This window comes from Xylocopa sonorina, chromosome 1 (genome assembly GCF_050948175.1).
Source record: "Xylocopa sonorina isolate GNS202 chromosome 1, iyXylSono1_principal, whole genome shotgun sequence".
Lineage (NCBI taxonomy): Eukaryota > Metazoa > Arthropoda > Insecta > Hymenoptera > Apidae > Xylocopa > Xylocopa sonorina.
In genome coordinates, this window is record NC_135193.1 from 16,383,218 (window position 1) to 16,605,400 (window position 222,183).

Consider the following 222,183-nt stretch of genomic DNA (forward strand, 5'->3'; position numbering starts at 1 on the left):
GCGTTTTTTTTTTTTTAAATACGATGAATGAAAGGTATTACGAATCGATGATTATCCGAAGCTGCGTGCATGCGACGATGATAAATTGCCACCGCGGTGTGATGAATGCATCAGAATGGCTCGTCAGCTTTAGTGTGGTCTTAGGACTAGGCCGAATCGATAACAATAACTACATCGGGCCGCGTCTACCCTCGGCTGTGCATTAACGAGGAAGCTCCGTCGTACATAAACGAAGATCAACATCAATCGCCGCGGACGATACCGTCGAAACCGACGCGTTTCGACGATTATCCGATTATCTGATTACCGGCGTCCTCGCGGTGGCGCGGTCTGGGCGCGACGGTAAGGGAAGCTCGCGCGGCTCTTGTCGCGATACAAAATTCAAGCCGGTGAACATTTTTGCCCCGCGGCGATGCCGCGACGCGTTCGAACCGGAGCGTGAGCGCGTTTACGAAGGAGGAGCCGGTTAAGTGCTCGACGGAATATCCAAGAAGACGCGGGTGACAACGAGAAGGGCGGGAGGGAGAGGTCGGCGAGAATCATAGACGCGGACAGAGAAAAGAACGACAGACACGAAGGCAGAAGGAGTTACGTGGAGGTAGCGGAGGCTTCTCGCGGGCGAAGCGTGTCCGAGAGAAACGGGGCTACGACGGGGAACGTGGAACGAGGAACGAGATAGGTTCGGATAGGAACGTGGAACGAGGAGGCAACGAAACGGCGCGGGAGGGATGGAGACAGAGGGAGGTCGTGTGAGTGCGCCGACTCAGTAGCCGCGTGTTCGGTGCGGCCGTAGGGTTTCGCGGCCAAGCGGTGCCGAGCGTCGCACAGTCGCGACGGCAGCCACCGGCGCGCGGTACCCCTTTTTCTTTAAACCACACTCTCAATTCCGCACGGTTCAGCGCACGTTTCCCTGCGTCGACGACCACGACGACGACGACGACGACGACCACGACCACGACCACGACCACGACCACGACGACAACGACGACGACGACGACGACAACGACGACGACGACGTCGACGATTACGGCGACGAGGATAAAGACCGAGGGACGTGGACGAGCACGACGCTGGTCAGGTCCGATTTGCGGGAGAGGGCGCCTTCCGTCGTTACCACCACCACCACCACCACCACTACCGCACCGTCACAATATACCACCAACCACTACCACCCCCTCTAACCCTCCTATCAAAAATACCACGCAGCACTTACAAGGATAACAACACGCGGGGATACGTATTGCCGCATTTTCCCTTTGCTCCGTCAACAGATAGACGGATCGTCCGGACGCGTAGTCGGCGGTCGCGTAGCATCGGCCAGAGAACGAGAGGGTCGAGAAAGAGGGCGAGAGGCTAGAGAAATATTAAAGAGAACGGCGATCGCGCGAGAGAAATCGACGCATCGTACTTCTCTCCCCAGAGGAGGAGAGAGACACGTGGCGCGGCGCACGCGGAAGGTGTCCCACGGAGAGCAACGGAGAGAGAACCCCGTGGAGGATCCGTGGACCCGCTTTGAGGGAGGAGAGACCAGAGAAATAGATAGACCATTGACACGTGCGATAAATAACTCGATAAATAGGCCTGAGATAAGGGAAAGATAAAGGAGAAGGAAAGTGGAGAGTACGGTAAAGGGAGGAAGTAGAAAGAGAGAAAGAGTGTAACAAAGGGGGGGTTGGAAGAGGAGCTGCGGGGTTGGGAAGGAAGGGGGAGACGGAGAAAGGTAGAGAGGTGGCAGAGGGACAGAGGAACGAGAGGGGGTGGGCGGGTGGTGAAGACCGACAGGGAGGAAAGGTACGAATTGCCAGGACGAAGACTGTGGAAGATAGAGGAGAAACGGGATACGGGTCTTGTGTCTTCGTTTCGTTTCTTCGGAAAATACTTTTACGAAGAGAAGGACGGAGGAACAGGCGACAGCCACGAGCGAGACGACGAGGAGGAAGCGGGACATGCTGGAACCACGCTGGAGACCCGTCCAGGTAGAGACACCTTACTTCACCCTCTCTGCAACACTTGTTTCGTCTTCGCTGCACTGCTTATGACACCCGATGCCTGATTGACTACCTGCCTGCCTAGCTGCCTAGCTGCCTGTCAATGATCGAATACAATCGTACGGTTGCATCTCTCTGCGTCATCCGCTCTCTCTCTCTCTCTTTCTCTCTTTCTCCCTTTCTCTCGCTCTTCTCCCCCTTTCTCTCTTTCTCTCTGCTCGTTTAAGTCCGTCTCTTTGTCTCATCATTCTCCGCCGCTTGCTTCATTCACCGTTCTTTGCGTTGCTCTTACTCAATGATGATCGCCACGTGCCGTCGACGAGTCCCTTTTGCACGCTGTCGTTACCAGAGGACTGTTGTTCAGTTTTTTTCCAATCATTTGCATCTCTATCGCTTCCTTCTCTCATTGGTGTGCGCGCCGCTTTTGTTTCACCCTGTTTTTCTCCCCTCTTTGTCCCTTGTTTCGAATTGTTTCGTTTTGTCACTGGGTACGGAGGGTGGGTGGGCGGGTCGGGGAATGTAACGTCTCCGCGAGGATAGGTACGCGATCGGGGGGTTGCGCGTCGAGGATCGGTACGGACGCATCGGGGTGCCTCGATTAGCGTAGAACACGTTGACACGATTTCGATCTAACATCGGTTTTAGGACACCTGGCACGGAAATACTTGAAATTGCTGTTACATGTTTAATGAGAAGCAACGTGATTTTCCGCCAGTGGAACCAGGTCGTTGCGAAAACAGAATCGACGGAAATGGATATTAAATTTTTAGTTGTATACGATCGATTTCGCGGACGCATTGATTATTTCGCCAAAAGTAATGAACCAGTGGGCCGCGTCAACGTGACTCGTGAGAGGCAGAGAGTTTAGTATTTCAATGAAACCAAGTTTAGAGTTATCGTATTTTGTCGCTCAGAGGTGGTAGACACACGCCTCGTTATAATATAGATAAATGGCCCTTTGCCTTGGGATTTTCTGATTGATCTTACGTTGAGCGGACCGGGCGATATTCGTGGAAATGACACTTTAACGATCCTGACAAGACAAATAGGTGCACCGGACAACCAGAATGGTTGGTCAAATAAATCTCGCTACACAGTTCCAAGATTAACTACGCTCGAGTAACTAAATGCGTACCTGCCTTAGTACAGAAATCTTTCCGGCAAAACGCATTTTTCCTAAAAATAATCTTGGCAGTAATAGGCCTGCTTTGACCGCTGCCTGGAGATTTGAAAGATATAATACGACGATATGAATCATTGTGTTATTGGCTCAAGTATTTCAACAACTCACTGCAAGCCATTTCGCGTGTATATTGCTTGCTATCATTCTATTTCGACTACAATTTATCGCTCTTAACACCGTGCGCGTGTGCGACTGTAATTAGAAAGGAAAAAAGAAAAAAAAAAGAAAAGAAACGTAAAAGGAGGAGAAAATTGAAATACAAATACGACAATAAGACCCGGCTAGTCATCGGATGGTAATTCTAAAGTTGGAAACGGAAAATTATCGATCGACCATAACGTTTCAATCTTCGTTATTTATCCGCGCGACGTATCCAACGAAACATCGAAGGATGGCGGCCTGCTTGGTATATTCGCTCGGTAATGGCAGTTGCGCTTCAATCGAAGAACGCTTCGCGTTACCTGGGAATAAAGGTGATTTTTCTTAGGAGGATATAGTCAATGGGAGTAGACGAAGCTATGGGAGGACGATGGTGTGTGGGTGGTGTAGGTATGAGACTGCAGAAGTCCCGGGGTGTAGTAGGTGGAACAACGCAGAGACGGAGGCGGTCCTACCCTACTTGGGGGCGTTAAAGAAGTAGGTGGGGTTGGCCACCCCCGCGCGTCAACCCTTGCACCCCGCGTCTCCGAAACCCCTGTGTGAATCGCCCGGTTCCCTTCGATCCCATATTCGCCAATCAACTAACCCACCCCGGGTTATCCTCTCTCCTTTTTCCGTCTTCTAGTGCTCCTCCAAGGTTGCCACGGTGCTCCGTGCGGCCATCTGTTTCTGGTCCCTTTGGCTGACCAACGATTTCGACAAAATTCGAAGGCGGCGGCTCACGCTGACAGCGGAGGATCGCCGCGAAAGGCGAAAGGGGCTCGCGCGGAGTGACGACGGAGCGTCGATGCGAGAAAGTGCTGGGGAATTCTTGATCGACGGTGTACTCTGTTTCGAACGGTTCGATCACCACCGCGTGGTCCACCGCGTCCCGATCGATCCGAGGTGCTTATTTCGTGGTGTCTGGTGCGCGGTATCGTCGATCGAACGCTTCGAAATCGAGCGAGGCACTCGTTACCCGGCGACGACGATTCGCAGTTTCCGTCACGCCTTCCTCGTCGCTCCGTCGAAGGTCCAGATCGGTCGAAGGGTGTTGCATGTCAATCGTGGTGTACTATTCCGCGTCATCCCCGCCACGGGCTGTGCTCACCCATCTTCTCACCTCTTCCACCGTGCACGGCTCAGACGTACCACCCGTCCGTCCGTCCGGGTTTCTCTGCGTTCATACACGTGCGTTCCACGCATACATTTAGCGGGAGCAGCGGGCGTGTATGCGGCCGCATACGATGAAGATACATACGGTACCGTGTACCAACACACAGTTGTGCCACTATAACCCCCGTTTTCGCGCTTGCTTGGCACGGCACAGCATCCCTCTTCGGCTACTTCCGGCCAGACCAGGCTCCGCCCACTTTTATATTAATCACGTCTTGGTTCGCTCCTGGCTTCTGTTCTCCATCTTTCTTCCCCAGTGAGCGATTTCCTACCGTGGACGCCTGGGAACCACACCTTTGCCCGTTGGCTTATTCATGCCTCGCGTTTGCGACACGAGTCTTCGTATATCGTATTTTTTTTCTCTCTCTCTCTCCCATACCATGATCGCTGCGTCCGAGTACACAAAACGTTCTCGAGGTATCCGGTCTTCGAGGGATTCGCGAACGTGGACGGTACCAGATAATCTATGACGGCGGACAAACGTGGAAACGTTTCTTCGCGCAGAGGCGAATCGATAATACGTCTGATCATGTTTCTAAAAGCTATAGATCCGAATGGATCCTTGGACGTCTCGCGTAGCGTAAATTCTCCGGTAGTTTATAACGCGTCGGTTTTTTTTCTCCCCCGACACCGGCGTAGGGGAGTCGCAGCGCGATATTTCACGAATCGTGTCCTCGACGGCTCGAGAGGAGTCGAAAAAAAGGAAAGAAAGGAAAAAAAGAGTGATTCCCACTGCCGCGCCGTGTAGTTAACTGCGACATTCGTGCGTTCCGAACACGGTGCGCCAGAGTAATGAATAATAACCAGTTATTATTGCCAGGTCGAGCAATAAACACGCAGCTCACAAACACACCGCCCCCTCGCCGCAATAAGGGTTGTCACGCATAGGTACGACATTTGTTTCCAGCGCGTCGAGTGTGCACGTTACGAGCACCACCTTTCTACAGATATTGGCTCCATTGTTACACGTTGTGTATCGCGGCTGCTTCCTCCGGCACTTTCGCGATCTACCACGATCCTCGTGCCGCCTATCATCCGTCACAGCCACTTCAACGCCACTCGGCATTGTCCTCGTCGATTCTTCAATTCGTCGCGACCGATCGTTTTTATTATTTCCCATCCCGTGCCACGGGACGCGCGAACGTGTCATACAAAAGCGGCATCAACATCTTCATCGTGTCATTACGGATTTCGCAGTTCCCCTCCTGATAATTGGTCGATTGTCGAAACGCTGACGAGACCAGCACGATATATATCAATCGCGATATCGTTGCATTTACGTGCAATAAATATAGACGACTCGGTCACGTTAAGAAGATGCAGACGAATCGTTCGAAGAACGACGGTGTGGGTCCAGACGAAGCCGGAACGACGACGAGGTATCGACGCAACCGATATCGACGCGAGGCATTCGAATTCCTAGGAGTTGGTTCATTTTGTCGCGATAATACGCATTCCGTGTCATTCCGACGGCGCGTGTACGGCAATGCATCATCGCCCCCGCGACGGATATTTGTCAATAGAAACAGGCATCGACGCCGCAACTGCGGCAAGTATTCGTCAATATACATAACGACCGCCTGTTGACTTGTTACGTTGTCGAGTACCGCCGATGATTCGATGATTTGCCGATCCGTGACTGCTTCGTGTCAAATATGCCTCCCCCTCTGGCCAACCACCCCGCGCGCGTCTGTCCTCGTAGGCGCGTTTAACACGGGAACCGTTCATTTGCGATCGCCGCACTAACGCGGGTCGTTACATTAAATTATCATTCAGCGATTGTGATGTACCGTCGGTTTGCACGGCGACTCGTTATAACAAGATCATGGCGTCGCCTCCGACGACAATTTCCCAGATATCCGGCTGGCATCATGAATAATATCGCGATAAGGTCATCGGATCGTATACGTTCGGTTCGTTTCGACGCCGGCCAGATAATTCCAATCCCGAACTTCGACGCTCGCTGACCTACGCGGATGCGGCGTTCACGCCTCGGGTTTCGCTCGCGCACGATTTCGAAAATCGTTACGAGGATAATACCGCCTGGTTGGTATTTGCTCTCATCCAGTCCCGATCCGCGTTTTACACTTTTTGCTAACGTCGCGCGGGATCGCATAGTTTCTTTTCGTAAAAAGAGAGGAGAGAGGTTCCTCCATCGACGTCATTGTGCAGGAGGACGAAAGTACCAGAATCGCAGCGTACAAAGAGCGTTCCACGCTCTCCCTATGGGACACGGAGGAGCGATTCGCGGGGGATGGGCTCGAAAAAAAAAGAAGAACCCGATCATTATCCACTCGTTCCGCATTGGTCGCGTTACCCGATGCAACCTCGTTTGCCGCTCTCTCCACTCTCTCTCTCTCTCTCTCTGTTCACTATAATAGAGGTCCTGTACGATGCTGCTGGACATTGAGCGCGGGTCGCCGTATTAAAACCGTTCGTGTTTGAGCTCGTGATCCCATCGCGTATCAATTATTACGCAGATTTGTACACAAAGGGGGACGGCCGATGCGCCGCCCAGATATAAACCGCAATAATCGTCCGCGTCTACCGTCTTGCAATTCGGATCGCGCTCGCCCGGCGTCGCGCCGTTTCATCGTTGTCCGCGGGCAAATTGCAAATGCCCTCGGAAGAATGTTCAATCGTATAGGAGAATGTTGTATCGGAATGCGATTAATCAGCGGGATCGGGAGTACGGCTCGTTAAAATTCTACCGTGTTCACCGTCGACTGGAACGAGATCGTCGCGTGTGCCGACGCGACGGCATGGAAACGAGAAGCATTTCCATCGACTCGAAGGCGTTTCATGCAACCGCATCGTAATGAAATTAAAGTACACAGGTCGCGGCTGGTGTAGTTGGTAGCGATAACTTTCGAACCGTTCCGATTGAAGCGCGAAAAGTGGATTGTCGAGTAAAACGCCGCGACACGGGACTGGCGTGTGCGGGAAAATTTGTTTACCACGTTTCGCCGCACCTCGTCTGATACTTGGACTCGTGATCGTCTTATATAATATCGCGGGGCACGCTGGTAGCCGTCGAGGAGCAAGGGAAGAGAATTTAGCGCGATGTCGACAGGGGAGCTTGGCCATTCTGTCGCGGCAGTGAAAAGAGTCGATCACGAGCAGACCAGGCCGCGTTCGCCGGGATGTATCTCGTCGCAACAACGTTGGTGACATAATAGAGCGACATCGCGATCCGTAGTGAACTGCGAGCGACGGCATATCAAAATGTAGATCGGTCTTGTTTGAATTCGCGGTTCTATCATGAATCAATTACCGCGCGCGGATTCGTACACAACGAGGTCCGCGACGAAAGCTCGCGCGTGAAGGATGAGGGACATAAAGAGGGATCCGCAAACAGTTGAAACCGAGCAGGGACGCGCGTGTATACCGGTGGGTGTTCACCTGCGTCGTCGTCGATGCACACGCGAACGTTGCCCGTAGGCACTGCTCGAATGTAGGCCCTCATCGCTTTTGCATGGACGCCTCTTTATCGTCGCGGTGCTTGTTGTTTCTTTTTCCTTTCTTCTTTCACTCCGATATTTCCCCGCGATAATCATCCAATCCAACTTCGCCCATTCCACGGAACGACGTAAGTTCCTCGTGGTGTTTTAAAGAAGGAGCGCTCCGCGTCGGTTAAATCACCCTTACACCGCGTCGAGTGGACGTGGAGTTCCTTTGGAAACGTCACCCCCTTGTATCGGCTCTTAATGGACCGCCTGTATCGTAAAAATGTAGAACTCTTTAGGAAACGAGCGTTGCGCGTACAGTTCGAATAAACAGGGGGAAAAGTATCGAATTATTTCTCTCTTTTTATCAGCATCGAGGAATACGTTTCGAGCGGTTGTAAGCGCGGAGGTGATTCGAGTCTGTTCGTAAACGTATAGGCCATCAGGACTGAATGGTTACGCAACACATCCAGCCGAGTACCTAAATCTAATTTAAACGAGTCAAAGCTAACGAAGAGTTGTTTTCGCGTGGAAGTGTATTTATAACAGCAGGCCCATTTCGGACTCAGTCGAGTTAACTCTTTCTTCCTCGAATCATCGTTCCCTTTGATGATCGGGTCAGCCGTTTTAGAACGTAACTATTCGGTTCACCGGTGAAACGAAACCGCACGGTAGATTCCCAGAAAATCTCGTGGCTAAGGAAAACACTTAACGTCTCGTTTTCTCTCTTCCCTTTCGTTTCTTCTTTTTCTTTTTTTTTTTTTTTCTTTTTACATCGCACCGCGGGAAACAGCGACACGCGTGTAAATGCGAATCGTACGACCGTGTCACCGTGAGCCAGACGGATCGCGATATCATCTGCGACCGTGTGCTGATAAGAGTACATTCTACTCGGGAATAAACAACAACTAGAGCTCTGGAAAAATTACTGCAACCTAAACTGTCTTATCTATCTCGCTCGCAATTGGCCGTCGCGGATAATCAAAGTGTACCGCTGTTGATCACCGCGCCGAAATGGGTGAGGAACTACGCCGCTCCAGTTTCGTTCCGGATACCCCGACGAGTCGTCTTTATCGTTCTCCGTTTTCTAGGTTGAATTCCCGCGGCAGTTGGTTTAAGACCGCGTGGCAGTTTCGCAACGAGCGATCGCATCGGCATCAGCAACGTTTCAGCCTCGCGCGAATCGCTTCGATCGTTGATTAACATAAAAGACAGGCTGTAAAAGTCTTTTTCCGACGCGGCTGGAGGTGGCAGCGTCGCGTCGTTGCATTCAATCGAAGAGGCATAATTCCCTTAGCGATACCCACGCGGCGCACTTTAAATTCCTCGCAGCCGGTGCGGTCTTATCAGTTTTTGCGACACCGTCTGTCTGTCTGTCTGTCTGCCGTCGAAAGAGATCGAAGAGGTTTTTCGAGCAGACAACGGACGATACGCGTTCCAGTTTTCAGATTTTCTCAATCGGCCGCTCTCGTACGCCGCTCGTCCGCAGCGCATACAACGCCCGTTTTTTCCTCCGGCAATTGCGTCACTGGGTACGCGAGTGCTTGTTTTAATCTCGGCTGACGATAATGCAATTACATTCCGGATCGACGTCGTACGCGTGTGCTAATTGAAACGTGCGCGAAGGAAAGTGGCCGAGAGCCGGGCTGAACGTTGTTTCGCTTGCTCGATCGGGAGATTCAGAGGCACACCGCTAGCAAAACTGGATTTTCCCGGGCTTCTTATGTTCCACGTTCCGCTATTCGCAAGCTCGCTCGTGCAAAAGCTACAAATGTGTTTCTTCATCGGATGGCGCGAGGGCGGCATAAAAATTCCTAATTTGTGAGCCAAAGGAGCTGACAAGGTTAGTTCTTTTACAATCGGAATTGATTAGCCGGCTGTCTTATTATTATCACACGACAGACAGCAACGAGTATCACCGGCAATTAGTATAATCGTCGCGAAACGATGGCCTCGTCGGAGTTAACTACGGGACGTTTATCGGCTGATCGGGAGAAAAATAATTTTCAGCCGTTCGATGGGATTCGCCAGGGAACGAGCGCTCCTCGTACTCCGTTCTTTGCACCAGCCTCTTATCTGAGCGCACTATTGTTTGCACAATATTGTTTTACCGCAGATAAGTACGCTCCGCACGCTCATTATACAAGCGACGTTTATTTATCTGCCTTGTCTCACCAGATTTCACAACCTCCGCGAAACGTTTAGCAATCGTACGCAACTCGCCGCTTCTACGATTCTGGTTAATTAAAAATCGTTCGTCGATGGAAACGAGAAAAGAAAGAAAGCAAAAACAGTACAATTACCAAGACCGATCTCGCGGTACAGGTTTCCCGAGTGGCGTTCACGCGATCGTAACCCTTACGCTCGAGGGATCGGTACCGCGGCAAGGAAGTCGCGTATGGAAGAGCGTCGAAGGACGGCTCGCTTCCATCCATCCCGTGTCGTGTCAAACGGAGGGACACACGCTCGTGTCAGGAGGTGTACGCGATAGAAAGAGACTGTAGGAAGATGACATAATCCCACTCGCGCAATTTGCGAAACAGATTTACGCGTGGGACGGTCTCCAGCGCGCGGGCATTTATGATAATGTGTAGCGCGGTTTACTGGTCGCGACTCTCGACGGTGCGCTGGTTGCGTCGCGCCGCGCCGCGCCGCGCCGCGTCTCGTCGCGTGTGTATACGTCGCGCGTGCACGTAGAAATTCGCGGTGGCTACGCGTTCACGCTCCGGCGTACGCTCGTATCGTCGTTCGAACGTGTGCGTGGAGACGCGTACGTGGTCGTTCGCTCGTGAATCCTATTTAACGCTGTCCCTGATGCCCTGCTGGCTGACGCACACCGGCACGCTCGAACCATATGATGAGCACACGCACGTGCACCGCTGCACGATGCACGACGCTCCGTATGTCCCCGTTGGCGGGGAAAGAGGGTGACCGGGATAATCGTGCAAGACGATTGGTAGCTTCCTGTCGGTCACGTGACCGGCCTGCATCGCGGAACGACAGTGCATGGGGCTGCGGCAGAGGATGACATTCGTTGCACTCACCTAGTGCCGTTAAGTAGCTGGAGAGGATGCAGCCGCGGATTAATGGTTACGGATACATCTTGGATCGCGATGATTTGTTGGCTTTTATCGCGTACGAAACCAGGGAGGAGGAACGGCGCGGAGCTAGAGTAGCTTTTCTCGTCGCCCCCTCCAACCCCCAACCCTTGCCAACCGAGCACAGTCCGACGTCGCGGGATTAATGATATCAGCTCGCTGGATGTACCGTGTTATTTACGCTATAAATTCGTCCAGGCCATTCGAAACGCGTATTAAATTATTGTGGATACACTTTACGAGATTAATTTAGAGCGACGATCGCCTCTTCCGTGCCAATTTTCGGCAGCCGCGCCACCCGTCGCCGATTTATCGGCTACTTTCGTAAACTTCCCGCGTGGAACCGTGTGTGTAGCCACGACGGTAGCTTCGACATATTTTTGCCCGGATCGATTACGGATCTTGACTGCGACGGACCCGCCACGGTGTTATGCACATCAATTCCCCGACCCCTGTCACGTATCGTTCATGAACGTTTCGTGCGATGCTCGTCAACGTCGATTGCTCTATGTATCGCACACGGATAGCTCGATTCGCCAGGTGTACTCGTATCTTGTCCTCCAACCGTTACATCAATTAGTGCGATCCATATTCCGGGGCCCTCTAAATAATTGCACGCGCGAACATAATCGAAATCCAATTGAATCCCGCGCGAAATAGAAGCGGAGACGTTCGGGGTTTTTTCCGCAGCAGCGATACATCCCGTTTCTCGATTCGATGGCCACGAAAACACGCGACACGATATAAATCGTTGACGCGTTTCGCGCGCGATATCGATCTCGAGATCGACAGGTTTCGCCGTCGTTCGATTCGTGCAACGTCCCGAATAACTCGCGGTGCCTCGTCGAGTTATCGAGCGGCGCAACGATATCACGCGGCGAAAAAGAAGTAGAGATTAGCTGCGCCACTGATGCCCCGCAATATCGTGCCATCTATTTTGTAATAGAAACAACGGAAGAGCCTAATTCCGCGAGGTTGCTCTCGTCCTCCTCGCCATTAGATGTGTAGATACATGTCGGCGCGCATGATGCCATTCCTATCTACCTATACTTACTTACCTAGCTGCCTACCTACCTACCTAATTATACCGAGTGGTCCACTCGAAGCGATAAGCGATTTACATACCGAACGACGCGATGGATTTACCGCTCGGCTGTGTACGACGTCGCTATACTGCTCGACTCTTCGTTCCGCCGTCAGACTTTGCTCCATTTTGCTCCTATTCCGGGAAGCCTGAGAAAGAATTCGCGCTCGCGCCGATACTACCGTGCACAGTCGCCGTTCCGCGTTTACGGTAATAACATTCGCGCACAATTGGCCGTTTTAAATTAAACGTCCGATAAACTATTATATTTACCGTCTGATCCTAAAAGCATGTATCAATAGATGCGTTATCTCGAGTCCTATCAGCTCGTTCGAGAGGCAGACACGCACCAGTGGACTTTCTCTCGCAACAGCCGTGGTTGATGCGTTTGCCCGTGCACCAACGGCAGCAATTTTCTATCGCGTTCCTAAGAAACCGCGCAACCCGTACCCGGCTCGAAATTATCCGCGGCTGGTGTAATCGAACCGATGAACGATCGCTCGCGATGGCGGCGCGGATCAAACGGATATAGGCTGCAATATTATTTATATTTGGCTTAATGGCAACCTTGAAATCGGTCTAAACGTCATAAATATCGCGCGGTGCTGTTGTGAAACGGCGGCGCGAAAACGCAAGAGACAATTTCTCGGTGGACGCATAAATCTTTAAGCGGTACACGACGAGTCCGCTTAATAATTGATAAGTAAATAATTCATTCGAGGTGGTGAACACGAGCGTGCCAAACGATGAGACAGATTTACCGTTCGTCCCTCTAGCAGACGCATTTGCTCTTTGCTCCATTCCTGGCGACTTTGGTATATTTCGCCTCGCGGTCACGGAAGTTTCAAGTATAGTTAGCCAACTGTACTAAGGATTGGTATGTAGCTGGCTCTCATCGGTTCATTTATTTACGCGATCGGGCCACTTAATATCGCTGGGCGGGCAAACGCGCACGGCGGGCGCACTAATTTTGTACGCGCACCCCGCGGGAGAAGAGCACGGGGTGGATTATAAATTTTGGAAAAGCTAAATTTTTCCTCGACGCTGATTTCCGTTCCGAATAAGCGCGCAGTTTACGCCGTTCGCGCGTTTATCGTTGAGAAACTCGTTCGCAAAAGGTCCACGCATAATTTCGTCCCGCAGTTATCGGTACCCCGGAGATGTTGCCCGGTCGATTTAATGCCGCGAGATTAGAATATCGGCTAGTGAACCAATGACAACAAGAATCTATTTCGAGCGTTAGTTATTCTTAGTTTCGCGTAAATTTAATTGCGACAGCGGTTGCGACGTATACCTCCAAACATGTATCGCGCTTGAAATATGACTTGGAAGTATAGTGGCAACGGCAATTATTTAATTCGGTTAATTATTGCTCTTAGAGGAAGACGTTTCCAAAGATATATCGTTGAAATATCGTTGTCTATAATTGCGCAACCCGACGCGTCGCTAGCGTAATCTTATCGAGGAAACTACGAAATAACGTTGTTTAATTAATTACATATTTCGCGGGGGAAGAAAAATGTAGCTCGCGGGAAGAATCGCCAAGTTTTATCGTTCTTCCGCATGGGTTTGTATTTCTCCCTCTCTTTCTCTCGCCCTCCGCTCGTTTTAAAAAGAGACGAAGAAACCGTAGAGTTAGTAAAGTTAATATTTTTAAATGCATAATGAATTCGGTAACCCCGGGACTAGGAGCACCGCACGTCCCAGCTTTAAATCTTTTCTGTAAATAGATTATGGCGCGAGATAATGAAAAATTTGCCAGCGTCGCGCACCTAAGTTCAACGCTCGTTCCTTTCGACTTTCTTCCTTGGGTCCCCGCGCGCGTCCCTTTCCTCCCGCGATCCCGCGCCTCGCGAATTTATGCGCCTCGTGGTTGTTTCCATTTTTCCGGACGCGAAGAGCGCAAGAACGCTCAGTCATCGGCGATGCATCGCGTTCGCATTCGAAACGCGAACCGTGTATCTGCTCGGTCGGAGCGTGCATCGCGTCGGACGATCGCGAGCACGGTTTCCTCTCTCCTCTCATTTGCGAAGAATTCCTCGCGGTAATTCAACATTAAACAGCACGAAATGCAGCATTATCGTGCGGCTGTATTCGGTGTACAAGCACAGATAAGATACCCCCGGTGTATCACATGATTATTAGAGTAACCGAGGCATTTCTCGTTCTCGATCGACGGATAGTTGGCAAAGAGAAAATTGAAATATGAATCATCGTGTACATAATCGCGCTCCGAATAACTCCGTAACGTCTTTCGCGTGTGTTGCACCGGAGGAACGAAAGAACTCCTCCCGCCCTCTACAAACCGCGTGTTTTACTTTCGTCCTCTATCAGCCGCACGCTCGTTGTAATTCAATTTTTCTTGCGCGCACTCCGCGCCCATGTTTCCGTTCTGCACGCTCGGCCCGCGCTCGAACGTACGGTACAAGACGGACGATACCGCCATTCGTTCTCCGTACGTTGTCCCCCGCCTCATTGGCCGCGCGTACGAGGAAACTAATTAGTCGCGATAACGTAGATTTTAATTCAGCGGGGAACACCGCGGGTACCTCGCGACGCGTCCGGACGGCGCGGCTCGCGAATAAATTTAGGCGCGCGCCGAGCCGAGCGGGGACAAAACGCGGCGCACGGGTGTGTACCTCGCCGCTGGTGGTACTCGCTTCCCGTTGATAAATTCATGTTCGCCCGTCGTTTCAATGTACCATTGATGAGAAGCAGAAGATGGTCAACGTTGGCCAAGAAGTTGCTGCTGGGCACCACGCGACCCTGTCGCCGGACATTAGTATAAATAGTTATGAATCTAGAATAGAACGCACCGGGGGCTGTTACGCGGATACGCGATGGTACGAGCTCGGTCGTCACCGCGTACGTTCCACGATCGGCCCGATACCGGACGCCGGCGAAGTGTTTCTGGACGTATCGGCGGGCGAGAATATCGCTTGGCTTTGGTATCGAATCGAGAGGCGGGGGGGACGAGGAGGCGTTACGGCGATCGGGCGGAGAAAATCTTCCCGGAAGTTCGCGCACGAGCCGCCCTAAAGTTTACGCGGGACGTGTCCGGAATGCCATTAGGGTTAACGATCTTAGCCGTAGCCGAATGCGAGAAACCGGGGAGGTCGCGGGTTACTTGCGACTAAGAGTAAACTGATTCCATTGAGGCGCGCGTTTATGTCCCCTTACTGCAATTAGTACGCCGCGAAAGTATCAATGTATTACTAGGAACAACTGGGAGATCGCGTTTCCAGATAGCAGGAGCGGTACTCGCGCGGTTTATCGAGCGGTAAACTTAGACGCTGGATTGATCCTCGATAAATTAGCCGATTTAAGAGCGCGCCTGTGCATACGGAAGATTATTTCGATTGGTGTATAATGCCCTGACAATTTGGCAGTAACAGCGTCCGCGCGGAGGTAGTTGGAGGTGACCGTTCGTACGAAACTGATCGATTTAAAGCCAGCTTCGGCGGCAAGGGGTGAACATTCCTTGGCCGATCATCCCGATGCCTGTTTTTTGGTGTTAGTCACACCGTCTGTGTTCGTTCGGCTGGCTATTTATAGATCAGCCTCCTTAGTGGCCGCGGGTTCGAGAGAACATTGGACAGGCTTCTTCCACCGACCACCTTAAACCGCTGTTTTAGTTCTCGAACCGTTCTCCCCGTCTCGTTCCCTCCGCGCGTCATTGAAACGCGTTGCGCCAGTAATGGAAACGTTCTCCTATCTCTGCGAGCGGCTGCTACCACGATAGCTCTCGGTGCAATTTAATTGAGAAAGTCTAGCAACTGCACTTGGCCCAGCGAAATGTTCAGCCGTACGATAATACGCATTTTTCCCGCAAGCTCTCGGTGTCCGCCGCCTGGTTCTCGAGCGACGCGGACAAACGCGATTATCACAATGGCGGCGGCTTGTCTGCGACACGGAATCATTAGTGTAGTCATTATATTACAGGTAACGAATTACGCGGGAAGGTGTCGACGGTTGTACGTCGCGACGCGTGACGGTACCCGATTACATTCACGCGTGGCGAGCGTGGTGGGCGACGGTTCGATCTGAATCGAGAGTACATGATTCGGAAAGGGTGACAGAGAGAGAGAGAGAGAGAGAGGGGGGGAGAGAATAGAGTAGTATGTCGTTAGTATTGTTGTTCGCCGATCGAGCCGCGCACGAAGCGTGCAGGTTCGAACCTTTGACGCGGTGTGTCTCGTGTCGTTATAAAAAAAAAAAAGAAAAACGTAATAATAAAGAGCACCAAGTATAACGACGGCTAGGATTTTGTACAGGATCGTCGAACCGCGAATATGTGAAGTGGTTCCGGGATACGGGTGACTTAGGGGTTTCGAGCCAGGCCAGGGTGGCTCGAAGGGTGGGGGAGTACGTATGCGCGCGTGAGTGAGAGAGAAAGAGCGTAGGAGAGACGACGTGGGACTTGGTGGAGTACGCGGGCGCTCACTATATAGGCGACCGATTGTAATTATTTTTCCCCGATGACTTTGCCCTCAATGATTGTGCCTTAACCACGGTGAATTGATGCTGAGTGTCCCCTCATCAGCCGCTTCTCTCTATACGGTTAAAACGATACGCGGTAAAGTTAAACGCTACCGGACCGTGTCGGGGAAAGAGTGTTCTTCGCGTGTCGCGCACAACCGGTGATTGGTCTCTCTGGACAGGAACAGGGCTAGGAATCATCATTGGCATCGGGACCATTCATTCGCGCGGTAATGGCACTGCCAGCGGTGGTCGTGGCAGGAGAAAAGAATTTAGGCACGGGTAGAGACAGGGGTGGATAGGAGACGAAAGCAATCCCAGCGTATCGCATCGCCGGAGAGGACACTCGAACGTGATTATTGTCTACTCTTTATGAAAACCGCGCAGGCATCGCGAGACGGTAACACAGAGTCGTACCACCTTGTGCACACGCTCGCTCGTTACGCTCGCCGCTCTTCAGACGCCTACTGAATTCGCCACTGTGAACATTTTCTTCGCCGCTTGGCCGAAAAATTATAACGATCGTACCACTCGCTCGTATCGATAATGCGCGATGGAGTTACTCGCGTTTTCCATTATCTCGCCCGTTGCGCGCCCGAGATATCCTGCCCATTGGGATATTGTTGGACGATAATTAAAGCGAAAGTCGAACGCGATAGCGATTGGAAAAGCACGGGTGCAGGCTGATTCAGGGACCAGTTCCTTTCCACGTTTTTTTCTAAATTATACCAGTAGGTCTCTTATCAGATGTCTGCGTTTCATAAAGACTGGCTAAAACACCGTCTAGCGCGGACTATCACTTACGATGACGCCACGTAAGCAGAATCTTACCAGCCAGCGGACCGTTTCTGCGTTTATACCCGTACAGCTTGCTTCTCCGGGTTGTTCCGTTATTTACCTGATTACGGACCAATTAACTCGATACAGAGGAGGACAGAGAGCGAGAAATCGATGATCGAGCTTGGCTCCTGTATTTCTGCGTGGCATTCCTCCGCGATGCGATACAATGCGGCGATCGCGAGCCTCGGGTAGCGTTCGCAGACTATTTCGCCAGGATAATCCGTTTCGCGGACGGGACGAGAGTGAGCGGCCCCGCGATCAGGATTTCAGCCGTGGCGGAGAGTTCTTTGACCCGTTCCGATCGGCACGAGGAATTTCTCCTTACCTTGTATTTTATCTTAACGCCACGGTGAAAGTATGGTAACATTGTTTGCCGCGCGGCTCTATTAGCATAAACAGTCAATTTCCTTGTTTTATCAGTCGAAAAATATGTATTTTCCTCGAAGAAAGTGGCAGTGAAAGTTGAAACGCGTAAACCCCTAATTATGGTGCGATACCAGCTGCATTTTTTCTGCAACACAGTACTCGAGTATCGATTGATTAAAATGTTACGAGATTCTTTACTTTTCTCTTCTTTTTTTTTTCCTTTTATTTTAATGGTCGTTCCATTTATACCTGACGTTTTATTGCAACTAATATTCCTCTGGTTGTTCCGTCTGCGAGCACCGCTGTCGAGGTTTCTCTCGGCTTGCCAACATTCGTTGAAAAACTAATGAGCCCGATCTATTTCCGGTTTCAGGATTTATGCACAAAGCGCATACATTCTAATGGAAAATAAGACAAGCCGAGAGTTACGGAACACAGCGAGGCGGCCGTCACAGGTGTTAAATATTAAGTCGTGTCACAGGGAATAGACGTTTCAGAAGTCGTGCCAGACATTGCCACGCTTTCATTCAGTTTATGATACTTAAATGAAGCTACGTCTGTCCGTGCCATAATAATGCAATATAATACCGGTGCAACCGTGACACTACACACGGATGAATAATTCGAGTGCGTGTCAACCATCTCGTGAATTATTTATCCCCGCCCCTGAGCGAGATATTACTTACCGAAACGGTTTGGTTCTACGCGAATTTAATGGGAAACGATCATCCGTATCGCGGCATCAATCATTCAATGGTAGAAAGTCAAGTTTAATAAGGGAAGTGAAAATTTCACGACACTCTGATAGCCAAACAGAGGAGAGAGAACGGTTTCCTCTCTCTCTCTCTTTTTTTTTATGCGCCCACTCATAAATGAGCTCCCCGCGCGGTACACCCGAGGGGTTGGAATATGATTAGTATGTCGTTACAAAAGCATCGGCTTGGATACTTAAATTAAGTTTATTGAGCAATTTTCACGGCGTTACGTCCTCCTTGGCGCGACCCTCGTAAAAGATAAAGTCAGCCGGTTGTATCGAGGCCGAGCGCGAGGTGACTCTGCGATTCGAACATTCCACCCATAGGGCTACTTCCTATTAAAATGTAAAAGTTAATGAACACGATTATGACGTTCGAGAAGCGGCAGATCCGTAATAAAAAGGAGAGGAAAAAATTGCCGAGGGGTAGTGCCGTTGGAAGACGGTAAACAATGAGAATAAGCGGTTCGTTCCGTTTTACTTTTACGAGTTGAAAAGTTCAACCTCTCTCCCTGCCGCTACCACTGTTCCCCTTATATATTTGGTAAATAATTAGAATCCCGCTTACGATCGTTAGCTTCTTCGCGAGTTCGCTCGATTTAAGAAGTATCCACGGAACGAGGTATCCGTGGAATTGGACAAGGCGAAAAGAGAACCCGGGTCTTGGCTGCTCGCTCAATGGACCGCGTCGTATGGAACGTATTTTCTTCGTTCTCGCTGGATGAAATCGACGCCGCACCCGGCCGATTATTTCCAATGAGCGATCGCACTTTCGTAATTAGCCGGTGGAAGAGCGGGCCCGCCGCTTCTTAATCCGCCATCGATCGGCGAAAGTTATCCCTTAACCGTTCCCGTTGGTTGGCCGGAATTTTTCCACCGCCTCTCTGCGCGGCGTTCTGCCCAGAAATCCGGAAAATCGTGAAAAATGCTTTAAATTCGTGGCGATTTGATTGATCGTGTTAATAAGAAAGTTTTCCTTCCTTTCTTCGGGGTCCTCCATTCATTTAGGGTGGGGGGGATGAGAGAGTGCGAAAAAATGGGCTCCTTATCGATCCGATACATACCATTGATTAAGCATGATTGATGACGGAGCTGATTTTCGTTGGGCTAAAAATACGAAAGCATGATTACGGCGACCTTCGTAATTCTGTTGCGTTTATCGGGGATATTTCTGGTTCAGCGTCGCGAGCAGAACCGTCCTGTCGGCCGAGTAAAGCAACGCGTTATAAAGCACCCGGAAATTGCCAATTAATAATATATTAAACAAGCAATTTGTGTTTTCGTCGAGTAAAAGAAGTTTCGGAAGTTCGGTGCCGCGCATTAATTATTGCCGCGATAAGTCGCCGGTTTCACCCCCGCCACCTTCTGCCGTCGCTTTTCGTTCCCTTTCTTCGAGGTTTACGAGAAAAAGTGTCGAATAATCCGTCTCGAAGGAACGTCCGCGGTGTACGCCCGATCGAGCCTCGATAAATATCGAACGGAACGACGGCGGAACAAAGTATCGCGCGTTTATTACCATTTTTCCAGCGGAGCGATTCAACCGGTTTTCAGAAAAGGCTGAAAGAGGACAATAAGGATTATTAATCCTTACCTTGGTCAATTGAATTCAGAGGGAACCATTCGGAACGTTTTATAAGACTCTGTCTACGTAACAGTTGTACGTAATTGGCAGCGTTGATCTGCTTGCTAAATTACCGACAATGCATACTTTGTAATATTGCGCGCTTCCATTATCCCGACGTTCTCTTCCGCCTCGTTCACTTTCTTATGTTACCCTTAACAAGGTCCAGGTCTCAGCTATTATCGAGAAATTTATTTCAAAGAGATTCCTGCTCGATACTCTTCCCTCGTTCTTCGTTCGAATATTTCGTTTTGTCTTCGCGAATCGAAACGATCCTTTGTCGGGGAGTGCCCCGTAGGAAACGCGGAAAGGATCGAAGTATTACGATACGTCCGATTTCGGTCCACCCCCTTAACGTGACGGTCAAACAACGGTCGAGTCCTGTGACGTAGTAGCTTTCAGAAATTGTATCAATCCACGGTCGTTTCCACTAAATCGTGCCCCTCGATCGCCTTCGACCGAAGTCGTTCTAAAATTTAGGGGTTGGAGCAGCGGGTGGAACGGGTCGGTTAAGGGTGGACCCTTTTACCGGGGGCAAACACAAAATGCATTATTTATTGCCCGTAGCGGCTGGCAATTCATCGAATTCCCGCTAAAAGTGAAAGAGTTGAGGTCGAGGGTTGCGTCGGTGGCGCAACGCAAGGTGCGTTCGCCGGGAACGAAATGCCGTGGGGGTGGAGTTAAGTGGCACCTTTTTCCTCTCTCCATTTGCGCATTCTCACGCGTGTACACGCCGCGTTCTGCCTTGACAGGAGGCCGTCGATTTCTCCCACGTCAATTTTTCGCGTATCTAATTACACGCGATCTCCTGTGGATGCGTTCGTACGGTTTCTTTTTTTTCAATGTCAACCATCAAGATCGCGCGGTAAAAATTTCTATTAAGTTACAGTCGAACGCCACTGCCACGTATCTGTAGCCATCAATCACGCAATTTTCAACCTAACGTAGCCACCGACCGTACCCATCCATCATCGGCCAATTTATAATTTCAAACTCGTTGAATTTTTTATAGTTCTAGTTACCCTGAAATGAGAGACTCGTTGGAGGAACGGTCGAACGATTGTTGGTTTTACTTGCGGCACGATCGAAGTAAATAGTATTTCGATTGGTTCGTTGGCAATAACCGGTAATAATCTGTCCCCGTCTGTGGCTGCTGTGCGACTGCAGCCTCCGCTCGGTGGATATCCTCGAGGAACTGGTGGTTTAATTCAGAGTTTCTCTTTGTATCCGGGAAACAAATGGTTCGTAAGTTTTCGAGGCACTAATTGCGGGAGGTAAGGAAGCAAGACGAGGCTCGATGGAGCTGTAAAGTGTGCCGTAAGGGAACGCTCGAAGGGAATCGAAATAAACATTCGATTCCGCTGGATCTTTCCTTCCCGCGGCGCGTATACGGTCTCGCTCCCTCTCTCGCCGTTTCTCTCTTTCGCCCCTTTCCCGGTGATTTATGTTAATGTTTTTGTCTGGGACTCTAAATACAAGGAAAGGCGATTCGATTCGTGCCGCGTCAAGTTCGCAGCCCCTTCCGTTTTCTTATGCTGATGCCGATTAACTTAACTGCTTTAAGACGGCAATAAAGGTCGTCGACGCGATTTAACCGGTTTCCTTTTACCATAGAATCGATGCCGTAACGCCCTCGAACGTGAAACCAAAGCTTCGGCGTGCATATTGACGATAATGGGAAAAGTTGTTGGACTCTTCGATATCTGACTTTGGGTGGGAGCGTCGATCAATCAGTCTACTCGCTCGATCCCCTTTAACCCTTCTTATTCCTCACCACTCCCTCTATTTATCAATCGTAAAGATATCATTTTTTACATATATATATATCCCAACTGAAAATCCTCAACCGTTTTATCGATCATTAAACGAGAAGGAGAAAGCGATCGAGCAGAGGTTCTTGATAAAGGCAATGGCCTTCTTCGAGCCTCTCAAATTTTTATACCTCTCGCACACCCCTCGTTTCACTCCCGCTCCTCGAAATTAAACCGCCAGCTAATTCGACGAGTACCCGGAACAAGGCACATTCTCCGCGAAACAAATCGAAAAGTCGTGGAACAATCGATCCCCGTTAAGGGGCATTTACAATGCCCGATCGACCGTGCGGATCCTTTAAGTTGGTGAAGACTGTTTATTGTTTTCCACTGGATTCCACGCTCAGCTGGCCCGTTCACCGTCGAGAGAAACCAAACCCACTTGGTATTCGGCAAGTTCGCATTAAACTGACCGAGACCCAACCCCCGTTCCCACGCAGGTACACAGCTTCTGCGGCGCGGGGGTGGTTTCCGAATCTGAGAGAGTTTTCGAGGGCCGGATTACCTTATCTACGGGCTCTCACTCGCTCGCTCGCGCCAATTCCTAAACGAAATCCCGCCAGTCCATATACAGAGCCGTTTACGCGACGATTTAACCCTCTAAACCATCCTCCGGTGGTTACGCCTAAGTCCAGGGCCGCTCGAGAACGTATACGAGAACGCCCCTCGTTGTCGCAGGCCGCGTCATGGCCGCTCCATGGAAATAAAATCACTCGCCGCGCGTTATAATCCGGCTTGTTCAACAAGAACGCGGAGATCCTTCCTAACGATCGTTCACGAGCGGTGTTTATCGGTATAAACAAGAAGTGCGGTTCGCGCCGAATGAAATTATCGCCTCTCGGCTGTACGATAGGAAAACAGCGTCGGAGTCGACCAGTTTTTTGTGTATAATAAAGTTACACAATTTCCCCACGTGACATCGATAAAAAAGAATCGAACGTTGGAATTGATAAGACGCGTGTAACCGCTTCCCGGATAATAAATGCCCGTTTATATCCTGCCGTATCTCAGTCGAGCGTTCTCTCGCGCACGTGTTGCTTATACCGGTTATGCGTGAAGCACCGATTTATGATTCATGAAAGGCAAGAAACGTATTTCCATGAAAAACGCCGCCAGGCAACGATTGATTTAAGCCTGACGGTGAGGAGTTTCGAACGTCGCGAGCGTAACCGGTGAAATTAGCAGAGAGACACGATTTTTTTTTTCTATCCTGATCCATTTTAGGCGACATGGGCGCAACGGGAGCGGAAGTTTTTCGTCGAACGATAACCGTTCTCCCCCTCACCTCTGTTCCACTTCGATCGCTTTTTTGGCGGAAGAAATGGGGGGCGAGATCGGGTGTACATTTTTCTCGATGAAGCACGAAGTGACGGAAAAGGGGATTCCCCTGCAGCTGATGCAATTAACTCGCTATTAGCGAAGCAGACGTTGAACAGAGGCCCGCCGTTACGAAAGTATAGCTTGCTGTACGTGATTAAAACGGGAATTCGTTATGGGCACACCGACCACGTCGATAAGATTAATTGATAAATGGCTAAATCGATCGGCTCCGTTGTAGTTTCACTCCGGAGCTCGGGCTTATCGCGGGGGAAAGATAAATATCTCGCGGTGGTGTGGTAATGATAATCGAGTTAACTCGAGTACACGTTAACCCCGCGATGATCTGTGGCAAATTATCATTACACCCGTGATACCTCGTATCGGTTTCGCGTATTCGCACGATTCTTACGGCAGATGCGATAACGTTACGAAAATTGTCTGCTGTTATTAATCGGGGCAACGATTAATAAAAGGAGCCAATTTCGAGCTTATTATCGTCACAATTCGTTCGCTCCTCGCGATCGATCTTATATCGCGTTCGAAATTTTTCATCCCGAACCTCGTCGATTTCGAAAACACGCAATTTTACCGATACCAGCCGCTTTCCACGATGATCGCATTCGTTCTAATTGGTGCTCGAGTGATTCTGTTGTCGAGAATCGTCGTCGACCGCTTTTATCGCCATTTACTTATCGCGCTCGAACATTCTAAACACGTAAACAGAATGCAACTATATAAGGAACGGGCTCGACCGGATGTAAAATAGAAATGTTAACCGCATTCGGGATTTGTTCTACTAACTGGAAAGGTGATTTATCATCGAACGCGTCCACGTCATCGTAGTCGATGATTCCAAAGGAGACGTGTCGCAATCGTTCCGCGAAGCGGAACATAAATAAATAAATCGAGTGGATAAGATCGTTTGTGCAGTTTCTTGCCACGTATGATGTGCATCGTGTTAACCCGAGAGACAGAACGAGTAGAAGAGAGAGAGAGAGAGAGAGAAAAAAAGGGGTAACAGGCGGGAGGGAGAGAAAAAAGGCGCAAGGATCGGCGGTGGTTCGGCGGGGCGAGAAGGAGGGCACCGAGTTTGCGTAGTCTCATCGCGGTCCACATGTTTGAATAGCCATGTTGCTTCGATGACGTGTCCACTTCGAGAATTATGCCTCTCGATGATCCATCGGTTTCGCGAGAAACACCCGGCGCTCGTTTCTATTCCTGAGACATTTCCTGGGAACGGATTATCGCGGTTTATCGGTCGTAACCGGCGATTGTAAGCGGCGTTGAAAATGCATCGGTGTGGCATGACCACGGTTAAATTTGGATGGATATCCAAATGTTCTGGACGCGGTAACAGCCACCGATAAACGCGCGACTCTTATCGGGGCTGATCGTAAAACGCGCCTAAGAAATTGACCGCTCGACGTCGCACGGGACGTCGATACTCATTGACGGGAAACGATACCGCGTCCCCGAGTTGACGCGCGTCGAGCTTCCCGACGCGAGGAAAGAATGGAGGCAGGGCGAACGGACGGACGTTCGCCGCGAAATCGCACGCTCGACGACCATAGAGAACGTTATCCACGACAAACGGGAGACAGAGCCGACAGCGCACGGTTGCTCGTGGGCGGTGGTTAAGGCTCGATTTCCAACGTACGTACGCTTTTGTTCGAACGCTTTTCGACCGTCCCGCTCGTCGATGATTCAACGATACCCGCTCGATGAATATTTTATCAGCTGTGTTTTTTTTTTTTTTTTCTCCTCTCCGCTTCTATCGTTTGCAACCTTGTACACGTCGCGCGAAGTACGTACTGCCTCGTTTGTGTGATGCATAACCACGTTGCAAGAAGTTTACGGTGACCTAATCGTAGAAAAACTTAACGACGTTGCACGGTCTCGGTAATAATGTTTCAAGAATCGCGTGGCAAAAAAAGAAAAGGGAAACGAGAATCGGTTGGGAACGTTCTTGACGGATCGAGAGGGGGAACGCGCGGGGAAGGGAAATCTAATTAAACTCGTCGAGCAGCGAAATCGTGTAACACCGATTTAATAAGCACGTGCTGTGTAATTTCAATTAGCCCGCGATAGCCGAAAAAAAAAAAACGGAAGCGGCGAAGATAGCGTGTTCTTGCCCGGGGAGCCTATTAATATTGGCAACGTATCCCGTAATAGGTATGGAAAACGATAAATAACGAATAAAAGCGCATCATTAAGTTGATAGTACCGTGCATCGCTTCTTCGATACGCAGCCAGTCTCAGCGCGATTTTTACATTCGCGTACACGTGCTCACGCGACTGCCCGATAACGGCAATCAGAGCCGTTCACATCGTCTACAGGGTGTTCTTATATCGTCGATTCTACGTTTCGAGGTATTTTCCTCGCAGCTCTAAGAACATTCCTATCCTGCGCGGTTCGTCGAGCAGTTTACGAGGAGCGTACGCTATCCAGAGATCTGCAGCTCGCAAAGAGAGAGAGAGAGAGAGGGTATCGATAATTATGAGTTTAAAAGGCCTGGATCTAGATGGTAGGCGAGCGTTTGGAGTAACCGACGGAACGATTAACATACGCGAGAGTAATCGTAATTTCATCGCAATCTCTGCATATGTACGTTGCTACTTTTTCTAATAGAGTTCTTTCTCGAATGACGCGAGAGCGAGGGACGTTGATGTCCGCGTAGTTGAAAAATCGTGCACTCGGTTATATCTGGCCGTTTCCCCGCCTCGGGGAAAAGAAGTGAATTATGTCCGTATTTTTCCAATATATGTGCATACATTTTGCACGTATATATATATACACACACATACACACGCATACACATCATCTAATCGCATTATTCATGCGCACGCTGTGTTAATATCATCGCCCCGTACCCACGAATTGTACGAGCCATTACTATGTGCATACGAAAAACTACATTTGATTACGCGGTTACATGCTTCGAGCGCGAACGCGAATTCGCGTTCTGCGTCGATCCGGACGGTTTTTCATTCGCCGCGATAGAAGCGACGCGGAATCGATCGGTTCGAAATGCCGCATGGCCGCTCGCCGCCGCGCCGGGTTCGAAACGGAGGCGGTGTCGACGGAGAGAAGATTCGAAAAATTGCCGCGAAAGGTTCGTCGGGTCGTCGGCGTAGTCACGAACGATCACGAAGTCGAATCGAACGTGCGACTCGCGTACGTAGCGGTCGTTCGGTAGGATCGCGGCGGCCGGTCAGTGTAAACTCGGCTTTATTCGGTGTACGACTCGCATCGACTGGTTCGGCGCTTTGCTAAGCACCACGAGGGAAGAGGACAAACCGTGGACTCGGTGACGAACGGGTTAGAGAGCGGCACGGCGGGAGGACAGTGGCGGGAAGACGGCGGCGGTGGCGGCGGGTGGTGGGTGGCAGGTCGGAGGCGGTTAGGCGGCGGTGGCGGCGGCGGCGGCAGCGACGGCGGTGGCGGGAACAAGAGGGATACGAAACGCGTAAACAGAGAGTCAACATGTAAACAGGCCACTCGCGAGACAAACAACGTGGGGGCCGCGGGCTGTTCACCGAACGAGGCAGCCAGGCTCTCGCCTGTTCGTTCGCTCGTTCCGTGCGTACGTTCTCTCCGCCGGCGTCCGTGTGTGCTTCGTTTCCGTCCGTCGCTGGCGTCCGTCTCTGTGCTCTCCTCGCCACGGGTTAACTCCGCTCCGCTCTGTCGGATTTATCGAATCCCGTGCGGCGGGCTAACGTCGAGGCCGCTCGAAGCCAGCCATCGATCGACGGTGCGCCACCCGCGGGTTTCGGACTCGACGGCCGTCGTGATCGCGGATCGTCGCCGATACCCGTGATATTCGAGGCGGCGGCGATCGATCGCCGGAGAATTGGCTCGTTTCCATTTTCCGCGAGCGCGATTCAAGGTCGAGGGGAACTGATTTCGTGCGAGCGCGCGCTACCGGCTTCGAACGCTGCCCGTCGTGTTTCAGTGCACGTGATTCGCCTCAACCTGAGCTGCTCTGTGACGCGTGACGCTTGTTTGTGAGAATGTGACCCTTGCCGTCGAATAGAAAAAAAGAAGAAAAACAGAACGGAGTTTCATCGTCGACGGTGTACACTGCCGAATATCAATGATACCCCGGTGTCGTGGCTCGACGCGGAGCGTTTCCACCGGTCGCGTTTAGTCGCGGAAACGATATCAAACGGAAAATGCGAACGTTCGTTGTCGCGATACGCTGTGTTTACTCGCTCCGCGTTCATCCTCGTTTATAGTTCAGTGGACTACTGTCGTGTTGATGGTATCGCTCGTGGTACCTCCTGACCTGAAGGTCGAAATGTTTCACTCCCGATACGCTCAGTGTTAGCTGGTTTCCCGGCGATGATGCAAGGTTCTACCGCGTACCGTGTTACCGGAAAATCGATTAACGTTCGTACGTATTCGTGATTGAAAATCGAGGCATCGTTTCGTCGAATAAGCCAGAGAGTGAGAAAGAGAGAGAGAGAGAGAGAGAGAGAGAGAGAGAGAGAGAGAAAGGGAGAGTGATCGAGAGGTGGGTGATAGATAAAGAAAGATAGACAACATTCCTTCGTGGATCGTCAACAGGTGTACGCCTTAATGATACACCGATGAGACGATGGAGATTGCTGTTAACATCCGTGTACATTGAAGAGGAGGTGCTCTGCGGTCTCGCGTGAATCATTAGTTTTCTTGCAGCGGTCCGCTACCACGTGAGTAAGCAATCGTTATCGTACATTTTATTGAGATTTATGCGACGTTCACCCCTCGCCTCCCTCCGTCTGTGAACGTCTAATTGTTCCACGGGATGGACCATACGCGGCAGCTGTCCAACCGTAAGAAAATAACTGTTTACCGTTGATTTCGGGCAAAGAAATGGTACGCGGAAACGGCGTCTACGCGTAATGGTTTTTTAATGAGACCGTGCATCAGCCGAGATATAGGTTACACGCGCACGCGTTGCGTCAATTCGACGTTATCCAACGACGTTTCTATACGTTCGCGTTTCGTTCCGTCATCGCGTTAAATCTGGAGCGCGTGTACACGTGGGGCGCGTGCGCAACCACGTGCACACGGTGCGCGACATCGAATGATAATATCGATCGACCTTCGGGGGCAGCGGACGTTGACAGCCTAATTCCTGGTTGCTCCTCACCAGGACGAATCAATCCTGTCCAGAGAGAGAGAGAGATACCCTGGCCGCCCGTAAAACGCCTCCCGTTCGTTTAACGCCGTCTCAATTGATGAATTCATACGCGCTGGTAATTAGAGGATCGCGTCTCTGACCGATACGAGGCAAAGTTCAAGGATGAAGCAGGAGGCGTACGTATTTAACAACGCTTATGTTTATCGAGTGCCTCGCTGTCGCGTTTAGCATACTTTGAATACCTCGTGGAGCGATGAAGTCATTCGAGAGAACGATCCAGCAATTATTTTAACCGACACGCGAAAGATATTCCTAACCGACTTAAGTATCGATTTTATCCCGGCCATTTAATCGATCGTCGACGACCGTTTTTGCTGGAGGACGCCCGATGAGAATACTTCGTTTGTTCGTCCGTCGATTCAGTCTCGTTGATCGAATCTGGGCAATTTAAAGGCTCGTGCCAGACAATTAACGAGCGAAATTCCGGCTGTAACCCAAGTATGCGCGTATGGCCTTCCAATAACTGTACCTTGTTGCGTTCTTCCGTGAACCCTGTCAAAAACTGTTCCCACTCGCCAATTCGGATTGCTCTTTAAACGACTCGGAACAACCGAGATGTTTTCGTTGCAAATTTTATTTCCATCCGAAGAATGTTCATGAAACGGCGGGGAGATAATCGCCTCTGCAAACCGGAAGTTAAATTTCTCGAAGCGAGTTTCGCATTAAGCGTGTCGGTTTGCAATGGTTTTACAGCCGCAGATAAGAAGTAAATCTTACTTGGTTAAGTTCTAACCACGGTTTCTTGACACGTATGCTCGTCGAGTATGGCGTGTTTCTAGAAGGTACAATGCAATAAAAAATGCGCGGGATGCTAAACGCACGCTCGTTTTCCCGACGAATAAACCCGATCCATTTTTTTCTCTCTGCTTAATCGATGGAACGTTTCTTCGCGATACCCCTTCGTTCGTGCCCTCCTCTCGTATTCGAGGCAGGTCACAATTTTCCATTCGTATATGGACGCGGCGTCTGCCGTCAGTCAACCGGGCCTTCAGACCTTCGCGTGGAATAAGAAACATTAAAAAGTGTTTGAGGGCAAAAGCGAGTAAACAGTTGGTTATTTATAGCAGAGCTGTGAGCCGACTTATAAGGTGGAGCGAATAACGGGGAAAACCGTCAGGTTTCGTCGTCTCTACGTAGGCACGCGCGCATCCTCGTTATTTTCTTCGGCGAAAAGAAACCGTAGGCCTTTCTAATTTCCCTTCTCGCGCAATTAATGGCGTCTCTTGTATCGAAAAGGGAGAAAAATGCATAAAAGAGCCTGTGCGAGAGTAATTAATAGCAATCGCGGTTTCTCTTCTCGACTCGGCTCGTACTTGTACGTGTGTTTACCCGTTCTTAGAAGATTAATTTTTTTTATTGCCCCCTCTCCGCGTTTACGGTGCTCGAACGAGCAGCCATGGAACGCAGGAGGCCTCTATCTTTTGTATTTGCGGTTATAATGTATAAATAGCGGCTCCGAGAAAGGATGAACGGTCGTCGTATCTGGTGTAAGAGGCGCGGGCCAGGGCTGTCGGTTTGATTGCTTTATAATAGCCAAACAGTGACGAAAAAACATTTTCTAAATACGCTGCCGCCTATTGCTACATCCGCTTAATGAGTTTACGTCCGGCGAGCAACGCGGCCTCGCGTGTATCTCGTTTGTTCCTCTCGCAGTTTACGAAACAAACGGCAGGCCGCGCGCGCGCGTTATTTCCGTCCGGACGATTTCGTACGGCGAGGTGTCGCCCGGAATGGGCCACCGGAAGCTGACCAAAAACGAGACGAACGCCGGGGAAAATAAACTACTTGTCGATAGCGCGAGGAAGGGTGTGGGACGCGCGAAAAGCGCGAGAGCAATTGCCGGGTGGTAACGCGGCGTAAACAGCGCCGAGCAAACAACTGATAGAAGCGAGGCGAAGCGGAGAAGTGGTACGTTTCAAGATTTCATTGAACTGAAACGATAATGGACGCACCGCGTACGAACGGCTACGCGTTCGTATTATCAAAAGAAACTATTGTCAGGCCTGTTGTTAACAATGCGTTGTTATTAAAGCCCCGTGACAACCAGGGACATTGTGCGTCTCGCGATACCGGTCAGTCTAGAGAATCGTAGAACCGAACTTTTGTTCGACGCGGTGGCAAGGTTTTCTCGCGTCTACCGATTGCTCGCGGCGACCTTGGCCAGGGGATCGAACATGGCGCGCGATGTCTCGCGAGCTACGGCTTATCCCTAAAGAATTTCAAATTCGTCGCGCGGCGGACGCGAGCCTGGCGACGATTGGCGCGTGAACGGAAATGGGCGAGACCGGGGACAGCTTCGATCTCTCGCGCGTTGTGAATTTTCTTCCTGTTCTTGTTTTTCTTTTTTCTGGTTATGAATATTCGAGCGAGACGTATCCGTATTGGTTGATCCGCTCTTAATCCTGCTGCACTCGTTAAAGTTTATCGATCGTTTCTCCGTCGCGCGAAAACCCGGCGATCGTTAAAAGCTCCCCGCTCGTCTTTCTGCCGCGTCCAAGGGAACGTAAACAGTTCTATGACTTCGAAAAAGATACATCGCATTCGTATGGTCATTATCGGTTTTCTATAAATAAAATCATGCTGCTCGATAAAGCTGGCTAGCGCGCGAGCCAGAGCCATTTAAAACGCGAGATTTACAGAGTTCTGTTATATAAATAACCACAATCACGGTCTGTGACGTCGGCCCGCGTGTAGTTCGCACACATTTGATCGTTTCCTTTCTCTTTTGTTTTCAGTGAAGACTAATCGCTTGTTCCTGCGTCGCTTCTGACACTTCGGGATATATGTATGTACGTTGCGCACCAGCATTCGATACTTACGGTAGGGAATTAATGAATTTCGACCGATTTCATTCGTTACGATCCACTTCTCCCCCTTTATCACGAGCCCGCGAATTCGCTCGCACGTTCACCGATCCGCGTACACACACACAGACACACACACAGACACACGTAGAACGCGTATAGACGTTCTCTTTTCTTCGGTGCTTAGATACGCGCAGGTACGTATTCACCGGTAGTCGGTAGAAGACGTATCGTTTCGCGTCCATTTTTCATTCTGACGTGGAACAACAGTTATTTACGGAGAGATTTTCCCCGGTTCTTACGTGGCCGTTGGAATGCATATACATAGAAGCGTTCCCCGTTGGTCCGTTACTTTCTGAACGTTCGCCCATTGCCGAGATTAGAGTAGCAGGCATTACTCATTCCTCGACCTAATTGCACGCGGCGCACCGCGCGGCGAAGAAAGTCCGCGCGTGTATACGGCTGCTCGCGGGGCTTTTCAACGACGTTGTTTATCCGTCGGCTCGGCTTGAACGAAACATTTTGGTATCGCGCGGCGTTCTCGCGAGTCACCAGACGCGCGCACGACCGCGCGCCGCTCCTCCACTGTGCACACCGTAGGCCCGGCATTTTTAAACTGGTACACTCGGAATTGAAAAAAAGCGGCATGAATGGCGCCTTGGAGGTTTCGTTTACACCGGCTCGGCTGAATATCAAAGCACAAAAGGGGGCTTTAAGCGTCGTCAGCGTCGTCGACGTCGTCGTCGTCGTCGTCGACGACGTCGTCGACTGCGACGCGGAGGAGGAGCAGCCTGGCGGGTGGTACACGCCTGTCTGTGGTGTTGTTTGGAACGCGTCCACTGCCGTCGGTCGCGGAATTAACGCGGGACCGGTATTTTTCTGGCGCTCCTCTACGCTCCTCTTCCGTCCCGTGTACATACCAGCGACGCTTGTACGCGTGGACAAAAAGGAAAGCGAAAGTGACGCGAGACGATTCGACATTGTAGCTCGGATGTGTGCTTGTTCCGTGCATTTAAATGCGGCAGTAGGCCGGCCACGCGACGCGTATAACGGATACATACGTGTACGCGTACACGGATTTTTCGTTCCTACCATCCGGTTAAAGCTGGCACAAAATAAAAGGTGAAACAAAGCGGAGAGTACGTTTTCCGCGGGAGTTTCATAATACCTTCTTGAATAGACCCACCGGGATAGCCTTACACGCGCGTTTTATAATGTCGTTTGTGCGCGCACGCGCAAACAAAAGCGTTTACCTTGCCGCTTTTGAAGACGAACAGAGGGGGGGTGGTGACACGTGCTCGTAGACCCCGAAAAATTCGTGTCACTCGTTCGCCTGTTACGCTCTTGACCTGCGCCCTTACGCCACCCGGCTCCACCGGCTCGAGTGTTTCGAGCGCGCGATACGCGATCCGAGGAACGTTAAATCGAATATTGCCTGCGAATGATCCTCGTTGGAAACAGGCTCGATCGTTTGATTATACCTCGGTTTATTGATTGATCAGGTATTCCCAGGCGGAATGCCCCGGCGTCGCTACTGACGTCATCGTACTTTAGATATCGAGCGTTGATCTATTACATCGGCTAGATTAGTTTCCACGGATTGCGGATGGCGAAATAAAAAGTTTGAAACCCCCCGGGATCCATTGTAAATTAGATCATTTGTATTCCTTGTTACAACACGCGCCGGCCGCTCGATTTTCTGTAACCTGGTGTTATCCATCCTGCTCCCCGTATCCTTCGCAGAGGATTGCGAAAAATTCCCCGCGCAACGCTCACCGTTGATAACAAATAGAGAAATCCTTCGAAAGCTATTTTAAAAGCAATTTGCCGGGGGTTAGCCGTAGCGGCCGCCGAGGCGCGCATCGAGTTAGAGATGCGATCGATAATTGATCGCTCGTCCGTCGTCGTCTCATTGTCAAGGGCAATTGCATACGATGAAATTTCCCTCCGCGTGATAGATAGGAAAGCTCGTGGTTCTCGCGCCCGTTCACCCTCCTCGTTTTCTCTCTCTCTCTCTCTCTCTCTCTCTCTCTCTCTCTCTCTCTCTTCCTCTATCGTGTTACGCCGGCAAAATATTCGCGGTGTCATTTGTATTCCGATTATTTGTGCGGCGGGCGTGTAATCGATTTGTCATAATGACATGCACTTAAATTATCTACACGGATAGTAGTTATTTAAGTGTAAAGGGATTTATGGTTGTACAACATGTCGGTTACGATATACAAGCGAGTTTGAGCAGGCACACGCTCGTAAATCAAAAAGGCTAGAAGTTCGTTTGAGAGCGGGTTGAGAGAGAGAGAGAGAGCGGACGGGGGGAGGGAACGACCTTTTGACTAGAGCGCGCGATTAATTCGTATTAACGGGAACGATTTCGAATCGAATGATAGATGATAATTCGTATCAGTCGATCGCGCCGTGAATTATCTTATCACCGCCGGTTAACACTTAACGTAATCTTCGATCGATCGGTCGCTATCGCGTGAAGTGTTTGGAAACTGGAGCATCTGACGAATTTTGAGGAAAGAAACGAAAAAAAAAAAAAAGGAGGAAGAAAACGAACGAATTCTCACTCCGATTTTCCCTCCGACGCGAAACGCGACGTGTCTTTTTCGTATCAAGGTCAGATCGCGGTGCCGTCGTTTTAGAACAATGTAGAATGCAGTTTAATTCCGTTTTCTTGGTCTCGAGAACCGGCTCGACGTGTTTCCTTCTGGCGGGACTAAGGGACCTCTCATACCAAACGACACGGTGTCTCGTGACTCATCCGATAGACAACTTCTTTGGCGTAAATAAATTAGCATACCGTCGAGTAGAATGCCACCGCGCGGGGAGGGAGCATCATCAGGCATACGCTTAAGGTTCGCGCGTCTACGACGAAGGACGCATTGTACCGTATGGAGGTAGCTTAAAGTGCAGTCGCCCACTGAGATACCGGATAGAAAATTACACGCACGTGCTACACGCACATGCACGGTGTCTTATCGACTCACACAGAGTCAGAGGGCTTGGCTCGCGTGCATTTATGCATATTGCACGTGCTAGAAGCGTAACAAGCCTGGTCGCGATGAAATTTCTTTGCGATACACACCTGTAATCGCGCACACGTACAACCGTTGGACTAGTTGCAGCGTAGTTTCGTTTGTACAGCGGTTTCTCGGAAGAGCCAGGCGTCTAGTTTGTATAGATGAATTTTATTTTTACGGGACACGTCCGTCTCGTTGCGTACGATAATTGCGTGGTACAGCGAGCTCTCGGTGACAATCGAGGCTATCTTCGTGGTAATTGATTAATTGAACGGGCTTCAGTCGTTCGCAGATTTAACTGAGTCATGCAATTACCTGAAAGGAGGATTTCCTGTTTAGGCCACGGAATTAAGTGGGTGTTCGTAGATACGGTCTATTCGCGGTTAGCATCGTGTCGAATTATGCATACTCCGCCCAAGATGTCTTACGTACGTAAGACTTTAAAGTTTCAAGATCATTACTTCCGTATTTTCAGGCGAGAGGAACGCTTCTCGTAGCGACGCGTCTGCCTCGCTCGCGGAGGAACGCGCGTCCCGCGCGATGAAACATCGCGGAGCGTACAATCGTCGACGGGCAATTATTCGGCCCGTTCTGCTTGATATTATTTACGCACGATGTTCAAATAAGTTCATTATCGATCGACGAGCTTTTTTCACGCGCCCCCTCGACGCGCATCCACGCGCACGTTTAAAATTGAAATTAATTCAAAACGGAACGATAATAATTTACGTACGTTCGGTCTTGATACATGCACACGTCTGGCTTCGATGATGGTTATGCAAATCATTGCCTTTTTTTTCGGTTGCTGTTGTTTTTGCAAAAAAAAACCCATAAAAATGCTTCCGAGCCAGTTTTATGCTCACGTTAAATCAACGTGATTCACCTTGAAATTTCTATTTAGAATTTCACGCGTAAATAGCTGTTATAAATTATTCGTTCGATGGATGAATCGCCTTGGCGAAGGCAGAGTGTACCGATCGCAGCGCGCTTGAAAGGTGGTAGGTGTTCCCTGGGATCGAGTAATATATAATACGCGGCCGATCTAACCTGGCACGCCGTATTGTAAGATTACGTAAATCACGTTAAGGAGCACCTTGCCTGGAAGGAATCCCATATATTATTCCACTCCTAATATGGCCGTACGTGCGTGCATCCCTGACGGTTCCCGCTCCTTCAGATGACACGATATCAACCCCTGCCTGCCCTCCTCGGAGCGTTTATTTCCGGTTTACGTCTGTCGTATACAGCCGTTTAAGTTCCTTCGCGGAGGCTCAAACTTTTCTTATTCCTCTTATTACGCTTGATTATTGTACCACGGTTCTTTGTAGACGAGTTAATTAAAGTCACCTCATCAGACGAGGGTGTCTCACGCTTCACAGTAACGTGAATTTTATTTCGTCTCTGAATATTGTTAACACGCTTTAGTGTACTTTTTGCGAATGATATCCTGCTGGCTTTTTAAGAAGCTACGTTAACTTTTTCCGTCGATAGATTTTTCGATAATTTCACAAACTGTTATTACGGACGCGTTAGTTGACGCATAGTAGACGCATAGTAGACGCATCGGGAATCTAGATTCTCGTCGGAAGCCTTTGTCGGGGACGAAGAAAAGAGCTTGAGAACCGCTGTACAGGTCTTCCAACCGAGAACCTCCAGGAAAGGGTTAAAGGAAGGGCGTGTAACTCTCCGTTATCTCGCCGTGCTTCCGTCGAGGGGGTTGAACGCGCGGCAGGGATGGTTTCTCAACGGGGGCAGAGGTACGGCAATGGCAAAAGGGACTCGAGGGCCAGTGCTGTGAAGTTAAAAGAGGTCCGCAACATTTTCATGATTTTCCCAGGCTAATTGTTATGCATGGCGCACATCCCGACCGTTTAGCCTTTAAACTCCGCGACCTCTGCCTCCTTCTTCTCCCCGTGCGTCCTCCTTTTCCACCTTTCTCCAGCTCTCCTTCCTCGCCGCACGGCCATCTCGCCAGCATCTCCTTTCTCCGTCATCTAAAACGCCGCCGTCGACCCTCTCGCGCGCAGTTTTCCAGCTACGTCACCGAACCTCACGTACCTCTCTCCTCGTACGGCTCGCAGCGCTCGCGCGACGCCTTTCTCTCCTTTACCCTTTTCCCTTTTTTATTTCTCCTCGCAGCAGCGTGATAAGGACGCGCACGTGCTTCCGCATCCTTGCGAGGGGCGGCTTCTGGGGGAAACCGATACCGGCTGGGTCACGGGCCAACTGTCTCCAGGAGTTTTAAGGGTAACCGAGATTCCGAAACTTTGGACCGCGAGACGGCCAGCTAAATTCTTATTAAAGATGAAGTCGCGATAATTAGCGCCTATAATTTCACTTAGCGCGGCTTGATATCAACTTGTCCCCCTGTTTCCCCCTTAACCCGCACCGCCGTGCAAGCCTCGCGTTGGCATAGCACTCGTTGGCAGTGTATCAATGTTCTTCTTTCGAGTCGTGGGGAGGCGAAGTTTGAAGTTTCGCTCTCGAATTCCACGTTCGTGCTCGTTCGAAATGATATACGCTTAGCGGCGTTGGTTGTAAAGCAAGATCGCGGGTGTACCCTATTTGTGTTTGAAATGCAGAAAGGTGTATCGTTGAAAAAGGTTGAAACGTTGTTTGCCGGTAAAGTACACGCATCGTGTCAACCACGTAACCGGGTGTGCTATCGATACCAACTCGGATGTAGGGCTCGAGGGATCTTTTGCTCGTGGTCGTACACGTTGGACATCACGCGACGTTCGACCGTAGTCAGGGTACAGATCGCTGGGACACGTAACGCCTTCGTTTTATCAGCGGACGTATTTCTCGCGTAAGAAGGTAACGCACGAAGTAGCGAAAAGTTTCGCGGGCCCGCTATACGCGATGGGAATTATTGTTCCACCGCGCTCTATAGATAGACCGGTGTTCTTGATTTATTATTTTTAGTACAGACGTCAGCATTATAGCCCTCCCGTAGGGTATAAAACGCGACGCAAGCCGTTCATTTCCTTTCTACGCTCGGTGTGTACCGAATGCTAAGTTTAGCGTGTACAGGCTGGCTTGACTTTAATAGTAAATGACACTCGGATGCGGTAGTTTACCGTGTTGTAACGATGACGATTTGTGACGTTGGCTCGCGATACTCGCGAGAACAATGAGCTTCTCGTCTGCCCGGTTTTATCTTTACAAACAAGCGCGTCGCGCTATTGTGCGCTCTGTCGCGACGATGGAAAGGAAATCTAACCAAGCGCGACTCCGATCCGCGGTCGTCGTTTCGATCGGCTCGGAAACGCCGCGCCGCCCAGCGTCTACGATCGTGCAAAACCTTGGCGAGCACTCAAACGCGTCGTTACAAATTTGCAACTGTTTCCCGTGTTCTCAAACGGTTATAAACGCAACATTGTACTCGAGGCGAAATGTCTGTAATTCACGTTTCAACGGGCCCGTTGCGAAAATTCTTCGGACAGATTTAACTCGCGTTTCATCCTCGCCTAAGCAACACGGCTGGCCGACTTCGAGATCCATTAAATTTGTTATCGATGCCCATTCGTCTGCTCGCGCACACACGGCCCGTTGTTTCGATCCCGTTTCACGTATTCGTACGTGTTCGATACACGCTGCGGCGCGACGCGATACCAGGCGAACAGTCTCGCGACAGAGGCGTCGTCGGAGCGCAGCGAAGGGTGCCGCGGTGGGTTCCGTCGACGCGAAGACCTTGTACCAAGGGGAGAGCAGCCCCGGGGAAAGGGTTAAGCGTGTCCGGTCGGGAAATAACTTTCTTACCTACTTACGCCTTCATCTCCTGGGGGCAACTAACTGCGAAACGTCTCGAAACTCTTCGCTTCCTATCGTATTGTGATGTCGTCGGAGGAAGGTGCCGCCTCTCGGGGGACGGGACGTTTCTTGTTTCGCCGTTCGACAGACCGCGACCTCGGTAAACTTCGCGGCGACGCCCGGAGGAGGGTACATTCCTGCTCAAAATTCAACCGCGACCGTCTCGAACCGGTCTCTCGATCGCGATACCGGTTCGCTCTTTTCTCGCGTCGCCTTCTCCTTCCCCCGCGTCCACCGTCGCGCCTCTTTATCGTACAATTAAAATTCAATTAACGTTCGATTACGGTTTCCGGTGGCGAGGCAATCTCGCCGAGATAACCGATATTACTTGTTCGGCGTGAACAAGGTAATTACGAATGTATCGCGTTGGATTCGCGATAACAGCCGCGCCACGGGCTGTTAAAGTACACGATCAAATGCGTAATAATTTTCTGAGCGGCTGAAAACGCGAGGCTAGGGTGTTGTGCACCGTCGCTGGAGAATTTCAACGAGGAGACAGAGGGGAGGGAGTAGAGTTCGATGCAGAAGTTAGCAGAGCGTGAAAGTCGTCGACGGCCACGGCGTTATATCGATAACCGGGCGGGTTTTCTTCTCGGTTACCGGTCTCGGTCCCCTGGCAGGGGATGGTGGAGACTCTGGGGTTCACGCGCGAGCTCTCTTCTAGCCACGCGGGACACGCAATCTTGCCGTGGTATTGGCCATTGTTTATTCGTACTTGCATGCGCACTTACGTGAATGCAAACGGACAACCGGGCGATATATAACGAACCGTATTTTCTAGCGTGTCGCGGCGACCAATATCTGACTGCATAAAGCACGAACGTGGCCGGACTGGGGGTGGAAAAGTAGCGCTGCGCTTAGTATTAAATCCGATAACGCTGTTCAAACGAAACTTATTCGTATCGGAGGGCCGTTCGCTTCACGTCGTGCGTCGAGTCGTGTCGTTTGCGCGTTGTCGCACGATTGGGACGCGAGCGCGCGCACCCCTCGCGCGGGGTTGTTTCGGACTTGGCGATTTTATGATTCGAGAAGAGGCGAACGCAACGCGCGACGAGAGTCCTAAGAATTTTCGCGTTTGATAATCGCCAGATCGAGACGGATGTGCCTCCTCCTCTTGTCTAAGAGCCAAGTTTACCGGGAATATCGACTGGGTTCGCAGGCTAGCCGCGTCTCCCTTGCTTACCCATGAATGTGACATAAACCAGGACAGACTGCGGTTGAATTATTGACGCGCTAAATATTTCATGCTTCTTCGTCCTGATGTCGTCTCGCAATTAACGGGATCGTTTCCCGACTAATTCCTGGCAAATCGAATTATCATTAGACGGGCTAACACGGTTTGTCCAATTCCGTTGATCCGTGTCAACAGTTTGAGCTATTTCTCGCGGACGGATTCGTTCGTTTCGCGTACCATCCAGATTAGGATCTTCGTCGAAGGATTTTCTTCTCTCGTTTTCTCTATTCTTTAGTCAGCCCGTTCCCGGTAGCAATTTGCGAGCATCCTCCTTCGAGGCCTGAAGTGTATTATCGTTACACTTCCTCGGACGTACGGGCGTGTATCTGAACCGTGCACACACATATTTCCTCGTAATCCGTGGCATTGCGTGTTTCGATAACGCGGCCAGCCAGTCGGCACGGTATTTTATGCTCTGGCACCTTCCCTCCGCGTCCAAGCTCTTCCTTTCAGCGGCGATATCTTCGGGCCTGCACTTAGGCGAAGGTGACCGCCCACGTGCCCGCGTGTAGAGCATGCCTTCTTCGACTCTCCAGCTTTTGCCCGGATCACGGTGACGCGCGAGATACACTCGTTTTTACTGTTATTACGCGACCCTTCTACACCGCCGCCGCCACACCGGTACCCAACGGTTCCCTCGTATCCTCGCGACTTTACAGGTACGATAAAATCGGTCCGATGATGAGCGGCACAATTAGCGACGCGTAAATACCGCGTCCACCTCCGGGGGAACGATGAAAATAGCGCGGCGGAGAGTTTACGCGAGCGATTATTTCGCGGCGTAACACCGTATTCGAAACGGTGTTTACCACGTTGTAACGAGACGGGCGTGGGTTCGCGCGATCGATGATAAAGGATATGATTATCTCGTAAAAGGCACGGGGATACGCCGCCACGGGCGTCGCGGGTGAATTGAAATTTCGTTTGAAACGCGATTCTACGTCGGAAACGGAGGGAGGGAAAAAAATCGGCGTAAAATAGGATGGTCCACGCGGTTCCTGCGCGTCACGGGGCTTTAAGATCGGACGGAGAATGGGGAACGGGAATGGAATGCACCGGATCAAAGGAATCGCACATTTTTAATGATGTAACATGATCGTTTGTAATATTTTATGCGTTATATAAATGAATAAAAATGATATATCCCCGTGGCCTGGCACGGTTTTATCGCGCTCGCGCGTGCGCGCACCTACCACGGCCCCGGTGTATTTAATCTGCGATACGGCATTCTACATACCAATTCTACCTACCAATAATGATGAATTCCTAGCGTTACTCGCGTTTGCCCGCCTGGTAATACGTATGTAACTAGCGTATAACATTAACCTTTGATGCACCGCGTTACAATCAATTAATTGCGCCTTTTAAAATTCTGATTATTATCGATGCGGCTCCCTCTCGAAATATTCATCTGGACGGCTATCAAAATTGCGTGAGAATTTATATTTCGCAGCAGACCCGGCCGCAACAGCAATTTTTGATAATTTACTAGCGTTATTTCGCCCGCTTTATATCACCGATGGGATGCCCCGAAAGCGTTAATAATCAAACAATTAAATTCACCGGAATTGTTGGAAGAATAACAGGGATACACACGCACACAGAGGCAGATATAAAAAGCCAAGGGGCGGGGGTGCGCCGAGATAAAGTATCGCGCTCGACTCCGTACAATTTTACCCTTCTAAACCCACTCTAATTCCATCGTTCTATGAATGCTCGTATCGATCGTAAACTCGACATGCTTGATATCTCTAAACGCGTATCAACCGGATTCGATTCGCGCGTCGCTCAATTCCTAATCCATAGAAAATTACGAGCAGCCGAGATCTCACGCCCTTTCTTCCCTCTCGCACTTATTCGAATCGCGATTACGTTTAATTTCCATCGATCATAAGCCTGTCTCTAATTCATTCGCGCGAGCCTTGATAATTAACTTTATTCATTGTTCCGGCGCGTGCACGGGTTTCACGTACCTCAGACAGGGGGGTAACGATATATCTCCGTCATTCACGTGTCCGCGGAACTTTCGTTTGTTTATACGCCGGTGTGGAAAATTCGCACACAGCCGAGGCCCGACAAATATTCGGTGTTCCGCATCGACTCATCGATCCGCTTTATCAGTCGCCTCCTAACCGCGATATTTCCCACGACCAATCATCTGGGAACTTTCGCTGCTCGCGATTCTGCTCGTTCTATTTCTCTCTCTCTCTCTCTCATTCCACCTCGCCATTTTTATCACCCCACCCCCATTCCCTCAGCATTTTGCCCCGTATCTAGCGGGTTGACTTCGTTCCAATTGGAGTACAAAACGTGGCCGATACCAGCAACCGGTATCCGAAGGCAACCGGCAACACGGAGGAACTAAATCGCTTACGAGTACACACGTCGCGCAAATGCACACCCTTACAACCCCTAATGCCAATGACCTGCTCGCTTATAGGCACAAAGTCCTAGCTATATCTGACCGTCTGTATGTTACCTATTCTTAGCACGAGGGACTCCATATGCATGGTACATGTACATATACGTATGTACGCGCCTCTTACATACGTGTCTTTGGTGTGGATCTTACATGGAGCCGCGTATACAGAGAACCAATAACGAACGTATTTCGTTTGAGAGCCGAGCGTGCTGTAAGCACGGGCTAAAAGATCAATCTGTTTTCGACTCCAAGATTCTATCCTTCGAGCCGTAACGCTCGAGATTAGCCGAACGAGAGATTGAATCTGAATCGAAATTACATTACCGCCGTAGACTAATAACCGCATGGAAGATTTGGTGAGATTATTATTATCGAACAGCGGGTCGACGGTAGCGGCCATATTTAGGCGCTGTTACGAAAGAGTTTTGCGGCTCATGAAAGATACTGGCGTGAGTTAAAGAAGCAGCAGGAAGAGAATCGTCAGGGCCATTTGATAAGCAACCGTGTTCATTATTGCACATTAGCCCAGTTATCGTCACGCCTTCCTCTGCTTAGTTCTTACCTCTATTTCGCTCTTCGTTCCGCCATGAGCGTTTTATCTAACGGCATTCTTGCGACACTGATACGTAGGTAGAAAAATGAGGGACGGTTATCTGTTCGCGAAACATTCGTGGAAGAAGTGTATTTCACCGCGAATATTTTTACGTAATTCGCGTGCTGTACTCTTATCCTTCGCTCGAGTCGCATCGAGCATCGCAAATCTATAAAGAATTCATTATACCAAACACTCGCATTGCTCCGTGGTGTGATTAAGGGTTGGTACCTACGAGCAAGAACAGCCGTGGAACAAGATTCTTACGACACTCGATAAGGTTACACACGCTTGCGTACCTACCTAAAAGGGTGGCGACAAGGGGAACATTGGCTGGGGCGAACGAGCTGAACACCAGGTTTAATGAAAACAATCCTAGTTTATAATCCACAATAAGTCTCCTGACACGAAGAGACTCGTAACGGCGCAACGAATTCTCTCACCTCGATTCGGTGGAGAGGTCGACACACACTCTCTCTCTCTCTCTCTCCCTCTCAACCAGTTCGACGTGCCTCGTAGGACTTCCAGGAGGAGCGAATTGGTGGGTAGGTACCGCGCGCGAGGGCAACGGCGGGGGTGAGAGTTTAACGCGAGCTCCAGAAAGGGTTGGAAAGCGAGAAGGGAGCGCGACGTGTAAGACGGAAGGTCTTAGCGGGCGCGAGTGAGAAGAGGAGAGGACAGCGAACGGGAGGACGACTGTCACGCGAAATGAGGTGCACGGTGGCGAAGAGACGGGACGAGGGGCGACCGAGGGTAGGCGGCGGAGAACCGAGAGCACGGTGCCCCCTTCTTCAGGGGCTATTAGCAGTTTAGCTTCTACAAAAGCCTTCTAATTGTACACGAAATTTGCTCGGTCTACCGTCGCTACCGCTCGACAATATACCTTCTCGCTACGACGGTGGAAAGAGCGGTGTATACGTCTCTGTATGCGAACGCCGACGGGGGTGGGTTTTAAGGTGGAAGGAAAGCGATACGACGGAAGGTGGTGGAATGAAGTCGGTTCATTTCTCCGACGTTTGTTAATTTGCCACGCGAGCACCTTGCGCGGGAAATTAGAAAAGTCCGAGTTGTTTCTCCGAACGATGAATATAAATATAGGGGTCTGCTCGTCTGGTCTAGCAGCCAGGACGGTGGAACCGAGATCGAGCTCCGGATAGGACGAGTCTGCACGGTCTTGGAATTTTCGCAGATTTATTCTCACGCTCGCTAACGAATTTCGGTTGGAGCGGCAGAGCCGGGTTGGGTTTGGGTAACGGGAAAGAGAAAAACGCGGAAACGCTCGAGATTTAACACTTTTTACCGCGGTGAACCGCGCGCGATTCCGCGCCGGTCATTACCATTAGCACAGGATCGAGAATCCGTGGAGAATAGTGGGTGAAAGAAAAGGCGGACTCCGGGATTCAGATTTTTCATTAAGGAGACGTCGACTCAGCTATCCGGGCCGCCCTCTCGGATATAAGGGGGAGAGAGTGTGGACGGGACCCGAGCGGGCGATGGCAAGAAGGGGACGGATGGCAGAGGACGGCTGCAGACTCGCGGTATAATATGGTGGATTAATACGCGCAAAATCTGCCACCTAAAAGTTATTAATGACTGCCACGCCGGTGGCTCGCCGTGCGACGCGTCAAAGATTTTATAAAGGAGGGGTTTTCACCCTCCCTTTCTTCGTGCCACCCACCCACCGTGACGCGTCCATTCCTCAAGGGCGTTGAAAGGAAAGATTCCGGAGGGCCAAACGTCTCCGCTAGTTTCCGCTGTGCGCGTTCTTGCGAGCTTCGCCGCATTCTTTCTTACGCCTATTTCTCCTAGAAAGGGAGAAACTCTCGCCGCAACCCTTTCCAAATATCCGACGGTAATATTCAATCGGTCGGTGCGACATCGCTGGAACGTGTCGTCGTCCCGGCAAATTCCCAAACGAATCGAAAAACGTCCGAAGCCAACCACCCCCCCATAAAGACGATCGAACGCGGACGCGGTGGGATCGATGGGGGGCGGAGGAGGGCGGGGGAGAGGAAAAAAAGTTGGAGCACGTTACAGAAACGATACCGGACGAGGAGTCGCATCGGCGAAGTAGGATTTGCAAGGGGTTGCCGAAGGGGTCGAAACAGGGGACGTGCAGATTTGAACAAGAGCTCGGTTGCTATGCAAATTGGAAAGATAATAATCGATTGTCGGAGGATGGTTGCGTTGATGGGCTCGCGGATGAGCCCAGCACCACCTCCCCACCTGGAAAACACGCTCACACCCTCGAGCCCCCCTCTTTTTCGCTACCCCTTCCGTCCTCGTATCGCCCATCCCGATCTCCCTCAAGGGAAATTATATAGTCTGCCCTCGACGTGGTCCCATAGACCGTCAAATACCTTACCTGTCCCGTCTGCATTCATTCCCTTCCGTGTCTCGCCCCTACGTCGCTCTCTCCGCGGACCCGACCGATGGACGCTGCGAATTTTTCGGACATCTTCGCGTCGAACCCGATCGGGATGGCAGGTGCGATTGAAACGCGACTGGTCGCTTTTTTTTTCTCTCTTCACGCCTGCACTTCGACAGCAGGGGAAGGTGGGATACTTAGTTTCTGGATACGAGGAGATTATGGATTCGGAGGGATCGTTCAGCGTGCTTGTTTTTCATCGGCTCGATGGAAATTCATTCTCCCGCGGCACGATGACTAATGGTGTTTGTATATTTTTAAATTCATCGGCATAATGAACGGGCCTGTAATCGAATCGGCGGAATCAGGGGGGCGGTGAGGCTCGCCTGTGAAGGAGAGCGTCTGCTAATTGAAGAAAAGCTCGGCGCGCATCAATCATCGGAGTGAAAGATCGCGTTGGAAACGGGGCGACCCTTCGTTTCTTTTTTCCCAAGAGCGTTACCGTTGACCCGATTCCGCGTTTCCTCCCTGGCGAACTTGCGAAATAACGGGAGAGGGCACGCGTGGCTCGTTTAATTGTAATGAAGCCACAATCATGAGCTATAAATTCCGCGCGGAGGCGAGAGGGAGGGAGAGAGAAAAAAAACGAAAGGAAACAAGCGAGTGACAGGGGCGAGGATGGAGGTTGGCGTTAAGTAGTTAATACTTGACGGCGTTGCATCGCGCGGTGGGAATCGGAATAAAAATCCTTAACGAAACATAACATCTCGCGGCATAAATTAAGCTCCGGCTGGAGCGGGTAAGCGCGAACGAAGGAGGAGAGGAGTGCGCTTGTAAAAGTGGACGCCAAACGAGCGGCGAAGGTCAGGGAGAAGAGAACACGCGCGTTCGTACAAACGAAAGCGAAAGGGGGGACAACGAAGGGATGGGAACGAGAGAGAGAGAGAGAGAGAGAGAGAGAGAGAGAGAGAGAGAGAGAGACGGCGAGATGGAGTGGAAAAAGCGTAGGGTGAGGAAGAATGAGAGTTTCGTGTTTGCGCATATTCCTCGCAATATTCTCTGTTTATCTCTATTGCCCCTTGTTTATCCAGTGTCCGTCCGTCCGTCCTTCTATTTTCGTTTTTCCTTTTTCCTCCGGCTCGGGTCTTTGCGTGGCCTGGCTGTCGTTGCCCGTCGTCTCTGTCCTGCTCCTCCGCGGACCCAGGTACGACACTCCACCTATCTGTCTGTCCCTGTTTCTTGCTCGCGCCACCTTCTATATATTCCAACCAGTGTTTACGTTCGAGATAAAGCGAGGAACAAACAGCGGGCAACGGGCTCTCATGGTCACCGTACAGTCTGTCATAGCATCGTCTAATGCGGCCGAGAAATCGAGGGAACGCTCGTTTCGTTGCCTCGACGCGACATTTCTCCGCTCCACGCGAGATCGCTTCTCGGATCCGCGACACCGATCTTTTAGCAGAGACGCGAGCTCTTCGCGAGGCGAAACGTTTTTAATTGATAAGTTTGCGAGATCGGCGGGTTTCGACGGTATTTTCATCGAAGGATGTACCGAATCGACTTTCTTCCGGTTCCATCGGCGCCATTGTTAAGGGTCGACGACGTATTTTCGATGGGGCGCGCGTTTCGGAGTATCGCGCGGAACATTTGCCTCGTGGGTGTAATGGAAAAACACCGGAGCGCGCGGACTCGCTACGAATCAGTATATATTATACTAGAACAAATATTTTGTACGTTGAACGACGGTGGCCGGATGTGTAATTTCGACGCATCTGTACCTGCGTCACGCGATCCGCCTTGTTATTCTCTATACGTTCACTCGGATCCATCGGCGAGCGGGTGAAAAACGGGGGGACGAGAAAAAGACAAAGAGAAGGACGGGACGCTAAACGAGAGTCAGAGGTAGAGGGCAGGGTCTTTAGATAGGAGGAAATCTAAAAAGAGAGAAAGGAACCGGGCTGGTACAACGCGCACGTTACAACGATTGTTTCGCTCCGCCTGGGGAGGCGGACGCGATACGATAAAATCGATCCTACCGATCGGACTATCGATCTCGTAAACAACCGGAGCCTTTCGCGGCTCGTATCGCGAAGAAAAGCCGCCAATGAAGCCCCGCAGCATGTTGATCCAATGCATTTACAATAACGACGTTGTTTATCTGTCGGACGACAAACGACTGGCTGTTCCACCCTCGTCGCCGCTACCAGCCCCTCGCGTTACCCCTTCGTCCCTCGCTCCTTCTCTTTCTTGCACGCTCTATTTCTCTCTGCTACCCCGCGTTCTTCCTCCTTCGCCGTATCAACGTCGACCTCCTCCACTTTACCCCATTCATCTCCGTCTCTATCGCCACTCTCCGTCCGTTCCATGTATATACAATCGTCGTTATATATTAAACGCGTGGCAACCTATACGAGGCTTCGACGCGCCAGCCAAGTGTACACGATGCACACGATGTCGGCCGCGTGGGGTCTAGATAGCGGCTTTGTTTATTCGACCAGTGGCCGGCCGTTCATCGAACTTTCAATGGCAGTGCATTTCAGGATACAATTTAGGCCGCGACCGTAGAAGGTGTCCCAGGCGTCTCCGTTCAGCAGGACTCGTCGCGAACGTAAACGGGACGAAAATAGTGTCGCGCGTCCAATTATCGACGTTCAGAACGACGTGGGCGAAACGAGGGAAAACCTGGTAACAGAGCCGCCGCGGCGGCGGTAGCTTTCTCGGCGCAATAGGGGTCGCAGGGGATCAGGGAAATGCAAAAGGTTACTAAGAGCTAGGGAACTTGTAGCGAACACATTGAAGATTCGCAAACACACACGGACGCGCGTCCATAGACATTCCACCAAGCCGGCAAGCTCTCTCATACTCTGGGGCAAGTATCGTCTGGCTAATGTAAAAAACATGGCTGCACACAACGTGTTGTGTGTTGCTTACATTGCGACTCGCCTTATTCCCGTAGGGTTAAAGCAGGGGGGGTCAGGCTGTAGGAGGCTGCCGGAGTACGGGGGTGGGGGGCTGAATGATACCATGGGGTTAGCATTGTTTTGTGCGACGGCCACTCAGACTCCTCATCAAAAGGGCTGCTAATGTCGGTGCACGTCTACTGACGTCAATAACGCATGAGGCCAAATTGAAAAATTATCACACCAAAGCGAGGACCGTTGAAAACCGTTGTGTGTTTGGAGAGAGGGTGGTCAACGGCCAAAGATCGCCGTTAGTTACACGACGGCCAGACAGCCTAATTCCGGTACCGACGTCGCTAACTCGAACCACCAGTCTTTTGCCTGCGAACGAAACGATTCTACGAATTCACACGTAACCATTTTATACCTGAATTTCGATACAAATTATATTTCAATCGCGAGTAGGATCTCTCTCGCACTGATCGATGGCACGCGTTCCGTCGCGACATTCGCGCGAGCGATACCCCAACGAGCGCGATCGCGTTGGCGAAACGGCCAAGCAACGACTGCACCAGCCAGTGTGTTGGTGCAACGATGCGTCGGAGAGAAGCTACTTTACGAGGGTGGCAGGTCTGATCGTCGGGTTCTCCACCCGCTTTCTTGCCGGCGAATAATTAGAGCCGATAAGTCACAGCGCAACACCCTGTACCGCGGGGATGAGGCACGCCAGTGAGACGAGGGAGCCGGATTCGGGTGGGTGGGCGCGGGCTCTAGGCGAAGTTGAAAGTTAGAATCGCGAACGGTGGGCAGGGGCTTGGAAATCGCGTGCCGATGCCCCATTACACGGACAGACTTAGCTTCACCCATAGTCGCGGTTCCTACTTTCGACTTGCAAGGGTGAAAATCAGCCAGCACCCTCCTATGCCTCTCCCTCCTAGCCCTCTCCGCCATACACCTTTCACAGCAACGGCCCCAGCTATCCTTTCGCCCGTCCAATACGGCATTGCCGTCGCCGCGGCTGTTACTATTTAGGGTAATTTCGCTTTCCGATAACCGTTATGCAAGAGCACACGTTTCGACGTCGCCTATCGATCGACTCGATCGTCTGCCACTCGTTTTCAATCGTTTCCTTCGAGAAGACGCAAGGCCGTGGCTGAATAATAACGCGCGACTGCCATCGGGTCGTCCGTTAAGTAGGTCTTCCCGGTTTTAGTCAGACTGTCCGTTAGTCGAGCGGATTTACAAGCCGGCCAAGCGTATGGCACGCATCGTTTTAAAGGTTCCGCATGGCAGATGCTCGTCGATACTTTTGCAGTATGAGTATAAATAGGTTTGTTGTCGCGTTTGAAGTTGTTATTGAGGCTCTCGGTAGTTGGAATCATTTATGAGGTAGTATAGATAGCTCAGGTAAAGTGCATATTTTACGCGCGCGGAAATAGAAAGCGTACAAATTTAATCGATGCAGAGACTGTAGAGACCAACTTCTTTAATTGCGAGCGTCTTCTTTTCTTTTTTTTTTTTTTTTTTGCACCAACGATCGAGGTAAAAGGTGAAAGAAATCTCGAAGAAAGTTCTCAATAGAGATTCCAAGGTTTCCAGCGTGCATTTCAACTGTTCGAAATTGGATCTATCGGGATCTATCGCGAGGATTGTTTAGCAGCGAGGGAACCTGTTGATCGCGCATTAGAAATGCGTCCGCGACAATCGTCCGTTTCGACTCGAATATTTTGCCAGCCGTTTCATCTGGCGAGCTTTATCGTCGGATTTAAATTTCCAATGCTAATGCGAAAACGCGCGCGCTCGGTTACGTATAATACGAATAGATACCGATGCTAAGCGTCAATACAGCGTCATTAGCCGTTGTTCGCACTTTCGGAAAATTTTCCGATAATATTCAAATGATCCGGCCCCGCTTTAGAACGCGTCAGCAATGACTCACTTTTCTTTCAACGGAAAACAATGTAGATGTTAGAGGTGGCCGCGATGCACATAAATTGTGACACAGCGTATTTCAGGTGTTATAACCCATCTCTGCGTCGATACACGATTGCAGCGTACTGGAATACAAACCCATTAAGAATTGAAATGTCATTCTTGGCCGTAGCGTAATCAATAATTTGCCCGATCGGCAGAACGTCTCCCGATACGTACGTCGTGTCTAGCGCTGGCACTGAACTAGAAAGGAAAAAAAAACCGGACATTTATTGCCACCGACAGTCGACGTCGGTGTTCCAAGATTTTTGCCGTGCGAACGCGCGTCACCATCTCCGCGTATTTTATCTACGCAGCCGGACAATAGACAACCGTGAAAGGAGTTTTTTCTGCTTTTTTTTCTGCCAACGGCATTTTTAACATCCCGCGTGGGGGGCTACCGCGACGATGAACGCGCGTGGAGAAAAGCTCGAAAACGCTTGACCACGTGCCGGACACGGATGAGTTATTTTGATATCGGGACTTTATACCCCATTAGGTCCGGTTGACGATTATTTTGGTAGCGGGGCAGGACAATACCTTGACAATACTCTGACCGTTGATTTCGTTCGACCCTGGCACCTCCTCCTCCGCTCCCCTTTTCCTGCGGTCGTCGGTCCGTGTTCTCTCCACCCTTCTGCGGCTATCGGGTGTTTTTCAGCCCGTTCTTTTCTCCCGCCCGTTCTGGGAAGCTGATTACGTCAATTGTTCGATTTTACTCGAGTCGCAAAGCGGCGCGAGAATATCTTGGTTGGGGCCAGAAATTCCGCAACAGGAAGCAGGTATTTCTATAAACGTCCCTTTTTGAAGCAACCGTAACAGCGACAACACACGCGGCGAACTCGCGCCGCGTCCGGGGTGGTCAACAAGGGGTGGCAGTTTTCCGCGACGAAAAGGGTGCTCAGGCGAATTGAACTAACAAGGTCCCTAAGGGCAGTTTACGCCCGATACCCCGGTAAACTCTAAACTGTCGAGAAACGATCGTTCAGGAAAATACTTTATCCGAACCCGGTTCGGTCCCGTCTTTAACGAAATCGCGCGATAAACACGTCCGGCGCGTTCTAAAAAAGGAAACCGTGCCAATAAAAATAGATCGGATACGCGGGCAAATTTATACTTTCCTCTTTTTTCCCTTCTCCATCCTCTGCTCGGTGCGGTTCCCAGCGCGGACGAAACGACGATTCCCCGGTTATAAATCCACGTCGCGGCGAACGCTCGAGAAACTAACTAGGAACTAGCTCGAGCCGAGTCGCTCGCATCTTGTACGCATTATTGGCGTGAACGTTTTGGCAGGGGTCTGCGGAAGTACCTTGACTTTGATCAACTTGCCCCGAAGTCCTTCACTCGTGCTCGACAGTTCTTACATAGCTGGTTTAGGGTATTGTTTGCCCGCAGAGCGCCGATGAGAAATGGAAGGCATAGATCCTGGTGCCGCATCTCAAGTAGGCACGTCTCATGCTGGCTAGCAGTGACCATTTGTTAAAGTCCACTTTCGCCGCCACCTGTCTCCCATCGGTTAGGAAAACAGCTCATAACACCGTCCGCTGCGCGGCACGATCGTTGCCGGTTTTTTTCTCTTCGTCGTTTTTCCCAACCCCGCCGTTCCCCACGTTGAAACGCCCGGCGGGGGCGTGAAGACCGCGTCTTGCGGATAAAATGTCGATGTCGTTAAGTCCAATAGCTGCCACGAAGATAGCCCCGTATCTCTCCGGGCGTACCGTGTATTCTATATTTAAAGTATCGCCGGCGCGGTGCTCGCGAGCCGGCTGTTTATACGCTGTTTCGATATGTGCAACGTTAACCAATTCTCTGTTTACGCGAATGTTGCCGGTGAAACGAGCGTGTCCCGCGCTCTGTGTATTTGGTCGGGAAGAAAATATTGCCCAGGGGACGAATAAATTACCGATGCACGCGAAGGAAATGCAAACACCGCAACAAGTGCGTTCACTTATTTTCTCGCATAATTTAGAGACGTCCGACTCAAGGGGGATGTAATTCGCGTTCCGTCGCACGATAATCGGGTCGCGTCTGTGCGACGTTTCGTGATCTTTTGCCGATTCGAACGAGATCGAGCCGCGAGATGCGAGCCAGTCGAGGCAAAGTTCGCTCGCGGGATCGATTCGCGTCCGCTGTCAATTTTCGGTCGTCGAATCAATTGTCGCGAAAGTATCGCGCGGAACGGTATCGGAATATCGTTTATGCGTCTCTCTAAATCACGCACTTCGTATCGGCGCTTGTTGAACTCGGTTGCATTCCTATCGCGCTATGCAACGTAACATGAATTTGCCGGCATTCGCGATATATAATCACAAATTAATTACCCGGGCTTTATTGAAGTTCGCGTGCGGGTTTTTGAAAACTTTGGAAAATTACCGAAGATCGATTCGGAATTGGAATTCTGCAATACGCGCGTTTATGAGTACGCGCGGCAACCAGTACGATATATACATATGTATATATTTAATATACAACTGGGATAAATTATTACGCGTTCCAAAGACAAACAATTTTGGCAGTCGCTATCGTCGTGATCTGTAAACTGAAAAATAACGATAAATTAAGACAAGCAAAGTGTAGAATGATATTGAATTAATTAAAACGCGCGACGGTTGTAAGGGATCTCGATTGGTGCTCGCTGGTTGCCAGGAAATATAACGCGACTATAGCAGCTGTCCCTGGTATATTGATATGTAGCATACATCTTGGGTTTATAGGGTTATTAAGGACTTCATCCGTGTCTCATGGCAGGATTACTACGTTATTATCCTTTGGTAAGTGGCAGGTTGGTCGGTCGGCTGGTTAGTTGGTCCCTTGTAAGGAAGGCCAAACATCGTCTCCTCCTTTACTCGGCCCCTCGAGCCAGCGGCGGACTAGTAAGACATTCGCCTCCCTCCAAAATCGTCTCGTGGAATGGGACCCAGTTGCGAGTTTGACCCTCGTAATTAATTTATAACCGGCGTTCTTGTTGCGAAGCCGGTTGGGTAAGCAGAGAGTGGCTGACCTCGTACGGTGCAGTTCTACTCGAGTTTTGGCCAATTAACGATACCGCTCGAAAACAAACTTATTCCCGCTTTCACGCGTAATCAACCCTTCTCTCGCTTCCGTTCTCCCTCCGTCGTTTCCCGCCTCTTACTCGTTTCCACCAGTCTTGCTTCAATTTTATCGCGGGAGATCGTGGTTACAATTTCATCCGAGCATTCTACGGGGATTCACGATCTCTCGATTGTTATACGATATCTCTGCTGGTTCGAAAGCGTCGTAAAATCTTAGCTGCGCCGCGATACTTTGATCGTTAACACGTAGGAGAAGTACAGCTCGCTTTGGGGCGAGGCATTACGCGCGCGAAAGTCTCGCCGTATCCCGCGAGATTCCTCTAATGCCTTCCAACTCTGACTGCACTCGGCACACACGCATCTCTCTCTCTCTCTCTCTCTCTCTCTCTCCCGCTATCAGTACTTATTATAGACCTAACACAAATTCGACATGAGGTTGAGGGAATTGTTGGAAGGTGGTCGAATGGAGGGAGACAGGGGTGGAGGAATCCATAGATCGCGAGGCTAACAATCAGCCGTAAATTATGGTCTCAATATCCATTGTGTACCCTCCTTGCTCTCGAACGAGCCTAACCCCAGAGTCTAAGGCCAAGACTACCCACACCCCCCTTAGCAGGCACAACGGTGGTAACGCAGCGAGAGAGGGTCGGTCGGCTCTCTCACGGCCCAACTGAACCAAGAGATATGTATATTAATGGGGCAATCTTACATAGTTTTGTTTACCTTGCCATTCTCTTAGTACGTATACAATTACTATCCCTAGCCCCTACGGTATGCTTAGTACAAGGGCTGGCTGCCTCCTCCTTGGTTTCTCTACTGGCGTGTCTCGCCTCCTCGCCACTCTAGGAAACTATCGGCCGTGTATGCGCGTTCGGAACAATTAATTGCCGGCGACCAACTTGCTGCCGCGATATTTCACATTTCCCGCTCTTTATTCCCTTTTGTACCAGGGGATATCGAAACAATCCCGCGGACCCGTTTAGCGATCGACGAGGTAAACGTTATATCGGCTGAATCGGTGATTTCCTCGAAAGATGCGTGTAAAAACATGTACAGGGCAATATTGACGGAAGAGAGAGGGGGGAGAGAGAGAGAGAAGGGTCTCGATAAAAGCGGGTTCCGTTCTTGAAGGGTTTAAACGGAAGCGGGTCGATGGAAATCCCATTCTACACGGCACAGGGCTTTCAGCAAAGAAAATATTGTCCGCGATGCGAGCGATAGTGAAGCGGGACTTTTCCACCTTTCGTTCACCCCCTCTTTTAATTCCGTACGTGGCTGAGCGCGAGCGGCTTTGTAGCGGAATGTACATTTCTCTCGCTGAACAACCTCATTTGTGTAATCCCCGAAGCTGCGACAACAAACTGTCTGAGGGTGCTCGAGGGGGCTGGGGGGTGTGAGCACGACATTAACGTACTTTGTAGTTGAACTCTCTGTGGCAGTTACCGCCATCGTCTCCCTTTTCTGTCTATCTCTTTCCGCGTCTCCTGACCTGTCTCTTCTCCATCCTTCATTCACCTCCGCTGCCCCCCCCCCCCCTCTCACCGCCACGCGCCATCGCACCGTTTCGCCCCTCGCGTTCACTTTTCTCTCCCGCGGCTTCATCGTCCTGGATGAAATTGCAATTGTAATAGCAATTATCTTATTTCTACTATTGCTTCTTTGTACTTCGATTCGCGACATACGGTGTTGGCGGTGATGCGAATCGGGGAGAGGAGCAACGGTGGACCAGCCGGGGAGGTAAAAACCAGAACCGGCCGTGGACGGGGTGGAAAAGATCGCGAATGGAATTAAACGTTGGCGGGATGGTCGTGACGCAATTTAAGTCGTGTGGCCGTTTACTGGAGCGGAATGACGAGTCTTTTAGCTGAATATTGCCAGCGTGAGTTACAACCGACCGTACCCTCCCTCTCTCCCCCGCCTCCTCCGCGACCCCTTCGTTCTCTCTTTCTCCGCGGTATTGTTGCATTTTACATTCGACAATTATTAACCGGACCACGCGGCGCTTTTTCTAGCAAAGGGCCTGCAAATTGATTCAGCGCGGAGCGTGTGTACGTGCCGTTGCGTCCGTACGTTCTACCCGAACCGTATATCGCTGGATAACCTTCGTTCCAATCTGGCCGCAAAATTGAAAGGAAACGAAAGGTTGAAACTGCATAAAGCCGGCTCGCTCGGCGAGATACACGCGGTAGCCGCGATTTTAATCGTTGACCCTGGTTAACGGTTACAACGCCGGAACCGGCCCCCGGCGGAACGCGGAGAGGCAAATTGCAGGAACAATCCGGGCGGGAGAGGGCCAATTTGAAGGAGGCACGACCGAAAAGCCTGCATTGCGACGTTCCGCCGTTCGGCTGGAACGACGAAGATAGGCCGTGCTCGCGAGAAGGGGGCTCGGTTTACCGAACGCGGGGAACGGCGAAGAAGAATCGTTTCATTGCAATGCAAGACGGGCGAAAGAGAGGAACGGCGGTGTCGATCGACAGAATCGTAGGAACGGCGGCGGTCTCCGCTCACGCTATACTGGTAATACGAGGCCAGCTGAAATTCGTTCGAAGTAATCAATATTACAGGCTCGTGAAGATATATGCGAGAGAATGTGCGCAAACATTGTACACACGTGCATTGTAACACGGCATCAGGGGGAAGGAGGTTCAGGGTGTAAGAAGGGTGTAACAGGGCCGGGAAGAGGGAGCGGGGAGTACAGGGGGTACCGGATAGGAGGTAGAAGAGTGGCAGAGGGGTAGAGGGTGAAGAAGGGGTTGAAGGGGGCAGCGAGGTTCATACAGCGAGGGCTCCAGCCCGCGGAGGTGAACTGGGGGAAGGAAAGGGGTGGACAGCCGGACAAACAAAACCCTTGCTGCTTCATTTCTGCCCGTCTGGCCAGACACCGACCCTTTATACGCGCGCGCTTCCGTCCTACGCCCGGCTCGTTCATTCCCTTCCTCCTCGACCAGTCCCCCGGAACCCCTCAATGCTTCGTCGAGTTGTACTTTCAGTACGTTACTTTTCGAGTTCGTTAATTAACGGCACCGTCGCCTCATTGGCGGGCTCGCGTCCAGTCGAAGGATACGTCGGAATGGCTTTCGACTCGAGCCGCGAGGCACCCCAAATCGCGAGCACATTGTCTTCGCCCGACGGAATTCCAGCCCCGCGGACGATCCGTCGAAGATACGACTCGATATACGGGCCTTCGTATAATACGGTCTGAGAACGATACGAGCAGCCTTACGATGATACGTGGAAGAAATACGGCGAGCTCGTAAATTAAGACGTAACCAGCGATACCGATTTATCGCCGCTCGCAGCGGTAATCAGAGTCGCACGCGGCAGTTTGCGTTTCTTCGTAGGGATTGAACCGAAACGGGGGGCCCTGATCGACCATTTAAATTGTCTTCCTCGTATATCAATCAGTCACTTTCATTGCAACCTTCCATTCACTGCTCTCTGGCTTTCTGCTCCATATTAACACGTGCGACTTATTTCTGTTCCAGGTCAGTGGTGTATACTTCCCAGGCTTCTGAGACAGAGTGACATGGCTTGTTAATGTGAGTTGAATGATTTCTTTTGTACGCGACGCGCGACTTTTCTTTCAGTTCTTCCTCGCCAAAGAGGTCGAATTTCACTGATTTGTTTTTACCTTTTCCTTCTTTTCCTTTTTTTTTTTTTTTTATTAATATCTTCCAACGGGTTTAATCCACGCGATATTATTTTTGGACAAGATCCAAAACAAAGTACGTAAAGCTCGGTTCGGTCGAAGAGAGAGGGTTGAACGAGCGCGTGGGGCCGGGAGCACGTTTTACTCCCTGTCGTTTTAGGGGATGAACGATGCGAGACATCGATAATCGCATTTGTTGTACGACCGTCGATACGAAACTTTCGGAATTTCGTCCGGCCAAGAAGCAAGGGAAGTTTATGACTTAGGAAGTATTATATTATTCGAATATTCCTGTAGTTCTCCCTCTGTCTCGTCCACCCCACCCCGTCCGATCGCCTAATGTCCGACTCGTCCCTCCGTTCATCCGCGTGCACCAGAAATCTTTCATCCAATCTCCTCGCGCGGACAACAAATATCCCGGGAGCGATACCCGAGGAACGATCCAGAGAAATCTGCGTCGCTCCATTCCTCGCGCATTCCGCCGGGCTTTAATTACGTAAAGCGAGAAGCTGGAAAACACGGAAAAACGCACGCGTAACAGTGTGGTTTATTCCGAACGCGGTGTTGCTTTCATTTTCCCTTCCCCCTTCACTTTTTTCTTTCGCCTCTCGCTCTGAAGAACACTCGGCGCCAAAGTGGGAGCTAATAACATAAATGAGGAACACAGACCGCGTTGCTTCTTTTTGTTGCCCCACACCACCACCACCCTGTACTCGGCCGCGCGTTTTCCTTCCTCGCGTTCGTTTTTTCGCCCGCGCCAGCAGCCGCTCTACGTATAAAGCGGCGAATATGGGGTGTGAAATGCACGTCGGTTTCACGGGGTTGCCGGGCGTAATAGCGGGGACAGAGACGCGCGGTGGCGAGGGAGGGCGGCGTGTATGGCGTAGAGGACGGGTCCTGGAACGGGCTCGAGTTGCAGGAGTCAACTTGGCGCTCATTGGCTACTTGCTGGCGACCGCCACTCGCGAAACATTAGTATTCTCTGCTAATTAAAATGTAACTGAAATTGTAATGGTCTGCGTGTGGCGACGATACGCGCCAGGAGGATCGAGGGGGTGAGAGAAGGAAAATGCCAGAGAGAGAAAGAGAAAGAGAGAAAGAAAGGCGGCCGGTGGTGAGCGTTACACCGTGTACCGCGTTTAACGTACGATGTGTGCTTTTTCATGCTTGGCTTGGGAACTGAATAGAGGAGAACGTCAGACCGTTCTGCAAAAATGAACTGTATCGCACCGCAATTGCTCCTATTACCTTTACCACGTCGTATCGCGATCACGGTTAAGCGTCGGGATAAACGAGAGCCTGTCGAGTTTCGCGAAAGTAATGGAAGAATAATTTGTGGAACGACGCGTACCAATATCTGTTTCTCGGTAGTGCTCGAAACGCGCCACCTTCCAGCCCTTAAATCACATTACCCTCGAGGTACCCTTTTCACCTTTCTCCCCCCCCCCCCCGTTATCTCCGCGCCGTCTCGTCTTTCGCTCTTATTTTATTTGTTTCGCTTATCCGCGCCGGTTCTGGAGGCTCGCGCAGATTTCGCGGCAATTTACTTTATGCGCGTTACGTCGTTTTCCGCCCTCTCGCTTCCGCGCGGCGAGGCGCGGCGTAGCCACCCCAACGGCAAGTAGGTATCGTCTCATTCGACTCAGACCGGCACTCTCACCCTTACGATGTTCTTATAGGGCTTACACAAGGACCACCGTATACACGCGCGTACAGAAACCCGCGGACCTGTGTGCCTCGTTCTATCGTTGGGCCAACCCCGGGGTGTTGAAGCTCTTCTGCACTTATTTCGTGCTAATTCACCCCTCAAGACCGCTTACACGCCCATCCCACCCACCCCCTTTGCCCCACGCCGACCACCGCATCCAAGGCGAACCAGTTAGCTTTTTTTTCTCACGTGCCGTGAAGCAGTTCTCGTTAAGCGGTTAAGGGTGAACTCCGTTAAAGAGGGGTTGTAAATTCATTGACCGACGAAAATACTCCCGACGGAATTCCAGGAAGCATCTTTCGAGCTTCTTCGATTTCATCGATACCTCTCGAACGTGTAACGAGCTAGAACGGTATTCGTGGTAGCCGCGTATGCATAAATTTCGAGGAAGGTTACGGGGTCGTCGAACCTCCGATCAATTTTACTATTTTGAGCAATTTCTCGGATTTCCATATATTAATACTCGCGTGTTCTTCGGTTTCGCGGGGGGGAGGGAAAAATGGCGAACTAATTAGCAGATCAATCGCATTGAACGTTTGACAAGGGACGACAAAGGGTGGCTCTCAGAATTTTTATCGTAAGTAAGTATCGCGATATATAATTTTCCGTCACAACAATGGCCGCCGGTGTTACAAAAGGTTTAGCCACGAGGCGAGCGTCGGCTGCTACCCCGCGCGGACAATGAGAACGTCCGCGTTACGCCATAAATTGATTTGCGAAAGCGTTCCTGAAAAAAGCTCTCTCCTTTCACCGAGGAGAGAAGAGTCCGGCAGCGCGGGCAGCCGGGGTGGGGCCACCCGGGCTTTTGAGCTTATACCGCAAAAATTACGTCGCGAGAGGGATTGTATTTATGTTACATAATTACGGCACGCGCGACCAACGGATAGAAGGGGCGCGGCTGGCCGGGGGTACGTATGAAGGGTGCGGGTGGCCGCGCGAGGAGGAATCGGCCGGCGGGTGGAGGAAACGGGGGATGGAAAAAAATAGGGAACCGCCTGGTCGAGGAAAAGTTTTTCGGCGGCTGGCTCGACCGACCGACCGACCGACCGACCACCCGGCTAATGAATAGAAATAATTCTCGTGCAATTGTGCTTTTCGGTAGTTTTCAATTAACAGTCGCCACCCCCACTCCGTCGCGCGAAGCTTTTGCGCCATTCTCCGCAGCGCCCTTCCACGAATACCGTTCCGCGAATGGACGAGCTGTAAGTTTTTAAACGGCTCGAAACGCGCGCGATTCGTAGATTGTAATTACACCGTTTTTTCCCTCCGTTCTTTTTCTGGCTGGTCTCGTCGCCATTGTGTCCGCTCGCGAGTTTTCTGCTTTATTACATTCTCATATTTAAGAAAAACAATTCCGTTGCTGAATTGAATAGGAAGTCAGTTTTTTTTCTGTAAAAGAAAAGAGGAAAATAAAAGAGAGAGAGAGAGGGAGGGTGTGGAACTTTTGGGAATACGTTCCATCTCTATTCTTCCTCTGCGAGAACGCGCGTAAGAATTTCTCGTGCGCACCGTAAATCCGTATACAAGAAAAGGCTATCGAGAGGTATCCTCGGTATGTGTCGCCGCGGAAGCTAGCCGGAATCCCGCAAAATAAATCGCATCTCACTGTCAGTGATCCCCGGTAATATTTGTCTTTCGCCGGGCCATTTTACAAGATTTCCTATCTACTCGGCTTTATAAGCGAGGAAGACGAGGAATCGGCTAGCCAGGCGAGGGGTGACTCGGACACAGAAGCGCGGTGAGTTCACGTCGTCAGATGGGGGTTGAAAAGGGGTGGCGGTGGCGGCGGCGGCGGTGGTGGTCGGTGTGATTCCCTGGGCTGGCTCGTAGAGGAACCGGCTGGCTAGCGGTAGTGGTGGCGATGGTGGTGGTGGTGGTGGCGGTAGTGGGGAAAGGGAAAGAGTACACGGGACAGGGTCCCGCGGGATAAAACGGGCTATCAGATGTGAAACCCACTGCGTCGAAATGTAAAAGCTTCCTGACAAATCGGTTTCTATTACCGCGTCGCGGTGGGTCGCCTTTTTTATATTGATGGCATTATTTTGCACGGAGAGACGGGAGACCGTATTTTCTGGACACGTACGGTATTCTCCGGGCCGGGGCAACACACGAGATCAACCCCACGCTTATGAATCCTGGTTATTTGCCCGGGAAATTAATGTGCGCTTACCACGTACTCGTGCGGTCGAGGCCGGTATATCAAAGAAACGGACTGACGTTCGATAAAATTGGTTATTATTACCCCTTCTTATTAAGTCCTCAAGGGGTTGCGCGCCCTGCTCTCGCCAGGTGCTTCGTTTTATCCTCTTTTAATTGCCGTTCCTCGTCACGTGAGCCAAGCATAGACAGGGAGTATTCGAAAAGAAAAAAGTACATCCCTTGGATAGAAGGCGCGGGCTGGTCGCAAGATATTCTTCTGCGCTTTAAAATGGTAAAATCTCGCTGATTCAGGGGTGGTTGACCGAGGTAGCGCGTCACGGTCCCGTAGGAGGGAAGATCTTCTCGTCGGACAAAGGCAGTGTCCCGATGTCCTCGAGGATCCGCAGTCACGTGTCCCGTGGAAAAAAAAGTAAGAGCGCGTACGTGGAAAGAGGTTTCGGTGGGTGGAGGGTGGTTAGGGCCGTTGGGTGGTTGAAAAGGGGGTGGGCCGGTGGTGGTGGGTGGGCAAAAAACATCCGAAAAAGAGCTCCGTGGGGCTTGATGGTGTGAGAAGGTGCAGCCAGACAGTCAGACAGAGGAGTCAGACAGACAGACATGCGGGAAGGAATGAAAATAATAATACCCAGCGTGGCCCAGGGCCATAGGTGTCAGTGCCGGCAGGAAGGAAGGAAGGACAGGAAGGAGCGCGTTGAATTTGTCATATGTAAGTTTCACCCTCTCTCCCGGGCCCGGCACACGCACCACCGCACAACCCTGTAACTCTTCTTGCTCCCTCTCGCGCGTAACCAACCGGCACACCACGTATCCGTCGTCCGCGAGAGGATTATTTCAGAAAGGTGCCAGGAATCGGAGGGACCACGTCGTGATTCGGGTCCTTTGCGATGCAACCGCCATCCCTTCTGCGGATTTCTCGCGTGCGTTAGAAAATGTCTCCGGGGTATATTGAGATACTGTCACCGAATTTTCTCCCGCAACCCCTTGAGATCGTGCCTTGGCCCGTGGACGCACACACGCGTTACTTTCATCCCTCTATGTTCTTTTTTTTCTTTCTAGTTTTTTTCTCGCTTCAAGGCCGTTGAACCGAACACCTTCTCTCACCCTCGATCGCACTTTTGTCGAAATTTTCGCGACAGCCGCGCGACGCCGAATTATCGTCCTCGTCGACGTGTTCCCCGATACTCCCAAAAAGCGATGCAATTTAGTATTTTTCTAACGACATAATTGAATCCGATAGGATATTTGGTTAATTTCCACTGTCCCTGTGTCGCTCGTGGGAGATCCGTTCTTCGCAATATCGTATTTACCGTGGCCGTATATTGTCCGGTCGAAGGCACAAACGGCGCTGTCTGTTTAATTTTTCGCTAATACACTTGCCTGTGCGCGTGCACCGATATCGAATTTCAATTGCGGTTGCCTGTAAACAAGTGCTCCGTTTTATTATTTATTACCATCATTCGGGCCACTTAATCAAAAATACATTAACGTGGATGACCCTCAACGTCTGACATTTTCGATGCTCGAATGTGCGAGCGCGAATGATTTCATCAGCGCGTTATTAAGTGGGCTTTGATTTTCGATCCCCATTTTGCAAACCGAGCTCTTTGTTGCGGAACCGATACCCCTCTACTGCCGCGCGTCTCGTCCCCATAGATTACATACCCGTCAAATGATAATATTCTATTTGCGATACTGTTACTCTAATCATAGTTATTGCATATTTGTTAATTACTGCATAACTCGTCCTACCAACGCGGCTCCGACTTCGCCCGTTCCTCTGCCCGTCGATAATTCCATCGTTCAGTTCGATATCCCGTAATCGGGGCGAAGATTAGCAGCCGGGCCGCTTCGAGAAATCCACGCTCACGCGACTATTATGCTTTTTAATTTCATCGTTAGACCGATAAGTTAAGCGGAGGGATCATTTTTTAATTCTCGCCTCTCGAGTTGTACGGCGAGGGCGCACGGTAGGCGGGTTGATAACGTTGATTAATTGCGATCCGGCTCCGATTATCGGCGAAATCGTGGTTTATTTGTTAAACGAATATTTGTAGTCACGCTATTATTTATGGATTCGTTTGCGTCTCTCGAACGGTTCAAAGCGTGACCGGTCTATGTCTACACTTCTCTATAGTTACCCGTTTCATTGTATCGTATCGGTATACGTGTATCCTGACAACACTATTAATTAGGACCTGTCTTTCATTTTTGTTTAATGATACCCCGTGCAAGCTTGCAACGGCGGGAAATCCTTTGTGTTTTCACCCCGTTGTTTGGCGGGGTAAAAACCTGAAAAAGCGAAAACCTCTGGCCGAGTGAGAGCTGATGCTTGTATACGTTCCATTCAACGGGGTTAGCAACGCAAGTGCACACGCATGCACGGCCGGATACACGTGATAGGGTTGGACAAATGAAGTGGATATGACATAATGATTTCGAGAGGCTGTTGTGTACCACAGCTTGTTGCCAGTTGGACAGGCCGCCATCGACCTCGTCTTGTTCATTAAAGCCTCCATTTTTCTCGATAATATTAATTACGATTCACCGTCCGCGTTGAGAAACGGCAACACGGATCCTGGACTTTCCTCTGCGCGTCCGTTTTCCTTTACTTTCACCGATATCTCTCGAACGAATGCACCATGGAATTGAAATTTATACCGACGACAATTGAAATAGAAAAAAATTGGAACGTTCGATCGCTGGTCTGTCGAAAGAATGGATATATGTCCCCTGTATTTAATAATTGTAACCTTGATCAATAAACAGCATTACATAACTCTGGCCAATAGAACGCGAAGGGGAATAGAGTTCCATCGAGTAATTTATATCAACCGCGCATTACCCATCGTATTTTCGTTAATTCGAAACGCAGCGCGAAATAATCGAAGCAGCTGTTATATTTAAAAGTGAATAAAGTTTCCGAGTGATCGAGCACGGTTTCCAGCTACGCGATGCGCAAGAATTATACCAACCTGTTTCAACGAACGATTCACGTGCCAGAAACGGTTTGTCGCAGCACAGAGACCTATTATAACGCCATCGTCTTTGCTTGTTTTTTCCTATCTCTCCGCAACCCTCCTGGCCCTACCACGGTAAACAACAGACGTACCCATCCCCCCTGGCAGAGCCACTGTCGACCCCGAGCTGTGCCTCCCACTTGCAAGGCACCACCCCTCATCAGTCGGTCTGTACAAATATACTATTGTATTGATCCTATACCTTTTCCACCTCCAACGTTCCTCCTTTTGTTCCCGAGTATCCTCGTTTTACATTTTAGCCGCTTCCGCGAAACAACTAATGTGCACCGAGTGTGTTGACAGTAACTGTCTCGCTATTGTTGCACCCTCTCGCTCTCGCCTCTCGTCCCGTTCGCCGACCCTACCCCCGCCTGCACGATGGGTGGGGTGCCGTGTTGGATCATCGCGCCGTGTGCACGAACAACCCCGCGGCGTTCTTCCGTTCGATTCTTCTCTCATTTCGCGATAAATCGGCTTTCCCTTGGCGCCCTTTCGCGAATCACCACGCGCGTCCCCGAATCGGTTCACCTGGGGAACGTTTAGAGGAGACGATCGACGCTCGAATCCTTTTCGACGATCGATCGTTCGAATTGTCAGGGAGGAGCGCTATCGATCTCAAATGTGCTTTGCAATCGAATCGTAGTTCGATTATGTTTCGTAACAATTTTTGGGTATTCTTATTCTTGAAATGGCACATTTTAGTAGAGGGTGAAGGGATGCGAAGCCACGCGTAGATCAATGCGCGAGAATCGAATCGCGAGGCTTCGTTATTCGTAGGCAGTTTTGCGCTCGGCAGACGCTTAACAGGGGCGAGGGTTAATTACGCCGCGCGGAAAGTCCGTTTCGCGAAGAGATCGCAATTTTGTAAATACGTGCGCGCGTATCGGTTTTATTGCACCGGCGGGTGTGTGTTTCTCAACAACAACAACAGGGACGGTGGCGGCAACAGCACGTAACGTGCATTAATACGAACGAACGACCGCGAAGTAAGACTGGTGGAAAAGGGGCGGGAGTTTATATCGTGAGGTGAGCACGCGATGACGTGATTCTATCGATTATTAAACGAATAATATGCAGTCGCTCGCACTGCCCTGTACCATGTGCATCGAACCACACAGGCAATTTGGGTATGCATCGTATGCATGAGTTTATGATCGCGCGAAAATCCGGAATGTTCGGCACGGAGTGATACGATGGAAACGAAATAGAGTTCCTGCGAAACTAATTTCATGGAACGGTTACAACCGACGCCTCGAAAATGCCGTTGTGGTATTCTAAAATTAGGAGTTACACACGAACCACCGGGATAGGGAAGCTCTCTCTTTTTTTTCCCCCTCTCTCCTCCCTCTCTCTCTTCCTCCCCCAGCGTTCGCCACACCCCCCCTTCTGAATGGGATACGCGAGTCTCGAGCGTGGCCTTTTTTACGCGACAATACACGACGAATCACGGGCGCATGCTGATTGAGAAAATCTCCGCGCTACGCACGGTTTTCTCTGTTACATTGTGTGAGAGCAGAATATTCCAAGAAATTAGAGGGATGCAAATGAACCGCGTTGCGCGAAAGCAACGCGTATTCTCTGCTCGCAATTTTGTTCCCCTCTCGCTCGAAATTGCACAGATATCCTTAACGCGTCGCGCGATTGATGCACGCGCGGATGTAGTAATGCGACTCGAAACGATGGAAAGCTCGGCTGAACCGTGCACGGAAAGCTCTCTCGGCCGATTTGCGCGCGACGTCGTTGCGTGTCCGTGCGAAGAGAGAGAAAGCCCGGTCCGTACGTACAAACAGGTATCGTAACGATCGTAACGCATCGAGGTCGAAGTAACTTGCAAGGTAACGAGCAAAAAGGATTGCGCTAACGAAGTGCCTGACGGGTAACTTGGCCATGCCCCGGGTCCCGGGAGCAATAATGTCCTCCCCCGGTTGGTAAACTCGTGTTTGCACAACTCTTTGTCCCAGAAGTACGCACACACGGGGTCACAAAGGCGTACGTGCACGTCAGCGGCGAAGAGACGACGCGCGGCGCGACGCGACTCCTGCCCCCGTGCTCTCGGACCTAAGGTTTTTTTTTCCCAGTTGTTGTATGCATAATAGCATTAGGATTCATTAGCAATCAGAGATGGACCGACCGGACGCCCCGTTGGATTGTTTACCGGAGTTCAGTCGGTTCGCCCACGACTCTTCCGCCCGTTGCAACCCCCCGCAACAGGCCGTTCCCGACGTTGCGTCGTTCTGCATCGTTGGTAGCGCCGGTAATTCGACGGATCGTCGCGTCGAAAGACGTCACGCTCGAGGAACTCTTCGTTTTGTCGGCTTTTGTCAGCAGACATGGTTAACTTTGAATTTTCGAACTTTCAATGGGGCAGCACGAGAGAGTACGATAGGGTGCGATAGGAGTATTGGGTTGCAGTAATAATTCTATTTGATCAAAGATTATCTGGATCGAGGCTCGAATTTCTTACTTGTCCCGTTAAATAATAAATTACTTTGGACTGTTTGTTACGCGCGCCTGTATTAATTTACCAGGGATCGACGGGACAGGGGTGAAGTTTCGCCGTGCAATTCCTATCCACGGGTTACGCTGGAAGGTAATAGAATACCGGGTTACTGGTCGTCTATTTATAATTTCGTCTCATTCATTTGAGAAACAATCAAACGCGGTTGAAATCGTGCGGGGATGGCCGCCTTTCTCCCTCTCTAGCGGCGGCGATCGAAAGGGGGGATAAAACGACAATGAAAATACATTTGCAAAAGCGACAGGCCAGCGAGATAGCTTACGCTTCCTGGAAAGAGGCGAAGGTTGTCACTTTGCTCGCAACAGGACGCGGCCACGTCGTATTCTGTTTAGTTTGCCGTTCAAACTCCTAGCAAATATCATTCGTGTCGTTCAATGGTCTGCACGGAACAAACATCGTCTAAGTGTCTGCCTAGACCAACCACGAATCGACGTGGAAAGAAAAAAAAAAAAAAAGGAATCGATCGCGTTACCAGTTCCTCGATCGTCCCTGACAATTTCATCTTGGGCATCGCGAGGGTACTCGTCGCGTATATTAATCGTCGCGCGTTACCACGGGTCGTGTAAGTACCTGTTTCTATAAAACTCATTTGTACAGAAGTAATAGCAACGTAGAACACGGCGATAAATTCACGATTGCTTGTTTCGCTCGTATTACTCATTTTTGGTTCTTTGGTTTACGTTACGCGAAATTATATACCTGGCTCTGGTGCTCGTTGAGCGCTAATAAACGAAGTGAAATTAAATTAAATTGAATCATTTTGTTACGCGTTCAAAAGGAAAGGAACCAGATATCTTTATTTTACTGTTTATGTCCGATGGTGAAACAGCGAGCGCGGCCGGGTGCAGAGGTGCCGCGATCGCCAATTAATTCGCCCGTTCACCCAGTCGCAACGGTCTATTTAGACATTTTTACGGATCGCGCGTGCTCGATCGGAATTAAAACGAGGAGACGTGTCGGCGCTCGGATGGGCGAAGGGTGGAAGGGAGGCGAGGTTGAATCGTTGGAAAACGGCCGATTAGCTTTTCGACAAAGGACGGACCGGTTAGAAGAGAGGGCGGACAGTTCCCAATAGCATTGTATTGGTAAACGGCGTTCATTATAAATAGGGGCACGACACAAAGCCCGAATAAATATCGAGATATCCTATTTCCGCGGGATGACCGGCGCCGGTGTTTATTCTATCATTTTTTTATGAGATTTCAGCGAAGTGTAAATACTGCGGAAAATGCTGGGACGCAAGGCGACTAAACATAACGATTATAAGCGCCCAGGGGCTTCGATGCGATGCGGCTTGTTTTCAATGCAGTTGCATTGTACCACCCGCCCCGGTGTGTTCCTCATCCCCATCGTTACCGTCCGAACCGTGGTAACTGCGCGCCCTTTGTAAAATGTCGTATTGACCTAAAAAACGAAAAATGCAACAGTCGACTTGATGAAGTTCGTCGAGGTATCGTAATTGCATCGCCCGGAGTGTGCTTTGAGCTCTTTTCACCCCCGTCGGGGCTGCGGAGGTCTCGAACGCCGGGCCAGACCCCCGCATTGTGTTATGAGCTTGTCAGAAATTATTTAAAAAATTAATTTCCCGTGACAACGAGCTCTATCTATTTCTTTCCCCTTTGCCGCGCGGTATTTTATATTATACACGGACCGGTTCAAGGGATTTCTTTATCGCGAATGTTTTTCACGTCCACCTTTGTCCCTCTTGTTTTTCCAAGTGCGTTTAGCCGGAGTTGTTCGAAATTAACGCGGGAGAATCGTTTAATCGTTGTTGCTCTGACCCAGCTCGTTCCTTTGACTCTCCAATCGCGAGACAGATGTTCGACGCGATCCTACATCCTTAGCTCGCTCGATAGCTTCCCCTTTAGTTTTGTTACCGAGTTCTCCGTATCGTGGTTCCCAATTTTCATGGGGCGTTGTTCTATCGGTTTGCCTGTTAAACGTTCACGGCGAAAACATAGTTTAATAAGAGTAGTTTCGCGCGGAAACGGATCGAAAGTTCGTCTAGGCTGGTGCTGCTGCGCAGTCTAGAAGAAGATGTTTTCCTCGAAAGCGTCGAGGGAGGGCGTCACGGACCCACGGCGGGGATAATTTTCAGACATTAAAAATGATATCGGGGCAAAACGCCGCGGGACAAGGGTTGAAATGGCCCGTAGGAAGCGAGAGAGGGGTCGAACGGTGGCTGGTGCGGGAAAAGTTGGTGTATAAACACAAGTTACGTAAGTACATTACAAAGTGTAATGGCGAATCAGAGGTTGCTGCTTGGTCCGCGCCGAGTAAAAGTGGCCTCTTTAACCCCCGTGAAGGCAACCCCCGTCATTTATTATGCTATATTGTTACAAGGAAATTGCGTTTTTATAAGCAGACCCAGCGAACAGCCAGCCACAAAGACTCGCTTTTTATCCTCAATCGTTCCTACTGTTTTCCGACGCGCATCGCCCTCAAACGGAATCACTTGCCCCCTCCGCGATTTCCCTGCAAAATTCCACACGCAATTTTCGACAAATATTATCGGGCTTGTTAACGTTATTATCCACAGACAGACCGTGTAACATCTTGCCGGAACGTAGACGCGTCGTCGGTTCTTTCGGCGGGAAAAATCGAAACATCCCGCGGAACGAGCTTTTTCATGTTTCAACGCCTTCGGCGTACGAGCCTCGCTGGCTTTATTAATCCGAAAAGCTCTCAGTATCCCCGGAGAAGCTTTCTCTGCTGTTGAGTACCGTCGAGAGAGAGAAAGAAGGAGAGAGAGAGAGAGAGAGAGAGAGAGAGAGAGGAAGAGAACCGCTCGAAAATTCCGCGAGCGTGTGGGGCGTGAATTGGGATTCGAGCTTTTGTACATTAATATCACGAGTGGCGACCCAGCCGTACTTCCTTGCGAGCTCCGCCGCACCCCACATCTCGAGGGGTGGAAAAGAGGGAAAAAAAGGTGGACCGGACTGGCAGCATGTTGCGCGATCGTAAACACTTTGCATATTTCCCGTACCATTGCCGGAACCCTCCCAGCTAGCTAGCGGCACCTTTTCAACCGCTTCTCGTCTCTCTTTCTCGCGCTCTCTCGTTCCGACACGCGTGGCCGCATACCGACGCTTTGCAATTAGCTAAAATCGATTGTACGAAGGTGCAGGATGAAACGGGTTCGATACGTATGTTTCTATGGGTTTTCGTGGACGCGTAATATCGCGAGATTTCATTCGATTCCTTCCGTTTCGTTAAATCGCTTCGTCCTTTTTTCCCGCTTTTTTTCTCGTTCCTTTTTTCTTTTCGTTCCTTTTTATTTTCCTTTTGCGTGTGTACACACGCGTGTTCACGCGCCCCTCGGACCCCTCCGCAACTGGCTATTTATTTTATTGCGATTCAATCGTTGGCTGGCTAACGACGTTCCCGTTTAGCCATCCTCCCCTTCTTTCGCCTCCATCCTATTTTTTTCTCCCACCCCCGCCTACTCCCATTTTTTCCCCGTTTCACTCTGTCGAACTCGCGAGACCAATTACTAATTTTCCGAATATAATAAATGCTCGACCGCCGCTCGCCCGCGTCTTTCTCTCCCGCTCTGTTCCTCATTGTCTCGGACAATAAAAAGAGTAAACTGGTAATAATAATAATGCCATTGATTTCGGGAATCGAAAGTTTCGGGGCCACTTCTCTGATTGTGGCGAGAAACCGCCGCTGTTGGAGGGGAAAGGAGAAAAAAAAGAAAATAATAATTCGCGTGTAAGGGAGAGAGGAGAGCACCCGGGCACAGTCGAAGTTTAGACTCTCTCTCCCTCTCTCTCTCTCTCTTTCCGCCGGTTCATTAACGGAGAAAGGGTGGCTGCGTAAGAGTTGAAAGGAAGGAACGAGCCCGGCGAAAGAACGAGGACCGCTGTAGGGGCGGTGGGGGGATGGTGAATCGTGAAGCCTTCCGAAATCCAGGGAGCCTTGTAATTGGGTCGGGGATTGCAAAACGTCGAAACGCCGTCGAGACACGTCTGTCAGCTGGCGTTCTTTCATAACGCCGGGCTATTTAGGAAGTCGGGAATTTTTCGCCAGAAATTTATGAGTCATTGAGTTCGAGGCAGTTAGAGAACTCGCGTTCTATTTGATCGTCCGACGTCAGCCTCGGTATTCACCAATTTCGTCCGTAAATTAGTTCGATTCCGGGACTGCTGCTGGTCTTGTATGGTATCTAAGGGCGATACCGTTCAGCAGGTACGAAATCGAAATTTTTCGCCCACTTAAATACTTGATCAAACGACGAAGTAGTCGGCGCGAGGGTACGAGGTGATCTCTCACGATCACCTGAAAGGAGCGCGAACTTCCGTTTCGAGTAAGTTCAGGTTGAAGAGCGCGAATTAGCGGCAGCAGAAAATTCATGGCTCCGCTCTCTTCCCTCTTCGGGCAATGTTAGCGAGCATACAGTATGCAGGATAATTCCGGGGGGCGTCTTTCGCCAAAGAAACCCGTTGAAATAACCAACGAACCTAACCAACCAGCTGGATTAACTCTCTCTCAGCCGTGTGTCTACCGCAGAAAGTAAAATATTATATCTGCCGGGTGGGGCAACCCGTTGGCCGCGAGAAATACGCGGTGCTCGAGTGTTTTTCTATCGCAAAAAACGACTCGAAAGATTCGAAAACACGGAAGGAGGGCTTTCGCCCGTGCCCACGATATTAGCCAGCGTTACACCGGCGCCCCGTTATATTTGATTGGGCTGTTCGTGTAAGAACACCCTCAAGCAGCCACCCTTCCCCAGCCGCCCTCTGCTCCTCTTCACCTCCTCTGCGCCCATGCCTCTTGGCCCTCTTCTGCTCATCCACTCCCTCGGTCTGTGCAGCGAAATGTTGGTTAAATAATATCCGCGCTTCCAACCGTAATTATCTCGCTCTCAGATTTTCTGCCTTGCGGGGCGAAGGAGGTGGAGGGGCCTACAGAGGAAGAGAGAGAGAGAGATAGTCGATTCTGGTCTGGTAAAAGGCAAGGGATGGGCGGATAGAAGTTGGAGATTGAAGGAAAGACGGTGGTGCGAGGGCATTAGAGATAGCGTCGGTTGATATTCGCGCCAGAGACAGTACCGGTGTTACGGTGAAACGGCCGGATGTTAGTCGTTGAACGTTGTCGAATCTCGTAATTGATTTCGTTCGAGCCAGTCGATCGAGCGACCCCGCGACGACGAAGGCCTCGCGCGATATCTTGCTAGATAATGCTGCGATTGTTGGTTGCTGGCATGCAAAACACATGGAAGATTGATACACTCGATACTTGGACGACGGAAGAATGACGGACAGTGGGTGATGTATGGGCCCCCTCGATCCGTTCCTCTTTAGGGCCACGGGAATAATCGGACGTTGAAAATCGAAATTTTGTATACGAAATGGTTTTTCGCGGCGACTCGTCGGGCGAGCTCTGGATAGGTGCCAGGGTTTGTCGGGGGTTGCGATAAAGTAGCTACTTTCCTTTAGAACCTACGATATTCATGCTAGCTTTATTGACAGAGCGGAGAAAACCGAGGCAATTTTATGCGGGCATCCCGGATTCGTTTGCAACATACCGAAGAGGCTAACAATAAGTCAAAATACCGGCAAAGAAGAGGTAGTATTTTATGAATAATTCATCGATCGCGAAAAAGGTATTAGTAGAAGGCACGAGCCGGGCCGGTAACATGTAAATGAAGCGATAAATTTTGCATGGACAGCCCGCGAGCCGCCCTGTAACCTCAATTCGGCACACTTTTGTTGCTCTTTTCTTTTACGCTTGACGATTTAATTGTGTCTCGGGTGCGAGCGTTACCGAGCTGTCTAAAAATTGCCGAAAATTCGTGTCGCGTTAAAAATACGTTTCGCTTAACGAATTCCGCCGAGGATTAGCCACGATCGTCGGTTTTTGTTTTCGCCGTCCCGGTCTTATTTCGTTCGCGATCAGACATCAACCGTGCAGTTTCATCTCGCGCGAACCATAAGGCTTATCCGACAGGATGATCGACCAGGCCGCAGACCCCTTGAAAATCCGACAAACTCTTCCGACGCCACGCTGGCAACCCCTTTTCTCGAAGTAACCGCCGCGTAAAAGGGGGGGTGGTAATGGCAGCGCGTTGCGGTTTTCAGCCTTTACGACCGAATTACGAGTTTTCAACTATTTTTACGACAGTTGTTTCAATTATTTCACCAATTTGCAATTAAGAACGCCGGGCACCGCGGCAGTTGAACGGCGTCCGCCGGTGCGGAGGGTCGCAAAGGGTTGGCGCCTCTCCGAGCTTTATGGGGCTGATAATTTCGTGATTAGCCAATTAAAGGAGGGGAAAAAAAACGAAAAAAAGAAGAGAAGGCTCTCGTCGATCCGACAAATAATATTCTTATATCGTAACAACGCTCGACAACCGCTTTTCGTTAAGCTCCCCTGCGACTTGATTGAATCCGAAAGAAATTTCGACCGGAAGACGATAATACGACTCTGGTTATCGTACCTTTTATTGACAACGATTCAAGTTCCCGATCGAGTTCCGGTTCGATCAGCAGACTAATTTCTAGCTTCTCGCTCCGACAAGATCTGCCAATCGAGCGTGGCAAGACTTTTAAGCTTACGTCGAAAGGGAACGGGTAGGAGGTCAGCGTTTGTTCGGTGGTGCGGTAGGTCGAGTGTGGTAGTGGGGTTGTTGGCATCGTGGTCGAACAAAGGGGTAGGGGGTGGCTCGAAGGAGCCAGTGGCGCAGAATAACGGTAAGTCTAGTGTTTATTTGATGGCCCGTAATCACGCTATTTTGTCATCAACGGTAGGCCTCCTTCCGCGATGTAGACCGTCCGTAGGGCTGGCTCCGCACTTATACTCACCCTAACTCACCCCCGTCCGAGCAGCCCACTCGAGAAGGAGGAACTAATTCGAAGGCTTTGCCGCAGTCAGGGTGCATCTTGCTTCCGGTATAATTCTCGGCCGGGAAAGGTATACAGAACACCGTGTACAGGAATATATATGCTCGCGTAATCGAATCGAGATTTCTGATATTACTCGCCCCGGCCATTCTGCTCCGCGGACATGTTTGTGGCACGCGTAAAGTGCCCCACCTACCACCGTTGCTTCTTGCTTCTCATCTACGAAGTAAACGTACCGCGATACTGTTCGAACGTTCGTTCTCTTCGCGATCCTTTGAAGCGCACGTTTCACGAATTCGACGGGAACGCTTCTAATTCCGCGCACTTTATAAACAAAAATGTAACGCGTTGATCGTCGATACGAGTTGGAAGGACGAAGCCGTACGAACGATTCGCTCGATGATTTAAGGTTACACTTCTGTACGAGTAAGCAATTAAAGTTCACGAACAATGCCACGTGTGAATGTTGCGCTATGAATTATTTATGAACATTATGTTGTTGCACGCGCCATGCTCTCGGAAGATTTATCGCGCGGTATTACTTTTACGCTGTAACCGTTCGAAAGAAGAATGGAACATAAACCGGTGCAATGGTATTTATACGGACCCGGTTACAAGCGTGCAATTATCACTTTATAGATTCGGATGACTGGCGGACAGTTTCGAAAGTTGTTGCGGTTCGTCGATCGATGTCGGCAGATTTTTCTCGCGATCCACAGGATCTCGACAGAGAACACGAGAGTCGTGGCTCGGGCAAAGAACGCGTGTAATAACGGTGCGAGCTACGTGAATCATCGGCAAACGCCGCACCCACGTCTGTAAGCCTCCGCTGTGTGTGTTTTTGTTGTGTTTTCTAACGTGCCGTATCGTTGCCTCGCCGTTTATTGCATTTCCAATGCGGCTAATGCATTACGGTACACCGCCTTTGCGTTTCGAATACTTTGTTGATCCGACAGGCGAGAAATTGCTCGGCTCAAAAGCGAAACAACCGCGTTCAATAGATTTTCGGTTTACTCGTCGTTGGTGTCGTTAGAGCCGCGATCATTCAGCAGAAAAATTCGTACGTCGCTCAACAATGGAACACCGTTGAACTGGTTCGCGAGGTAATAAGGGTTGGATCGCGGCGATTATACTTTCCAGGCTATTGCTTCCGGCGTGACGTTGGAAACAATTTCCAAAGGGCAGCCTGAAATTGCATTAGCCGCATGAAGCCGAGCCGTGAAAGGCTCGGGCATAATTTTCACGATAACACGCGAAATAGAACATCCGAGTGATTAATGCACGCGCTTCATCAAGCATGCCATCTTCGTATGGCGCGGCGTGTATTATACACCCGAGCGAAATTAATATTCCGAGCGCAGCAACGTGTCTTAAAATGTAAATAAGCCAGCAAGACGTGCACGTAGGTGTCGGAATGCAAATTCTTGATTTGTCGCGCTTATCGTTCTCCTATGACAGGGAGCGACGACGAAGGAGGGGCCCGGGAAAAACCGTAATGTAGCATTTCGGTTGGCTGTACGCCGGTCTTGAAGAGCCGCCGGCTATGATACTCGAACACGCGTGTTACTTAGCTTAATGGAGACCCGCATAGCATCAAGGTATACACCTCGTTGAAGGCTTAATACGCGTAAGCGAGTAATCCTCTGTCTCGACGGTTTCTCGATGGAGAGTCACGATTACCTTACCCCCTAAGCGATTGGGTTACCGCAAATCCGTTCGTTACTACGGCGATTACTTACCAACGTCCATTGCCACGCGTAACACGCAAATTGATACATTCGACTGGACGATGTCCAGACGTTCGACATTTTAAATCCTTTACTTAATATCGACGCTCGACAATTTTTAAATACCACAAACGACCCGATTTGTTGCTCGACCATGCCAACGTCCCCTCTGTTAAGACACCGACAAACGTTTGGCTAATCGATTTCACTCCACCTGACGTCGACCACGTTACACTCGCTCTATCTAAATATAGAGGATCCGAACGCAAACTCAAATGAGCACCGCGATATGTCACGGACTCGCATTCCTGCCAAACCTTCCCGCTCCCAACCACGTAAATCATCGAGATGCTCATTTCCAAATATCTCGCCCGTGATCATCGATTCGTAGCCGCAACGAATCGCTAGGCGACCTCTCCAACGGGCGATTTCTCGAACCTCCCCTCGATTCCGTCTTACCTCGACGTCCCAAGCGAGACGCCGCGTCGGCACGTACATTCGCACGACGCTCGCAAGCTGCACGCAACTGCAACCATCGAGACGTCGGGTCGTGGCGTCGGCTTGCGGTAGCCCATGGTTATAGCGCTGATCATAATAATTGCCGAAACTTGGCTCAAAGCGGCTGGCATTCCCCTTATTTGCGAAGGGTTATATAGTTTCGGTTAGCGGCAACGGATCGAGGCGAACGCTTGATCGTGGTGGCTCGAAAGGGAACCGTCCGCCGTGGTTATAGACGCGCGTCCGTGTATTGGTCGGTTGATCGATTGGCACGAGAAGAAGAGGAACGGGATGGAAAAGAAAGTTAAAAAGAAAGGAGAGCGCACATCGTGTGCACGTCGTGTCAGACACGTTCGAGGGTGGAAAACATTAGCCAGGTTGAAGCTTCTTCTCCTTCCAACCCTTCTTCGTCGTAGCACGTCGAATTTCGTGGCCGTCGTTCGCCAGACCGCGCCGCGAAAAGAGAGACGTCCGCCACGGCACACGGCAAACTTGCCGGCGAACTTCGACGCCGGAACTCATCCATAGAGGAGAACGGAACCGTCTCGACGGAGCCCTACTCTCCACCTTTTAACCTAGCGTCGGTTCGCCGGGCTGAACCGGCCAGGCTACGCCCGTCCGTTAGGTTCCACGGTTACTTGGTTGGTTTGGTTGGTTGCTTGCTTGGCCGCGTGCTGATCCCTATCGCCTAAACGAGGTTTGGCAACGACGCTTAGCCGAGGCCTGCCTCGAGAAAAGAGTTTCATTAAAAGCGGGTAATGAGCCAGTCGGGAGTCGAGCGTCTCGCTTCTACTTGCGAGATCCGCGTTATATGCCCCGCCGGCTTCGAGTAGAGAGGGACGCTATTATTTTGAGGAAGAGTTCGATTAGCATGGACGACGACCCTTGGAACGGGGTTCAAGAGAAAGCGCCCCGTCTGATCCTAATTCCTTTCTTTCCGAGGCGTTGCTCCATCCTGGCGAGGGGAATATTCGTTTTCACGAGCGCACCTCCTCTTGCTGGACACCCTCGCGGATGATTCTTGGATTTTCGTGCGAAGAAACTTCTCAGATTATCAAAATAAAGAATGAGCTTGAATGTTGATCGTTCTCACGCGTTCCCGTCTCACCTTTTAGCCCCTCGGGTAGCCAATTCTCGTTTCGCTGTCAAACTGGTTTCCAGAGTCAACGAAAGTGTCTTCGATAACTCATTCCGCGTCTTAGCCGGCCGCAGAAGTCACGGGACACTGCGAGAGACAATCCAGAGAACAGTCGACCTACGTTCCTCGACCCAGGGTGGAACCCTGAACCGAGAGACCGCAACGCGACCAAACTGCCGGAGGCCGTGCGAGGTCTGGGAAGCGGTAGCCGGAGCAGTGACCAAAATTTATATACAAAGTATCTTCGGTGACCAGTTGCTGCCGGCGAATAAGTAAAACAGCAAACCGAGTCCAGCGTAGGAGGAGCGAAGCGTCGAGGGGCGAAGTTGCACCGTGCGATGGGGGAAGTTGTTGCGGTCGTCGGCTCGTAAATTTGACGATAGCAATACTCGGAATTTTTCACCACCGTCACGCAGGAACCCGCGTCATTCCTGTTGCTCTCTGTCCCCGTTCAATTGTTTCCACGATGGCGGTCCGACTCGTCGCGTAGACGCGCGAGGGGACCGCGACGAATGCGACGACGGTCATCAACGCGGACGGAGAGGTCGGTCTGCAAGCGTGTGGGGAACGAAGGTGCGCACGGGGCGGAAGATGTGTGTCCGTATGGTCGATGTCCGTAGCGTTTAGGCGAATTACACGGTAAATTTTGCACGATATCGAATGGCCGCGTTCCATCTTTTACCAGGTATGTGTACACGTGCACGTTACAGAGGGGGGTGCAGCGCACAGACTATAAAGCATAAACGCGGGGGTTGCATCGGGTCAGATTTAATACTAGAAATGGGAGGGTGTGGCGGACGAGCTCGAAAGGCCACAACCAGGGTTCAAGCGTATCGTGTGCATAGTTATTTCAACTTGTACACTCTTTCGCAAAAACCTGTTCGCAAAACCTGAACGTCGCATCGTCTCGGAGATACGAGCGGAAACGCGTGTCAATTACGCGAATCGTGGAAAGTGGGAAAATATTCTCGATGAAATTCTAATCGCATTGTGCGTTACACTTACAAAAGCCTATCCGGTGTCTGTTTCGACAGGCGCATTTAGCGAGTCAGTAGGTCGCCAGCCAGAGTCACGTACGGAATATTAAATTCGTTTCGACTCGCGATCAGCGTTATCCAAGTTTCATCGAACTTTTCTAAAACAAGCACGGGCAATTTCGTTCGCGTGACGTTTCCTCCCGTAAAGCGGCAGGCGTCGAGCGTATTTTTGGAGGCAAGTGTACGTACTTACGTACGTGTACCGCTAGACGGCCTATCAGTATATACGTAACCGCTTGGTATACCTCGAGTTGCATGCGGACGGCGAATGCCATCCGTTAAATGCAATAAACACGGAATCTTGCAATTCGCTGGCCGCCGCTAACGTGTCTCGCCGTGGTTCCGCCGTGAGCTCCGCGGCAACAAAACCGTTTCTTGCACGGCCGCGGGTAAACACCGGCTGAAAATTAATTAACGCGCCTTTCGAAATAGACTGACCGGCCCGGGCACGGTTCGTTGCCTCGTAGATTTAATTAGAGGATTCGAACGGGCGCCACGGGTCCATTCTCAAATCCGATGAAGCTTCGCCGGGAACCCCGTCGAATGTAAATACTCGGACAAGGATTCCTTCCTGTGTAATCACCGTTTCGACTACCTTCTCGGCGGATCGGCTTCTAACGAGACCGATTAACTCCGTCGTATCGCGCGAACCGTTGGTGAATTTTTACGCGAGATGCCGCGTACATCCGCGATAATTGTTCTCGATCGCTGTAAACAATGCGAAACACCGTCCAGACGGGGAAACGCGCGGCTAACGTACCCTCGTACCATCTCGCGCGCCGAGTAACGAGCGTACCGTGTACGTACGTAGCGTCGAAGGGGTTAATGAATTCCCTGGCGGCACGTACGAGTATATCTTGGGTGAATCGTGGCCGGTCGCGGCGCAGCAAAGTGCAGTAACGAGTAATCAACAGCTCGCGATGCTGGCCAGAGCACACGTTCGTATCCGTTAAATGTTGGCCAGCGTTCGCGTAAGGGAGATAGGGAAATAAGGGAGGCAGAAGATAGGGAACGGTGTGGATGTGTGCCGTTAGTATTTAGTGTTTAGTTAACATCGGGGATGGAGAAGCCGCCAGTGTTTGTAATTGGTACAGTTTAGGAGCGACGAAAGCGATTGTGTACCTCACAGATTTTACCCCGACCCGACGAAGACGTAGCCGCGGAGCTTTTGTCTGCCGCGGAACGATGCTGGCCGGACTAAGCCAGAGACAGTTTCAAATCGGCGCGAGAAAACAGCATGCCAGATGGCGCGGGTACGTATCGCGGTCGTTACTACAATTAGATATTCGCCTCGGTCTGATCTCCAAATAATAACACCGTTCCGCGCGCCGGCGAACGCCTCGGTTTAAAGGATCTCGAGCCTTCTTAACGCTGTTTGCTTTCGCGAAACGTACCATTAAATGGCGCTTAGTAGTCGAACGTTCTCTCTATTTTTTTTTCTTCTACGTTTAAATCTAAGACAAATCTCCTGATTTATACGGATACCAAAGGGGTAACATGGTATTTTTGGGTTTGCCAAAAAATGACTCTGTTGTACGAAACTAGGAATTAGAGTACAGAGAAGAAGTAATCATCGATAATTAGAGTAGACGTGGTCGAGATCAAGCTCTCGAGTCCGAATGAAATTGCGAAGATTTTCCACTCCGACGAAGGTACGGATTCTTAATATAAGTTTCCGGAGAGAATAGCGAGAGTTTCGCAGGCTTATTGCCGGCGATGGCAGACGCAAGAGTTTTCCCGTGCATGACTTAGTATTCCGGAACGCGTATACCCACTTATTTGGAGATCAGGAGCCCCCTCGAGCGAGGCGACTTTAGGCCGGGCCGCTCTCTCCGCCGACAACAGGCCGTATATTTCATTTTTAAACAACAAAAAAATGCTAATGCAACGTCGTGCCCGTTATCGACTCGGGCCTGTATATGAAATAATAAATAATCGCGTAAGCCCCGGCGCCATTATTTTTACGTCGACTTTGCTACGGAGATACACACAGTCTCCCCGGGTTATACTCTGTACGTCGCCCCGTTTCGTTATATACGTTGGCTACGTGACCCCGACCAAGCACCGTCCCACCAATTTCGCCATCGGATAGATCATTATGATTTAATGATCATTTTGTTCAACGATCAGGATCGATCTTGGCAGCGGGTCGAAACGTCTCCGCTCCAGTTTTCCTATTTCCCAGTCGCGTTCGATCGACGCATTTCGATTACACGGTTTTCTTCCACGGTTCGCAACGGTACGATAAGTATGCAAAATCTTCGCGTGTAACTGTACTAGGAATATTTGAAATTGCGAATCGCAGGGCGCGGCGGGAATTACGCGGATTCTTTCGACGTCGAATCTTCAGGATACGCATTATTCCAGGTGGAAGTTATTCAACGGTGGAATCTCGAGAACGTTGCGGTATTGCAAACAGTAAACAGGCAACATAATGCATGCCGTCTAACGAGCCTACCCGGCGAACTTAAAGCCGCTTACTATCTCGGGTATTTTAATTTCATGAAATTAACTCGTAACCGTGTCGTAAACGCTTCGATCGTAGCTACCGTGGCTCTCACGGGTGGAGGGGAATTTTTTTCGACTCGTTTCAGAGGAGGCTTGATGACCCGTGCGAATGTTATTCCTGCGAGAAAAGGTCGCGGTCGAATCAACGGCAATCAGAGTGCGCCTCGACGCCCAGCCTGTAAACCAGACCGAAAATTCAATTGGATGCCGTCGAATTCTTCTTGAATATCAAGTCCAAGGGTGGCTGACTGCCGCTCTCGACGCCGGGTGGAGCAACGATAGACGAGGAGGACCCTCTGCGACAACTTCTCGACTGTTATCGTATACCTGTCCCAATACTTTCTGGTTTCCAAACTTATTTGCACGGCGTCCGTCCGGTTTTCCGAATGAAGTATCTCCTCGCTGAACGTAACAACGGTCCACGCGGGGTTTAGCGCGAGATTGAGGAGCGGTCGTGCGAAAAAAATCAGGCAAATCACGACCGGGGTCCCCCTGTTCGTCGAAGGGATGCTCGATCGAACAGAAACTCTCTCGAACGAGGCAGCAGTCGTTCGGCTATAAACTCTCGTTCTTGATCGATACTCTCACCTTTTCGATTCGCCTCGAATGAATTTCGAACTTCCACCTTTTGGGGCGGAGGTTTTTTCGAGGAATTTTTAAATAAAAGTTCCACACGCGAGGTAGAGAATTCGAAACTAACCGACTAACGTCTCCAAATAAAAACTTTTTCATTCTACCGTCCGGTTAGAAAGTTTGAAACCCCAAAGGGTGGAATTTGAACGATGGTATTTAAACGGAAGGATTTTTTAACGACTCGAAAGTAACCCAATTTGCGGACAATTTTGGAGGAATTTTTACGAACGATCTCACACGTGACGCCGTGTAAAAACTCAAAAATAATAGGTTGCCGGCTCGTTCCCCGCGGAGGGAAGTTACCAACGGGGGTGAACGGGCTCGAGAAAGGCTGGTCGCAGGGTGGTGAAACGCTGCCCGAATAAAAATGGGGTGTTTAGAACCGAGTATCCAATGTATCATAGTGTATTTACATATAGCCCGCGTTCGCAGTCCCCGGTTTTATATCCAAGATGGTCTACCAGCCATTCTCCGCCTCGCGGCCAAAGACAAAATGGCAATGCATACGGTCGTTGTAATAAAAATTAAATTCGATGCTCGATCCCACCGTTGGATAAATAACATCTGATGTATCTCTTGTATCCGTGGCAGTTACACGCGTTGCGATCTAACCGGATCTCTTTGCGCGTTGATTATCACCGGAACAGCGTCCCCGTTTTTCACTAATTTCAATATTTTTCACGATCTGTCTGGCTGGAAAGGATTTAACGGTGCAGCGACGGTAAATCCGTCGGGGCACCGTGTTAAATAGTGCTATTTAATTCTAGTCGTGGAACGTTTAAGCGCTTGTGTCAAGGATTAAATCAAGATTAGCTGCGAGATTACCAGGCTACCTACTGTAGAAGGGGTTATTCACTAAACTCTACTCTGTCGCCCCCTTTCGCGATTCAGCATTTAGGTCAGCCTAAATAACGTATCGTCGTACGGCGAATTTATACAAATTTGCATACCCGTAACGAGCCAGCGGGTAAGAGAAAAGGAAAAAGGTTCCTCCAAGTAATTACCTTGTAATTCTCTCTGTCTCTGGACGGAACGTCGCACTTAATGGTATATAAAACCTCGGGCGGTGGCCTCGCGTGTTCGGCGAGGTCTGTGAAATTTTTTGAATAGGAGAAACGGAGCTTCCTCCCGTGGCTTCATTAGAGATCAGTTTTCGTCATCGGACACACGTTACGACACCGACAGCCAGCGGGGTTTCATAGCGCGCGGCCTTGGAAGAAGCTGTTGCCCTCTCGAGAGAACTGGTCAGGTTCACTGTTTCTCAGAATCAGCTGACAGATGAGACTACTCCGCGCGTTCACTGTTTTTCCATTAGGGAATCGCGCTTTGTTCCCAGCCAGCCATTTTCTTTTCTTTTTTTTTCCTTCATCTTCGCTTACATTCCCGCGATCGTGCGTTGAAATCCGCAGGAATTTTATCTCGCCAAGGGATCGTAGACTCGGTTTTCCCTTCCCCGCGGTGCGTGTTACAAAATTTCCACCGCGTGTGATTGGAAGCCTGACATTCGCGCGAAGTACACGTGTTAATGTTGTTTACGCGATGATGTTATTTATATGCGTCAAGTGGTGTTTGATCAAGTGTCTCGAGGTGACGACACAGCTCGAATCGAAATTGGGAAAAGGTGTTTATCAGCGAACGAACGTGCGAACGATCATAAATAATTATAGCCTGACTGACGATAAGAAACATCTAGAAATATATATTCCGTCGTTAAATTTCGTTTCGCAGAACAAAGAAAAAAAAAAGAACTCGCGATAGAAATTCTCTTCAAGTTTATGCGTGTCCCACTGAAATTGTTCCCCGTCTAGTCGCGCGGAGAATCTAAGCGCGAGCCACAGTGCCGCCGATGAAAACGCGTATCGGATCGATCGTAATCGCGAACCATAAATTATCGTACATAATAGACTCGTTGTAAAAGTGAAAGTACAATGTCCAAGAGCTCGCCACAGGAAAGAGCGGTCGCGTGCACGCACCAGTGCCGAGGCGACGCGTTAATTCGTGCTCCAATCAAACTTTTCGTTCCGCGCGGAGAGGAATCTCGAGCCGCTCGTCTGCCCAGCGCCAAATTTGGTTACGCCACCGTGCGCGGTGTAGGCGAGGAAACTTAGATAAGCTCGCGGCTATGTACGTTAGCTTAAATCACGACACTTGGCTCGCGGTGACGCGAGAGAACGCAACGAAAAAAGAAATACATTCACGCGCGTAGGTACATAAGAGCGAAGGTGAGCCGAGTTTTTCCTTCTTTTGTTCCCGTTTACGCGCGGCAAACAGGGCGAAAGGGGGTAAAAAGACGGGGTAACGAGAGAAAAAAAAAAAGGAAAAAAAGAGCCGAGTGGACGAGAGAAACAACGATGCGCACCGGGGGCGCAGAGTCTGTTTATTAAAGAGCATTAATCTGCGAATCTGTACCGGGTGTCCGGTTAAACTCGACTCGCCGTTGAAACGATATTACTTAGCGCGTTTTCGTGATACCATTTTAATTGTGTTTTGTAATTAGCCCGACCCGTAGACGAGCCACCCGTTGTTCTCGACTCTTTCACGGCCGTTTTCCAACCCCCCGCGCCCCACCACTTCATCCACCCTATCTTCCTTTTTCTCGACCCTCTTTCCCGCATTTTCTCACGGCCTCCTCTCATCTGCAACGTTTTTTCGGCCTTATGAACGGCTCGCCTAACCAGGCCTTCGCGATAACCTTTGCGCATCGAATTTTATCGCTCCGTTTCGACGAAGCGCTCGCGTCCGATGTTCCTTCGCACCGCGGATCGCAAAGTGTTGTTCGTTTCTCTCGTTTTGGTTGGTCGAACATTTAATCGTCGACGCGTCTTTCGTCGGTGACCGTAAAGCATCGATGTTCGCTCCAACTTTTTCCCCTGAAATCACCTTAAAGGTGTCCCAGAGAATGTTTCGTCCCGTCGATCGGCTCGCGATAGTTCACGCTACATCCCTTTTCCGCGTATGGTTATTAGTGTCGGAATCTGCGTACAGCTGGAGGCATCTAGCAACAGGAGGAGCAAAACATACCGGAAAAAGCGCGGACAGAGGAGAGGATGGTTGACTTTACGTGTATTTTCTTTCTTCTTTTTTACTCTTTCTTGTTCTCCCGCCTCTTGGTAAACCGTCTCTCTCTTTCTTTTTTCCTCTCACTGTCTCTCTCTCTCTCTGTCTCTTTCTCTGAGTACCGCGCGCGCACTCACGCCTCGCACACACGCCGGGCACCCATCGTGCAAGGACACAGCACCCATACACGCGGAACCACGCTCTCTCGCACGGCAAAACTTAACAAAACAATTTGCTCCAAAGCAAACAACGGCATCCGGTTTACTTGTGAATAAACAACATATTTATTTTTAGAGGCCCCACGGCCGTAACTCGTTTGCTCGGCCGCTTGCTCGAGCCTCGCGTCTATTTGCTGGCATTACAAGACTTAACGGCCGGGAATAAAAATTGACGGGGCCACAAATACCGTCGTCTGTTTGGAAATTTCTTAACTCTTCCACCGTCCGTCCGTTCGGCTGCCTCGTGAATTTTGTCGCTCGAACGGTTTCACGTACAAGACCGTTTTAAACGCCGGACGAAGGCTGTTACACTTTACGCGAGACGGAGTTTTTAAGGCCCGCCATTTTCTTGGGACCCGTTCCTTCTCCGTTTTTTCGACCTACCGTTTCCACGCGTAGGCGACAGTTCGCGGAAAGGATTGCATTATCTCCGGGCGGGGAACGCCGCTTTCCAAAGCATGAAGTCAACACTAATTACGACCGTGACTGCATCGTTTCAATGGCTCGTTTGCAGCTACGAATCAGAGTAAATATTAACTGCCTGCTATTTCCAAGGCCTAGCGGTTCCAATCTGTCACCGTCGTAGACGTAGACACAGCGGATATTTCTAAAACAGATTTCAGCCCGATTACTTACTCCATTTCATCTTCCTGTCGCCACGATAATTATCATAATTTCTATTTGGAGCTATTCGTCGTACGGGGCACGAGAAATAAGAATAGCGCGGTCCTGATCCGAATAATCCATGCGTTCGCGACAAGTTTTCACCCGTAGATATCGCTCGGACGAATGAAAACGTAGTTAATCGCGCGGCAACGTGAATTTGTGTGTTATAATTAGCAACGAACACCGTTGGCATTCGTGCTGGTCCCGGATTAAAGGAGTACTAACCGCGACCTAATTCCAAGATAAGATAAGTCGTTAAGTGCATGGTGTGGCAGCCCCTCGCGATACTACCCGATGTTTTATTGCTACGCCCCACCCCCGTGGGCTCTCCTTCGGGGCTCGGTGAGATTTATTGTAAAATTCGATAGATATTGCCAATTACAACCCCCGCGGCGCTCCGCAACCCCCACTGCCCCCAGCCATCCACCTCCCCCACGAACACCACCCTGTTCCATCGAGAGAGAGAGAGACAGGAGCCACCTTTCCCGGCTGCCTGGAGAATTTTAAATGCGTTTTATGTACAGAGACGACGCGGTGCGTTGCATAAATCCGTCCCCTTGAAAATATGATTACAATCACTGGCTCTCGCGCCCGTCGTACTCCCCCGGCGGCCCCACCGCCGCCTTTTCCATCCCCCTGTGCAGACAGGACGGGCCGATAAAACGTTTCATTTCGCCGGAGAGTGTCTTACGAGGAACTCCCGGAGTAATCTTCGTCGATCATCGTTTTTATTGCCGCCTTGTATACTAATTTTATAACCTTTTTACGTTCTCACCGCTCGTGAACAGTTCTCTTGGCACTCGATACTCTTTTCTTACCCGCTCGGAAGATACATTCCTTTTCTTTTTCTTCTAATACATCGCCGGTGTCGCTTTTACAATTTCCACCGCCCGTTTCTTCCGTTCCCGATTTTCGTACGTCCGATCGAGGTAATTTTCGAGCGAAGGCGCGCGTGTACATCTGTCAACGAGATCCTTGTCGAATCAGAGGGACGTAATCTCGAATCGATCGCGACATCGCCTGCCTATCGTTCATCACATCCCAGGAACGTGCACGCTACCGATGCATCGTCGAAATCAGGAAAGTTATGCGCTTCTCTCACGCTCGTCGCTCGTAGCTCGTTAATCCAACCATCTGTCCACGTGGCAACCAATTCTCGCCGCTAGTCGTGTTCGATCCGGTCGCGGTAATTACATCGGATACCTTGCATCGAAAATAAGGTTTGTAGGCTACGGAAAGGACGACGATGGTCGAGCGTCACGACGACGAACCAGGCTGCGAACGAATTTCGCTTAGACGGGGCGTTTTCTTCTTTTTTTTTTCTTTTTTTTTCTTCGTTCACCTCGTCGCTGGATGAGTACGATGCACACAGTAGTCGGTGTAACGGTGGTGCACGGAACGGTACGCTAGAACGGCGGCACACGACGTGGCCGCGTTGCGTGTTTTCTTTGCACGTTTCTTTTGTCGCGTGTATGTCCAGCTGCGCGTCGAGAACGCGGGGCTGCCTCATGCAAATGAAGCGCACAATGTGCTTCAATAGCCGGCTCGTATTTATATATGCTATCCGGTTCATTATTTTCCATCGTTTTCCACTGTTTATTTTTACCTTGTACTTTGCCGCGTACGAAACACGATCTTTGCCCGTAGTAGGAATATATGCGAAACGGCTGATTATCGATCGTCCCGCGGCGCTCGTCCAAACTGCGCGCGTGTGAAAATACTTTTACTATCGATCTCCCCGATTAATTCCATCGGTCGAGCTCCGATTATGCAGGAATCCCTGTGATTCAACGGAGTTAATTGCGCCTTCGTTCTTGATCCGTTCCTCGACGCTGACGGTGCGTTACACGCGTCGCTTCTATTTACGGTTCTTACACGGCTGTGTTTTCTGAACACGTCAATCGTGATCGTCTCTAATTAGAAATCGAATTTGATCGTCGACTGCCGCGTCACCCTTGCGCCGTACTTCCATGGCTCGCATCACGCGTGCATCGTACGCGCGTAGAGCGTAGAGGGTTGCGCAACCCACCCCGCGTCAGAATAGAAATTCGGCTAATTATACTACGCGTAATTCCATTAAATCGGCACGTCTGCATTATCGCGTGCGCGGCCAACTTTCGCAGCTGTACACACACGGGTCGACAGGTCCACCAGTTTTTTCCGCGGCGATAACCGCCGGTGACTAAGCAGCTTTCAGAAATCCAAAGTTCCAATCGATCTCTTTCGAACGTCGAAACACACACGCGCGCATCCATCATCTATTTACGATCGCGAATTATAAATTATTTCGCCGATCCACCGATTGATGTACGGCTCTCTCCGGTTATTCCGGGCAAGACGTCGGATATAAATGAACCAGTGTAACCGTGGAATATAATTCCGCGAAATATTGCGAACAAAATAAAAATGCTGGCAAAAATTAGACGCCTCGATACTCGCTAATTGTCGTGGATTACGAATGTCAATTTACCATCGAGGCGTCTTCGAAGGAATTACGTGAAAATCTGGATAGGTACTGGCATAAACCCAATAACGAACAATTCTATAAGATACGATGAAAGAATTACTCGGATGTTCAAAGAGAAAAAGATAGAAAATCTGAAGAGCACCCTCGAAGGGGTGAGGGTATCGATGTTGCGTGGGTGAAAGGGGGAGAGCGAGGACAAACTTTCGAGTCGTGCGAACGAATATTAATATAATCGCGGCGGGCAGAAATCCACGAGCGAAGTAAAGAATGATATAATAGCTGGTCCGTAAGGGATGCGTCTGCGAGCGAGAGGGCGAGCCGGCCGAAGACGAAGTGTTCTCATTATACTGGCTGATTTATGCGCGTGCCACCTCTCTCTCTCTCTCTCTCTCTCTCTCTCTCTCTCTCTCTCTCCCTCTCTTTCTCTGCGTCGCGCAGGATTCTAGGTTAGAAATAAAGTTAAAAGAAAAATAAGGCTTACGGGGTGCAAAGTCGAGAGAGGCCACGGAGGGTGGCGGAATATATTACAAAAATAAGCCCGGCTCGCGAGCGCTGGGCTGCGTGAACGAGCATCGGAAAAAAGAAACTTTTGAGACTGCGAACTCTCGAGGAGATCGATGTCTCTTTTCTTCGCGGCCAGGTTCCGCTCGCTTTGCCCCGCGAGGAAGAATACCGCGGCCGGAATAAATATTTTCTCGCGGAACGGCCAGGCGAACAAAGTTCCCTCGCGGTGTTAACGACTTGTTGTACTTTGCCCGCGAAAGAAGTCGTGTCGCAGAATTTTATTTCCGCCGAGTGCGCGTGTGTGTGTCCGTTACGTGCGAGCGTCTATTACCGTGCGCTCCGCGAAGGTCTGGATGAATGAAAAGCGTGCCGTTTCTCGGACGAGACGCGATACTGATTCGATGGTTCTGTTTCAGGGACACATCGGTGAGAATCCGTTCGACAACGGTTCGTGGGGAAAGGAGCAGTTCCAGCCATCGACGGTTCCTTGGCAGCTGAATCCGCGCGGCCACGCTCGTCCTAGTGTAAGTAACCTGTGATACAGTTGTATGTACCGCGATTTCCATACATTTCTCGTCTGTGCGGCAAAATAAAAAAAAAAAAAAAAGAAAAAAGTACTGGACGATGAGACGAAACCGTAAAAGGAGAAAACAAAAGGGGCTAGAAAAAGAGAAGGAAAACGTAAAGGACGGGAGGATAGAGTAATTGTAAAAGGAAAACGCGCGAAGCAAAGCCACTTTGGAGGAGAATATAACGCGCAGTCAGAATCCTGTCCGACACAAGGGCTCGGTGTCTGAAATTTGTAATTCCGGCTTGGATAAGAATACTATCCCTCGGCGGGAGGGTGAGTAACGACCGCGGAAAAAGAAATCCGGCCACTCATTGTGTCCGCAGGTAGCAAAAATGCTAGAGGGGCATCGTTCGCTGCTTTCCTCCCTGTATTTTCTTCTCCCTTCCTCCGAGGACGCGGGCACGGTCACTACGTCGTCGTCGTCGTCGACGTCGTCGTCGCCAACCACCGGCTAACCCCACCCCGGGCCCCTTTCGCTTCCACGTTCTTTTCCTCCTTCTGGCCTCGCCATCGTTGAAAACCACCCTCTTACTCGCTCGCGAGCTCACTCTCCCGCACAAACTCGTCCTGTCACCCGGTATTTATAATACGCTTTGTTTTCCCTCGGCTATTTGTCTTGGGCTCTCGGTTCCTTCGCTAACGTTATTATCTCGCGTTTTATTTTTATTTAATTCCAGCCGGTGCTCGCGCCCTGCGCCTTCTAACCCCCCTACGGTTCGTTCCTCCTGTTATTCTCGCCTTCTCTCTTTCGCTCTCGTCGAGCGACCACTCTACCGACGCCCGGCGCCGTCGTTACTTATCCGTCGACGACCCTTAACGAGCGAAACGTGTCCTACGGTTTAGGGAAAACTTTGCGCTCCGGGACCGGTTCCTCCTCTTTCTCTCTTTTTCTTTTCTCTTTTTTTTTTTGTCACCCGTTTGTCTCTCGCACTTGGCTCCTCGGTCCCTGCGAAATCGCGAGCCATTGATAGGGACGGAGGAAACGTAGGAACGGGTGCGACGTTTCGTACAGGGTGACAGGCTGTATCAACCCCTTTAAACGGTTTTACCGCCAACAGGGTGTCTCGCGGACGAATCTTGGCACCTTCGCGAAACGTGTTCGCGAAATGGTAACGCGATACGTCGTTGCTCGAAAGAATGCACGTTCCTCGCGAAATACCAAGCCAGCCGTGACGTAAACGTTGTATCGCGAGGCGAGTAACGCGCGTGCTGGTAAGGTTAAATAAACTTTGAGCGACGCGCAATCTAAATCGCGCGCCGATACGAAACGGAACGAGGGAAGGAGCGTAACGCGCAATTTTCAAGATGGTTAACGCGAGCAGCGTCGTTGTATTTTACTGAACTATTCCCGCATCGGCTATCCAGACGCAATATCCGCGTTCGGCTAGAGCCGGGTTTAATTTTGCGGACTGGTAACCGTATCGTCGTCCGCCTTATTACGATACAATGTCTTCATTCACCGATGCTTATGCACACGATAGAACGGGGCGGGACGCGCGTACACCCACACAACCCGCTAACCCGTACACGCGTGTACGTAGGTATACGCGAGGCGCAAAAAAATAAATAATGTTTATCTTGGCTTTTACGTGCGATAGGGAAGCAAACTCGATGCCGCCCACGCACGTAGCCGGGTCTAGGAAAAAGCCATTCGTGCCACATCGCGCGTACGTGTGTGTCAAGCTTGTTTATTGAAATCGTTCCGCAGCGACGTGTCAGTGCGCCAATACACGGCCACGAGTATCGTACGTATCGCCGTAGCACGCAATCCTATGGGCTGTTTAAGATCGGCCGTGCATCGCGATCAACGTTAACCGCAATTTATTCCCTATTTTCGCTCTCGGACGTTACCCTAATCGCGATCGGTTTGCGGTACGTTCGAAACGTTCGCGAACCTGTTACCCGTTCGTTCGACAGTCCTCGTCGGATACCGCGGGAGACGCGTTCGGTGGGGCGCGCGATAATTCGTCCAGGAGCAACGAAACAGCCCGGCAGAAGGGGAATTATGCATGCGACGCAGGGACACGTATCCACCGGCTTTCTAAGAAGCTGACAAACGCACACGTGTTGCCTGGAACGCGGCACGATTCTACAATGTATACGTGTGCACGCGAAAAATGTTCAGCCGCGACTAGTATGCTTATATTATACGTACGGTGGCTATGAGATCATCGGGGTTCGACGGTTGTTGGAAACACTGACGTCAACAGTTTCGGCTGGTGGTTCCGTTGGCCTGCGCGGATCATTCCCGCCCGATACGATGATATCAGGAAGAGTAACGCCGATCGTGCACGTGCAAAACGTTCTTACCTTGCCACACCGCCCGCTCTCGATCCCGTTTCATTAAACACCGCCAGCGGCGGAATAAACTTGCCGCGCGCGCGGTACAGTTTCTCCGGGCGCGTTGCAAAATAATTAAAGGCGGCCGGATTTATCGCGACCGATCGTTAGGCGCGATTAGACTCGGTTGAATTTCGCGTTCGCGTTATAAACTGGCTGGCAACGCGCGCAATCGGACGGGGAAATGTTTCTTCGGGGCGTGGAAATATCGGGGAATTTAAAAAAGCACCACGGAAGGAGGGGTGGACGGCCACGGATCCCCGGGACATAATCCGAGCACTCTTTCTCGTCCGTGGGCAATATGAATCGCGAGAAAAATCAGAACCGGATGGGGACGGCGAATCTTAGCCCCGTCTCCGGCAACCCCTGGGTTTTAAGATATGCAGGGCACAACGCACGCTTTCCTAGCGAAGAGACTATTTTAATACGAATGAGTGGGACGGGGAGGGAAGCGGATCGAGCTCTCCGCCGCGAGAGTGCCTCGCCCGGAAGATCTACTTCTTGATTACAGAACTTTTTACCTAATTACATAACATTGTTACCATTTACAAAGTCGCAGCCGGGTGTACGCCGTCTGACTACTAATTAGGTAGCCCGATTAACGGGAGGGCGGTCGGAGATCACGCCTGCTACGTGTTCGATAAATTTCGCGTGATTCCCCCCGAGGTGGTGGTGGTGGTACTGGTGGTTCCTTCGAGGAATTCACGAGAGGTCCTTTGATCTCCGAACAGAAAAGTTACCGTATTTCGCGATTCAATTATTCGACGGGGCGACCGGTCGCGTGAATTATTTAAATCGGCCGCAGTATAAGCATTTAAAATGGAATTCGAGTTTATCCGTGGAGCTGGAACTCATTATCGGAAAGATGTAAACTCGCGGTGAGATAGTCATGCGCAAGGGACGCGTTCTCTAGACGATGCAGACATTAAGACGTCTGGTCCTCGACCTCCGTTTTCCACCCCTTCGCTCGCCTCCTCTTCTCTTCCCCAGTTCTCCATCCCCCCTTTTAGGTGGCCTAGCCCGTTAGACGGCGCTGGTTTACCCCGTCTTCATTGTCCTCTAATTCTCATCTGATCCTCACATTACGTAATATTCTCTTTATTATTTTATAATTCCCACCGACTAACCCGTTCCCCTCGCCCCGCGCTCGAAACGCGCTCCTGCCCGCGCGGCGAGTTCATCCGACTTCACCGTTGCTCCGCACCAGCACGAACTCATCCCACGCCACGCATACTAATGCATCCTCGCATTTATTAATTATTCCCCGCTAGTTACCGTTGCTTCGCGCCCCGACGTTGTTCCGTCCCTGCCGCGCGCAATGATAGATTAAACCACCTAGATTCGGCGACGGACAATGTACCTCACGTACACTCGCCGTTACCGCGTTCGCCGCGCTTATCTTCCAGGATTTTTCAAGACTTCCCCCCTGCGCGTCTCGTTATTCGTCTCTCCGCGGCTATCCGACTTCGCGCGATACGCGACTCCTCGTAAGTGCGAATAAATTCGCGGTTGACCAAATCGAGGATCCTCGGATCCGTGGGGAGCAATTTTTTCGCGAAATTAAAAATTGTCCGATACATCGACGACTGAATTCTTCTCCTTCCGCGGTCGTCCCTGCTTCTTTTGCCAGTCGATAGGCCAGCAGACGGGAATTTTTCCGGCGAACTCGCGGACCAATACCTCCGGGAATTTAATTCCCTTTTAACGTCGAGGCGATTCCTTTTCATGGCAATCGCAAATGTTTAATTGGCTCGACCGGGCGGCAGCTAGTGGCTACATTAATTGCACCGGATCGCTGCGGGGTGGTTCGAGCAGGTGGCTGTCTAACCATGGATCAGCCTGGAATGGGGTGGTATGGCCAGTGGAAAAGGCGGCTTGCATTGAATGCTAAACAAAAGCTAATTTATATCCGGAGGTCGGGCCTTTGCCGGAGATCGGGAGATGAATGGCTGTACTTCTTGCATACCAAGTGGCCCGACGGGTCCTGAAGGACTGCCGAGTTAAAGATCCTGGGGGATGTTCCCTTTGGGGTAGTCACTTGTATCCCCAAATCTCCCATTCACTGCGAAACGGTGGACTACATTTTCGGGGCTCCGCCAAAAATTGCCTCGTCGACACCTAATCACCCCTTGGATACATTGAAAATTTTCCTCCTCGTTATTACTCGCGATAAGGCACCGCGTAGCGTTATTTGAAATAAAACAAAAATAGTAAAAAACGAACGTCCGATAACACGGTCGACTTTAGACATACAGATTGAAAAATTATGAAAATACGAGGTTTAGGCAGGATGGTCGAATTAAAAGTTTCGAACAAATGGTCGGAAATGAGCGGCGGGAATATTCCCTTTAGGGTTGCCGCCCTTAAAATTCGACCGAGAACGACCGTTCAATAATCATACATCCCCTTCAAGAACTTGGTATCCCCGTGCGTTACCCTTTCGATAATGAACGAACTTGCCGCTCGCAGAATCAGGCAGCTATTGTCGGAAAAACTTTGCGCTATGCAATCGCGCGGATTGTGTTTTCAAATGAAAAATTCAATTTCCAGTTCCCCCTCTCTTTATCAATAGTTCCACTGCTGTTTAGCCGAAAAACATTGGACTCGGAAGGAATTCTCAAAATCGTCCACTAATAACACGATAGTTTCACGATAGTTCGCTACTCGACGAGGAAATAAAGGGGTAGAGAGAGAGAAAAAGGGAAGGGGGAAAAATTAGATCTGTCGAAGCAACGTCCCCGACGTAATCAAAAGAAAGTTGGCTACTGGTGGTAAATCTCGAAATGAGATTTGTCGGGGCCAGTTTTTCCTCGGTCCGATCAAAATTCTATTCCCTCGACCTGGCGTTGTACGTATCATGAAATTTTAATCTTGTTGAAAAAGTTTCGTTCTTCGATCCTTCCCGAGTGTGGAGCGAAAGGGGGATAGGAGACGGGCGACTTTATAGAGAGAAGAGGAAGCCTGTTGATTCTGACGAGGCGCGCGGTCTGTATCCCCCGTTGTTGGATGGGAAACATCGTCTAGCCGGCGTTGAACTTTCTCGATACACAAGGCAACATAGCAACACAACACGGTAAAGCACAACAAGTGGGGGGGATGCTGGGGGTGGAAAGCTCGATAGATATACAGCCAGCCGTGGCTGGAGAGGCGCGCGTCGCCGGCACCACGTGCTTTTCACCCCTCCTCGTTGCCCTCTCCTAGCCTCCCTTTCACCGTCTGTCTTCCTCTCTTTCGCTCACTCTAAACAACCCCTCTATCCACTGATCGGCCGACCGTGTACACCCCTGTCATCCCCCACGCGTGGGAAACGCAGCCTCTCGCGCAAAACACCACGTGCTCTCGCTCGGCACACCTCTTCGCAACTTGTTTCACTGTTTTACTTCCATACGGTCAATGTTGATCGTATGGAAATGCGTTAATCTCATTGTATTAATTTTAAGGTATATTTGGGATTTGTTCTCCGAAAGTAAAGAAATTTCGTTTCCTGTTGTTTCATTGGAAGAAGCGGCAATTTCCATTCATTTTTGGATTTATCTCACAGACGCTGAGGGTGCAGCAAAACGTTGCAAACGACGGTTTGTATGTATTAGCTTCACCCTCGAGGCTATATTAACGAGCAGACTAACCCAAGTAGGCAAGTTAACCGAAACGTGCAACCTTGTAAATAGATGTCTGGCTCGTGATAGCGTTTCCAGCGTATCACTACATTCTGCACAGGAAGGGGGTACGACGTCGGATGTTAGGGCCTCGTACGAACTAGTAGAACGGTGGTTGGTTCTCGTTTCCATTCTCTCTCTCTCTCTCTCTCTCTCTTCCTATATATATATATATATATATATATATATATATATATATATATATATATATATATATATATATATATATTCTCCAACTTCTTACATGCACGCGTATGCACACCGGTAATTAGTGTTTTAATGAAGGGGCGGCTCGAGGCTCCGTAAATAATTACCAACATGCTCGATCTCACGCCTGAGCAGAGCCAGCTTATGATTTCGATCGCGAGCCGCGCGAAAAGGGCACGAACTTTTTAAGTAGGCTCGCGTGAGCACGCATCGCGTTATTGTTAATTTAATGATACCTTAATTTCGCCCATGGACTTTAGGTTTCGCCTTGGCGACAGGATTGACTTTGCTTTCCCTCGGATCGCTGGCAACGTATCACGACTAACTAGAGCGATCTCTTTCCAATTTTCCAGGCCAGTTGAAATTTAGGTTCCCGTCACATTTCCAGGATCAATACACGAGAAAACGATTAATCTATTTTCCCGCCGGGGCGAATCTTTTCCCCGGTACGAGTCGAGCTGAAAAATAGTTTTAATTAAATTCGCAACGCGCGTACCCTCGCGCGGATTCCGTCGCTTGCGAAAAGATGGTCGTTCGAAGCTCGCGAAGACTGCGTTTTACGACATGCATTATTCCGCGGGGTTGTAAAAGAAACATAGTTTTGATTTTACGTTCGCCCGGTGATTTTTGCCTGGCCATGCCCTCGTTGCGGATGCCAGACTACGGGATAAGGGACGTCCGAGATCGAGCCGTCCAGACCGCAAACGTGATTTCCTCTCCTTTCTCCGTCCAATATCCTCCTTTTATATCCCTCTGTCCTCTGCTCGCTCGTGTACATACATAACTTCTTTAACGTTCCAGCAGATCTCTGACATCCCCCTCGCGTGCTCGTTAACCCCATCCCTTTAAGTTCGGAGGGCAGATCCTCCTTATTCTTAGCTACAGGGAGCAGTATAAAAGTTGAGATTGATAGACAGGAGAAAATCTAAATGCGGCTAATCAAGAGTCATCATTTTTATACGGATCGAGTACCATCTTCTTTTAGAAGCAGGCACTTGGTGCCTTTACGATCTTTATTCGTAAGAGCTATATCTTTTTTTAGTTAAAACGTTCCACATTGCAATTCCGTAGTTTTCCGAGTATTTTGAAACATTTCCAGCGCTACATACTTTTTCCCTTGTTTCGAAGAGGGTAATAATATCTTACGAGTCTCATATGGTTTATTATAACGTTCCGTACGACTGCTTTATTACGAGACGTTCGAAACAAACTTGGAATCACGCGTCAGGCCAATTAATCAGAACAGTCTGACGGGTACAGGAATTTGGTCTCCATCGACTAGCCGTGACAGGGCATAGAAATCGAATGACCCAAAGTAATTCCGACTGCATCTCCAGACATTACTTGGTCCCTGATCAATACGTACATCCTTCCCCCCTCTCTCTCTCTCTCTCTCTCTCTCTCTCTCTCTCTTTCTCTCTCTCTCTCTCCCTCTCTCTCTCTCTCATTCTCTTTCCTAGCGGAGGTAGACGCGTACACGCTAACATCCCGACAGTAGCTCGCATCTCAAGGAGGGAGAGGAGAGAAAAAAAAAAAAGGAAGCTCCACAGGGCGGCGAGATGGGGGCGGTTGGGGGGTGGGTGGGAAAGGGATTCCGCGAGTCTGCGGTAATCGCGCCCGCTCTCGCGAACGTTTCACCTCTTCTACCCGGGCTCGCTCCGCTTCGCCCTCTACTTTTTCTTTCTTTATTTTTTCTGTTTCTTCCTCCCTCCCCCTCGAAAGCTCGCGTCGCGGTGGAAGGGGCACCACGGTTAAGGGAGGTCACGTGGAACAGCGTGAATACCGAGTGGGCGGATGGTACAGGGTGAGTTAGAAGAGCGGAGACGAGGATTGCGCGCGCAGTTGGACGTGTATAGGTATATGGGACGGGGCTCCACCACGCGAATAGAAAACCGTCGCACACACGCCCGTGCTGGTAGCCTGTGTGTTGTACCCTTTATACGCAGCCGGAGCTGTTACTCCAACGGGCATGCGTCTCGGTCACCAACGGATTTCGTCTACGTGCGGGGGCACACATGCATCTAGCCGGAACGATTTTAAAGCAGGATAGTGGCGGCGGAGTAGTCCAGGAGGAGACGGTGGTGGTGGTGGTGGTTGAAGCGGCGGTGGTATACGACGGCGGCAGCGGCGGCGGCGGCGGTGGTGGGTGGTAGCGTCGGAGGTGGTGGTGGCGGCGGTGGAGGAGCTTGATTCTCCTTGCCACGGAGGATAGAACTGGTGATGGAGCTCGAGAAGTAGCGGATAGAGAGAGGATGTAGCGGCGGTGACGTCGCGTCGGTCCAGTAGAGGGGGCGGTGGAGAAGAGTGTAGAGATCGGCGAGATCTCCTCTTAGCCGAGACGGGAGCGAGACGAGAACGGAGAGGAGTGGAGAACGGATGGACGAGCGAGCCAGGACGAGCTCGAGCGAGAGAGGCAGAGGGATGCGAACGGTGCGACGGAGATGGTGAACGAGAGGAACGGGCGTGTAGGCGGACCAGAGAGTGGAATTCCACGGAGGCGTGTCTTCCCCGGCGCACCAGGTGCAAAGGTGCGCGAACGCGACGTTGCCACGCCTTTTCCACGGGACGACGTGGCCTACAACCGCACGACGTCGACGTCGACAGCCACGACGGCGGCGGCGGCGACGACGACGACGACGACGACGACGACGACGACTACGACTACGACGACGACCACGACGACGACAACGACGGCGGCGAGGTCGACGTAATAACCGGGCCTCCTTGTCTAACGATAGAGGACCAAGAATTTCCTGTCTTTCTCTTATGAAACGTCTCTAGCTAGGACACAACCCCCTTCTCGTTGTCTTGCTTTTCCATCTTTCTCTCCCGTTCCCTCTCCCTCTTCGTCTTCCTCTTACTGCTTTGTACCACCTACCCCCTACCAGTTTCGCATCAGAGGGGTACCATGTTAACGGACGGGTCGCGTCCAACCCAACCATCCAGAATCCAGCTTTCGGTGTCAACGTCCCGAGGTTTCCACAAGCTTCTCTCCTCTGAATATGCACCTTCTACGTTTTCGGTGTACGCCGTTGGAAGGGGAAGGACGCGGCTGGGGGAGGATGACAGGGGGTAGGCAAGGTGGCAGCGACATGTGGAAACTACGGAGGGGGTCGTTGGATGGTACAGGCGGGGCGGCGAAGCGGGTTTCTTTCTGTCTTGCAGGATGCCTGCGACCGGAATGCAGGATCACGGGTATTCAGCATCACGTCTGCGCTGGATGCACGGTAAACAGAAATGGCGCGAGGACGTGATGACGATTTCTAACTTCGAACTTGAACCGCTCTACCGTATTCTACAGCTGTTCGTTGCCACCGCCGTAGAATTTTCTCTGCACGCCACGGGGAACTTTCGTGCGCGTAATTTTACTTCGCGAAGGGCACGAGTTTGTTCTCGCGCTTTTTCCCTTGATTTTCCTCGGCAAAATTGAAAATCGTAAGGAATCTTCCCGTACCCGAAGCGCGTACGTAGGTAGATACATATTAGGCTGATACATTATGGATCATCGGCTCGGAAATAAAGTGTAGAACGGCGTTACGTAAATATTCATACGGAGGTATAAAATAAATCGTACGCGAGGAACGAATTCCTCGTTACGATCCGTTCGTATTAGAAGATAGAAACGTGGAATTTAAGCACGATGAACGTATTTGAAATACTCGACGGTATCCAAGATCGATCCCGCTCGAATGATGCTTATAACACGTTGCACACGGTGCCGGTGCTATTAATTATTCTCCATCTTGCTCGCGGCCGTGGCGAGCTCGCGACACGCTTTAATTACGGTTTCCTCTCCGACAGAGCAGTCTACGTTCTTTTGTGGGACAATTGATTTAATATGTTCCTCCGCGCTGCGCACTCGGAGAGGCAAAACATTTCCAGAGGACAAATACTGCTCGAATTTGCCTTTCTCGACGTGCTGTCAGTAATCCCCTTTTCCTGTCGTCCTTTCCTTATCGCCAACTGCCGGTAATTCTTTCGTGAAACAGTGTAACGTATGTGCGCGCGAAGGCATGCGTCAAATTTTTTACTCGATCTCAGAGGGGGCTCGCGACCAGTTCGCTGAAAAATCATAGAACGGAGAGCGTTAGACTGAAAAAGGAGAACGGACGCCAGCAAGTTCAACGAGCCGATTTCATCAGGATCCCGATCCTAATACTCTCGAAAGTTTCTCGATTCGGAAGCGCGCTACAATAAGCGGATGCACCGTTCCGTATGCGACATTTCGCATTCCCGTAATAGTTCGTCCTCCGTCGTGGTTATTGCGTTCTCCTGCCGTTTGGCCCCGAAATCTTCCCGTGTGCTCCATCACCATCTTCCGTGCAGCTTCTCTCTCCTTGTCTCCGCCGCGGCTCCAGCTTACAACCTTACCACCTGCCAGTCCTGCCTCTCCCTCTCTCTCTCTCCGTCTCTCTCTCTCTCTGGTTCTCTCTCGTGCGCGCGATTCCATTTCTGCGTTGTTGAACTATAACTCTCTCTAGGAAGGCAGTGGCAGCTATTACGCCGGCTCCTAAGCTATTACGGCATCTGGAAAGCTCGTTGGTGCTGCTGCAAACGGGACGAACCAACGGTTAGGGGGAGGGGACCGAGGAAGTAGCACGAGAAGAGGAACACCGGGGTACAGGGCGGTTGGAAGGGGTTGGAAGGGGGCCGTTGGGTTAGGTGAGGTGATGTATTGAGATCCCATTGTATCCACGAAATCCCCTAAGATTGCCAAACGACGTCCTCTCCCGCTTCACTCTTCGCCTTCCATCTTCCGCCATCCACCTTGCCAGCCGCCCACATTCTCCTGCCACCTTCTCAACCACCCCCGCCACCCCGCCTCTTCGCGCATAATACGTCACCGGTGGAAAGGCGAGCCTCCAGACGTTCCACCTTTCGTTCAGTCCCGCCAAAGCTTTGCTCCGCGTTCCTCTTGTACCCTATATCTCCGCTCCATTTGTCTTTCTTTACCCTTTGTCTCTTCTTTTCCTCCGTCCCGGCTCGTTCTCCTTTTTCTCGAACGAGAACCTATGCAGATGCACGCGCTGGAATATTCATGTCGCGACGGAACCAGAGAAAGAAACAGGGTCGTCGAAATCGCCGCTTTCCACCCCCAACGGTACCAACCCCTTCCTTTCCCTCTACTTTCTTCCCACCTCCGCTTCCAACGGTGGCTCTCGATCTTTTTGTTTCTCTTACCAGTTTTTCGAGCGGATTCCCCCCTCGGTTCCCGTGTTTGCTCGCCCGTCGAGCTTCTTTAATAATACGACGTCGCGTGGCCGTAACCGCGTGCAGTATCGATGCCACGCATAATGTCGAGCTGCTCTCCCCGATATTGGCTAGGGATCGCGTCGCAGTGGGGAACGCACGGTGGTCCTCGCGCTCTACGGGGAATCGAAGCGGGAAAGAAAGCAGGGGTTGAGAGGGGCACGCGGAGACGAGCTGCGACAGATGCAGACCGAGAGGAATTCAAATTTATACGAAAATGCCCGCCACGGTCGATTCAATAACAACCTTTATTATTTTAACGACCTACGCTGCTCGTCGTCACCTTTACCCCCGCATCGTAGATGCGCCTTCCGATCGACGAAGGGCTCACCCCTTCTGTCTAATTATTTCCCTTCTCGATACGATCTTTCGTATTTAATTGCGCGCGTGACCCTCAGTTTGCATTTTTTTTTTTTTTATTGGGATGCTATTGGAATATCTTTTAGGCTAATATTCTCTCGTAGATAGACACACGCTGGGATATCTGACGATAGTCTAGGCCGTGGTCGATTATCGTTTATCGTACAGCCGCGTATAGACCAAGTCTTTCGAAGAAAAGGGACCGCGGACAGTAGATATCCGTAACGCGTTTCTAACCTTAGCGGATCAATAAGACGTCACACAGACCTCGTGTACAAAGACGGAAGCTAACATTATCCCAGGGTAGCCAGCGATTTCGTTAAAAATAACGCGTCGCTGTCTATTACTAGCCGTGGAAGTCAACATACGATCGCTGTACAGTCATTCACTAGGCCTGCATAATGTATGCCGTCGCTGGAAATGCAGTTTCCAAACGGACATACGTGGCGTACGACGTCCTGTTGTATTTTTGATGTCAGGAAAATTATGAATGAAACCTGACGTGCCAACGTCAGACACGCTGGTTAACCGTCGCACGGGAACCACCAAAAATCCATCCCCGGCAGAGCTAAATAAGTGATCCCTGTCGAACTCGAGGCTCGATTCATCTTAACCGCCTCTTAAAAAGTCATCGACGAATGAATAAGCCGGTGCCTGCGATTATAATACGCTCTGGCCGGAGCGTTCTTGCCACGCGGACAGCGAACGAGTACGCGGATTTTAATTGGCGATCCGCCAATCTCCGCCTCGATACACAACCTAGTACAAATATCGACGTTGTCGAGGCAGCAGCGGCGGTCAACGCAAATGCAATTTGCGTATCCTCGTCCCTCCTCCGCGTCGCGGTGAGCAATGGGTGGCGGGAACGGGTTTTACAGGGTAGAAGGGGGATCGATATTTGGTAAATATTTGTGGCGAGTCGAAACAACAGAGCTCGAAAGGACCAGGCCTCTCTCTCTCACTCTCTCTCTCACTCTCTCTCTCTCTCTCTCTCTCTCTCTATCTCTCTCTGGCTCTCGTCGCTCTGCGGAACGCAGGATGTTTGTTTCGGGATCCGAATTCCATTCGATGCCGGTTGGAAAATCGCGTGGGAGTGTTGGCGTCATCGAGAGCGTCATACACGATCGTTCAAGCGGAATGTTGATCCCGGTAGCGGCCGATGCATTGAGGAAAAAAAAAAAACGCGCGTCATCGTCGCTATTTCCGCGGCCACGAGGCACAGGATGGTCGCCTCGAGCACCGTTCGCGAGGCATCGATCGCGCGTCTCGAAGGTCCGTAACCTTCGATTTGAATTATATTGGGATCGCGCTCGCAACGGGATTAGGGACAGGACGACGGCTGACATCCTCTCGCTCGACTTCGCTTTCCGCGAGAACGTTGGACCTCCTCGTTCGCGCGGTTTCTGTAACTGGAAGTAACTGGAATACGGTTCGCCAGCGTTGCCCGCGCGAAGATAGAGAGCTGCAGAATTGCGGAACGATCGGTTATATAATTGAAACGGAGCGATTGCATGTAAAGCTGCAGGACAAGTGGAAGAGAAACATATGTCGGGATTGTTTATTCGCGTATCTCGGCCAAGCTTTAAGCCGCCACGAGGCAGAAAAATAAATATCTATCGGGCCATGTGTTTATTCGGTGTTGTCGGATATCGCTGTATACATAGCAACTTTATCGTTGCGCTGAAACACTCGGCCAGGTATATACGAGTTTTATAATGGAAATCGTGGCGAAAGGGACGCAGGGGATGTGTCCCTCGATCGGATAATCGAACTCGTTTCCCGTTCTGCCTTATACAGGCGTATCGCTAAGAAAGAAAGAAATCCACGTTCGCTCGCACGGGGACTCGGCTTAATTCCGGAATAAAAATAATATTTGCCCTGGCGTGGCGCGCCGCGCGAAGGGCGAGGGGGATTAGTTCGACCCGGGATGGCGCGATTAAAACGAACAGAGCAAATGATTGCGTCCAATCAGTCTTTCTTAAAGACTTTCCCGGGACAATCGCGGGAGGAGGGAACGGGTTGGCGGGTGGGGCGGTGGCTGGTGGAAAAGTTGGCGAGGAAAATGTCTAGCGGAAAATACGAAACCGTCAAGAAGGAAAAGGCAAATCCTCGGAAAGTTCTCGCGGAAGCGGCACGATAAAGCCGTCAATTTTCACCCTCAATACCGTTTGTCTCCGCGAAAGAAAGGAAAGCAAGCACCAACGGGCGTGAAAAGAGCGAAAGAGAGAGAGAGAGAGTGAGAGAGAAAGAGGTGACGTCCGTGAACGGGGGAGAACGGTGGAACGAAAACGACGAAGAAGGAAGAGCCCATCGGAAAGGAGGAGACATTTATTACGACTTTAACTGGACTTTGTGTTTATTCAGCGACTGTTGCTCCCGCTTACCGTCGCTTCTTCCTCTCGTCCGCCAGTCCCGAAGAGGCGCAACAACCAAAAAGACAGACACTTGGTACACTGAAACACGACGGGGGCGGGAGTGGTAAGGTCCATGGCTTCCGCCGTGTGAAATTCTTGGCACGTAGGGTGACCATCCGACTGGCGTGCTTCTCCTTCAACCCCTGTCACACGAGTCTCTCTTCCCCATCCCTCCTCGCGTCTAGAGAATCTTTCACTTTATCCACCGGTGGACACCGATCCGGCAAACTTCACCACCACTGACACCACCTTGCACGTTGCGTTCCTCCTCTCCTCTGTCCTCTTCATCCCTCTGAATATCATTCCGCGAACGTCGACTTGCATCCCTTTTCAGTCTCGTCAGGAGAAACGACGTGTCCGCCTGACGAGACGTTTCGAATGTTTGCCACGTCTACCTCTCGCCTCGTCAGGCCGCGGTTCTTTGATTTATCTCGATCGAGAGAGGGAGAGAGAGAGAGAGAGGATGATGGAGATGGAGCTGAACCAGGGGACGTTGACTTCTTTGCGTATGCGTTTCGCTATCGCCTCTAGGTGATCGTTGTTTGATCTTTTGTACTCGATGGTAGTGTCTGATTAATTCGAGGCGGTGTACATGCACACGCGTACATTTACTGTCTCGCGATAAATATAATTATTCCAAGTGGTATTGGCAGTTTTGGTGATCGAAGAAGAAAGTTACGCGGGAACAATGTTCGTGGCGTATACACGGTAAACTTTGTCAGATTCGTTCGATCGTTACCGAAGAATCAAGAGTCGAGCGAATCGGTAACCGGATAAACCGGGTGTTAGATTGCACCTGCACGAATTGCATCACTAGCAGCTGACTCGATGTTTTCGCGCGTATCGTGTATTTAACGTGTCACCGGCGCGATCTGGCTTTTGTATACTATTGAAACGATAGCCACCGGGGTCAGGGGGAGGAGGATCAGCTGAATCGATGATTCGGCGGTAGAAAACGACCACGGTCACGTAGACCATCCGTTGCGAGCGTACGAAGCGATGACGGGGGTGTGAGAGGGGCGGCAGGTCGAACGTCGGGAATAAGCCGACTCTGCTCCGCGGCACGGAAGAAGAGGCAAAGTAAAGACAATCGCGCACAATTGGCACATGAAATTTAAAGAAGCAAGGGCGCAAGCGACGCGGGTGGAAGGGCCACTCGCTCACTCAATATACCCACGGTACGGTGTTCGAGCCCTTATTCTTTTCTCTTCCTTCCAGCTCGCTGGAAATTTACATTTTCCTCCCTCCCAGCTCGAACTGTCTGTTTATCCCGCTTTCTTTTAAAGAGCCGCTGGTGGCTATGGCCCCTCCCCCCCACGGGGTTCTCCACGAACACCACCGCCACCCCCCGTTGGAATTTTATCCCCCTCCCCCCGTCCCGTCGACGGTTATTCCGCATGGTTTCTCTTTTTCTTTCATTCTCTCGTCGCCGTCGAGCGAGACGGGGATGGCTCCTCGCTCTCACGAACCCGCAGCACCTCATCTTCCGTTATACAGAGACAATCCTCCATTTACGGCGAGATTACGCTTCGTTGCCCGATAATCGAAAATATGCCATCGAATAACGCCTCGGAATTATTTGTAGCCTCTTCCCGCCTTGTCCTCCCGCCGCTGATGAGAGACAATCGGGCGCGAAAGAGGGTCGAGAGATCGCAGTTCGCCAGGATCTTTTCTGTCTCTCCCTCACTCTCACTCTCTCTCTCTCTCTCTCTTTCACCGTTCTACATCTTCGTAAACATTTTGTTTTTCTTTACAAGCGAACGTCAAATCCAGTGGAAATAATTGACGGGAACTCGATTAACATTTCGATCCGCAATATTTTCCCTTTTTTCTTCTAATTCGTCCAGGAGGGGGTGGCTTTAACCCCGCGAGTCCCCCGGCAGGCACCGAACGCGCAGCCAGCTGGGTTTATTAAAACATTCAATTTCGTATATTACGCATTCGTTACTCTAATCTGAGGCAACGGGCGAAGGGTGCCGCGGTCCTCCTGCATTAGGGAACCGTGGAACCCGCTCTCGAATCGGGTAGTGTCATTTCGAAAACGTCGCTCAATAAACGAAAGAGGGATCAGCATTCGCGGCGGGGCGTAATCCGTGGATCAGATGCCGAAATCAGCGGGTAATTGACGCAATTCCTTCCCCCGCCTTACCCGACGCCAAACCCGCGAAGGATTTCTTCGAGAAGTGTTTGCTCGAGAATAAGAAACAGAGCGAGAAAGAGGAGCTAGGGAGGGGTGAAAAAAAAACGATGAACCCGTGAGAAAAGGATAGACCAGACCACAATCTCTTTTTCTCGAGTTCCAACGTCGCAGGGGGGGGGGTCGAGTTTTAGCGATGGCTCTAAAACCCAGCCAAGTCTCGGTCGCGGAAGAAGCGAACCTTTAATAAAGAGCTTAAGCGAGCTAAATAGAAACATTTTTCCGTCGGCTTGACTCGGCTTGCTTCCCGAGTCTTGGCTCCGTTGCAATGAAATGAGTCGCGGCTGCTCGTGCATAAGTAATCCGCAGATGAAGGTATCCCGACCCCTATTCCGTCACCCCGCCCTCTGTCCCGGTTTCCTTCGAGGAGAGCTACTGCCTCGGCTTCTATCCTGTGGATCTTTAAAAATCGGTCATGGATTCTCTCGCTACTTCAGCCCACGCGAGTCCTCGTCTCAGAAATGGCCGGCCATTTATTTGAAATAAACAAGTAGGTTAATAACGATCCCGCGCGCAAAGCTGTATTTATAGCAAGGTGAATCTATGAATAAAAATTTGCAATCTTTCCAGAAAGGGAGGGGCGTGAATAGGGAATCTTTAATCATTCGGTGAAATTTTTCTCGACGCATTTTTCCCGGGGCTGACGTCTCGTGGAACGGAATCCATGCGTCGGTGGTCTTTTGACGGCACGGGTAGAGGGCGGAGGTCGTTTATGGCGGAAGCCACACGATGGGGGAAGGATTCGGTAATTATTCGCCATAGGCTTGAAAAATTGCCACCTAATCCTGAAATCGATAGTCCTGACAGAGACCGCGCGAGTGTAAGGAACCCTCTCCGCCCTTCGACGCCCCCTTGTACGTATCAGTTTTTTTTTTTTCTCCAGTCGCTGGAAAAAAAGGGGGTTGAAAGTCTTCGTGGTGGTTGGCCTTTTTTTCCCTCACGGAACCCTACCGCCCTGGCAGCGTTGCGGTGGTATTACGACAATAATGTATCGATATAGTAATAAGGGAATGATTGGATACGTCGACGCTGATATATTCATTGGCTACCCCTAAACTCACCCCTTCCAGCGGGAATGGGCCGCGGAACGACGGCAGCGTCTCGCGTTCGCGTGGACTATTATTCATATAACGTATGGGGCTTTGCGAGGTGTCTGGGTTATATCTTTGGGACGGTAACGCGCTATTTTTTGGATGAGGCATTGGGGGTATAACGAAAGATGGAGATGCTCCTCCGGAAATCGGTTACTGGAAGATTTCCCTGCCAGGAAACTGTCAACTGATTCAAAAAATATTTTCCAACCTTTCTTAAAGTATCTCTTCTCGTGAAACGCGTAATGAAATATCGCTGATCGCAGAAATGGTCGAAAATTAAACGAGAAATCGAAATTCTTCGTTGTTTTCCGGCCCGTCGATGTCTTAGCTAAAATCTTCGCGTAGCGCGTCCAACGCACACATTTACCGAAACACTTCACGCCGAGCAACTTCAGAGTAGTCGATACATTATGAACGAGCATCCGTGCCAAGGCGCGCTGTCTAGGAACCTACAAATCAGAAATTCGTATCAACGAAACTCGTCTGTCTCCCCTGCTCACCGCTTTTCCCACGGATTCTTCCGTGACATCGCACCCTTAACATTCCAGCTCCGTCCCGTTACAACGTCCGCGCTTTTCCGGGACCCGTGCGCGCTCAGGGCGGATTAAACGGAGAACGAACGATCTACCTTGGTAATCGGCTCGTCTCGCGTACCCGTGGCCGATGTATAATTTATAAAACGGCATTAAATTGTCTAAATGTCGCGGGCACGGTTTCTAGCTCGCGACGCCTCGTCGTTCCACCCGACGGGGGATGTATATACGCGTACGCGAATTCTTCGGGGGAGGATCGAACGGGGAGTGTTGGCTGCCGGGAGAAGGACATATTAGCTCGACTTAAGGCGTGGCATAATGATCTCGAGGCGAAACCGTCTTATTCCTGGCTCGATAGATCGTGCAGCGGCGGTAGCGGGGTTCGAGGGTGGGTTTCGTGGGGGGCTACGGGCACTCGAGCGAAAATAAGTGCGAGTTTCAGCCACCGCTGATTGCGAACCGTGACTCTTCCTCGCGATGCTCCGGCGCAGTATAAAGTAATGTCCTCCGCGAGCAGAAGCGGAGAAGGGTGCACCCGAGGGTGGTGCTGGCGGCGGTGGTGGTGGTTGGCGGTGGCGGCGGAAGAAAGCGAGCTACGGCTTCGGGCTGGAGGTTGGAGGGTAAGCTTTAAAATCGGCGTCAAACGCGAGGCCACCCTCGGCCGCAAATTTTTATTCATTGACACTACACGGCTGAGCACCCTCCAACCACGAAGGCTAAAAGACGGAGGCGGCTCGAGTGCTTCGGTTTTTCTTCGGTCTCGTTGCGCGATATTGGGGTTCCCCGAGGATCTCGTCCTTACGACGGTATTATTCGCATTATATACTGCTCTTATTTCGTCGGTGTTAAGCGGATGCTCGAGTAATAGATACTTATTTTTCTCGTATTCTAATTTCCTCCCGTCTCGTATCGCGTTTCATCGCTATAAATATGACGATACGGGGTGAGATATCGAGGTTTGGTTGAACGGTCGAAAATTGAGGACAGGGGATGAAGTCGCGGGCGCGAGGAAACTCGGAAACTTCATAAATCACCATGGGGACGTACGAAAGCTGAAAGTGGCCACGCACGGAGCGCAAATGTGCGAACGCGCGTGTGCTCCTGGAGGGAGATATACACACGGATGCCAACCTCTTCTTATTTACTCTAAAAGGTAAAAGGGAAAAACGGAGCGGCGGTCCGTCCGTCCATACCTCGATGCCCACTCTCGAAGCCTGACCGTTCTCACAGTAAATATATCGAAGTGAATTGCAACTTCGTCCCTAATCCAACCCGAGAACCCTGCGCTCGAGGCTTGATCCATGGCGCGGCACTAAATTCGTCTTGAATTTATAACGTTCCATCGTCTTCGTTCCAGGTTTCCAAGATTTACACCTTCTCTGACATCCTTCGGGATAACGATCGTCGTTTCACGACGCTATCTGCAATATACGAGGGATAATTTGAGATTTCACGCACGTGTATCGGGTACGACGATTAAAATTCGAAGAATGTTTGCCGCGGATGACGAAGCGATCATCGGCGGGAATACGCTCGTCATGTGACAACATTCACAGCACGCTTCTTCTATGGAAATTTACCACTCACTTTGTCGAAAATTTCGCTTTGACCGGGAAAGCGTTCGCGGGGAACACGGGTCCTTTGCGAGCGGCACGGTTAACGAATGTATAATTAATCCTATTGCGTTAAAATGATAATGACAGGGCTTACGCGTTAGCGTCGTAGCCGGAAAAAGGAAACAATCGTAAAGTATCCGTATATGCACGTAAAGCCCAGTAAACCTCTTAAGCTTAGCCGTAAAGCGTCCGAAGTTACCTTTTAGTGGATGATTAGCAAAACCGAGCTCACCTTTTCAGCGGCCAATTACAGGAGATTCAGCCATAATCCTATTACATACATTAGCTCATTATTGCATAACTGTATCTCAGTGTACTGTCCGCTTAACGCTCCGCCGTTTGTGGGACTTCTCTAACTGTCTATTTCAAAGCGCCGTCGAACTCTCCGCTACCTACCGTCCACTTGATACCGTTCCACGATCACCGCTCCGAAACGATACTAATAATCGTCTAGGTCCTATCACCATATCGCCCCCTCAGCTGCAATTCCAGTAACGCGGCCTCTCGATTTTAGAAAGGGAAGAATGCGTACGGGCGCACGATTCTTAGGAGGGTAATAGCCAGGGTCTACAGCCGGTCGAAGGATTCGCTGGTCGTCGAGCGTGGCGAAAGCTTATCTGAACCGGCGGAGATTTTATTTAGATCCCAGGCCATAAATGCGACGCGTTCAAAGCCGGCTGACCGGCCAATCAAGCGGAGGGGTGAGCTCGAAGGATGGTTAGGACCACTATCCGATGTCCACACCTCTGTTGTCAGCTAATGTCCGGCCATTGTAGGGGGTCGCTTGTAAGCGTGGCGAATCTTGGCTACTCGGAAGGTGTCGCCACGGAATGTGGCGCGCGGAAAAAAGAGGGTGAACAGCAGGGAAGAGGAAGGTGGAAACGACCGGCGAAGTCCAGGAATCGACGCGTATTAGTGAGACGAGAGTTTCACGGATTCCACTAGTACCAACATCACCTCCCCACCTCTCTCGGATGTTAGACTGGTCGACACCCTTGGTGGCTATCGGCTGACGGCAATCCGGCTAAATCTCTTCCACCATAAACGGCTAAACAAAGAGGTCCATTCTTCAGGACCGGCAACCCCCTGGTCGCGCCGCCGTCCGAGAGACCCGGACCGACCTGCCCGCTACCCTTATCGGCCTCCGTCCACCACTTACGATCATCCATCTGGATCTCTTCCTTTCCTTGAGCGGGAAGCTCAGACGGACGAGATAGTTCCACCCGTGTCATTGTTCCGCCGGCTTTTTTCGCGATACACCCGGTTCGTTTGCGACACCGGGAATCGAATGGCCACCCTCGCGATGTGACGCGGTGACGGATGGAGTCGGAAAGAGGACTCGTCGTCGTTCGAGTTCGGTATCATTCGTCATTACTGAATTACAGCTCCGTGCAAATGGATATTTTCGTACGAAGCGCGGTGAAAATTCCGACTAGTTGTTACGTTTCGAGAACAGGATGAACGTGGTACCTTAGAAATGTTCAAAAGTACAAGAGAAAGATTCAATTATCGACTGTCATTGATTTAACTATTAATAAGATCAGGCAGCCTCCTTGTTGGTCCCGGAAACAAAGTAGAGGGAGAAAACGCGGGCTTCCTATTTCGTGGGAGTATCATTCCAGCCAGGCCAGGCCGAGTGAATGGAAGGTTAAGATCGTCCCTCTCGGTCCATAATAAAAGAAGGCAGATTAATGCCTTCGGTCTTGAATCCAATCAACATTATTCCGACAATAGTCCGCCAGCCAATACCCGTTCTACTTTGCCCGAAGCTGATATTATCAACAGCCAGCTCTCGCCAAACCACCCCCGTCCTCGTCCTCGCTGTTCCGCGCGACAGCCAACCCCTCTAACGTCTTCTTCTACCCTCGCGTCGGTTCTCGGTACTTTCACACCCCTAGACACCTCGCTCGTTCTTAATTCCACGGCTGGATGATAAGTATGCTAACAAGAGAACCATCGGCACGGATACAGGCGCCTGATAGGGGGAGGAGGGGGTGGGTCGATGGGGTGCACGGAACAGAACAGAGCAGAGCAGAGCAGAGCAGAGCAGAGCGGAGCACGGTCGACTGGTAGCTTAAAGCGAAATTAACGCCACGCTCACATAAACGCCGTCGACTTCTTCGTCAACGTTAATGTCTACCGGAGGCCATTAGCCGATCGAACCGCGTCGAGAGCCACGGATCGACGTTCGCTAAGGTCGAACACTCCTCTCGTGGCCCGCCCCTTAATCGCCACCGCGATAAATCAGCCGTAGAAAAAAAAGGCTATGCTGGTCCGTCGTTGAAAGCCTCGCCGCTGATAGTACGTCTCGCGTAGCCTTCTTCTTAGGGGTGGTTTTTAAACGCGCAGCTTAGATGCTCTTGATATGGCAAACAGGTCTACATCAAACCGAGAGGACTCGAGTGGGGTGGCTGCCAAGCGGGGATACCGGTCGAGCCTGGTCGATTTCTATCTTTTGATTCAGTGGAAAGCAATATCCTCGATAGTAACGGGCAAACAAACATTTCAAGAGTCGCGAGGGCCATTCGAGGAAGCGTTACTCTTCCCTGTTCCTTCTCTTGGCTCGCCGTCCGCTGCCCCTCTCGCTGCGGGGTTGTAAAGCAAAAGATTTCTTTAACAGATACGCTCATGAAAAACTAATATCCATGGGTGCCCCACGCGATCGCCGCGCAGGAACGACGAAAGGAGAGACACAGGACCGGACACACGGAGGGCCAGAGCGTTTCGGGAACCTATAAAGGCGTGTTTTACGAGGGCAGATAATGCGATGAAAGATGCGAACGGCGGCCAGTCATGCCTAAAGAGTGTGTGTAACCGGACCATCCGCCCTCCTTCTTTCACGGTGCCGTCTAACCCGGCACGGTTTTCGCGGGCCTGCCTTTCAACGCAGGGTTAAAGAAGGGTAGAAACGGCCTCGCCTCCACGTCCATAATATATCAATTTCGTATTCTAATGTCCAGACGGTTAATTCAAAAAGCGTCGACGCTGCGGAAACGTAGGCGGCGGTGGCTTCGCACACGCTTCCTACATGGGGTGGACCGTCCTTCGTCCTCTTTCCCTTTCCGGCTCGCGTCCTCGAAGGAGCAAGGGACGGGCTGGGAATAGTTCTGATTTCGTGCGCTCGCAGCCTCTTTGTCACGTATGCGTCGCTGATACACGCGAGTCTCTCGCCGTCAGCGCCCGCCTCGTGTCGTAGATAATTGGGGGAACGACTGTTTGCGGTCCCGCGGGGACGCTCTCACCCCCGTGAACCGAATGACGTACAATCTGCGAACGATTTCGGGAAGCAGGCGCGAAATTGCGCGAGGAAACACACGGTGGATGGCAGTCGAAGGAAATCCTGTACATTTTGGGGGCTATTCGTTGCTAGTCGACCGCGCGGAGGGTAGTATTCTCTATCATTGTTCCGATTTAATCGTGGAATATGAACATTTTTTGGTTTTATGCAGTTTGCCCGTGACAGCACGTTCGTTGATTGTTCGCTGAGTGATATTTATTCGATCTCGAAGCAGAGTGTTGTTTGCAAGCCCCGCGAATCGCAACGATGGTTTTGGTATTAGAAAAAAGCGATGAGTAATCTGTAGTAAAATCCAGCGGCGGAGTCGAATGATATAAACTACGTCGTAGATGGTCGCTTTATAGTCTCGTAATTTTCATCGTAACCACCGCGTGGAACGGTGTCCTCCTGGACGGCAAACGGAGAAAGAGATGCCTGGACGGGCAGACAGAGAGTCCTAGCAGAGGTGGGGAGCGGAGGGGGACGCAGAAAAAGGACGAGGAGAATCCTTGGAGTGGCGCGAACTATTAAAAAGCGCGCGTCTGCTCAAATTCTCGCCGGTAGTAAATTACCCGAAAAAAGAAATAACCGTTGGATTCGACCACTCTCCGCCTCTGTGTCACCCTGCCGCCGCTCGGTTTTCAACTCCCCACCACTCGGGTCCTCCTTTCTAAAGCCTCGTTTCCTTCTCCCCTCGCGGAGTTCCAACCACCCCGTGTACGGTCCAAGTGTGGCTCGCTCGAGTAGATCGTCGGTCTCTCTTTTCTAGGGTAAAAACCCTCTCGACGTGGAGCGCGCCGCGGTCTCAGATAAAAAATTAGCCGGAGTTGCAAACGTTTCCACCTTAAATCATATATTTATCGCGACATTAATTCAACCCTTTTAGGTACCCTTTTTTCCTGGCCCGCCACTCCGCGCCCGGGGAACGAAACGCCTCCGCACTCGCCGCCAACCCCCCCGCTGAAAGCTTCTCTCTTTTTCCACGTCCGCCACCGCCTCCTTCTTGCTCTGACTCCTGCGACGAACGACGTCCCGTTAGTCCTCTCCCGCTAATTTCTCAGATTCGAGTATTTTTATGTACCGTCGCGCGAACCTGACGGGGGTAAATCCTCTCGTTTATTATTTAGAAGGGGCGCACGAGCGTGTTCGCCCCGGTCTGCGTGCGCGCACGTACGTACGTAGAACAGTGGTCAGGTTTTGGTGCACACACCTACGACGCCGTTTACCTTGTCCTTCTCTCCTCTTCGATGGGGATATACGATCTCGTTATCTCTTCTTACTTCGACTCCCGGCGATTATCCTTCTTTACGGTCGGTTTGTTCGATCATACACCCTCTCGTGTGCCCCCGCAGACCTGGGATAGTCTCGCATCCGTGAACCGTACCGCTTCACCAGAGATCCATTCTTAAACTCGTGTTGCGTTTGGGACTGCGTTCTTTGCTTCCTCCTCGGGGGTGATTCAGGGTAGGATTACCACTTTTGTCTGGTTAATTGTCCAAAGGTCAGGTTTACCTCGCTTTTGACGTATCACGAACCGACAGATCGTAATTAAAAGAAAACAAAATTCTTTCGAGATGGAATACTTCTTTTCTTTTAATCGTAAAATTTAATATCCTGTCCAGAATAGCAGCCTTGTCCACGTTCGTACGGCGTGACGTAACCAAACACCATCGAATTCACGAGAGCGCATTACTCACAATGAAATAGGAAACGAGACGTATGTACCTTAGAACCCCAGCGCAACGGTTGTTTACTTAATAAATACATATTTAGTATACGCCACGTACACAAGCCTAGCCAGGCCGGCTGCGCCTATTTTTGCCCTCAGTTTTGTTGTCATAGGACCAGGCGATGGGTCGCGGCACCCCTCGCTGAACCGCCATTGCATTACAGGGTACACCTATGCGTAGCTGTTCGACAATGGGAACGGTTAATGCCGAGGATTTGCCTCGAATAGTTCTGATTCTGTGCGGTATCGTACGCCTAATAAAGTCGTTCACGGACTTTCTTCTCATCCCCTTTCACGGTCCAAGTGCAGAAGAAACGATGGTTCTTCAATAGGCTGTGTAAATTTCAAATTCTTTCGTCAATACTGTTTTTCTTCCTCCTGTTTTTTTTTTTTATCGGATTTGATATAACATATGATTTTTGATGAGATTCGAGTAATTCTTGGCGCATCAGCGGAAAATTTTGAAGGCATAAGCTGCGCGCGGTGACAATTGTCGTGCATTTGAAATACGAGTGAAAGGAATATTTAAGGACACGCCGTTTCGAGGAATATTTCGTCCCCCATTTCCGGTTCGCCTATACAAACTTGAGCCGGTGGTTCAGGTTGCGTCAGACAACACGTGTACGCACCTATTCGAGGAGCAACAGTGTGCGCGGCCGCCTCCTCGTGTCCGCGTACATGTGTCCATATAGCCGGCTAAAGAGCGGAATATTCATAATTTATTAGTAAGTCCGTGGATATCGAACCGTTCGAGTGTACCCAAGAAAGTAACAGTCCACACATCTCCGGACGTCTTGAGAAATATCCCAGCTACAGCGTAGCTCCGACTCTACTAACGCTCGTCCCTTAACATTCACCCCATTTCCTGCCGTCTAATTTGTTTAATCGCCATTGATCAAGTTACGATCTCTCCCGTTTCCTTCGAATCGAAGAATATCGATTCGCGCTCCGAATACTTCTCGGCTATTAAATCACCAGCCTTTCCAAATATTCCAGTGCCAAAATCCGAACTACCGGTTCGTCTATAGAAATCAACGATCGCGATTTCGATCCGCGGCCACGCGTCAGACAGCGGCGAACTCACAATTCCGTTACGTTGTCGGAGTCGATCGACGTTTCCGTCGAACCACAAAAACCAGTGAAAACCACACGGGGACCTCCTTGGAGACGGTTCCCCCCGTTGGAGAACCGAAAGCACCCTCCGTCGTAAAAATCCGAAAATGGGCCTCCCGTAGGTCTGGCGGCTCGGAGCCGGCGCGCGCGTCACGATGTTAAGCGTCGCGCACAGCCGTTTGCCAAACAACCGTGCGACGATGTGTAATGTTCGAGCACAGACGGGCATATGGGAAGACAAGAGTGTAGAAGGTAACAGAGAGAGAGCAGAGGCCAGGCCGAAGCCAACAGCCAAGCGAAGCGAAGCCAGCCAGTCAGCCACGGTACAACGTGCCTCGTATATGATGTACTGGTTTGCCTGGCGGCGGTGGGGTCAGGGACGTGACGAAGGGTGGGTGTTACGGTGGAGCGAGAGGGGCGGAAAAGTCTTCAGACAGAACGGAGATAGGGGAAGGAGGACAGAGGCCGCGATAAGTGGGGATGGGGAGATGCCGACAGAGAAGGTAGGGCACACACAAGAGTGGAAGACCGAGTGGCAGAGTGGGGAGAGGGGGGAGAGGCTGAAAGCAGGCCTGTTGGTTGGTTTCAACTATATTTGTTTATATTTACACAATAAGCAACAGCCTCGCCGGTTGGGCTGCTTGGTATGCCTGTGCCGCTTTTAGTGTTTAGTCCTCGCTACTCGGTCGCCGCGTGAACGTTGCTTTTCGTCTTCTTTACGCCGTTGCCCGTTTCCTCCTCGCCGTCACGTCCTCCTCCTCCTCCTCCTACGCCGCCATCGTGCGTTTTCACCACCTTCCGCGCATTCGACTCCAAACTCTTTCTTTTCCATCGTCCTCCTTTCGCGCTCTCCTCTCCTCTCCTCTCATCCCCGTCTCTCTCTTCCACCGCCATTCCCCGCGTTCGTTTTGACGGCTACTACGTGCGTCGTCCACGTGCGTTTCGAAACGCGCGTTACCACCCTCAGTGCGTTTTCACCCCGTGGTGCGCCGGGCCTCGGTGCGATCGCGGTCGATTACGCGGTTCAACGAATGGAACGAAGGAAACCGCTGGATTATAAATTGTTGAATCGGATCTGTTTGGTGAACGAACGCGATTACCGTTGATTCGCGTGATCGTTGTGCGCCAGCTGGAGGATCAGCGTACTTCCGGTATGGTGATTCCTCGCCGTTGAAGACGCTGCCCTCTCTGCCCCGCGAGTGGTGTTCGTGTTTTCGACGTGCGCGCTCCCGTCCGTGCGCGCTAGCCTTTCCTCGTGTCCGCGAAAAGTGTCTTCCACCCTTTACCCGCCCCCGCTGCGTAACACCTCGAGCTCCGCGCGTCGAGGAAGGACGCATTCTCCGCGTGTCCGACGCTTTTATGAATTCTAACCACGCGGTCGAACGACTGAAATTAGGGACCAAGGATTTTCGCAAAAGTAAGCAAGCCTTCCCGAAGCAAATAAATCGCGCTTACGGAGGGTGCTACGGAAACAGAAATACCTCTCCGTTGTTCGCGTTCTTCGGCTCCTCGTCGCGCGAAGGCGCGAACGATAGGATATATTATTAGCGGTATGTGCGGTGCGGACTAAACATTGTTACGTTTGCCACGAGTGCATGGAATCACACGCGTCAGACGCGATCTAAAATTGTTCCTCCGCCGAGGGTAAGATCGGATAACAAAGCGGATTTCGAAAGAACCTTCGTGGAACCGGTGATCTTTTCCATTCTCTTCTTCGACCGGGATCCTAACTGGAAATCTAAACATCCGCGCGTAGGCAAGTGAAAAACACCGCGCGCGGATAATACCGTGTACACGCGCGCGTATACGTGTAATAGTAAAATCGGCGGGCGAAATCTCACCGTACGACGGTGTAACGGATAGCACACGCGTACACGAGTTCGACGGTGAAGTTCAGTGCACCAGAGAAGAAGCCAGCGGGTCTGATTGACGTAACGATGATCGTGATTTCAGGACGATGGCATAATGGATCATGACACAGACGGAGACGGCGCGATCAACTTGTCAACGTCACAGCGACCCTCCGCCGCCACCACCCCTAATGGTGACACCCCCTCGTACGGGCAAGATCAACAAGACAACGACCAGGTAAGGAATTAATCTCTGGAAATTTGCTTTCGATAAGATAACCCTGTTCGTAACGTCGTTTCGCTCTTTCGTTACGCGTTGCCCTCCCGTGATCCGCGCCAGGCTGCTCTCACCGGACGGTTCCACGAAAAATTTTCATCGAAACAGCACCGTTTCGAGAGCGCTCGAAATGATATTTATCTGCGACTGTTTCTTTTCCCCGAATATATATGGAACGCGGAGCTAGGGTTATTAATAAACGACGACATCACTCCATAAATAGTACTAATTTTAGAAGCAAACATCTGCTTACGCACGATAAAGCGGTATCCGCTTCGTTGTAAGTCGTCCGGCTAAACTCATTGATTTCTCGGAACAGAGGAATCTTTGAGCGATAAGAAACTCAAGACCACGATCCTATCCCTACTCGTATCTCCGCCCTACGAGTCTCGTAGGAAATCGAAAATGAAATTGAACGGTTGCGTGGCCGCGTCTCGCCTCGCGATACACTAGCGGGAGACCCGGTAAACCGATAACGATCCTCGTATGTGGACGGTTTCAGGGTTAAGGAGAAAGTTTTTCTTCTTCTTTTTTTCCTCTCTCCAAGATATATAAGCTTGAAGAGACAGAGAAAGAAAGAGCGCGAGCGCGCGCTCGCGCACGATACTTGCGGAGCGTTTGACACCCGGCGTACCATAAAATCGAGCCCCCTTGATTTCAAATTCAATTCAAAATCCCGCGTTCGCGGCTGAACGCAATATACGCGCTTCGAGCAGCGGCGAGCCACCGTCGAGGGAAACAAATGTTTTATGGACCTTAAAGCGGCCTTTTCGACGGTTTCCTTTTCGAAAGGGGGAACGAATATGGTCGCACGCACCTCCGTGGCCAGGTATAGAGTCACCTTCGGGACGCATGTATGCGTGACACGCGGGGCACGCTGCTTTCGAACGTGTGCCTCCTTTTTTCGACTACTTCTACAGACAGTTTCAAAGCATACGATACCTCGATTCGAATCATATATGGCTGACGAACGATTTCATGGTGCGTGTGTATTTTCCGATCGTTCGCGCGATTCCGTTTCATCCCGTTCATCGCACGAGCCGATCGCCTCGATAAGCCTCCTCTCATCGATAAGCGGCCCCCACCGATGGGAACAAATTATTTTAATAATCCCGCGAGACACATTAGCGGGGCTATCGGTATTCGTAGACCGCGTTTACGGGCGCGTGTGCGTAGATAGTAACGGTGAATATCAAGTTCATGTGACGCACCAGGTAAATACGTGTGTACGAACACGGGGCTGTGAATTACACGTGCGATACGTACATCTGCTCGCCTGTTGGTTACGTGTAAACAGAGATTCGCTTATCGTCAGCCTGATACGTATACATAAGTATACAGCCAGAGAGAAAGAAAGATATTTTTAGGATTATTTCAACGACAAACTGGTCTAGCTCCTCGACGCTGTTCCCGTGTTTAATCCGTTTGCTCGTTGACTCGCGGCTAGAACCGTCGTCGAGAACGAAACGATCGAATAATTATTTTCGACCGTCTTCGATTCGTTAAATACGTAACTCTCTGTTTTGTTAGCGGTCGGGTGGGCGAGCAGGGAAATCGGAGTCAAGTTTGCATCGTACGCGTTGCAAAGGTCCTTTGAACAGCGTGAGATTCAAGGCGATTCAAAGATCGAGTTTTGAGGGACTATCAAGTTCTGCTGACCACTCGCCAGCTTGACCGCGACTTCCTGCCCTTCTCCATTGTCCCATAGAGGGACCAGTCTTGCTAGCCTCGGTAACTTTCGCGCCCGTGCTGATGTTTCAACTCGCCAGCTCTGCTAATACCTCCGATTGTTTTCTTCGCTCGATTGTTTCCATTTACCACGCCAGTCTTCCATCGCGTTCTCGTACGAAGGAGTTCGTTCGACGTTCGAGTCGCAGATTCCTCAGATTTTTCTCGTAGGTACCGTGGTCCAGTTTGAAAATCATGCGTTTACAGTTTAACTAAATGTCGAGTGTCACGTCAGAGTTCCAATGGTAGCCTACGACGCACGAACATTAATTGAAAACTTGGCAAATTCGTGCAGGTTCCGTCGCATTTCATTATCGTTCCCCTGAAATTAGTGTCGCGGTGCTCGTACGAAGATCGACGCAACGCTCAAAGACAAGGCGAACTGTTCACTTGAGCGTGAACTTTGAAACGGAGATCTTGGCTGTCACGAGGATCAGCCGGGCTAAGTTTCTGCGGTTTCACAGTCGATCGAAGTCCTGTGCCGTTCGCTGACGCTGTTTATAATTTAAAAGGTTTATAATTCAAAAGAGATACCCTGTCGAAGAAACTCGGAAAGCGATACAAAGATATCCGTGTGCAATTTTAACTGAAATTGATGATAAAGTTAGAGGACCGAATGAAAACAAAATAAGATATTCCTTAATAATGCAGCCGTCAATTTGGTGGTACGGATGGCGCGCGCGTTTTGGCCTGACCCTGTGAAAAATAAAATACCTCGACCTGTATCCATTTTGATGGAACGCCGTGGCTAAACTCGGTATAAGCGAATACGGCGATTGCGTGTTAATATTAGCTCGATAGTCGATACCGCGATCACCCTGAATCGCGTTGGATGCAAGGGGGCGAAAAATAGAATTCGATAAACCGTTTTTCAATAACTTCGCCTCTGTACTCGATTTTGTATCGCTATATTCGACGGCGCGACGCGTCACGGGTCCGCAAACCGACGAGGAGAGGCGACAAGCGGTAATCGATTATAATTCTTCCCGCTCATAATCGAATAAAATTCCCGTTACGAAGGGTTGAAGCGTCACGCTGAATCGCCCCTTCCTCGGATCCGTCGATCACCTTGGAATTCGTGATCGCGACGTCGGCATCCCCTGATTAAACAAACTTTCGCCAGTGTCGATATTTCATTAGGATCACGAGGCCGTTTATCCCGGCTGGTTAATATCGAAACGGGTCCGCGCGAGAACGAGCAAGATTCCAAAGGATCCAGCCGGATAAGAGCACCCGCGCCAGGCTACGCGCGGGTATTGACGAGGTCGTCCCGTCCTCCCTTGAAATGCAAAAAGGGGTTGCGTAGAGGCAGAAGCAAAGAGGGATGCTTAGCGGGAAGGAACGTCTGATGGAAAATAGAAAAAACCAGCGGGGCGAGAGGGGAAGAAAGCAGGCGGTGGCGGCGGTGAAGAAAAGAAGGAAAGAAAGCCCCGATGAAAGACAAGCGAGTTCTCACCTCCTATTCCCCTCTCTGGGCTCGCAAATTGCGGATAGGCTGTCCTTTCCAATCAAGCCTCTGCTCGGTATCCCACACCCGTTCCCTTTTTCCCTACCCCCCACCTTTTTGCTGCCCAATTCTTCTTCTCCGTCCCTCGGTTATACTTTTCCACCCTCTTCGCGCTACCACCCCCGTATTCGAGTGCCTATAACCAGGCTGCAGCCTGATCCGCATCCTCGTTCACTCTCTCTCTCTCTCTCTCTCTCTCTTTCTCTCTTGCTCTCTCTCTCTCTCTCTCTCTCTGGTAGCAACGAGGGCCGAATCCCTGTCGTAACTTTTACGTAACACGCTTCGCTATGAATATCGATGCCCGGGGAGTTAAGGAGAATTCGCTTTTCTGTAATTGAAAGAATTTTTGTCGTGCTGAGCCAGCTGGCCTCCGCATAAAAGGCTTCCTTCGTTTTCGCGCTTACTCTGTCTCCAGCCAGTGTTCCTTCTTCTGTCGGATTTTTTCTACCTTCTTCTTCCACTCTTCTCTTTTCCTCCACTCTCTTTCTCTCTCCTTTTTTTTTTTTTAACTTGAAAATGAAGACTTCTTCCTGGTTGCGCGAGCAGTGACGTCGGACGACGACGACGACGGTGACGAGGATTTTAATAAATTACTGAAACCGTCCGCTGACTGGCGACTTCTTCTCTGCGTGACGGCCGCCCTCGCGGAAGATGGAACGCGATTCCCGGGAACGAGATACCCTTATTTCATTTTCCGCTTACTTTTCGTCGCGGTGCCGTGCAATTTTCCGGCAGATGGATGATTCTCGATCTTCTCTCGCCTTCTCTCGACGAGCCACGCCATTGATTCGCGATGGGACGCCTTTTTCTGCCTGTCGACGAGTCCATCCGCTCCGTTTCCTAGCTGGCTCGCGCGTCCAAACTGGCGACACTCCGCGTCACGGTGCACGTCGTATCTATTTTAATCCGAATGCTAATCGTTCCCGTAAACAGATTAGCGTTATTAGCCAACATCAGACGAAATTCGATAAGCGGTGCAATTTGATTTATCAGCGTCGTAAATTGTTGATGATTACGAGGAAACAGGAGCGAGGTATTTATTTTGGGACCGCGCCAAATGTTTCGGCGGTGTCTGTCAATTTCTGGAATATTAAATCACTTGAGAAGCTAGCCGGGCAGGGGGGTGGCCGGGGGGGTGGCAGGATAGAAGCCGAGAGATTCAAGTTCACCGCAACATCGCGACGTCCCGCGTAGTCCTCCTCGAAGTCTCGGTTTTATCTACATTATTAACCGGTTGAAACCTCACGGCTGTGTACTTAAATCCAATCTAGAAATCCCACCCTTCTAGTCGCCCACCTTGCTACCCTCCTGGGGCGAAGGTCGACGGAGACTGGCAAGGGCGATTACCCTCCATTATTCACACGCTCGATTCGTGCCGCTGAGTGATACCTGAGAGAATCTAGTCGAACATCCACCCAAATTTCAACGATATCCAACGGCATCGTCCCCCGGATTTTTCCCCGATCATCATCCCCTCTTTCTCGATCCTGCTCATAAAATCGTGAATAGAAATAACGCATTCCACTCCGAACGATATTTATCTTCTGCGTAGTCTGTTTGAATACGCGATACACAAGTTCATTCTGAATACGATTCGCCAAGGTTTCAACACGGTTTTTTACTGTCCGCAGTTAATGCGTATGACGTCGTATGGTTCTTCGTGCTCGTCCTTCTCGGTTCCAGCAAACAGTCGACGGGGAAACGGTTAGGTAACGAGCGATCGCGTCTATAGAATGGCGTCGATGCGATTCCCGGAGTTTTTACGATCGTCTTCGCGTCAGTTGACAAAACTACGGGGCTCCGTTTGGCCACCTGAAACAACTGGCGACAGAATCGCGACCAAACATTTCGTGTCGCCACGTGTAAACACCATCGGGTACCGCTAAATTTTTACCTCGCCTCTGTCGCCTCTGGAGCCCCAAACATCGGTCCGATTCTACGCGAGCCACACCTGAAACAACTGTGTTTCCAGCTACGCGCGATCCTTTAAACATCGCCCCCTCGACAACGCCACGAGAGAATCCTAGAACGGTGCGCGTCTTTTGTATCTATACATCGCGATTGCTTGCAACGGATCAGATGCGAACTTGAAAGAAGTTTGCAGATAGATAAAAGCCTGTGCTCTCTTAATAGAACGGTATATTTAGACCGGTATTTTCTCGAAACGTAGACGAATTAAACGTGCGTCGCACCGCGTTGCGGGTGTGAACATTTCCACATCTGTTCGGCTTTATCTCGACGAGCACACGCGCTAGAGTCGATTCCCTTATCAGCTTTTATCATGGACAGTGGCGTGGCGATTGGGACACCATCGGGCCTCTTTTTTTTCTGATCGATTCGAGCGATCGACACGGAAATAGTCTCGAGCCCGATGGCTCGCGGGAGACATCCTGGCTGCGTGGCGCCAGACGGAGAAATTTAATTAAAAGCACGCGCGATGATTATTTGCGGAGGCGGCGTTTATTTTGGAAATTGCGTTCCCCAGCGGTAGTTAGCTCGCGAATTCTGGAACACCCCGGCGAAGAGGGAGGGAACTTTAAGAAAGATAACACTCGGCCAAACAGAAACGGCGGCCATCGATATTCATGGTACGAGAAAAATGGAGAGGTCGAATGCACCGAAAACAACGCGGCGGCGACAGAGAGGGAACGACGACGAAACAAGGGAGACGGACGCAACGCGAGGGGCGCGTATTTAACGAATTAGAGGACAGAGAGGAGGGTTGGAAGCTCTTATAAAAAAATGTGCATACGGTGGGAAGAGTTTGTGGATTGTCGTGGAATCCGGTTGAAGGGAAATGAGGGAAGAGGGATGAAGAAGAAAGAGTGGTTACGCGCGAGGGACAGAAATAATGTGAAAGAGAGAGAGAGAGAGTGAGAGAGAGAGGGAGAGAGGGTGAGGGAGGTAGGTAGGAAGAGAAAGAGAGACACGTCACGGCAAGAGTAGCAGGGGCGGGGGTGAAGCGTTGGCTAGAATAAACACATAGATGTTTTCTTTGTTCCTCTAAACTAAACAACCAACGAGGAATCTAAACAGAGGCCAGAACCCAAATTCAATTTGGTCGCCGCCTCCATCTCTACCTTCAGCTGTTCTACGGACGAAAGGTATCCTTCCACCACCCACCACCACCGTCATCCCCCGCGTTCAGCTTCGTCCGTCTCCCTCGTGCACGGGGCACCTTGCGTTCACCCTTCTGCGTTACACCCCCTGGCAGCCTCTCACCATTGTACACTTAACGCCGCCAGGATGGTACCTAATATTTACCACGGTTCTCTTATACAGGGTGACCGATCCCACACACGCGGGCCTTTAAACAATACACGTCCACCGTTTAATACCTAAGTAAGCTTCCATCGAACCGGCGTACTCCACCGCCGATGCTCGCCGGCTATTTTTCTTGCAAATGACGGCGAAAGAAAAGTCCCCGTTAATTAATCGAACCTCTTTAGCGATTTACTTACACGTCGTCGATCAATTTTAACATCGCGCAGGGGTGTGTTTTCAATAATACCAGTTTTAAACTCGAGCCTCGACGAAACACGCGTGCCTGGAATCGATTAGTTATCGGGGGTGGTCGAATAATCCGGACAACAGCGGCGAAACGTTCCTCCCGCTCTTCAAACAAGCTACTTCCCAATCTCGCAGAAGGTTGCTCATCCTGTTATTTAACAACGCGTTATAAAAGACCCGGGTTGCGATATCACGTACGTATCCGATGCGTGCACGCGCAAAAGGTACGTACGTAAATACCCGGGCGGAGCGTGCACGCGCGCGCGCGCGCCTCTGCTCTCGCCGGGCAAGAAAATATAACAACGAAGCGAAAGTCTATTAGGATTTTCATTTCCTGAATAAATAAAACTCGTCGAATCGTTTAATACGACGGAGAGGAGTTCGCACGTGCACACGGTAATCCCGGCTTCTCGTCGGAGAGTACCGATCGCGTATTTTCGCGCACGGTCCGTGGAATGTATCGTCAGGTTCCTTCACCCTCGCGCCGATACAACTCTCCTTCACCTGTCCGTGTATTATTTGCCGTCCGTACGTATTCAGCGCGAGCCTGCGCGCGTCTGCCGAAGAATCGTGCGAGCGGACGGTCCTCGCGAATCTACGATTGGCAACGTTAACCGTCAACTGGACGTTAAAGCGTCAAGTTTGTTGAAAAATACCGGTGCACGCCCGCCCCTCTTGTGTACCGACCAAAGAAGCATTTGGAATGAAACCCATCGTTTGTTTGTCGAACGAGCCCCCGGAACCCTCTGTGTGTGTGTGTGTGTGTGTGTCCCTGCGATGCGTCGCTCTGGTTCCGGTGCCACTATTTCATCATATATACGGCCAATTCTCTATTTGCACTTTTGCCTACTCGCACGGGATCGTATTCATTCGCGATTGTCTTCGTTTCACCGATCACCTCTCGCGCCGTAACACCGAAACACAAACCAAGCTCCCGCTCGTACCGTTCCTCGAACAAGGGAACGCGGGGCTATTGGTAAATCTGCAAGGTAGCTCGGTTAACTCGATCGATCTCGTTATCAACGATTCGAAGTTTGGGGGCCAGGTTTTAAAGCTCACAGCCGAGAGCAACAGGATGGACAGATACTCGTCGAACGATCGCATCGTGTTACGTCGGATCTCTCTGTCGTGTAAACGGTTAAAATCGAAGGAGGATCGGTTTTTGAAGGACAGGTCGAAGGAGCAAAAGAAAGGAAAGAAAGGAAATAAAAAAGAACGGGAGAAGAACGGGAAGGGTGGTGGAACGGGAGACGACGGTAGGTGGTTGAACAAGTCGAGGAAAAAAAGGGAGGTAGAATTAAAAAGAATCTCTCTCCACGGCTGTAGAGTAACATGCAGGTCCTTCTCATCCCTTGGCCGGAATAAATGCGTACATCCCTCCATCCTCCCTTGTAATAATCCCTTCCGGTTAATCTGCTCCAATGTAGCCTGCAGCGGGAGTCGGTATCCGATGAACAGGAGCGCGTGTGCACACGCTCTCTTCTATCAGGCTCTGCACGTCGACGAAAGCACCGGTTTCCTACGCTTGCCTCTGGTACACACTTCACCGTTTTCGGCGGGTGTACGGGGGTGCCGACAGGCCCCCTTGTTCTTCCGCGAAAAACGAATAAATAAATACATATACGTACACGCGCACGTGTCCGTGCGTACACGCCTGCGAACACTTGCTCGCTTAGGTTCCATAGGTGGCTCTCGTTGCACGGCTGGGAAATGAGTGGTACACGCGCGTCCGACATTCCGAATGGTAACTGTTGTGACGGCTCGAAAAGTTGAAAAAGAACGAGAACAGCCCTTGATGCTCGCTGACGCGAGAGAACGTAGATGTAAATTACAAGTTCGTTTGCGTTACGCGGCCGTAACGTGCGCGTATCGGTGCACCGGCACCGGAGACGGTGAAAAGTGAACAGATATTTTTCTTACGAATATATATGGTTCCTGCTCCCCTGGAACGGCCAGGCTTTTTAATCGCGCTGCTTTCAGCCGCTGCTAATAACCGGTTCGCCAGTGGCCGACTCTTTCTCCGGGATTATTTAATTGGCCGACGTATCGTCTGTTTCGCGATAAATAGACGAGGCTTTGAAAAAGTAGACGCGTAGGTTCGTAGGGAAAATATTCATGTACGTTATATAAAAGCTTCCTCTCGTAGAAAAAAAAAAGAAAATGAAATCGCACGAGGAAACGTGCGGCTACTGTACTAAGACTGTGCTCGAATAAAACGAGTACCACGCGGGGAAAGTGGAGCGAATTGACGATTCCAGTGACCACCGAGACTGTCAAAATCGTGATGATAAGAAACACTGGACTCTCGTTCCTCGAGAACCCTTGCTGGTTCGCGAAGAACGTGCAAAATAAATCGAGGCAGCGGGTATCCGTGCATGTTCCACGAAAATAGCGATTCCCTCTTGAAGTCGGCCAGAAAAAAAAGGGAAAAAAAGAAACGAGGGCTGCAAGGAACACGGACAGAGGGGATGGTTCGCAAAAAGGAAGGACAGACTGCCCTTCGTAGCTTCGCCTATCCGAGGGCAAACATAGACCCGTGCAAACGGGTTACGCTCGAAATTATAACGAGTGTCTCGCCCTTTCTTTCTCATTTTTTCCCCCGGAACCCCTGTCCCCGGCCCTCTTTCGCTTTGTGTCGAAAAAAAATGTACGTTATATCTATAAACAAACGAACGCGCACCCGTGTAGCCGGTATTCGGGGTAACACGATCCCTCTGCCGTCTGGTTGGACCCAGGGTAAAGAATGTTAAGTAGCCCGCCCCCTTTCGCAACTTCCGACGAAACCTTTGCCGATCCTTCCTGATATTTTCATCTATCCGTGTAAATGTACCTAGCGTCGGCGCCTCTTGCTAACCCCCCCTCCTACCAGCCCCCTCTTTGCTAGCTTTATTACGTGAATTTGGAAGCGTTGTAAGCGACTACTGCACCACGGCTGAAATAGGAGAAAGAGGAGGAGAGAGAAAGAGGGAACGCAGGCGGGGGCGGCAGTGAGCTGGAAGCAGGAGGAAGTAGATGTACGTTTCGCGAGAGGTACGGGTTTCGCACGGGGGTGGCGGCGGTCGAGGAAGGGAAACGGGGTGGCTGGGTAGCCACTGTACCATGCCAAGCTCTGAGAGGCCGCCTCTTCATCCCCTGGATATGCATTTTCCACCCCCTACCGTTCCTCACGAGCTGCTACCCCGCTCCTATGATATCCTCTGTCGGTTCCTCTTATTGCTCACGCTCGTCCGCGACCGGCTCTGTGTGCCTCCAGCGGACGCGTGTACTGGTATACACGTAGCCGCGCGTGCAAGCGTGTACGTGTCGCGCTTGGCGAATTCGCAGGTTCCTACTCCTGGTGGCGCGTGGTCGACCGTGTGCAAGTCGCATACGTATGCCCGCGGAACAGGCGCCCCCGTGTGAGTTTACATTTTAATCGTGTGAGTGCACGCTAGGCGCACGCTAACTACGGTTACGCGGTGCCCGTACTGTTAATTCGGTTTACGAGCGCCTATCAAGGATATAAGAGAAACGAACGACCGCGGAGCTACGCCATTTCGGAGGCGACTCCGACTCCTCTCCCTGTCTTTCTCTCTGTTGCACGCGACTCGTTTTTTTTTTCGTCCCACCTGGAAAAATCGTTGTCACTGTTACGTTTTTGTTTTTTTTTCTGTTTTTTGTTAGTTACGTTGGAATAGATTGATTATATGTTGCGATTGCGTAAAGAGAAGATTGCATGTTTTCGGAGTTCTCCTTCTCGTCAAGTGGAACTGCAGGGCACGATGTTTCCTCGAACACATGTAAACACAAGATAGTGTAATAGTTGATTTAACAATCTTAACATCGTTCTTCGTTCGTTGGGAAGCCGATTTCATAAATTACGATAAAACGTGTCGCCGTAACGGCTCTCAGGCCTGCGACGTAGCCTCGGCTGTAGTTGCAGGTTTTACGAAACCTAATTAAATAAACGACGAGCTTATCTACCACAATAAAGCAGCCACGATAAAGTGACTAATAATTTGCAGTTATCGCTACGGAGGTAGTGTTTGCGCTAAATCCTTTACTGTTTTATGCCTCGCGTTTTACTCATTACTACAAACAATTACCGCGACAGCCTGAATTAATTCTTAGTCGCGTTCAGTTGATAAAACGCTAATTCTTGAAGACAACTGTGTTTGCGTGCATCGCGTAGACAGTTAAGCAACCAGATATCGCACCACCCGAATGTATCAGAGAACAGCACGTCCGATATCTGAGAGCTCTGAATGCAGAAGCTGTTTCTTAGAATTGTTTTCACGTTTCAGATTATGACACACCTACACACTGCTCACCTTTCCTCTCTCTCTCTCTCTCTCTCTCTCCAATCATTTTTTATCCTCCACGTCCGACATATTTTATTTCAATGTTACACTTTATTAAAACAATTACCGTTCACACGTACAGAAGCGTTTGGCGCACTGTAAAACGTGCTAAAAAATGATCGTACACGATCGATCCTCGGAATCGATGCTCGGTTCGAGGGGCGAGAGCGCGACGTGTGTCTCGACGCTCTTTCTTCTCGTTACATGTTAACACGTGTTGTTTATCATACGTCACGTATCGCCGAGGCCAGTGTACATAAAGCAAAACGTCGCCTGACGGCGAATCGCTAGCACGGTGGGGAAAGGTGTTACCTTGCCGCGTACGTGTTGGCGCGTCTGTGTACGTCCGTGCACGGTAGCTTGTATCGTCGATTCTTGTAACGGCGTCGGGAGCACTTGGCTCTGTGTCGCGTCCACGTCGCGGCGACACGTCGTAAATCTGCAACGTTGCTCGGTGTACGGTTCGAATTATTTTCGCCGGTCGACCGACCGACCGACCGACCGACGAGGAGAACTGCCGTTACATCACCGTCTCTGATCGTGATTTGTCGTTGCCGCTTGAAACGCCGCTTCCACTTTTTCATACGACGACGACACAGCCGCGAACGTTGCCATTTATCGACACACGTTTACCGTATTCGCGATATTTCCGCGTAGGCCGCCGTAATTAAACGCCCCCCGTAAAAGTCGACGGGGACCAGATTATTGTTGTTCACCGATGGAAAATCGTTAGCCACGGACTGTTTAACCACCGCACCGTATCTCTGGCTGCAATTGGACCTTAAATTCCGTTTACTTCCGGCCGAACGGGTCCATTGAAAAGGTTTAAACGATTTATCATCCGTGAATCGTGCCGCGGTCAGACGCTTCTTCCGCAGGGAGAAGCGAAACTTTCTCAGCCACGGCTCATCTTGTCTCGTTCCTTTTCCGCCATCGTCCGCGACCCCTCTCTTCCGGTCTTAAATATCCAACATTTCATTTCATTCTTTACCCAGATCCGTCCTGCGAAATTCACGCTTGGCGGTCCGCGTAAAGTCTCGCCGCCGCCACCTATAAAGATTTACCGTGGAATCGGCGAGAAATCTGCGGGGTGGAACGACGCGAAGAGGCTAGAAGAGTGTTTTAACGGGAGTCGGGCTTACGAATCACCCAGGAGGTAAGACGAGCACGATTCGAGCACGTTATAATTGGGAGGGTGGTCGTTCTAATCGAACACCTGCAGCCTTCCCTTAATATCTCAGTCGAATCGTATAGCCGGCGGAATCGAGCACAAGGTGACGACGCGACGAGCAAAGGGAACACCGGTTAAAAGCCGGGGCGGTGGAACGAGACGGAAGAACGTAGCCCACTTCGTTTTGGAGACCAGACAGGAGCACTTAACTGCCCGCGTCACAATGGAGTCTTTCGCATTATAGCGTTCAGTGTCTTGAGGCCTATTCAAGAGAGACTCTGGCTCATTCTTTCCCATTGTCTGTCTCCGGATGGTTATGGAAGCCTCCTCTAACCTCCGCAACCTTCGCGTATAACTATAGCCCCTCTGCCTCTCGCTGTGGCCGCTGCACGTTTATACCCCACGAGGCGCTGCGTTGAACCACTCGGAGATGAGGGCCCGTCGAGGGTAACGGGTTGGATCTTTATGCCGCCATCTAATTAGTCCCGGCATTTAACGGCACATAAATAAGTTAAACACTATTGAATTGTTGATAACGATAGGCTGCCGCCAAGAGTTCGACTGGATCCTTTTACCCCTTTACGAGAGAGGCCAGTCTCTCCGGTTGCCTCTCCCTCGGCAGGAGCCGGAGTCGCGACGCGACCCTACCTCGTTTCAGCCCTCCTTGCTCCGTTTATCGAGGGATATCTTCGCAGCCTTTGCTTTTCCGGTCTTTGTCCGCTCTTTGTGTAGGTGTGATAGCTTGAAAATCACGATCGACGGACTCCCGGTTTACGCGAACCCTCGCGGATACCTCGTGCCTCGAAACACCTTGGTGCGCAGGGAGATTGGCAGGGGGTGTCTCGACGGCGATCCCTGATTTAATACGAAAAGGACAGGATCCTCCACGGCGTGGCCCCCCCCCCCCGTTAATTAGAAAGTTTATCGTAAACGTCCGGTAATTACGAGGAGCATCGAAGAAACACTGGCATGTGCAAGAAGTAATATCAGAGAGGGGTGGGCCGGGCGGATGGAAACTGGCAGCAGCGGCAGTTTCGAGATGGCTGGGAACAGATGGCCGATCAGATACCAAGGATTAAACGAGGAGTAACATAACCCCCGAGCAGCGAGAGAAATGTGTATTAATTTTTCAAGTTTTTTAATTAGCGAATGTCTCCGCTCCGGCTTTCGGCCAGGGACATTTATATTAGAATGGTCCTCCTACACCCTGTTTTCACGTCCCTCTCTTCTCTTTTCTTTAACGAAGTCTTGTTCCTCTTCTCTAACAGCTGGTTGCACTTTGTACTTTCCAGACTGACTTTTTTCCCATCTCTCTCTCTCTCTCTCTCCCTGGTCATTTTCTTCGTCTACCGCCACCATTTTCATCCGTTATTTTTCCCGGCTGGAAACTTAATCTGCAATTTTTCGCTGCGCTGCGATTAATTGCTTCCGAACTTTCCTCCTCTAGCTTCGACTTTGTTCGGATTGATTTATTTCGAGATACAGTTTACGAAAGAGAGGGCGAATCAAATTTATTCCGACAGAGTGGCGAGTCAAAGGAAGATAGTGGGAAAGTACGGTGGCAAGAACGAAGCGAACCGAACGGTTTGCGGAAGGGAAAGAAGAAGACCGCGCTCGAACTGAATGGAGATTCGCGCTGGGTTTCCAGGCTTGATCCGTAGGACTAAATGGAGAAATGGAGAGGGGCGGTGGATTGACTCGGTCGTATTTATTGCTCCGTACTTCTGATTTTCATTGGCCTGATGCCTCCTACCTCCGGTCGGACCTCACCCTCTCGAGCCTCTACCGTCATCTCGGCTGTTCACCCCCGTATCGCGGAGGCGCACACCCGACAAACAATGGCTCCCATATAATTGCTTTTATAGTTCACTGAACGCTAAATATTCCATACTTTTCCTTCTGCTCGACGGAACCGCCGTTCGATCATCGGGGAACCGATTGTGTAAATAGAGACGCGAGCTACATTCCGGGGTGGCTTCGTTTCAAGACGGAATCCGTATCTATCTCGCTCGACCGCGATTCAAACATTTCGCCAGCTCCATTTTTCCATCGAGAAATTAGCCAAATCTTGAGACGATGTTTCTCATAAAAATTGCATCGATGGTGAACCGTCCTTAGCTTTTCGAGTCGATCGACAATACCGATTATACATTTCCTCGCGAAAAATAATACGACAATCAATTCCACCTGCACCACGGGTAACCACTGTCGAACGAAAGAAATACGAACTACCGCGAAAAAGTATCGCACGGTCTCTCGATCAGTGAAACGTCCCCTCCGTTGCGCGTTCGGGGACGATTTCAGCTCAGCACCGTGCACCATGGAATGGTCGACAATTCCGTGCACCGTGGTCTTTTTGTCATTCAGTCTCGTAGATCTCCGTACCCGTGGCCGGACCACCTCCGTGACCGCTCCAGTCTCGCACCTACGGGCCATCCCCCTTTTGCCAGGCGACCCTTGCAGCCGTGGGTACACGCCTCACACCTCCGACGATACACGATGGCGAGCTTAAACGCGGCCACTTGCACGTCACTGGACGTGCGGACGGATCGACCGGATCGCTCTGGGAGCTGTAATTTTCGCAACCCCGACGAAATCAGGGGCTGCTTCTTTCTACGGCCGGACCCGGGGAATCGAACTTTATTGCTAAATACCATCCGATCAGCAGAACCATCTCCCTCTCCCTGGACAGCGTTTCTGTCTGACTTTCCGCCGTGAGCTTCCTGACCACCGGCGAATGTCGAGGGAAAACGCGCGACAGGGCGCGCTGGGCGCTTAGTTAAGGGCTACTTGCGGGGATACGGTCTTTTCGTGTCCACCGAGGGAAAATTGCTGCGCACCCGGTTACGTTTCGGGTACCATCGTGTCTGCGCTTTAGTGAATTCGAGAGCGACAGAGCTGACGGACGTTTGCTTTCCATGGACATTTGCTAATAGGGGAATTATGGTAGTTTTTATTGTAACTGTGATAGTTTAGCTTCCTCGTGACATTTTAACGCTTTCTCTGGTATATTCGAATTATACTTACTTGGAAGAAGGGGAAATCAATGTTTTTTTTTTTTTTACGCCAATCTTCTCTGACGAATCAGAGGCAAGTGGAAGAAAGGAGAGAGACCAACAATTCATCCTCTCTATCGCTTTCAGGCTTGGTCCATACGGAAACACATGCCCACCCTTTCCACTGTAAGAGGGCCCTACCCTTCCAGACAGTCTAGCTCGCGCAGCAAACCAGGGTAATGGTTTCTCGATTAAGCCATGCTCACAATGGGATTAAAAACGACCGGTAGACCGCTGCTGACCATGCCTTTCGTAGTTCGAACTATCCCTTCGTACAGCAGCGACAAGCGTTTGTTTAATCTTCGCAGCACGTTGGCGTACACCGCGTTTCCTGAACTCTTTCTGGCTTAAAGTAGCTCGCACGTAATTTCTAACATTTTTGCAAAATTCTACGCAGTTTTATAACTTGTGTTATTTAAATACAATTAATCAGTCGAGGAAAGAAGAAGAAGCAAAAGGTGATTCGCTGTACGAATCTCTCAAAATTCCAAGTATATCGTTTGACGGAGATCAGTTTACAATTGAAAAGGGAATGCACTTCGAAAATCCATCCTCCTCGTTCCCGTTCGAAATCCCAAAGCGTCAGCCATCGTAGCCCCCGAGAGTCAAGGAGGCGGGAACCGATCGTGGTCCAGCTACGAAGTCAGAAATCTCGTCGCGCTTTTCTAATTAACGTCACCTTCTCGCCAGAAAGTGAAGAGGGTTCCGGGCAAAGGCGACCCTCAGTCCTCGACACCCAGGTTCCTCCGTCCACGGGCTCTCTTTCACTCAGGCGATCGCTCACCCCTTTCTTTCTCTCTTTTCCCCCTTTTTTTTTTTAAATTTCTTCACCACCTCTCTTCATCCCTGCGGCTGCCAGCAGACGGCGTTCGCGGGGATGAAGATTAATTCGTTCCGTCTTAATCGTATCAAAGTTTGAGAGCCGAGTCAGGCTCGACCGGCTGAGCCCGGCTCAACCTAACGTCCTCTTCCTTCCACCGCCCTCTTCACCCCGCCAGCACTTTTGCTACCCTTTCGAGCTGCATCCCCCGTACACTCGGCCCTCGTTGCCTCCAAAAGTCGCATACCACCGCCCTAACTTTTTACTTTTACCAGCCTGACCCCACCACGCCCACTTTTTCACTTACCCCTTTCCCACCACTTTTCCATTTTCCTTCCGCTACCACTGTTGCGCGTTTCCAAAACGCTCGCGCCCCGTCACGCTCCTCTTCTCGCCCTTCTTTCACTCTCGAGGGGGGTAATCGTATTTAATAATGTCTCTGAATATTTTTACCCCCGCGCGTCGCGATGTCACGGTGAGAAAAGTTCCGCCGCGCCTGGATATAAGAAAGCTCCGGCCTACGGGCGAGCAACCCTTTTTATTTAGGGCGCAACTTCGCCCGCGGGCGTTGAATAAATCCAATATTGCGCGGGGGATCCTCCTCGCGGAACGGACCCACGGAGCCGGAAAAATTTGTTCGAGCGACTCTTTCGTTCCCCGCGTTGCAGTTTTCCGCGTGGCTCCTCCGGCAACATTTTTCATCGAAGTCGAAGAAAAAGTTCATTTGTAAATCGATGGCTGTTTCCTGGTGAACGCTCGTTTATCGCGCGTCTGCTATTCGTTTCGAAGTATTCACGAGGGATTTCCTTTCACTGAATCACGAAATAAAAGGTAAATCCGTTTAAATAGTCTGTAAATTCGCGCGAACTGCACGCGTTGGCCGCGTTAATTCCCCTGGTAAAGAGGATTCAAGGGTCAGGGTATCGCGAAATCCGGAGCGAAAATTCGCGTAGCCTCCTTACGGGGCGCGCGTTGTTATCGTTTTCTATTGGCTGGCGAGCACCGGGCGTATAATACACGACCGGAACAGATGCAAGTTCCTTTTTGTTTCTTCATCTCGCTGTATACGTGTGCGCGAGATTTTCTCCCTGTTTTTTTCTCGTTTTTTTTTTTTTTCAATTTCTCCCTTCTATTCGCGGTACGCTTCGTTCGCCGTGAATGAATGTTCTCCGCTGAAAATGAATTAAATCCAACTCTTTGTGGCAGTTTTTTTGAAAAAATCCAAGCTTGCGCGTGTAAATAATACCGCAGAGCAACCCATATTGTATTCAATATTTTCTCTTTCGCCAAACGAGGAACGAGCACCGTCCACCGCCTGGGAAGAGTGAAAGGGAGACACGGGACGGGGGTGGTAGTCGGTTCAAACGGCCGTGCAAATGTACAGGAAAACTCCGTAGCCGGCGCATTATTATACGTTTGTTAATGCAATGGCAGAGGGTATTAGATGTGGTGAAATATTTAATACGCTCTCGCCGCCGGTACTCAGCGTACACGCATAATACTACCTGTAACGTCACAAAAACGTCACAATTCTTTCCATAATGATCCTAATTATATAGTTTTACTGTCTACCAGCCAGCACGCTACGTGCCTCCGCGTGTATCGTTATGTTGCACAACAAGCCTCTTCCCTCGATGCCTCGATGATAAAATATTTCATGCCAATTCAAACTTTCCCGATGTTCCTCGTACCTACCGCGACAATCCACGGTTGTAAAAGCGGATTGTGTGACTTGTTTTTAAACGCCAGGGTCCGAAATCGCTGCGAATTTCGGTCCACTCTATTCTTAAGCGAAACAGCCCCGAATGTGTTGGAAAAAATTGTTACGTTCGAATATCCAATATTCGCCAAGTGTTAGGAACATGTGCGCGTATCGTGGTAAATTTGATTTCGATCGCGTGTCGCGAGACACCGAGCCCGGTATCTTCGCTCGCAGTCCCTTAAGCCAGCCCCTGCGAGGGTGCCACGGGGGTGGCGTACCCCCGAGTGCCTAGGCGGTAAATATTAGGCGGGTCTGTCCGTACAATGGGAGCGCAACGCAACAAAAGGAGAGCCGTAGCCCGTCCCCCCTCTGTCCCCCCCCTCAACCACGACCACGGGTTGCAGCCACGCACAATTTTGAGGCGACCGGATGTATTTCGTTGGACCGGTGAATTTTTAAGCGTTTCTAATTAAAAGGCTAGTTAAACAGGCCACGCGATTGCCCGCGGGGTTGTTCTCTCCCCGCCGCCGCTGGAGGGTAGCTTACTTGCCGCTTACGGGTGGGTATCGTTCGGGAAACAGAGTCGCGGTGGGAACAGCGGAACGTTTATCGAATACTCGACGATCGTGGGTGAGAATAAATCGGAATGGATGATTCTATGAGGTCAAAGTAAGATAGAAACGAGGGAAAGAACGAGTCGAGCACCCTCGCGTAATCCACGCAGGGTTCTCTAATGCACGCGTACTTAGGGGATGAATTCTCAAAGTCGTTCCTCTTGATTTCTCTGATTTTGGCTTCTGGATTCGTGCCTTAAATTTTCGAGCTACGGCTGCCAAACACCCTGCACGAGAGAGGGTGGTCGAGGGAGTGAGAAAGGATCGAGGGACACACGGCGAAGGGGTGGAGTGTAAGAGGGATACGAGATGGGGATGGGTGGAGGCAGTAAGTAAGGGGGGGGGGGGCAGGAAGAGGAACAGGAAACGAGTTGAAGGTGGACCGAACCCACTCCTCTTCCGTGCGGAGGGTTGCACTGAAAGCCAGCGGTGGAAACAAACATCGCGGAATTACGAGTGTACACTCGCTCGCGAAAGGCGAACGAACAGTGGCGGCCGGCGGAAAAGCGAGGGAGGCATCATCGCGCCGCTATTACAGCGTGAACGCGAATGTAAATACGGTCGCTGATGTATTCCGTAAGGCGTGGATTTCTCCGGCACGCTTGTTGATCCTTGTTATAGAGGCCACTTATACACCAGATGCATTAAACGTTCGTAAGCGTTGCGCGGCAGGAAGCCGCGGGTGAAACGGGGCGGGGTGAATCGTTTCCTGCCTGGTGGTTCCGCCGTTGGAAAAACGGGTAAGAAGAACGACGGTGAGGAGATACGAACGGTTTCGTTTTGGACTTTGCTCAGCAAGAATTATGCTTATCCGTTCGTCTGCCGTGTTCTTTTCTCTCCTTCGGACAGCGGTGCAGCGGGGTTGTGTTGCGAACGTTACGGGGGGGAAAAAGCGGTCTAGCCGTCGAATCGAAGATACACAAAGCTAACCGAACCAAGTTTCGCGGGCTATTACGCTAACAAATTGCTTTGTTTGCCTTGTTACTTTTCGCAGCGTGCCGAAAATCTGCTCGTCCGCTATGGAACGGGTCCGCGTTGTCTTTCCGCAAAGACGGAACGTCGCAGACTTTAGGTATGAATATTAATACAGAGGCTAAAGAACGTAGCTACTCTTCTATCTTCGATATTTATAAGTTTGTTGGAAGATCACGGGGGAGCATGGCGCAATCCAATCGTAGACATTTCGAGCCGGGCTCGCTTCGAGAATCGTAAGGTCGTTGCGATCGTGGCGACGCTCTCAGCTTAATTAAATGCGCCGGAACCCCGTGCGGGAGGATGTATCCCGGTCCTGTTGGACGATTCCGTGGAGTTGCCACGGGCAGGAGACCTCCTGTAAGGAGCATCAAGCCGTGAGGGTTGGCGGTGGAGTTTGAAGGGAGGAGAGGACAAGCCTCGCTGGCCCGAAGTAGTTAGCTTAGTGATTTTCGCGTTTATTGGCCAACCGTGACGTCCGTACAAGATTGGTCCCGTTCGCTGGGAAGCCCCTGGGAACGGTTTCAAGGTGTTTCGTAATCCTCGCCGTGGAAACTCGTTCCAGGATACACCTCCGCCGCCACTTTCGTCCTTCGCCGGAGGAACGGCTATAATTTCGCTCGGCTGACCAAAACTTCACGTCGATCGTTTTCTATATTATTAATTCGTCTCATTGTAAACGGAACCGTTGCGAGTCTAAACAAGAGATTCGAAAGGAGGCACGGAGTCTTTTCTGAAAGGAAGGGAGCAGCGTGAATAAAACGATCGACGGCGGTCGGTCTCTGTATTAAATTAAATCCACCTGGGGAAGTAGGGGGGGGGGGGAGGGGGGCAGGCAGAGAATTTCCACCGTCCATTACATCCGCCTGAGGCAATGGGAAAGGATATAAATTCCTCTCCCTCTCCGATAAATCGATACGTGAGCAACGGTGACGCGCCAATCAAGCCAGCCGTTTAATACGACGAAGGCGTATATTTCAGAATGGGAATATTCGGCTCTGAAGAAGCCGAAACGAGGGAATCACCGGGCGGGGCGCGCGGGGGTGGTATACGCAAGGAAAGGCACATACACATGTACATATATATATGTATAAGGGGTAGCAACGTGACGGCGAGGCGAATGAAAAGCGTTAGGGTGTGGCGGTTAGAACAATATAGCATTTTATAGTTGTAATCGAGGATCATAATTGAACAAGTTTGTATGCCTGCCTGTTTCTACGACCATGCCCACCCCTTACCAGCTTCTTCCTCGTCCTCCCGTGTCGTTCGATCTCTCCTCTCGCTTCGCCTTCCGGTTCTCCCGCTGTCTTCGCGTTCTAGGTATCCTCGGAAGAATGCCTCCGGTGTCAGACTCCTCGGTAACCCCCTTGCAACCCTCTCCACGGATCCACGAACCGGTATATCCGCGGCCGTATAACCGAGGCTAACAAGATTTCGTATATGTAATTGGTTGAGTATTAAATTGCGTATTCCCACCGATGGAGCATGGGAATATTCGGGGACCGGAGGTGTAGCTGGTACGCGGTCGGGACGCTTAGAGGAGTCGTAGGGGGTGGATTATGGCTGCGGGTTGGATCATTTAGTAACATACTGCAACTGCCGTGACGTTCGACTTCATCCCCTGTCGAGAGAAGGGGACGCGGTGTCTTCTTCCTTCTCGTCGTGCATGAGAAAATAAACCGAGCCTACGAATATTTGTCTTCCCTTTTTCTTCTTTCGAAACCGGTTCCCAAACGTGCCGAACCGACACGCGAAGGGTATTTTGTTTTACTTGAGATCAAGTTTAATGCTCGAGCTATCAATTTCGAACGTCTGCCCAAAAATACCGTGTACTAGACCAACGAAGTCTGAATAATTTTACGTGCGCGATTAATTTTCTATTTTAACAAGCTCCTGACGCGCTTCAATCTCACCGAGAGCTTCTTGACGTTTTCAGCGAGTACTAAAAAGAGAGAGTCCTTCTAACGCAGTTGGCAGTTTCGACTCCCGATTCCGAGTCTGCGAGGCTTAGAGAAAATCAATCGCGAGTCACGTGAGTTGGCACTCGTTATTTGTCGAGTTCGTATCCGTTGATTATTCCTTCGTCGCGGAACGTTCCCGCCCACAATGGGAGAACAAAGGGTGTCGGTGTTAACGATGGAAACAATTCGACGCTGCGTGGAAATACAAAATCGCCGATTAGCGGGCCCGAGTGTTTCGGGAATCGTGATTGATGGCCGTCCGAGGCGTTGATGGGTGTCCATTAATCGCGGCCAAACGAACGTCCAGGGTCGAGAGGGAGATACGGGGAAACGGCGATCAATGGTGAAATTCTTATCTGACCGAATGGATTGATAGAGCCACTTATCGGGTCCGGCCGCTTGTACTCTTGGCCAGCGCGACACAAAAGTACCTGTCACGCACCGATATCGTCGAATATATACCCGTAGAAAGCCTCCCTCTTCGGCTGACAAACCCCATTAACCTTAGAACCAATCGATACAGTCTAATAATAATTAAGAATGATAACCCTCGATCCTCCGTTGCATAGACTCGTTTAAATATTAAAAAAAAAAAAAAAAAAAAAAAAGAAACCTGGAATATCGAACTAACCGAGAGCGATGAATTATTTGTTTTCTCTTATTTTTGTTTCAGGTAAGATGCCGACGAGGAGGTATTCTCGTTTCCGTTTTAATTATTGCCACGAACGGTTGTAAGTATATTTTTCTGACGGTCGAATGTCTAATGAGAAGGTACGGGCATATTGAATTTCGAAATTGACTCGAGAGACTCGGCACACACCGAGGCTAACGCGGGTACACGGGAAATATTCGTCGCGTATACATTGTACACAATGAGCGACAAGTGGCGCGCAGCCCTTCTTTGCCTCGAGTACGATGCTAGACGAAAAGCAAGAAATAATTAACGACGATCTCGAAAGGATAGTGGCGATCGCGTCGCCATCAAGGACTACGCGACGACCCTTCGCCAACCCCCCGGGGATTTCGCGGAGTAATATCAGCCCTCCTTTGATAAATTGTCCACGGACTCTTCAGTTTGCATTTCGCGACGTAACTCCGTGACGCCGCCTACTGTTATCCAAATACCCACCGATGGATATCTTTTATAGCTCGACTAACAAGTAGTTTCCCAATTTTCCATTGCGTTTACTCCTCGAACGCAGTTCTCTCCGTCTGACGCTTGCTTCTGTACATTTGTGTAGCGACAAAAAATACCTGTTACCGCGCAGAGGATACAAAACTTTCGACACGCTTCTCGAAGACTCGGTTAAACGACAGTTCGAAGGCGTAGAGACTTTTAAAACCCGAAGATCGATCGCACGAGCGACGCGACTCGATCCTCGAACGGACAGTCCAGATGGATGAACTCCGGTATCGTCTGTCTGAAACCGCAAGGTCAATCTTTCAAGAAGGCGTAGAAAAGTTTCCGCGTCGCAGCCGGCGCGGCACGAGCGTATCTCTTCTGGCCTGGACCGCGTTCCTCACCGCTTTATATACATTACATAATGATGTTTATCGTCGTACCGACGGGAACAATCGCCTCGAAAGTAAATATTTAACGTTATTTCGCGCAATGTTTCGCTTGCCGAAGAGTGCGCGGCTTACTTGGGGGGGTTGGAAGCACGATGAAGCCGAAGAAGAGAGAAGTAGTAGCTGAGAATTGGATCTGGAACAAGAGAGGGGAGGAAGGAGTTTCGCGTTACCTTCAGCAGAAAGAAACAGAGAATGATAGAGAGCTAGGGTGGTTAGAGCTTGGGGGGGATGAAAAGTGTACGAGCGAGCGAGAGAGAGAGAGAGAGAAGGAAAACGATTTCCTCCCGCGAGCATTTTGTCTTACGCTTTGAATGTTATTCGAGAAACTTGGAATATGTCTTTCTGGCCGGAGATCGCTAGATTCTTGGTTTGTACTAGGGGAGGACAAAACGTTACCGGCTGTGTAACGAATTTCGGGAGCGGTTCTCCCTCGAGCGACCGAGAGAGGATAGAATCGACCGTCGCGATGGATCGTTGTTAATCTGCCTCAGACCTTCGCGTACGCGAACCATTTTTTCGTTTCTTCTCGCGATCGATCCAACGGAGGTGACTCGAAATTTCATCGATTTTCGAGGGTATCGCCTGGTATCGAAGAACGTGGCGCGCGATCGTGCCTCGTTCGCGCGAGGATGAGATCTCGGGTGGGATCTCGATCAAGTTCAGACGGTGGATCGATGAATCGCGCGATTTATCCACATCGAAGGTGGATGGTCGCGGGGGGGAAAGCGAGAACGACACGGAAAAAGAGAGCGAGAAACGAAACGAGACGAGATCGATCGTGGCCTTTCAATGTCTCCGTTTTATCGCCGGTCATATATCATCGTGGCTCTATCGCCGTTCCAGGATCTCCGTACTCCGCTGTTTCTTTTCTCCGCTGGAAATATAGATACGCATGCGTGCGATCTTTATGGAGAGATCGAAAGCGCGATCTTCGAAAGTTCGCCGGGGTATCGAACGCAATTTCCGGTCCAATCTCGACCATAGAGTCCTATTAGAGCGTTTCCGAATCGAAAATCTTCACGCGTCACCGATCGCCTCTTTTATAATAAGATTTCAACAAATTCTCTTCTGTACGCCGAGAGCTTTGAATTTCGGATTTCAAGGGTGACCTCGAGCGGAGTTATTCGTTGCTAACAATGCAGGGTGCATAAAAGGGACGCTACGAAAATGGGGAGGGATGAACGGGGTGAGTCGGAATCTATGAGAGAGGAAAGGGGAAACTGGCGGGGAGCAAGAGAGAGGGAGAGAGAGATTCGAGACCGCTGACGTAGCACTGTCCAAGCCAAATGGCCAAAATGGTCAGCCACCGTCGGTAATGGCCCAATAGACGCTCCTTACATTGCCGCAAGATATTGTTTAGGCTCGCCGTTTCTGGCCCCTGTTCTTTCTCCCGGCGTTCACGATCGCTCCTCCACCCCTCGTCGAGCGATTTTCGATTCGAATCGCATTCCCTGCGGGGGCGAGGCGCGCTCTTTCGAATTCCGTCGTTTCGCATTACGTTATCACTCGTAAACGTATCGGAAGGAACGTCAGACGATAAGCCAACGAATAAAGACTTCCATCGAATCGACAATTATAGAGTGTCGTTTCTGTTTCTCTCAAATCTTCTGTTTACTCGTTCCCAAAACCCGTGAAAGAATCTACCACCACGAACGTCGAGGGACCTCGACAAATTAATTGCACTCGCCTAGGTGGACGCAGACTCGCTCCAGAGGCGGCGATGGCTACGAAATGAAATTCAGAGATTGAAATCGTAGAGGAGCGGAGCGCGGCGTCACTTGAGATATCTTTCGAGTAAGAAAATTTTATTTCGACGGTGATTTGTGCGGCCGGGCTGAAAGGGCCGGGGTCCTCGAGGTGCTCCTTGTTGGCCATTATAACTTTCCGGAGTCAGCCAGTAATTAAGTCTGCAATAAGGACGAGTGGCCTGCCAGCCATTAAGACAACGATGGATCGACACTTTGTGCGCGAGGCGCGAAAAAAGGTCACCCCGTCAAATGAACCGAAAAGAGATTCGATGAAAGAAATTGTCAAAGCGAGAGGACGAACGAGTGGACCCGAAGACGGAGCAGGAGGCAGAGAAAGGAGGAACGATCGGAAGGGATTCGATCCTTTGCCGCAGTAATTATCTGGCACAATTATTGGCTGTCATTCGGCGAGTCTTCTGGGCAAAAAGGGCGCGTTCGAATCCATACCAGGAAAAATCATCTTCTCTTCCTACCGTAGACCAGTGCGGGGGGATCTCGAGCTCGCGATATACACTCGCGCGGAAAGTGTTTCGCGGCTCGATTTAGTATGCAAAGTGCTTTTCCTTCGGCCAAGTCCTAACACTGGCCAGCTTCATCGATTCCTGTCGAGGAAAGGTCGAGCACAGTGGTCTGAACTCACGTAGAGGGTGCACTCTACGGGGTACGAGCATAGTTGAGACGAATATTTGCAGTTGCCATCCAATATTTAGCCAAAGTCAACAAACTTGACTGCTTGGCTCGGTATCGGTCTGAGCGGATCCTTTTCTCCGCTCGCCGAGCTTCTCCGGCGAACCTTTTGCGCGGTCTAGCTGCGCTCTCCCTTTTCTTCTCCCGTCCTTCCTTCTGACGTTTTTTCCCTTCTCTTCTTTCTTTTTTTTTTCAAACGTTCTTCCCTTGTCCGGCCACCCTGCCACGTCGGATCGCTAATAGAATAATAGATAGCGAAGAACATTTTGTCCCAGCCCCCTCCAAGTGGTATCCTGAACAAACCGTTACTAGGACGGAAGAACACTGTTGATCTCGATCTGTTCGATAAACCCTCGTTTGATATTCGCGATCACCTGGACCATCGTGAAACTTGTTCGCGCGCGTTCGTTTAAGGGCGCTTCGACTCGCGTCCGCTTTAAAGGAGATTACCGAGTTCCCAGTTGATGCCTGGCGTCCCTCGACCAGGTAGGACCAGCGCTCCCTTATCTCCACCATAAGTTCGCACCGCGAGGAATTACGATCGTAAGGGCAATTCCAAAAAATGACCGGCCCCGCGAATCGCGGCTCACATCGGCGAACTTTACGAGGGTTTCTCGGTGTTAAACGCGACGAAGACTCCGGGTTAGCCGCGAAATACCTTCGATACGGGCGTAGATAGCCAAAGAAGTAACGAGCGAGAGCAGATTCGTAGTTAGAAGCCGTAGAACGTCTCCAAGGTGCCATGGTATTCAGAATAGCGAAGTTGCTTTCGGTGGATTCCCCGTGCGACCTGTCGCCGTCCCTCTCCTTTCGTCTTCTTCCTCCTACCCATCTCTCCTTTCAACCCTGCCCTCTCGTTACAGCGCGGCGCGTTCTCCGGAAATTCCATGGAAGTCGAATCTCGCGCCACCCACGTCCGCCCACATAATTCCAGCAGCCGAGACCTGTTCGGTTAATATCTCCCGCTTGCTGACACCGTCAAATAAAACATCCCCCCGGCTCCGCCGGCGCTGGGGATGCGGGGTGGTACCCCGGCCAACGAAGGTGTTGTAACTCCTCTATAGATTCGAGACGCAGGGGAAAATCTCGGCCTTTTATGTAGCTGATACGATAGCACGTACGTACGTACCCGGCTGCTGGAAAGATACGCACGCATCGTTTCGGCTGACGTTGCAGTTTTCCTCGAGCAACCCTGGGCGCTGTATACGCGAGAAAGTACCAGCAATAAAACGACGATCTTATATCGGGATGAAATTTTCACAAATAATACATAACAGAGGAAAATCATCACGCGAATAGAAAACGTTCTGTAGATGCGGCGATAGTAATGCAGAGGCGGACGCACAAGTAATCAGGGGTGAAATGCATCCAGGTATTCGTCGTCCGTAACACCGTACAGCATAGTTCGCACCGATCCACCGGTTGAAGTTCGTCCAGCCGAGCGATGGAGACGGAGAAAAAGTCGGAGGTAGAACAGAAGCAGAGGACTAGCTAGGTGGCGAGACCAGGGGGTGGTAGAAAGCGGTTCCGTAGGGGGAGGGAGATTCGCGCATATCCGATGGCAAGAGGAGGTAGCAGGGCATGGCGAGAGAGAAAGGGAGACAGAGCGAGAGAGCGAGGAGGCAGAGAGATAAGGCTAACACAGCGAGAGAATGAGAATGAAGGGAGAGACGTTTCCACTATTGATCATCGAGGCTCAGAGTGTAATGCTAATCATGCCCCCTTCGTTCGTACCCATCCCCTAACACCCGCAGCCGCACCTACCCCTGCTCCATCGACGCTACCCACCCGCCCCGTCGTCGGTTCTCTCTTACCCCTCTCTCACCCTTCCGCGCCACCCTCTCGGAGAACCGGCGTCCCTGCTGTGACACAGAGCCGGCAAGATATCGACTCTGACACCCTCGCGACCTATAAGCAACCGAAAGCATCTCCAGTTGGGGTCTCGATCTCGGGGATGTTCAGGAATTCGTGGACGCATAAGGTGGACTTCTATTATACCGATATCGCGGATAGGTAGATTAGGTTAGGTTATGGGCAGTCTCGAGGGCGTACGACGCAAGAGGCTACGTTTCGAGGCTCGAAGAGAAATGTGTAAACTGTAATATAATGAAATTTGATCGTTCGGTGATTACATCCCCTAAAATCGCTTTGGATGTCAAGCGAACTAGAGTCCCTCTGCAAACCACAATCCGCGCTCGGAGTTATCGTTATTTAGCGATTAATCGGGGATCGATTAAGCAGAGTCGGTTCGTATAGGCGATTGGTATTTCCCACGGTTCGAGGAAGGCTGATCGAGAAAATTCAGGGAATATCATAGGAAACACGAGCCCGAAATCCGGGCAGCGCGTTGCCGTAATATCTGCCGTAACGGGCAGCGTCAATATTTATCGATAGTCGAAGAGCAACGGATACGTCGGCGTTGGTGGCGGGCCGCTTAATAATTTCCGCGTCCATCGACGGTGTGTCTCCAGCCACCGGTACGGCGGCAACGATATTTGCCTAGCCGGCAACATCCATTTTTCCCGTTGCGCACGTCCACTTTTATTTTTTTCATTCGCCTCTCCGCCCCTTTACTCACTCATAATGGAATGCCGCCGCCGAAACAATCTGAGCCAGGCACGAGCCGATTCATCCGCTTTCGTTCGCGATCCTCGTTTTACGGATTCATCGTCGAAACACTGTCCCGCGTCTCTGAATCCCGCACGGTGGATAGAAACAGCCGACACGCACGCAGGTATGCGTATGACCCAATGTGGATAGAGTTTCCAGCTAATGAAAAACGCCGGCATTAATATTGGGGAGATGATAAGAAGCTGCGCCTACGATGGAGCCAATATAATAATTACATCAGCATATCGGCAAACAAGAATCAGCAATCCTCCTCAGCTGCCCTCGCCGCCGCACGTGATTGAATACATAGCAATCTACAAACAGTCTACGGGCGTAGAATCGCACTGTCTATCCTTGTTTAAGCGTGGTTCCAGCGAGTCTGCGGATTTCGCTGCTGGAATATCGGCCAACGAGAAGGAACGAAAAACTGCGTTTATAATTAAAAGTGTAAGTTGAGACTTCCAATTTCAGTCAAGGAAAATAGAAGGAGACTCGAAGCGCGCCGTTCGCCGTTGGACGCAACGATTCGAACGAAACGAATGTTCGAACAATTCCATAAGGATCTACAACACTAGATACCGGGAAGTTTTCGACAGGGGATTCAATTTCGCTTCGTGTAAGCGGCATCCTCCGCGCTGATCCCGTATAAAAAGTTTCTTGTATTGTTTGACGGCTCTCATTGTACCGCCCATTCCCGTATTTGTTCGGAATCCTCCGGCTTTTTAAACAGCGATCTCCTGTCGGCCGGCATCTCCGTTTCGTAGCGAATGATCCGTGTTCGTTACGCGGACTACGCACTGTCGGAGCAAGTTCAGGAATGACGGGTATCTCGTTAATGGAAAAAGCGGAAACGCAAGTGACCGTCGATGGGGGAAACGTTACCAGCCGATCGTTCTCGACAGACATCGTCAATTTGTTTCTCTTTTCTTTTTTTCCAACCGCAACCCCTTCTCGCGAAAGAAACGAGAATTAAATTAAATTATCGAAATTATCCCGCGAGCATCGCCGACGTTCGAACAGTGCCACGTCGCGTGGGATCGAGCGGGGGATATTTAATCGAGCGTGCAGCGCGATCCAATCGTCGCGAGAGGGGAAGTAATTGTCGCGCGTGTGGATCATTTCGGCGGGTGAAAAGACACACGCATAAACTCCGGTTTTACGATATAGCGGAGGGTAAGAGAAGCCAGAGAGGTGGTGTGTGCCGGGCCGCACGCCACAATGGTGGAAAGGAGCAAAGTAAGCCCCTAATTTCTCGAGGGGGGTAAAAGTTGCCAGCCGTAAGCATCTCCGCGAAGCAAGAGCGCGGGTATAGGGTAGGAAGAGGGGTCAGGTCGGCGGGGGTAGGATGTATAACCGAGTCGTATCAGGGTGAGTGGAAAGGCTCCGGTAGTCAATCGACAGGGCGAGAGCGAGAAAAGAGAGTTTATATTGGGAAAAAGGCAAGGCTCGCGCGGCGAGGCACGCCGACTAGAATGAAACGTTTAAACTTTTTATGAGTTGCTGCGTCGTCGCTCGAGCGAAGAAATTTCAATTTTGCCGCCCCTTTTGCCTGCCACCCTGCCACCCTGCGTTCGCGGCGCTGCCTCCTCGCGTTTCGACTGTACCCACCGATTCCTCCTTTCTTTTTTCTGCCCGCATAGCGTTTCCTCCGCGTGCCGCGCTTTTATCGATTCGTCGCCTCCTCGCGGTAAATGTAAAGTATTTAAAAAAATCCTCAGACGTTTAAGGGACATTCGGTGAACCGATGTTTCGCTCTCGGTTTCGCTCGACGAAATTGAAACAGCCCGCGAGGGGTGGATAGGGTCCTCCCTGGATGTTTCCGCCTCTTTGTTCGGTCATAAAAGTCTTGATGAAGACGTCGATGAATATTTATCCTTTCGCTAAGGCGGCGCTTCGTCCCGCTCAAACTTTCGGACGACGAAGGGCGATGCTTCTTTCATTCGACAGGGGAAAGTTAATCGGAGTAGATCGAGGTGATCCCGAGCGGGACTCGACGGGACAGCCGATGACGGTCCGATTCTACTGAAAATTATGATTCCCGTGCTCGACGCGGCACAGCCGCGAATCGCACGCACGAAGGGTACTTTTAATTGAAAAGCTTACCGGAATTTACATTCGATCATGCCTTCTATTATCCGCGGTCGGTGGACGAATTTTTATTAGGTTTTAATTGGACGTGCGGTTATAATGAAACGCGTTTCTTAACGCATCCTTTCCTACCGCGCATGCATAAAACGGTGCTCTCTCACGTATTCACGTGCGCGTCCTGTTCAGGTTATTCTTATCGACCTGTCATTGGCGAAAGGAATTCTCCTACGAACATTTCCTTCGAGATAATCGGTGTGTAAACCTGGCGTGTGACGTGTCGCGCATGCACGCAGCTGGACGCGTAGTTTGTATCGGAATTTAACCGGCTGGACGGTGCAAACCGAGACAAACAGTCGCTGAGGATGGACTGCGGAGTGGCGGAAGATTCAAAGGGGCGCGCGCAAGGATAAGAAGAAGGTCCTTAATGGAGAATCTGAAGAAACAGCAAAGAGACAGAGGAAGGAGAAGAAATAGACGAAGAGGATAGAAAGAGCGGAGGAAGGAAGAGTCAGCATTGCGCAGCCCGGACAACCTACCCCCCTCCGTTTTAATTTGTTAACGCTCTGGGGAAAGGAGGGAAGAAAGAAGGAGACAAGCAAGCTGAGAGGGAAATGACAAAAAGGGAGACGGAGAGAGGAGGAGAAAGAAAAAAGAAAAATATGCCTCGAACCGAGTCGCCGGAAGGGTGGCGGAGGCGCAACCACCGACAGGCAAGAACGAAAGGGAAAAAGAGAGGAAGAGACTAGACGACGACGACGACGACGACGACGGACGACGACGATGACGACGAGAAAAAGGAGGGTTGGCAGAGGGAGAGGACTACGGGTACGACGGGCACGGGAATCCATGGGGTTGGGCATTCTGGGGACGGCACAAACAGAGGACCAGGCGAAAAGAAAGTTTGCCGTATAACAACAAAAGACGTTTGTTATTGGTGCAGCATTTGAATTGTCTCTGTGTCGGCGGGCCTCCTTATTGGCCGAGCCGAGGCGACGCGATTCCTGCGCTGGTGGGGGGTTGCAAGGGGTGGCCACCACCCCCACGCCCCTTCTTCTCTGTATACCCTTCCACGTCCCTCACCTCGTTGCTTCTCTCCCTCTCCCCCTCCTCTCTCTCTCCCCCTCTCTCTCTCTCTTTTCTCGTACCTCCGTCTTTCCCTCCAGTCGAGCGTTTTCTATCCTCCGGAGAGAACGACTATACACGCGGCTAAGTGTACCGCTATCTGGACTTCGAAGCTACCTCCGACACTCTGCACCCACCCTCTCGTCACCGCCGCGCGCCGCCTATGCTGCTGCTGCTGCTGCTGCATCACCGTTCGCTGGAGGCTGCTACCTCCCCGGGATGACCCTTTTCGCCTGGCGTATCGGCGTGGCCGCTATCAGCCGCCACCACCACCACCACCGCCACTACCACCGCCGCCGCCGCCGCTACCGCCGCCGCCGCCGCCACCACCGCCAGCTTCACCCTCCCCCTCGTCGACGTCGGGCGACTCTGGAAAAAGGAATGCCTCGGCGTGGTAGAGATGCAGACCGTGGCTCTTATTTCATTCCGGGGGAAAGAAACGCGCGCGTCGCGACAAGCGACACTGATTAGAGCGACAGCTCTTGCGCCTCGAATTAAGGCTGCGCACCCGTTGCATCCAACTTCTAAGGGATGAATGTAAATTTCGCCCGTTCCTTGTACGACCGTCTGGATTAGGAACGCGATGGATCTTCTAGGTATTTCGTCCATCTCGTAGTTTCGAGAGGTATTCGCGAGGTAATCGTCGTTCTCCGAGGTTATAGTTAAAAGGTACGAGCATCGAGCGTGGTTCTCTTGGTGTCGTCGAGCCGCGATTATTCTAGATGCACCAGGGGCAATTTGAACGAAGTCGAAGATCGTTGGAATAATTAATACTTGGTTTATTTATAGTCGTGTTGGTAAATAGGGATAGCTATATTAAGTGCGGATTCGTGGGAGACAGGATACTTCCTGGGCGTGAATTATTTTCGAGCGAAGTTCGACTATGGAAAATTCTAGCGAGTAAGCGTATCCGAGCGCATGGTGTGTTACAGGAATATTTGCGGCCAGTTTCTAACTGCGCGCAACGTCACCGCCTCCCTTGCTCGGTAATGCTTGACATAGTTTTATGATCGTACTTATACTGGCCACGGCGTATATCAATGGATCGGCCCTAGAATGTTCAAGTAGACTGTTCGATGATATCCACCGGGTTGGTTTATTGTTAGCAGCATCTGTTCCTGACGATTATTCTTGGAATTACGCTGGAAATTTATAGCGCGAATTCGAGCATAATTTTACGAGACATTTTCGTGTCAAAAACTTCGATTTCCTATCACACGTTGAATACATAATTCCCGACAAAGTTTTCGCACCCCCTATTAATTTAAAACAATTATCAAGACACCAGATGTCTGCCCCTTCGTCTCTACGCGCAAGCAATCAATTCAGAATCGAACGGCTGTCCATTATTTATTTAATCGAGTATTCACCTTTTGAACTTGTGACCCGTGCTATTCTGCATCCGCTGGTAGCAGAAGCGGTGGTTCCGATGAGAGAAAATCTGAATTTATTTAAATATTGCTTGCGAAATACGTTTAGGAAGTATTATTCGAAGCATCGGGGGCAGAAAGTGGATTGGAAAACGCATTAAACGGAATCGATCGTCCGTACTATTCTTGTACACGCGAAAGATCGTTATTCGTGAAAAAAATAATTTCCATCGGCGCTGAAACCACCGGAACGAACACCGTTTCCTCGAGTAGCTACTACCAGTGCGATGGTAGTGCCCGGCGGGTCGCAGGAGATGCGGTCGGTAGGTAGTCAGACGGCGGAGTACAGCGCGTGCACGTTGCTCGTTCTTCTCCTTTCCGAAGCCTCTGCTCTCGCCCACCTGCATCGTTCGGAGAATGCGTCTAGAGCTGGTGCTACCCCAGCCTCAGCTGCCCCACGTACTCGCTTGAAAAGAGGCGTGCGCCGCCTCCAGCTCTCCCACCACCTGGCATCCGCCCCTGTATCCTCCACACGGATATAATACACAGGTATACGCGTATACAGGTGGCGTCTTTCTCTCTCGTCCACAGTGTGATCCGTGCGCGTCCCTTCTCCGTCCGTTCGATGCACGCACTCTCTGTGTTACCGGCGCGCGGCGTCACATAAAAGCAGCGGCGGGTGCAAGGGCGAGGGATTTCCTCTACCCCTCCCTTAGAAGCTTGCAGCACGCCGAAGAAAGAGACGCTCGCGATGAAAAAGCGAGCCGCGGAGAGAGAGAAAAAAAGCGAGCGATAGAGACAAAGATGGACAGGTCGAGGAGAGAAAGAGGTGGATTCGGTGGTGGGTGGAGAGGAGAGAAAAGCGAGGCAGAGGCAAGACAACTAACGGGGCGCGCGAGAAGCAACCTCGATCGTGTGCAACAGAGGAAGGAAGAGAGGGATACTCGTGGCGGTCGGCATTTTACAAGGGGAGAGGGGAAATGAAAGCCCACATCCGCTCTCCCTACGCTCACCCCTACCTTCCTTATCTCCCTACCGCGATACCTTCTCGCCCCAATACCGCCACTGCCACCGTACCACGGCTAACCCTCCCCCTTCCCTCTCCTCTGTCCCTTGATTTCTCATTCTCTCTCTCTCTCTCTCTCTCCCTCTCACCCCTTCTCTCTTTCCCCTCGTGTGTATGGTTAAATATTGCATTATTGTTTTAACGGCAGGGAGGAAAACAGCGTAGTCGAGCGTGCCCGCCCGCAGAGTTGCGCGCATCCGCGCCGCGTGTACACTCGCGTCGCGTCCTCCGTCTCGTAATATTGCCCAAGCTATCGTGTCGCGTATCGTATATATCGTCTGACCGCGTTCGTATCTCGACGGTACCGTGGTACATTATCTTTCTATCGTCATCGATTGTCATCACGCTCGCCCGGACCTACCATCGATGACCGCTGGTCAAGGTATCGTATCGTCCCGCACATCGTCCCTGCCCGTTTCACCTACCATCCGACGAAAAGAAAGCCTGCTCGTCTTCTCACCCTCGAACGCGAAGCGACACGCGTTCATCCCCTCCGTATCGCGTCTTCCCCCCCGTTCCCGTCTCTCCGTTTCCCTTCGTTGCCTTCGTTGGTCGACAAACGAAACTGCGACCCAGTTGTGTTTTGCGCCTGCTGTTTAACGAGACAGCCCTTCCACGGTGCAGCTCTCGTGGCAACACGTATAACATCTTCCTAGGGTGCCACCCCTTCCAGCCAGGCTTCCGCGATATACGCTGATCCCGGTAACTCCTCCGTCTCCTTTATTCCATCGGTAACCACCGCCTTATCCCGCGCTTTCGTCTCCATCGAGCAACCGCCAGCAACGCCGCTGTAGCTGCTACTGCGCGCAAGGCCGTTCGAACATCGGCCACCCCCGCTTCTATCCCTCGCCACCGCCGCCTACGAGCGTTCTCCGGCGTCGTCACCACCCCCTCGCCCACCCCCACGTACACTCGGCATCTCAACAACAAGTACTCGCTACCGGGTAGCATCCGACACAACACAGCAAGCCGCCCCTACCCCACCACCACCGGCTTTCTCTGCTCTTTCTCTCTCGCAACCGCGCCTGCCATTTTCTCTCTTTCTCTCTGTCTCTCTGTCTGTTGCTCCGTAACGTGGCTCGGTAGGAGGCCTGGCTCTCGCGCGCCGAGCCAAACACGATATCGCCTACTAACCGTGCATATCTCGAGACAACCGGTCGACCCGGCCACGCGATCCAAACATCTCTCTACGCGACCACCATCCGACACTTGGGGTACGTTTCTTTCACCCCCTCACCTGCTCCGACCCCTCTCTTTCCTACGTTCCCTGTTTCCTTCGCCCTGTGGTTCACTCTCTGTTTCATCTACTCCGTCTGCTCGCCACCCGAGAACCTATATACATTCCCACGTATATGTATGTGCCTACATAGGAACCTACATATGTACGAATCCGCTGCTCCTTTCAATTTCTCTCTCGTTCTCTCTCGCTCGTGCGATCCCCGTCCGTCTCGTTCCGTCCGATGGACTCATATCGCTGTCCGCTGACCTCTCGCTCGCACTTTCAAGGCCATTTCGAAGCCTGTCGATCATCCCTTCGTCCCCTTTTGGTTTATCCTTGAGGTCCATCGTTCCTCTCGCACGGTCGTGTCGATTTTTGCATTTCCCTTTTCTGTTTTCTTCGCGGATACACAGAGAGTGCGCGGGCCCAGTGACGAAAACGTGTCGATGATTTTAACACGTGCCACGAGCGAGAAGACAGTGACTCGAAGTGAACGACGCGATCAGTCTCGAGGCTGAGAGAATCCGCGTGCCGGTCGGTGCGTCTTACGCTACGAGAGTGATGTGCACGCGAGACGCGCGTCGAGCAGATCCGTCGAATCTTTTCTGGGAACGCTCGTGAGAACGTGACAGTGAACGCAATAGTTAGTGGCGATATGAGGAAAAGAATATAGTGGTGCAGGAGTAATGGCACACGGTTACACGCGTCGGAAGCTGATCGTGACAGAAGCGAGTGAGAGGCCCGTGTCCAGTGCGTAGACAGTCCACACGGCTCGAGCTGAGATGCTAGAAATCGTGTAAGTAACCAGAACGATCTGTCGGATCTCCAACGGAATGTTTCCGTCGCGTTAATCGAAAGTCGCGAGGCAGCGTGTGTCCGTCGAATTTCGAAATTCGCTGCGTTCCGATAACGCGTTCGAAAAGCGTAACGTGACAGAAGAAGCAATATTTATTAATCGTGCTTACCCTTCGTGACGTCTTACATCGTTCGTATCGCGAATGTTTATCGTGTAAGTAACATGTAACACAGCATACATCGATGTTCCCTCGAGTGCTTATTTATTTCGACGAATTTCTCGAATAGTTTTCGAGCACGTCTACCGAACGTGACGTCTGACCATTCATCGATCGCATCTACTTCCGTTTATATTTACAATCAATTTCACTCGTCCTCAGGCAAATTTCTCCCTATATCTTCACTCCGCGAAACGTATAGTTATTCTCTTCTTCCGAATTCGAACGCATCCAGCAACGACCCGAGTGAATTTCAGGTTCGCATCTGTTCGCGACTTTGATCCACGAGCATTTGTAACACGCGTATACATCTGTCCAACGTAAACGTTTACATCGTCAGACGCTTCCTTGACCGTATCGTCCCAGTTAAGATATAAAAGAAAAAAAAAAAAAGAATGAACCGACGAGGTCTACGTCGAGCAGCATCGTGTCTGTCGAAGTCGGTCGTCTTTCGCGACGGTGACGAGTTTTATGGTGGAACACAGGCGCAGCCTGTCGATGCACGCCGGTTAGTAGATGCAATTGCAAGCAGTGGCCTGCAAGATGGCCTGATAACAATCGCGATCGATAAGGAAAACAGCTTGCCGGGCGATAAAGCGTAAACAGTGTGTTCCCTTGACAGCCGCGTACGGTCTGGCGGTTATAAAACGAGACAATAATGCCGGACAATAATTTAATCGATGAAACAGTTGCACTTAGGTGAAATTAATTTCCTTTTTTTCCTCTCATCATCGGGTGCTACTGCCGCGGCAACGGAATTGTAACGCGGCTGACGTGACATTTTTTTTTCTTTCCACCACGGTCTAATTGCGGTACAATCGTCGTACGGTTGCGACTGGAACGCGAACGAGTCGCGGTGCTTGATGGAAGTTCGCCGCGAAGCATTAATGAAACGCGTGTCTTATGCGTGTATCGTGTAATTGCGTCTCTGTCCCTCTCCAGAGAACGATTGCATAATACGCGGGAATAGTAAAGCGATAGAAGTCGATGTACACGCGGCGTGTTTTCGTGTAATTCCTTGCAAATTTACGAACTACGATAATGGCCAAGTTATGAATACTGAATAAGAACGACACGGTCGAGAACCAGAGCGTTCTTTTGACGCCCCTGCGTGGCCGGTTGTTCCTCATCGTGGCATCAATTTTCATATCGCGCAACGCGGGGAACTCTTGCCTTCCGGTGGTGCTTGTTCATCGCGCGAGACACGACCTTGTTACCCGCGTTCTTACCTCGTTCCCTTCGTCGTTTCCAGAACGACTGAATTACTACAATTTCATCTGTATCATCTCTCTGACAAAATAGACGAATTACTTTATCGTACAATAGTTGTGCGTTTGAAACGAAAAGAGTTCGAGAGTAGATTGGCTAGAGATTTCGCAACTGTTTGTAATTCTGGAGCATGCGAGCAGCGCGAAACTGTCGGAGGCAGAAACGGAAAGATGCGTGCTGTCATGTCGGACGCGTGGCACGCACTGAGATCGGTGAACCCATCGTTGTGTCCGGGTGTGTAGTGTATCGTCGGGCGCCGACGCTTATCCCCTTCCCTTCAGGCCGCCCTTTCCTCTACCAGCCTCGTCCTATCCCCGCCGAAACCGCGAAACCTCGAAGCTCCATGCTCGAAAAGCTAAAAGCTCCTACCTGCTCGACAGTCGCGTGGCTACTGCGCCACCGTTCGCACGAAACCGCTGCGAAATATCGCCGAACGTTCCAACGATGTCGATGCAACGTCCCTTTGATATCGTAAAACAGTCGATCGACTTGTTCCGCGCTTGATCTGAAAACTAGACTCCGATCGAAGGTAATTTTTGTCTCTGTACAATTCCCACGCTGCTAGGAACAATTCGTAGTAATGGTAAACTTGGAAAGGATCATAAAAAACGTTTCCTTCTCGAGCTAGAATCGTTCGACGCTCGTTCGAGAGCATCCGCGTGGATCGACAGGAAACGAATACGTAGATTCGTAAGGATGTGTTAATTCGTATCGTTAACTGTTGCACCGTGACAGCACGGTGCGGGCATGTTCGATACACGACTATCGCAGTGGGTTAATTCCGAATTCCAAGCGGGATTATATTTAACCAACAAGTCGAAACGAGAGGAGCGCCTGGACAGGGAAAAGAGTTGGAGCATTCACGAATCCGGGATAATCCCGGGGAGAAGGAGATTTGACAAGGTCTATATTTAATAGATATAAAGATACTAGGCGGAGGTGACAGGTTACGTTGAACGCGGCGGTAACAGGGGGTGGGTTAATGCAAAATTCAGAGGCAACCGGCGACTTGTACGCTAAATGCAGATAGGACGCCGGTGTTCGTGATTGAGTTTTTAATTCGGCCTGACAATGCATATTATTACACCCGCGGTCGGAGGTTTGATCGACAAGGAAACCGCGGTTTTTGAATAATGTATCGGACCATTAAAATGTAATCGTACCGGCGGCTGCTAATGCGAACACCGTTTTGCCCGCCGGTACGTATATATCGCGTTGGATCGCGCGGGATGCATCGCTCCCGACCGACGCTGCTCGTCGCACCTCTGTATTTTGCAATTAGACGTTCCGGTACACACGTGCAGAGCGACTCGATCGAATATAGCGCGAGCAGCCTGTTCGCCCGCGCCGATTAAAACGTTCGTTACAACGCGCGAAGGCTGTCTCTATTATCGAGCCTCATGAAATTATAATCCCCTTGCCCGCTAGTTTATTTCCCAACGTGCCAGGGTGGAGATTGACTTTTCGCGTAACCGCCCTGGATCTTTGGTCTATCGCGGCCGGCTAATAGCCATCTAAAGAATCAGACCAAACTGCAATGATAAATTCTCGACCGGTGTTATCGTCCGGGGCCAGGGTTCGGGGAACGACTCTATTCGCAGTCGAAATATCGCGGCTGACTTGGAAACGCGCGGTGCGCCGTTGAATTTACACAAGCAAATTACACTTCGCCTATGCGAAAGCGGTAATTATAAATCGGCCAGTTGGAAGCGGAGAATTTATGAGAAGGGTTACCGGGGATGGCTAGGAGGACCGTGGAAACTGCGAATAGTAAAACGCTGTACGATGGAGGCGGACGAGAGGAGCGGTGGTAAATTAACCGTGGCTACGCTCTAACGTCCCGTTGAAAGGCCGAATAGAAAAGTTTCTAATTAAAAGGATCGATCGATACCGAAACCGGCTACGAATTTACCCGTTACAGGGCAACTTCTGTTATCCAGTTCGATGGAGATATTTTTCACGGAGAGGCAACATCCTCGAAGAAATAGTCGCGTCGGAGGGTCCGGGGTAAATTTCGAAGGACGAGGGGGCGATACTGGGGTGGCGAATAATTCGTAGGATCCGCGATCGTCGAAACGAGACTAACGAAGAACACGTGGGAGGAACGATTGGGGCGTAGGGTGGTAGGGGGTGTCGGTGATAGCAACGGGTCAGGAATAATCCGCTCTCATGGACGGAGGGGGTGAAAAGCTCGTAAGGTAGGAAAGAGAAAGAGAGAGGGAGAGAGAGAGAGAGAGAGAGGAGGGTACCGAAGGGGAGCAAGTTGCGCTAGATGATATCCAGAGGATTATTCTCTCCCAGTCGCATCACAAACTACCGTGACAAATCGCCCTATACTTTATGAGACGAGTCTTTCTTCTGCACAGCTACTCACTCCTGCTAGGCATATATCACCCGGCCCGTCGATATATTATCGCCGCGACGCCTACCGTCGCGTAGTGTCAATACACGATGCGACGAAACAAATAGGCGACTGCTACTCTCTCGCGCGTAGGCTTCCTGGGGAAATCAGGGGGCCCGGGTGCGAGCGACGCGCGTCAGACGAAATCCTTCGCGGATTTAGATCCGGAAGGATATATAGGCGGCTCTTCGAGGAGGATCGATGCACCCGGGAGAGGGCGTAACAAAAATCCGCGCGTGGTACGCCGATCGGAGCATTCTTGCTTAGTCGAATTCACGATTTACGTCCCCGACTTCGTGCTCGTTCCCCCTGCTAATAAAGCGTCTCCCTTCGCCTGTACGCTCGTGAAATCATTACACAGTAGAATAGGTCCGTCTGACTAGCAGACATTCCGCTTCTCCAAGGAAATCTACCGACAGACGAAAATGAAAGCATCAGTTTACTCGTTGGTCTACTGCTTTTATTATAAACGTGAGAATATTTTTAAATATTCTAAAGAGGCTTCGATCGAATGGTAACGATGTCAGAAGATTCGCGTCTCCGGAAACTGTGGCTGGTCGCCACGATCGTCGCAGACATTCGAAGCGGTTCAGGGTCTGCCCGGAACGTCTAGAGCGGTTAAAAAGGTTTGGAACGCGCGAAAAGAGCCGGAGAGGTGGTCTCTAGGTTCCTTCCCCTCGTACTTTCTCCCCTCCACGTTCCTGTGAACCCCGCGGAACGCACTGGGAAGCGTTCCCTGACTCGGTAGGGGTGACGGCTGGAGGTTAGAGTCGGGGACAGCAGGAAAAGTCTTTAAAAGGGCTGTAGGAGCGTAGGTAGGACTGACTGAGAGATAGGTGAATGAGTACGTGAGTACATATTTGTTTAGCTAGAAGCACTCGCTCGTTCCGTCTTCGTCCCTCGTCCATCCCTCTCCCGTGTTTCGTCCTGTCCTTCTATCCTGCCGGTACTTTACCACATTTCTCTACGGTTTCGTCCCTTTCCTGGACACGCGGATTGTTTTTCGTGCCAAACCGCGAATTGGATGAACGCATAAACCGGACGGACGAGTCGCGCCAAGGTGAATTATTTTCGACCGTAACGGAGACCAGAATCCGATTAATCCTTCGCGATAATGCGCTCGAGCGCGACGCGAGTGTATTCGTTTGTATCGTCGAGTTGGCAAAATCTCCGGTAACGATCAGTTGACCCAGTAAGAGATACGAGACAACGAACATTCCAAAATAGCGATCATCCGTATCTCGATTCGGATCGTTTACGGTTGACCAGGAAGAATGCGAACTCGAGAGTTCGCGATGAAATTGAACGAAATTCAGATCCACCCCTGTCACGGTAAAAACATCGGTGCGCGTGATTTTACGCACGTACACGCGCGGGAACGTGTAAAAACGAGCAGCGGGTGATACTGAAGGAGGAGAGAGAGAAAGGGTAAAAGTGCCTTACGATATTTTGTGGATACCTGATGGATTCGAGTGACCGGTGGATTTTCACGGGGGGGGCGAAACGTCGGTCGACGGTTCGGTCGTGTGCGCAGGGTGAAAGGAAGGTGCGAGGGTCGTAGGGGTGGGTCTGCGCGGCAGTATAAACGACAAACGGACCGTGGAATCGTGGTCCTTTGTGTGCGCGCGGGTGTGCGCCGGTTGCTCGTGAGCAGAAGGGGGATCAGGAGACCGGGAGAGAGATGGAGGAGGGTTGCGTCGTATATCGATACTCGTACGGTCGAGTGTTTGCAGCGATATTTGGTCCATTTCCATTTGCCGCACGTGGCGCGTTTACGGTTCACACCTCTTACCCGACCACCCCCTCTCCGCTCCTGCACATTAGTCCACTTTGCTCGTCACCCGCTACCACCCCCACGCCCCCGCGTTCGACCGTTGCCACCCTCGCGTAATGGACACGCAAGGTGTCGGCGGCTATGCAAACGAAGCCTCTCGACCTTTCTGGAGAACTGCGGATAGGTGGCCCGAAGCAACGGTTGTTTGCCGATTTTTATTCGGGCCCAGGTCCACCCTTTCGAATCGACGATCGTCGACAATTCGAAACCATGGTGAACTACCGTTGTTCCTGTATTTCTGAAATTTCTCAGATCGAACTAGTCGTAAATAAGATCGTGGACAAATAAGAGTCGAAGAAACTGGCCAGGCTATTCGAGGGATCGGATTCCCCGACGATGGACAGACCGTATATCGATTCCGCTTGGACGTAAACGGGCTGGCCTCGGGGCTAGATGTTCGGGCGGGAAAAAAAATTTAATATATCCAAATATATCACAGCAGCAGCAGCAGGCGACGATCGGCCATTCAGAACTCCATAATTTGATATGCAGCGAAATCGGGCGAGAAAGCAGCGATGGGGTGGAAATGGTTTTTAGGGCGAGGAGCAAGGTGAAGCAAAAGGACCAACCAGGCTACCAGGGGGGGTAGCAGTTACTGATGGGACGTCCCGAACAGATGTGGACATTATTCATTACGACTGACCAGCAGGCTTTCTGAATACTATCGTCTTTAAGGCGAAAGAAGACGTCCACTTCTTTCCCTCCCTCCACGTCGCGCGACGCTGCCGTTCGAGATTCGATATATTCTTTTGCATGTTTTTCATCCCGCTTTTCTCGTACGCTTTTTCTCCCGATACCGTGAAATTGAATCGTGACGCGAGGACTGTCGGATGTCGGTAATTTCGCTGAGATCCTCGATATTTTCCTTGCGATCAGTCAAACCTACGGTGGTCTTGGATATTTACAGAAGGAAAGATCGCCATCGCCACCCCTGGAAAACTAATTTCACCGGGGAAAAAAGTAGCGTCCTCGGAAAAAAAACGACTGGATATCTCGATATCTCGTCTTCGTTCCACGAATTCCCTGCGCAAGACACTCGCCCCTTACCTCGTCGTTTCTTCGACCAACTTTCGCTCGCGCGCGAATACGACCGAGTGCGAGTGCACGCGCGTGAAATACACCGCGCATCAACGTGAATTATGTCCGGTTCGCGCAACCAACTGCTCCATCGCCGCGTCACTACCTACCTGGCTTTATGGCTTAAACAAAACTTTCCTATATTACGAGTCCGTGAAATATGAATACGCCGGCAAAAGGGAAATCTAGATGGGCGGGGGTGGGTGTCGGAGGGTTGCCGGACGGCCGTGAACGGGGGGTGTCAAGGGGGGGAGTGGATCCGGTCACTTGCCTGCCATTACGGGACCCGCGCACTGCCGCTGGCAAACCCAATTTGTTATCGACTTATTGGCCAAATTACTTACTATTACCGCAGATTTATTTCGCATATTAGTCCACGGCTACGCCCACTCGTTACGTCTCCATTAATTACCAGCCAGGACGTTAGACGCGTCCTTGCGTTCGTGTAACGCGTGTCTATATGCGTACGCGATGAGTCTTGGAAAAGATGCACTTGAGAAAAACCCCGTCACGGAAAATTGAGCATTGAAAGTCGTTATTATTTTCTTAAGTATATAAATTGGAAGAGTTAACATGGCCATCGCGAGCGGACGCCAAGGATTGTTCCCGCGAAGTGAAACATTTGCAGTCGATCGTTGCGTAAGACCGAGTGGGAGCCGATACACGTCGTTTTTATCGAGTGGGTTTGTTTTAAGGAAAGAGTAGTAGGAGCGGGTGGCGCGCATTGCACAGCTGGTGGAAACATCTTTTAGCCGGGGTTATGATTCCCACAGAAACGAAAAGTGGCTTCGAATGTTGCCGTTGTAGCATCCTGGAAATTCCAGCGAGGCCGTGGCGCTCTTTACACACGTACGCGTACAGACACGCTCGCGTGCTGAACATACAATCAACACGCGAGTTTACCTTGAGTATTTTTCAAAGGACGATACCGCCGCGCTCTTCGAGTTCTTTCAATATCGACAAACTCCGAACAACTCGGAGGGGAAACGAGCGGTTATACGGTAAACAATACACACGGCGACATTAACGGACCTTCAAACAAACATCCTGCTTTGCGTTCTTCTTGTTTGAGCTCTTTCGCCAGCGATAAAACCTCTTCATCGTACTGGCGACGATCGCGCGTTCACCGGCTCGCGATAAACCGTAGAAAAAAAAAAAACCATCGATTCGTGGAAGCTTCTCGTTTTCTGACAACCTGACCGGTGCAAATGCGTTAAATATCGCTGGTGAGGTTCAAAGCGAAACGCGGCTCGAAAAATTCACTCGTATAATGGAATCAATAGAGCATTAGCCGTTCGCCAGTCCGGAATAGGGACAGGAAGCGAAGATTACAAAGGAACGTTATCTTTTACTAGCACCGTACCCTTCGACGAGGTGGTTGACGAAGGACACAGCCAACTCGACCAAAGGATACAGCCAGCCGGAGTGGAAAGACGATAAAATGCGCCACGTGTTACCGGGCACTTGATATTCATGCACGTTCGTCCGTAGCACACGTCGAACCTCAACTAACGGATACCCGGCAATCTAATAAAGATAAAAAATAACGTCGACTCCTACTTCCTTTGGACGATTCTCGCGACCCTTACCGGCGGCGCGAGTTATATTGAAAAATATATATCTCCCCTATGCTGACCCATCCGTAGCCTGCATATAAACTGCCCCCTTATGGAATCTGCGAGCAAGCGTCTACGAGGTATTAGAACGCTCGAAATGGTCGCGCCACTCTGTCACGGTCATTCGGGACCGTAGACTTTCCCTACAGCTTCGACATTTTCACTTTGCTCGGACGTGGCCAGCAATTTTCAAGTCCCCGTTGTTGTTGTTGCCTTCGCGGGGGTGTCCAGTGGTCTGATGCGTTATTAATAAGAAGAAATTAAGAAAGATAATCGTTCGACGACGTGGACGATCGAACAGCTGTAGGGGAACGTTCCAGCAGCCGCGATTAAGGGGAATAAAAAAAGAGCAGAACGTTGCGAAGAAGGTAGTAAGGGGGAAAAAAAAGGAATCGACGGGCACGACGAATGTTGACACATCTGCTCTCGACGGGCGGCGCTCTCCTTTCAACTTCATGAACCGCGGCACGGCTATTATTTATTTAATGCCTCTCGTTCAGCGTTACACAACTATTTACATAGAGTGGCTTGGTCTCGGGTGGATCGAGAGGATGCGCCGTTGTACGCGCGCGTGGAAAAAAGAAGGACGGCCGTGTGCGAGCCTTCAACGCCCACGTTCTCTCGTTGCGCGGCACCGTTTCGCCCGCGAGCAGAGCAGAGCACGCCGATCCGTCTAGTGTACATAAGTGTGTACAAACGCGGAGAAACGCGGCCGGTTTGTACAAACAATTCGACCTACATTGCCGAACTTGTACGCAACGCGGAATTCTCGGTCGATTCTCCGTATTAACAGTTTCTGCTTGTTTGCACGCTGCCCTCTTACTCCCCCGGTGGCATTGTTTCCGCGGCAGCGATATCTATTTCGAATACGCGCGGCTCTACCTGCCTTTCGGGAATTACGTTTGCTGATCTATGAAACAATCCATTGTTAGAACTTAACTGCACTCCGAATCAAGTTCACTTTTTGCATGGCAATTAGAATTTGCTCTTCGAACGGAGGGAATAAAATTTCGATCATGGCAAAGGGGGTGAAACGAGCGGCAAGATGCGCAGCTTTGAATTTTTCATAAAAGTCGGAGGCAAGGCGACAATCGATCCTCGCGAGACGCCTAATCGCTTGGAAATATATATGCGGGATCCAGCGTTGTTTATTACTCGCCTCGGAATACTGGAGAATCGTATTCCGGGAAAGGAATCGAGCGATTCGTTCGAGTCGGAAAAGGGGTTGCTACAAGCGGAATAATGTTTATAACGCCCCGCTTCAGTGGAATTCGGAATTTGTTTCTTTATCGGCCATAATTTTCCGGAATCTACACACGAATAGGTCCCGCGCGTTGCGCCACGTTAGAACAAGGGGGTGAGCCGGGGTAGTTTCGGATACACAGAGCCGGTTGTATTGAAAAGCGGCGCGTTCCGCCGCGCCGCGCCGTCTCCCCAATCGTATCGACAGCTCTCGACGACTCTAAAATTTTATTTGCCCCTCTTTCGCGGGGAAAAATGTTTCCCGAGGTGCGAGAGCCTTTCCAAAGGGGTGTTCTTTGCTCGTTCCTTCCCATCCCCTACTTTTGTTTTATAACGTTCGCACCGCCAGATTTTTCCGTCGATAATATTAAACGGAGGTTAAAGAATCTGATGCCCCAAAAAATGTTCACGATAAATACGCCGATTGAAATCGGTTCCAATTAAAAGGGAATCATCGCGCAGACGGTAACGGGGGAAAGTTTATTCGTGAAACTTGGACGCACCGTTGACTAACGTTCGATATTAACAGCGCGAAGCATAGTCAAACAATATGAAACGTACGGACGACTAGATAGGGGTATAAATTGAAGTTTTTTATTCTCACGAGCGAACGGTTGCAGTGACCTTTATGAAACAATGTTTAACTGTGTTTACAGGGCGCGGCTAGTCGGCTTTGAACGGCATAGAACGAAATAGCTCGAATATCTCGCATTGCGCGCAGGGGTGTGTTCGTGATAATTTGTTCAGCGAGGGTACATTCATAGCTCACGGTGCATGTTCTTTAATTGAGGTGTGTTTACACGCGACGACCAATTTCGCTGGATGACTGTGACTTATCGTGCCAACGAACGAACACCAGCGGGAATAAAAATTGAAATTAATCGGTCTTCGTGCATCGTACGCTCCAATCTCGCGGCGTTACCTTCGAGCTCCCTCTGCATCTTCGCGTCGATCTTTAAAAACTCCCGAAAGTGTTCGACTCGCGCTCGTATCTCCGCGTCCACGTTCTTAAAGACCTCCCTCGCCTCAGCCACACTTCGAGAACCCACCCCCTTCACCCTAGGAGCCGAAACTGTAGCGTATAAACTTTTCATCGGGGTGGGTGTCCGCGTCGCGTGTAACCCCCATAAAAAGCAGCAGCGCGAGCAATGAATGATAAGACGTTAAGACGCCCCGGTCCCAAGGCCAGGTTCGATCTCTCGTTTGACGCCGCGAAGAGGTTCTCTGCTGGAGGGGGTGGGCGTCGCGTGAAATAAGAGACATACACGCGGACGCATTATGTGAAAAATATGGTAATAATATTGCCGGGGCCAAGCAAAACAGGCTCCCTGCATATGAAATATGCGAGATCGCTCGTGCAACTCAACTCCACGGTTCAACCAACCCCCTCTTCGTTGTCACCCGTAGACGTTTCGACGTCTACGTTGCTCCAAGGAGACGCAGCGTACCAGCGAGGACGACGGCGGCGCGGCTTTTCAACCCCCAAGCCGCGTGCCATCCGCGTTTACTCCTTTTCTTTTTTCCAAAGCACCTCGTCCGACGCGATCTCGGATCGCGCCCCGGGTTCTGCCGGTGGCTTCAGCTGAATACAAATGTGGCTTTCGTGTACCAAGGAGAGGGCTGCCTTTCTTAGTTCCTCCCGAGACCACGTTCCTCCTTCGCGTGATTCTCCTCGAATTAGCTGAGCAAAAACAGGGAACCATCCTCCTTACCTTTCCTTTTCTCTCACGACTTTCCGACAGAGTCGTGATTCACTCTGAACCGGGGCGATAGAAATTCTTCCGTTGCGACTGTCGAACCGGGAAGCGCTTTTCCTGGTTAGAGGAAGGGAAAAAAAAGTGAACAGAGGAACTAGGAGGAATTAAAAGGACCGATGGTAAAAAGGGACGAAGTACCAATCGAGCTCTATCTATTCCCTCGTCGAGGTACTCGAACATGTAGACTTCGATGCCCTCGCGATCTTACGAGCTTGCAATATCGTGAAAGCTACTATATCTCCTCGAGTAGGGAGAGGAGAGAGAGAGACAGGTCCGAACATTATCACCGGGCTAGAGTTAAAACGATTACTCCGTTTAATATTCATTTCGTTCGGCGTCTTGAATATTAATGTCGATATTAAAGAGAAGGAAGAAGAACCCAGAGTGCTAAGACGCCCTAAAGAGTGCGATAAGGGGTGAATGAATGTAAACCAGCAAAAACTACGCTCTGACCAAGGAAATCGAGGCTTGCTCCGTCGTGGATGCACAACAGATCACCGTTTCGGTCGTTGGTTCACGCTGGATTTTTCCTTATTCCTCGCGAAATCCCTGCTTTAATCAGCGAGTTTTATTTTCGTGATAAATCAAGCCGGCCTGATCCATCAGTTCACGTCGTAACCTTTCATTAGTAGAACAAGCGGGCCACCCTTTTGGTTCCGTTTAAAAGTCGCCTTATTCCTTCCCCCGATATTTCCCCCGTCGGTACTTCCAATTCCTGAGCCCCGAACAACCTGGCATTTTTCTCACCCCTTTTTAGCCGTCCCCTAACCGGCGACGTACCCTTCCGCCGGGCGCATGAAAAATATCGGATAATTTTCCGAGTCGGAAAATCTGCTGTTGCCGGACTTAATTGTATCATCAGAGGAAGTGCTCGGTTTCGGGGGGCTTAAGTAATACCGTGAAATTTTTAACCGCGATTTCATCCGATGCCTTGTCACTCAACCACCTTAAGGAAGAGAGTTCTGACTCTTACAAAAAAAAAAAAACCCTCGAATTCTCTCAGAGACAGAGATTTTTCGAACGATTAAGAAATCGAAATAAGAAACTTTTCACGCTCCATTGGGCTGAATAGTATGAGAACAAAATTCGGAATGATCGAATGAGGGCGAAGGGTGAGCAGTTTTGGGAAGGAGAGAAGAAACAAGATACGCCTGGGCGAGGGTGACGATCACCCTAGCGATATCCACTCGCGGAGCACCGGAAGTGAGCAGAGAAGCGTAGGAATGCAAAAGCGACGGGGTGGTGGAAAAAAAAAAGCGGCGGACGAGACGCGGCGACCGGCCACAGCGTGGCAGAGGCGACGAGGAGAGAACAGAGGTCCGACGTCGGCCTGACGGACTCTCTCTCGTTTGTGCAAACAAACCAAAATGGACTGCGAATAAATATGCGTCTACGAGCAAAAGCGAACGCCCGTATGCTTGGTCATGATCCGTCCATGTACGAAGGGGGACCAAGAGGGTGAGAAGAGGGAGAGTCGTGCAGTGCGAGGGGGCGGAATACGTCGGGGATTTAGGGACCTTTAATGGAGCTCGTCTGGCCGCGACTAGCAGAAAAGGAATTCGCTACTTTCCATTATTCACCGGCTTTCGTTCTTCCTTTCTCTCCTCTGACTGGCTTTCCTCCTTTTTTTTTTCAAAAAGACAGCCTTGATCATAGGCGAAGGGGGGACGTTCGAGAGGTTATCGATAGTTTATCGATCGCGACGTATTAATTTTCTCCTCGCCGATGTTTCTTCGACCGTGTAAGCTTTCGAATAAAACCTCGAGTAAATTTTCTTGAAAGTATTCGCCGTTACGATTAATAACGAAGCGAGTAAACGGAGATTCGAGGCGTAACGAAACTGCAGGAGTTTACCCCCTCCTGTTTTTCACTGTCTGGCAAGGAAGCAACGAGAGATCCACGGCGCGGAACGTCTTGGAACGAAGAAAGGCCTTTTCATAATTCAACCGGCCACTAATTGATACTGAATTATTAACCGGAACGAAAGTAAAACACGGCCGCGCGCCTCGCCGCCAACAGATTACACGGCGATTGCCTAAGGATGCGCGGAGGCATCGGCTTCACGACCGCATAAAGGGACCTCTGATGGTTGCCCTGAGAAAACAGTCGGCTACTACCCAGACGTGTCTTCTGCTTGCACAAACGGCGTCGATATTAATTTCCCATCGCTTGCTGTCGCTGTTAGAATAATTCTTCCGAAACGTTTACCCTCTTCAACCCCTATCAGAGATCTGTTTGTGTACGGAGAGGAAAAACGGCACGAAGCACGTCGTTTCAGTTATCTCGACGGTGGAGGAAGGAGAACGGGCCTCGCGAGTTGTCCACCCGCAGCAGCGAAGTTTGATCTGAAATCGAGTGCTGCCTCCGGAAGGCAGTAAATGCTCGCAACTGTTTTTTTTTTTTCCCGCCCCCTTCGCGTGGAACACGCGGGATGATTAATGGCGGAAAGGCGGGGGAAAAAGAAACGAAAGCCAGGAGGAAAGAATAGCGCGATTACCCGAGTACAAACCTTTGCCGGGGCCGCTGATGCAGTGGAGAAAAGGAAAAGCTGACTAAGGCAAAACCGTGCCTCACCATCGGGAGCCCTCCACCCTTGCCGCCGCGGTCTATCCTCTCTTCCTCCTGTAAAGTCTCAAGGGTGGAAAAGAGCGGGACGCCGGTTACCACCAAGTGGATGTAATTTTTCCGTTGTTTGATTTTCATTAACGACTGGTGGCGGTGGTGGCGGCCCACGGGCTTGCAACGGGCTGGCCCCGTCCTCGGAAGATGGGCTCAAGAAACAGGGAAATTATGGGCTCCGCCAAACAGATACATATCCTTTCTCTCATTTCCTTCGACGGGCCAGGTCGAAAGAAATTTCGCCCACGTTTTCCCGTGCGCGGAACGAGGGACTGCGCCCTAATGGCGAGAGTTAACTCCGGACGAGGAGGAAACAAAATGTTTCGCGTTTTATCAACGCTCGTCATCGAGGGTACGACGAGAAGGGGTAAATCGTTGGGAAACGAGGCCAGGGAAAGGATAATAGAATAGAATTCGCGTCGATCGAGCGTAGAATTGAGCAGTTGCCAAACAGAAGTATCGTTCGTAATATCATCGTTGACGATCCACGAATCTTCAGAGCGAATATTCGAGTTAAAATTCCCGATAAAATTCAGGGAACCACGGGGATCGAGTGCGAGGGTGGAAGAAAAAATTCTTGACGCCCGCTGTATCGCCGGGAGAGACAACGGCGCACGTTCACCGGTGCACGCGTAACGAAAATCGTTGAACCGGTGGATGTAAGCAAACCCGCAGAATGCCGAAATTACTCTCTTCGATGCACCCTCTATCCCGGCTTCCTCTGTTATCCGTTCTCTCGTTCTCACCCCGCCGCCCGATCTCCCCCCAATTTTCCGTCCCTCCTCGCCACCGTTCCGCGCGCTCTTTTCCTCCGCCGCGCGCTCTCACCGCTCCTGGACAGAACCCCGACCTTCTGTATCTCGCCTACCCAGCTGCGACACTCCCAACCTCTATGCGTTAATTCTTGTACATACAGACAGCGGATACCTACCGGGGAAGGATATGCTTCTGGCAACGTTTACCTTGCATAATGCCGGGCAATCTTTGTTTCCTTCAACCCCCCCGGTTGTTCCGTTTCCCCGTGATTATTCTTTCGCAGGTACGATTGCGGTTTCCGCGTAGCTGGTTTCCTTTATGGGATACCGTGTCCGCGGCTGTGGAGCTCTGTATTATTCACTTAACGCGAGAATCACCGAATCGAACTCGCGACGTGCAAGGGATGCAATGGTGGGAATATTTATCACGATTGCTCAAAGGGGTGGTTCTAGAAATTTTCGATTATCCTCCTCGACTCGATTCTTCTCCAAGGGAGAATTCAATGTTTAGCGTTAAAGGACACGCGGAGTATTCAACCGTGAACCAATGCTAGAATTTATCTAGGCGATAAAAAATTCCTCGTTGGGAACGATCTCTCTTTACCCGGTCGAGCGCGGGGACAGGAGAACGGGATCGAAAGCGATGCTGGAAGCTGAGATCGTGCGGGCATCAGCAACGAGAGGATTCTACTAATTGATACCCATGAAAGGCCGTCTCTGTACATTGTCAATCTGCGATTGAAGAGAGACATGGTCCAGGGTGAAAGGTAGTCAGCCGGTGAAGGGGAGGGTGGTGACTGGCTCGGACCAGCTGAAATGAACCTGCGAAACGGGAGAACGTGGGACGGGCCAGGTAACAACACCGAAGCGAAAAGAGAAGGACGACGACGACGGGGGAACTGTAGAGTTTTTGAGAGGCTGACGAACCAATCACGGGACCATCTATAATGTACACAGGCCGTTAACGATGGAGCCCAGAGACATTCCGTCCGCTTGGTTCTAGCCATTTTCCAAATATCCAGCTGGCTAGCGAGTCGTCCCAGGAAACCTATCCTACCCCACCAGCCAGGCTTGCTCACCCTTTTCACTTTTCTATGGTCCTTTTCTCCTAGTCGCCGGACACTGGCTCGTTCGCCAGCGCAGACGTTCCCGGAATCGTTAATTCCTCTCAATATTGCAGGACCTCTTTCGAACGGGACGTCAAGTCGCTGGACCATTTAGATGTCCACGTTCCTACAGAATCTACAGTCCCCTGTGTCCCCTAAAAATGTTCGCGTTAATCGCGGTCCGTCCGTTCGATCGACTTATGCTCTTTCGACTCTGTTTCATCTGCCTTTGGAATATTTGAGCTTCAACCCTCGCGTACCCCCTTATCCGTCCAAGGATTATGCTCGGAATTACTTGAAATTTTCGGACGTGTCTAAACTTCGAGACTCGATACGATAGAAGTGATAGACATTAGTGGACGAAGAAGGGGCAGACGCGTCTTTCAGGAGGTTCGTCAACGGCCCAAAGAGGCGCACGCGTACTACTTTCCCTAATTCCAAATTATTCGACGAATTCATAGGGGCCGCGTGTGCGGCGAGCGGCTGAAAACCGGGACGGGAACGGGGACTTTTCCGAGTAATTTGTATTCCACATTTCACGTGGAACTGCGCGGGGTGACGAGTTACTCTCGTTCCCTCCGCATCGCGTCCCCTTCGCGCTCCTCCTCGGTACGTTCGCACGCGTCGAGAGACTTACAGTCGCGCTTATGTGTATATACATATAAACGGCGACCAGGGGGTAACGTCTGATTATGCGAACGCATGGCTGGCCCGTAACGCGATTTAATATTAAAATATTATGACAAACGTCAACAGGAGGCGGGTGTAAAGAGACGCGTCTCTGATTGGCCCTCGACGTGAATACGAAACGAGAGACGGGGACACCTTCGCCAGCCCTTGTTTTGTACCCGACGCGGTGTTCCATTTCCGTTGCCGAACGGAGACAACTTTTAAGCGCGTCGGATAGATTTCTCGACCTTTTATCCTGCTCGTCCCATCGATAATTGACGCTTCTCCCTTTTACGCGACAATTAACTTAATCTTCGGATAGAACGTCAGCCGGCTTCCATTTTTAAGCGGTACGATTGGAAAAGGGAGGAAATCAACCGGGGAGCCCGTGGATTTTTCCTTTTTCATTACTCACGATTCACACGATCGATTAAAACGTTGCGATACGAAAGGTGGAATTCTGGCTGCGTTTGCCGCACAGGTATTGCGATGTTAAAAATCAATCAAACATCGAGCTCGCTCTCGGCCCGTGCACAGAGATCCGAGCAGGGAATTTTAATCAATACATACATAATAGAATGTTCCCGCTATGGCGTATCGCGGCTATGAAAATATCACGGCTAACAGATCCGAAAGGGATGTTCAATATGGAATGCGAGGAAAAGCTAGAAGGTAAATCCGATTCGGATTTGTGGAATAAACGCATCGGCAGTGCAAATCGCCGAATTTTTTCCCCTGGACAACTCTATCCTCTTTTTTTTTTTTTTTTTTTTGCTTCCCCTCGTATTTTTTTCCTCTGCAGCAAGTGTCCCGGTGACGTTCCGAGGCTACTCTCTCTCTGTGCGTGTCAGTTTAGTTGGCGCGTATAAAGCGACGCTAAATAAACATCCGAGGCACCGTTGTAACGTAACGAATCGTACGTCCGCGATACCCCGTCGATTTCCATTCGACTGTCTACAAATTGATCGAATCCCACCGTCCCGAACGCGAAACGTCTACTCTGCTCCCACTGTCTTCGCGCGTTTCGAAGCAGCGAAACGAATTATTCCCCGCTGGACCGCGACGAGGTGATGTAAACGCGAACGCGTCGATTAAAGTAACCAACCATCGAAGCGTGCGAACCAGTCGCGTATCTCACGAAATCTCGCGCGAGTCACGAGGGAACACTGTACGGTTGCCTGGCCAGGGATAGTTTCGACGCGTCTCAGAGACAGATGAAGCGGAAGACGAGGCGAAGGAGGATCGAAGGGATCTCGAACAGAGGGGGTGGGCGGGTAGATCGAAAGTATAAAGACGGAAACCGAGGAACGGGTGCCGGCAGAGCTCATATATACACAGGGCGAGCGCACAGTAGTTTGGTGCGGTTCTGCGTCGAGGCTAGGGAGCGGGGACAGGGGTGGTTGGAATAAATCCAAACAGTAAACAGTGAGAAAAAGAGCAAGAGAGACAGAGGGTAGGGGGTGGGAAGACGGGGAAGCTCGCGGAGGTGGATGGTTGGTGAAAATTCTAATATATAAAAGATATGAAGGTCTGGCGCGACGGGACGGCCACAGTGGCAGAGGCACGGGGCTGAAGTCGAAGGAGCCTTCGGGATTCAAATAAGTGGCGTTACCGCGGCCAGGGTGAGGCGGGAAAGGGGTCGAAGGAATCTGAACAGCCAACAACAAGCGCGGCTCCCCGACCTTTATTTAACCTTTTCTTAAAAGAGTCTTAGGAGTCCCTCTTATCTGTCGTCGATGGCCCTTCAACGTCGGCTCTTATACTTTCATTCTTTCCATACCCTTATATTTTTTTCCTTTGGCCCCGTTCGTGTACACACGTCGGAGCTTCATCGTAACGACGATGAAGAGTAACGCTCTCCGTGCCCCCAACCGCCCCTACCTCTTCCTTGGCCCCCTTTTCTTTTTTTCGCCGACTGAAAACCCACCCTCGACGTCCCTCCACGATTTTCCACCCCTTTTCGCTCCGGGTGACACGACGGCGTCGGACGTTCAAGATTCTTCGTTTCTTCGTTCAGGTCCCGAAGCGACGTAGGCGGCAGAGAGCGAGAGAAGACAGACGCTGGTGAGACAGTGGCGGTGACTCGGTATTAATTAGCGAATTAAAGGATCGCGATCTAGCCGGGGCGGTGCGTCTCCGGGCAAAGTGGATTAAAACCTCCTGCCGATCGTTGCTTTTCATTAATTTCGTTGAGTAAACGGCACCGTCGCTCGTGCTCCTCGAATCCTTCCTTATTGTTTTTTCCAAGGCGACCACCACCAGCCGGCTCCTTAGGGACGTAACGAAATATTGTACGCGACCGCGGGACCTCGCCTCGACTAGCCACGTCGTCGTTACGAGAACCGCGAACGCCACCCAGTGGAACAAGTAGATCGCAGGCCACAGATGGTTTTTCCTTTTTCCTGAGGAGGGCTCCGCGGATTTTCGAGCGGCAACGTTACTCTGTTTTTTCACCGGGCGTTTTTCCTTCTCGCCACGCGCGGCTCGCTTCGAACTTCGGAGACGAAACTCCTGACTAAACACTGATAACGCCCAGCCTCCCCGTAGTCGGGGACTTTCTTTGCATGTTATAAACATACGTAATCGTACACAAATAAGATTAGCATAGGACTCGCGGCGCCGGATTCGACCTTTAGACACACGCTTTTCACGCTCAGGGAAACAATCGCGAGGCTGACTTTCCACGCTCGATGGAAAACGTAGGGAAGAGGGAGGACAGGGAGCAACCAACCGCGGTGGAATTCGTTTCAAATTTATCTCTGACGAGTCTCTGTCCCTGTTTCACCCTTTCCCTTCCACCCTGGATTCTTCTCTCCTCGTCGCTCTGTTCGCGATTCGATGGAAACGGTCCAGCGAGTGCTGACCTTCGATCGCGTCACGATTTTTAAGGATTCACCGTGCGCTTCTTCGACGGCACGCGGAAACGCTGTTTCGAAACAGGCATTCTAAGCAGCCTCTCGATGCTAGAAGCGTATTTGCACGTTTCAAGACGAATCGAAAACATGTCTCCGAGGAATTTACAAACAAGCTGAGAGGTTTCCGCAAACGTGATTAAGCGAAAACAGGAACCGATGCTCGGTCATTCTCGGCTTGAACGAAGCTGGTAGTCCTTCGAGCGCGGTACGCATAGGCGAGCGAACGTCGTTTCCTTTCACATCGTTAATCCTTTCTGCCAAAATTGGAATTAACTCGGCCCCTCTACGAGTTATACGAGCAGAGAAAGGATGAGGAGAACGGAAGAGGGAACCGGTAACACAATGTTCCGCCTTTACACTCCGCAATCTACTTGATGATAGAACTTAATAAAACAAATCCCGCTGCGTAAACAACGAAGAAGGAAACTCGAGTCGACGCGATTCAGACAACACCGAGTTTTCATCCCGGTCTACGGCGAAGCCAGCCAATCATGACGGAGGATACCGAGACGCCTCGGTCTCGAATACCATTAGATAAGATCAATATTGCTCAAAACACGGTGGAAGTTTAACGCGCGCACATTACACGGCATTTATATCATGAATATTCCGCTCCGGGGCTTCTTCTTCCCTCTTTTCGTTCTCGCGCACACCGTCTCTAGCCGCGCAACCCTTCCCCGTTATCTCGCGTTTGACTCTTGCACGAGCGGCCGTGTCGCCAAAACAGGAACTCCTTTATCTCTCGTTAAACTCGTTCCTCTACGACCATCGGGATATCGGTGGAACTAATTAACCTTTGTAAAACTTTCAAGGAAAATGAAACCAAAAAAAAAAAAAAAAATTACGAGACAGCTCGCAACCGACTTTGATCGAGCTCTCGATCTCCATTTTCGTATTGCAGGCTACTTCGCTGTTTGCAGCCCTGAAGCAGCAGCAACAACAATCGCGCGACAGTGTCCCCTCGTCGAGGGATCGCGAGAATCGAGACCGGGATCGGCTGTCGGTCCGTAGCCGCGAGAACAACCGGAACGAGATAGGCGGCGGCGTCACCGAGCAGTCCCAGCAACCGCAGCAGCAGCAGCAGCAACAACAACAACAACAGCAGCAACAGGAGCTCACGATCGAGTATCAGAGCAATGGGAAGCTCAGTCCCGCTGGGCACGCAGTGACAGCAGCACCCATGACCCAGCAAAAGCAGCCTATCATCACGCAGCAATCGCAACAGCCGAGTTCGGGGGCGCCTGGTCCCCAGCCGAGTCCCCATCAGAGTCCGCAGGCCCCCCAAAGGGGTTCGCCGCCGAATCCGTCGCAAGGTCCTCCGCCCGGAGGGCCGCCAGGTGCACCACCCTCGCAGAATCCATCGCAGATGATGCTCAGCCCGGCCAGCGGCATCCATCAGATGCAACAGCTGCTGCAACAACACATACTCAGCCCGACCCAATTGCAGTCATTCATGCAGCAACACTCGCTCTACTTGCAGCAACAACAACAGCAACATCATCAGGTAGTCGTTTCTAAGCCTTTCCCGTTTCGAGATTTATATTAAAGCATCCAGAATTACTCACGTATCATCCCCTCTTGGTACACCCTTTTTATATATTAATTACTTCGTGATTTTACATTGTAAGACCTCATTATGTATTCTGCGCGATTCTAACAATACTGCATCACTGATATCGGATGGATTCCATTTTTGCAGGATTCCTCGTCGGAGCATGCGTCCAATCAGGAACGATTTGGCTACTTTTCGTCTCTAAAGGACGTAAGTATCCCCATTCTTTGGATCGTCATTGTTGAACGCGCCACGCCGGTGGAATCTCAGGTTTCGTTGACCGATTCTTCCAAGTTTATTGTGCCGGTCCTTCGGGGTACATTAGCGAAGTTTGTCCTTTTTATCGAACGAGCATTGCATCTCGGCATAGTTAAACATCTTTCAGATACTTCGCCGTGTAAACAGACCGCCTTTTATCACCCTCCGTCTGCCATTGATAATTTTAATTATAAAAAGCGTCCGTTCGACGGAGTACATTCTTTCTACCTCCCTTTCTCGTCCTTTGGCAAACTTGTACAAACATTCTGGCAGCCTTGCCGGGAAAAAAGCGGCTGCGAGAATGCCTGAAGCTGTTCGTTCTAACAGTTTTCTCGAAACTATTTTTGATACGCTCTAAATAGCTTACAATTTCTATCGCGTTTCCGCGTCGAACTATCGAATCGTCTCGTCCCGAACTTTTTCCATTAACGAAGAATTTTAATATCGCGATATATCAATCGTAGAAGTCTCATCCGTGTATGGCGACTGTCAAGATTTCGAGCCATCGAAACTAGGAATTTCGACGCCTCGCAATGTCTTTTACCTCTCAAGATCGTAACAACAGTTTCTTGCGATAATTCTTTTCGATTTACCTCGATTCTCGGTATCGAAATTCGAAATGCTAATGCGAAATCGTTCTTACGCGGTCCCCATTAACTGCACAAAGGACATTTTAACGCAAATACGTATCGTCGGTCCGCACACAGGCACGATAGCTTCGATGGAGGCATCAAATATTTATTTAGCGGCATGGCCTGACCAGTATCCTTTACTCTACAAATTTAGACAATTCCGTCGAACAGATTATTGCGAGAGCTAGCGCAAAAGACCATCTCAATTACCGGGAATTTAATGTTGCTTGATCATTATCACGGGGTGTAGTTTCCAGAAAGAAGGAGAAAGAAGAATCGCTTCGATAGAAACTCGTTCACGTATTGTTAGTCGCACGGTTGTCGTACTTTATGTATTATGATACGATAAGGAACGTCTACTTTTCGGGTGGGGTTTATTTTAAAATATCCTCCAGGCTTAGAGGAGACAGGGGGTGAACGCGTAGGGGATGAGACGAGCAATTAAGCACCGCCATCAGCCGTTGTGTCTCGTTGTTTGTCTTCTGGCTACCCATCAACTGCCCCCTGTCTTCTTCTTGCCTCTGCTCGCCGAATTATTCGCGTCTGAGATTTATTCAGCAGCGCCAAGATGCAACTTTCCTTCCCGTTCTTCCCCGGTTTTTCTCCTTCCCCTCGTCTTTCAAAGTTTTATTGTTACGCGCGCAAATTCTACGATTGTTCGTCGAATTCTGTCCGCAGCATCAACACCAGTTCGCGGAACTAAGCAGGAAGAAGCTGGAACAGGCGATACAGCAACTGCAGGAACAGTTGCAGCTGAACGTGATACAGCAGACGCATCTACTGCAAACGGCGGACAAGAAGAAGGCGTCCGCCCCGCTTCAGCAACTGGCGCTTCAACAGCAACGTTTGGTACAACAGCTACAGATCACGCAGAGTCAGTACCTACTTCAGCAGGGTCTAGGTCTTCAAGGCCACAACCCTTCCTCAGGTAGGAACGTAATCACATTCGATTCAGCTCGAACAAATTTTAATGCCAGAATTATTTTGTCCATAATTGAAAATGACAGTCGGTTTTGACGAACACACGTACACGACGCGTCATTTTCGAGGTGAGTTGATGTTGGAGGCGGCAATCTGATTTAAACAACAATTCGCCGTGCCGACCCCGCCGCGTCTTCGTCCCCGTCGAGTAATCCACCCCTACGCTTTCTCATTTTCCACTTCACCCTGGGCAAAACTTCCCGCGCGGAAGTGCTTTCGGTTGCGTTGGATCTCGTCCCCGCGATGTTTTTCTTTCTGACCCGCGTACACGAAACGAACGGTAGGGGTGGAATAATAGGACAGGGGTCAGGAAAGCAACAGAGCCTCCGTTCGCGGCACGCTCTCGGTGCTTTCGATCCGAAAATTCACACGCGCGAAACAACTGTGCTTTCCCCGTTAGTCGTACACACGTATTTTTACGAAAATTAACCAGAGCCACCGCTACAGGATAGAAAATTTCGAACAGGTCTTCAGCCTGGCGAAGGTTTACCGATATGGAAGTCGGAGACACCGGAGGGTCCGGAATCCCACCAGAACTCGAACGTTCCAAAATCCGCGGCTGGACTCAATGGTAAACAGAAACTTCCGTCCCAACGACGATCGAGCATCGAGCCTCCTCTCGTTGTCTCGATACAGTTTCCCCCTCGTCCTCCTCCGCGCCTTTCATTGGAAAAATCCGACGATCGTTTCCGAACTATCGCAGGACTTCTTAATTCGACAGTGTCGAGTCGGCGGTCGGAGATGAACGGAACCACGCCATTGGACGAGAAGCCACTGGACGTCTCATCCAACGACAAGGCTCATCCTCTCTACGGACACGGGGTCTGCAAATGGCCGGGCTGTGAAGTTATTTGTGAAGACTATCAAGCATTCCTTAAGTGAGTCATCGATACACTTAAATTTCGTTCGCTTCCAAAAGCATCGACCTCGTCTTTTAAGCTTTTTCATGCGACGTTAGCAATCGGTCCGAAAGCTTTTTGGGAGCTCTGATGTACCATCGAAAAGTAGGTAAATCCCAGCGTAGTAGATGAAGTAGACAGGGATATCATCGGAGCAAAAGAGAAAGAGGAGAAACCGGAAGAATAAAGTCGGCAATTTCGTTTCGTGAAATGAGTTAGAAGAGGGCGCAGCACGCGGGGTTGGAAGTGTAGAAAAATCGCTCGAGTCAGCGTATCTCATTGACATCCGGCACCTTCTCCATCGGTTTCAAAGCAGAGGCAGCGCTCGCCCTTCCCGTGGTTCGTCGGCAATCCCTAGTAATCACGCGGCTCGTCGCCGCAAACTCCCTCAAACAAGCCGTTACTTAAAAAAGGAGAAGAGAGAGAAAAAAAAAAGGAAAACGCTAATTACCTTTGTCTCATTAATATTCACGACATTCGACCGCATCGTTATGCCTCACGGTCTAATCCCCAAACCCCTTGCCCCCCTCTGTCCCTACCCTCTGGACCTGGCCGTGTTCTTGGTCTTAACCAACCGCCTCCACCCCTACTTCCTTCACCCTCTTTCACCCTTCGCGATACAGCGCCGGCGACGAAGAAGGATTACGGAAATTCTTAAATACGGAATCTCGTTGGCACCACCCCACGTTCGTCTCACCCCCGAGCATCGACGGAACTTGATTCTCCCTGCGTCCCGTGGGGTAAGATTCACCACGGTCAGACAAACGTTTCTTTGTAACACGCCGCCTCTGATTCCCCCGTAAACGAGCCGACATTGTCCGCGACATAATTTCATTAGTCTCTGGTATTGTGCGAGGGACTCGCGCGAGTAAGACCGAGGGATTTTTCGGTCCCGCGGCCACGTCGACTCCGCTGGGACGAAACGGATGGAGGACAGACGAGACTTAAACGGTGTTGCAGGCACTTGAACACGGAGCACACGCTGGACGACAGATCGACGGCGCAGGCCAGAGTTCAGATGCAAGTGGTCTCGCAGCTGGAGCTACAGTTGCAGAAGGAACGGGACCGGTTAACCGCCATGATGCACCATCTGCACGTGGCGAAACAAATGGCCTCCCCCGAACCGCCAAAGTCGTCCGAGTCATCGGTGAGTGTTCGCGTTTACGAGCCGCGATTATCATTGAATCACACCGCGGCTAACAAGAGCCCCCATTTCGCATATCGAAGTGTGGTCGCCGCGTAGGCAATGCTCGCCAAGCTGCGCCTCGCGCAATAAGAAATTCTATGGCCGCGGCCACTATAACGGCGGCCGTTAGAAACAGCACGATCGGAAGTTACCAGTAAAAAACAATATGTCAGCGTAAAGTGTAGCGATGGCACACACTCGCGCTGTATTATATGGGTGGCAATAATCGTACGGTGGGAGAAGTTATGCGGTCTGATCGTCGAACGAATGTTAGACGGGGCCAGGTTCCGGAAAAACGGTTTCCTAACGATCGTGTCGCGATGGTAAACTGTTCTGGTAGGACCGGGGGCCGTTCGGCGGTCGTAAAGCCAGATTTTCACGGCGCTCCGGAATTTTACGAGCGCTCTTGGCCGCGGCTAACAACAACGCCAGTTTCAGTTTTAACGCGCCGCCGAGTAGACTCGCTAATTTATACATAAAGTTTGCATTAATAATTCATCGGGTCCTCGTTGATTTTATATCGCCTTAATTAAAACCTCTAACAAGTCCGACAGTCGGAGAATACCAATATCGCATTAGCCCTCGCCGCGCGGCTGCCTGGCTGGTCCTCTCTGGCCGACTTAATTATTTTAACGCGAATCGGCGGGGGTGAGTCCCCGCCCTGCGCGGTACACGGATCATCTCTGATATTGAGACTTTCGGATATCACTTGCCCATTAATACAAACTTTCGACCGTATTATATTTTTCTACCAAAGAAAAAAAAAAAGAAGAAAAGTGACTCTGTCAACGTTGAGAAAAAGGGCTTCGATCTTCTTTTAGGAGATTAATTTTTGAGGCTGCGCGAAAGTAAACACTCGTTCGAAATCGGTCATACAAATTAGCGTGCGCGAGGGGAAAAAAACAATACGCGCGGAGAATTTCGCGAAACCGGTTGGTTGTTTGACGATTGGCCGTAAAGGAAGAGAAAGAAAGACGTTGAAGCTGTGCAAACAATGGCCGCTGGCGTGTTTCGCTCCAAGTACGCACCGTGTCCGTTCGTTTTCAGACGGGCTCGAGTATACCAAAGTTAAACCTATCCACCGCCCTGATGAGCCAGCCACCGCCGAACTTCGGCGTCTCTCAAGTGTCCCCCGTCTCGATGTCCGCTCTGGTCTCAGCGGTCAGGTCGCCGGCAGGTGGACAGCTACCGCCGTCGGCGGGCGGCGCGCCTATGCCACCCATTCCTAACATGTCGAACATGTCCGGGATGCCACCTTTGCCGAACATGCCAGGCAGCATGCCCACGATGCCGACCATGCCCAGTATGCCAGGGCCCATCAGACGACGTATCAGTGATAAATCCGCGCTTTCGTTGGCAGGAGGTAAGGTCTCTTCGTTTGTTCTTATCCACCCGATTGTGTTACGACTTATCATACTTGTCTTTGTCGCGGATCTATCAGGAACATTTCCATGATCGTAATTAAATCGAGAAATCGTCTGATCGACATTGTTGAAATTGTGCGCTCTTCCGTTTTGCCTACGCTATGGGAAATGGTGAACAAAATTCAAGTTTAACGTAAGAGTGTAAACGGTATCGAAATAGATTTCTGGTAATTGTTTGTTTATCTAATTTTGTCACGCTGTTTTCTTGTCGAGAAGTTGTTACTTCGAGAGAGCCATTTCCCCATTTTGTACGTTTTGTTTTACTGTGTAAGGGAATATGTGGATAAGGGGAATACGGATTAAAAATATCGCCCCGTGAAAGGTGAAACGAAAGACATGTGAATTTAGAAATTGAATACTATTCGTAGGACTGTATGACGAGGGCACTGTAAGGCGCAGAGTAGCCGTCGATAGATCTGGAATAGATATTAACGAAGGTAACGATTTAACCAAAATTCTGTCGGGGAGACGCGCGATCCGTGAAATGCTGTTCTGAAAAGGAAATGCCGGTCGTTCGGTAAAATCGTTCGTCCACGCGATTCTTGAAGACATTCAATAAAATCCTCCGCGCACCAGTTAACATAATTTCACTGAACATAGTGAATTTATGCGTCGAAACAAGCAAGCGTACTTTTAAAAAAAAAAAAAGCATTTCGCGGCTCGTAATCGTCAAAAACGCTCCGACGAAAAGAAAATCCTGTAGCAAATGCTCTTTACGGTCCTCTCTTGATCTCGTGCCTTTTTTCCTATCGTAAACTCTAAGCCACACGCACAGATTTATTCACGGTAGCAACAATGTCACGTGAGTTACAGTGTTCGACACCTTGTTGGCGACGTAGGACGAATAAAATAGGTATATTATAGAAAGCGAAGGGTGCGTAAACGATTCAAACAAGAACGAAAAGAAAAGAAAAAAAAAAGAAAAAGACGGAAACGACAAAAGAATAATGAATTAAACATTATCAATTCTAAACGTACGCCAGTTCGAACCTTTTTCTTACCGATGCTTCTGTTGTTTCCTTATTTCTTGTGCTGCCCGCCCTCCCCACCGTGTAGGGCTGCCCTACATGCTGGAGCGTGCTGGCCTTGACGTCCAACAAGGTACTGTCAACCTTTTTCCACGCTCCTTTGGTGGCTTTAAGGATTTTCTTAAAGGGTGCACCCTTGCATGCTTGGAAACGTCACCCCTTCACCCTATCTCTTACCTTTCTCCCTGTAGAATAGCAATTCGGACGCTTCGATCGTCATCCACGAACGAAGCTCAAACAAAGGATCCGCTTTCTCGTCCACCTTGAATCGTCCAAACGCTTTTTTGCTTATTCTTTCATCCATTATAGTCTTAAGAGTGTCGTACGTAGTTTTGTTTCAGTATTTGTTTCTTGAGCATGCGATCAGAGTCGTACTGATTCCCCATCGGTTAATCAATCATCGCGAATCAGTTTCAAATAGAAATCGAAAATATGAACGTCGAGCTTTCTCTGTGGGATTTTTTGCTTTTTACGAAGCAGCCATCTCTCGAAACTGGGCTTGAACCTTCAGTTCGTATCGCTTGTTGATCGCGAACCTAAACAGATACCCTACGGAAACGCGGTAAAAGAGATGGCGTCGGTTAACTCTTTGGTCCTTCTCGGCTGCGCGAGAGTACCGCGTAAGCGCGCCCTTTCCCAGTTTTTTCAACACCCGCTACGTTCTACGGAGACAAAACACACACAAAAGAGGCTTCTTGATCTTTCAGAGATTCAACGAAATAGGGAATTTTACAAGAACGCCGACGTCAGACCGCCGTTCACGTATGCATCATTAATCAGACAGGTGAGTGATCCATTCGATACGCGTTAGACGTTATTTCTTTAGCGTACTGATTAATTCAGAGCAATCGAATGAATTGCCCGATAAGAGCGTCCCTTTTAGTAGATTTAATGTTCGAAGGAACGCCTCGGATACGGTGAGGATTATTTTGCCGGTCGCACCGTCCGCGGAAACAGCAAAGTTTAAACCGCGTGCACTTTTTTCTTTTTCTCTCTGTTTCGCAGTCGATCATCGAGTCCCCGGAGAAACAGCTGACGCTGAACGAGATCTACAACTGGTTCCAGAACACATTCTGCTACTTCCGGCGCAACGCAGCTACGTGGAAGGTATATCTCTTGACTCTAATAAAAAAAAAAAAAGCAAAAAGCCGTTTCGGCGTCGCAGAACGCCAAGCGATCCAAGGAACGTACGACAGTCTTTGAAGTTCGAAGTTTCGTTTCGATAGCCTCTCTGCAATCGGGTATATACGTATAATATATATGTGACGGTAATAGTACAATTTTGTCTCGAAACGATCGTTTCCGTTACCAATTCGAATATCGGAGACTCAACATAGTTTTTCCAATGAATAATTTCAGAGTTCCCGCGAATTAGACGGTATTTAATTCGAAAGCAATTCCGCGGCGAATCGTAAAGATTTCTATAATGGTGTGCATTTAATAACTGATCGAGGGTAGCGGGAAAATTCCGACGTTTAAAGAGTCTCCTGTCCGAAAGTTCGCCACGGTACCATGCATCTAGGAAGTCTAAAATAATTCTCTCCTCTAAATGGATGAACTCAGCGTGGCACGAGTTATGCAACGTTTGATTGCAAGTCACAAAGACGAAACGACTGGTCGTGCAATTTGCATTTACGAGCAGATTAAGCTGAATGCGTTTTAACTAGAAAGGATGAGCTTTCAAGAATCTCAGATAATCTTACGTATTAATTTGAATTAACAGGCTAAGCGATGTGCCAAGCAGACGAGCTGGTAACGATAATTGTGTTGCTTTCCCGATTTAAGGGGAAGGACCCGGTAACATGTGAAATATTACGTCGTATCGCGATTCATTTGTCACTTGTCACGATGATCTCCGTTTCTAATTACCTCTTTTCTTAGCCAAGCATCTTGGAGCTTGTATAATTAGCACCGCCGTCTCAAAGAGTTTTATGCTCGAGCCGAATTTAGAGACGCCGCGGCACGACATTGTTTTTCTCGTTCCGCCGAATTTCGTAGTGATAAATGGCAATTAAGTCGTGACGCGAGCATATATGATCCGCTTGTTCGCAAGAGTGCGCGCGCGCGCGTGTGTTTTCTGCGTGTGTGCGAGTGAGCGTGAAAGTAATCGACGTTTGCCATGACGCTTCGCCTCGCATGGTTATGTGTATCTGAAAATTTTCAAAGCAACCACAGGTTCGACAGGCTACGCGTAACAACACCGAAAGGGACGAGCAACGAAGATTCAACACGGAGGGATCAACGTCGTCCGGCATCTCTGGAGGTCGTGAACAACGATGCGATCTTCTCGTACAATTTTCCTCAATTTCTTTTACCTTTTTCTTTTTTTTTTTTTTTTATTATATCATCATTATTTTTCCTTTTTTTTTCTTACTTCTTCTTTTGGAATTTTGTACGGCCCTGCGGCATGTATGATTGTTGTCGTTGCCCCTAGACTTAGTTGACTAGCTGTGCATTAACGATAAAGGAATGCCACATTATACCGTGTATCTTTCGATTAATCGTTTTGGTTCGTTATGTCCTCTTACGGCCTTGTCATTGCGCGACCATCGCCGGGTATCCTTTGCTGCTCACACACGACGTTACTTACTAATTCACTCTTCAGCCATACTTCTCGGTTTTCGTTGAGCTTTCCTGTTCTGTTCCAGTGGCTCGTTGAGTCGTTTCTTACGTTCAGATTAGTGACGACGAGTCAGGTTACCACTTCGATTGTCCATCCGACACTCGCAACCCTTGCGACTCTCTCGTGTTTGTGCAATTGAAAATCTGTTGACGAAGTGGTAGCCTGTACCGCGTATAAACATATTTCCTTTCCAAGAAACACGACACAGCTTGTCTACAAAGCAATAGAGTCAAAAGAATAGCGAAAAATGATCCCGCGAAGCAATACCACCTTGTCCTCTCGACGGTTCTTCGTGACAGACAGAATCTCATCCAACCCGGTCTTATCATCATTACCATCATCATCGTCATCATCATCGTCGTCGTCGACGTCGTCATCTGACGTCGCCGGAGATGACGGAATGCGGCCTGTAACGAAAACGAAAAAAAAAAATCACAAAAGGCAAAAAAAAAGCAAAACAGAAAAGAAAAAAGAAAAAGATACACGCCATCGAATCGTGTTCCCCGATCGACAGCCGGCCTCGCGATTGAGTTGGCTTCGTTCGTTTTTTGCGTTGCTTATTTAGTCTGTGTATTATTTTGTATAGAACGCAGTGCGACACAACCTGTCTCTCCACAAATGTTTCATGCGAGTCGAAAACGTGAAAGGCGCCGTATGGACGGTGGACGAAGTGGAGTTTTACAAGAGACGTCCTCAACGCGCTTGCAGCACGACCGGGTACGTTGCCCCCGTCCCACCGACAAACAAAAAAAAACCAAAAAAAAAAAAAGAAAACAGAATTTTACAGCCGCGTTTTTTATACTCTTTACTCCGTCTCTTTAGAACTATATATTTCTATATATTTATATTTACGACATGTATTATATCTATTTCTTTCTCTGTCTCTTTCTATCGATATCATTATATATTTAATTTCCCTTGGCCAACAACCGGTTTTCAGACCACAATCCGAAATAATCGGCCTCGGTCGCATCCCTTTCTCTTTACTACTCTCCCCTTTTGTCCCTTCACCCAACGTGTTCCTCTCTTTTTTTTAATATATTATTATTATATATATATTTATACTATATATATATATATTTCTTCTTTCTCTATCTATGTCTCTTTACATATTTATATAGATATTTATATAGATATATTTATACATACTCTCTCACTTATTCGCTTTTACTCTCTAATTACATACTCGTACCGCTAACCCATTATCCCAGCCCTTCATATTTATACTGCCAAATTTTTTACAATCTTTTTACCTTTTATATATATTTATATATTAATATACGGCTTTTTACATTTTTATATATATTATATATATATTATACATTGATATTTATATATACATTTAATAGTGTTTAATATTCTATACGTTTATATATATAGCTTTTTTTCTCTACATATATGTATATTCACGTATTTTTCATAGCTATTTATATATATAGATATTTAATAACGTTTTTACGTATATACGCGCGCATAACACGTGCGTGTGCAAGCCTCGTATTTATACGCACATACACACGCACGCTCCTCTGTGCATTTCTTTTATTACGTCTCTGTACGATGTGTCTCTCGATACCTACATATTGTGCTCTGCCCTCACTTTTTTTCATTCCATACATATATATATTTATGTATCTCTAGTCCCGTTGTGTACCTTATGCGTGCGCATTCATACGTATAGATCTGTGTGCGTGTGTGTATATACAAATCATTTCATTTTCTTTTTCTTTTTTTTTATTCTCATGACATCTGTGTACGCCATGATAATCTGTGTATTATCTGTAACTCGCTTGCGTCGTTTGTCCCGTACGTCTGTCCGCTAACATCGAGCTTCCCGAGTCGCAATTCTTCGGGTTCGATGTTTAAATTAAAGAAACAACCATTTCGCGGCTGTTGAAACGTTCCGCGGATCATCGCGCAGCGAATTGCGCTCGGAAGGCTGGCTTTGTATCTCGTGTTTTGGTCCCGTGTGCGTGTGACTTTTCTTACTTGCCCGTTTTCTCGTGTGCGATGGTAGCCGTCAGTATGATGCGTGAAATGAGCGCGTGCGAATGTTCAAAGATCATGAGATTCGACGATGAGATGAAGGAGGAGAAGGAGGAGGAGGAGGAGGAAAGAAGCAAGCGAGAATGATCGTGTGCGAGGTGAATGGTTACTTTCATTTTTTTTTTCTTTTATTTATTTTCCTCTCTTGCTCGTGTGGAAGGAAACCGTAGAAAAGAAACCGTGGTGTGTGCTTTTTAACAAGCATGTGGGCTTTGCAGCGACTAACCAATCGAGAATTGGCAGGGCCAAGTCTCTCTCGGCCCGAGTCTAGTCTCGAATACCCGGAAGCCGGATGCGGGATATGCCAGTGCAGTGAGTGAGAACCGCAGATATGCACTTGGTCAGGTAGTGATGAGAGGAGCCGCCTTACTACGTACTACTTTACGTTTGTTTTTTCTCTTACCCCCTTCTTTGCGAGTCTGTGCTGTCTTTGTTATTCTCTGGGACGCCTGGATTCGATCGAGTCGAGGACCCCGCTCGATCGTCGAATCCCTCTGGGTCTAGGAGAGGACGACGAGTCTAATAGGGGGCTGCTTGCAGCGCGTGCCTCGTCCCACGATCTCCGGTGAACAGGGGGAGGGTACACGTGCATGACATCGAGAGTGTTACGACCGTTTTGCAGCTGAGAAACGCTCGTGGCACTCGAGAGTGGCAACGTTTCGTTAGACTGCTTTGGAGCGAACGCATAAAGGGAGAAGAGCGCGGAGCTCGACAGGAAAAATGACAGATAAGAAAAAAAAAAAAACAAGAAAGCAAAAACGAAGGAACGAAAAAAGGAAAAGCGAATCGAAAGTAAAAGTGAAAGGCTTGAAAGGGGAAAAGAAAAGTAACGAAACGAACAAAAAAAAAAAAAAAAAAAAAAAAGAAAAAAAAACAACGACAAGCAGAAACAACCTTTATCTTTTTTACTCTCTTTTTCTCTATTTCTTGGTGGTCTTGTCTGTGTATACAGAACGCGATCCGCACCAATCTATCATTGCACAAGTGTTTTGTGCGCTATGAGGACGACTTCGGGTCATTCTGGATGGTGGACGACGCCGAGTTCGTAAAGCGGCGGCATCTGTCCCGCGGCCGCCCCAGGAAATATGACCCAACCCCATCACCCACTCCACCCCACCTCTCCGCACAGTAAGCACTACCACTTTTTAGAATTCTGCTGGCTGGCTGGCGCGACGTTCTGACCTTACCGCGGTATATTCTCTTGTTACGCGGCGACCGGGACGTTTTCGCTTGGTCGTTGCCTACATAAATGAACCACTAAACGCCCTCTCGAACCTGCTGCCTTTGTCGTTCAATCGAGAACCGAACTATTTTTCATTTTCGTTCCGTCTCTTCTTTCATTTTCTTTCATCGCCCATTGTGTATGTACGTTAAAAAGTAGACGTTGGTCACTTCCGGTCACCTGGAACGTGGTTCGCGTTAACGCGACATTAAAGAGGGTTCATCGTTCATTGACAAGTAGTACGCCTGGTACGTCTGCTACGTTGCGTCTGACTCGAAACGGCTCGTTCTACTTGCTAGTCGGCGAGACCGCTTCATAGAATCCTCTGCGGTGGAATTTCGTGTGCGACTCGTCGGGAAATGACTTCCAAGGCAGCAGGGAGTGGCTCTAAGCAGTTTATCCAATCCCCAGGAAACGAATTCCGCATCATGCCTGCCTCGAACCCCCTTAGAACCCGTCTCCCTATAAACCGGATACGTAGCACCTGTTCAACCCTTCCTTAATCTTTATCAGAGGTGCGCGATACGTTCGACTTTAAGGAATTTTGTACGAGAACAGAATTTTTTCGCTTATTTTGCCCGGATGGAATTAGAAGGGAACGGGTATCGGTGGGTCCGACGTAAATGTAAGGGAGCGAGGGATTACGTCCATTTTAAATTTGTAGCTCGAGCTTATTAACCGTTAAGTCTGCGCACCTCTGCTTGTGACGTCCAATACAGCCCTCATATAGTATATCCCCGTATACGTCTCACTAGTACCGTAGCCCGAGGCTCTAGCACACCCGAGAGAGCTTAAATTCTGGACGATCCTGCAGGAGCCCAGCCACAGGACGATTGGTCCGTGCTGCAGGATCTCTGATGTGTTTAGTGGTTGCTCGCATGGATAATCAAGGATCCTAATATTCGTTCCCGTAAAAATTAAGAAAAAAAAATATGATAACGATTCAGAAAAATATTCAGAAATCGAAAATTCCCCGTAAGACTATCCTTACCACTGAAAAAAATAAAAATAAAAAACACTGTGCTTATAATTGTATGGTGCTTACGTAGTGGCGTTTGCAGTGTCTTGGGAGAATGTGGAAGTGTTTGCGTGGACAAACGTTTCGTTATCCTTCGTTTTCGAGTTTTTCTTCCTCTGTTTCGCTGTACATGCTGATTTGAGCACCGTCGCATTTTCTTTCGTTCATTTCGCTCCTTCCCATGGATCGTGCGTGAACGAAGCGTTTGTCGTAACGTTTTTTGGGTTCTTTTTTTCTTTTTTTTTTCTGTTTCGCTAACTCTAAAAGAAGCAGGCTTTAGCGTAGTAATAGAACGAGCAAATAAGTTTACGATGGTTCGTAAAGGGAAGGTGAAGCTTTTGCGTCACATTTCTTTCTTTTAATTAGTATCTAATAAGAGAAGGCGTTATTGAAGTATGTGTTCTGTTTATTTTTCTTTTCTTTTTCTTTACTGTCCCACTCTCTTTCTCTCTATCTCTCTCTCTGTATCTGTTTCTCAGTTACGGCGTTCATCGTTTTCTCTACTTCTGTTCGCCTTTAGTACGCTTTTTCAACGTGAGAATGGTTTTTGGTGTGACTGATAATGTGTGTCAGGGCTACTCGCGCATGTGTAAATTGTGTAAATTAAGCGTCACAAACTGCAAAAAAAGAATCTCGGATGATACGGAATTCTCCATTCATCGCTACGACCACTCTCTTCTAACTCAGGTACCTCACCGTTAACGTACTAACTTTGTAACTTCCGGTAATATTTCTCTACTATTTTAACCATCTTTTTAAACGTTTTTAACATTTTTTATATTTCTCCCTTTTTATATACTCTCTTACACTCTCTCACTTTCTATCTATATTGTCTCTCTCTCTCTCTCTCTCTTTCATTCTCTCTGACTATCTCTCTCTCTCTTCTTCTCATTCTCTCTTTCTTTCTATCTCTCTCTCTCTTTCCTTGTCCTTCTCTGTCTTTTTTCTCTCTTTCTTACTTTATTAACAGCGCTCTTAGTCTCTTGATAAACGGCTCTAGGCATCATTTTCTATTCTTACATTTTTCTCTTCGCATGCGAACAATCGTCTCTTGCAACCGTCACTTTGTACATCAGTTTTAAACAATGTTTCTACTTAAATGCGTGCCAATCATGTTTCTCAAGATGCGTCGTTTGCAAGAGAAGAGCCTACTTTTTCCAACACTGACGTTCTGTCCTTTGGAAAAAGTTCATCTCTCTCGGTCGGCATTCTAAACAAAGGTTTTTGAAGGATTTATGTTACTGTAAAGGGGTAAGCGCACAGGTAAGCCTCAGAGCCGTTTATAAGGAACGACGTCGTTTCGCAGAATAGAAGAACAATATAATAACTCGATCGTCTCTGTGATCGAAGTACAACTGTATCGAAACGGGAGCGCTATTTTGAAATTTTTTCCTCTACACTTTTTTAACTTAACCTCGCTCAATCTGAACCGAGCCGATCGTTGGACGAGCGACGAGTGAAACTGGTAAATAGGTAAGAGTTTCCGAACTCTTTTTTTCTACTCTTTTTTATCACCTTTTTAATATACTTATTATATACGTGTATACATTTTTTCATATACTTCTCTACTTCTCTATCTTTCTCTCTTTCTCTCTCTCTCTCTCTCTCTCTCTATCTCTCACTTTACATTTTCTCTAACTCTCTTTCTCTATCTATTATACCTTTACATATTAAAACTCGATCACACGTGCACACATTGTACACACCAGCTCTATCTTCGCCCATCCCCGTCCACAACCATCCAACCTACAGACCTGAAACCTGTAAATTCTCAAAAAAATTATTCCACCCGTTTACATCGACACAAACTAAAAAAAAAAAAAAGAAAAAAAATAGAAAAAAAATAGAAAAATAAAAGAGCTTATATACACGCATTTTTTCAGGTAATCATGACGATAGACGAATCCCAACGATTACTAACAGACATGTTCTCTTTCGATATGTAGGGGTGTCCCGTCGAAAAGTCCGACCTTGACCCACAGCCCGACCATGTACGGCGATGCATTGAACGCCAATCTCCAGGTAACTATCTAAAAGACGACCTTCCCTCGTTTGTCATTTAATTGAGACACGGTTAACATACGATTTACTTAGCGGCCAAATTGGTTAACTTCGCGCGCCGTGAATACCTTTAGCTGGACGCTAGTCAAAGCGCGCGATTCGCGCGTAACTCCGCGGAAATGAAACAGTCAACTCTCGCAAAGTTGATCAGTTTGGCTTCTGGATGGCTGCCGACGCGTTAACGTATCTTTCGTAATCTCAACGGTAGGTAGAGGAACGGAATATGCGTGACTAACCATCTAATGCAATTTGAGTATTTCCAGGCGGCGCTCGGGGACTCCAACATGGGATTTCTAAACAACTCGATGTGCACGTCGACGACAACGAGTCCCGACAAGGACCACGTGTTAGCCCATAGCGATTTAATGTGAGTGAGCCAACCTATGCGATGCTATCTTTCCATTCCACTTTAATTAGCACGTGTTACACGTTTCACGGTTGATACACGCTCACTAGGTCACTACACCCACTCTAACCCATTGACAATTTGCCTAACATATTACTCGAAGCCCCCCTCCTATACGATCCGCTTCTGGCGGAACGATCACGTTCGGTTGTTCTAATTGATACCTTGCCAAACCGAAAGATGGTAACATCGCGATGGAGATCGTTCCGCGGACGTAACCGAGCTGTTTCTCCGCAAACTCGACAGGTCACCGTTGGATGAACCAGCCGTGCATATAAAGCAGGAGGGCCAGAGCCCGGAGGGTGGTAAACTGACGAGATTAATAAAGCGGGAGCTGGTCGACGCGCCCGCGGAGCAAGAGGGTGAAGAGGATCAGGTGGACGAGAGGGAGTATCCCGAGAGTCACGGGCACGACTCGGGCCAGGACGAGGATATGGCCGAGGACCTGTCGATGGCGCCCGACATAATGACCCCGGAGGATCAGATCGAGGCGTAGTATCGTTCCTCGAGAATCGAATAGGTTCGAGCTGTCGCGTCGATGTCCGGTCGTGATGGGAGAACGAGAACAGGAAGAAGAAGAAGAAGACGAAGAAGATGCTTCTCTTCCTCGCCGACGGAGAGCCAAGACCAGGAGGAAGCCCAGAGGCGCGAATAGGAAGATGGAGACGAAAGAGAGCCAAGAGGGGAAGAACAGGAAGAGGGAAGATGAAGATGGAAAGATGGAAGACACACGAAGAAGACGATCAAGGCCCCTAGGACCATCCAGCCCTCCACTCCTCCTTCGTAAGAGAACCCCATTTATCATATCCAAAGCCGCGTGATACGTTTCATCGGGCGGCTTTTAAAAGGTAAAGGCAAAAAGAGGAGTAAAGAAAAAAAAAAGAAAAAGTAAAATAAAGATAAAGTAAAACGAATAAGAAGGTACGCTGTGCGTGATCGATCGCGACGAAACGTCGAGCGTGAATCGACGAATATCGTGATAGAGGCGGCGCGATCCTTCGATCCATATCCTTACTCAAGCAATTACGAACAACGATGTATTTTCTGTTCCCCGATTCTGTTTCGTTTCGGAACCGCGATTATATCTCTATATATATATATATATACATAAATATATACATATACATATATCTCTCTCTTTCTCTTTCGTGTACATTGCATTAGCGAGTAAATATCGAAGAAGGGAAAAATGAATATTGCATCCGCGATCGTTCGTAGCGTCTCGGTGAACAATGCTAAACGATGATTCTTGGCAAAAAAAAAAAAAAAAAAAAAAATACTGGCAGAAAATAAAAAGAGGGGCGACAGTGTTTCCTATCCTCGTTATCGTGGCTCGTTTCTTACTTCCGGTATCGTGCTGGCACGCGCGTGTTCGTGTGCGTTTCTGCGCGTGGGTGTACCTTCTGCGTGTATCAATATCATTTCTGGACCAATTGTTAAACGGGACACGTTCAAATCCTTTTCCAACGTTGGATTGAATTTCGTTTTAAAACTCGTTTCATCGTTTTATCCTCGTTAAAAAGATTAGCAATTTTCCAAAATTTCAAGCATAATTTGTTAACGAAAGTAATAAAAGAAAGCACGCGGAAGGTCTTGGGGATAATAATACGAGGGGCGAGAAGGCTGGAATTAAGTTTAAGGAATAAATAACGAAACTGCGACGGTAGCAGTGCGCTGGGCACGCCAGGGATCGACTGACATTTTAATCTTAAATATATCGTGCGTGGTAATTGGGAATCTTGCGAGGACGAAAAGTCTTCGACACGACTGGAAAAGGATAGATCCTTTCTTTATATATCACACTACCTAAACCGTAGGTAAAGATGTCCGCGTATGAAGCACGGACGCTACCCCCCGCGTACCCACCCGGTGCTACGTTGCTGGTCACTGTATAGTTTAGGAGAAATAATTAATTAAGTAGTGTCATAATCGATCGCGGACGATCATAGACGTCTGCGATCCATGTGCATCAAAGGTGGAACCGTACGTGCGCGCGCGTGCGTCAATTCTTCGGTCCGCGGTTAAAACTCGAAGCGAGCAATGTTGAGAGAGAGAGAGAGCGAAAACAGATTAGACGAGTGAATCACGATAATGAAGGTACGAAACGATATCGAGGATAGCCGAGAAGGGAGACGAAAGACGTCGGGGGTGGAAAGAAGAAAGCGGATGCCGCGAACGCACTTATAAATAAATTAAATTACTATGTATGCATATACATATACATATATTAATACGTATACGTATCTCGGAAATTATAAGGAAAAAAAAAAAAAAACACTTAGATGTCGATGGCCCTATTCTCCGTTCTCCATCCAACAGATCCTTGACCCGTTCGACCCTACCGCTCCTTAGACCCGCGTAATCAAGTTCGGTTCCGAATTTTCAAGGGAAACGGGACTGCGTCCGATCGGACAGAAACGTGTCGCGTCCAACAGATCGAAGGGAAGAAGTTGATAATCTTGGGGGACTGTTACTCGTCGATCTTCGAGCCCCTGATAGAGATACACGTACACAGGAATACACGCACACAGGCGCACATGCGAACACGCGTAACACACGAGTTTAGTCGAAAGCGTGCTCAGATCGGTGCGGAAGGAAACGGGCCGAGCTATCCCTCTTTCCTCGCGATCGCCACGTATCGGGTGTAATTTATTATTTCAATGCTCGTTGACGTGATTATGTGGTGTATGTGAACCCGTGGGTTTTTTAAATTGCGCTGCAGCGACCGGGGGACGATCGTGTGTGATATTATTCCGTTCGAACCCGTATATCCCGTGTACGCGGATAGGTACGCGCGCGCGTTTCTTTGTAATATTTTTGTAAATTAATTCTCGTTCCCGGGAACGTGTAGATAGGTTTAGAGATCGGGGCTCCGTTAATTGTCAGGGTATTAATTGCTCGGCGAAGGGACGACTCTCTTCTGTCGCTGCGGCGACACAGTGTTTCGTGTGCCAGTGGTGAGGGCGTATCGCGTGAAATCGATGTCGATTCGTACGATTCTCTTTTGCGTTTTTTTCTTTCTCCGAGCGTTTATTCGCGCGACAGTGATATATCCAGGAAATCGATCGGACAGCCGTTTAAGGCGCGCGTCGATCAAGACGTCGACCTCTGACAACTTCGCGTCTTACGTCCGTTAAGAAAATATTAATCCCGGGATGTCTATATTAACTCGACTCTAATTAGTAATACTAGCACGGCGAGAAGTATCGAGTCACTCTCTTGTTAGCCCCGGAATAAAACCCGTTACATTTTTGCCCTTTTCCAATCGCGTCGCTGAAAACCGTCGCGAGATCGAACGACGCGCCTCGCGATTGATCCTTCATCGTTTTCTTTTTGTTTCTCTCATTCCTGCGTGCCGGACGGACGCACCGTTCATTCCGTGTGTAACATAGTTAACTTTCTTTTAGAACGTTTAAGTTCCACCCACGCGCATCGTATCTGTATTGTGCCACACCCCGTACAAGAGATCCCAAAAAGTTTCCATTTTATTCCGAATCCACATCTTGTTCGACATCCATTTTCGTTCGCGAGCGATCCAAAAATTTTAACACCGCGGAGAGTGAATGGGATCGAGTGAGGAACGCGTGTGTGGATACGTAAGTCTGTGCGTCATCGAACATTGGATGCTTCTGGTGAAAGAATCAAGAACAATGTAGTCGAATGAAAAGGGTAGAGAGAGACGCGCAAGGAAAGTGTTCGAGGGGAAGTGAAAAAAAAGAAAAAAGAAAACACCGAATCCTAGCTGGTACCGTTTTGGGCTCGCTTTCACGTAATGCTACTATTACTAATCTAAGTCTACATGTGTGTATTGTGTATAATGGATTATGGACTCGATATAACATAGAACGACACTCCTGTAAATAGTTCGAGAAAAGAAACTCGTCGAGGCATTAGGGATTTGCGAATATTGCGTCATTTTGCGAATGAATGAGTTTATCGATAGTGTGGTATACATAAAGTCTATATATATATAAATATAAATATAATTATAAATATACACGAACAGACACACACAATCACACACACATACACGCACACGCATACATACATACACGAAATTCATACACGGACACGTACACACGCTCTACGTTACGCGCATCCCGGCTGCATTTAATTTTTACTTTTGAAATCTCGAATTACCCCAAGAAACAAATTGCGACGACCGTCGATTTCTGACGAGCCGGCAGCTCGAACGAAGACACTTTCTCGTTTTATCACGATTAATCGTGTCGCGACTAAAAGATAAACGAAATGGAAAATTAGCAAACGGTTGATCGATCGATTTCGAGTGGACACGAAGATCGTGGTTTTTTTCGTTTCACGAAGGTTCTTTTGTATAGTAGCCGCTGTTACCTTGCGAATATTCTCTATTGTACATGTTTAAACGTTCCCTGTTATGTTTGTTGTATATTTCGGATAGGTCTTGTAAAGAAAACCGATGCAAATGTTTAAATTTTTCGTACGAGCGTAGGAAAGACGGAATTTAGCGTTATTACTCACTGGTTCATCGAGTCTTCACATTTTATCGGCCAGATAATACTTCGCGAAGCGATTTTTTCTTTTTTCTTTAGAAGTCGGTGGATAAAAGTTTTGTTCGGTTTGTGTGTTACGTTACGAAGTATGACGAACCAGCGTGGATCATATCAAATTAGAGATATCGAGTGAACAGTGCTGAATCGATATTTTTGTTCGTCGAGTTACACTGTATTGTTGATTTTAATGTTTTAAATCGTAGCGAAATTGTACGATATACATTTATATATATATATATACACACATATATAATACATTGGTGAAACGTAAATTCGCGAATTAGAATGTTTTTTATACGATACGCTTTTCTGTTGCACGTGTTCACTCAAAATTTTCGCGATACACATAGTTGAATGGAAATTGGAACACGAAAAAGTCTATTTTTTAATAGAAGGAAAAAAAAAGGAAAACAATGTATACAGGAAACGCGTTCGAGTTCGAACTTTGTCGTTCCTCGGACGAGATTTCGAATAATTGTTCAGTATTATCCTGTGCCGTATGAAAACGAGGAAGTTCTTAAACTGCAAACACGAGCTCCTTAGAACATTGAGAAAATGAAAATTCCTAGGAACCTTATTGTCTGGATTATTTTTTATTAAGTATTGTATGATAAGTTGTAAAAATGTACCGATTTTACCGAGAAATTAAATGTGTTACTAAAAGAAAACCAACCTCTGAACTGTTTCATCGACCTTTTTTTTCGACGGAAAAAAAGGTAGCGAGATAGCAATTTATCGATTTATAAGTAGTCGTAATTGTAAGTAACGAGAGTTATCATTTTCACTGTACTTTCTTTGTATAAGACTGACATCGTTTGTATATGCTTAAAAGAAAAAAAAAAGATATGATCTTGTTAGATACGTCAAGATTTATACACGTAAATTAATGTGTCTACGATTATATGTGTTTAGATCACAGAAGGACTTATATCATACTGTACATAGAACACTTAAGAAATCGCATTTTCTAGCTCGAATTAAGCTTTAGAGTTAAGTCTTTATCTAATAGAATCGTCTTGAGAAGAATATACATACTTAATAAAAACAGCAATTCGTGAACACGAGGATCCAAAAGCTGTCTAAACTGTTTGTTTCCGAATTCCTTGTTTGTCATATTTAAATAAAACAACTGCAAACAATTAGCGATCCGTCGAATTCTTTCGTCGTATATTCTGATTCATTCCAAATCATTTCTGTTATCTGACTTCTTTTAAATAGTCGAAACTATGCATTACGTAGTCTATAAGCTTCGACTAATGGAATACAAATTATCTTTCTGATATACTCGTTATTTATCGGAAGTATGTATATTGTAATTTTTGCATAGAGCCTCTATAATTTTTCTACCTTTAATTCTTTATCAACTGATGGTTCGTGTTACTATCAGTTGGCAAGAAAAGACTCGTCTTATCCATAATCGATAGTATATCGTAGGAGAGATACAGGTCTTATGGAACTTCGTGTCTGTCTTAAATTGCCGATTGTGCAAAAAAAAAGAAAGAACGATAAATTTCCTTCTGTATCCTGTAGTTTAAAAAAATAAGTAAACTTAACAATTTTACTTAAATCAAAGCTAAACAGCTAAATCGCTACAATAAAGGCTACAATACGCTTGATTCAATCCTCGTAGAAACTGAATCAATTTAGAACGTGCTATACTTATTTTCTCATTGATACTAACAAATTTTCAGTAAATGACAACGTACTTGTTACTACTAAAATATTCTTCTTTATTTGAATATTTTACTCGATTAATTTACCCGCACCGCACGTACTTCTTGAACATTGTAAAAATAAATATTATCAATGAACTGTTAGATGCAATTCTACGACCTATGAAAAAAAAAAGTGCTCTACATCCACCCTCGGTTTCCCTTCTTCTCGTTGCGATAAATTCAATCGGACTGCTCGTCTATCAGTTGCGAGTCCATTCGTTTCAACTGATTGGAAACTAAGTCCCATTTCGAAGACCACGCGGGTTTTTCCACTTCTTGCGTGCTCACCTCCTCTATTAGATTCATCAGCCTAACGAAAAACTCGTTCAGCTTTGCTGCTGTACCCCGTCGTAACTTTTGGAAATTTTTATCTGCAATAAATCGAAACGGACACGAGTAACGCTTAGCGAGACGACGCGAGAGCATTTATTTATTTAAATCAGGCTTGTTGATCGAATGCGACGCGAGAGTAGGATAGATATCAGATAGATTCGTAGCATCTAGGTCTCTCGTGTTTCACTCCTTCACACGTAGAGCACAATTATCGATAATATAAATGGGACAATGTGGCATGACACGAGAATCAATATTTCTGGCGATCGTATGTACTCGTCAAGTGACAGTGTACCCACGCTAACAATGCTCAGACTGCTATGAAATATGGAACGATCAAATGTTCTGATTCTGAAACGATCTCGTCTACGTTCGCTTCGCATTATCGGTCTAATTTGTAAGCATTTACTGCTTCTTGAAATCTCTACGTTGTTCATAAATAAAATTGGAACGACTAGCGAAGTGCTACGAAAAAATTTCTTTCCTGATATTTACTGCAAGGGTAAAAGCTGTTCTTGATCCAGATACTTTGCTGCGTGAGCGCAGCCATGAACCTCTTCGTCAACAAGCTTTGACTCTCAGCCGTCATCGGTCTCAATCGACAGATAAACCGTAGAAAATATTCCAGTAAATATCTGTTGCAGCCAGACAACTTTTCTAAGCATCTCTGAGGCTTGGAACTCCAGACCACGATGTAACTTAGACTGTCCACGTCTAGCAAAGGGTGCTTCAACGTCTCCAACCATTCGAACAATAATCCTGACAGGATATCCAAGTTAGTTTCCATTTGAATCCTCTGCCAGGCTGTTGCTCGATGATTCAATATCATCTGGAAACTCCGGACGATTCAGTGCCACTTTATCGAATACCAATTCGAAATGAAAATTAATTCTACCCACCTGATAATCTTGAATGCGCTTCTTGGTCTTGTCGGGTAAAGTGGAATCATCTTTGACCAGTGCTCTGATTACTTCCTCGATACTCACGGTTTCGAGCGCCGTGTTCTGTGCAGCAGCCTTCAAATCGATGTGCGACTGAATTTCTTTGTAGCAATCGTTGTCTGCGAGATCTTGTCCGTGGATTCCGTCACCAAGAACGTCATCCACGCAGTAATCATCGAGTCCTGTAAAATTTATTATCCCTCGCATTGCCTGTCGTGGCCCGCTCAACGCTATTACTAATAGACCAATTGTATTTTAGGTTGAACTACCTGGGAAAGTGGAATCGCAAGATGGGGTGTCTGGAGAAGAGCAGAACACGTCGTCTAATCTACCAATATCGTCTGAAGTGTCCCTCGAAGATGCTTGGCTGCCACTTGCACTTGCTTTCGTAGAACCTGGATGACAAAAAAATTGCATATTACGAAGTGTCACAGTTTTTTGCGCGACGAATCGTTTTACTTGAGATTTCGATCGTTTCCAACGCTTACTGGAACAGTCGTAAGAGTCGGCAAGGGATTCAGCCCACGAATAAGAGTGCCTGATGTTCCCTTTGCTGTCTCTCAACTTGTCCAAGAGGTGGGATATGAATTTCTGCGTGAAAGACGTACTGGAAACGGTGTACTTGATCTCGCAGGGTGAATTATCCTCTTGGCAATCGCACAATTGGAGGATTCGTTCGCAAATCGTGAACACAATCTAACGAGCAATCGGTTTCAGGAATCAATCGATAGTCGTGAGGAGTTGAAGTTCGTTTAATTGCGCGAAAGATGAGAGAACCTTTGGAATATGTTTGAATGTACGTTGCTCGTATCCGTGGAGGATGTTGTGCTGCTTCTTCAAGTGCGACTGCAAACTGTGAGGCTTGCGTTCGCCAATCGCGCTGCTCAGGGGGAAAACTATCATCTGCGGTAGCACGAAATGCTCGAATTCCTGGATGCAGAGTATTTGCCCGCGAGTTTGTATCGCGCACGGTCGTTTCATGCGAACGAATCGTATGGCATCGTTTGCTCGCACACGAAGACTGTAAATAAGGTAGCACGCGATCAGAACCCCGGTTCTGCCCAGCCCTGAAAAAGGTACGTGTCTCTTAAGCTTGTCGAAACGCTGTATGATTAATTGCATTGTGGTTAGAAAATTCACGATGCGCGTGAAAATATAATCAGATACTGATAAAACAGTGGTATTCCAATTCGATTGGTGAATGATTATATTGTAGACATTCGAGAAATGATAGCATATATCAACTGAAATATTTATTATATATAATATATCGATAACGTCGCGGAAGTTGCTGTCACACTAGGCGACTGAAATATTAATTATCAAGCGGTCTCGGGCCTATCGATCGTGCCCAATTCGAGAAGTAAATTACCCGCTCGTTCCTCGGACCGCGAATCGGAAGCGTAACTCGTAATCGTAGCCGGTCGAGTTTCCGGGGTTAACAAGAGTTATGACGTGTCCGACGAATAACTATCCGAACGTTCGTTGCTATTAGCTAACACGTATCCGCGAGAGTCGTAATTAACTTCAAAGAGCGTACACGCGAGACGCGCGCGGAATTTTTGGTATTCGATTAAATCTTTACTCGACATCGCGACCGAATTTGCTCGTCAAAGAATTCGATGCGTCCCGCGTGATAAACGTTCCGTGCAAACACGATACAAGCCATCCTGGTTGCGAAAACATTCCGGAACTATTACTTGTTCGAGGTGGAAAATTGGATGGCCTCGCGTACAGATCGGTACGTATAATAATACGTTCTCGCGACTGTTCGTCGATTTAATGATTGATAGCCGGTTACGAGGAGTCGCCTATGAATGCGAAGAAAATGTAATTTTTATGATTGTCAAATATGCATGATCGGCAGACTCTTGTTATCGAACTCTTGTGATCGATCGACTCGACGGGGTTTCCGATCGCGTCGGTATTCTTGAACCCCTTGGCGAAGACAATAATCGTTGGACGACAGAGTTTTACATCTCGCGGGATATCCCCAACGGATAGTTCTGGGGTTGAACATCACCAGGTGGAGTAACGATTTGTAAATGGTAGGTTCTCAGTGTTACGCCCCAATTCCTTATCAGTCCTTATCTATTTTTCGTGCGCATAAATTCAGCGAGGAATTGAAGCTACGCGGACGTTTATGGGCGCGGAGCACGCATTCAGCCAATTAGAGAATTAGTCATGGAATCACATGGAAGTGGGTGTCGAGTTTTGTCATTTCACGTTGGATACGGATTTGTTTCCTCGTAGTATAAATAGAATAGTTTGCCGTTTTTGTTGATCAACGGTGGGAATTGCGCTGGCACGTGACGGTAGATAGATCGTATCAGGCCTTCTGTAAATTATTCATCGTCCCCCGAGTGTCACACGTAACGTATCATTTTTGTGGCTCTCGCAGCCGAAAGTTCAAGGAAGACGGTAATAAATGCGAAAATTCAGATGCGCCGGGTTAACACCGCGTGTCGCAGCACGCAATGCACCAAACAGCTACCGCGTTGATTAAACGCGTTTCACACGTGCCTCAGATCGATACGTTTAAAGCTTGAAAGTAACTGATAAAGGATGATACGCGTATAAAAATAAAAGGAGCGTGTAAAGCTCCGATAGTTAGTTCTCTAAATGAAAAGCCTTCTTCTACGCCGACGATAGAAGACTTGGTACGTGTTGGTTGATCGGCGCGATAACATCCATTGCACCGACTTCTCCATGCCAACTTTATCAGTTTACCGCGATACGAAATTGATAGGATTGCCAGGGGTAACCGGTGGCAGGGAGTACGATTGTGAAAATAAAAATTGGGTCGGTGAATCTATCGAAAAGGATCGATTTACCCGCGTGACAGTGAATCGCGACTCTTCCCTCTTGCACAGCAAAGGCCACGACCTTGACCATATCCAGAAGTTTGCTCATGGTCGCGTCCCCGTAGTCCTTCAACGCGAAATTGTAATAGTAAACTGTAACAAATTCGCGGAAACGTAATTAATGTTGGTACCTTCGGCGGCTTGGGTGCTTAGGAAGCGTGCAACTTTATCTGTGACCCGAAAGTGGTTGCTATTTAAACGATGAAACTTTCGTTTCCCCCGCATGGTTACACGAGTTTGCTGCATTGCATGTTCCAAGTGAAGTTCTTCGATCTGACTCACCAGACTCAAAGCTGATTCCTACGGGCGCGTTTCGTACGCTACACAAGGACAACCGTAGCCTCCGTACGACTTAATTACTGTATCTACCACCCAATCTAGTACTTTACAAGATCTTTATTTCAAGAACTTTCTTACTATACTCTTACGTATTTCCTTGTCATTTTTAATAGTCATTTCTCATTACACGATGCAAATTATAAGATTGGAATCTGATACCTACTGCCATGTTTCATAAAGACATTCGGATCGTATGTAAATCCGCTTTCCTCGAGGGGGCCACCGCAGCTTGCATGTTCACCTGGCGTTTGGAGGTTTATTATGGTTTTTATGCTCCACCCTTGGAACTGTGCTATTATGTCTTTTTTTATTATCTGTGCAGTGTTCGGCCGTGCCATGGCAAGAACGTCATCCGTCACCCTAAAGAATTATCGACCCTTACATCTCTTCCCTATCGTTCGAAACTTTCAACATAGAAATAATAAGGTAACTAAGGAATATCTTTAATCGCTTCCTCCAAGCCATTATAGATTCATTTGTTATATTTTCGGGTCAATTTGACAGAAAATCAATGCTACGAGCTCAGTACCATTTCCAAACCATTTTACATCACATGCATCGTCCCACGTGATACTGAGTTTGATCTTATCGGTTTGTAAAAGGAAATTGCATGATGTTGTTTGAAGAAATAAAAGTGAACGCGTTACGTTTTATTATTTGCAACGGAAGTAAACAACTGGGGAAAGTAGAATTTACGATTTTTCAGAAACTTTGATTCATGAAATCTTACCAATGCGAAAAGATGTTCTGTATTGCCATGTGCACAGGCGGCCAGGCTTTTGGATTTTCATACTTGCATCTAGAACCACCGCAAAAGATCGCGCACTGTATGGCTTGCGGCGTGAACTTCCGTAAATTTTCGGAGAATTTATTGTAACCAGCCTGGACCTCGCACAGGTCTACTTGGCCTGCTTGAAAACCCGCCGGTACCAATGAGCTTACATCCATTCTGCAAAGAAATTTTTTCAGTTAATTATTAATTCGAACGAAATTTGAAAGTTGAAACTTTATAAAGTGCATTTCTCGAATTTCGAGAAACTGGTACTTGAGTAAAAAATGTGCACGTGTTTAAAGACACTTACATGTTTAAAAATAATCAGGTTGACTCCATCCATCTCATTGCCATAGGAAAATAAAAATTTTCTTTACATCGTTCCGTCTCCGTTTTTATCAGACACGTTTGCTAGCTTAAATAGAATCTTTTTCCAGCGGTTCTCTTTACTTAAGAAAATACCACAGAGCGTGGCAATCAATGCAAAAAAGCACTTTACGTACTGGGGTAAACGCATAGCGACTGGTAGTCCCTTCAACATAACGCTACTTTATCTATCCTTCTATCACACTGATTGCGCCTGCGTTACTTCTGTAGCCTGTAAAACCGCTTTTGTTTCATTCCACCCCTACTATAAGCCTAATCGCTATATTCCCTTGTAAGCAGCGATCGTATAAACCGCGACGCATGTATGCGATTTATGAGTCAGTCGAAATTCATTTTGTTTATTACAAAAATAACATTCGTCTTAATTAAAATTAATCCAAGTTTAATTTATTCTTTACAAACTACACGTTAATTTAAATTGTAGGCAAACTGGCTTCACCTTTAAAATTTCTCAGTAACAGCTGTATATATTAATCTTTCGACGTTAATTCTTTAAATAAAATGTAGTAATAATGAGAATACAAAACAGTACTGATTCAAACAATCACGCGCGAAGAATTATTTGAATGTCTCAGTTCGTATTGGGCTCTCCCATTGGCCTGTGGAACCAGCATAACCTGACACTCTGCCCTGTGGATAGATCCTAACCGGATGAAGAAATGAACGTGGCATTAGTTGCTTCGCGTGTGATAAGCTGACAATGCTAGAGTGCCGGTTATACTGTAGGTAACCGCAGCGCAATGGATCATCAAGTGTAGGCTCGTTTAGATAAGATTATTTTCAGTGTGTCTTAAAGTCTTATTAATTTTCGACGACATATACATCGGTGTGGGGTTCGGGTAACTGCGATTAAGATGTCCGGCTTCGACGAGAATCCCTTCGGGGAACCGAATACCAACGATCCGTTCGCGGTGAGTATTTTAATAGCGGTTAGACCCGATTCGCGCATTATTTCGTTCAATATGCATATATAATCTGTCAAATGCAAATGAACCCATACGCCTGAATCATTGTTGTTCTCCCTCAAGATCGTAGGTGAAGGCTTTCGCCTGTCCCGATGCCTGTACACGTTACTCGTTTAGTCGTTTTTATTTTCGCACTGTTTCTCCTCATTTACCTTCTATCAGCTACATTTAGAAAGAATACCCGGATGTTTCTTATTGTTTTGTAATTTGAAAATCGCCACACCAAATTTGTATTTAAAGTAGACATAACGTCCAATAAAGGAATTCTTTGAATTGCTGTTGACTCTATATATAGACATCGTCTATAAATACATATACTTCAATTAGTAGATTGTCCAACTTCATTTCTGCGATTGAATGGTAGACAAAATGAGTGGATGACAATCAACCCCTTTTTATTTGGCTTTTTAAATAGGATCCAGCAATAAGGAGAGCTGTATCCTCCACTCCAACTAACAGAGGTCTGGAGGATTATAATCCTTTTGCCGATCAAGGCTCGCAAGGGATGGCACAAGTAAGAGGTGCTTCGAATCCTCCTATTTATGGAGGTCTTGTATCGACACAGCAGCCAGCTACGCTTCAGCCTTCGAATCAGGAACCTCCGGCAACTAACTATGCCCGTACTCCTCAGCAAACGGTGAATCCACCGCTTGCAAGCCCACTGCCCCCTACTTCGGATATAAATGTACATGAAATTTCATATTTCACAGTATTTTGTAATTAATCTTAATAATTACCTAAACTATATTCTTTTCACAAAAATTACTGAATTTTAGCAAAGATCAGAGCCAGAATGGAAGCCAAGACCAGATGAGGACATAAGAAACACATCGTATTATTGTAAGTTCAGTAAACAGATAGTAGATATTTAGTACAGTCTTTTCTATTACTACATAATAATTAAAATTCCTTGGTTATTAAAGCAAATAGGAACAACTGGCCACCTTTGCCAGATAAATGTTGCTTTCAACCCTGCTTCCACCAAGATATCGATGTGGAAATTCATTCAGATTTTCAGAAGGTTGTCAGGCAATTGTACCGTCTATGGATGTGTAAGTTTAATGTGCTGTATATAATTATATTCCAAAGAAGAATTTCATAACATGAATAGTGAAATAATATTGTATTTTTAATTACAGTTCACGGCTGTATTTTAATTTTGAATGTTATCGGCGGATTCTTTGTATTCCTATGTGACGGAGGATTTTCGACGTTTGGCCTTGGAATATTGTATCTCATACTCTTCACTCCGTTCTCGTTTCTATGCTGGTTCAGACCAGCGTACAAGGCATTCAAGTGCGTAATCTGACATGCAATATTTTATTACGCGATGTTCCATCACTCCTATGGTATCACTTGAACAATTTTTTTCTTTTTCAGGAACGATAGCTCTTTTAACTTCATGGTGTTTTTCTTCGTTTTTTTCTTTCAATTAATCGTGACATCGATTCAAGCCATTGGCATACCTGGTTCTGGGACTTGGTAAGAATTTTAATTCTTGGAACACGAATTTATGTTCACGATAATATTTCTATTTTTTACACTTACAGTGGTATTATAGTGGCTATCACGATGTTCAATTCAACAGCTAAGGGAGTATTCGTTGGCATGTTGCTGCTCTTTATTGCCATTTGTTTCGTCCTTGCCGCGTGCGGTGATCTCCTATTATTGACTAAGGTACCGGTACAATATTGTACTTGAAAATTGTTTTAAACATTAGATCTTAAAATATAAGATGTAAAAGATGACGAACGCAAATTATTTACAGATTCATCGCATTTATCGTTCGTCGGACGCGAGCATTTCGAAAGCACAACAGGAGTTTGCCACGACTTTCTTGCGCGATGAACACGTACAAGCTATGACAAGTAACGTTGCTGCTAGTGCTGCCCGCCAGCATATGGCTAATGTTGCTAATCAACCACGCTATTAATGAAATTTATCGTCCAGGATTTATTCTTCAGGTACTCTGACGTTTTACTGCTCAGTAAATCGATAGATCTTAGTTTCGATGCATCTAATCTGCATTTCACGCGAAACTTGAAATTACGATGTTCCATAGAAACTCTATTCTTGCATTCGACAAAGAAATTGTACTATCCACGTGTGTAGAGTCATTTCATTATTTGTGTCGCGGTACGTTTAGAGTTAATGTATTCGTGCATGCTTTTTTCCAATGAAAATTCGTATCGTTTATCGGCAAACGTTGAGATTTACGAAATTTTTTTTAAGGGTGTATTTAACATTTTATTCACCGTGTATCAATCGCCTCGTAACAGTATTTTAAATCCGATTGACACACGAATTTGGTATGTATGTACGCATACATACGTGTCTCTGTATAATCTAACATATGGCGCGTACATTATTTTTCATTTGTTTTCATCAGAAAAAAAAGAAAAAAAATTAGTCACAAAATAATTTATCGTGTCTAGTAGAGGGAGGAGTTATTAATCATATCACTAATTCTTATATTATTGCTTCTATATATACATCAATGATATTTGCTAGCTTTTGTATTTTAGTGGCACCTTAATCATGATGTTGTAATCATGTGCGGCATTATATAAAACGAAAAGCGTTCGGTTTGCTGAAAATCAAAATAACTTAGATAGATGGTAACACAAAACGTGTTCTGTCCACGAATATAGATTTTAATTTTCTTAATAACTGTTGTGTTTCATGAAACGTTAATTTAATTTACGTTCTGTACGGAAATCATGCATCCTTTATCTACCCCAATTACATCCTATACATTCCTTGCAACGTGTAATATATGGCCTTTCTTTATTAAGTACTTGTTATTTAGATCCTTAAAATATTCTATCTCTTTGTAAAGTTTAAACTATACACATATACATATATACATACATATATATATATATAAGGAATATGTTGGAAAGAAAACAAAGCAAATGACTTTTACATACGTTTAATTATTTATTAATTATCGATAAATTATTTATAGAGTACGAAAATTGGGTTATATCGTTGCTGTTACTTTATTGGGTGTGTCTAAACGTCTCAATGAACTGGAAAATTTATGCCAAGTAAAATGTTCGGGAATATAGGGAAGAGAGAGGTTTTGAAGGCCTTTGTTATTTATTGAGACACTAACCGAAGACATTATATATCTTCCTAAGTATATTTTTACACATATGCGACACTGGTAAATTAATTGCAATGATTATCACAGATTTTTATTATATAACAATGAACAATAGAATACTTCGTTTTGTATAAAAAAAAAGAAGAAGAAAAGAACGGAAATGTTTAAATTTTATAAATACGCGTTGGTACGTGCATTTGTACCTATGTAAACAGCAGAAAGAAAAAGTGACAAATAAAACTTTAGTTTACTCATAGCAATATCTTTTCTACTGTAACGAAAAGCGCGGAAATATCTGCAGGATAACAGGAAATACTTATAACAAATTTTCCAGATTCTGCAAACCGATAGTCCTCAATAATGCTTTACCTGCAATACAGGTATTACGATTTGCCATTTTTTAATCCATGACTAAATAAAATTACCTTTAGCCTTCGTAAATGAAATAAATATTGTAAACGTGAGAACGTAAATCGTACCTTCAGATCGATACGTCGCAATTGGATCTGTAGGGAATGAACAACCGAGGTTGATGTCTGACGTAGACCCCGTCCCGATCAATTTCGCCACGAATATAGCATCCATCATTTGTATGTCCGATCTGTACATCAATTTAGCGTGGCCTTCGGCTAGCCTGAAGGAAATAATTATGTCGAATGTCCTAAAACTAACTTGGAATATATTTATTCTCATTACCTAATAAGGCTGTCCAAAAGTCGAACCGTTGTTCTTTCTTCCCTTCTGTCCGGATGAGACCTATGGTAAAGATATGTCGCTCTGAGAATCATTTCCGCTTCCTTTGTTAGCTTCGGTTGAAACGAATGTACGTGCGCTAGATATTCTCGCAATGTATCGTCCTTCCACAGGCCCTCTGCCTTTAAAAGTTCCATGTGATTCTTCGAACCTCTGTACAACCAATACTCTTACAATAATTTAAGCGTCTACGATGTGATAAAAGGGGATCGGAGTGCATGCATTTTTCTTACATTCGAACAGTATTCTCCTTTTTCTCGTAAGCGGCTTTCAATATATGCTCGGAGGTCAATCTGTCCCATTCTGGATTCCTGTTGTCCTTTAGGAGCAAAATTAGATCGAAACGAGATAGAAGAGGATCGCCCAGGTTCGTCTCCCATTCTTTATCCTCGGCGAACTGGCCACCGCTTGGATTAATGGCAGCGATTACTGAACACCTGGAGTTTAGCGTGCTGACTAAGCCAGCTTTCGCGATTGATATAGTTTGCTGTTCCATGGCTTCGTGGACCGATGTCCTGTCTTGTGAACTCATCGTTGTGAATTCGTCGACGCAACAAACGCCTCCGTCGGCCAACACCAAGGCACCAGCTTCTAGATGCCAACCTTCCGAGTCCTGTAGCGTGTGAAAGAAAATGGCGTGGATACTGATCTTAAATGGCTACTCATCAAGCAAAAGAGACGGTGTACATCGACTCACTCTAACAGCAGTAGCCGTCAGCCCAGCTGCGGTCGAACCCACACCAGTCGTAAGAACCGATCTTGCAGCTAATCGAGACGCCGCGCGAAGCAATTGAGACTTTCCAGTCCCTGGATCGCCGACCAAAAGAAGATGAGGCTCCCCTCGTACACGTGTCCCTTTTGTTTTATTTAACACGATTTGTATTTTGCGAAGGATAAGAATAAAAGAGTCGCTAAAGTGCCGGTATAGTTACCGCTTTCGTTGCATTTTGGCACGCCACCGGCTAGGACAACAGCTAGCGCCAATTTTGCAGTATACATTCCATAAAGCTTCGAACAATTCGTACATTTTTCTTTTCATTTGTTACAAAGCGTGCGTTGTAAGTAAAAATTAATACCTGCGGGCAAATAGACGCGACGATGTTGTCCCTACCAAGCAAAGGATCATCGGTGTACTTCTTCCAATAATCTGTGAAGATATCTTTCATTTCTTGCGAAGAGGATGTGTCGAATACTTTACGTCGTACCACCACGCTGTTTGCCAGCATCATAGTGGTTGCCTCTAAACGTTCACCTACCTCTAAGGCACCCCAAATTCTTATCATAATACCGCTGGAAATGTATGGCGCAATAGTGTAAGCAGGAGTGCGTAATTTTATTTATAACGTAATACAGCTAGTAATTAATTCGGCACCTGATCTCGACACGATCTCCTGGCCTACATTTATCAACTAGATCATCCAGCAAGATAATCCTCAGTTCTTCGGTCAAAGATTTATTCGTGTCTACGTTACCCTTTTCCTAATTAAAGGCAGTTAAAGTTAATGATGCTACTAAAGCGTTTAGTGGCCGTCAAAGTGATTTAAAAAAGTACTTGTATTCCTATTTCTTGACAGTCTGAGGAATCCTCTAGATCAAAGCCAGCCAGAGCTTCTAGCTTTGTTCCGTGGCATTTCTCGCATTCTGAGATATCTGCGAAATCCTGTCTCTCCCATTCGTACTAAAAAAGTGGATAACAGGCCACGGCATTATCGACCAATAAGAAATTACACGAAATACGTGTGGTAAGTGCAACTAACTTTAACCATTGTAACATCTTTACACTTTTTACAGCTGTATCTTTGAATGGACTTTAGTACAGTCGGTTGAGAGATTCTGACTATGGTACCGCTTGTTGAAACAAGTTGCCCAATTTGTCCTTGATCCAGCGTAACTGGCACAGCGGTGACTCGGATACGAACCTGCTCAATACATTTTCGATACGCGAGGGCACAAAAGTAACAATGAAATAAAAAAATCTTTTTACTTTTTTCTTTACAACTTGTTTCGGTTCTGCTATTTCTTCTTGAGCCTCTATCGCAGCTTCGTCGCACAATGGCAAATAATATCTAGGATGTTGCAAGATTTTCTGTGCGACGTCGGCATCGTCTTCGAATAGCGACACGAAGCTGCAAACGGAACGTTCTCCGTATCGTACGAGGAGGAATACGCAACTATAAAGATTACTCACTTTACATAAATCGAAGAAAAACTGTTGACATCGTCCTCGTCCAATATTTCTTCCAAATCTCCGCGGTGGTTTTTTAACAAGTATTCTTTCAACATTTTGGACACGACAGATTGAGGTTATGTATCCGCGCGCTACGGTGTCGCACGTGCTACTGATCTCCCGCTGAAACTGTCAAAGTCACGTGCCCCCCATTACCACGCGTTCCCATCGAGTTCCGAAGAAAGTCGAATGAATTCAATATTCTCGAATCGGAATTCCATATGTCACTAATCGTACGAAACTAATTTAATTTGAAAATTAAAAGCGATTAATCAAATGGAACAAGTATGGTGATACTTGGTTCTATGGAAAATACGTGGAATTTTTATTCGCAAATGTTCTCCAAAGAAAAACGAATGATCCGCCAGCGCCCATATGATATCTACACTGGAACGTTTGAAATTTTACGCTCAATGAATCCCTTCACCTTTCGCGTCGGTTTAATAAAAGAGCCGCATCGATTACTTGTCGTAAAACCGCATTGGCAGTCGAACCATTAATCGATTCGCGCGTCTTCCTATCCATCTGGCAATTCTGTTCTCGTGGTTTCGCGCGCCGTCCTGCGGTAAAACTTACCCCGCAACAGTGAAAACCTTTTTCGGTGTCTACTTTTCATCGGGGAAACTCTCGACGTTCCATCAATCGTGCATTTAAAACAAAAGTATAGCCCTGTAAATAAAATGTGTCCCAAATACGAGTGACAAACAAAAAAAAAAAACAAAAAATCTCCCTGCCCATTATTCCATCGAGAGAGCAAGGTGGCCGCAGTTTTTTCCGTCGATTTGAATGGCTTTTTTACTATTCAGATTCTATCCAGCCCGGGGGATTGAAAATAATTTCGATCGTAGAATAGAAACTGGGATGGTGCAACACTATTTTATCAGAAACGCGGGCCGTTCGTTCATATTTCAAATGGTAGAAACCCGGGTTACACGACGGCTGTATCGGTTTTACGATGTCATTAGTAACGATTCCCTTTACGATCTCTTCCTAAGTTATAAATTACTCGTCGGAACCGCACTGGTCTGGGATGGGAAGCAATGTAATTAGCGTGAGCTGTGCGTGTAACAAACACACGATCCTACGTATAATTGCCCGTTGCACGATCAAAACTTACTTCGTCCGTTTCGCAGCTCGGAATAGAATAATTCTCGCGAACCTACGAACCGATCCTCTCGAGACCGCGTCTCACCGTTCACGTGCTTGAACTTTCGCGTTTCTTAATGTTCCGCAAACGTCGCGAACGAAGCTACTGTTTTTTGCGGACACGTGTACGCGACGTGGCTGGAACATCGAATGTTCTCGGTGAAAATGTCGCGAGACGTAGAATTTTTGCTTGTCAATAACTCGGACAAGTGTAAATTGTCGACGCGGGGGGGATCGTGTGTATACACCGCATTTCCTGCGAGCGGAATTCCGTGTAAGTTGTCAGCGGCAGGCAGCCACCGAAGATTTCCGCGTGAAATTACTGCAAGTTTTATGGTCGCCTCTGACGCAGACGCGCCAATGGAACCCCTACCATCGTTCTGCTTTCATTTTTTCGCGAATGCTAATAAAAGGGGCGCGAACATAATGGCGTGGATTATTATGGTGAAGAGTATAATTCCAATACAAAATTGAAAAGATGTTTCAACGGAGTAGATGACAGTTTCGTGCGTTCCCAGAATTTTACAATTCGCTGGAATTCAAGCAGGATTCAAGCAGAAACAAACGTTTTTAAAGTACATTTAAATCATTAGTAACGAGGAAAATCTCGTCTAATTTGTCCGAGAGCTATCTTATTTAATTTGTATTCGACGTTAAGCCAATAAATTACGTATTTTTGCGAAGATCGTTAACGACGCTCGATGAAAAAATTCAATTAAACCAGTCGATAAAACTTCTGATATAAAGTGCGTTCCATTATATTTCTTTTATCACTCGACGTCCTAGTACGACGTCCTTGCTTCAGTAATTTCACGGGCGCGTTAAAAAGTAATAAAAAGGTTCTCCGGGACGAACGGAAGCGGAGATAAGAAGGGTGATCATGTAAAAGGGAGCATCCGGGGAAAGAAGACGATGGGGTGAGAAGAAGAGCTGGGGCGTCGGCCCATCTTGTCCGGCAAGGATTCCACGTCGCGCGAGGTCCCACGCTTTAATAATACATCCCACGACCGTTAATCACCGCGTGAAATATAATTTAATACCTGACCGAGCTAGGACCAACCACTAAAAATGACGAACGGCCAGGAAACACGCGGCTAACACACCGGCGAGCCCCTTCAACGCGCTTCCATGGCCACCCCATGCTGGCGGACGTGCAATAACGATAAAGGGTTGGGTATTCGTGGACTAGCCTTTTGGTGTGGCCGCTCGTGAAAGGCGTGCGGGCTGCCCTGTACATTACGCTCGCCCACTGTGCCGTGCTCAATAGCCCCAATTCGCAGGATTCCTTCACACAGATATATATATAGGGGCTACCGTGCTCCCTTCCACCCTTCGTACCTTTCCCTTTTTCTACCGTTTCCCGTCCCACTCCGCGTTCCGCACGTTCTTTTACGCTTTTTAACCACCAAAAATACACGAGCGCCGCACGTTCAACGTATCGATCGCGTTGATCTACGCTAGTTGAATCCACCCGGGACGCTCGAGCAGAAGACACCCTCCTTTTTTTTATCGCTCGACGATCATATCGACGAGCTCTGCCGTCTTTCCTTCTCGTTTCAATCTCTTCTGTCTGATCGATGACGGGCGAACGGAATCGAGTTAATACCGACGACAATGACCACCATTTCGTTCAATGAAAGCGTCCGCGAACGATCTTCCTTCCGGCGGGGTGGCGCGCTTTTTATCGACATCGCACTCCCGCGCTAGCGAACTGGCAATTGCGAGGGGGTGGTTCCGCTGTAAATGGACTTCCACGCGTAAGGTGTTCGCTTCTGTCCCGGAACTCTCGTTACGATTCCTTTAACGAGCTCTTTTTGCCAACCTAACCCGATCGTTTGTTGTACATCGGGGACAGGTAGATCGTTTCGCTTTTGCTTTCTGCTGGTTATTTTCTTACTGACAATGCGAGGAGGAACATCGCTCTCTTTATGCCTTCTACTCGCTCTTAGTCGACGATGCACGAAATATATCGCGTATACGTGATCGTTTTGTGTACAATGCAATTAACCCGCCGAGTGGAGGTGTCAAGCTGTGCGAGTCGTTCAACAGTCCTATCGTAATAGCCATAAATAAAGGTATTAGCGTGGCCATGAACTTCCCTTCTTACGGACTCCCCTAGTTTCTATATAAATTGCCGAAATATCCACACGAGCTGCCGAACATGAGCCACCGCGTAGCAGGGGTTCCTTAGACGAGGTAATAAAGATATAAGACGGCGTTTTATAGGCTGACGTTGTAGTTAGGTCGAAAAGCGGTCGGTAAATGCTATTAGCGATGGCTACGAACGTTCCTCGAACAAATACAATTATTCTTCAGCTCGCGTTGGCTTTCAACTTTTTCTTTTATCATTCATACTCGTTACTTCTCCTCGCAGAGTCGCATTAAATATTCAATTTATCACCGAATGTTTGCGTAACGTTCGTAAAAAAAGTTAATTTGCATAACCACCGTCTACGATCGAGGACAGAACGTTTCCGAAGTTGTCCTCGGGGCTCGACTTCCATTTAAGACAGCTCCCAGAAACCACGGGCCCGGTGTTTTCGAGGAACGACGTCAGCCCCGTCCATAAATCATATTTTGATTTCGTAACAACGACATTAGCCAGGCTGATTTCGCCCAGCGCGAGGAATACTCGTTTCTTTCCCCCCTTAAACCATTTCTCAATTTACGAGAGCAAGCCGTTGTTAGGGCGATACCGACTACGGAGAGAAGTTTGATTTATGCCAGCTTCGACGTGCCTCTAACGTTCGCTTGTTGCGCCCTCCGAAACGGGTTAATGCGAACCGATGAAATATTTATACGCGGTGGCAATCCTCGTTTCGATTCCCTTCGCGCGAATACGACGAATTAGTACGCGATCAAATTTTTACGAGTTAACGAGAGGAAGAAACGACGACGGTGGAAAGAGCTGTTAGCTGGGTAATCAAGCCGTCCTAAACAGGAAACGTTAAACGCGTGTCTGTTGCGCCGTCGTTCCCGTTTATAAGAGAAGAAGACACGCGATGACCAGGCACCAAAGCGACGCCACAGATGAAGATGTAAATTCGGTGGAAGAACTTCATTTCCATCCATCTTCCTTTGTCCCTGTCACGCGTAGATTCAAAACGGTCTGAAAAATAGACGTTCACTTTTAACGATACGTAATGCTTCGAAACGACGAACAATATTTCCTGCCACGCGGGCTCGTTACATTGGGAATAAATTTCCATCTCGAACACGCGTTAGATACAGTATATTAAATTGCTTCCCCTCCAGGCTTTCGTCCCTCTGTCTTCGAGCACTCACAGGATATATTTTAGACCCGAAGCCTGTTACACGGGCCCCTCTCAATTGACTCTTGTTTACTTGTTGCGTGCTGTAGCCGATAATTCAATCGAAGATCTTTCGCAATTTCGGTCTCGATCAATTTATCAGACCTCTAACCAATTCTAGAACGGAAATGGAACATCCAGTTCTAATTTTTCCAATTCAGGAAAACTAACGTTCGATCCACGTGTCTTACTTATCCTACTTATTTTCTTTTCATTGGCAATGCTCAACGTCAATGAAATCAGTTCATAAGAACACGTGTATTCTTTGTAAATTCGAATAAATTCCAATAAATGATTCAGAGGTTGTTAACTAATTGTTAGTTCACTTAAAAATCTGCGATCTTAAAACGTAACACAAAGATAGGTTTATAGCTCAAGCAAGGTGATTCCCGAAAAAGAGTCGTTCGCGATCCACGGCTATGAGACAGGTCCCCCTATCTCGGCCATCCTTCCAGCCAACCCCCGTATCCGGGATGTTTCGCGTCAGCTGAAAAATCTGGGCCAATCGGTGCTCTTTGAGACCGTATATAATCTTCGCGCGGGGGCGAGACGCGGCCGTTTAAAAATTGAACGAGGCAACCTTCGACCGGGGTTGCACCCCATAAATTATCCGCAGGGGGTCGAGCGGTTCTTCTCGCGGCGCGGATGACTCTGGGCAACCCGAAGTCGCCTGGGATCGTGAGTTATGGCTGCGGAGTGACTCCGCAACACGTTGCCGATCGACGTGCTCTTTGTGACGTCGCATTTAAACCGACCAGACCAGTATCTCGCGGTGTTACATTGACGTTTATGTTCTCCGACATCCCAGAAGACACACCGCGGTCGACGCTGGTGCGAGGCCATTAAACGGATCGATATCTCGTTACGTAAATGAGCAATTCTTTGTCCGTCGTCGTCGACGACGATGCAGATCGGAAATGGGCGTTGTTCTGTTGGTCGAACGAGAGGAGGAACTCTCTCTCTCTCTCTCTCTCTCTCTCTCTCTCTCTATTATTTTCCACCCTCTTCTTTGGTTCCGGTAACGTCTACGTCGAGAGACCGTGTTCGAACGCAACCTTCCAGCGGGAGGATCATTACGTTCTTATCCTGATGTTTCGACGAGCAAGGGGAACGGAGGACACGGAGACGGGAACAATTGGGAGCGCAGGGCGGCCCTTTTCCGATCGAACGATCTCGCGAGATTAACGCGCCCCGTAAACGGCGTATTACTGCTTAAAACGGTGCATCGATCAGCGCGACGATGTTGTCCCGATGCCCGATAACAATTCAATTTATGTAATTTGCCGATTTGCGCGGCAAAGAGCATCCGTGATTGCGGCCGCGGGATTTATACGGTCGCCCGGCGAGTCAACGAAATACAGCGTAATAATTCATAATGCCCTACGTACGCGCCGATAATATTTCGTTTCCGGACGGAAACGCGTGTAAATAATCGCAGGAAATCGCGCCGCTGTTGCGAAACTTTCCGCAGTTCGTAAATACGTTTGTATGAACGGCCGTTTCCTGCTACCTGCGTCCCATCGTTTTCCGCCCGCCATTTGTCAGGTTTTAGTAAAAACGAAGGGTTGGACGGTAATTGGGGGGATTCTCGGCGTACTAATTATTTCTTTCGTGGAACGTAGGCGTGGAAAGGCTACTCGATCACACGGCCGATGATCCATCGCGGGGTAAACCTTGTTTAACCGGGGGTACAGGTGGCCATCCTACTGTATACCGGATATAGAGCTTGATGGATAACCGCCGCGATCTTGCGGTACACCGTAGTTTAGACGCCAAATACATATATTGATACGTTAACGACGTTAGTGAACGCTTGAAGGGGAGTATTTCACGGGATTCATCTTCGTTTGGTATATTTGAGGAAAAACGAGGAAACATTCCTCGATCACGAGCAACGAATGATAACGTTAAGCTGTCGCGTTGAAACGCGAGTAACACCCAAATGTTGAACGTTACGGTTAAATTGAAACGATTGTAATTCCGAACTTTGCCCCGTTTCGGTTGGAAAAAATATATATATATATATAAACTCGATATCGTGCGTGGCATATTGGTGAACTCTGTAAATTGCAGGGCAGAAAAATAATCAAAACAAACCGATCGACAATCGTTCTCGTGTTCTAGCCGGCAATCAATCGAAAAGAGACTCCGCAGCAACTTTTCGTGATTGTTACACGCAAAGAGGTGTGGCTTGCACGTCGCTAAAGAGACGTAGATCATTGGATAATGATGGGATGTTCCATCCCGTTTCATTCTACACGGCTGTAATCCCTTCCTCCCTAACGCAACAGTCATCATGTCGTCGTGGTACGGATCACTTAGGGATCATTAACTTTATGGCGCTTCCGTATGGCCCGCCGTTCGCGTGCAAGTGTACATTGTTCGAAACCTCCGCCACGATGCATCCGACTAAATAAAAATCCATTCATTCCTCCTTGCTGACTACTTCCGACGCGACACGAGGACCCTCAATTCGAAACCATTAAGTAATTACCAGCCGGTGGAACTAGACGGTGGAATTCTTGAATACAAACGCTACTCGAAACTGCTATTCTTCTGGAACGCACGTGACCAAGCCCAGACCACCTACCGTGAAGTTTCACAATACCTACCGACCGACTATCTCCTCTCTAACCGACTCGATCGAGGACCGAACTACTAAATCAACCAATTCCATCCTGTTCGATATAAAAACGATCTTCTTCTTCGTACAGCTGGGTGGTCTTCCAATCCGCTTACGAAAAACCCTTTCCTTTCGAAATCCTTCGGCGCGAATCGTGGAACCGTTATTCTTTCGAATCTTGATTAATCTGGACGCTACGCGATACCCCTGGACAGGTATTTCCTGGTGATGACGATACTTATACACGCCAACGGACGCGCGCGAGCGCGTTTATGTAATGGTAAACCGCACACCGTGTCGCGGATGAATATCGCAGAATATAATGTTACTGTATTTCATTACCGGAGTACACCGGATGTGCTATGCTGGTCCGTTCCCTTGTATTCTCTACGAGAGCCACTATGGGGACGCGACGCTCGCGCCCGCGCCACCGCTCGCCATCAGGCGTACTCGCCCCCGTTGTATTATATCCTCCTTTATACGGCCCGGTTTCGGCTTCCGGCCGCTGCCATTCAGGAATATCACCTTACGCGCTTCCTCGTGATTCAGCCGACTCTCGAAACACGCTGTAATCAAAGGATTACACCAGCGGGCACCAAGACCGTGGTCCCTCCAAGTCAGCCTCTGTTCAACGCGACCACCCCCGTAGCGCGCTGTAATCACATTCGCCCTCGTCTCTCCTCGAGCATCGACTGCATCGCGCACCCGCGCAACGCTCTCGCGAGGGCCGCATTGAAGGCTTTCAACCCTTTAACCGACCGATTTTCCATCGAATCGCCTCCCACGTGGATCTTCCTGGGGGAACGTCGAATTTCCAGCGACGTCGAGTGCCTTGTCATTGCTCGAACGCTCCGCTGCCTGTTGCTGCTACATCCGCCTCGAACCAGACGGAGTTAGAGGCAGCGAGGGTCGCGTTAATCGTGGACGTTGGAAAATTTTCGATCGCTAATTGCATCTCGGTGGAAAAATACTGTTTTAATATATATATATTGTCGGGGGTGTACGCGTATTATTGTATCGAGGTTCACCGAATTTCAGACCGCGCGGCGAAACTAATTATATCGCGATAACGAGGCTAATTTGGAGCCTCGCGAGACCGTTTCGCACTTGTGCGCTTATAAAGAGAATAGTATTATAAATAGATGCGGAGGAGACAGCGAAACGTTAGAGGGAACGGGAGAGAGAGAGAGTGCGAAAGGGGTCGTAGAGAGGGAGAGCAGCTAAAGTTCCGCGCGCGCGTTCTACTGCACAGCTCTTCCCCATTATTATACCGTCGACCTGCAAATTGTAGACGCTTTCTCTCGAATTCAAGTGCCATCCAGCGTTACGTGATTAACGCACGAACCGGCGTACGTAGGTACGTACGCGATACTATCTGCGCCGAAGGCTGCGAATAGAATTCGCCAAGACGGGCGTCGCGCGGCAGACATAATAGCCCCGGTGTTCCGTCTCTCGTTTTTCATTTTCGTCTTATCGCGCCGGACGGATCGGCTCGCCGGCCACCCCTTTTCATTTACCACGACCAATTCCAGGTCGCGAAATTTATCGATCCCACACTCGCGTTTCCATATTCAGACCCCCCGTCGGTTAATTGTAATTTAATATTCGGAGTAACCTGCGCGATAAAATAGCGTGAAACGTTTATCGAATTGCAAAAGGAATTAATGACGCGAATGATCAGCCGTGCATCGCATTTTAATTGCCAGACGGTTCCTTCCTGCCCCGTCCAGGGACTCTCTGGAACGCTCTGTCGAGGATTATTTACTTTCTACCCGGCCAACCCTGCCAGGTAATTATTTACACACCCTGTCTGCCGGTCAATTATACAGCCAATTATTTCCGGGGAACAGTCGACTTAATTACCGGGTCCGTGGCGGCCACAATTTTTAGATCGCCCGAGCCACTAACCTGGACGGAATTAATTGAATTTAATTCGCCAGGGGAACCTAGGCAACGTAGAGACTGATTGAATTTTTATCTGGCTTCCGCCTTTTGTACACTCGCCTGTTCCTAACCGTAGCGGGGTGGGGGCGAACGAAACTTTTCCTTCTTTTTTTTGTTCACCAGGCCCAGGAAAAATTCAAAACGCATCGCGCGTTGTACAGGCCCGTTAAGTTCGCTGGACTACCCGGTCGAGACGGGACAAATTCGCGATCGACGCTCTCGCGTTTCATCGCTGGCCCGTTTCGTACGGCGTTAGGACGCCAGGTCCACCCTTCGCGGAGCGAAATCCGCCGGGCTTTCCGGGCCGGTGGGCGGCACTTTATTCAATTTCAAGCGCGAAGGATTATTGCGCCCGGGAAATATAGAAGTTGTACTTTGATGAAAATTTCAATAGTTCCATAATGAGTTCCAAGCCGTTGATAATTAATTCAGCAAACTTATATTCCACCACCGAGTTAATTTCCGGCCGCACAAATTAGGATTTTAATCAAATCTTGGGGGATCGCTCCGACGTGGCCGAAGTACAAAAATGCCAATTAAAACGAACGGAATGTCGTTAAAATCCGGGTAATCATCTTCCCAGGGGCTCACGGTTTCAAATATTCTTCCACGACCACTCGTTTATACCTCCAATTACGTTATTTCATCCTTTGAATTTCATTAATCCGTACTTCAATTTCGATCGTTTCTATACTGTCAATCTCGACTTTCATTATCGCCACGATCCATCTCGAAAGCAGCGTATATATCCTTAGAAGATAATTCAGCGAAAAGAGTCTACGTGCACGTGGCTATTCTACTGTCAAGCAACTCGCGACCAACCACCCCCAATTAAACTTCGAACCGTTATACCATTCGCGAGACGTCTGGTGTCCAAACGTTCGGTTCGAACGAACAAAGTCGTACGAACGCGGCAAGAAATCGTCGAGGTAAATATCGCGGCCGTTTCTGCCTTTGATACCAGCGTACCAAGCGGTGCCACTGGGTAATCTCTGTCGCTCATTAACGTCGCCCGTAACCAACGAAACTTCCTGCAAGCGCGCGGCCTACTAAAACCGTCCGTTGTTTTTCCGCGTCGAAAGTTGCGCTTAACTCGCGAACCAGTTCCGTCCAACCGGCGCGCGGCGTGTGCCCGATATAATTCGCGGAACGGAAGAAAGAGAGAACGGAAACGCTGCCTGGAAATTTCCCCGGGTGAACTTCGACGTTTCCCGTTGCTCGCTGCCCGCCGACTAACGGCGAACAATTGCCCGGTCGTCTGCTGCGAACGTATGCCCGTCGTGGATGAAATAATCTCCCGGAAAGAACCGAATGAGTCCGGTGACCGCAGTCGGAAAATGCGAGTCGATAATGGCGACGGATGGTACGGAAGCGGAGGAATTCATTATAGCGATATCAATGGAGAGAGTGAAATACGGAATAAAGTATTAATTAACATAGATTACTACATTTTTTAACACAGTTTTCAGCGTACGAATAAAACACGCTACACGGGTTACTTTCGTATCCCTCTGTGGCAGATATTCCAGTCGAAAGTATTCATTACAAACCACGATATTCAATGGTCCCAACCGGTTCGATTCTTCTTCCACTACCCAAGGCGATAAATACGCGGTTATCGATATTACTTTTCAACCGCAGCGTGTCCACGATAGCGTCCATCGACTCCTTTCCCTCTTTTTTTCCCTCGCTCGGCCCTCTCATCCCCGTTATCGTACGTAGGAAAAGGACTTGTGTCTCACGGGTCGCCGAGGGGTGGCACCATTCCTATTCATCTCGAAAAATAAAGGCGTACCCGATCGAGGGCCTCGATAACCATGAATATTTTATCCGCATAATATCCCGCCGCGCTCCACCCCCGCACGTTCACACGTACGCCCGTCCGTACACGTGTCCCGCCACCCTTCCTCGACGTTCTTTCTTCGACCATCCGGGCTGCATCCGCGGAGGCCCTCCTCGCTTGGTATCGCGTCCAGACCTCCTCTCGAACCCAACGCGGACCCTGGAGCCTGTCTGGTGCCCCGTGATCGCGCGTCTGGAATGCAAACGAACGTGGAACGCGAATAAAACACACGAGCTGGGGTATCGACGAACAGCAACCAGTCGCGTGAAACGCGACATGTCGGACGCGATCCCTTTGCCGCGATTTTCTCGCGATCGTCACGAACAAATAAGAGAGGAACGGAGAAGAGAAAGTGGCATTCGATCGCTGCTAGATCGATCACGCGTTCACGGTTACGCGTTTCTGATCTTCGCACGAGGCTCGCGTGTCGTTCTTTCGAGATCCGGTGTCGTTTCCGTGGTCCGTGGGAAACGCAGGTACGTATCCTTGGTCTTGTCGGTAGCTTTCGTCGATCGCGAGCACACACGGCCCCGTTTTATGCCGTTACGGCGGAACAAACGCTCGCTCCGGACCGCGGTTGTATTTCGGGAGGTTTTGTGCACCACGTTGACTGGCATTCGCGTGGGCGTTCTATAAATGGCTTCTATGTCAATCCGTGGCTTAATTTAATGTTTGCGCCATGAACATAAACGCTAGCACGGTTTTAGACCGCGCGCCACGCGGCTCATAATCGATCCTGCGCTTTAATTTCCCATCTCGGAAATATTCCGAGGTTTCTCGTGCTTCCTGCGCGGAGCCGATTCCAGGAGGGCAGCAGTAAAAGGGCGAGCAAAAAATACGCGGCGGGAAGCGGGATCGGTTCCACTCGCAACACCCGCCGCACGGTTTAATGCCCAATAAACGAATGCAGATGATGAAGCGCGCCCGTACGGGTTCTTCCACACCGTGGTAGTAGCCGCAGAGACACTCCCACACCACGGGTTCTCGAGGCCTCTCGAGTGGTTGATCCACGTCCCCCGGCTAGTGTGGCTCACGCACGCACGCCGCGCGTACCATCGCCGCTTTGTCACGCGTGCGGTTTCCATCGCGTGTGTGTCTGCGTGCGCTCCTCGCGCGGCTCGTCTCTCGTCTCTCACCTAAGTTTATTGTTAGAGGGGCCGGCTAGCCGCGGACGGGGCATCAGGATTTAGTGCTTCTTACACGCCCATGCCGGTACCACGCGCCTCTGCAAGCTCCCTTCGATCGTTCTCCGATACGATCCTACCGCGTTCAGACGCCGCGTGTGCAACACCGTTTTCAGTTTAACGGCTCCGCCAGTGATCGCCAACTGCGAGCAATTTTCATTTTTTTTCTCCCTCGGTGTCGTTCGATACTTTTTTTATCGTTTTCGTAATTTTCTTTATAACGAGTAAAAGTAGACGCGATTCGAGAAGAACTTCATCGAGCGGGAGTTTCTGAGTTTCCGTAACGCGAGACTATTCTACTGGAATCTAACTGGAATCTAAGAGCGTGCACAGGGAATAAGGTAAATGTATGGAGAGGCTTTCCGGGCTCCCTCGCCTGCGTTTCATCCACGTTTCAACCCTGTGGAAAACAGCGCGGGAACGAGCGATATCGTCGATTCTCTGATTACGATACCAGCAGTGGAACGTTTTCATTCCGTTTCTCTGTTACGCTCCGGCCGCAAAATACCGCGATGCCAGTCAGATATCGCGGATTAGGCGGTTTCGTTTCTATCGGGCGACGTGGTTGCGTCGGTGCGGGGGCTGGGGCGAATTGAAAAACGCGAAATTAGGATTCCGAGGACACCGGGAGTGCCTCGTGAACACGAAAAACCAATTGCACGAGTGCTCAAGTGCCGGCTGGTAAAAGGGCGGCGGCGGGCGGTGGCGAGCCGGTGCACGGGGTGACGACCCGGTGCAGCTGGCTGCTGGCGAAATAGGGGCGGTCTGCAGGGGTAGATCGGCTGCGTGGGAGGGTGTAGTCGCACCGGGGCACGGTGCAACACCGGTTCTTTGTGCAAACACGCTCGCGTCGATGCGCAATCGCCGGGAAAACAGCGGGGTGGAAATAAAAAATTGCGATCCGCGAGTAAAAGTGAAATTTACACGGTCGGACGGGAGCGCGCCGCGTACCCCCGGCCTCGTTCCTTCCCACCGTCTGCCGACGATGGAAACCGACGCGTTGCGCAGCAATTCCGTGCCCGTTATTTCGTTTCCGCGCGCTTTGGAGAGAAAGAAATTGCAAGTAATCAAATTCCTTTTTTCAACCGGCCACTTCCGCCGCGGAAGGTTCGCCCGCGTTTTTCATTCTCCTCAAAGATCCTTTGCGGAGAAAAATTAGCTAATACACTTCCGGGCGGGCCGTTCAAGCTGCCGTGGAAATTATAGTCACCGCAGATCGAGGGAAACCCTTTAGCCGCTTCTTCTTCGCTCGGTTTCGGTCGTTTCACAACGTTTTAACACCGGCCCGGCCCTCTCTTTCCGCTCGCTAATACATCCTTAAAGCTACCCGCGCCACCATCCGGCACCCCCCTCTCGTTCTCACTCCCTTTCATCTCCGAGGCCCTAATTAACTTTGGTAATTATGTGTACGCCCGGACAGAAGGGCTTTGCGCTCGCTCCACTCGAAAGAGGAGCTGGAAGAAACGAGAGAGGGCTAATGCAGAGCGATGCACGCGCGAGCTGCCGCGCAACCGAGCCGCTACCGTCAACCAGAACCCTCTATAAATAGCGAGCGAAAGGAGATCTCGCGAGATTTGACAGCTCCTGACGAGCGCCCGTTTCCAATGGGTACACGTCATTCCGCGAAAACGAGACCTCACTCTTTTCACCGTTCGTCGACGCGTTTCCCTCGACGTGCAACCGCGTTTTTTCTAATCTCAAAAGTCCCTCGTTCGAGACGACGTGAATCGAGGGATAATCAGAATCTCTTTTGTACTTTTAGAAGATATCAATTTCTAACGAACACGCTTAGAGTTCGTGACGAGGGCCATTAATTTTCCACGGTAGAAAAAACTTTCAAACGATCCTGAAGATAAGCCGGAGAGGGAAAAAGTTGCGAGGAAAGGGATTAAAATTTAGCGATACGATTTACATCGGAGCATCAATCTCTCGTTCAAACTTTTTCTCCCACCCCCAGTGGTCCTCGGAGTGGTCAACTCTGGGTCAGCCGCTGTGACGTTTAGGTGTGTGAATTTTAATTCGACGACTGTTGAAAATCTCGTTGCTCCCAGCGTGGTCGTAGCTTCGCGCGTCGCGCGTTTCCTGCAGGATCTCTCGCAGCATCCGCGCGATTTACGTGTCCTCCAGCCTTACGTTCCGCGCCGAGCACCTGCGCGACGCGTAATTTACACTCATCCTACGTCTTCGGATATCCTTAGCCGCTGGCTCGTACGTTTTAAGCGCAATCCAGCCTCCGCTGGAAGATACTGCGAGAATTTTCCTTCTCAAATTGCGCTGACGCCCTTCTCGAGGTATTCCCGGCTCTATCCGCTGGAAATTTCATTTCAACGCCTTCGCCGGTGTACTGGATTTAGCATAACAGTGTATGAATTTTTTTAATATATTTCTCGGGTATCGTTTATGCCATTCTATTAGTCGCTAAATCGCGCGATTTACTCGCTCGAATATCCACGCGCAAAAGTTAATTCCGCTAGACCGGCGGAGCTAGGATTGGCAAGTGTAAATCCGGCTTAAATCTGGCATCCAACAGGAACTGCCAAGAGTGTCCAACTTCTTGCGTCTCATCGCATCGCGCGACGCGGCTTAACAAGCCCATTAATTAATAATACCTTGCAGGGATAATTTGCGACCGCCTGTCTCGCGTCAGCCCCGTCATTGTTCTCCGCGGTCGACCCTCCGCGGTAGGTGGTTCCGAGGTGCGCTTTAAAAATTGATCCGTCGATGTCCCCAGACGCTCGCCCGTGGCTCCGACCGGCACCGCGTCATTTTTCTGACGACGCCCTGAAATAAACATAAGACAGTGTGGGTGAACCGCCGTTGCGAGAAGTCGAGCCCTCGACGTTATAGTAAATCAAACTCCGCCGGAGTTCCAGCACGGTTTTCCACGCGAACGTTTCAAATCGATGATGATTTATCGAGCGCCCGTGCTATCGACCACGCTTCGATGAGTGACAAATGACTGTATTTATAGAAACTTGCTCGAAAAACCGCGCCACAGCGGCGGCTGTTCCGTTACAGAGCTTTCCACTTCCCGCAGAAACTTCCAGCCTCCAATCGCGATTTTTCCCCGCTCGTCACGCGTAAGAACGGGACCTCTGCCCCTCGCGGATGTTTCGCAATACCTCACCAATCGAACGAAGAGATACTCGTAGGAGAGCGAACGATATTCGAAAGAGGGCTGATTAATCGCGCGAGAGGTGTGGCGGAAAGTTTTCGTAC

The 222,183-nt window shown here is 49.4% G+C and overlaps 4 protein-coding genes across 35 annotated transcripts; 2 read left to right on the forward strand and 2 right to left on the reverse strand.

Moving 5' to 3' along the window:
- The first annotated feature begins 1,756 nt into the window (after positions 1–1,756).
- Positions 1,757–188,880, forward strand: Foxp (forkhead box transcription factor P). 27 transcript variants are annotated; one of them, XM_076909290.1, is made up of 20 exons: positions 9,453–9,774; positions 27,872–28,000; positions 56,159–56,212; positions 87,437–87,544; positions 115,331–115,465; positions 171,542–172,147; positions 172,340–172,402; positions 173,761–174,010; positions 174,090–174,131; positions 174,530–174,634; positions 174,767–174,941; positions 175,923–176,109; positions 177,196–177,511; positions 177,941–178,009; positions 179,308–179,384; positions 179,606–179,707; positions 184,222–184,397; positions 187,456–187,531; positions 187,825–187,937; positions 188,223–188,880. In XM_076909290.1, the coding sequence occupies exons 5-20, from the start codon at positions 115,343–115,345 to the stop codon at positions 188,470–188,472; spliced, it is 2,730 nt and encodes a 909-aa protein (XP_076765405.1). In that variant the 5' UTR covers positions 9,453–9,774; positions 27,872–28,000; positions 56,159–56,212; positions 87,437–87,544; positions 115,331–115,342; the 3' UTR covers positions 188,473–188,880. The 27 variants fall into 27 exon arrangements, 26 of the variants coding, with proteins under 26 accessions (XP_076765051.1, XP_076765124.1, XP_076765423.1 ...); XM_076909254.1 differs by having other exon boundaries at positions 27,872–27,996; XM_076909272.1 differs by lacking the exon at positions 9,453–9,774 and adding an exon at positions 31,226–31,310 and having other exon boundaries at positions 27,459–27,996.
- A 5,372-nt stretch (positions 188,881–194,252) lies between these two features.
- Positions 194,253–199,980, reverse strand: LOC143422620 (uncharacterized). 3 transcript variants are annotated; one of them, XM_076893401.1, is made up of 10 exons: positions 199,783–199,980; positions 199,431–199,649; positions 198,864–199,060; positions 198,332–198,454; positions 196,275–196,564; positions 195,986–196,193; positions 195,767–195,892; positions 195,456–195,679; positions 195,052–195,385; positions 194,253–194,594 (listed from the first exon to the last, which is right to left on the reverse strand). In XM_076893401.1, the coding sequence occupies exons 2-10, from the start codon at positions 199,646–199,648 to the stop codon at positions 194,404–194,406; spliced, it is 1,911 nt and encodes a 636-aa protein (XP_076749516.1). In that variant the 5' UTR covers position 199,649; positions 199,783–199,980; the 3' UTR covers positions 194,253–194,403. The 3 variants fall into 3 exon arrangements, with proteins under 3 accessions (XP_076749516.1, XP_076749525.1, XP_076749535.1); XM_076893410.1 differs by having other exon boundaries at positions 194,255–194,594; positions 195,992–196,193; XM_076893420.1 differs by lacking the exons at positions 198,864–199,060; positions 199,783–199,980 and having other exon boundaries at positions 194,257–194,594; positions 199,431–199,641.
- A 554-nt stretch (positions 199,981–200,534) lies between these two features.
- Scamp (secretory carrier membrane protein) lies at positions 200,535–205,146 on the forward strand. 4 transcript variants are annotated; one of them, XM_076909433.1, is made up of 9 exons: positions 200,535–200,770; positions 201,240–201,509; positions 201,601–201,664; positions 201,748–201,876; positions 201,964–202,120; positions 202,205–202,306; positions 202,375–202,501; positions 202,593–202,788; positions 205,012–205,146. In XM_076909433.1, the coding sequence occupies exons 1-8, from the start codon at positions 200,714–200,716 to the stop codon at positions 202,755–202,757; spliced, it is 1,071 nt and encodes a 356-aa protein (XP_076765548.1). In that variant the 5' UTR covers positions 200,535–200,713; the 3' UTR covers positions 202,758–202,788; positions 205,012–205,146. The 4 variants fall into 4 exon arrangements, with proteins under 4 accessions (XP_076765548.1, XP_076765537.1, XP_076765557.1 ...); XM_076909422.1 differs by lacking the exon at positions 205,012–205,146 and adding an exon at positions 203,793–204,189 and having other exon boundaries at positions 200,536–200,770; XM_076909442.1 differs by lacking the exon at positions 205,012–205,146 and having other exon boundaries at positions 200,536–200,770; positions 201,601–201,668; positions 201,755–201,876; positions 202,593–204,189.
- Positions 204,250–207,063, reverse strand: LOC143426055 (DNA helicase MCM9). Its single transcript, XM_076899213.1, has 12 exons — positions 206,875–207,063; positions 206,671–206,812; positions 206,444–206,605; positions 206,239–206,364; positions 206,059–206,165; positions 205,763–205,976; positions 205,619–205,694; positions 205,384–205,541; positions 204,920–205,299; positions 204,630–204,839; positions 204,413–204,567; positions 204,250–204,302 (listed from the first exon to the last, which is right to left on the reverse strand). Exons 1-12 carry the CDS (start codon positions 206,967–206,969, stop codon positions 204,250–204,252), a joined length of 1,878 nt encoding a protein of 625 aa, XP_076755328.1. The 5' UTR covers positions 206,970–207,063.
- Between the last annotated feature and the right edge of the window lie 15,120 nt (positions 207,064–222,183).

Coding starts and splice junctions, on each gene's coding strand:
- LOC143422620 (XM_076893401.1), bottom strand. CDS start 199,648: ATGGATGTAAGCTCATTGGTACCGGCGGGTTTTCAAGCAGGCCAAGTA. Junction 196,194..196,274: donor CATTCAAACATATTCCAAAG/GTTCTCTCATCT, acceptor ATTGCTCGTTAG/ATTGTGTTCACGATTTGCGA. Junction 195,680..195,766: donor TTGCGATTCCACTTTCCCAG/GTAGTTCAACCT, acceptor TAAATTTTACAG/GACTCGATGATTACTGCGTG.
- Scamp (XM_076909433.1), top strand. CDS start 200,714: ATGTCCGGCTTCGACGAGAATCCCTTCGGGGAACCGAATACCAACGAT. Junction 201,877..201,963: donor ATTGTACCGTCTATGGATGT/GTAAGTTTAATG, acceptor TTTTAATTACAG/TTCACGGCTGTATTTTAATT. Junction 202,121..202,204: donor CCAGCGTACAAGGCATTCAA/GTGCGTAATCTG, acceptor TTTCTTTTTCAG/GAACGATAGCTCTTTTAACT.
- Foxp (XM_076908889.1), top strand. CDS start 1,947: ATGCTGGAACCACGCTGGAGACCCGTCCAG. Junction 87,545..115,330: donor GCGGCCACGCTCGTCCTAGT/GTAAGTAACCTG, acceptor TCGTGATTTCAG/GACGATGGCATAATGGATCA. Junction 187,938..188,222: donor TTAGCCCATAGCGATTTAAT/GTGAGTGAGCCA, acceptor CAAACTCGACAG/GTCACCGTTGGATGAACCAG.
- LOC143426055 (XM_076899213.1), bottom strand. CDS start 206,969: ATGTTGAAAGAATACTTGTTAAAAAACCACCGCGGAGATTTGGAAGAA. Junction 206,166..206,238: donor GTCAAGAAATAGGAATACAA/GTACTTTTTTAA, acceptor GCCTTTAATTAG/GAAAAGGGTAACGTAGACAC. Junction 205,300..205,383: donor TGACGGCTACTGCTGTTAGA/GTGAGTCGATGT, acceptor CACACGCTACAG/GACTCGGAAGGTTGGCATCT.